This window comes from Natrix helvetica (assembly GCF_964273705.1).
Source record: "Natrix helvetica genome assembly, chromosome: 2".
Lineage (NCBI taxonomy): Eukaryota > Metazoa > Chordata > Lepidosauria > Squamata > Natricidae > Natrix > Natrix helvetica.
The window spans coordinates 276,710,966-276,999,323 of NC_138552.1; the positions used below are offsets into that span (position 1 = coordinate 276,710,966).

Genomic DNA, 288,358 nt, shown 5'->3' on the forward strand with positions numbered 1-288,358 from the left:
ATAACAAATGATGTGAGTCAGAAGGCAGCCGACATCGACAGGTTCTAGCTTGTGCATTGAGTACCAAACAAACGATGATGAGTACCAGCACAAAATTTTCATGTAAAAATGCATTGAGTACCTAATTTGGTAAGTTTCAAAGCAGTTGAGTACCAAGGTACCACTGTACAAAGAAGCAATGTTGAATATGAAAGTTATAGGTGGATCCATTTGTCACTGTACATAAGAAAGTGGTCAAATTCATTAATTGCTAAAAGCTCAGGTACAGAAATCTTCTCAACCAACTGTTGGTACCTTCTTAGATAAGGATCAACATCGCTCAAGGAGGGTTGAACATAGTTCTCTTGTGTCGACGTAGAGGTTCTAAGCTGATTCCTCTTTAAACCCCACCCCCAAGTTCTGCCATCACTTCTCTTACAGAAGATGATTTAATAATTGTGTGCAGTGGAAGAACTGGCTATTATTACCCAAAAATGTCTGTTACTTTTGGTTTATTGAGGAACAGTTTCAATGACTTGGTTTGGATTTTGCATTTTCTCCAGTTTGCTTTTGGGAAGCAATAGCTAATTTTTGCTACTTTGAATTGCTAACATCACCTTTCAGGGATGAAGTCCCTCAGTGCAATCTTTAAAAGTTAATTCTCAGATGGGAAGTCCCAATTTGCCCAAAGTGTAATTTTCTGGGATTTTAGTTCAAAGGAACTGTCCTCCTCTTCATAATGGTGTGAGGCATCTAACAAATATTTGTAATTTAATTCTGAAATACATTTTTACCATTTCAAAATTGCACATCAGGTTTGCTCATTAAAAAAAAAAAATCTTGTAGCAATGCAGGCACTTGGCGTCCTTAGTGTCAGTACCCCATTTACGATGTATTATCCCTTTTACCAGCTGTTCTGCCCCTAGGAAGAACAAAGGTCCCTGTTTCTCAAACTACAGAGCCTAGTTTCTCTCTTCAAAGGCCAAAGTCTTCCTCTTAGAACATTGCTTTTTCTGGTCTAATACTATTTCTGGATGGCTCCAGGAAGTCTCCTAAAATATGAACAGTGTTGTAAACATGTATTTGCCAAAAAATTGTTTGCACAGCTGCCAGAAAATTTGTCCTTTCCGTGATTCTGATTTATTGCTACAGTTTTTATGCTCCTTCAATCAAGCAGATCTAAATGTTTTACAAAAGGTATATTATGCATCTTTTTATCTCTACTTCTATCTTACAGAAGTAGATGTTGAATGCAGATTCAACATCAATGATAGCAATACGTATATAGACTGTAAAGCACTATAATTTTGATTGTGGCGAGATAGAAATATAAGTTCAATCAATCAATTATCAATAACACTCATTACACATCCTTAGATAACACAATTCATTAATTCTTCAGTACCTGAAAATCTACTTAAACAACCAAGTCTTTAACTTTCTGAATATTAACAAGTATGATGTTCTTATCTCTTAGATCAGGGGTGTCAAACTACTGTCATCACGGCGTTATCACATGATGTATCATGACTCCCCCCCCTTTGCTAAACTGAGTGTGGATGTGCCCAGCACATGACGCATCTGGCCCATGGGCGGCGAGTTTGACAACCCTTAGATAATAAAAGTCACAGGAGTGTTGCTCCAGTGGGTTTTCTACCACTGTAGCTGGTAATTACCCTGTTTCCCCAAAAATAAGACCTTCCTGGATAATGAACCTAATCGGGCTTTTGAGTGCATGTGCTAAAGTAAACCCTCCCCTGAAAATAAGCCCTTCCCTAAAATATTTAAGCACATGCGCAGCCGGTCCCTGCCATTTCCTGGGAGGGGGAAGGGGAAGAACATGCCCCACGCACCCCCTGCCATCTATGTGGAATGGCCTCATGGAGGCCGCTCTCACAAATCCTAGCTACCGCGCCCCTTCTCTTAGCGGTAACCGCAAAAAGAGCGGCAGGCCTAGTGACACTAGGGCTGGCAAGAGTCCCAGAAACAAAGACAGAACTTCCACCCCTTTCTAGATAAGCTGATCTGCAGATCCGCCTCCTACACCTCAAAAATAATAAGACCCCCGAAAATAAGGCCAAGCGCTTATTTGGGGGGTCAAAAGAAAATAAAACCCTGTCACCCCCAGCTAAATTTTCACTGACTTTTCTGGATGGTCTTTAAGGGAGCAAGATGCAAGCAAGTCGTTCAACCAAAGAGTGAAAGAGGGACAAATGACTTGACGATTAGGCACGCTGTACATTGAATTAAATAAATGCAATGCACAATGTTTCCTGTTCCTAGAACGGTCACTGCTTCTACCTACTGATCCAGCAGGAAGCGTGAGTCCAAGAAAACCTGAGATTATAAATCAGCTCCTTTCTGGTCTTTTTTTACATGGAGATTTTCCCTTGAAGGTCTCCACCCATCCAGCCTGTCAAAATATTCTTTCCCTTTTCTCCTCTGCTTTTATGGTCTACATTTTGCCTTTCTTCAAGGGATCTAATATGGAGATCTTTTTATAAATGAACAGCTACTGTCCTGTGAAATAATTGGGCTGAGAGAGAGCAAGTGCCCCCAAATTACTCAGTATCTGTGGATGACAGTGGACTTAAATCTGTGTTTCTCTAACGCTTCCTGTCCTAGTCCAGCACATTAACAGAATTTCACACAGGTGGCTTATGTTTGGAATCACCTTCTCAAAGCCATAATGACTTTGTTTAACCCCAATTTTTCTCCTTTGCTGCTCCTTGACCTATAATTCCCTTTCAAGCCCCACATAATTCTTTTCATGCTATCCCCAAGGGTATTCTGAAACAAAAAGGCACAGTACATTAACAATCCACTTGTAGGAGCCAGAGAGTTAGAAATGCCCATTTCTTTCTTCAGACAGTGGCCAGTGTGTCCTGGATATTGTTTTAAATATAATTCTTTTCCAAAAGGCAACTGGACTTTCTTGTTTTTTTTCTTGAAAACACTTCACTTTTCATCCAAGAAGCTTCTTCAATTCTTGGATGGGAAGCTAAATGTTTTCGCAGTAACATTTTTATTGAGCTATAAAATATTGTACAATACAAAAGTAAATAGAAAAGCAGTTGGGAGGAAAAGGGGGAGGAGAAGTGAGGAAGGATACGAAAAAGAAAAAGTATTTCCTTCCAATTCTCTCTGTGGCACTAAAATAAGGCATTAGCATCAAATCACAACTATTTGCTTTTTCATAACAATATGAACAAGCCATTTCTGTAAAGATCTATCAATCTACTCGGTAAAACCCAAAATCAAAATTTCATTTTTTTTCCACTTCAAGCATGAAGTTCAGAAGCGGTCTCCAGGTGAAAACAAAAGTACTTATGTTCTTTTCTTTAATCAAAATAGTCAATTTTGCCATTTTGGCCAACTCAATCAATTTCTGCAACCTTACATCCATAGTAGCAGGGGTTAAATGCTACCGGTTCAGACCGGTTCACCCGAACCGGTAGTAAAAAATGCTACCAGTTCGGGCAAACCAGTATTTCCTATGATCAGCTGGGCGACGATCAGCTGTGACGCACAATTTATATTAGCTAGAATCGTCAGATTTCCTGCTTTCTAGCTAATCTAAATCATGTGGCACAGCAGATTTCCCCCCCCCCCCGCTGTTCTACTTACCTTTGCAGACACAGAAGGCTTCAAAATGTTCCTTTTTCAACGCTATGCCTATGTGCCCAAAGCGTGCACTCGGTAACAGACTCATCAAACCGTTGGCAGACTTCAGAGGATTACACCGCTGCATAGTAGGAATTGAAGTGTCCTTCCATTTTTGTGCATGCAAAGGTCTTGTTACTGTCAACATATATAATAAAGTTCAAAACAATTTCTCCAGTTCTTTTTCCATTAGGCCCAAGGGGAAAAGTTCTGGTTTCATTTTTATCTCCGTTTTCAAAAGAGAAGCAAAACATTTTCAAGGTAAAAACCAAGAAAATCCAGTTCCCTTTTGGAAAAGCATTTTTGGGACATTGATAACTTGGATGACTGAGAATGTCTTCACAGACATCTGGCCAATACCGTAGAGGCCAATAATATTTTGTGATCCCGAACAGAGCAATGTGATCTGAGGGCTGACCACATAAAGGCCCCCTCCAATCCTTAAGCACAGATACACTATATCGCCAAAAGTATTCGCTGACCTGCCTTTACTCGCATATGAACTTATATTGGCTCCCAATAGATGTTCAGGTGCAATTCAAGTTTCCTGGTTATTGCCTTTCAAGCTTTAGATACCATAGAACCGAGCTACTTGCAGGACTACCTGCTCCCCTCAACCTCTGCCTGCCCCATGCATTCCCATATGGACATGCTGCATGCTCCAGATCTCTGCTGACTGATGTCTAATGGATGTTGTTACAAATTCTCTACCCAATACTCTTATAATTATTTTTGAGTCAATTTGCCTATTGGACAAACCTGTTCTACCTCATTTTTTAACCTTCCATTCATATGTAAGGATACCTATTCTTAGTAACCATGACTATCCTGTTCCGAGTGGGGTCCCATGCCCTAGCCCAGCCCGTGAAATCCTCTATCCTTCCTCCATAGATACACAGTCCTGTGTTTCACGGACATATATCGTAACTCCTCCCAATTTGCCTTTTAAGAGGCCACTGGTTACACCTTCAAGATCATCTCAACGGCCCGGAACTATCCCTCCCTACTTGCTTTTTAAGAGGCCTTTGATCGCACCCTTTATACTGGTACATTCACCCTCATGTTCTTATCACCTATGCCAGTTCCACCTTCTTATATTAATACAGAACAGATAAATGAAAATCAGTCTGATAAAATCCAGACTAACTATAATTAGCACAAAGAATAATGAAAAAAGTCATTAATTTGGAAAAGTCACGTTATAACTGACATGCATCTGTAGGATAATAAAAATGAATGAAGCATGGAGTAGACTAAAGAAATATCTAGCCACATTATGGGCACTAATGCAATGTCAGAGATTCAACAATGAACCCAAAGGGGAAAAAAATACAGCAATTCAGTCGGGAAGACATAATCACAGGTTAAATACTGTAAGTTCATATGCGAGTAAAGGCAGGTGAGCGAATACTTTTGGCAATATAGTGTAGTCCTTGACTTCCAACAGTTCGTTTAGTGACTTTTTGAAGCTACAACAGCATTGAAAAAAGTGACTTATGACTGTTTTACGACCATTGCAGCATTCCTGTGGTCATGGGATCAAAATTCAGATGCTTAGCGGCTGACTCATGTTGGTTGCAGTGTCCTGGGTCATGTGATCACCTTTCGCGACCTGCTGACAAGCAGAGTCAATTGGAAAGTCAGATTCATGTAACAACTGTATTACTAACTTAGCAACTGCAGTGATTCACCTAACAATGGCAGCAAGAAAGATGGTGAAATGCCAGCAACTGTCTTACTTAGCAACATAAATTTTGGACACAATTGTGGTCGTACGTTGAGGACTATCTGTATTATTATTTTATTTATTTAATTAAATTTTTAAACCGCGCCCTTTCCTAAACAGGACTCGGGGCGGTGTACAGTCATATTAAAACAGTATAATACAAAATATAGATATACATTCAATATACAAATATACAAATAGGTACGCGGAGGAGGTAGGATGTAGACTGTACAATATGTAAAATAAAATACAAATAAACATTAAAATACCCTTAAAAACTGCCCAATAAGATGTTTGCCAGGAGGTTAAATGGGACTATGAATCGGTTAAGCCAGCTAACTGGAACAGGTGGGTCTTAAGCTTCTGTCGGAAGGAGCGGAGGTCTGTGGTAGTTCTAATATCGGGGGGGGAGGTCATTCCAGAGGGTTGGGCCCATCACAGAGAAGGCTCTGCTCCTGGGCACCGCCCGTTGTATTCAGAATCTTTCTCTCCTTGGAAAATTTTTATGTGATAAATGGGAAGCAGCCCTATTGTATTTAATTAATTATGTCAACTCTTAATATAAATGATAAATTATAATAATATAATATAAAATATAATTAATATAATATAATATAATATAAATTGAATTAAATCCAGTTCAACCTTAGTCTTAGCCTCATGCATTTATTTAGTCTTAGCCTCATGCATTTCTTTAGCCTGCCCTATTGTTTAGACTGTGATGCATGGCTTAGCTATGGAAAACCCATAAAATCTGCACACTTCAATTTTACAGGTCCTCAACTGGATTATCAAGTTCCTGAGATGAGACTATTAAATGTTTTCCAATCTTTTCCAATCTGCTGATCTATAAATGGGTGGAATGGGAAAGTTGGTCATCCCTGATACAGCCTGGTCACTTCAGCAGCTGAAGGCAGGACAAGAAGCAATGGATGCAAACGAATGAAGGAGAGAAGCAATCTAAAATTAAGGAGAAGTTTCCTGACAGAACAGTTAATCAGTAGAATGAGTTTCCTCCTGAAGTGTTGGTGCTCCAACACCGGAGGCTTTAAAGAAGAGATTGAACAGTCTTTTGTCTAAAATGGATAGGGCCATGATGGTGAACAGATGGCACGCAAAGCCCCCTCTGCAGGCACGCGAGCCGTCGCCCCAGTTCAGCTCCACCACGCATGTACACGTTCCTCCCGCCGGCCAGCTGGTCTTCGGGTTTCTGCCACGCATGTGGGGGGGTGCATGCAGGGGACACACATGCGCATGCATGGAGGGGCATGTATGTGTGGGGGCGTTCACATTGCATTTCGGGGCCTCACGCAGTGCCCCCATGCCTCATTTTGGTTTCTAGGTTGGTGCAGGAGGCCTTCCCGGCTCAAAATGGGGTGCGGGGGGACACGCTTCTCCCTTGCACCCCATTTTTGGCCTGGAAGGCCTCCTGCATCAACCTGGAAGCCAAAACAGGGCGGGGGGGGTGCATGCTCAGGGGGACTGGGATGCGCGCATTACATTATGGGTACATGTGCCTTAGGCACACGACAACAAAAAGGTTAGCCATCACTGGTATAGGGTTTCCTGCCTGAACGGGGTTGGACTAGAAGACCTCTAAGATCCCTTCCAAGTCTGTTATTCTATTATGTAGTAATAAAATAAATTTGACTTCCCCAAAATGCATAGTCAATGTGTTTGTCTTGTATCCTTCTGGCCAGGATATTCCCAAACAAATGCACTGGGAATGAAAACAGAACGCAAAGCATATTCTTTCAGACCAACATGATTGTGGTTGGAGCTCCCTATCAACTGAACCATATCTGTTCTCCAAAGGTTTAAATGGTTTCTCATGTCTTGTGAATAGTTCTCCAGGTCCAGGATCAAAACCAGAAGTTTCGGCAATGCCCATTAGCTTTAATATGCTCCGCATTATGGCATGACCTACATAATCAAAGGCCCGGCTTCAGGGGAAAAAGCCAATGTAACTGACTTATAGTCTCTAGTTCTCTGATCTATCCATTTCTTAGCACTTCATTGACTCTTCGTTTTTAAACAGTTCAGTAGCTGTGTCATCTGTGGGTGACGCTTTCCTGTTTGACAATTGCTCTCTTGCCTGTTGTATCTCATTGTCTGGTGCACGGGTGTCAAACTCGCCATGTCATGTTGCCGTCACGTTTTTCCCTTCACAGAGCTGTTTTGGGAATGACCTACATGTGACGCATCTGGCCCGCCGGCCGCCGGTTTGACACTCCTGGAGACTTTAGAACCAATCCCCTATAAACCAAAAATGTTTGTTTGTTAGATGGCCCTGTTATTCTCTTATCCCATATTGTCAAGGGTTTGCTATTGTTTTTCCATCTTCTGTTAATCCACTTACTTCTGTTGGGCATCTGTGATTTTACAGAAGTTTAAAATGCTTCGGGTAGTGAACAATTGCTGCTTGTTCCACGGGGCTATTTTATTTCCTTTGTGGACAAAACACAGTTGTAGTGGGCAGAAATGGTTTGGGAGGGAGGCTCAGAGAGGAAAAAGCTAGGCAGCTGAGAGGAAGTAGAGAATGCAGAACAGGCAGACTGATGGAAATGCCACCCTGAAATATCAGCTGTGGATGAACGGAGAGTGAAGGAAGGGAAGTGTTAGGCCTGCAGCAATCTTTTCTTTTGAATCTTTGACCTGCCACACTTTCTATTATTCCGCTATGCATTTTCTATTGTGGGAAAATGGGAAGGGGGATTGTAAGGAGTTGCATACTATGTAGCCATAACGAAATTCTTTCTAGAAAGCCAAGGTCATCCTTTATCCTCTGCACCTGACCAGAACTAGATGGGCGGAACTCTGACAGGAAGGTGGTTAGCAGGGCTAGTTAAGCTGGTGGGATATTTTATTTATTTATCAAATTGATTTAGCTGCCCATCTCATCAGAGAAGTGAAACTGGATGGCACACAACAAACCTCATTTTCCTCTTTGCAATATCTCCTGGGACTTGGCATCCCAGGAGTTGTTGTTGTAGAGAAGAGGTTATGCAAATCACAGACCATACAATCAATTGCACCTTTATATCAACTACACCTTTATTTCATCAGAAATCTGGAGGAACCAAAATGTTTCTGGCTTTGTTTCTGTTGGGCCATAGCCAATTCAAATCTATTCAGCAGCAGATGTTCCAGAACATGATGGTTTGTTTTGGATTTGAAAGAAACCAGAATGTCTTGACATCTAGGGACTATAAGTAACCTTGGCTAGTATCCCTGTCTCAGCTAAAAAGTTTGTGATCATGCTGCTCTTAAAAACATTTGTTTTCTCAATTTGTTGGGCTGAGATCTTTTTCCTCATTCTCTTTGATAGTGACAGGTTCAATAGTTACATGTCCTTTTTGTTGCCATGGCTTTCAACCTTTGTATCTGATAATATTTTAAATTTCAAATGTATTTATTGTTTATTTATTATCCTGCCTTTATTATTTATACAAATAACTCAAGATAGTGAACATATCCAACACATCTTCCTATTTTCAATATGTTATCTATTATAAATATATACGTTACTTGTATATCAATATTAAATGTATCCTTTCCCCTTCATTTTTATTTTTGAGTTTCTTTTCATCTTTGTGTAAAATCACTGTAATGTAAGCTTCTATTGTACTATTGTTGGATGTATTTTTCTGTTTTGATTTTTTGGTAATAAAAATATATATAATAAATATAAAATATCTCAGGGGTTGCCACAAAGAAGAGGGAGTCAAGCTATTCTCCAAAGCACCTGATGGTAGAACAAGAAGCAATGGGTGGAAATTAATCCAGGAGAGAAACAACCTAGAACTAGGAAGAAATTTCCTGACAGAACAATTAACCAGTGGAACAAGTTGCCTCCAGAAGTTGTGGGTGTTTCAACATTGGAAATTTTTAAGAAGAGATGGGACAACCATTTATCTGAAGTGGTATAGGTTTTCCTGCTTGAGCAGAGATTTGATATAAACCTATAGGCCATATCAACGTACAGGTTCAAACACATATTACCAACAAAATTCTAAACAAACAATTTAAAATGAGAATAGGGTAAAATACAGTAGTTATAAGCTTTTAATAATATTTAACTTTTAATACAGATACTTATATTTTTTTATTTCATAGTTGTATTTATGTGTTTTATCTGATTGCTATATACACCATTCAGAGTCACTTTTCAGGAGATGGGTGGCCATATAAATTTGATGAGTAAATAAAATACTTGTCATTACCAAAAAGACGGGAGTTCATGCAACACAGACAGTCATTATGGCCACAACTGAGCCCCAAATTTCCGTTGTTAAGTGAGACAGTTGGGTGAATTTTGCACCATTTTACAACTTTTCTTGCCACGGTTGTTAAGTGAATCCCTTCACTTGATAAGTTGTCACCTGGCTCAGTGAACCTGGCTTTCCCATTGACTTTCCTTGTCAGAAGGTTGCAAAAGGTGATCCCAGGACACTGTAGCTGTCATAAACATGACCCAGTTGTCAAGGGTCTGAATATAAATCCCATGAACATGGGGATGCTGCAGCAGTCATAAATGTGAATAATGCTCGTAAGCCACTTTTTTTCACTGCCGTTGTAACTTTGAACGGTCACTAAATGAACTAAATGAAAGTTGTAAGTCGAGGAGTATCTGTAGTTCTTACTGGTTCTTAATCACTTCTTTATGTTTCCAACTCCCTGCCAGAACTTACTGCAACTGTGTTAGGGCTGTGTGAGGAACTTTGTGATGCCAAATATACGGTAGTCTGACAAGCTTCTGGACAGCCTCAAACTGTTAGACCAGTGATGGCTAACCTTTTTGTCCTCATGTGCTGAAATTGTGTGCACGTGCCCACACCCATGATACAATGTGCCTCACCCCTGCGCATCCGTGCATGACCCCCCCACCTCCCACACACACAGGTGACATCCCCCGTGCTTTCCCCGCGCATGTGCGTACCCCCGTGCCCTGTTTTGGGCCTAGCAGGCCTCCCTGAAGTCTCCTGAAACAAAAAATGGGGTGCTGCCCCCCCCTGCTTCCTGCGCACGAATGCGTTAACCCCTCCCACACATGCATGTGCGGCAGAGACCTGAAAATCAGCTGGCTGCGGGGAGGCATGCACGCATGTGTGATGGAGCTGAGCTGGGCGACAGCTCACGTGCCCACAGAGAGGGCTCCGTGTGCCATGGGTACCATAGGTTCGCCATCCCGGTGTTATACCCTACCTTTAATGGTTGGCGGGCACTCATCCCTGGTGCTTCATGGGTCACCTATGCCTCCACCAAGCATAGGCACAAAGTTAGAGTACCTTAAACTTTCACAGTTAATATTTGATTTCCAAGAAAATTGGTTCAACGGATAAAATATAGTTCAATTAACCAAGGCTGCGTGTGACCATGTCTGTTGTGACTCTCTTAGTCACCCAATGAACTTTCCTCTGGTTTTGTCTTCCCTTCAATGCAGTTTGTTGTGGGTTTCTCTCTCTTTGTGTCTATCTTGGTGATTTTACAGCAGGTGGCAACATCTGTCTGTATGTATGTATGTCTGCCCAGAAGCTGAACAGCATCAAGTCTAACTGCATAAGAGAGCTTCAAGAAATATCAAGGCTGTAGATCAGATTAGGAAACAGAGAAACAGAGAGACAGAGGAAGTGAGGGAGGGGGGGAGAGAGAGAGAGGGAGGGAGGGAGGGAGGGAGAGAGAGAGAGAGAGAGAGAGAGAGAGAGAGAGAGAGGGTGAGAGAGAGAGAGAGAGAGAGAGAGAGAGAGAGAGATCTATCACATCTGATTCTGTGGCTAAAAACTACATGGACGAGTCCATGAAGTGACCAGTAATTCAGCTAGTCTGGAAGGAAACCTTACAGCATCTCCTCTATTGCAAATGCTGTTTCTTTATAATGATTTTTAAAATAAGTGTAATTCAATTGTGTTTTAATGGACTGGAGTGGAAAAATTCTAAGCAATGTATGTAAGAAAGGAAGGGAAAATATAGAGTTTCTTTTTCTTTCTTTAATGATGATTGCTATACCTATTCAAGTACCAATATACTGTTGCTGTTCTAAGGCACTTTTTGCAATGGCACTGTGCCGTAAGGACAGAAATTCAGTAGTAATTTGGTTAACAAATGTTTTATTGGTTAATGTTGCAATATTATAAACACTACCAGGAAATCAGTCCCACTGAATTGAAGGAAATATAATGTATATGTTTAACCATAATGCTCTGCCAAATGCCAAGTTAATATAATATTCATTACCGCAAGGAAGAGCCATGAAGAATGACACAGTTAGAATAATATTTGTCCTAACAAAGTTAAGGAAAAGCATCCTCATTACAATAGTTAAAATCAGTGGTGGGATTCAGCCAGTTCGCACCTATTCGGGAGAACAGGTTGTTAAATTTCAAAGCATTTCAGAGAACCGGTTGGTGGAAGAAATCTCATTTTGTTCCCCCCACCCACCCATTTTACAGGGCCAATCCTGTAAGGAAGGCAGGAAGGAGACATTCTGGTGTTGTTTCTAGCCTAATCTTTATTGCTTACAGAAACTGTCTCTCCAGTTAAACCTTATTACATTGTAACAGCTAAGGCGAAGCGCCCATCGACCTGAGGTTGAGTTGGCCATGCCCACCCAGTCACATGACCACCGAGCCCTGCCTACCCAGCTGGTCATTAGGGTGGAGAACCGGTTGTTAAATTATTTGAATCCCACCACTCGTTAAAATGTATTTTCTTGTCTAAGAATCCCGTAAGGCAATATTGTCTTAAATAATATTGAATTTATTTGTTTGCAGTATAGTATATAGTTCATAAATGTATGTATATATCATCAACATCAATAAATAAATATAATTTATTATAGTATATTAATATTATATATAGTATATTAATATATCTGCTGTTGCTGGGACAGGAAGTGGGGACAATTTTATTATATTAATTTATTGGAATCTTTTTATTACTTTTCCTGTTTTTGTACTTTATAAGCTCCCTTGAGTCGCCACAGGCGAGTAGGCAGCAATATAAATTCAATTATAAATAATAAATAAATAAATAAATAAATAAATGAATGAATGAATGAATGAATGAATGAATGAATAAATAAATAAATAAATAATAAATAAATAAATAAATAAATAAATAAATAAATAAATAAATAAATAAATAAATAAATAAATAATTTTGCTTTTATCAACATACAACATACAACTTTCTCTCCAAAATGAGATTGTTGGAGTAACTTACTCTGTACAGTATTTGTTAGAAAGAATTACTAACAAACTCTTTACCGAGTCAAATAATAATCCAATCAGGGAAAGGTCAATACATTTCACAAAATTACAACAACCCAAAATGAAAAATGAATGAAAAAATGAGAAAGCTACTATTATAACTTGGAAGGTGTTCTCTTATTTATGAAATAGTGGACCATATTTTAGATAGGACCTCTTCTGCATGCAATTGCTCTCTTGGCCCTCTTATATATAGATTGACAGATGGGAATTAGGAAGCCCTATACAGATTTCTAAAACTTGGTACCTATTGAATGTACTGGGGCTAAAAATCCCAGAATCCATGCAAAGTGGACATAGTAAAGAATATATGAGTTTTGTTGGTGTTCTCTGACCTAGCTTTTCTTCAAGTTTCATATTACTAAGCTAGAAAATATAATCAGTGGCTCAAGTGGCTCCAGATGCTGAGTTTGTCGATCAGAAAGGTTGGCAGTGCGGCGGTTTGAATCTCTAGTGCCATGTAACGGAGTGAACTCTCATTACTTGTCCCAGCTTCTGCCAACCTAGCAGTTTGAAAGCATGTAAAAATGCAAGTAGAAAAATAGGGACCACCTTTGGTGGGAAGGTAACAGCGTTCCATGCTCCTTCAGTGTTTAGTCATGCCGGCCATATGACCACGGAGACGTTTTTGGACAGTGCTGGCTCTTCGGCTTTGAAACGGAGATGAGCACTGCCCCCTAGAGTCAGGAACGACTAGCACGTATGTGCGAGGGGAACCTTTACCTTTTTATTATATGGCTATTTGTTGTAAGCATTTTATTGTTTGCTTTCCACAATGAAGGCTACTATATAGATTTTTTCAAACAAACAAATACATAAACAAATAGATTGGTTTCCAGAAAGTTTCCAGGAAATTCCAGGAACTCAAATGAATCTTTGGCACAAACACCTTTGTGCAGTTGGTGAGATAATATCTTTTTCTAGATAATACCAGTAGTCCTCAACTTACAGTAGTTCAGTACTTAACAACCATGTTACTAAATTAACCACTGCAATGATTCGCTTAACAGCTGTGTCAAGAAAGGGGCAAAATTCACTTAAAATGGGGCAAAGTTCACTTAACAACCGTTTCACTTAGCAACAGAAATTTGGGGCTCAACTGTGGTCATAAACAAAGGCCTACCTTTTCAGTGGTGGGATTCAAAATTTACTACTGGTTCTGTGGGCGTGGCTTGTGGGCGTGGCAGGGGAAGGATACTGTAGAATCACATTCCCTCCCCACCCCACTAACCTGCTTTCCAGCTCCGTTCTCCTATGCAGGGCAACAGAAAAAGACTCAGCCAATCAGCTGGGACGCTGATCAGCTGGGACTTGGGAGGCAGCAAATAGATGGGGGCGAAGCCAGTCAGAGGTAGTATTTGCCGAACTACTCAAAATTTATGCTACCAGTTCTCCAGAACTGGTCAAAACTGGCTGAACACCACCTCTGCTTTTAGTCTTATGGCACTGGTGGTGTGGCCGAGTTTTTATTTTGTGTTTTTGTCTATTTGCTATAAGCATTTTGTGGCTTGCTTTATATAATATAGGCAGCTACATACATTTTTCAAACAAACAAATAAATTTGTTTCCAAGAAATTTGCTCCTGGGCCCTACAAACTCCAATGAACCTTTGGCACAAAGACATGCACTTGTCTAACTTGTTATGTACCGAGAACTTTATCCCCAATTGATGTAATTCTGCTGCAAATGTCAAATGAGTTTAATACACTAGGGAGAAAAATACAGGAGTCTTTACTTTAGCCTCAAGGCTGAGGTTTCACAGTAGGAGAGAAAGCAGAAGAATATGTAGGCTGGAATCCAAGAATTTAAAAAGGCTTATTTAACTTGGGCAGGTCCACAATCAGCAGGACAAAATGATTAGAGTGGGGAATGAAGGAATCCCAATAGTGGGAGCTTTTTTAAATCCTTCTAACAAGATGCATTTTGGAAACACTTTTTCTATACAGCCATCACTTTCAGAAGGTCTTCTCTGTCTCCTAGCATTCGATTTTAGGAGCAGAACAAAGTTGGGATTCAAATCTCAATTAAGAATTGGTGGGACTCGTGGTTCTAATATGTGTTCCAATATCTCAGAGGTTTCCACAAAAAAGTGGGAGTCAAGCTATTCTCCAAAGCACCTGAGGTCAGGAGAAGAAGCAAAAGATGGAAACTAATCAAGGAGAGAAGAACTAAGGAGAAATTTACTGAGAGTTAGAACAATTAATCAGTGGAACAGCTTGCCTCCATAAGTTGTGAATGACCCAACACTGGAAGTTTTTAAGAAGATGTTGGATAACCATTTGTCTGAAGTGGTGTAGGGTTTCCTGCCTAAGCAGGGAGTTGGACTAGAAGACCTACAAGGTCCCTTCCAACTCTGCTATTCTGTTAATATAAAGTTCTGAAAGAACAGCGTTCTATGCATGCTGAGATATATTAAGTACATTTTTCCTAACGACAAACTGTATGATTCTCTTGCATTACAATCTCCCTTAGGAATATGGCCAGGATCTTTTTATTCTGGTGACCTTTTGCTCATGGCAAAATGGTTAGTCTGGTTTATTTCATTTCATTTTACTTATGAGTTTGTTTGTTACATTTGTATAGCTACCCATCTTCTAATCAACTCCCAATCAAACTTTGGCTGTAAGTCAGGGGTGTCCAAACTTGGCAACTTTAAGACTTGTGGACTTCAACTCCCAGAATTCCCCAGCCAGCCAGAAGTCCACAAGTCTTAAAGTTGCCAAGTTTGGACACCCCTGCTGTAAGTGATGCATGAAACCAGCCGCTGTGATTAGTAAAGCATGATTTATGACTCACTGTGTTTGGCAAGTTCAGTCCATGATGGTTTTTGAAAAATCCTCCAAAGTTTTCAAAATCAGCCAACGTTGGTTAGGTGCAGCTGTCTTCTAAGGAAGACCTGATCCGGAAGTGGGAACCAGCTGACTCTTTCATAAAGATTACAGCTATTTTGAAATAAATACTCTTTCGTTTTTGAAATTAGATTATAGTTGATTAATTGAAGAATAATAAACAGAGAAGCCAAATCATTAGCAAAGTTGGGAGGAAAATAAAGTCCATTCTCTTTCACTTATGCAAACTGTGTAGTGTACATATTTCTATCCCATTAAGTTTCTGGGATCCAACTTTGGCATTTCTTTCTTTTTAATGTATCTAATAAATGCTCATTGGGCAGATTATATTGCAGCTGAATCCACGCAAACTTAACTGATTTACTGAATTCACATGTTTTCTGGACGTACACAATACTTTTGATCTATATGTTAGGTAAATCTGTTGTTTCATCCAATGTGTTAGTATATAAAGCAGCTAACCAAGCTTAACATCCTGTGAAAATGCAACTGCTAGTTATTTAACTAGACTAAGTTAGGTGTGTTCTGTAAACACAACCCAAATAGATAGAAATCTATTAAAACTGGAAGATGCAGCCATTAAATTCAGTCATCAACAAAACTGGAAATCAAATTAAAACTTAAGCCTCTGTCTGTCTGTCTGTCTGTCTGTCTGTATACCTATCTATCTATCTATCTATCATCTATCTATCTATCTATCTATCTATCTATCTATCTATCTATCTATCATCTATCATCTATCTATCTATCTACCTATCTATCTATCTATCCACCCACCCATTCCCAAAACTTTGCCAAGGGAATTGCAAGGACTAATCTAGGTGGTTGGCAGGAGTCTGCATTGTCTCATATATATATATATAAACATATACATACACATACAGATATACACATGCACACATAGATGCACACATACAGAGTATATATATATGCATGGAAACATCTGTTCAAATATACCCTTGTGAGAGAACTGAGTTATTTTCATGTCAATTACTGAATTTACAAGTTGCTACTTGAAAATTCAATGAAGTAGATGGTTTCCTCAACTTTGAACCATGGAGTAATTTAAAGAATGTTGGATCACCTAAGGTCTACACGTGTCTTGCTCACAGGTATGCCTTGCTAACCAATTAAGGGATTTCATAGTTATTCTCATATCCAATTATTATGTCCCGTAGTTTTAATGTGTTAGCTGAAAGATGATTCATGTGACTTTGAAATTCAGATATCAACTTGAGGCAGAGATATAAAGATAATGCAGTGTGTCCACTGCAACGTGACATGTGAATAAAACCAAGGAATTTTTATTCATTTTCTAGAGTTATGTATGCCTACTTTGCATCTAAAAGGCAAAGAGATTTTAAACTGTGCTAATGACTAGAATGGTTTTAATAGGTGACAAGTTGAGGGAGAATAAAATTGCTAATGGCTAGTAATGTAGATAGCTACACTGGCCTTCTATGTTCTATACAGAATTCAAAATACTAATCTGGGGCAGTAGGATTGGCATGTACTATGTCAAAATCAGGGACTGTGTGCTGGATCCAGTCCTGTGAGCTGCTTAGATCTGCAGGGCTGACCTGGAAACAATAAAGGACAGGTACTTGGTGCCTCTGCCAGCAAGAAAGGGGTGTGGAGGGCTGCATGCGCCTCCCGGCCCCAGCTCCATTTTCGCTGGCAGAGGGCTATCAAAACAAACTAAAAACAAAACAAAAGGAATAATGAATCTCCTTTTGCATTTGAGCATGCAAGAAGGGACAGGAAGGGAGAAAGGGAAAGAGAAAAGACAAAGGAAAAGAAGGGAAGATTGGAAGAGAGCAAGGAAGGAAAAATAAGGAAAGAGGGGAAGGGAGAAGGAAGGAGAATGAAGAGGAAAGGAAAAAGAAGAAGAGGAAAGAAGGAAGGAAGGGATTATGACAGTGAGGGAGAGTATCAGGGTAGTCTTGCCTTAGCACTTGACCACCAAAGTTGCCCCTGACCTTAGTCCTGTGTCACCATCCCCCCCCAAACCTCCAAGATCAAACACAACCTGATGTGGACCTCAATGGAATCAAGTTTGATACTCCTGTACTATGTAATAACAACAGAAAGTTGGCCTTTAATTTCCTTTATGTCTTGTTTGAAGGGTTCACTTGGCTCCTGGCTATTGGGGAAAAGTATATGCCAAGGCAGGCCTAACTGAATTTAAAAACCCTGTAATTTCATTCCCAGTCCTGGATCAGATTAAGGGCCGATATTATTTTCCTCAGTGGCCCAAGAAACATATCTCAGAAGTCCACTAACAGAAATAGCAGAATTCACCTATGGCTGAAAAATGTAGTAATTGAAAGGTATGATTTATTTAAGGGCAATAGAAGCAATAAAAAAGGAGAAGCTACACTGTGAGTTAAAATTACTTAAATATATTTGGAAGTCCAAGTGAATGGACATGGTGATTCTGTAGAGAAAAAAATGTTAAAATAAGTGGAAGAGGGACAAATAAAAACAGTGCTGTTGTTGGTGTCCATTATCACCCATCAGGAAGAAGATGTGGATGTATTTCCAAGCAAGAGGCATAAAATAACAGTTGTAGGGGACTTTAATTAGCTTTGGTCCTTCCAAGAAATGCCTAACTCATATTACTTTTAGGGTCACTTTCAGGGAAAGGAGGGGGTATAAGAGGATCTTGAAACTCCAAACAGGTAAGACTTCATTGAGGTGTAGGTAGACATAAAAGCAGAGTATTTAGGTAATATAACATTGGAGTTTTTGATTTTAAGGAAAATTAAAGCTAAGTGTCATACACTGAGAAATAATAGTTAACTTTCCATAGAAGAAGAAACTAAGGGACTTGATCTCAGAGGGGGAGCCGGACCTCGCAGGAATAACGGAAACCTGGTTGGGCCCGGAGGGGGGGGTTGCCCCTCGGTGAAATGTGCCCTCCAGGTTACCGGGTGTTCCATCAGCCACGAGCCCAGGGTAGGGGCGGTGGGGTAGCGATAATCATCCGGGAAGATTTGACTCCGAGAGAATTCACTGTGTCGCAGACATCCGGTTGTGAGTCTCTGGGCGTGAAATGGGGCCCAGGGAGACAGTTGGGTCTGTTGATAGTATACCTGGCTCCCCGCCATACATCAACGGCCCTGCCCGGACTCCTTGAGCTGATCGCGGAGATGGCGGTTGAGACCCCCAAGCTACTAGTGATGGGGGACTTCAACCTGCCGTCGAGGGGAGAGGCATCCGAGGTAGCCCGGGAATTCATGGCTTCCATGACAGCCATGGATCTGACTCAAGTAGTTCGGGACCCCACAGACGAAAGAGGCCACATACTGGATCTTGTGTTTGTCTCCGACCAGTGGACGAGTGATCTGGGTATAGGGAATTTAGTCATCACGCCCCTGTCATGGTCAGATCACTCACTTCTCCAACTGGACTTCCCTGGCTCTACTCCCCGCCGCGGGGAGGCGGAACCAGATTGTCCCAGATGGTTCCGCCCCAGGCGTCTGATGGAACCAGATAGGTTCCAGGCGGAGCTTGGGCCACCTTCTGCAGACCTGTCCCGCTCCCGGGCAGAGGACCTGGTGGCTGCGTGGAATAGTGCGGCCGCCGGAGCCTTGGACCGGGTTGCGCCTTTGCGGCCTCTCCGATGGCAACGATCGACCCGGGCCCCCTGGTTTAATGGGGAGCTAAGGGCGATGAAACGCCATAGGAGACGCCTAGAGAGCAAGTGGAGATCCTCCCGCTCCGAATCCGATCGAACACAGGTAAGAGCCTACTTAAGGACCTACCTTGTGGCAATAAGGGTGGCCAAGCGTCAGTATTGTGCCACCCTTATAGCGTCCGCAGAGAACCGCCCTGCCGCCCTGTTTCGGGTGACCCGCTCCATGCTGTCGCAGGGACAGCGGGATCCCCCGTTGCAGGGCAGGGCAGAGGAGTTTGGGGCATACCTGCAGGATAAAATTGATCGGATCCGGAGGGAGTGGACCCACCCCAGTGTTCCAGAGGGGGCGTCCGAGGCTAGTCTTGAGATTCCACGCTGGGAGGAGTTTGACCCTGTTGTCACCGAAGATTTGGACAGGTTGCGCGGGCGACTGCGAGCCACCACATGTTTATTGGACCCGTGTCCCTCCTGGTTGGTACTGGCTTCCTGGGAGGGTACACGAGGCTGGCTACTGGGGCTGGTGAACGCTTCGTTGGGTGAGGGCCTTTTACCAACCGCCTTGAAAGAGGCGGTGGTGAGACCCCTGCTCAAGAAGCCTTCCCTGGACCCAGAGGAGCTAGCAAATTATCGTCCTGTCTCCAACCTTCCTTTTCTAGCGAAGGTTGTTGAGAGTGTGGTGGCTCAACAGTTCCCGCGTCACCTGGAGGAAGATGATTATCTAGACCCGCGCCAGTCCGGCTTCCGGCCCGGTCACAGTACTGAGATGGCCTTGGTTGCGTTGGTGGATGATCTCTGGAGGGCAAAGGATGGGGGTTGTTCCTCCATCCTTGTCCTATTAGATCTCTCGGCGGCTTTCAATACCATCGACCATGGTATCCTATTGCGCCGTCTGGAGGGGTTGGGGATCGGAGGCACCGTATTGCGGTGGTTCCGCTCCTACCTCTCTGGCCGGACGCAATGTGTGTTGGCAGGGGAGCAGAGGTCGACCCCGAGGCCCCTTACTTGTGGGGTCCCTCAGGGGTCGATCCTCTCACCTCTCCTGTTCAACACATATATGAAACCGCTGGGCGAGATCATCCGTGGTTTTGGGGTGGGATACCACCTGTACGCTGATGATACCCAGCTGTACATTTCCACCCCGAACCACCCCAACGAGGCCGTCGAAGGGATGTCCCGTTGTCTGGAAGCCGTGCGGGTCTGGATGGGTGACAACAGGCTCAGGCTCAACCCCTCCAAGACAGAGTGGCTGTGGCTCCCGGCTCCCCGATACAACCAGCACATTCCATCGCTGGCCATCGGGGATGAACAATTAGCCCCGGTGGAACGGGCACGCAATTTGGGCGTCCTCCTTGATGGCTGGCTGACTATAGAAGATCATGTGGCAGCCGTGGCGAGGGGGACGTTCCACCAGGTTCGCCTGGTGCGCCAATTGCGTCCCCTTTTGGACCGGGGGGCCCTGCGCACAGTCACTCACGCGCTGGTGACGTCTCGTCTGGACTACTGTAATGCTCTCTACATGGGGCTCCCCTTGAGGTGCACCCGGAGACTGCAGTTGGTCCAGAATGCAGCCGCGCGGGTAATCATGGGGAGATCGAGGTTTTCCCATATAACACCTCTCCTGCGCGAGCTGCACTGGCTTCCTGTGGCCTACCGGGTGCGCTTCAAGGTGTTAGTCACCATCTTTAAAGCGCTCCATGGCATAGGGCCTAGTTATCTGCGGGATCGTGTCCTGCCCCATACATCCCTGCGGCCCATTCGCTCACACAGAGAGGGCCTTCTCCGGGTGCCGTCCTCTAGAGACTGTCAGAGGGCGGTGCCCAGGAGTAGGTCCTTCTCTGTGGCGGGTCCCACCCTTTGGAACGACCTCCCCCCAGACATCAGGACAACAACCGATCTCCGCTCCTTCCGCAGTAAACTGAAGACCCACCTGTTTCGGCTAGCCGGCCTGGCATAATCTCGACAACTGTTCCACCCCTTGGTTAATTTTAATTGTCAATGTTAGCTTTTAAACTTTTATTCTTATTGGGGTTTTAACTTCCCTGATTATTGTATTTATTTATTTTTACCTCCTCCTTTGTAGTCCGTAGACCGTTGCTTGTGTACGTCGCCCCGAGTCCCTGTGGGGAGAGGGGGCGACTAATAAGTCTGAAAAATAATAAATAAATAAATAATGGGAAAAGTTGCCCCTAGGAATGGAGATATCAAAAACATAATTTCAAACACCTTGTGCAAAATGGAAGAACATCTTGGGAAAGCTTAGGAAAGATCTGAAAGGATAAATGTAGGAGTTAAAAAGGGGGCCAAATCCTCCAGGGATAGTTTAGGCCAGGGGTGTCCAAACTTGAGAACTTTAAGACTTGTGGACTTCAACTCCTAGAATTCCCCAGCCAGCATGGCTGGCTGGGGAATTCTGGGAGTTGAAGTCCACAAGTCTTAAAGTTCCCAAGTTTGGACACCCCTGGTTTAGGCAATTATCCTATAGTTTTAGGGAGTTTGTTTGGAAAATTAAGACTAAGTTGGAGAAGGATGCTAAGAACAACAACAAAAAAGTTCTTCGCTGTACTTGCAATATGCAGTGCTGTGATTGGTGAATGTTTTTCCTACCAGCCAATGACATGCTGAAGAGGGCAGGCAGCAAAGCCAGAGGACTCAACCAATGACTTTGCTTATTGCAAACTTCACACACTAGTCAAGAGAGCACTGCTCAATAGTGAATCAGAACAGAGTCAACATAAGCAGGATGTGACTCCGCAAGGGCAGTAGCAAACCTCCCAGCAGTATTATTTTCATACTTTAATTCAGCGTTGACAAAAGGCTCATAAGACTTTGCTCAGTGTAGGAATCCATATGAAAGTATCCCTAGTGTGTCTATCCACCAACCTACCACTGAAGGAAATCTACCTTCTCTCTAGGAAATTGGTTTATTCCACTGTCAGATCTCAACATGTGCCCTTCAGTTATTATTAAAGCATGTAATGTTTGTAAACATTTCCCCACAGTTTTGGAAAGAGAAGGAAGGAAAGGCAGGCAGGCAGGCAGGCAAGCAAGCAAAATTCATTGAAAGATAGTGTAGGAAGTTATCACCCAGCCCTCTCCCAGAAAAATGAAATATCCTAGGAAATATTGATAAGGCAGAATATTATATTTTCCTGGATGTGAAAAAGAGAGAAACACATTTTAAACACAAAGTAAATTCCTGCAGCTTCCTGTCCATCCTCACTTTATCAATGGGCCATTAAGAAGGCCAAGCTAGTCCACTTTACATAATAAAGAGTTCTCCCCTTCAGCTCCAGGGGGATGGGAATGAAGGCATGATAATATAAGCCTTTACTCAACTGACCACATGGCACCTAAGAATTCAACCAAACCTGGATTCAAAACTCAGCCTAGAGGGTTGCCCTTGCATGGGCCCATGTGAGTCTGACAGCCAATCAGAATACATTTCTTACACAGGAACAGGAAACAGATAGGTGGGGCCGAACAGATTATGGAATATAAAATCCCTGCAAGCCCCTCCATCTTCCCTTCTCTTCTTCTCCACCAACATTGAAGCATGAGATCACCTTTTCTGTTCAGGACTCAGGCCATGTGATCCTGTCCACCATTAAAACCATCTTTCCAAGCAGCCTCCATGTCTCCAGTGTCTTTTTCCCCACTTGGAGCTGAACCCAGAAGGACATTTCTTTCATCAATAGGATCCAAAGCAGGTCTCTTTTGCTAGAGTGAGTGGGATGGGCCAATCACATTGAAGTGAGATAGTTCCTCAGATACTCTTGACCCATGTAATTAAGGACTTTAAAGGTAATAACCATTTGAATTGGATGTAGAAGAAAACTGGCAGCAGTTTTACATATGCCACCCTAAGAGCCTCCAGGACCGTCCATGCCATTGCATTCACATATCAATTGTAACATATTCTTCAAGGGCAGTCTCATGTAAAGCACATTGCAGTAATCCAGCTGAGAGATGACGAAGGCATGAGTGATATATATTCAGCAATGAGGGACTTGCAGGAATCACATATCTTTACCTACTTCCTCTTCAGCATTGAACCATGCACTCAGCATTCCATGTAGTCTCATGCATCCTTTGCTTCTATCATATGCATCTCTTAAATGCTATGGTGGCACAGTGGTTAGAATGCAGTATTGCAGGCTAACTCTGCCCATAGCCAGGAGTTTGATCCTGATCAGCTCAAGGTGGATTCGGTCTTCCATCCTTCCAAGGTTGATAAAATGAGGATCCAGATTGTTGCGGGCAATATGCTATAAAGCACTATGGAGTAGTATATCAGTCTAAGTGCTATTGCTATTGTTGCATTCAGCAAACAATCGTCAATTCCATATTCATGTTAATTCAATAATTTCAGCCTATTCGCTTTATTACTCATTTTCTCTGAATCTACAGATGTACAATGAACTTTGTTTAAAAAAATACCCCATCATTAATTGGTTCCGGGAGGTGGAACAAGTATTAAAAACAAGCGCAAAACAAACCATGTGACTTACCATGTACCCTTCTGTTTCAGCCAGGAATGACTTCCTATCTGTCCCTTTCTTATGCCAGTGACCTTCCCAGCATGCATGGCCAACTTTCTGTCCACTCTCTGCAGCCATCCCCCTTTTCCTTTTGCAGCAAACTTCCTGGGGTGATTCATTCCTGTCCATTCTCCGGGGTCATCCTCCATTTCCTATCACAGTGTGTCAATAACCAAATAAACGAGTACTGGAACATCATTTTTGTGTCAAAATGTGTCAAGTACCAAATTCGACAAGTTTTGAAGCAGTTGAGTATCAGGGGACCAGCTTAAGTTTTAACTGGTCCTTAGATATTTTCCGATGTAGAACTCTCTTTAGCCTCAGTCCAACTGCCTATTTAGCACTCTTGATGTACGTTCTAGAACACCTGCACTTATCCACGGCTTGCTCAGTCATGTCTGCTGAATGCTTGCAACAGGCACATGTTTGTTCATGCACATATTTTAAATAGTAGCATTTAATTGCAGATGTTCTGCTGAGTTAATAGTAACAAAGACACTCCACAGGTCAAAGTATGATTAACTAAATGTTCTGATTAATATAGGCCAAGGAGATACTATGGAAATTATATTCATTTGATTTTAGCCTTGTTTTAGAGCTATTACACTGTAACTTCATTTCAAAGAAACAAATTACATATATTATGGATGAAATAAGAAGTGGTCTTTTTATTTTAAAGATAAGGGTTTTATGAAAGTTTTGGTTGCCACGATGTAGAGAAGATATGGAGAATCTAGAAAAAGTGCAGAGAAGAGCAACAAAGATGATTAGGGGACTGGAGACTAAAACATATGAAGAACGGTTGCAGGAACTGGGTATGTCTAGTTTAATGAAAAGAAGGACTAGGGGAGACATGATAGCAGTGTTCCAATATCTCAGGAGTTGCCACAAAAAAGAAGGAGTCAAACTCTTCTCCAAAGCACCTGAGGGAAGAACAAGAAGCAATGGGTGGGAGCTAATCAAGGAGAGAAGCAGCTTAGAACTGAGGAGAAACTTCCTGACAGTTAGAACAATTAATCAGTGGAACAGATTGCCTCCAGAAGTTGTGAATGCCCCAACACTGCAAGTCTTTAAGAAGATGTTGAATAGCCATTTGTCTGAAACGGTATAGGGTTTCCTGCCTACATAGGTCCTAAGTTGAGAACTACACCTATCTCTATCATGGAAAAATCGAATAGCCTAGATTTTGCCTCTTCCATGAATTCTATGTAGCCTAATGGAAACACTACATCAGTGTTTCTCAAACTTGGCGACTTTAAGTCCTGTGGACTTCAACTCCCAGAATTCTGGGAGTTGAAGTCCACAGGACTTAAAGTCGCCAAGTTTGAGAAACACTGCACTACATGATGTTCTTTGATATCTCAGATCTGTTCAGATGACCCAAATCAAACTCAGAGATTCCCTTGCTTGGTTCCTCTCACTCATCAGTCATCATGTAAGGAAAATGGGAATTGAGTAATCCAGATATCCTATACTCATCTCCTTTGAGGAAGGCTGAGATGTCAGCTTAACCTGTACTTGAATAATTAATGTATGATTATTTATCATTACCGAGAGTTAAACCAACTTTAATATTATCTTGAACTTGGGCCAGCAAAGATTAGATCTTTTCCTTGACCAGCTGAGTGATGCTTGCAATGATTCATGTTTAAAAATAGGGTTAGGAGAATTAATTGGATCTCTGTCAGCTGGAAGCTTTGTAAAAATTGTAAATAATAATAATAATAATCAGGAGTTTTGAATTAAATAATTCAAAAGTCTGTACTGAAGTAAGCCATTTCTTTCACCAATCAAGCAGGCCTATTCCTATTTAGCGTAATCAGTTCTATGGATGGCTTCATATTTTATTTTTGTGGCTGACTCTATTATATTTTTCTTATGTACACAATAATAATAATAATAATAATAATAATAATAATAATAATAATAATAATAATAATAATAATAATAATAATAAAAATAAAAATAAAAATAAAAATAAATATTTATTTCTTAGCCGCACCCTCTCCCGAAAGACTCGGGGCGGCGTACAATAAAACATAGGAAATAAATATATAGACAAGACATACATATAACAAAAACGTATACCAAGACATGTACAAGGAGGAGGTGGGCTGATGAATAAAAACAATTAAAAACACAATGTTTAAAAACCCCTAAATAATTGAATACAATTAAAATACCCAAATAAAAACCCGTCAGGAGCGATATAGTTAGATCAAAGTTGAGCCAGGCCAGCTACTTGAAATAGGTGGGTTGTTAGATCTGGGCTACGAGAGAGCAGACTGCGGACACGGAGTGACTTAACAGCTCTTTATTAGTAGTAGTAGTGATCCAGCTTACTCTGTGGCCGGAGGGTTCCCCTTTTATAGGAATCGGGTACGCCTCTCGACCAATCAGAACGATACCTGTTTCCCGCTGTAACAGCGGACCAGAGAGGAGACTTGCTACGATATATGTTAATATCTAACACCCCACCCCTCTTAGACGGAACATTGCGGTTAGTAATATAGTCCTTAAGGTACGTTGGCGTTTGCCTTACTCGGGTGGAGCGTCGCAGTTCGGGTTGGTCAGAAGTAGTTGCAGGATTGGTTGCCTTCTCTGTTTCGTGTTCGGGAGTTTGCAGGCTTTCGTTGCTTTGGCGTTCGGGGGTCTGCTCGCTTTCGTTGCTTGGGGTTTGTTCCGTTTCGCGCTCGACCCCTTGTTCTGTCCTGGGCTCGCAGGTGTCGTAGTTCTCTGTGTTGGGGCTCTCGAGTGGCTGACTTTGCATTGGCAGGTAGCTCTCGTTCTCGGTTCGTAGGTCTGAGTGCGCCAGGCGACCCCGTAGTTGATCGATGTGCCTTTTCCAATTCCGCCCATCTTCCAGTTCTAACAGATACGATCGTGGGCCCATGATGCCAATGACCCTTGCCGGCATCCACAATGTCCCCCCTGCATAGTTGTGGGCGTATACTGAATCCCCTATGCTAAAGCTCCGAATTTTGCTTGTGGAGTCTGGGGGGGCTGTGGCAGAGTAATTTGGGTGAAGACGGTCCAGGTGAGACCGTAGACGGCGGCCCATGAGTAGCTCAGCGAGGCTCCTACCCGTCGTTGCGGTGGGGGTAATGTGTTGGATTAATAGGTAATGGTCAATGCGTATTTGCCAATCACCTGGACCCATCCTACGAGGGCCTCTTTTGCGAATCGCACCATTCTCTCCGCCTGCCCGTTTGATGCCGGATGGAATGGCGCGACGAGGGCATGCCGAATCCCCTGACCTGCTAAGTACGTTTCGAATTGCATGGCCGTGAACTGGGGCCCGTTATCGGAGACCAGGAGGTCGGGCAGGCCATGAGTGGCGAAAAGTCGCCATAGAACCTTAATGACTGCCTCTGCCGTGGTTGAAGTCATTAGGACTACTTCTAGCCATTTGGAGTATGCATCCACAACTATAAGGAAAGTCTGACCTTGGACTGGCCCTGCGAAGTCGATGTGTATTCGCGACCAGGGTGCTTTAGGCTTCTCCATTCTGTGGCGGGCGCTTCCGGGGGTGCTGGTCTCGATTCCTGACATGGATCGCAAGTGGCCACCCATTCCTCTATCTCTTTGTCCATGTTTGGCCACCAAACGTAACTTCTCGCTAAAGCCTTCATCCTGACGATCCCCGGATGCCCAACATGTAATGCATCTAACACATTTCTACGTAATGCATAAGGAATAACAACTCGATCCCCCCACAATAAACAACCTTGTAACACTGAGAGTTTGTCCCATTTTGACCAAAACACTTTGAATTCCGGGCCCACGTTTCCCTTCGGCCACCCCCTCCAAACCCAAGTTTGAACTTGCTTTATTATATTGTCTTTAGAGGAGAACCTTGCAACGTCGCAGGAAGAAACCGGTCCTGAGTCTAAACAGTCAATGAGCAACACCGGTACTTCGGGAGTGGGGTCTGGCAAAAGGTCCGGAAGTGGGCAACGGCTGAGTGCGTCTGCGTGTCCTAAAGTGGAGCCCGGTCGATGAATCAGCTTGTATGAGTACGCAGCCAGGAAAACAGTCCACCTGGTCATGCGTGGAGAAAGGGAGACTGGAGTGGGGCGGTTTCCCACCAAAAGTCCCAACAGCGGTTTGTGATCTGTGATCAGTTCAAAGTCGCGGCCGTAGAGGTATTCATGGAAACGTTTTACTCTAGCTACTGCAGCTAACGCTTCCCTGTCCATCTGGCTGTAGTTCCTCTCGGCCGATGAAAGAGTCCTGGAGTAGAAAGCGATGGGTGCTTCGTTTCCATTTGGCATCCTGTGGCTAAGGACTGCGCCAACTCCAAAGGGTGATGCGTCGCAGGTCAATACCAGCGGTAGCGTCTGGCTGTATTGGACTAACAGCGAGTCAGTGGTGAGCAGGCGCTTGACTGCGGCAAAAGCTGCTGCTTCGGATCGTCCCCATCTCCATGGTGCGTTTCTCTGGAGTAATCGATGTAATGGCTCAGCAACGGTCGCCTTCTGTCTCAGAAAAACACTGTAGAAGTTAAGTAGTCCGAGGAAGGCCTGCAGCTCGGTCTGATTTCGTGGTGTGGGGGCGTCCTGGATTGCCTTAATTTTCTTTGAAGTGGGGTGTATTCCCTGACCATCGATTCTATAACCCAGGAATTCTATGCTAGGCACGTTAATTTGGCATTTTTCCTTTTTGAGGCGGAGACCCTTTTCTCTGATTCTGGCCAAAACAGTTCTGACTCTTTTTAATAATTGCTCCTCGTTTGCAGCGGACACCAAGATATCGTCGAAATAGGGGACGACTCCCGGTATCCCTTGCAAAAGCCGTTCCATGACGCTCTGGAACAGACCTGGAGCAATGCTCACACCGAATTGTAGCCGGTTGCATTTGAACGCCCCTCTATGCGTCACTATAGTTTGAGCCTCCGCTGTGGCGCTATCTACGGGCAACTGCTGGTAAGCTTGTGCCATGTCTAATTTAGCAAATATCTTTCCTGGCCCCAACGAGTGCAATAGGTGTTGTACTACTGGCACAGGATATGCGCTTTGTTGTAGCGCGACATTAATTGTGCATTTATAGTCCGCGCAGATGCGGACTGACCCGTCTGGCTTGACTGGGGTCACAATGGGAGTTTCCCAGCGCGCATGATCCACCGGCTCAAGGATTCCTTGCTCTACTAACTTATCTATCTCCTTATCTATTTTTGGGCGGAGTGCAAAAGGCACTCGTCTTGGTTTAAGTCGGATTGGCGCCACTTTGGGGTCTAGATTGAATGAGATTGGTTTACCCACATACTTACCAAGACCGGGGCTGAACACATCCTCGAACTCCTTAAAAATCTGCTCAGCGCTGCTGTTCTCCACGGTGTTGATTCCGGTGACTTCTAGCCCCAAGGCTTCGAACCAATCTAGTCCTAGAAGGTTCTGTAATGGTGCGCTGGCGATGGTCACGGGCAGCTGGGCTATGATGTCCTTGAAACGGATCTGGAATGTGCCTTGGCCCACGATGGGGACTCGGTTCCCCTGGTAGTCTCGTAGCAGGATGTCTGGAGCGCGTAGTTGGCTCTTTTTGAGGCTCGGGATAGCCTGTTTCATGGATGCCCATGAAATGATCGTCAGGGACAATCCTGTGTCAACTTCCAGCTCGCAAGGTGAGCCCTCCAAGAGGACTGTGACTTTCAGCTTTTTAGGCCGCTTGGTGCGGACCTGACTTATTGTGGTGAGATACGTTCGCAATTCCTCTCTCTGGGTCAACTCTATCTCAGCATCTGTATCCTGAAAATACTCTCGTTGAGCGTCTTGGTAGAACGCTCTCTCAGCTCTTTGTGAGTAATCTCTCTGGGAATACGCTCGCTCAGCTCTTTGTGTGTAATCTCTCTTGGTAAACACTTGTGGATTTCTCTCTGGGCGCCCTCTTTGATTTCGCCAAGCCCCTGGGTTGGGCTTCTGTTGGCGGTACGTAGGTGGCTGCCATGAGGCAGGGACTTCGCTCCGGCACACTCGTGCGATGTGCCCAAGTTTGTTGCAGTGTGAACAAACAACGTTCCTGAACCTGCAGGTAGACCGGGGGTGGTTCCCTCCGCAGCTTGCGCAGGGTGGCAAACGGAATCCGGGTCTCCCCCCAGGTCTCATGTGACTGCTCCTCATCAGGTGACTGTCCTCGAACTCGGGATCCTTGTAGTCGAGGTTGGTGTCCTCGTAGTGAACTCTGGTGTGCCTGGGTGCTGGCTGGCTTGCGTTGAATCCGCGTTGTATGGTTACCGATGATTTCTCTGCTGACTCGGATGCCCTTGCTTCGTTTAGTGCTATCTGTAGGGTTAAATTTGGGTTTGCCAACAGCTTTTTTTGTAGCGAAATGTCTCTTAACCCACAAACAAATTGTGCCAGGATATGCTCGTCCAGATCCCTGAACTCGCAGTGAGTTGCCACTTTACGTAGGGCTGCAACATATTGGTTGATTGATTCTCCCGCCTTCTGGTTCCGCGTGTTGAATTCCTGGCGGCAAACGTGGCGGGAAGGTTTTGGCGCGTAATGAGTCTGTAGAGTCTGTTGCAACGCCGTCCATGATACCGCTTGTATCGGAGTAGGCGCGGTGAGGTCTCTGGCCGTGTTGAAGACTTCTTTTCCACAGTAGCCGAGGAAGATGTTTTTCTTTCGGGCGTCGGTTATCCCCGTGTAATCATTCGCTTCGAGAAAACACTCGAAACGAATCATGAATGCCTCCCATTCGTCGTTCGCTGGGTCGAATGGAGCGGGGGGAGCGTGCATCGCCATCTTCTGTCGTTTGAATTTGCCGCGCTGTGGTGTCCTGAGATGGCTGCCGGAATTTCTGCCGAATTCCTGGGCTGGATCAAATCCGGAGATTCTGAAGTAGCGTTCTTCGTCCTATCTGTCTCTCGATCCCACCCTCGTCGCCAATGTTAGATCTGGGCTATGAGAGAGCAGACCGCGGACACGGAGTGACTTAACAGCTCTTTATTAGTAGTAGTAGTGATCCAGCTTACTCTGTGGCCGGAGGGTTCCCCTTTTATAGGAATCGGGTACGCCTCTTGACCAATCAGAACGATACCTGTTTCCCGCTGTAGCAGCGGACCAGAGAGGAGACTTGCTACGATATATGTTAATATCTAACATGGGTCTTGAGCTTTACACGAAAGGAGCTGAGGTCAGAGGTATTCCTAATATCCGGGGGGAGGTCATTCCACAGGGCTGGGCCCGCCACGGAGAAGGCTCTACTCCTAGGCACCGCCCCTCGGCACTGTCTGGTGGACGGCACCTGGAGGAGACCCTCTCTGTGCGAGTGGATTGGTCGCAGGGATGTATATGGACCAAAGAAATATTCCTTGTGTGTCCAATCACACTTGACCAATAAAGTGTGATCCAATCACACTTGGCCAAAAAGAATTCTATTCTATTCTATTCTATTCTTAGAACTAAATTTAGGCAACAAACATTTAGGCAACAAAAACGGAATGTACAGATACAGTATAGATGATACCTTGCTCAGTAGTAGTAACTGTGAAAGGGATCTTGGAGTCGAAGTGGACAACCATTTAAATATGAGCCAGCAGTGTGCAGCAGCTGCCAAAAAAGCTAACACAGTTCTAGGCTGCATAAATAGAGGGATAGAATCAAGATCACGTGAAGTGAAATACCACTTTATAATGCCTTGGTAAGGCCACATTTGGAATACTGCATTCAGTTCTGGTCGCCACGATGTAAAAAAGATGTGGAGACTCTAGAAAGAGTGCAGAGAAGAGCAACAAAGATGATTAGGGGACTGGAGACTAAAACATATGAAGAACGGTTGCAGGAACTGGGTATGTTTAGCTTAAGAGAAAGAAGGACTAGGGGAGACATGATAGCAGTGTTCCAATATCTCAGGAGTTGCCACAAAGAAGAGGGAGTCAAACTATTGTCCAAGGCACCTGAGGGTAGAACAAGAAGCAATGGGTGGAAACTAATCAAGGAGAGAAGCAACTTAGAACTGAGGAGAAATTTCCTGACAGTGAGAACAATTAATCAGTGGAACAGCTTGCCTCCAGAAGTTGTGAATGCCCCAACACTGGAAGTCTTTAAGAAGTTATTGGATAGCCATCTGTCTGAAATGGTATAGGGTTTCCTGCCTTGGCAGGGGGTTGGACTAGAAGACCTCCAAGGTCCCTTCCAACTCTACTATTGTATTGTATTATTGTAAATTAATAATATGACTTGATGGTTAGCAAGGTGTTTATTTATTTATTTTATTTCTTAGATTTTTAGACCGCCCCTCTCCCAAAAAGGGACTCGGTGTTAAAACAAGCCACTGTAAATCACCTGATGTGTGAACCCAGCCACTGTGGCTTATGCAACAAACCATGGCTAAACCAAAGCATGATGTTATTGTGAATGCAAAGACTGCTTCTCTGAAAACCTGAAGACAGCTTGATAAAGCATCAAGCCATGGGTGTTCATTTCAACTCCTGCAGTAGCTACCGGTATTCTCTGAGTTTTTGATGGCACAGATCCTTAACAGGAGATGCTAAGGAACTTCCTTAAGAGAAACCATGCCCTGAACTTCAAATCTCAATGGGGATCTGATTCTCCCTTTGCATATGAAGTGGCTCTCTATATGTGCATTTCACTAATCAGAATTTGCAACAAGTCATGCTTATCGAAGAGTGGTGGGAATTTAAATCCACATACATCTGGAAGTTGTCAAGTTTCTAATGAGATTTGGTATATTCGTGTGACAATAACTCTCCCATTCTACCAAATCTCTCTAGTAAATGGCTAGGGTAGAATCAGGGATCGGCTATTGAAAAAGCAGGTGTTTACCCACTGAATTACCCCTCCGCTCCCAAATTAGGAACAAGAGCCTAGGAATAAAATGGCATATTCTTTTCTTACTGTTCTTAGGTCTCTTTCCATTCATAATGGAATGAAAGCATCTTTTGTTAGCTTTTATGTAATGTACCACACATGTATGGCATTTCATAACAAGGCACAAAATGATCCACTTTAATTACATGGGCTGCTCATATTCAGAGAAAGGTAGTGCTTTGTGACTTATGGATTAAGTAGCAGGAGCTGCTCTGAATGCAGTTGCTGCTGCAAAGATTAAATGCATTATTCCTAGGTAGAATCATTCTGGATTATATATTCCATCCCTATGTTTTGTGTTCAGAAACTGTGGCTTGCCTTTCTGATTCCCTTGTGCAGTATTATTAATGAGAATGTCAATCTGATGAAAAATCCTCCAACTCAACATCCAGTTTCGAACAAGAGCAACCTGATGATTCTTTGGAGTCAACGGTGCAAGGGCAATAGGATGCACATTTCCAGTATTGTTTCTGAACTTAAAGATTTTCATTGAGCCATTTTGGCCAATACGTTACCAATGTTAGAGAAATGTCCTTCAGGGTTCGGCTCCAAGTGGGGAAAAAGACACTGGCGACATGGAGGCTGCTTGGATGGTTTTAATGGTGGACAGGACCACATGGCCTGAGTCCTGAACAGAAAAGGTGATGACATGCTTCAATGTTGGTGGAGAAGAAGAGAAGCGAAAAGAGAAGAGAAGAGAAGAAAAAGGGCTTGCAGGGCTTTTTATAATCTGTTTGGCCCCACCTATCTGTTTCCTGTTCCTGTGTAAGAAATGTAATCTGATTGGTTGCCAGACTCCCATGGGCCCATGCAAGGGCAACCCTCTAAGCCAGTGATGGCAAACCTTTTTTGGCTCGCGTGCCACAAGTGGGGGGAGCGCAGGGGGGTCGAGTGCGGGCATGCCACGCCCATAAGGCAACACACGACCCCCCCAGTGCGTGACCACCCCATTGTTACATGTTTTTTTTGCCCTTCCCAGGCTCCAGAGGCTTTATAGGAGCCTGGGGAGGGCAAAAAGAGCCTCCCCTGACCCCCCGGAGGCCCTCCGGAGGCTTCAGGGACTGTCCGGAGGCTTCCCTGAAGCCTTCAGAGCGCTTAAAACCACCCTCCGAGCAAACTGGAAGTGACTTCCGGGTTGCTCGGAGGGTCGTTTTAAACTATCCAAAGGCATCAGGGAAGCCTCGGACGGTCCCTGAAGCCTTCGGAACGCTTAAAACGACCCTCTGAGCAAACCGGAAGTAACTTCCGGTTTGCTCGGAGGGTGGTTTTAAGCGTTCCGAAGGCTTCAGGGACGGTCCCTGAAGCCTCCGGGGGGGGGAGGCTCTTTTCGCCTTCCCCAGGCTCCTATAAAGACTCTGGAGCCTGGGGAAGGCGAAAAATAGTTTTTAAAAAGGTGAACTCAGCGCCTCGCGTGCCCTGACAAATGGCTCCGTGTGCCACTTGTGGCACGCGTGCCATAGGTTCGTCATCACGGCTCTAGGCTGATTTTGAATCCAGGTTTGGTTGAGTTCTCAGATGCCATGTGGTCAGTTGAATAAAAGGCAATATTATCCTGCCTTAATCCCATCCCCCTGGAGCTGATGGGGAGAACTCTTTATTATGTAAAGTGGACTAGCTTGGCCTTCTCAATAGCCCATTTACAAAGTGGGGATGGGCAGGAAGCTGCAGGAATTTACTTTGTGTTTAAAATGTGTTTCTCCCTTTTTCACATCCAGGAAAATATAATCTGTCTTTTCAATATTTCCTAGGATATTTCATTTTTCTGGGGGAGGGCTGGGTGATAACTTCCTACACCAACATGAATTCTTTATATATAAATAAATTATGTCTTCCCACATTCTGGGCCCAATCTTGATGGCTTTTATGTCTAGTTTAATGAAAAGAAGGAGTAGGGGAGACATGATAGCATTGTTCCAATATCTCAGGGGCTGCCACAAAGAACAGGGAATCAAGATATTCTCCAAAGCACCTGAGGGCAGGACAAGAAGCAATGGGTGGAAACTAATCAAGGAGAGAAGCAACCTAGAGCTAAGGAGAAACTTCCTGAGAGTCAGTGGAACAACTTGCCTCCAGAAGTTGTGAATTCTCCAATACTGGAGGTTTTAAAGAAGAGATTGGACAACCATTTGTCTGAAATGGTATACGGTTTCCTGTCCTGTCCTGTCCTATCCTCTCCTCTCCTCTCTTATCCTATTGTAGGAAGTTATCACCCAGCCCTCTCCCAGAAAAATGAAATATCCTAGGAAATATTGAAAAGACAGAATATTTCCCTGGATGTGACAAAAGGGAGAAACACATTTTAAAAACTAAGTAAATTCCTGCAGGTTCCTGCCATCCTCACTTTATCAATGGGCCATTAAGAAGGCCAAGATAGTCCACTTTACATAATAAAATAGTTATCTCCTTCAGCTCCAGGGGGGGATGGGAATGAAGGCATGATAATATAAGCCTTTACTCAACTGACCACATGGCATCTGAACTCAATCAAACCTGGATTCAAAACTCAGCCTAGAGGGTTGCCCTTGCATGGGCCCATGTGAGTCTGACAGCCAATCAAGATACATTTCTTACACAGGAAGAGGAAACAGATAGGTGGGGCCTAACAGATAATAAAAATCCCTGCAAGCCCTTCTTCAGCCCTTCTTTTGCCTTCTCTTGTTCTCACCAACATTGAAGAATGTGATCACCTTTTCTGTTCAGGACTCAGGCCATGTGGTCCTGTCCACCATTAAAACTATCTTTCCAAGCAGCCTCCATGTCTCCAGTGTCTTTTTCCCCACTTGGAGCCGAACCCAAAAGGACGTTTCTTCCAACACTATCCTATCCTATCCTAACCTATCCTATCCTATCCTATCCTATCCTATCCTATCCTATCCTATCCTTCTTATGATTGCAAAGATTCTAACTGAATGGCTGTAAAATATAAATAGTCCTCAACTTATAACCATTTGTTTAGTACTGTTTGAAGTTACAAAAGCACTGAAAAAAGTGACGCATGACTGTTTTTTATACTTACGACTTTGCAGTATTACCACGATCACATGATCAAAATTTGGACGCTTGTCAACTGGCATGTATTTATTATGACGGTTGCAGTATCTTGGGGCCATGGGATCAGCTTTTGTTACCTTCAAGCAGTGGTGGGTTCCTGCTGGATCGTACCGGATCGCGCGCGCTCCCTTTCAGCGCTCCACCTGGCTTGCGCGCTTCCTTTCAGCGCTCCACCTGGCTTGCGCGCTCCCTTTCAGCGCTCCACCTGGCTCTCGCGCTCCCTTCCGGCGCTGAAACCGGAAGTACAGTCTTGCCCCGCCCCTGGCGAAGCAACGACGCCTGCCTGCGCTCCACCAGCTCGGCTGGGAACGGAGATGTTTCCTCAGCGGAGCGGAGCACCGCTGAGGAAACATCTCCGTTCCCAGCCGAGCTGGTGGAGCGCAGGCAGGCGTCGTTGCTTCGCCAGGGCCGGGCAAAACTGTACTTCCGGTTTCAGCGCCGGAAGGGAGCGCGAGAGCCAGGTGGAGCGCTGAAAGGGGGCGCGCAAGCCAGGTGGAGCGCTGAAAGGGAGCGCGCAAGCCAGGTGGAGCGCTGAAAGGGAGCGCGCGCGATCCGGTGCGATCCGGGAGGAACCCACCACTGCCTTCAAGCAAAGTCAGCAAGGAACCCACATTCACTTAACAACTGGAAAGAAAGGTCGTAAAATGGGGCAAAACTCACTTAGCAACAGTCTTGCTTAGTAATAGAAATTTGGGGCTAAATTATAAGTTGAGAGCTACCTGTTACCACATCTCCATGGCTTGTGGGCCAGGACCATTTTGTAATATTTAACTTCTTTTGAATGACCAGATCTAAGGAAACTAGAAGCAAATTTTAGGATTTGTATCCCTTCAGGGCTTGTGTCATATTAGGCTCTGACGTTAACAATAACATTTTCAATAGAAATTCAGGCCTGAGGCCACAAGAGCTGAAAAGCAGGTACAGTAATAATAATGGTTGGAAATCAATGTCATATCAGTCAGTAAAATAATACCTACCTATACTGGTTACCCTGCTTTTACCTCCAGGTTCTTCTAACATTTATGACATTGTATTTAATATAAATACAGTATAAACTGTGTTTAACATTAATCATAGATCTTAATCATAGATCTTAAATTCCTACTAGCTAAGATACTCGGCTGTAGCAAAACTAAGTACCTGAGAGTTTAGAAATCAAATATTTTTGGGATTATACAGGTAGTTCTCGATTTACAACAGTTCATTTAGTGACCATTTGAAGTTACTATGGCACTGGAAAAAGTGACTTATGACTGTTTTTCACACATATGACCATTGAAGCATCTCCATGGTCATGTGATTAATTCATATGCTTGGCAACTGATTCATATTTATGGCAGTTGCAATGTCCCAGGGTCATGTAATCACCTTCTGCAACCTTCTGATTCATTTACCCACCAGATTATTAAGTGAAAAACTTTAGTGAGTCACTTAAGAACTGTGGCAAGAAGATCGTAAAACGGGGCAAAACTCATGTAACAACTGTTTCACTTAATAACAAAAATGTTGGGCTCAAATGTGGTCACAAGCTGAGGACTGCCTGTACCGACTTTGGGTTGTGCTCCCTCAGAAAATCTTGTCTTATCTTTGGCTTCTGGAGGAAGATGACCAACTGGAGGCAGCTCCACGGAAAAGAGGAGGCAATTTAAAGATTAAAAATTTAGAAAGGAAATAAAAATGACAGATGACAATTGAAATTATTTACTTTTGTAGGCTTCACAAAGGAGACTGTTTAAAGACTTTTGTAACAAAAACCAACAATCATCTGAGTGGATTAGAGAGAGATTACTCTTTACTCTGTAGAGAGTATTCTGTACTCTGAAGAAAAAAAAGGAATACAAAGTCGGCTTATTTGATTAGAGATAAAAGGGGAACATACTCTTTTTGGAAAAATGTGGTATACTGGATATGCTTATATCCAAGAAGTTGTTAAAGTACTTTCCTATATATCTACCCCTATAGTATTTAAACTGGGTTTATATTTAACAGTTTGTGAAATTCTTACTCTCTGAGGTTGGTTGCTTGCTTGCTTATAGATTATCATTTTGTTACCTGACTTAGTAATATCATCAATGATTGTGAGGTTTACTCCCTGTTATATACAATAGCTTGCTCTACCAATGTTATTGTGGGTATGGTTTTCTCCTTGGCAGCTCCTTGATTAGGGTACTGTTTTCTGCTTGATTGTCTGGTATTAATCCCTGCTTACCTTGGCTGCAGGAGAGGATATGTGCTGATCTTTCGTTCTTAGCTTCCTTATTGAATCTTTTAAATAGTGTATAAATGTAGTTTATCTTGGTAGATAATGAAAGCTATGTTGTCAACTTAGAGTAGGAGTGATGTAAATTTATCCTCATATCTTCTGTAAAGGAAATTTGGAAGTCATTTCTTTGTATTTCTTTTTCTTTCTGCATTTCAAAAAGAAATCAGAATGATTTTCAACTTCTTTTACTTTGGTTTGCAAATCTATGTTAATTTAATGATCAGAAAAAATATTAAAAAAAATAATTACTGGTAACAACATTGTGCTCTTGCCTGAAGCTTCCAAACTGGCCAGTAAACTCCCCCCCCCCAAAAAATCAGTTCAAACTCTCATCCAAAATGAAACTAGAATGAAATAACCTGCTAGGCTGCACCTCGTTAGCAGTCTAATGTTTGCCATTTATTTTATGGGTAATAAAGCTGCCAAATGAGGGACATTTCCTATTTGCAAAGACCTTCATCAACATGAGGATTTAGTGCCAATTTCCAAGAAAGAAAAGTACTCCGTGGTTCAGTTATGTTATAGTAAGCACTTTTAAACCCTTTTTTTGAAAGGCTTGGATTGTATGTTGCTAAACCAATGATGTAGGAAATAAAGTCAGTCCCAAACTGTTCACACACAGGACATTGGAAATGCTCACAGCTGTTACAGAGGCCCTAATTCATCCTTAAGTAATTTAAAGCAAGGATTTTCTCCAGTGGAAAATAAGATACCTTCATTAGGAGTAAAGCTATGGCTGTTGACTTGGATTGTTGCAATGCTAAGCAATGGAGCCAAAAGCAAAGTTAAGAATACAATTTCTTCCCTTGTGGAAATGATAACATGGAAGTGAGAATAAATAGTTGGTATGCTCAGCTGGTAGATTTATGCAACTGTATGAAAGCAGCAGAGGTTTACATAACTATGAAGCCTGACAGCATTCCAGAAGTCAACCAAATCCTCTTGATTAAGACTTTTTTTGGGCAATGATACAGCTTACCACACAGAGTGCTTTACAGCCCTCTCTAAGTGGTTTTACAGAGTCAGCATATTGCCTCCAACAATCTGGGTCCTCATTTTACCGACCTCAGAAGGATGGAAGGATGAGTCAACCTTGAGCTGGTGAGAATCGAACTGCCAAATTGCAGGCAGCCAGCAGAAAGCAGATGTAGCCTGCAGTACTGCATTCTAACCACGGTAATCGGTTTGATGAAATGATTTGAATGCTTAGACCAGGGGTGTCAAACTCAATGCCCAGTGGCCAGATCCGACCTGTGGAGTGCTTAGATCTGGCCCACAGGGCCGCCCTGGAAACAGCGAAGGACCGGCCCACAGTGCCTCTGCCAGTGAAAATGGAGCTCGGCCCTCCCAAGCTCCATTTTTGCTGAGCGGTTGCAGGAGGCCGTTGCAGCCAAAAACGGAGTTTGGGAGCCGATTTATGCTGGCAATGTGCTCAGGCTTCCACTGGCACCCCCCACAACGAGTGATATTCGAGCTGGCTACACCCACCCTGCCATGCCCATACCAGCCTCCTGAGGTCAAACACAACCTTGATGTGCACTGAATGAAATCGAGTTTGACACACCTGGCCTAGACTGAGACCTACAAATTCGGAAATAACATTTCATGCTAAATTCTTATCATTGCTGTATGTTTTGTATTAAATCATCGTCCATGGCTCAAGACAAACTGGACAGCTGGGCCTCTTGAATACCTAGACGTACTTCCCCCAATCCGAGGCTGTCTCAGTACTTTCAGACTTCCACTCCTATAATTCGGAAGCAATATTGCTTTTCTCTTTAAAGATAATCCTCAACTCATAACTGTTCATTTAGTGACTGTTGGAAGTAACAACAGCACTGAAAAACCCCTTTTCACATTTACAACTATTTCAGCATCCCCACAGTCATGTGATCAAAATTCAGACACTTGGCAACTGGCATATATTTATGACGGTTGCAGTCAGGTGATCAACTTTTGCGGCCTAATAGAATCAATGGGGAATTCACTTAACAACCTTGTTACTAACTCAATAACTGCAGTGAATCACTTAACAACTGGGGCAAGAAAGGTTGTAAAATGGGGCAAAATTCACTTAACTGCCTTGCTTGGCAACAGAAATGTTGGGTTCAGTTGTGGTAAGTTGGTAATTTTTCATGCACTAATTAATACCGTAGCGATTCTGAACCTTCATTTTCTTCCTTTCTCTACCCCATAGAAGGGACAAGCATTGAAGGTATCTGTCTCTGTGCATCTCAGTATATTAGAATTCAAAACATATAAAGAAAGATGCATTCATTCATGCAAAATTATAGGGGCAATGTATGAATGTCACAGCACATAAAAATTCTTTCTGTGTGAAATTTGGGCTTTAAAATCCCTGCCCCCCCAGTACTCCTTCACATCAAATACTTGTTCCCTATTGTCATTTAACAAAAATATGGTGACAAGCTTCATTATGGTTGAAATAGGTTGGATTTTCCTAGCCCAGCAGAGTTAGCTATCTGGCAACATCACAGATGTTGATTGAGAATGGGGGGGGGAGGGGTAAGTACTTCTTATGATCGAGAAAATACTTTCAGCTGCATTTCAGGGTTGGAAAGAAGACAATAAAGGACTGCTTTTTCATGTGCCAAAATGAATAGGGAGAGGTTGTTTGTTTATTTATTCTGTGCAGGCATAATTGCAAGCATGAAATAACTTCAATTGCTCACTCCTTTGATTTCAAATGGATGGAACTGTTATGAAAAGGCTAGTTATTTAAGCAGAAAAGCACATGTGCGTGAAATAGATAATTATACCAATTTGGATCATCCTGCTACAAAACCCTAAAAGGTGGGTCTGGGAAAACAAGAGATATCTATTAGGAGGACTTGTTTTCAACAATGAAGATAACCCAGTGCTGTCATCAAATTCATCTTAATTGTAGGGGATTCTAACGATCGATTTCCTAATCACAGTCTTTTGATCTCTGTCTTTGCTGTGCTAAGGATATTACGTAATTTGAAGCTTTTAAAAAGGGATAACTGGGCAGCCCCATACACTCTGATATTTTACAGGTGGAAAAAAAGTAAAGATAAAGGATGTGCTTGTGACCATGCATGACTACATGCTGAGGCACATGGAATGCTTTTACCTTCCCATTGAAGTGGTACCTATTTATCTACTCGCATTTGCATGCTTTTGAATTGTTAGGTTGGCAGGAGCTAGGACAAGTAACAGGAGCTCACTCTGTTGTGCGGTGTTTGGGTCTCGAACCCGCACAACATTAATACTATAAACTTGATTAGTATGCTCACCTAAAATAGGAATCGTGCATTACAATATTTAGGGCATGTCAAAATTTTCAATTTTCAATTTCCAATCCAAAGATTAGGAGTGCTCAAAAGCTGTGACATGCCATGCAGATTCTAAAGATATTTTGGTTACTTTAATATCATTTAGATGTGTTTGGTAAGTAACTACATAAATATCACAACTTTTTGACATTTTGTTTGTTTCATTTCCATACTAACCATTTCTTACATTTAAACTAAGACTAAAACTTAGACCTTCCTTTCCCTCCATTCCTATTTATTTTGCTGCTGCTGCTTAAGTGCAGAATTCTTTTTTACCCAACATCATCAAAGAGATTATGGATAGTAGCATTTCATGCAAACACTATTCCTGAGACATCTAAATTGAAAGTGGTAAATGTAATCCGAGATCGGTCTAAAATAACTCATCTGTTGCCATGTTGTAGAAATAGATTACCAAGGAAGGGACATATACCCTATCTCCTTTGTGACAAAATATCTTAAGACGTCCCTAAAACGTAATTTTCAACAACTATATCTCTCCCCTACTTAATTTTCAGCATATATCCTCCCTCCGTAAGGTGAAACTAGAAAGGGGTGGGTGGAGTCTTCATTTATAGTAGAAATCCTGCTTGAGCTATCATTATATATAGGTAGTCCTTGACTTACCACCATTCATTTATCAAAGCATTTAAGAGATGACCAAAGTGACAATGGCACTGAAAAAAATGATTTAGTCCTTGCATTTACAACATTTGCACCATCCTGACACTCAAGCGATCAAAATTTGGGGCTTGGCGATATATTTACGACAGTTGCAGCATCTTGGGGTCATGTGATTGCCATTTGCATCCTTCCCAGCTGGCTTTCGATAAGCAAGGTCAACGGGGGAAACTAGATTCATTTAGCATCCATATGATTCTTTTAACAACTGCAATGATTCACTTAAAAACCATGGAAAAAAGGTCATAAAATCAAGCATAACTCCTCTGGCTCCAATTGTGCTTGTAAGTCAAGGACTATCTGTAGTTTGGCATTTGCTTATTTGGGTTTTTGTGTGTGTGTGTGTTGCTCTGGCATGAGGCAATGCAGTTGTGGTAGCTTTCCACACTCCTTTGCAGTGGTTGAATTTAGAAAACAGTTGCCTCCCAATTGACTGAGTCACATGAGATTATTACATGCTGTCAGGGTTTGTAGACAAATCTAGACATGATAGCAGTGTTCCAATATTTGAGGGGCTGCCACAGAGAGGAAGGGGGTCAAGCTATTTTCCAAGGCACCTGAAGGCCAGACAAGGAATAATGGATGGAAATTGACAAAGGAGAGATTCAACCTGGAAACAAGGAGGAATTTTCTGACAGTGAGAACAATCAAACAATGGAACAGAAGTTGCCTTCGGAAATTGTGGGAGCTTCATCACTGGAGGCCTTCAAGAAGAGATTGGACTGCTATTTGTCAGAAGTGGTATAGGCAGGGTCTACAGCACTTCTGGGTGGGGGGTTAGACTAGATGACCTACAAGGTTTCTTCCAACTCTGTTAATCTAATCTAAATGTATTTCCTTAAGATTCTTGAAGTGAAAGAGTCTCAAAAGAAGAAATTTCAGACACAGTCCGATTTAATTCAGATTCTCTCAGTCATATATTCTTAGATTGCCTGAGTTTGGAAAAAGTAAATTAGCTCCTCAACGAAATTGTATGAGCTGAGTATGTGTATTTTTACTCAACTCACCAACTCAGCATGTTATCAGTTAAAAAAAACATAGCTTTTCTTTAAAATTGGAACATGGATTGTCAACTAGAAAAAGCTCTTGCAACAAGGCTATTATATGCATGAAGATGGAAAAGTATAGAAATACTATTGGTTTGATAAGAGGAAATTTGATATAAATTGCAAACGGTGAATACAAAAAGGTTTAGAAACTCTGTTATTAAATATAACCAATTTTTATTTAGAACATGTTATAAACATGTAATGTCACTGGATGATATTGGGAAGAGCTAATGGAATGCCATTATGTGGTTTTACTTTAAATCTGAAATATTTTATATAAAAGGACATAAAAATAATTATAATCAAATGAAGGTTGAGGTATGATGATAGTAATATATATAAATATATTTGATTTAAAATATATGATTTGATATGAATTGTAGGTGATGACTGTGGAAGGGATGCACCAATTGATCAATTTTGTAACCAATTGTGTTTCGTGTTTGTTTGTTTGTTTGTGAGTTTTGTCTGTTTGTGTTTATTCAAAAATAAAAAAAATCTTTATAAAAAAAAAGAAAAGTACAGAAATACCCACAATGGAAGAGTCGATTGTGAAGATGACAGCAGTTGTTGAAATGGCTAAATTGATGTGGTTTGGGAAGAAGCAATAAGTATTGGCCTATAAAAGACTGGAAACCTTAATGGAATTCTTGCCGAAAATTGACAAAAATAAGTTGATGAATTTGGGATTTACTGATTAAAAAGGTTCTTTATAGGAAGAAGTGAAGCATGGGAGGAAAGAAAGGGTAATAATTTTGCCTGTAACTACTACAAAGGAGTCACTTCTTTAGATATTTTTCCGTTTTTCATTTTTTCTTTTTTTTAGGTTTACTATTTTTCACTTTTTCATATCTTTTTCTTTCTTCTAATTTTTTCTTTATAGTTTGGTACTTTTTAATCTAGTATAAGGCTCTTTTTCAATACATACACAGAAGCAAATTATAAAAAAATATTTAAAATGATATTTAATCATTTCAAAAACATAAGTCTTCAATCATCTCTATCTAGGTGACTATACTAAGCTAATATGATATATGATATATGATATATGATATATGATATATGATATATGATATATGATATATGATGTATGATGTATGATGTATATGATGTATGATGTATGATGTATGATATATGATATATGATATATGATATATGTCACCCACATAGAAGTGATTGAAGACTTACGTTTTCAAGATGGTTAAATGTCATTTTTATACTTTGCTGTAGAATTATCCCAGGTTTGTCTGTGAGATTTCATTGGTGTCTAATGTGCTTTATTTTCTCCCCACCCCCCTCCCCCTTGAAAATAGTGGTAAAATGCCCTCTTTCCCAGATATTAGAAAACCTTTTTATCTCTCCTGGTTCTGCAAGCAGACTCCGGTTATCTCCTCCTATTTGCTCACTCAGGGATTAAATAAATTTGGGATTACAGATAGTCCTTGATTTACAACCATTTGTTTAGCGACTGTTCAAAATTACAATAGCATGGGGGGGAAGTGACTTACGACCAGTCCTCGCACTTACGACTCTCTCTGCATCCCCACAATCACATGATTAAAATTTGGTTGCTAGTAACCAGTCTGCATTTCTGATGGTTGCAGGCAGCATTCCGTAGTCATGTGATCACCATTTGCGACCTTCCCAGCTGGCTTCTGACGAGCAAAGGCAATAGGGCAGGTTAGGTTTGCTTAACAACTATGTGATTCACTTAATGACTGCAGTGATATGCTTAACAACTGTGGCAAAAGAAGTTGTACAATCGGGGGCAACTCAGTTAACAATCTTCCTCACTTAGGAATGGAAATTCTGGTCACAATTGTGGTCATAAGATGAGGACTAACTATATATGCAAAGCAACTATTTATAGTTGGAGCTACCCTGTTTTCCTGAAAATAAGACCTCCCCGGACAATAAGCCCAACCGGGCTTTTGAGCACATGTGCTAAAATAAGTCCTCCCCTGAAAATATTGCAACACAGCAGTAGCCATGAGGTGACCGTGCTCGCTGCCTCCTGCACCTCAAAACTAATAAGACCTCCATGAAAATAAGGCCAAGTGCTTATTTCAGGGGTCAAAAGAAAATAAGACCCTGTTTTATTTTTGGGGAAACACAGTATATCCTGGTCCTAGTTCTTTTTTAGGAGAAAAAGAACAGACTTCCTCTTCATCCTGTAATACCTAACAGGGAAACTAAGGTAAATCATATCATGCAATTTCCCCATTACCTGACGATTGTGGGAGGTATAGAAACAGGCTAATCAAGAACACTATGTCATCACTCCCATATTATTAAATTTGAGATGTGAAGAAAAATAAAAGAAATAATGTACTTCTTGGTGCTAATAACAGCTGGGCTCAGACTAGAAAATATGTCATTTTGACGATGCTATCTTTAAAAAAACACTTGCAAGACAGAACTTGAAAATGGAAAATGGAAAAAGTTCTATTGTTATAAAAGACATTAGAAATTCAACTCATCAAATAATCTGTAAAGATGGTCTTTGAACTGTCCAATTAAAAAAAGGTTTCCTGAAGGCCAAATGGAAATGTTTTAACAGCTTGCCTACTTATTACACTCCTCGCTTGAGAATGGTCTCCACTCCATGAAAACTTTGCCCAAGAAGAACTAAAACTCTCCCTTACAAACCATCATCAGACAATGAAAACTGGGGGAGGAAGAGCTATTAAGTTCTTTTTGCTGCATCAATCTATTCGTTATCAGAGGTTTACAATTTCTGTCAGTTCAAGGACCTTACAGGGTTTTTATTTAGCATGTTGTAGGTGGAACTTTTAAAGTAAGTAAGTCTGATATTGTTGGTGAATTGCAGGATGGGGAGAGCTTTAAGGGGTGAAACAAGTACTTTAAAGCCTCCCACTCCCCCCAAAAATACTGATTTTTGTTTGGGACTCCAAATTCTGGGCAGATTGTAATGATCATAGAAAGTGTGTGTCAAGCTTCAAAGTTTATTCAGGCTGCTTTCACTGCTTCTCAGCTTGCCAATGAACGGGGGTGGGGGGGAGGGAGGGAGAGATTGGAAAGTTTGTTCCAGACAACGACAAGAAACTGTCCCATGTGAACCAAGGACATTTCAGCAGGTGTTTACTAAAGTCATGGGTATTTTCCCATAACAACACTTGGACACCTAATTGGACAATTTAACTGGCACTGTTGGGGGGAGGGAAGATTCTATATACTTTAGCTCATGGGTGTCAAACTCACAGCATCATGTTACCATCAGGTGATGTACTGTGACGGTTTTTTGCTTCGTGGAGCTGGAGTGGGCGTGGTCTCCGTGTGATGCACTTTGACACCACTGCTTTAACTATATTGAATCGCCCAGGAACTCGCCAGAGCTGGTTTTGCTTTCTTTCTGTGCTGAAATTATGTACTCAATAAAGTTTTGCATTAAGAAATTGGATCATCTCAACAGTGCTTGCTTGGTTGGGTTTGTCAGTAGGAACCTTGAGTGCGATGACATATAATTAAAATAATGCAAGACCACAAGAGAAATCCAGCACAGTCTTTCCAACATAGCTTAAATGACCCAATGCAGATAGCCTTTTTGTTATTTCTATATTGGCAAAGCCACGAATCCTTATTTCTGATACGATCCAAGCTGTATACAAAGGGAACACAGCATTTCAAACAGAATCCACTTTTTTTGGAATTGTCTCTCATTAGAAATTTAGTACCTGCCATCTCTCTCTTTACATAGTCTGATGAAGAATTTACTCTCTTTATAGCATAACCAAACAATCCTAATATTCATTTATTTATTTCAAAATTGTTTATGAATGTCATTCCTAGCTGGCGTGTTTTCTTTTGTAATGCAGGTATGGTAGTCCTCAACTTACGATCTCAATTGAGCCCAACATTTATGTTGCTAAGTGAGACATTTGTTAAGTGAGTTTTGCCCTATTTCAGGGCTTTTCTTGCCAGATTTGTTAAGTGAATCACTGCAGTTCTTAAATTAATAACCTGGTTATTAAGTGAATTTGGCTTTCCCCTTGACTTTGCTTGTCAGAAGGTCGCAAAAGGCCATCATGTGACCCAGGGACACTGCAAGGGTCATAAATATGAACCAGTTGTCAAGCATCCAAATGTAAATCGCAGGGATCATGGGATGCTGCAATGGTCCTAAGTGTGAAAAATGGTCATAAGTCACTTTTTTCAGTGGCATTGCAACTTTGAACAGTCACTAAATGAAGTGTTGTAAGTTGAGGACTACCTGTAGTGTTTCAACTGCTCTTTCTCCAATCCTTTCCCGTTCAGAAGAGAGATCTGTATTTAAAGAAACAAAACATGATTTTACCCCAGAAGGTAAATATTCTTTCCTCTTTTTTTTGCTCTAGGCCAGGGGTGTCAAACTCAATTTCATTGAGGGCTGCAGCAGGGTTGTGCTTGACCTCAGGGGGCCAGGGTAAGTGTGGCCAGGGTGGGCATGGCTTGCTTGACGTCACTTGTGTCAGGGACGCCTGTGGCAGCCCGTGGTGCCTCTGCCAGATAAAATGGGCTCCTGAACTCCATTTTCGGCTGGGACGGCTTCCTGCAACCCTCTGCCAGTGAAATCAGAGCTCAATTTTCACTGGCAGAGAGTTGCAGAGGGCTCTCCCAGCCGAAAACAGACCTTGGGAGCCCGTTTTCTCCAGCAGAGGCTCCACAGGCCAATCCTTCACTAAGTATCTAAGTACCCTGCGGGTCTCTGGGCCTTGAGTTTGACACCCCTGCTCTAGACATTTTCCGCTTGTAAGAGGCTTAACACACCAAATGCAGTTCTTAAAAGGCCAGCTTGGAACAGGTTTAACCTCTCGCTGAAAGTTTATTGGGCAACTTTAGTTAGTGGCTTTATCTCATTCTAAGTGACTCTACAATGGTGGTGATGTGTGGACAATTGAGTAGGAACTGAGGACACTTTTAAATTCTCGAGGTAAAGGCCAGCTATAAAATGCCTTCTTGACCTCTAAAATGTGATTATTCTAGTAAAAATGGCCGCAGGCTTCTTTGCTCTGAATGGCATTGGCTGTCTTTTGTGAGCACTTAAAATGATAAGCCTTTAAAAAAAGGGGGGGGGATCAGAATTCATCCCCGTTTCTACCCAGGCTGGTATGTGACTCTCTTGCAATTGATCTGCTGTCTGACTGGTTGGAGAAGTTTCTGCTGCCTTGAATGGTTATTGCAGTGAAGGATAATGTCCTGCCATTGGGAAATGTTACCGTGAATTGCACCCACCATTTTATCATAGATGCTTCTGGTGTATGTCTTTGGAATAACAACAAAAGTTTAATAGATGAAAAAAGGCAAATAATGAAACTACAACATATAATGTATATTTTCCATCACCTACCTCTTGCTTGCTCACTTCTCCCCCAGATGCCTCAGAAACTCTGCTAGATCAAATAAACTGACTTGGGAATGTCAGATAGAATTGTCAATCCACCTAAATCCCATAAACAGTCCGTGTGGTTAATTAATGCTTTATGAATTGGACTAATCCCAAAATTTAATGCTAACCATTGCTCAGTTCACCATCTGTGTTTAAGTGCTTTAAGTGCAATAGACCAAAGCAGGAAGTTGGTCCCTTTTTCTTTCTTTTCCCTGTTCCCCCATTTAAAAAAAAATGTTTTTTAAAATTTCTGCTATCTAACATGAGGACGATAGAATTCACTCTCCCAAATCTAGATTGGTATAATTAGGAAGTTCACTACTGGGGAGTTTTATGTATAGTTGTATATATGGTTTCTTTTTGTTCCTGGACAGATCTAAATTTTCTCTTTATAGGCCTGAGTTTTTGAAAAGCCATTTGGCATTTAAAGATATCTGGCCTTCTGACAGACCTTAATCCAATGGCAGAATAACACCAAAGAGCCATTGAATAGTGCTGGGTGCTAGTAAGTGTCTAAAACAAATCACAAAGATAAAAGGATGATAAAATGCAAGATGTGATGATGCAACCTATGATCTTTTGTATTTCGCATCCAGATGTCAGATGCAAGGACATTGTTGATGTGAACAATGCTGTAGGAAGTGAGCACACACCCCCTCCTAGAGGAATGAAATATTTTAAAGATGTAAAGGTTGCCCTCACACATATGTGCTAGTCGTTCCCTACTCTAGGGGGCGGTGCTCATCTCCGTTTCAAAGCCAAACAGCCAGCGCTGTCCGAAGATGTCTCAGTGGTCATGTGGCCAGCATGACTAAACGCCAAAAGTGCACGAACGCTGTTACCTTCCCACCAAAAGTGGTCCCTATCTTTCTACTTGCATTTTTACATGCTTTCGAACTGCTAGGTTGGCAGAAGCTGGGACAAGTAACGGGAGCTCATTCCGTTACGTGGCGCTAGGGATTCAAATTGCTGAACTGCGGACCTTTCTGATCGATAAGCTCAGCGTCTTAGCCACTGAGCCAACACGTCCCCTATGTGTATATATTTATATATTATAAAGACAAAGCAGCTCCCTGCAGCTCCCTGCCCCCCCCCCCCCCGCCGCGCTTCAGCTCTAGGGAGTTGGAATTAAGACAGGACATGATAGGACTAGGTTTCTACCCATCTAGCAACAGAACTCACCACATGGCACCTGGGAAGATTACATCAAGATTCAACCAGGCCTGTGACACAGACAGCCTACAAAGTTAGCTAAGACCCCCGCCTCCTGGGAGTCTGATAGCCAATGGGATACATTTCTTACACAGGAACAAGAAGCTCTAGGAGGGTATAAATCTATCCCTCTCTCCACTCCATGTGTTTTTTTGTCCAGGAGTTCAAGCCATGTGATCCTGTCCACCATTAAAACCATCTTTCCAAACAGCCTCCCTGTTTCCAGTGTCTTTCCCCCCCACTTGGAGCTGAACCCAAATGGACATTTCTTCCAACAATGCCTGTTTCATCTGTTGCCCCCTTTGGTCTCCTCCAAGCATTCATCAAGGCTCTGTGTTATGTCTGTCCATATAGTGGAGAAATTGGGCTATCAACAACCAAAATACAGCAGCCTAGCCTGCCAACCTATGCACCATTCATGGAGATCAGCCAGGAATCACTTCACATCACAAACTCTCTCTCCTACCCAGAGTGGTAAGATAATAAAAGAGCAGTGATGCCGGCTAAAACTCAATGAATCAAGGTCTGTAAATTGTGGCTGAGAATACCGTAAGTACCTCCTTCTTCTGTCAGTGCTGTTGCCTGACATTTTCAGCTGAGAATAACTTTATAGCCAGCCTCCTCCTGCCATTGCCTTGGTGATGGCAGACTGCCAGAGTTAGCTCATTATCTGGCAATGGTTTAGTAACAAATGTCTTATTTTGCTGAATGTATCACTAAATGGCTTGAGAAGCAGAAAGTGTGTTAGGAAAGGGAGAAGGGGAGAGAGAGGTCATTTGTGACTTTTCTCGTAATATACAGGCAGTCCTTGATGTACAACAATTCGTTTAGTTACTGCTGAATTTGTAATGGCACTGAAAAAAAGTGACTTATGACCATTTTTCATAGGACCATTGGATCATTCCCATGGTCACATGATCAAAATTCAGAGACTTGGCAACTGATTCATATGAATGACGGTTGCAGTACGATCATACGATCACCTTTCGCAACAAGCAAAGTCAATAGGGAAGCTAGATTCACTTAACAACCGTATTACTAACTTAATAACTGCAGAGATTCGCCTAACAACTATAGTAAGAAAGGTCATACAATGTGGCAAAATTCACTTAACAATTCTCTTGCAGTGGAAATTCTGGGCTCAATTGTGGTTATAAACCGAGGACTGCCAGTAGAGTGCTTCCTAGCATCACTCAGCCATCCCCAAAATGATGTAAAGCACGCCACATTTATATTTGGGTATAATGGTGGCTGGATGATTATAGGTAGTGATTAAGTTAGTAGGCTAGAAAGATAGAGACTGTGAGTCAAAGTCCCACCTTAGCCTTGAAAGCCAGCAGGGTGATTTTGGGCCAGCTATTCTCCCTAAGCCCAACCCACCTCACAAAGTAGTTGTGGGTAAAATAGGAAGAGATAGGTGTGTAGAATGTAATCATTTAATTATTTGTAAAAATAATGAAGGTGGGATACAAAATCAATCAATAAATAAATGGCAGGTGAACTAAGGTTCATGTCTTAGCATCAGTGGTGAAATTTACTACCAATTCTGTGGGCGTGGTTTAGTGGGCATGGTTTTGTGGGCGTGGCAGAGGAAGGATATTGCAAAATCTCCACTCTCAACCCACTCTGGGGCCAGCCAGAGGTGGCATTTGCTGGTTCTCTGAACTACTCAAAATTTCCAGTACCAGTTATAATAATAATAATAATAATAATAATAAATTTGAATTTATTAGCCGCTCTCTTTCCAGGCAGGACTCGGGGCGGCGTACAATGGGCATATAAAACATAAAACATGTGTACAAACACACAAACATACATATATACAAAGACACACATGCACGGAGGAGGTAACAAATTACAACATTTAGACAGTTAAAAATCACCATTAAAATACCCCAATTGTAAAAAACCCAATGTACAATTAAAATTTAAAATTTAAAAAGACAGTCAGGAGGAGTGAGAAAAATTACGGTTGAGCCAGGCCAGATAATTGAAAGAGGTGGGTCTTCAGCTGTACACGGAAGGAGCGGAGATCGGAAGTAATCCTGATGTCACGGGGGAGGTCATTCCACAGGGCTGGGCCCATCACAGAGAAGGCTCTGCTCCTGGGTGTCGCCCCCCGACACTGTTTGGCGGACGGCACCCGGAGAAGTCCCTCTCTGTGTGAGCGAATTGGTCGTAGGGATGTGTGGGGCAGGATGCGATCCTGCATGTAACTAGGCCCTGTGCCATGAAGCGCTTTAAAGATCATAATCAAAACCTTGAAACGCACTCGGTAGACCACAGGAAGCCAGTGCAGCTCGCGCAGGAGAGGTGTTACAGGGGAGTATCTAGTCCTCCCCATAATCACCCGCGCGGCCGCGTTCTGGACCAACTGTAGTCTCCGAGTGCATCTCAAGGGAAGCCCCATGTAGAGAGCATTGCAGTAGTCCAGGCGAGACGTCACTAGCGCATGGGTGACTGTGCGTAGGGCATCCCGGTCCAATAAGGGGCGCAATTGGCGCATCAGGCGGACCTGATGGAACGCCCCCCTTGCCACGGCTGTTACATGGTCATCCATGGACAGCCGGGCATCTAGGAGGACGCCCAAATTGCGCACCTGTTCCATGGGGGCTAGTTGCACGCCCCCGATGGCCAGAGATGGAAGCACCTGGTTGAACCGGGAGGCCGGAAGCCACAGCCACTCCGTCTTGGAAGGGTTGAGTTTTAGTCGGTTGCCATCCATCCAGACCCGTACGGCCTCCAAACACCGGGACATCATTTCGACGGCCTCATTGGGGTGGTTCGGGGTGGAAATGTATAGCTGAGTATCATCAGCATACAGATGATATCCCACCCCAAAACCACGGATGATCTCGCCCAGCGGTTTCATGTATGTGTTGAACAGGAGAGGCGAGAGCACCGATCCCTGTGGCACTCCACATGTGAGTGGCCTCCGGGTCGATCTCTGCTCCCCTGCCAACACACGTTGCGTCCGGTCAGAGAGGTAGGAGCCAAACCACCGTAAAACGGTGCCCCTGACTCCCAACCCCTCTAGCCGGTGCAACAGGATACCATGGTCGATGGTATCGAACGCCGCCGAGAGATCTAATAGGACCAGGATAGAGGAACAACCCCTATCTCTGGCCCTCCAGAGATCATCAACCAATGCGACCAAGGCCGTCTCCGTGCTGTGCCCGGGTCGGAAGCCGGACTGGCGCGGGTCTAGATAATCATTTTCCTCCAGGTGACGTGGGAACTGCTGTACCACCACACTCTCTACAACCTTCGCTAAGAAAGGAAGGTTGGAGACTGGACGATAATTGACTAGGTCCGTTGGGTCCAGGGAAGGCTTCTTGAGCAGGGGCCTCACCACCGCCTCTTTCAAGGTGGCCGGTAGAGACCCCTCACCCAACGAGGCGTTCACTAGGCCCAGGAGCCAGTCGCGCGTAACCTCCCAGGATGCCAGTACAAGCCAGGAGGGACACGGGTCCAATAAACATGTGGTGGGTCGCAGACGTCCACGCAACCTGTCCAAATCCTCGATGGCAACCGAGTCAAACTCCTCCCAAAGCGGTCCCTCAAGACTCGCCACAGGCGTCTCTACTGAACCACTGAAAGGGGCCCATCCCATCCGGATTTGAGCGACTTTGTCCTGTAGATATTTCCCAAACTCCTCTGCTCTGCCCTGTAAAGGGGCTTCCCGCGGTCTCTCAAACAAGAGGGAGCGAGTCACCCGAAACAGGGCGGCAGGGCGGTTATCTGCGGACGCAATAAGAGCGGCACAATGTTGACGTTTGGCCGCTCTTAATGCCACGAGGTACGTCCTCAAATAGGCTCGTGCCTGTGCTCGGTCAAATTCAGAACGGGAGGATCTCCAACGACTCTCTAGGCACCTCTTGTGGCGTTTCATCACCCTTAGCTCCTCGGTAAACCAAGGGGCCAGGGTGGTTCGTCGCCGCAGGAGAGGCCGCAAAGGCGCCACCCGGTCTAGGGCCCCGGTAGTCGCACTATTCCATGCGTCTACCAGGTCCTCCACTCGGGGGCGGGTCAGGTCCACAGGAGGTGGCCCAAGCTCCGTCTGGAACCTATCTGGTTCCATCAGGCGCTTGGGGCGGAACCATCTAATACCTTCCAGTTCCGCCTCCTCGCGGCGGGGGGTAGCACCAGGGAAGTCCAGCCGGAGAAGTGAGTGATCCGACCATGACAGGGGAATAATGGCTGGATCCCCTATTCCCAGGTCACTCATCCACTGGCCAGAGACAAAGACAAGATCCAGCGTGTGGCCTCCCTCGTGAGTAGGGCCCTGAATTAACTGGGTCAGGTCCATGGCTGTCATGGAAGCCATGAACTCCCGAACCCCCTCAGACGCTTCTCCCATCGACGGCAGATTAAAATCCCCCATCACTAAAAGTTTGGGGGTCTCAACCGCCACCGATGAGATCAGCTCAAGGAGTTCAGGCAGGGCCGCTGACGTATAGCGAGGAGCCAGGTATACTATCAGCAGGCCCAACTGCCTCCCTGGGCCCCATCTCACGACAAGGGACTCACACCCGTATGTCTGTGGCACGGTGAACTCTCTCGGCTCTAAGTCTTCCCGGATAATCACTGCTACCCCGCCGCCCCTTCCCTGGGCCCGAGGCTGGTGAAATGCTCGATAACCTGGCGGGCACATTTCCACGAGGGGTAGACCTCCCTCGTGGCCCAACCAGGTCTCGGTTATTCCTGCGAGGTCCGGCTCCCCCTCCAAAATTAGATCGTGGATGAGGGGGGCCTTATTGACAACGGACCTCGCGTTGCATAACAGCAGTCTCAGGCCTTGGGTCTGTAGATCCTGACCACCTAGTATGCAGGGGTTGGTACAAACGACCGGGAATGACCAAAAACCCCGGTCTCCCAACCGACTACGCGCTCTTGATCTGTCCTCGCACCTGCCCCTCCCCACGACCGTTGGTATCAAAGAGCCCTGCACAGGAATGCTATCTCCCCTCACCTCCCCCACTCCGCTCCCTCCTCCTTCGACCACACCTAGATGCCTGGCTCTCCCATCCCTCCTGACCTGTTCCCCCCCCCATCCCTGGAACCCCTTATAATTTTTAAAAAGCTATTAATTAAAAAACCCCTCAATGTGCGCTTCCTCCACCTCTCTGGGTTAATGAACCCGTCCTCAAGGTGGGCCCTCGAAAGGGCAGGAGGCCATACCTGCGAGAGGGGGGACTCTCGCAGTAGCAGTAGGTCAGACCTTGTGTACGTGAGAATCATACAAAAATCATACAGTTATATCACGGGGCAAGATTATTTCAAGTGCTGAAGATGGAATCATAGTTTGTCGTGAAATTGTCCTTACCCTAGATGGAAAGGGTAAGTTGGTGGGCTAGCCGACTAGCTAGATTTATCTAAGGAGGCGCTCAAGATGGTATTGGAGCCGATTAAAGCAGGATGTTAATGAGAGAGCCATAGTCATGATAATAAAGAAAATAAAGAAAATTGATGGAAATCGAAGTTTTGGCAAGGGAGGCAGTTGTCAACAGGGGTAGAAGGGAAAAAGTCAAGCCTTCAGCAGATGACCACCAATCCCCCCGGTGTCTCTCCTCCATGTCCAGGCCCAGGGGAGAATGGCCATCTGCCTCCTCGGGGGCCCTGGAGCTCATCTTCCCGGGGGCTGTTGTTCTCAAATCCGAGACCGCCATAGCTCCCTGAGGCTTTCCCAGTTCTCTGAATTACTCAAAATTTCTGCTACCGGTTCTCTAGAACCTGTCAGAACCTGCTGGATTTCACCCCTGCTTAGCATATTGTTTAAAGAAATGTTTTTGTGTGATCAGGCTTATTGTAGGACTAATACCGCCCATGAATATCCTTGAAGAAGTATGTGAAAGTGCATTGCGATACAAATTCTGTCCCTTATATACTTCTATGTAAGATGGCGACACAAGTAAAAAAGATGAAAATTGCATCATGGTGTCATACTGCACATTTTATTATTTTAGCACCATTATGGTTAGCTGTGGACACCAGTGATGGTATCCTACTTTAACAAGTTTCATATGATGCATTCTCATAATACAGTTGGTCTATAGAAGTTTCAATGTTGTATGAATACATGATTTGTATATGATTAGAATGCAGTATTGTAGGCTAATTCTGCCCTCTGCCAGGAGTTCGATCCTCACTGGCTCAAGGTTGACTCAGTCTTCCGTCTTTCCAAGGTTGGTAAAATGAGGGGCCAGATTGTTAGGGGCAATATGCTGATTCTGTAAACTACTTAGAGAAGGCTATAAAGCACTGAAGCGGTATATAAGTCTAAATGCTATTGTTATTGGCATATCTTGGTTTATGATCTCTTATGGGCTCAACTATTCATGCTTTATTCAAACAATTAAGGTAAAATATAACATGAACATAATGACACTTGGCAAGATGGAATTAAATAGTCCTTTTCCTGTCCTTGTGAAAGAAAAGGTGAAAGTCAGCGCTAGCAAAAACTTGGGGAGGGGCATAGATTGCACATGTGCATCCAAACTTGAGTGTCATGCTCACTTTTAATGAGTACTTAGGGCCATACTTAGGGCCATAATAGGGTAGTGGGTGGAGCCAAGACATCAATAATATGAATAATCATTAATCAATATATAGTTATTTGCCAGTCATATCTTTAACAATTTTCGCCTTCAATTATATTAAAAATCAGAATTGGACAACATCTTTTAGAGTCCATAGGCTGAAGCTTTAGGGGCAGTTTGAGTTAGATCAAGATGACTTTTGCTTCCCCACTGAATTCTCCTTGTTCCTGGAGAGTCTTTGCCTCAGGAAACCCTATGATGTTAGGCTTGTCCTGGTTTGGGCATTTAGGAAAGAAAGACCCTCGACTCCATTTGTAGCGAAAGGTATGCTTTAAGCCAAGTGGTTACAGCAAAAGCAAAGCCAGATCTGTATATTTCTATGTAAACCCAGTAATTTTTCCTTCTCCCAGGCCTTTCTCCTCCCTTGGTCATCTTGTTAATGTCCAGTGATATTCAAACTAGGTGTTTTGGTAGCATTCTAATAAAAATGGGGTATTTACTCCTCCAACCATTTTTTCTTGGAAAGAAAAATCAAAAGCTCATTTCAGCTCATTTTCTTTAAAAAACAACAACCCTCAAATGACTTTATTACCGTACTGTTGTGTTGTTTCACTCATTCAATGAAATAATCCTCTATATTTTATAACATTCCTTTATTTCTTATCATTGGATGATATTATGCTAGGGTAATCTTCTGCCTATCAGTATAAATGGGATTAGTTTTTTCCATGGATAAAGTGTTTCCCCTTCACCAAATACTAGAACCAGAGTTCCTAAAAAAATTGAATCCTGAAAAGTTCAGGACAAAAATATACACAATATATAATGTCTCTATCGAATTCATTACCATTTGGTGTTGTGATGGTTACCACCTTGGTTGGCTTCAAAAAAGAGCTGGACCAATTCATGAAGGTCATGGGGATCAAGGGCTATTAACTTTGGGGACAGTGTCAACTACTTCTGAAGCCCATATGCCAGGAGACTGGTGGGCTTCCTTGTGCACTTGGTTGGCTGCTGCAACTTTTTGAGATCAACCATAATAGGTCTGGTCCACAGAGAAGGCAATGGTTGAAGTTCCATAACATAGCTACAAACTACCCAACTTCCTTGGGACCAATTGTGATAGTAAAGAAAGAGGTTACATTTATGGAGCAGTGAAACTGGTTTAACTACAATCCAAATTTCTTTCCTCATAAGTTCCTAATACCAAATCTCTCTATTTTTGGAAGGGTCATTTTGAAGAAGGAATTGTTGACTTATCATTGGATACGTAGGCTAGTATCTATAGCAACTCTTCTGACTATAGATCTTTTTTTTCCCCTAGCAATATTTTGAGTTTTTATGTTTTCCAGTTAAAAGGAGCAAAGAAAGATATGCAAATAAATTTATATATGTTACTGCTGTTACTATCAAAGTAACCCAACCAATGTGGGTGTCTAATTAGTTGATAGAATGTATAATTATACTGCAAGCTCAAAACCCGGGTTGACATAAGGGGCAAATAACTTCAGCTCTTGTCATCCATTAATATGGCAAGGTAATGAATGAGTACCGAAGTATGGTATCTTAAGAACAACCTGTCTTATTAGCATGTCTACACACATGTGAGCTATTTAAAGGTATTAGAATTAATTTGAAATCATCCTTCCTGTTTCTCCGAGGTTAATGAGTTGCTTCTGAATGTGACTTTGGGAAGCTAACAACAGTGAAAAACACAATAGTGGACCAATATTACAATAAATACATATTGGTAGTGGAGATTAAGAAAAAACCCCCACAATCGTCAGCACAACCACCCCGTAAATATGTGAAATAATCTCTTCTGCTTTTGGTTTTGAAGGGTAAAGATTATGGAGATGGGCCAAGTCTAAGGTTCAATATAACTTATCTGATTCTGTCCCAGAATGAGTTAAGAACTTTGCCATTAGAGTTAGAAAACTTCAGTTAACAGCTTAATCTTATGTGTGATATCCAGGCTATAGTAGTTTGATCAACAAACTGTGGGGAGTGTGAATTTTGAACCCAACCAAACTATTTATCATTCATTATATTGTTAGATTTAGGTTAGCAGTTCAGAGTTGCTATTGCAAGATGGATTTCCACATAAATTGAATGAATGCATGAATGAATGAATAAAAGCTAGGTGGCTTGATATCCTGTTCAGGGGTGGGTTCCGGCAGAGACTACTGCCAGTTCGCTCAGGGATGTGATGTGCATATGCTTGATGCGCACTGTGCGCGCATGCACAGTACAACCAAAATTGCTTTGCACATGCACAGAAGCAAAAAACAAGATGGCGAGAGGGGAGAATTGGTTCGGGTGTGTAGCAGGCCTGGGTCGCTGCCAGTTCGAGCAACCCTGGCTGCCAAGGTAGTACTGGTTTGGCTGAACTGGTCCGAACCGGTAGGAACCCACCACTGATCCTGTTACACAGCAGATTTTCTCCTAAATAGTCCATATAGTAATTCCTAGCTTAAATTTATTCTCTACTTACTCTTGTCTGAACCACCTTTTGAGTTACCTATTTATTTATTTATTTATTTGTTTCGATTTATCAGTTGCCCCCTCTCCGCAAAGGGACTCGGGGTGACGTACAATTAAATCAAAAATACAAGTGTGGCATGGAGGAGGTGACATCAATATTTAACAATCAAATACAAGTGAAAGCCACTAGGTTAAAATAAATAGCAATAGATTAAAACAGTTAAAACAATTTAAAACCCCCAAAATTTACGTTTAAAATATTAAAATATTAAAATTGCCAGGGAGGTTAGAAGGTTCTAGTTAAGCCAGGCCGGCTAGTTGGAACAGGTGGGTCTTGAGTTTCGTGCGGAAGGAGCGGAGATCGGTCGTTGTCCTGATATCTGGGGGGAGGTCATTCCAGAGGGCTGGGCCCATCACAGAGAAGGCCCTACTCCTGGGCGCCGCCCTCTGACACTGCCTGGTGGACGGCACCCGGAGGAGTCCCTCTCTGTGAGAGCGAATTGGTCGCAGGGATGTATGGGGCAGGATGCGATCCCGCAGATAGGTAGGTTCTGTGCCATGGAGCGCTTTGAAGATGGTAACTAACACCTTGAAGCGCACCCGGTAGACCACAGGGAGCCAGTGCAGCTCGCGCAGGAGAGGTGTTATATGGGAGAACCTCGTTCTCCCCATGATTGCCCGCGCGGCTGCATTCTGGACCAGTTGCAGTCTCCGGGTGCATCTCAAGGGGAGCCCCATGTAGAGAGCATTACAGTAGTCCAGGCGAGACGTCACCAGCGCGTGAGTGACTGTGCGGAGGGCATCCCGGTCCAATAGGGGGCGCAATTGGCGCACCAGGTGAACCTGGTGGAACGCCCCCCTCGCCACGGGTGCCACATGGTCATCCATAGACAGCCGGGCGTCTAGGAGGACGCCCAAATTGCGCGCCCGCTCCACAGGGGCCAGTTGCTCGCCCCCAATGGCCAGCGATGGAATGCACTGGTTGAACCGGGAGGCCGGTAGCCACAGCCACTCTGTCTTGGAGGGGTTGAGTCTGAGTCTGTTGTCTCCCATCCAGACCCGTACGGCTTCCAAACACCGGGACATCACTTCGACGGCCTCGTTGGGGTGGTTTGGGGTGGAAATGTACAGCTGTGTATCATCAGCGTACAGATGGTATCCCACCCCAAAACCATAGATGATCTCGCCCAGCGGCTTCATATATGTGTTGAACAGGAGAGGCGAGAGGACCGACCTAAATTAATGGCTGTCACAGTCTATGATAATGAATCACTACCAATCCAAAAATATGGTATGGAATTCATTATCATGAACAAATAAACAAAAACACATTAATGACGGGGTTTATCGAAATTCCACTTTTATTATTTTCGGGGGAAATAACATAAAGTAGTGAACATATCTAATATTCCTTCCTCTTCTTATTTTCCCCACAACCACCATCCTGTAAAATGGGTTGGGCTGAGAGAGTGCCTGGCTCAAAATCACCCAGCTGGCTTTCCTGCCTAAGGTGGGACTAGGGCCCATGGTCTCCTGCTTTCTAGGCCAGCACCTTAACCACTACATCAAACTTTTAATTTCTAGGCAAATTAATAATTAAGTTCAAGGGAATTAATAATTAGTGTTCGGGCATCAAAACCTATCACGCCAAATTACTCTGTTTCCCACTTGCCTTGAGGTGGCAGCACCAACAGCTATGTGCAGCCGGAGCCCACGTGGCTACCGTACCGGCCCACTTCTGCTTGATCCCGGCCGCAATGGAACAGAAGGCTGAATGGTGTATTGGTGCTGCAGCCGCAAGGCAAGGCAAGTGTCAGGGTGTGGATGGCCCTGAGATAAGCTAGGGAGGGGCGCATGGGGAAGGTCCACCCTCCCCTGCCTTGCAGTAGCGATATTGGCACACTGTGTGGCTTCCTGCCCCACCAAGAGCAATCAGAAGAAGTGGGCCTCCCTTACATGAGGAAAAAAAGACACCCCCCCACCCCAAATAAGCCCCAATGCTTATTTTGGGACCCAAAAGAAAGTAAGACCCCATCTTATTTTCGGGGAAACACAGTAGTAGTGATATTTAGGGGTCATGGAGTAGGAATTGAATCCTGGTGACATCATGAACAAATGTTTGCTCCCTTGACTTCTTTCCAGTAGTACCTCAGAGCTCTTCCAATGAGAGTCCTCCAGTTTTTATTGATCCTGTCCATTCACCTTATTTGCTGTCCTCCCTTTCTTCTTTCCTCTACCTTAATACAATACAATACAATAGTAGAGTTGGAAGGGACCTTGGAGGTCTTCTAGTCCAACCCCCTGCCTAGGCAGGAAACCCTATACCGTTTCAGACAAATAGCTATCCAACATCTTCTTAAAGACTTCCAGTGTTGGGGCATTCACAACTTCTGGAGGCAAGCTGTTCCACTGATTAATTGTTCTCACTGTCAGGAAATTCCTCCTCAGTTCTAAATTGCTTCTCTCCTTGATTAGTTTCCACCCATTGCTTCTTGTTCTACCCTCAGGTGCTTTGGAGAATAGTTTGACTCCCTCTTCTTTGTGGCAACCTCTGAGATATTGGAATAATGCTATCATGTCTCCCTTGTAACCTTGTAACACATAGTTCTTCCTTGCCTCTCATCCATTTGTAGCACGGCCCCCTCTGTAAGGTAAGTAACCATTAAAGCATCACAATAATGCTACAAATTACTCTTTGGGTTTCTATAGGAAGCTTTGTATAAGGACTCCCTTTGCTTTACTACTGGAAATCTTCCACCTTTTGTTCTAAAATAATTGTCGATAAAATCTTTTTTTTTTTTAAACCCTCACTTCTGAAACAGTGAAGTCAAAAAAGTTGATTGACCTTTTTTTTTTTTAAACACAGGTTGTCGTAGCTGATTGCATAATGTACATTGCCCAACCAAGAGGTCAGCTTAGTTTATGGCTGTGATAGCCTCTGTGAATGTCATCTTTGTAATTACAGAGAGCTCTTTCCTTGGTACAATCCCAGCAGTTCCCTCCTTCTCCTTCTTTCTTTCTCCACCCCTTTGAACACTTGACATGTGGCACAGGTGAACTCAACAGGCTTAAGTCTTATAATAAATAGGAAGCTCAGGGGTGAAGTTGCAATTCAACTGGATTTTCACCAAGTGTCCCCTTGATTGAGGAGTGGAGAATAGTAGCTGAAAAATATATTCAACCAGTGTTGCTTTCACTGTGAATTTTGCCATCTTGCATCACTCAAGACTGCAAAAGAAAGAACAATTAATTGGGATTGACTGAAATAATTTCTGCAACTTCTGAGCAGGTGAGTAGTAGAAAAGCTATCTCCATTTGAATCCTATAGCTTTGCTTCTCTTACCTAAGCCAGGTAATTTGAATAGAACTGTTCTGGATTTCTGGGGGTCTTTTTTTTTCTTGGGGCCATGTGGATGCTTCTGGATGGGCCTCTTCTTGTATTATCATGGAAAACTCTTGGCAACATAGTCAGTTTCAAAATAACATATAGACTATCCAACTAAATGGGGTTTACAAATGGAAGAGGTTCACATTCTCCAGATACTCCATGACAAAAAGCCATATGGACTTATATTATCCAAACTTCCATCTATTGTTATAAAACTAGTTCCTTTTTTGTAAAGATCTGAATCCACCAAATTTGCAATACTCCAATTTCGACCTTGCATGTCTTGTATATTATCTACATCTGTTTCTGTAATGCTTTTATGATTTTGGTAATTCCAAACTAGCCTCTGTAAAAACTTCATTCCATAGTTTAAAACCTGAGAGTTTCAGAGACTGCTAAAGCTCAAGGCAGAATGCGGAGCATAACAAATGCTTTGATGGATTATTGCAAGCTCTAATAATAAAAGTCCAGCAACACAGTGGAAAAAAATGGAACAAATATTAAATATAAAGAAGACCAAACTAATAAAAACAGGTACAATAACCAATCTTAGGCTTTACAATGAAGGTATCAGAGTGGTAGATAGCACTTGCCTTTTAGGATAAATGATCAAAGTTAAGGAACAAGCAGTCAAAAAATATGCCATAACTAGGCAACAGATGGGTTCCTACCGGCGTTGGTACCAGTTCACTTTACACGTGCTTTGCGCACAAGCCAGACACACGCACCAGACACATGTGCCAGACATGTGCTGCGCACGCAGTTCATTGTAAATTGTTGTGTGCATGCACAAAGACCATGAAAAACTAATAAAAAACATGCCGGCAATGGAAGCAGAGACTGGTGAACCGGTTCGGGGACGTGGCAAGCCTGGGTCACTGCCGGTTCTGTGACCCAGCCCAAATTACCACTATCGGTTCACCAGAACTGGTACGAACCAGTAGAAATCCACCTCTGAACTAGGCTTTGGAAAATTCAGATGTTGGGATGGGTGTTTACCTCCAAAGATCAAAATCAGGTAAGCCGTGGTTTTCCCTGTAATGCTCTATGGAGGTGAAAGTTGGACTTGGAAGAAATGGGACAGAAAAAGTATTGATACTTTTGAACTTTGGTGTTAAAAGATGATTCCTGGGAATACTGTGGACAGCGAAGAAAACAAACAAATGGATCATCAATAAATCAATCCAGGGTTCTTACTTGAAATATAGAGATTAGATTAGATTAATTAGATTTGTTAGCCGCTCCCTCTCCACGAAGGGACTCGGGGCGGCGTACAATAAATAAAAAACACATATTATACAATTAAACATTATACGGAGGAGGTATAAAAATCACACAACAATCATTACAATACATAGAAATAGTAAAATAGGTTAAAATTAAAATACCCCACTATCAAATTACAAGTTTAAAAGATTGCCAGGAGGATTAAAATAGAACTATGGTTGAGCCAGGCCAGCTAGTTGAAAAAGGTGGTTCTTGAGTTTTGAACGGAAGGAGCGGAGGTCGGTAGTAGTCCTAATGTCGGGGGGGAGGTCATTCCAGAGGGCTGGGCCCATCACAGAGAAGGCCCTGCTCCTGGGCGCCGCCCTTTGGCACTGCTTAGTGGACGGCACCCGGAGAAGTCCCTCTCTGTGAGAGCGAATTGGTCATAGGGATGTATGGGGCAGGAGACTATGCTGCCTTTTGAAACACCATACAAAATAAACTTGAGACAAAAATGATCAGGCTCAAATTATCTTACTTCGGACACATTATGCAAAGACGTGTTAGTAGAACAGTGAAAGGAAACTTTTCATTTGTGGGCTAGTCTATGCCCCACCTAGTTGCTTCAGGCCTGGTGGTCCATGAAGACCTCCTAAATCTGGGCAGATGTGTTAGAATACTATTTGCCCATCATCAACTTCTCCCTTCTGGAGAAGTAGAGAGAGTGAAACTGGAAAGAGACAGAGGCTGTAATACTTAGAGATAAACGTAAAGAAGAATAAAGTCAACCCCCTTCAAAAAAAAAGTGAAAAAAAGAAAAGAATGATTGTAGTTCAATGTGGAATGGCCTGGAGGGAAAGGGAATGGTGATGTCATAGTGTTCTCATCCAGAAAGAGAATAGCTCAAGGATTGCAGTTTTGAGGAAACTTTACTGCACATTTTAATACAAAATATAATAGATAGCGAGGTTAGTGTAATGGTTAAGGCATTAGGCTAGAAACCGGGAGAGTGTGAGTTCTAATCTTATCTTAGGCACAAAGCCAGATGGGTGACTTTAGTTCTAGGAAGTAGATAACGGAATAAATAACAAGAGTTGGCAGGGACTTTGTAAGTCAGCTAGTCCACCCCACCCCAAGCAGGAGATCCTACACCATTTTTGACAGATGGTCCAGTTTCTTCTTGAAAGCTCCCACAACCTCTGGCAGCTGTTCCTTGGTTGATTGTTTTCATTGCCAGAACATTTTTCCTTATTTCTGAAACCTTTCCAAAAAAACCCTGCAGGGATCTGTCTAAGCAGGGACCCGGAATCAACACAGATGCAAAAGTATAAATAATAGAGTGGATTTTTGTTGTTGTTGGGAACATTTTCCTTTTGAGATGTGGTGACCTGAGTAACTTGCTTTAATTAGAAAAAATCAGGCTTGCCTGTAAGTATTGTATGGTGTTTTGTTGTGCTGGAATTCATATATCTCTGAATAGCATTTGATGAAAAACAGAGCATGTTTTCTCAAAGGTATTTGGCTGGCCAATATTAGTCTCAAAATCTTGGATTAGATACCATTCAAGTAAGTTTCATGGAATACATAAACTTGTTTAAGCTCTTGACTAAGGCGTTGTATTTTGCTCCCAGGATTTAGAGCCAATAATCCTGACGACAATAGACATGAAACACTTGTTCTCTCATTTTTTCCTTCCTGTTTACAAGGTTGAGGAATTTGGTGATATAATTTTAATAACCGCAAGAGGAAAAAAAACCTATGTATGTATGTATGCATGTATGTATGTATGTATGTATGTATGAATACACACACACACACACACACACACACACACCTCCATCATAACATTGTGCCCCAGAGCACAGTAAACATTATGAAATAAGGAAATAATATATGTATAAAATGTGTTCTGCAAATATTCTCCAAGATGAGCTTTCACACCTTTTAAACAAACAAAAAAGGAATCCTTATGTAATTGGCTAGGTCCAGCATTTCTGAAAGGATCCTTGCTTCTCTTGTGATTTGCTTTTCTGCATCCTGCTAGCAGGATAGGATAAATTTTTATTTCAAGTTTTTATTATTAAAACATCAAACTCTTAAAAGCCTGAGGAGTCTTCTTTGGAATACTAAATCAGTCCCACCAACACTGCCTGGGGCAGGCAGGATTAATAAGTAATAATAGGACACAAAATAGGAATTATAAATCACCATGAGTCCCTTTCGGGAGAGGGGGCGGTCTATAAGCGCTAATAAATTGAAATTGAATTGAATTAACTCATTATTAAGACTGCAAAATTCTAGCAAGGAAATACATTATGCTAATATTTTGTTGTCATCTAGTAGTTCCTCAGATTTTGGCAGCTTGTACAGGTAGTCCTTGATTTACAACAGTTCATTTAGTGACTGTTCAAAGTTTCATTGGCTCTGAAAAAAAGGACTTATGACCATTTTTCACCCTTAGAACCACTGTGGCATCTCCATGGTCACGTGATCAAAATTCTGACGCTTGGCAACAGTCTCATATTTATGACAATTCCATAAACTGGGGCCATGTGATCATCTTTTGCGACTTTCTGATAAGCAAATACAGTTGCGGAAACCAGATTCATTTAAGAACCATTTTACTAACTTAACTGAATTGATTCACTTAATAACTGTGGCAAGAAATGTCGTAAAATGGGGCAAATGCACTTAACAACTGCCTCACTTAGTAACAGAAATTGGGGCTCAGTTGTGGTTATAAGGACTACTTACTTGTAGATGGTGGTTTTAGGGAAACACTTTCACTGGAATGGCTATTAATCAAGGTGATCCAAATATTTTCATTTGGGTCTTTTGAAATGTTATTTTTAATTTTAAAAAAATTCGAATGAAGTAAAAATCATAAAAAGAAAGAAAAATAGTAAATAGTGAAAAGAAAGAAAATAGGAAAAAAGGGGGAAAAGATAAAGGACAAGGAAACTACTTCCAATCTTTTTAACAAGCAGTTATAAATGTGCTTTATTTTACCCTCTCTAAGGCTATCTCATAATGTCCTTCCATAAATCATCCTTTCTGATTTTCCAACCCATACCTCATGTTCATTTTTCTACCTTTTTCAGCAAAAAATCCATAAGAAGTTTCCAGTAACTGCTAAATGTAGTTGTTGAACTTTCTCCAGGCACACAAATTAATTTTGCTATCTCTACTAGTTCTGTCATCTTCATCAATCATTCCTCTATTGTTGGTGTTATAGAGTTTTCCCATTCTTAGACACATAATCTCCCAGCAGTAATCACATTATATATATTATTTTCGTAGATTTTCACGGGTGTAGGTATGCTGGTTTTGTTGTATAAACAGTTCTGGTTGATCTTTAGAGTCATTCAGCCCTTCATAGAGCTGCCATATTGCAGTTTTGCAACAGCCAGTAAACCGAGGAAATCCACAGCTTTCTCATCCCAGCCTGAAGATATCTTAATTTACCATTTCCCAACTTTGCATGCCTCCACCTGTATTTTGGTGTCCTCCCACTGGCGAGCGACTCTGGAGCAGCTTAAAGTAGTCCGGTCTAGAAACAATGTTTTTCCCAAGATGTATTTGGCAATTACCATTGTACTAAGGTCACAGTGCCCAGAATCTTGTAGCACCTTAAAGACTCACATGTGTAAAAATCTTGGGACCATTTTTAATGGATTCTGTTATCAAAACATTAAGCTCATTAATGCAAGAACTATATTAATGCCTTATTAATTCTTTTATCTCTTCCTCCGGCACTCCTTCTTTCAATAACAGTTGTTATTGTATATTGTATAACGCCTTTATCAAAACTAAATCCATCTCATAGATTTAATGAAATATACTGTAATCTAAGATGCCTATATCAATATTAATATAATTAATATTAGATTTCGTAAGGGATATCCAATCTGATTCCATGTGATTACACACTGTACCATAAACTAATCAGACTGAGCTCATACACCCGGTGTTACAAACCAGGGGGAAAAAAACAGGCTTAACTTCAAAAAAGCTTATTGTGAGAACGCGGTCCGGCCCTTGCCTGATTAATTAAGCATCTTCTGAGAACACAATCTCTGTTCCTGCCCACTGAACTGAGGCTTTATTTGACAGATACGTGAAACAACAATTCAACTGAATAGAAATCCTAGTTTAATCCAGGGTTTCTCTTTGAAGTCCATACCAGTTGCGAAGGTTGAGCAACGCTGCTCTAACCCAACCCTTAATGTTGATCCTGCCTTGGACCTTTAACATACGCGTCTTCCACTCAGCTTGAAGCCGGGAAGGCCGTACCATTCCACGCCTGCGTGGGGAGGCTAACTGAAAGGCGCTGGGCAGATTCGTCTTCCCGGGAACGGAAGCAGAATGGAACCGCTGGGTTGGATCTGGCTCAGGATATATTAAAAAGCCAACCTTTGGAGAGGGAGGAGTTTGCCCGGGATACGTTCTTAGTCCTTCCTCTCCCCCCCCTACGTCGCTAACTGGTAGAGTCCATTCTCCACCCCTTCTTTCTGTCTGGGCTTTCGGGAGGAGAGCTGCTGCTCCTGCTGTCGCCGCTGCAATTGGCCATCGTTTTCCTTCCACTTGGGACCGTTGGTGGGTGAGTGAGTGGGGCGATAGAGTGCATGCTGGGGGGTGGGGGAATCCCCCAGTGCCCAATGTCGAGAGGAAGAACTGGGGCCTCTCCTGGGTTCCTCTGGCTTGCTTTAAACGGAGGGCAATGCAGAGGCCAGATTTCTGGGTTCTTGCTTGCTTTAAGAGGAAGGGACCGGTCTTAGGAGTAGGAAGTAGGGAAAGGTTGTCTTAGATCCTACGGTAACGAGAGGTTGCAAAATAAGCAAGGTGGCATCCCGGATTCTTCTGGGCCTAAGGAATACTGAGGTTTCCTGTACGAGAAAGGTTCAGTTCTTGCCTTTCAGCCAGGCGCTTGCTTGGCAGCCTTGGATGGGTTCTTTGAAAAGTCAAATTCTACAATTTTATTTATTAAAAGAGATGGTGTTAGGGGGGGGGGGCTATAAAAACAGAGCATCCTGTTTCATTGGGAAAGAGTGGATGGGGTCTATGCTGGTTCCTTGTCATGATAAGTAAAAAGAAAATGAACTCAAAGTCTTTAATCCATAATATTGGCATAAACATCTCTTTTGGACGCTTTACTTTTTTCTTCCTTTAAAAAGTTTTATGATTCAGAACGAACTCTGAATGCCAGCCAGGCTGAGACCTTTCCATTTTTTTCAGATGGAATTAGAACTTCCGTTCAAGGGGAATGTATTCCACTGAGAAAATCTGATTTGTGAGATTGTGTCTCACAATTTTGGTGTCTTGTAAATCAGTTTCTGTTGAGTTTTTTTAAATGCAACAGAAGCAGACTTAGTTTGAAAAGAGTCTTCTGTTGACTTGCTAATAGAGGCTGGCAGGAAATGTTGTGTTTTGTTTAGGAAGTGAAGGAATTAGATTAGAATCAGGATACTGGAGGTGGCCCTTGAATATGATATACATTGATACTTGAATTGTCATAGGTTCTGGACTTCTGATGCCTTTTGAGGAAGCATGAGGTATGTGTGTCAAGGATGCCTTACAGTGGCAATTTTTAACAGATTAACTTCTTAGAAATTAATATGTAGCAAGTGCTCTGTTTTAATTATTGTCAGTTAAATACCTGAAAGGGATACATTTTGTCAGAAATTAAAGACTAACCCTATATTAGGAATGTAGACTGAACTGAATTCCATAACATGATTTTGAAAAAAAAATGAAATGGAAGGTGGGTGTGCACACACAGCTCCTGTTGGCAAGTTCTTAAATGTGTCTTAAAAAGAGTTGCTGTGTTTTACAAGATCCCCTTTTGTCTTCAAATCTCGATCTTTGCACATCTTTAAAATATATAGCTGGGCCGATTCAGAGTGTAGATGCGCTATTAGCTGAGATTTTGTAATCCTTATACCCTTTTTTCCATGTTCTGACCCGGCTTTTAAAAATAGTATTTGGGTTCAAAGAGATCTTGGGTTTTCCTTGGGTGGGAATAGTCTTCATGTGTAATATAGAATCTGTTTCCATTTGTTCTTCTTCTCCCCCAATACACCGGGTCTCTAGTTTGGCAAATCTGGTTCTATCTTTCACTCATGCAATATTAAGAAATTTGATATATAAATATAAATAATGATTGTCAGCCCTAGGAGATAGATCTGATCAAGAAACTGACTCCCCAGGAAGACTAGATATATATTTTATAGGACATAGTAACAGAGTCTGAGTATGCTTCTCCCCTCCCTCATATATATGCCCCACTGAATCAGGGATGAGCCAGCTTCAGTGTTTTCCTAATGCTATCTCCTTTCCCAGGCCTTAATCACCAGGTTAATACATACTTCTGGTCTTGTTGTTTCTGTAACGGCTTCTGAACATTCCCTTCAAGCCCTTCTCCAAGGTTTTCTTCCAACGATAGACTCATTTTTCTGGATTAATGAATCCCATTGAATAATTATCTTTTCAAAATATTTTGTTCAGCTTCTCCAAAGTATGTCTTTGGGCTTCAATATATCCTAGTCTTTGATTGTGACGGAAAATTAAAATGAACTTTTATGATACTTGGCAGCAGTTTCCCTTGTTATGTAATACATGATTTTAAAATGTTTTTAAGTGCAGCACAGAACAAAATACAACCTCAAGTATATACTTAGGGATTGGCTCCTTGATATGGTATTGGTATTGCTTAGAGATTCAGTAGTGCCTCCTACTGACTTTGGGCATTATTGGTTGTGTTAAATTAGAAACCACTCCCTTATAATAGTTTTTCTTGTGGCAAAGCTGGCCTGCTCATTTAGGCCAGAGAAGGCAAAAAGGTAATCCAGAAAATCTTGATGGAGACTTGAAATTTATAGCAATAATTCAGAGGGGTTGGACTAGGAGGTGAACTTTAAGGCATCTTCTAACTGCTCTGAGGTTTTGACCAACAGAGGTTTAATCATGTCAAATGTCCCACAATACTAAAATGAATAAATATATTCATTTGTCTCTCTGGCCTAAATGAGCAGGCCAGATTTGAGATTTCTGTGTAAAATGCTTATGATTTCCTTTAGTTCAGATACATAAAACATATTCCTGATCTTACATTAAAAATATTTCTGTCTTTTTGCCTGAGAGTGGTTCATCTTAGGACTTTTCCTAAAGAGTGGATCCCAAATGTTTGAACTGTGACCACACTTGAATCAAATATATACTCCTATTGATATGGGCCGTGAGCGTTATTGTAACTTTTCTAAGCCAAATAGTGCCTCTTTTCTGTTTGCAATCAAAATTGGCTTCTGTCCCAGAATTTGTTGAATTTGTCCCTGGAATGAGGAGTTGAAAGAATCTCTGACATCTGGTTGGCTAGGTGTCTTTTTTTTTTTTTAAAGAAAGAAAGATAGAAACACTTGTTTGCCTTCTGAAATAGAATAGCATGTTATGTTCTTTCTTGGTCTCTTTCTCCCCTCATTACCACCTCTTTTTGGGACAAAAGTTCAGCTAATGACGTGATGAAGTGAAATCCTGCCATAAGTGCAAGGTAGCAGGATTTCATTAGATTCCTTTTAGAAAGAGCTTGGAGAGATCCAGGCATGATAATGAGGGAGGGAGAGAGACTCCTGTCATGCTAAGTCAGACCTTTTCTAGTAGGCCTAGAACATTGGTCGGCAAACTCATTTTTCAACAGAGCCAAATATCAACAGTACAACGATTGAAATTTCTTTTGAGAGCCAATTTTTTGATTGAGGTACGTCCGCTGAGGTTGACCCCTTCCAACTCTCCCATCCACACTCCTCTTGTATACTTGTTTCGTCTATCTCCTTTCATTCATCCTCTCTATATGTCCAAACCATCTCAACATACCTTTCTCAATCCTCGACGCTACATCTTCTTTCACTCCACAACGTTCCCTAAAATTAACTGAAAAACTTTACTTAAAGTTTTTAAGTCCTAGTTAAATTATAGGTATGTTGAACAAAGCTTGATATCATAATTAATAACAATATTATTTATTGATAAAATTAAATTCCATACAATTTATCTTACAATATCCATAAAATTAAATCATGACAATGACTGACAAACACTAATGTGAACAATGGCCTTGCATCTCCTTGGAAAGTTTGGGTAAGTCAGGTTTGTATGTTGTTGTTTTTAATTTTAGGCACGATTCCAGGTTCTCATCAATAAAACGACTTCTCAATTTACTCTTGATAAGGTTCATGCTTAAAAATGATTGTTTGCATAAATATGTAGACCTGAATAAGGAAAGAACAGCAAACGCTAGTTTTTTCAGTTGATATGAGTCAGGAATACTATTCCAGGTGTTAAAAATCAACATATCTTCCTTCTCCAGGGCTTTCAAAGCAGACCACTTTTCTTTTTCACATTTCTTTTTCTCCAATATTTGAGCACAAAGAAGTTCAAATTTCAAGCTCCACAATTCCTTGTTTTTTAAATTCAGCAATTGCATTTCAAAGTTGCCAATGTCAATATTAAAGGGAGAAAAATTTAATTATGTTACAGTAGCATTATATTCTAAGACATTTTGACTCTTCTATCTTTCACTGTTTTAGCAGACAATGGTAACTCTTTAATTTTTTTAAGAATACCTGCTTTGTTCTTAAAATCCCCAAATAGCTCTTCGGATGCATTTATAAAACAATTTTTTATGTATTTGTCGTCTGTATATGGTTTTCCTCTCTTAGCAATCTCTTGACTAACCACAAAATTTGCAATATTAACATTGTTGGAAGATTGCATCCAGTAATTAAATACAGAACTTGATTTTTCTTGACTCTTCTGAAGTTCCTCAACTGCTTTCTTTCTCGTATCACCGACAGGATATTTAGTATTAAATTGCACATGTTTACTTGTAAGGTGTCTCTCCAAATTTGATTTCTTGTTATGCACCAATTTTTCCTGACAAATAGGTCAGAAGGCCATTTAAGTTTTGAATAAACGTGAAAGTTTCGATCCATTCAACTTTAAATTCACGGTTTTCGTCTTCCATTTTTCTTTGCTTTTTCTTTGTAGCCATTTCAAACAGGGCACCTTAAAAATGTTTCATTTTATAATAATAAAGCCACCAACACAAAATAATTACAATTCTTAAATTGATGACAAAAATGCATGTAGGTTTTACAGCTGGTTGGAAAAATACAGATAACTTTATGCTTCGAGTAGGTACTTTTGCAACCCGCGTGCGATTTGCGGACGTGACTAGCACTAACCACTGCACAATGAGACTGCTGAATGACTGGTTCACTCAACCTGTGCATGAATCTCGCGCGCCTCCCCTGCGCTACATATTACGCGGCCTGCCTGCGCCGCATCACCTGTCGCCGGACCAACCGACACCCCCACTTCTTCTAATGCCACTTCTTCAAAATAGACTTGCCCAGGCAGAAAACCGACTTCTGTGCATGGTCCACGAAGTTTCAATTGCACTGTACATGCGCGCCCGCACGTGGTATTTTGTGGAAGAGCCACACTCAAGGGGCCAAAGAGCCGCATGTGGCTCGCGAGCCTCAGTTTGCCGACCACTGGCCTAGAAGTAATAAAAAGAATAAAAAGTGTAGGAAAGAAACAAGGAAACAATAGAAGTAGAAAAAAAATAAAAATAATATAGTAAAGAATAATTTATATATATATATATATATATATATATATATATATATATGTGTGTGTGTGTGTGTGTGTGTGTGTGTGTGTGTGTGTGTGTGTGAGAGAGAGAGAGAGAGAGAGAGAGAGAGAGAGAGAGTGACTTTACACCCTCACCCCAAATATAAGCATTTTCAGTCACCAGACCTTCTTTTAAAATACAAATGATCTCTTCTTCACTTCACATATCCTGTGTCTTATCTATAAACAAATCCATAAAGCCTTGTCATTTCAGTCTTGATGTCAACAAAAGTTGATTTAGGGTTTCCAAAGATAACATATCTATTTTAACTTTGATCAAATACGCTAACGTTATATTCTTCCTGCGTTTTAAAAGACCCTGAGTTTGAGAAACACTGCTCTAGAAGATTGGTTCCACTGTCAGATTACTGTTAGGATCTTTCTTTAGACGTTCAAGTGTATCTTTACTTGTAACTTAAAGCCATTTTTCTCCGTGTTGCACTCTGGAAGGAAAGACAATAAGTTTTAATCTTTTCCTTTGTGGCATTCTTTCAGTATTTGAAGAGTGCTGTCATTTCTCTCCTTTGATGGCTTTTCTCAAGGCCCACCTCTCTTCATAAAGTTTGCTTTCTAGTGCCTTGATCATCTTTGCTCTGATCATTGAACTTGCTATGATTTTTCTGAATTCCAGGGCAGCAGCATTATGCAACACACATGACTTAGCCAAATACAGGTAGCCCTCTACTTACAACCACAATTGAGCCCAACATTTCTGTTGTTAGGTGGGACATTTGTTAAGTGTATTTTGCCCCATTTTACGACCTTTCTTGCCACAGTTGTTGAGTGAATCACTGCAGTTGATAAGTTAGTAAGCCAGTTGTTAAGGGAATCTGAATTCCCCATTGACTTTGTTTGTTGGAAGGTCACAAAAGGTGATCACATGACCTTGGGACACAGCAATGGTCATGAACCAGTTGCCAAGCATCTGAATTTTGATCACATGACTATGGGGATGCTGCAGAGCTCATAACTGTGAAAAATGGTCATGAATCTCATTTTTCGATTCTGTTGTAACTGTTATAAGTCGAGAACTACATGTACACAAAGATTGAAATACCCAGAATCACAGACCTCATGAACCCTGCCTCACTATCGTGTTTCCCCGAAAATAAGACAGGGTCTTATTTTCTTTTGACCCCTGAAATAAGCGCTTGGCGATATTTTTGGGGAGGTCTTTTTATTTTTGAGGTGCAGGAGGCGGCCAGGGTGGTCACCTCATGGCTGCTGCTGTGTTGCAATATTTTCAGGGAGGGCTTATTTTCAGGGAGGGCTTATTTTAGTGCATGCGCTCAAAAGCCTGATTGGGCTTATTATCCGGGGAGGTCTTATTTTCAGTGAAACAGGGTTGTTATTTTCAGTCTGCCAGCAAATCAGAAGAACACCCATGGGATCACCACGGGATTAACAGCAGAGATTTAATGCTGCATCTAGAAATTATAGCATCACCACACATACAACCAAAAATATGGATCCAGTATGTAGATGACACCATCATAATAAAAAACAAGAGATGACACATGAACTGATCAACATCTTCAAAGGAATATAATTCACAAGGAAAGATGAAAACAACATATTACCCTTCCTGGATATCCTCATCAGCAGAGGAAACTGTATATAAATAGGGAGCAAACCCCATACTTGCTCCACTTATGATATTACTTAATTGGATAATGAAATAACTCACCAACTCAGAGTACCAAAGATTCCACTTGATATAGTCCCTCTTCTAGTGATCTGTGGTAGATGACTGGCAGAATTTTCCTGGCAAATAAATTCACCCATTTTTCTCTTTAGACATGGACAATGTTCATGTGCATGAGCCCGTAAACTGGAAATATTGGCTAAGTTAGCAGGACTACTGTCAGATTGCTTAACTTATTTTATCCCAGACTGATGTAGTTGACATTGATCCTAGTGGGACCAACATCCAGAATAATGTCCCAGGAATTGCATTTTTAAGGCTCAACTGATGCTCAGTTTAAATTAGCATGTGAGCAGTTGCTTTGCATATGATGCAATGAGCCAGCAAAATCTCCCTCCGCCTTTGTTGCTGACTTTAAATATCCCAATCACTTTTCGAGTAGCTTGTTTTCCATTCTTTGTCTTTAATTGTAAAGCAATTCAGACATAGAACGGTGACCTAATTGGAGCCACCATTGCAGGGTAAAAGTTAGTTGGGTCTTCTGTGCTTCCATTCCCTTTGGAGGTGAAAAAATGATCAATGAGTGAACAGTTTATCTAATTCGGATAGCATAGCAGATTATGGCTACACAATTCAAGACCAATAGCTCAGGGTTGAACTAGGGAGCTCTCGGTGCTCTCCAAGCTTGGTTGGTCTTAGCCGTATGAATTTGAGATGTGACTCATGTCTTTGGCAACGGATAAGTATGGCATAACATTATTTGCTTGGTTTTGATTTAGTGTGTCATATGAAACTAGTCACTATTTTAGATAATCCGACAGTCTAAATTTCCCTGTTCAGGTTAATTCCAAAGTAGTCTACAAATTACCTGTATTGTTTTTCTGTTGTATTAAGTCATTATTTTTCTCAGGTTTATGCTTAGCTTCCCAAGGTATCATTTTTACAAAAGTGTTGCCTTTTGGAGAATGACCATTGGCTTACCTAAAGGGTCCTTTTCTGGGTGCTGCGAAGGAGAGTCCAAGCTTGGGTTAAATACAGCCAATCTGCCCAGGATTGAATTGAAACTTTAAGCCACGCCTCTGGTGCCGACTAATTTTCAGATTTTCTTCAATGAAGGCGTGGAACAAAGTCGACGAAAGTCATAACAAGTATCCATAAGTTCCGCAGAACCATATGACAACAGGCAGAGCAGACCCCAGGGCAGGGTTGAACTCTCCTTCGCAGCACCCAGAAAAGGACCCTTCAAGTAAGCCAATGGTCATTTTCCTGGGTGCTGCTCTGGAGAGTCCAAGCATGGGACATACCCAAGCTAAGTGTCACTAGGGTGGGAAGCGGAAGCGTACAGGATCTCTCCGCTGGTATGAATGCCCTGGAGAACTCGCCTCCCAAATGTCCCCTCCGCAGAAGCAAATTTGTCCAGTCTGTAGTTTCGAACAAAGGGAGACAAGTAAGTCCACATTGCAGCCTTGCAAATCTCCTCTATCAGTGCCTGGGTAGCCCAGGCCACCATAGTGGCGGCGCTTCTGGTGGAATGTGCAGTGATATGGTGTGGCACCAGAATAGATTGAAGAATGTGGGCCGAGGTGATACAGGCCCGTAGCCAGCGACCAATGGTCTGAGAAGAAACTTTGTGGCCCTGGGAAGCCGGTTGAAACGTGACAAAAAGTGATTCAGAGTGACGGAGGCAGCCGTGCGTTTGATGTACTTAAGTATCGCTCTACGAACATCGAGCATGTGCCACTTTTTCTCCTTGGGATGTTTGGGGTATGGACAAAAATCCGGAAGTACGACCTCCTGGACCCGGTGAAACCAAGAGTTGATCCTGGGTATAAATGCCGGGTCCAAACGGAGGATCACTCTGTCAGGTTGAATCAAGCACAAGTCCTTGCGAATTAATAGTGCTGCCAATTCAGAAATTCGCCGTGCAGATGTGATGGCAATCAAAAAGGCTGTCTTAAATGTCAGATGTTTGAAGGAGGGGTTCAAAGGGTGGGGCAATGAGAGCCCATAACACTACATTGAGATCCCATGAGGGTATCTGTGAACAATCGGAGGCCTCAGGTTGGTTGCACCCCATAGGAAGCTGCAGAAGATGGGATGACGACCAAGGGAAGAGTGCTCCTCTACTGTCAAAATCATGGACAAGTCCATCACCTGCCGTCTAAGAGTGTTAGGGGCCAGGCCCTCGTCGAGTCCCTCTTGCAAAAAGTCCAAGATCTGGGAAATTGTAGCCATAGTCGCCACAGCTTTGTGCTCTCTGCGCCAGCTATCGAAGGACTTCCACATGGCGGCGTATATTCTGGTTGTAGAATGCCGTCTTGATGCACCAGCTGAATAGACTGGCGTCTGTCGTGATGGTGAGACGGTCTGGCTATTTGAAGAGGGTGCCCTTCGCCAGCGCGTGGGACAGCCACCACTGGAGGGACTGACGTACCTTCGGTGAGACTCGAACCAGCTGTTGAGAGTTCCTCATGTTGGCCTTCTGGTAGGGTAGGAGGAGCCATTGTAGGTGTCGAGAATGAAGGTGTGCCCAAGGAACTATTGACAGGCACGAAATCATCTTGCCGAGGAGTTGTGACAGCTGCACCACCGAAGCCTGCGACGAGTGTAGTACCTGCAACACCCAGCTTCTGCCAACCTAGCAGTTCAAAAGCATGTAAAAATGCAAGTAGAAAAATAGGAATCACCTTTGGTGGGAAGGTAACAGCGTTCCCTGCACCTTCAGCGTTTAGTCATGCCGGTCACATGACCACGGAGATGTCTTTGGACAGCGCTGGCTCTTCGGCTTTGAAACGGAGACCCCTAGAGTCAGGAATGACTAGCACATATGTGCGAGGGGAACCTTTACGTTTACTTTACCTTGGTGGAATGATATTTAGAATATTTATTCTTTCCCATAAGATGATGTTCACTTATGCCCTGCTTAGTCGGCAATATGAATATGTAGTGATTTGCAATGTGCAGTGCAATGTGATTTGCAATGACCCTATTGAATTTTGGGAATGTGCTGTGGAATTCCACCCATCTCTTTGTTTCCAAGCATTCCTTGGCTGAGCTTGAACCCTTGGGAGTGTTTGCATTGGAATTGCTTCCTAGAGTGGAAGTCTGGGAAGACTTTAGTGCTTTATGATTTTGCTTATGAAATACTCTAGCTCCCTGGCTGGTCAGGCTCATGGAGATGATTGGCCTCTTTAGGGACATAAACTTCAACCCAGGTTTTGTTAACAGAGCACTTAATTTATTAATATAATACACCCTATGTTAACTGGATAAGTCCCATAGCATGGATGAATCACAAACTATCCAACACAGTTTTGACTACTCTGATTCCTTGTGCAGACCAGAAAGTGAGTAGTTAAGATCATCCAGTATTTTGTTTCAAACTTTATACTGATGAGAGCTGTTTGGGGGATATTGTTGTATTGAACTCAAATGATTGTGACTGGTTTGCTCTTTGATTGAGCAAATTCTGCCTTACCTAACTCCCCTGATACCTATATCTTTGTAGGCTGTAGCTGTTGGTAGATGCATCAGGTTGGAAAAAGCCTGCGTTAATGCAGAATAAAGGATTTAGGGAATAGCTATTTCATATTCCCATTTCTACAGGAAAATGAGAGTTTGAGCAAGATGAGAATTGCTCATTATAAAGAATGAAACCCATGGCTGCACCATGTCCTTCCCAGTTCCTGTTCTGATTTAAGAGCCCTGGAGTAATGTTACAGGTAGTCCTTGACTTACGACTTACAACAGTTACCCCCACCCTAAAACAATATTTACAACCCTGTTCCAAAGTTACAGTGCCCCATCCCCCCTTGTGTTGTGACTGCATTTCAAGGGCTCAGTTACCAGCCTGCATTTATGGCTGTTTGTAGTTTCCAACAGTCATGTATGCATGATTACGGTTTTGCCAAAAAGACCCTACAGTGAACAGCAAACTTCCTTAATAACTGCAAATTCACTTAATGACCATAATGGTTTCCTTAATGACTGTTGCAATAAAAGTAGTAAAGTCAGGTCTGTTATACTGTATAACAGGGGTGTCCAAACTTGGGAACTTTAAGACTTGTGGACTTCAACTCCCAGAATTCTTAAAGTTCCCAAGTTTGGACGCCCTTGCTGTATGATGATCCACTTTGTCACAACTTGTAATGGGCAGACTCTGTTATGATTGTAAGTTGAGGATAACCTGTATTTCAACAACTTGCATCAGGTCTTAATGATTAAACGTCAAGTTTATTTCTGAGTGACAGTAAGGCTTGGTTTGTAAAATATGCTTAAATTGGTTGAATAAAGGTCTAGTATCTGAGTTTTGTGCAATGTTGCCAAGCTTGGTTAGAGGGAACTTTGGTTTTATATTTGTTTTTGTAGCTATGTATGTACGTATTTTAGGGGCTCAGTGGCTAAGACACTGAGCTTGTCGATCAGAAAGGTTGGCAGTTCGGCGGTTCGGATCCCTAGTGCCATGTAATGGAGTGAGCTCCCGTTACTTGTACCAGCTTCTGCCAACCTAGCAGTTCAAAAGCATGTAAAAAAATGCAAATAGAAAAATAGGGACCACTTTGGTGGGAAGGTAACAGCGCTCCGTGCGCCTTTGGTGTTGAGTCATGCCGGTCACATGACCACGGAGATGTCTTTGGGCAGGCTGGCTCTTCGGCTTTGAAATGAAGATGAGCACCGCCCCCTAGAGTTGGGAATGACTAGCACATATGTGCAAGGGGAACCTTTACCTTTACCTATGTATCTTATTTTCTTTTGATCCCCGAAATAAGCACTTGGCCTTTTTGGTTCTATGTACTTTGTTCCGCCCCCCTCCAAGTGTTCTCAGTAATTAAATTAGGTGTGTGGTGCAAATGAAGATCTTAGTGCCCTGATGGTAAACCTATAGCACGCATGCCAGAGGTGGCACGCAGAGCCCTCTCTGGGGGCACGCATGCCATCGCCAGCAGCACTTCTGGTTTCTGGCATGTGCACCAGCCACCTGGTCTTTGGGTTTCTGGCACTCCAGCACGCGCAAAGTCCAAATGGCTGGTACACATGGGTGCGTGTTATGGTTTGGGCACTTGATGCCAAAAAGGTTCATCATCCCTGTCTTAGTGTAAACGCAGCATGTCCAGATAATCCTTTAGCTGGCATGTCGGAACTTACCTAACTATTGTATCATTTTCATTTCACTAAACTAGGCAAATAGGCTCTTCAGTTAATTAAAGTACAGTCTCCAACATTCCCTGGTCAGGAATTTCCCACACTTGCACTAAGAAATAATTGCAGAGATCAGTAGTATCATTTTAAATCGGGGTTACTTGAGTTTGTTCCCTCCCTCTTATTTATTTATTTATTTTGAAATTACTGCTTGCAAAGAAGCTAAGAAAAGTCTACAAACATTATCCAGGGACACTTGGGCAAAGGTCTTATCTATGGCAGTGTGTTAAATGTCACTAGAATTAATTGGAGACAATGTGAGCACCTCTTCCTGTCAAGTCAGCTTGCTGGAGACTGTTGCACCATGTTTTCCTCTTTGCTCATCATTTTTAAACCCAAAATCCCCCCCCCCCCATTCCACCTTTTGCTGCACAAATAGGCAGAAGAGCCAGCATTTAATCCTGTTGTGTAAGATACTTGGCACAGAAAGTCATTTGAAGTGAGAACTGAGATTAATCTTCAAACAAAAGACAATGTTGTAAGAGGGAGGGTTTCTTGCATGCTGTATTAAAAAACTGCCTTCCTCCAAATAACAGTATGGGAAGGATTTCCTTGCTGTAGCACCCAGTCTTGCCATGTGACTAGCGCAGGATATTGTGACTTCTGTTGGCCAGCTGGTTGGCAAAACTGATCCCTTCAGACAATGAATTGGATCAGTGCACCCGACTTGGAGAAAGTAGCTGAACAAAGAAACCAGGTTCACACAATTTGCTAAGCTGTAACTTGATTTTTTAGGAGGGACGTGGTGGCTCAGTAGCTAAGACTCTGAGGTTGTTGATCAGAAAGGTCAGCAGTTTGGCGGTTGAAATCCCTAGCACTGCGTAACAGAGTGAGCTGCTGTTACTTGTCCCAGCTTCTGCCAACCCAGCAGTTCGAAAGCATGTAAAAAATGCAAGTAGAAAAATAGGAACAACCTTTGGTCTGAAGGTAGCAGCATTCTGTGCACCTTTGGCGTTTAGTCATGCTGGCCACATGACCACAGAGACATCTTCGGACAGCGCTGGCTGTTTGGCTTTGAAATGGGGATGCACACTGCTCCCTAGAGTTGGGAATGACTAGCACATATGTGCGAGGGGAACCTTTACTTTTTCCTTTAACTTGATTTTGGCTTCCTTATTTACAACCTATTTACCACCACATATCACAAGTACCTGGTGGTGTATAATTTGAATAAATACAACATAGCACCAGTAAATCAATAAGCTGTACAAAAATTAATAGCCAAGAAAATCAAACCAGCCCAAAGGTTGAAATGTTGTTAAAAGGCATTCCACAACTATCAAATGTCCTTCCGAATAGCTCTCTTTTCAAGGCTTTCCTAAAAACCACAAACGAAGGCCGTCTCTGAATCTGCAGGGAGAGGCTGTTCCAACGGATGGAAACTATCAATGAGAAACATTGACTTCTTTACCAAAATCTTTGGTTGGGGAAGGACCATCAGCATAGTGAAAAATGATAGGTAGGAACCACTTGATACAGGTGGCCTTACAGGTAGGTACCCACTGCCATGCCATGCAGTGCTTTATAGGACACATTTTTAATACTATTGTTAGCTATCTATTTGTTTTTTTTTTTAATATTAAATTTATTTGCTACCCATCTCGCCTCAAGGTGACTCTAGAGCAGTGATGGCAAACCTTTTTTGGGGGGAGCGCAAAACACAACGCGCGACCCCCCCATTTCTACATGCTTTTTTCGCCCTCCCCAGGCTCCAGAGGCTTTATAGGATCCTGGGGAGGGCGAAAAGAGCCTCTCCCGCCTCCCCGGAGGCCCTCTGGAGGCTTCAGAGACCGTCCGGGGGCTTCGCTGAAGCCTTCGGAGCGCTCAAAAGGATCCTCCGAGCAAACCGGAAGTGACTTCTCTGAAGCCTCCAGAGGGCCTCCGGGGGGGGGGGGAGGCTCTTTTCGCCCTCCCCAGGCTCCTATAAAGCCTCTGGAGCCTGGGGAGGGCGAAAAATGGCTTTTAAAAAGGTGAACTCAGCGCCTCGCGTGCCCTGACAAATGGCTCCGCGTGCCACCTGTGGCACACGTGCCACAGGTTCGCCACCACTGCTCTAGAGTCATGCCCTGGGATAAATGGTCATGTACCGTATTTTTAGGAGTATAAGACGTACCTTTTTCCTCCCAAAAAAGGGTGAAAATTTGGGTGCGTCTTATACACTGGATACAGCATTTTTGGTCTCCCAAAACTCCGCCCCCTTCACAAAAAAGGACATGCAGAGGATTTGGGAGGCCTGCAAAGTGCTCCTGGGGGCCGGGGAGGACAAAACCAAGCAAAAAATGGACCATTTTTTGCTTGTTTTTGCCCCCCCCTCCCAGCTCCCAGGAGCACTGTACAAGCCTTCTAAAGGCTACACATGCCCCCTTTTTTGGCAAAAAGCGGGCCCGTTTTCACAAAAAACGGGTCATTTTTTGGTTGTTCCCCCACTCTACAATCCTCCTAAAGGCTATGCATGCCCTTTTCTGGGGGCAAAAATAGGTCCGTTTTTGCTCATTTCTGCCCTCCCCCCCCCCAGCCCCCAGGAGCACTGCAGACCTTTCAAACTCTCTGCATACACCGTTTTTCACAACAAATGGGCTGTGCAGAGGGTTTGGGAGGTCTGCAGAGTGCAAAAATGTTTTTTTTTAAAAAATTATCTCTTCAAAATCCTGATGCATCTTGGTAACTTTAACACTTGTGGACTTCAACTCCCAGAATTCTCCAGCCAAGTCTTTAAGTTGCCAAGTTTGGGGACCTCTGCTATAAAGAGTCACCTTGTGGTGAAATGAGTGACAAACAGATTTAAGTAATAATAATAAAGGAATGAAAGGGGGTTTCTCATACAAATGGACTGATATTGGCTACAAGAATCGAAAACCTGGGAGAAAAGGAAAGATTTAAAGAAGAAAGAATAAATAAATGTAGGAATGCTGGTATAGGAATAAGACCATAGAAATAGGGAAAATCATAGGTAAGATTAGAAATAGAATAGTAATCTTAAAAGAGTTTACCTTTGTACAATAAACAATGACAGTAAATAGCTTGTGTGTCTGTCCTGCACCATATTAAGAAAAACACTAACAAGGTGGTAACCAGCACCTTAAATTTTACATGGAAAATAATACATAGATTAGCATCCAGTTGCAATGTATGATTGTGAAAGTTGGACCATAAGAAAGGCTGAGCTCCAAAGAATTGAGGCCTTTGAACTATGGTGCTGGAGAAGACTCCTGTGAGTCCCTTGGACTGCAAGGCGATCAAACCGGTCAGTCCTAGAAGAGATCAACCCCGACTGCTCTTTAGAAGGCCAGATCCTGAAGATGAAACTCAAATACTTTGGCCACCTAATGAGAAGGAAGGACTCACTGGAGAAGAGCCTAATGCTGGGAAAGATTGAGGGCAAAAAAAGAAGGGGACGACAGAGAATGAGGTGGCTGGATGGAGTCACCGAAACAGTAGGTGTGAACTTAAATGGTAGATGGTAGAGAACAAGAAGGCTTGGAGGAATGTTGTCCATGGGGTCGCGATGGGTCGGACACGACTTCGCAACTAACAACAAAACTTTTTTCCTCAAAAGGTTCCAGTCGCTTGTTGATTCCAACTTTGGAGTAATTACTTGCACATTAAAACAATGCAGGGAGTATTAATATAATGTCCTACAGAAGGACTCAGATTTGGAGAAATCAGATTCCCAATATTTTTCCCCATCTATTTTTAAGGCTATTTTTAAGTCCCAAACTGCACTATAACATTTGGAGGCAGCAATAATTGTAGCTTCTGTGTAAGTCTTGAAAGGCAACTCCATATAGACTGTGTACAGAATACACCTCACCTTCAATTGACAGATGGCCAATAGGGGAGAGAAGAACCGTGCAGTATCCACATAGGAGTAGCTGAGAAGAAAGAAGGCAAAATGATGGCCCAGTCACCATTAAAGACTCTGTCCACATTGCACTGAATCCCAGTACTTTATCAACCAAATGTTGTGCAAACGGAACACAACAGCTGGCGCTTTACGGGATTGTTTCCTTTCCAACAGGGCTACTGGACAATAGATGTCTCATACAGTAAGCACACTTTGCCTCTCCTACTGTCACATGTAGGCTAAACATGGGCAAATACACGAGCTCAGTCAGATTTGCTGCTAGACTTCCTCCACTGATGCTCCATTGTTGTTTCTGGCACTTCAGCTCCTGAAGGGTTTTAGAAAGCCACGGTGCCCTCTGGGATGGGCTCCAGAAAGAGTCCCGCTTTGGAGCAGCAGTAGGCTTGGCTGGCTTCCAGCTATCGGCTGCTTATTGGCTGCTGAACAGAACCTTCTGTCAAGAGAGCTGGGAAGATCCTCACATACCCTCTGAAAAGCCATTAGGGGCTTGAGAGAGACTGCCTGAATTGCCTTACAGAGGTCCTGGGAGGCCACCATCATAAATCGGTCTAGGGTATGATCTGACTATGGCAAAGGACCAGGGAAATTCCTCCATCTCCAAGCTCATTCAATAACTGCTCAGACCAAAATGAATGGGTGCCTTGGAAATGTGCATCAGAACCGAGATAATCTTAAGACAAACCACTTTCATCATAGAGGACATGAGCTCACACCAAGCCCTCTGGAGGCTTGCAGATTGAAGTCGTCCAAAGAGTTTGGGCGCTCCACCACCAAAGCTGATATGTATCAGTCACTGTAATTACATCTTACAAGCTTTGTAATCTGTATTTATGTATTTGTAATTCCAATGGTTTATTTGTTCCTGAGCCTTGGCGGTGCAGTAGTTGGAATGCAGTATTGCAGGCAAACTGCCCACAGCCAAGAGTTCAATCCTGACTGGCTCAAGATTGACTCAGCCTTCCGAGGTTGGTAAAATAAGAACTCAGATTGTTAGGGGTAATATGGTGACTCTGTAAACTGCTTAGGGAGAGCTGTGAAGCACTATGAAGCAGTATATAAGTAAGTGCCAGTGTTATTGCTATTTGTTCTGTACCACATCTTGGTAAAGTGAAAATGAGATAGTGATAAAAATGATCTTTATTTTAATTTGGGTAATCTTTATAACTTGCTGATTCATTTATATACTAGATAGGTAGTGTATAGAAATACTCAGTTTCCTCTATATCAGGGGTGTCAAACTGGATTTCTTTGAGGGCCGGATGAGCATTGTAGTTCTCTGTGGGCCCGCCGGTGGGAATGGGGGGAGATGAAACGGACACTTACCCTGCTGACCAAAATGTGCCCCATTTTCGGCCTGGACAACCTCCTGCAGCACTTTGCCAAGTGCAGAGGGGCCATGTGATTCCGCCCTAAATGGCCTCCTGCAGCACTTTGCTGGCCAAAACAGGGCAAGGGGTGGGCACGTGATCCCCCGCCCCCTCACCCCATTTTCAGCCTGGACAGCCTCCAGTGTTTTGGCTGCCAGAGGCACTGTGGGCTGGTCCTTTGCTATTTCCAGGCTGGCCCCGCGGGCCAGATTTAAGCACCCCATGGACCAGATCCGGCCCACAGACCTTGAGTTTGACACCTCTGCTCTATACACTAGATAGATGAGTTGTACTGGAAGACAGTAACAGTAGTATTTAGGAACTCAACTACTGGTAGGTATAGTTTTCAAGGTTAAAACCAGTCCTTTGAATTGTACTCAGAAGCTCTTTGGAAGTAAGTATATAGCACCCACAGTGCACTGTAATTGCTTCTCTCACCAATCCATGGACCAATGAAGTGCCCAATGATACTTTTCAAATGGTAGCTCTGCCCAGAGCTCATTGCAGTAGTCTATCTGGTGGTGATGGGAAGGATGTGGTAGAATTACTGGCTAAAGGGGAGGGGAGTTAAGAGGCATTCCAAGTTAAGAGGCACTCTGGGGAACAAAACATCACAGAGCAGATTAATTAAGCCTTATCTGTTGGTTTCCAAGGGAAAGCAGCCGGTCTGTCGGGATTCTTGTAATATAGGTGTAATATAGGTTACACTAAAGATCTATTTTGGTCTATATGCTGAGTTCTGTTTCCTTGCCCCGGCATTGCATATAGGTTACCAATGGCCAGACTCTCATTCTTTCCACATTCTTAATAGATAAGCAGACCAGAGTTAGACCTTTAATATATAATGCTGAATTTTTCTAAATTAAAGTAAAAATAATCCTCTTTTGAAGAACTCCCATCAGATTGGATTTGATTTAAATCAAGTCGATTTCAATCATGATTTAAACCAGTAGTAAAAAGGCTTGATTTAAATCAACTTGATTTAAATCATAATTTTGAAAGAGCAACTGTCATCTCTGTCCTGCAGTTCCTCCTCCTCTGACCTGCTGTTGAATCACAGACAGTCCCAATATTGCACAATATACAGCCTCGTGCTACATAACTAGGCTCCATTTCATGCTGAATTAAACTAAATTATTATATGTATCTTAAATAGAAAACTTATCTTTAGATAGATTTTTACTCCAAAAGCATTTTATTAAAATAAATTTGATTTTAAAAAATCTGATTTAAATCTATCCATCCTGACTCCCATCCATTTTTTCCTCTGTTTGTACTTGCATAGTTTAGATCATTAAACATGCTACCAGAGCTGTCTTGTTTATATTGCCAGTATTTAAGTCGTGTACAGGGAGGAGTGGGCTTCTGGGCGTTCGCAGGGGTTCGGGAGAACCTCTAACTAAGATTCTGTGCAGTTTGGAGAATCCCCAAATCCCACTCCTGGCTGGCCTCGCCCACCCCACCCCTCCTAGGAGTCCCAACACAGCCTGTTTTGGATGCAGATACATGCAGGGCACGCGGAGGCTCGGGAAGGGCAAAAAATGGGCCTACCGGAAGTTTGTGAAGGCTGGAAATGAGGTCGTTTCTGGCCTCCAGAGACGCAAAAGTGTCTCCCCCCCCACCATGGCCACATCCACCCAGAAACCGGGCAGAGAACCCCTTGCTAAAATTTTTGAAGCCCACCCCAGTGTACAGAAAGTCTTTTTGGCTAAAGAATGGGCCATATCTTTTAAGTGGACGGGGCCTTTAGTTTTTCAGAGTTGCCAAGCAGAGCTTATAATCAGGAGGTTAAAAAAATAGCCTTGCAGAAGCCTGCTTCCCTATTCTTCTCTGGAACCAATACTGTTTTTTTTTTAGTAGTGCTTATACATTCATACATACATTATACATGATTTCAATTTACACTAAGCATTAAGCTAAGGAGGGGGACCGATACCAGATTCAAACAAGGCCAACTTGGCATGGTTTCAAATGGGCTTGTTGGCCCTTTGATTGATGTGATTTGGAGTGTTGCGTGAATATTGCTTTTGTGAAACAGCAAATGGTTAACTTGATTTGGATATTAAAATCACCCTAGCAATCAAAATGCCTTAGCAAAGTAGGTCAGGATTTGAACTGGTAGAGCTACTCGTGTTGTTGGTTGAACTAGATTGCTCTGTCCTCAAGACTTGGAAAACATCTTCCACACCCCTAATACTCCCTGGACCTTGTTTGAGTGGTAAGAAGCTGGACATTTTTGGTAAACATCTAACCGAAGGTTGGGTGATATTTTTGTGATCAAGAGCTATGCTTTTTAATATTATTTGGGCTCAATTAAAAGAATCCCTTCTTTCCAAAATGAATTTGCCACCAAGAATTGCACTGCCGGTATACTTTGCTTTACTGCCATATTTTCTCAGAATGAACTTGGGGAATTTCAAGACTAAGAAAATGCTATTTGTTAATCTACGATCTAGCCCGGTACAATATTCTTTGTAACCCTAACCCTAACTGGCCCAACAGAATTGCTGGATCACTTCTCAGCCAGCTGGCCAATAACAAGAAACGTAGGAGTTGTAATCCACCAATTCCTGACTAAATATTCACTGTCCCTGCTTGGCTTTCCCTGCGTTTCCTCCAATATCTCAGAAAAATCTTTTAATTAATTCTCAAGGATTTTTGGCTGGAAATGCCAGATCCATCCTTGAATCGCCTGCTGTAAAAGCAAGTGGGTGGGTTATTATTATTATTATTTTGGCCCAACTATGTTTTTTCTCCTTTCAAAAGGTTGATGAACAATAAATTCTTGGCAACCAGTCAGGGATCAGAAATGTTTGTTTTCATTTATATTACTTATTCCTAATGTTTGAGGTGCTCTGCTGCCTGTCCAATGACACCCAAGAGCCTTTGCTGCTGCTTTTCATATGTCATGGATACTTTTGGCCACTGCCCAGACATCAGTTTATTCTCTCATTCTGCCACCTAACTTGATGCTTGCTCCAGAGCTTTGCTGGCTGGGGATTTCTGGGAGTGGAAGTCTGCCAGGCTTAAAGTTGTCAAGGTTGGAGACCCCTGCTCCAGAGGAATGTAAATGCTAGTATTCTCACCCCTAACCTTAGCAAAGGGCAGTTAATTCCTGCAGCTACCTTGCTCAACGGTTGCATAATAAGGTATGTGTAATACCGGTAGATAATAATTTAAAGGTAGCATTTATTTGCAGAGAACTAAGTGTGGAATTTGCTGTTATCAGATATGAGCATGATTCCCTATTGAGATTCTCATTTTGTCACAAGCTCAGGCCACGGAAGAGAAGGAAGATTTATGCCAGCAGGTGGTTTACTGTCATGTTGGTAGAGGCTGTGACAGATGGTTAAAAAGCTGGCATGGTTTCCTACTTCAAGGTAGTGTTAACCAATCTGGTAGCTTAGCTCTCTGGTTTCAAAATCCAGATAGGGTTTTCTTTCTCCCTTTATCCTCCTTTAAAGGCAAAATACAGTATATTGCAGCAGCTTCTTACTATCGGAGGCGATTTGCTAGATTTTAATTCAAGGTTGTCATGGTGACCCTGGTGACTATTGTCAACCATGTGTTGTTATGGTTACTATGTTGTAGGCTTCACTGAAGGATTTGGAGATCATGCTGGGGAAATATAATGTTCTATTCCCCAGTTTTCTTGACTTGATCATTGTTAACTGCTGACAAAGAAACTGGTCAGCAACAGAGTGAAGTCATGGAGATATTTTTTGCAGAGGAAGGTTGAAATGGCTGAAAGTGAAGTTGTGCTTCGGCTTAATATTTCTTTGCATTATCTATGTGGTCTGAAAATGAGGTCCTGTGTTATAAATATGATGTTTATTGTTCCTGGAAATATGTCATGTGGCATAACCAATGTGGGTGGGTTTGAAGACAGAGATGGAGCTCCTCAGGGTGACCTGTCTGCCAAAATTTCTCGTCCCACATTTTTCGCATCGCCTACAACTTGAGTTTCGTCATTCCTCTTTCCCCGTGATGGCTAACCTTTTCCAGACCAAGTGTCCAAAGCGCCCACTGCTCATGTGCCACGCCCCCTCATGCACCCATGACACCCCTGCATGTCCCCATACATGCATGCATGACCCCCCACATGACCCTGTGCATGCATGTGCCCCCCCGTGCATGTGCATGTGACACCCCCCACGTGCTCCACCTTCCACTTGCATGTGTGACCCCCACACTCCCCACCCCTACGCATGGACACACCCCATGCCCCTGCCCTCCGCTCATGCATGGCAGAGACCCGAATATCAGCTGGACGATGGGAGGCGCATGCACAACAGCTGAACTGGGGTGACGACTCATGTGCCATTAGAGAGGGTGCACATGTGCCATAGGTTTGCCATCACGGATCTATCCATTCTGCTGGGTCTCTACCTGATTGGTGTATATAACACACCACACAAAGTCAGGTGTTATCTTGGGCCCTTCAGCCATAAATTGATGCAATACTGAAGAATATACTGTATGTAAGTAAAGGTTGAACTATTGGGTGCTTGATTTTCTTCTTCCTATTAACTAATCTGCTGATAAAATGTCTGCAAATGTCTCCCCCTCCGCTTCCTTCTCCTTCCCTCCTTCCTTCTTCTCTCCTCCCCTCCACTTCCCTCTCCTTCCCCCTCTTCTTCTCTCCCTTCCCTACTTCCCTCTCCTTCCTTTTCCTTTCCTTCTCTCGCCTCTCCTCTCCCCTCTTCTCCACTTAATCATGGTTATTAATCACTGTGACTGAGTTCACACACATGCAAAGCTATAAACCAATCACATTTTGCTATGCTGCAATTGGTACTAGCCAATAACTAGTTAGGAGTTAAATGTGGCAGAAGATTATAACCTAAGAAAAAAACCCTGGTTTTCTGTATATCTAGTTACAACTCTTGAAGTTTCTAAACATTCATTTCACTCATTCTAAACTGCAAAAACAAACAACATGGTTTCTTCTATTCAGAAGCCACAATGTTTTGCCATCGGCATACATTACATGATATAAAACTCTTAAAATTATATTATGTGATTTAAGAAGATGGCAGAACCTGGGCTATTTCCTTTGATCTTGGAAGCTAAGAAGGAATGGACATGGCAGCAGGCTCAACTGACAAATCAAATCTGGAAGAGCAATGCTTTCTTTAGTGTTGCCAAAATATGTTTACAGGTGTGTGCTTGCCAGGATTTCAGTTTAAGGATACTTTAAAAATTCAGGAAGAGGTTGAACTCAAAGTAACTGTATTGAACATGAAACAGTAGCTTCTGAATGTTGGACCTTATTATTTGTTGGATTTAGGTCTCACCTTTTTTTCTGAGATTCAAATGGTGTACATATTACCCGTCCTTCCAGATTTTCTTTGCAGTAAAAAGCCTGCAAGGCAGGTTTTGCTCAGAGAAAGCAACAGGTCCCAAATCTCCAGTGAACATAATTGCAGGTGGATTTGAATGTCACCCTGAACTGATGCCACAGGTTGGTTTTCCATCATTTGCATCACCTCTGGCATGCTTAGTCCTTCCAAAAAGAACTAAGAAGAACATAAGCTTTTTGCCTTAGGGAAGTGGCAGGGTTTAAAGTATGTTACAATACAATAGCAGAGTTGGAGGTCTTCCAGTCCAACCCCCTGCCTCGGCAGGAAACCCTATACTATTCCAGACAAATGGCTATCCAACATCTTCTTAAAGACTTCCAGTGTTGGGGCATTCACAACTTCTGGAGGTAAGCTGTTCCACTGATTAATTGTTCTAACTGTCAGGAAGTTTCTCCTCAGTTCTAAGTTGCTTCTCTCCTTGATTAGTTTCCATCCTTTGCTTCTTGTCCTACCATCAGGTGCCTTGGAGAATAGTTTGACTCCCTCTTCTTTGTGGCAACCCCTGAGATATTGGAACAATGCTATCATGCCTCCCCTAGTCCTTCTTTTCATTAAACTAGACATACCCAGTTCCTGCAACCGTTCTTCATATGTTTTATTCTCCAGTCCCCTAATCATCTTTGTTGCTCTTCTCTGCACTCTTTCTAGAGTCTCCACATTTTTTTCTATATCATGGCGACCAAAACTGAACACAGTATACCAAGTGTGGCCTTACCAAGGCATTATAAAGTGGTATTAACACTTCACGTGATCTTGATTCTATCCCTCTGTTTATGTAGCCTAGAACTGTGTTGGCTTTTTTGGCAGCTGCTGCACACTGCTGGCTCATATTTAAATGGTTGTCCACTAGAACTCCAAGATCCCTTTCACAGTAACTACTATTGAGGAAGGTACCACTTATACCAGTGATGGCGAACCTATGGCATGCGTGCCACAGGTGGCACACGAAGCCATTTGTCAGGGCATGCGAGGTGCTGCCCTGTCAGCTGGCCAGCTGAGTTCACCCTTTTTTAAAGCCATTTTTCGCCCTCCCCAGGCTCCAGAGGCTTTATAGGAGCCTGGGGAGGGCGAAAAGGGCCCCCCGCCCCCCTGGAGGCCCTCCAGAGGCTTCATGAGCTTCCCTGAAGCCTCTGGAGCGCAAAAAAACAGTCCTATGGGCAAACCAGAAGTTCAGGAATGGACTATTTGCTCAGAGGGTCATTTTGACTGCCCCGGAGGCTTCAGGGAAGCCTCTTGAAGGTCCCTGAAGCCTCTGGAGGGCTTCCGGGGGGGCGGGGGAGGCTGTTTTCGCCCTCCCCATGCTCCTATAAAGCCTTTGGAGCTTGGGGAGGGCGAAAAAGCATGCAAAATGGGGGGTCGCGCCTGTAGTGCGGGCATGCGCACTGGGGGGTCACGCATTGCATTATGGGTGCAGCATGCCTGCACACGACCCCCCTGCGCTCCCCCCACTTATGGCATGCGAGCCAAAAAAGGTTCGCCATCGCTGACCTATCCTGTACCTGTGCATTTCCTTTTTCTTGCCTAAATGTAGAACCTTACTCTTTTCACCATTGAACTTCATTTTATTAGCTAATGCCCAATTCAGGAAGTTAGTGCCCAGTACAGGAATCTTGTATCGCTTTATTTAATTAGTTGCATGCCTGGACTGGTCTATAAGGAAGGCAGGTGAAAAATAATTTAATTTAATATGACTTTGCTTCCAGTAGTGCTAGAGAGAGAGAGGGATATACCAGTATGCAATCTTCCTTCTGGATTAGAGATCATTTTGCTGGCAAGCTCCTTTTACAGGAACGTTATGAAACTTATGATGGTTATCAGGATGATGGTTCCTATCAAATTTCAAGCCAGGTCCAGGCCTGGGTGCAAAATGAAATATATTTTTGTGGTTTCCAGGTATGCAGCTACGGCTGCTTTCTTCAAGAAATCGTCTCTGGTTTATTCCACATAATCTGGGATAATCTCCTGGCACTCTCAGACTGAACCCCTCCTTCTTTTGCCCCGGTTTTTTTTTTTTTGGCTCCAGAAGATTCCAGATTGCCGGTATTCAAAGCTGTAGCAATGTATGTGACACGTTCTTTTTTATTTCCATTTAGTTTTCCTCTCCATGGGGACAGCAGCATCTAAAGACGAACCCTCTTCTATAAAGAGTCCAGAGCCTTCAACTGCCTTCAGCATGATGGACATCTTCCTCTTCTCCATTGTCATTGGTGTCCTGACCTACTGGTTTTTCTTTCGTAAGAAGAAAGAGGAGATCCCAGAGTTTTCAAAAATCCAGACACCAGGAGCGGGAACAACGTAAGTGGTTGGACAGTCAGGAGTACTTAAAGAGACCTGGCTTTCTGGGGTGGTGGATGAAGTATGATTTTCTTACATTTGTTTAGCTTCTAAGAATTGAGTGCTGGATTTGAGCATCTTGAATTCATTAAAGATTTAGCCTGCAATGAAAATATAGTCTATTTATAGTGTATAAAACATAAGAGTATTTTTGCATTATCTTAGTGTACTATTTATGGTATTTGTATGCTGCAGCTACTTATTGCCCATCCCTGTCCTAGAAAAATGATCTGATTAGCTAGGAAGTATATTGTCCAAGTAATCCTTTGGGCTCATCAAGTTGGAGAAGACTGCCATAGTTTTATTTGAACTATCTCTTCCATTTTGGTGTCATTGAGATTAGGAACAAAGGCCTGTGCTGATGAGGCTGTTTGATCCACAATGAACAAAAGATAATAGCCTTAAAAATAGATGGGGAAAAATATTGGGTATCTGATTTCTCCAAATCTGAGTCCTTCTGTAGGACATTATGTTAATACTCCCTGCATTGTTTTAATGTGCAAGTAATTACTCCAAAGTTGGAATCAACAAGCGACTGGAACCTTTGAGGAAAAAAGTTTTGTTGTTAGGTGCGAAGTCGTGTCCGACCCATCGCGACCCCATGGACAACATTCCTCCAAGCCTTCTTGTTCTCTACCATCTACCATTTAAGCTCACGCCTACTGCTTCGGTGACTCCATCCAGCCACCTCATTCTCTGTCGTCCCCTTCTTCTTTTGCCCTCAATCTTTCCCAGCATTAGGCTCTTCTCCAGGGAGTCCTTCCTTCTCATTAGGTGGCCAAAGTATTTGAGTTTCATCTTCAGGATGTGGCCTTCTAAAGAGCAGTCGGGGTTGATCTCTTCTAGGACTGACCAGTTTGATCACCTTGCAGTCCAAGGTTCCTTGCAGGAGTCTTCTCTAGCACCATAATTCAAAGGCCTCAATTCTTTGGGGCTTAGCCTCTCTTATGGTCCAACGTTCACAGCCATACATTGCAGCTGGGAAAACCATATAGCCTTGACTATATGCACTTTTGTTGGCAAGGTGATATCTCTGCTTTTTAGTATGCTGTCTAGATTTGCCATAATTTTCCTCCCCAGGAGCGTCTTTTAATTTCTTGGCTGCAGTCCCCATCTGCAGTGATCTTGGATTCCAGGAAAATAAAATATGTCATTACCTCCCCAAAAGTTAATTTCATCTAATAGACATGTACCCTTTTTGGCTGGATCAGCTTGTGTGTCACTGTATTGAAAAAACTAATTAAAAAGCATATTCTTAATAATAGAAGCTTAACTATGTTAACTTGTATGAAAGAGAGAGAGAAAGAGAGAGGCTGAGATTGTTTAAAAGTACAGAGATTACCAGAATCTTGGCAGCAGATTACACAGCAACCAGTTAAAAGTAATGTTTTTCTTGATCAATTGTAGGAGAGTTTGTTATGATTTTTTTTTTAAAAAAATTATCTGTTTCCTACCTTTCCTTTTATTGTAATTTTAATAAAGACTGTCTTCCACCCGTATTAAATCAAAACTGCCATGATGATTATTAGCTATACTTCTAAAATATTCTGCATTCTTTGGAATCCTTCCCAAATATTGTTTCAGGTTTGGACATCACATGCTGATAATTCCAACTAGAACAGTTAAGGGCCTCAAGGATAGTGTGTCAACTGATATTAGTTCCTAGGAGGAAAAAAATGAGGGAACCGTGAATGTTTAGCCTTAAGAAAATATGACTGAGGGAAGATATTATATAAGAATAGAGTCAAAGGGCCTTAGAGACCCTTTAGGCCAACCTCCTGTTCAGTGCAAATCTGCTGAAGCCCTTCTAAGAGTCTGAGAGATTGATTGGCCTCTGTATCAAGACCTCGTGAAAAGAACTCTTGACTTCATGTATAGCCTGTTCCTCAGGTTGACAACTCATAGAAATGGGAAATTTTTCTTGATGTCTAGCCTAAACTTACTTCCTTGTATTTGTAACTTGTAGCCTGGAGCAATAGGGAATAAATTTTGTCCCTCTTCTCTGACAACCTTTCAGATATTTGAAAGCTGTATTCTATCTCCACTCCTGTAGGCTAAACACTCTCAGATCCTTTAACTGCTTCTTAATAAAACTTAAGGGACGTGGTGGCTCGGTGGCTAAGATACTGAGCTTGTCGATCAGAAAGGTGAGCAGTTTGGCGGTTTAAATCCCCTAGTGCCATGTAACAGAGTGAGCACCCATTACTTGTCCCAGCTTCTGCCAACCTAGCAGTTCGAAAGCAGGGAACAATGCAAGTACACAATTAGGGATCACCATTGGTGGGAAGGTAACAGCGTTCTGTGCACCTTTGGCATTTAGTCATGCCAGCCACATGACCACGGAGACGTCTTTCGACAGCACTCGCTCTTTGGCTTTGAAATGAAGATGAGCACTGCCCCCTAAAGTTGGGAATGACTAGCACATATGTGAGAGGGGAACATTTACCTTTACCTAATAGAACTTAGTTTCCAGGCTTTTCACCATTGTAAAGTCTTGCAAAACTTGCTTCAGTTTGCTTCAAACTATGTCAGATTGAAAGCTGCCCAGAGTTGGATACAGGATTTCAGTGGGATCTGACCAAGGGAGGGTGGAATTGGAAACATTACGTTTTATGATCTATGTTCCTGTGAATGCATCCCAAAGCAGCCTTAGGTTTTTAAGCACCTGCATGACACTGAAACATTGCATCACACATAGAATCAGGTTTTTCAAATATTTGAAGCTGTGTCTCCAGGAAGAAGGCTATGTAATCTGTTCATTATTATCCCCAAGCAAAAGATACAGAACAGTGGTTTTTAGGAAGCCATTTTTTTTGCTGAATATTAGAAATAATTTCCTCATTGTCAGGATGCTTTTCTAATGGAACCTGTTATTAAGCTTGATAGATGGAGCTCAGTGGTTTAAATGGCATTTCCAGTATTCTGATCTAAGCATTGTGCTAAAGATATTATTATTCCCAGTTGTCTCTGAGGTTATAGAATTAAATTCACAGCCTTGAATGGTTTTTTTTCTCTTCTATGAGTCTACAAATGCTGGGATATTGCACTTCTAAAGGTTGGTGGTGCTGTAGGGAATGAGTTGTCTTTGAGTACCTGGGAAAGTGCTTTGAGATGATATGTGCCTGAAAACATGCACCATTGTTCTTGGCACAGTGACTGAGAACAAAATCTATGGGTCCTGAAGACATGAGTTCCTAAACGCGACTGCCCCCAAATAAGTTGATCCTATAAATCTCCTGTATTGCCATCCAACAAATCTGAAAGGCACAAGTTTGGGAAACAATGGGAGCTTTTCTTCCAACACATCTGGAGGGCATCAAGTTTCCTGTAAGGAAAATGAAGACAATGCTAATGGATGGTGTTAAACTCTCATTCCTTCTTTCAATTAGTTGTGTTACTTTCCAGAATGAGTGCCAGGGATGGGCTGCTGGGGGTTCGCAAGGGTTTGGGAGAACCTCTAGCTAAGATTCTGTGCAGTTTGGAGGATCCCCAAATCTCACTCCTTGCTGACCCTGCCCTCCCCTCTGCCCCCCTCCCAGGAGTCCCCATGTGGCCTGTTTTGGATGCAGGTAACTGGAAGTTTGGGAAGATTGGAGATGAGTCTGTTTCCAGCCTCCAGAGGGCCTACGGAGCCTGGGGAGGCCATTTTCGCCCTCCCGGAGGCTCGAGAAAAGCCTCCGGAGCCTGGGGAGGGAAAAATGCCCTGCCCCGCCCCCACCATGGTGCAGGATGCCGACTAGGCCAGACCCACCATGCCCATGCCCACCCAGCAATCAGGCAGAGAATCCCTTGCTAAAATGTTTGAATCCCCCCCACCCCCACCCCTCCGAATGAGCCCTGTGGGAAATAACAGGCAGTGGGAAAACTGCTTTATTATCTTGAAGGGGACTTTGAATTCCATGGACAAATGTTTAGACTCCGACTGATTATACTGACCTTCCTTGTTTCCCACTCCTAATGAAAACAATTTGGACCGCGTCTTTTTTTTTTTTTTAGAAAACTCTTGTTTTCGGAACTTCCGTATAGCCGTCCGAAGGGGTTCTGTAGTGAAGGATCCTCCTCAACATTAAAAGAAAACGGCTTCCATTTATTTTTTTTAAAAAAAGACCTATGATGCAAAACAGTTGCTAAGGCGATGGAGGTCTCTCGCTGTGAAGCTCCCCCTGCTCACTCTGGCAACGGGTAAAAGTAGGGATTGAGGGTGCAAAGGGTCCTTGGGAATTTTCATTCTTCAGCCTTTTTTCTCTCTCATTCCTTTCTGCTTGCTGCCAGATGTTGACATTCTTGGGTTTGTGCCGGGGCCCTCTGGGTAATTCTGAAAGCAACCGACACGAATCCCAGCGGATCAGGCTGCTGGTGCCGTCTGACTCGAGGGGTTGGTATGCAGGGCTGTAACAAAAGGAGGCCGGCCGCTGACTTGAAGACCCAAGAAAAGGGGTAGTCTGAGCAACTCTGGGGACGCTTTGCTTCAGAGTGAAGTTTAGCTGTCTGCAGCCAGTATGAAATTGCAGGGTTGTGAAATACTGTGCACTTTCTCCGCTGCTTCCAATTCACTATGGGTTGCTCGTATTCTGCACGGCCTGAAGAGGCTTTTCCTGGGAGGTAAGTTTAACCTGGGAGCCTTCAGTGGATTTTTTTTTTTGGGGGGGGGTCTGCTAAATTGGTGGGGGGCAGGGTCAGAGCACGCCTTTTAAATGCAAAAAACTGGTTTGGCAGCAGCTTTGATTCAGGAAAACTGCTCTGACACAAACATGGATGTTGCCATGAGAGGCCACTATTTGGGGCGGGGGGGGGGTGATGCTTGGGAAGTTTCTCTTACTCTCCTCCCCCCTCTGCACGAGCTTATGTAAAACCGAGCTCTTGCTACTAAAGAGATGTAATAAAGCAGAGATTTTTATTTGGCAGGGGAAGTTATTTTTCAACAGAAAGCAACTCTTTAAGACAGGGGTGTCCAAACTTGGGAACTTTAAGACTTGTGGACTTCAACTCCCAGAATTCCCCAGCCAGTTGAAGTCCACAAGTCTTAAAGTTCCCAAGTTTGGACACCCCTGCTTTAAGATAACCTGCCTTGTGCAGGATGCCAAAGGAAGGGATGGTGGCTCAGAAATACAGGACATTAAGAACAGAAAGAGTTCTTAATGAATGGAAGACCCATCTTTTCATCTCGTAACATCTGCGAGTCCCACAAGCAAGCCTTAAACACATAGTACCTGCTTGCTGTATTAAAACCGAGAGGAATACTTGTTTTGGTACAGTGGTGGGATTCAATGTTTTTTACTGCCGGTTCTGTGGGTGTGGCTGGGTGGGCATGGCAGAGAAAGGATACTGTAAAATCTCCATTCCCACCCCACTCCAGGGGAAGGTTACTGCAAAATCCCCATTGCCTCCCGATCAGCTGGGACTCGCGAGGCAGAGAATAGATGGGGGCGGGGACAGTCAGAGGTGGTATTTACCGGTTCTCCAAACCACTCAAAATTTCCGTTACCGGTTCTCCAGAACTGGTCAGAACCTATTGAATACTTCCTCTGCTTTGGTAGCAGAGTTAACCAATAAGAGTAATGACTAAACAGCTCTTCTCTATTTGTTATCTGGTTACCTCCAAAGTGAATAGCTGCATTATACTTCGTTTGGGGTTGCTGCTTTGAAAAGAGTTCACAATCTTTTGCTGGCTAGCTACTGGTGTGTATGTGTGTGTGTTGTATATATAGGAGAGCCTTATTAGTCTATGCAGGTAGTCCTTGACTTGCGACCACAATTGAGTGCCAAATGTCTTTTGTTAAGTGGAGTTTCCCCCATTGTACGACCTTTTGTGCCACTGTTGTTAAGTGAATCGCTGCAGTTGTTAAGTCAGAAACCTGGTTGTTAAGTGAATCGGGCTTCCTCATTGACTTTTTTTGTCAAAAGGTTGCAGAAGGGGATCACATGAATTTTGATCACATGATCATAGGGATGCTGCAAAGGTTGTAAGTGTGAAAAATGGTTGTAAGTCACTTTTTTCAGTGCCGTTGTAACTTGGAACAGTCACTAAATGAACTGTTGCAAGTCAAGGACTACCTGCAGTGGCAAAAACCCAGCCTGGTAGTAACTAACAATTAACCTGGTAAACATTAAACTCTTGGAAGTTTATGCCTTTTAATAAAACACACTAGTTGGAAAAGATGCTTTCAGATTCCTGGTTTGAGTGTTTGAAAAACAAGACATTCTTTAAGGTGTTTCAGGCTACTCTGTGCTGTTCTTAATCCTGAATATTCTTTTTAACACACCAAGCTGCAAACTGGAATGTCTGAAGAAATGACATTCCCCTTCCTATCCCTGTCACTTAGCCACTTTCCATAGGAAGCAGCGATAGAAGAAGGATTAATTTTGGGGTATTGTTTATGTGATAATTGGGGTATGTGAACCAGAGAGAATCATGCATGAGGATTGTGAAAAGCAGCTTATGCTCTAGGCCAGGAATGTCAAAATTGATTTCATTGAGGGCCGCATCAGGGTTGTGTTTGACACTGGGGGCTGGGGTGGGTGTGACCAGGGTGGGCATAGCCAGCTTGACACTCGTGCGGGGATGCCTGTGCTGGCCTGAGTGCTCTGTCAGCAAAAACAAGCTCCCAAGCTTTGTTTTCAGCTGCAACAGCTACTTGCAACCCTCTGTCAGTGAAAACGGAGCTCAGGAGGGCTGCACACAGCCCTCCCGAGCTCTGTTTTCCCTGGTAGAGGCACCGCGGGCTGGTCCTTCGCTGTTTCTGGGGCGGCCCCGCAGGCCTGATCTAAGCACTCCATGGGCCGGATCCAGCCCCTGGGCCTTGAGTTTGACATCCCTGCTCTAGGCCAAGGGTGTCAAACGTAGGGTCTGCAAGCCAGATGCGTCACACCCTGGCCACGCCCATGCCCGGTTTAGCGAAGAGGAAAAAACTTGCGATACGTAACGTTAAGCCGCCATGTCATCCTGAGTTTGACAACCGTGCTCTAGGCCAATGTTCTCAAACTTATGGTTGCCTAGCAACCATCGGTATGCTGGCTGGGGGATTCTGGGAGTTGAAGTCCACATACACTATATTGCCAAAAGTATTCGCTCACCTTCCTTTACTCGCATATGAACTTACAGTATTTAACCTGTGATTATGTCTTCCTGACTGAATTGCTGTTAGTATTTTTTTGCCCTTTGGATTCATTGTTCACTGACACTGCATTAGTGCCCATAAAGTGGATAGATATTTCCTTAGTCTACTCCATGCTTCATTCATTTTTATTATCCTACAGATGCATATCAGTGATAACGTGACGTCTCCAAATTAATGACCCTTTTCATGATTCTTTGTGCTAATTATAGTTAGTCTGGATTTTATCAGACTGATTTTCATTGATCTGTTCTGTATTAATATGAGTATTGGGTAGAGAATTTGTAACAACATCCATTAGACATCAGTCAGCAGAGATCTGGAGCATGCAGCATGTCCATATGGGAATGCATGGGGCAGGCAGAGGTTGAGGGGAGTAGGTAGTCCTGCAAGTAGCTCGGTTCTATGGTATCTAAAACTTGAAGCAATAACCAGGAAACTTGAATTGCACCTGAACATCTATTGGGAGCCAATATAAGTTCATATGCGAGTAAAAGCAGATGAGCGAATACTTTTGGCAATGTAGTGTATCTTAAGTGTTCGGAATGTAAGCTAACAGTTGGGTTAGCAATATATAAACCAGGATGGTAGTACTGTAGCTTTAAGTACTGCTGTAATGCGATTGGTTGCTGTTACCTCAAGCAGCCATAAGAGGGAGCCAGAATGCCCCTTAGTTCTCTCTCTGTTTGTTAGACGCTGATCGGTGGATGTATCGTGAGTTACTGTGTTTTTACTACTGTTAGCTGCTTTGTGTGCTAAACTGATTATTTGATACTGGACTGTGTTCGAAGGATCATTCCTTAACTGAGAACATTGATAACCGACTGGACCGTGTATGACTTGGACTGTACCTTGAACTCTGAATACCTCTATATTTCCACATAGTAAACTACTATATTTTATACTATTCGGTGTCCCTGTATGCTGGTTTATGCGTGTTCTTCCATACCACTCTCATTACGCTTCTCTGCACACTCGTTCTCCTAACGGGGAGCTTACTTACTTAACATTAAGGCTGCCAAGAAACCCTGCCCAGACTTTCTGACTTCAGAAAATGTTGGTTGTGATGCAACTGATGGAGACTATTGACCTTGGTCTGGTGGGAAAATAGCATTCTTGTTCATTATGCAGCTGCCAGCTCAGCCTTACAGAACTTGATGCCTGCTAATTAAGATGGGTTATGATAATACCAAAATATTATTTGTGCCACTGAAATGATAGGAGCTTGACGGATGTTGATGAGTAGCAGATTGAAGAATCTGCTGAACCAGTGTTTGGTAACATACATAGCTGCAACGTTGAACGTTTCAAAACCAATCCTTCCCTTCTCTCTTTTATAGTGGGCAGTCAGCAAATGAAAACAGTTTTATCGAAAAAATGAAAAAGACGGTAAGTTTCACTTCATTATTTTCATGGTTAGTAGTTACTGAAACAGGCTTGTTACCCAAGCTTTTCCAGCTATTTAATAATAATTAATAATTAATAATTAATAATAATTAATAATTAATAATTAATAATTAATAATTAATAATTAATAATAATTAATAATTAATAATAATAATAATAATAATAATAATAATAATAATAATAATAATAATAATAATAATAATAATAATAATAATAATAATAATAATAATAATAATAATAATAATTTATTAGATTTCTAGACCGCCCCCTCTCCCTGGAGGGACTCGGGGCGGTGTACAGGAATAAATTTAAAACCATACAAACAATCGTATAAATAGCTAAAAATCAGATTAAACAACCCCTGTACGAATTTATAAAAGTTAAAAACAGACCATAAACCAATCATAAAATTTAGATTCAGCCTCTCTTCTGTATGTGAGAGCCAGCTGGCAGCAGAACATAGGTTTTTTGGGGGGAAAATATTTTTCAGTCTTTGATTCCCATATGTAGCTGGAGTACAGTGTCTGCTGTTCTTAATCATGTAGCTGGGAATAATAAATATTAGAGAAAGCCTTCGCTGAAGAATATCTTCACGTCATGCTGGGAGAAGGCGTGTTTGGGTAAAATATATATTTGTCGTAAAATATTCCTAAAATTAATTATTTGTTCATCAACGTTTTGGATTGCCCCAAAATTACAATTCCTTGGGTGACATACAAACCCAGGGGTGATATTACAAGTAGTCCTCGATTTACAACAGTTCATTTAGTGACCGTTTGAAGTTACAACGGCACTGAAAAAGTGACTTATAATCATTTTTCACACTTGTGACCATTGCAGCATTCCCATGGTCACAAGATCAAAATGTAGATGCTTGGCCACTAACTCCTATTTCTTTTTCTTTTTTCTTTTAAATGTTTAAATTTTTTTTTAACTAACTCGTATTTCTGATGGTTGCAAATGTCCCGGGGGGGTCACTTCATCCCCTTTTGAGACCTTCTGACAAACAAAGTCAATGGAGAACCCGGATTCACTTAACAACTATGTTACTAACTTAACTGCGGTGGTTCACTTAACAACTGTGGCAGCAAAGGTCATAAAATGGGGCAAAATTCACTTAACTGTCCTGCTTCGCAACATAAATTTTGGGCTCAACTGTGGTAATAAATTGAGGACAACCTGTCCTGTTAATAATAATTACTTTATTAATAAGGGACAGTGCTCTGGGGCTTTCGAACTCAAGGCACTTGCCACATAACCCCTCAGGCTGAACAATTGTCGAAAAGAAAGTCAAACTAGTCTGAATAGGGCAGGGGTGTCCAAACTTGGGAACTTTAAGACTTGTGGACTTCAACTCCCAGAATTCCCCAGCCAGCATGTAGCAGTAGCTGTGGCAGTAGCTGAAGACAGCAGAATAGAAGAGAAAGAATGGAAGAAAATCACAAAAACCTGCAAATACAAATGGAACAACTTTGGGAAAAGAAAGCAAAGATAGTACCAGTACAGGTAGTCCTCAACTTACAACAGTTCATTTAGTGACCGCTCAAAAGTTACAGCGGGGACTGAAAAATGTGACTTATTTTCATTTTTCACACGGCCGTTGCAGAATCCCCATGGTCACATGATCAAAATTGAGAAGCTTGGCAACTGACTCACACTTATGACGGTTACGGTGTCCCGGGGTCATGTGATCCCCTTTTGCGACCGCCTGAAAAGCAAAGTCAAGGGGGAATCTGGATTCACTTAACAACCGTGTTACTCACTTAACAACTGCAGCGATTCACTTACCGAACATGACAGGAAAAGTCGTAAAATGTGGGGCAAACTCACTTAACGAATGTTTCGCTTAGCAACAAAAGGTTTGGGCTCAATTGTGGTCATAACCCGAGGACTACCTGTAGTAATAGTTGCCCTTAGTGGAATCCCAAAGCGTGTAGATAAGGGGTCTCCAACCTTGGCAACTTTAAGACCTGTGGACCAGCTTTGCTGGCTGAGGAATTCTGGGAGTTGAAGTCCACAGGTCTTAAAGTTTCCAAGGTTGGAGGCCTCTGATCTAGGGCATTGCTTGAATACCAAGTCAGCATTGAGAAAATCACCATTGGGCAATTGCAAAAGGCAGCTCTATTTGGAACAGCTTATATACTGCAATGATAAACACCATCAAACGAGAACATCTGATTATCCCAGGTCCTTGACAATGGCTCCATAGGTGGATAAAAATGCCAAATCTAGTCTAAACATCGGACTGACGTTGAGACGAATCATAATAATAATAATAATAAATGCCAAATCCCGTCTAAAAATGCTGCTTGCAACAAGTCATAATAATGACAATGTGATTGCGATATTTCTTTTTGTTTCTTTTCTCTTGTAGATAATTTGGTAATTAGAATAATGTCCTGTAAGAGATAACTCGATTAGCAAGAACAACAATAAGAATCATATAAAATAAATGCATAAAACCAGTAGTAAAACAATGTCCAAGAATTTACTTGGTTTTTTAAAAAAAGATCCTGGTAACAGATAGGAATGGTATTTTAAAAAGGAGATACTACTCATAAAAATTTCTCCCCCCCCCTGTTTTCTCTTGCCTGCCTTGTAAAGGATCTTGGAGAAAGAATTGGGCAGTTTGGGTTCCATTCCATTTGCTACCCTGTTTCCCCCAAAATAAGACCTCCCTGGATAATAAGCCCAATCAGGCTTTTGAACGCATGCGCTAAAATAAGTCCTCCCCTGAAAATAAGCCCTCCCCGAAAATATTGCAACACAGCAGGAACCATGAAGTGACCACGCTTGCCGCCTCCTGCACCTCAAAAATAATAAGACCTCCTCAAAAATAAGGCCAAACGCTTATTTCGGGGGTCAAAAGAAAATAAGACTCTTATTTTCGGGGAAACACGGTAGAAAACTCACATTTTATATTGGACTTAGAAATAAAGTAGCTGCCAGGGCATAAGGCAAGTCATTAGCTTAGCAGGATTGTCTTAGCATCTCCCAATTAGCAACACTTCGGTTTCACTATTTTAAAACTGACATTTCTGGGCTATTTGAAAGAGTTCCCGTGTATCCTGTACAACGATCCAGACAATATTACAATGCTGTCTCTGTCCAACTAGGATAATAGTCAGTTGGACAATCGAGTCCAATATTTACATTGCTAAGTGAGAAATTTGTTAAGTGAGATTTGCCCCATTTTACGACCTTTCTTGCCACACTTGTTAAGTCAATCACTGCAGTTGTTAATTTAGTAACACCGTTGTTAAGTGAATCTGGCTTTCCCATTGACTTCGCTGGTCAGAAGGTCGCAAAAGGAGATTACGTGACCCCGGGACACTCCCAAGTGTCATAAATATAAGTTAGTTGCCAAGCGTCTGAATTGTGATCACATGACATTGGGCATGCTGCTATGGTTGTAAGGGTGAAAAAGGGTCACCAGTCACTTTTTTCAGTGTCATTGTAACTTTGAATGGTCACTAAATGAATAGTTATAAGTCGAGGACTATCTGTTTATGCAAACCAAAATAAACTCACGGTGGTTTACAGCATAGGCATGCTTGGAGGCACTTTATGGACAAGTGATATACCTCAGGCTCTTTGCTTGATTCCTTAGCGTAGGATTAGCAATTTGTCTCCTGCAATTTCCTCAGATAGTTTTTGTGCATCTTCCAGGGTGATTTTGGCCATGTTAAACTCCCCCCTTGTCCTTCTGTTTACTGGCTCTGAATTTGCCCATACTAGCAGCAGAAGACTTGCCCTAAAACAATGCACCCCATCCAAACCAGAGTGCCCATCTAGGATGCCATTTGCTGTATAGCAAGGCAGCTGTTAAAAGGTCCAAGAGAACCTCCAAGCTGGTAGTCCCAAAGGTGCTTTTGCAAAAGGCAACTGGACTTTCAGTTCTGACTGGATGGTGGGGAACGGAAGGATTTATATTGATTTGCATTGAACTGAAGAAGCATCTTGGATAAGAAGCGAAACATCTTAAAAGAAAAAACAGAAAGTCCAGTTGCCTCTTGAAAAAAGAAAACACCTTTGGGACAATCATGGATGACTGAGAATCTCCATAGACTCCAAGCTGGTATCTCACATACTTGTATCCCTATCCCTTTGCTGGTCATTCAATAAAAAACTGCTCTAAGTTTGGATTTCAGTGAATCTAGAGAATGGTTCTGAGTTGATCAACTTCCACTCATCCGAGCCACTGTTGGTGAAAATAATCTACAATTATTTTCATCCTCCATATGCAGAATAGATTTATTTAGGAGTGGCCACATAAGTTTATTGGATGCCACTTTCTCAAGGAGGAATTAATAAGTTTTTGGATGAGTCAGTAGTATACATTTCCCTTGGTTTATTTATAATTTAAAACAAAGAAGGCACAAGGAACAGTTAACATAATAATTTTAGCATTCCCCCCAAAGTTGCAAAAGTTTGTTGAATACGCATTTGCATTTTCCTGGAAAAGCCACATGTAAAATGTTAGCTGCAACTTGGACTTGTTCAATTTATTCTCTATGCTTTCTGTTACTAATTAGCCTTACAAAACATTGCATGCTTAAACTTGATCTAGAGTTGTGTGCAAATGAATGTAGGGATCGCCGCATACTTACACTGCAAAGAGGTTGATGGGCAAGCGTGGGTTTCAGGTGGCTGTAGATGGGCCAAACTCCCAAATCCCAACCGTTGTGTGGAAGTGTGTGTCTTTTCTGTTTTGTGCTTTGCTGTTTGTCTCCTAATCAGAATGTTACGTTTGAAGAAGTATAAACAGAACATCTATACAACTCTCCTGAACAACGCGTTCCTTGACGTTCAGTGTCAGAGAAGTCTGCTTGAACCTTTAGAACTGAAAACATTTACTTAGGACATTTCATAATAACAAATGGGCTACAATTCCCTTCACATATTTTAAAGGGGAAAATACAAACCCACCCATCTCAAATAATACCGAGTTTTGTCCCAAGAGAGGGCATGTGATATCACGTGCATTCTGATGTTGTTGCACATGGATGCAAATTAACACATGTAATCGAGGTCATGTCTTCAAGAGATGCCTAATTTTTGGCTTGCCTGAAAGCTGTGCAAAAAGTAAATACGTTTCCCCCTGATAAACTTTAGGAGAATACATTAATTTTTGTTTTGATTTCAGATCTGATTGTAGTGATGGAGGTAGAAATTATGATCTGGCAATAAGTAACCTTATTAACTTTGAGCAGTTCCAAAGTCGTTGCTAAATTGTCTTTCTCCTATTTTGATTTCCTTTCCAGGGAAGAAACATTGTGGTATTCTATGGATCTCAAACAGGCACCGCCGAAGAATTTGCCAACCGCCTTGCAAAAGATGCTCAACGTTACGGGATGCGGGGCATGTCTGCTGATCCAGAAGAATATGACTTGGTATGTTCTCAGCGGTCTTGCCACCCCTTTCAATCCTTGATGGTATCACCTGAATTTGAGGTTACATTGTCCTATCACATCTGCTGAGATTTAAATTTACTAAATATCAGAAGATTGCTGTCAAAGAAGTGCCCATGAAAAAACTCTTATCATACATAAGTAATAATTTAGTCTTTCCCAACCTGGTGCTATCCCTATGTGATGGGACTTTTATCCTGCTGAATTTCCAGCCAATGTAGTTTGATAAAATAGGAATTCTAGATAAATTTTAGTTCCCTCCTCATTAGGCAAACAAATCGAGAGCGATTGCATAAGAGGAGCAATAGCAATAGCACTTAGACATATATACTACTTCATAGTGTTTTACAGCCCTCTCTAAGCGGTTTACAGAGTATGCATATTACCCCCAACAATCTGGGTCCTCATTTTACCCATCTTAGAAGGATGGAAGGCTGAGTCAACCCTGAAGCAGTCAGGACTGAACTGTTGGCAGTCGGCAGATTTAGCCTGCAATACTGCATTCTAACCACTGCGCCACCAGTGCTCTCTGCTAGCTAGAGTCTACTAGCTTTTTCTTCCTGTTGCCTCTCCAATTTCTCCAGGAGAAGGCAAGAAGTATTGTAGCTGCGCTGGGCTGCCAGGATCTAAAGAACGCTAAAAAGTTTTACTTTTCTTTCTTCTTTAGGCAGCAGGGATTGAGTATATAACTTCATGCCTCTAAGAGCTCTACTGTTATCCTCAACCTGAAGAGAAAATTGCAATCAGCACATCCAATAGCTTCAGGCTGGGGAAAACTGCACTCGGTTATAATTTTGTGTAATTATCACTTGCTGTTTTAGTAAAGCATGCCTTGTACACTATATGTCTTGTCATCGGCATGACATCGCAGGTCTCGCTGCTTTAGCAGAGTAAGGAAGATACTCAGAGATGATTCACACCCTGGTCAGTGTCTCTTTGCACTTTTACCATCGGGCAGAAGACATCAAAGTATAGCCAGCTGAACAAATAAGTTTAAAAATAGTTTCTATCCTTGGGCTGTCAGACTTTTAAATACAACCACAATCACTCCACGCACACGCGGAAACGTATGACTAGTTTTTTCTTTTTCTTTCTTTCTTTTTTTGTTTCCGCTATAATTTTGCACCAGTGAGGCTAAAACCAATTTCCTTGTATTTATTTTGTGCAATGACAATAAAGACTATACTACCTCTCAAAAGCCTCTGACAAACCGTCAGAATTAAGACTGTAATAATGACAACCCAAACAAAAGAATGGCTGGAATTGTATGACATTTAGATGATTTCTGTGAGAAGAAAGGGTGCAGCTAGTCTTGCTCAGGACCTGAAAACTTAAGTGAATCTCATAGAATCTCCAGTCTTTTTGTGAAATTGTTAGCATGGTGAACAGGGAATTCCCCTGGATAGAAAGAAAAGCTGGTGTTTATAGCACTATAGCACTTAGACTTATATATTGCTTCATACTGCTTTACAGCCCTCTCTAAGCGGTTTACAGAGTGTGCATATTGCCCCCAACAATTTTGGGTCCTCATTTTACTCACCTTGGAAGGATGGAAGGCTGAGTCAACCTTGAGCCTGTTGAGATTCGATCTGTCAAACTGCAGGCAGCCGGTGATCAGCAGAAGCCTGCAGTACTGCACTCTAACCACTGTGCTGCCGCAGCTTATGAGTTCCTTATTTGTTCCTTATTTGTTCTCTCATACAGTCGGACATGAGTCATTTATCGGAAATTGATAAGTCTCTGGCAGTCTTCTGCATGGCCACCTATGGAGAAGGGGATCCCACCGATAATGCCCAAGATTTCTACGACTGGTTGCAAGACACAGATTCCAAACTGTCTGGTATAAAATACGCGGTGAGCTTTGATTATCTCTTCAGGGCTACTTTTGTGATGGGAGACAGTGGGTATAGGATGCTTGAGAAAACTAAAAGGTGCTGCCTAGAAGTTGAGATCATTTCATTGCAATGTGGATATGAATTCTGAATATACAAAACCCATCTGAATGCAACCCTTATGCACGGTGAAAGCTAGGGGGGGGGGGGGAGACTAGTCCCAGAAAATTATTCTGATCAAGTGTTATGGTTATCCCTATTTCCTGACAAAAATGCTCATTTTGCAGATTCAATTTCAATTCAATTTCAATTTATTTGATTTGTTAGCCGCTCCCTCTCCACAAGGGACTCGGGGCGGCGTACAATAAATAAAAACACACATATATATTACATTTCATTTCACGGAGGAGGTAACAACCATTACAATACATATTTTAAATAATAAAATGAAATTAGAAATTAAAATACCCCAGTTTAACATTACTAATTTAAAAAGACTGTCAGGAGGAATAAGATGGAACTATGCTTGAGCCAGGCCAGATAATTGAAAAAGGTAGGTCTTGAGTTTTGAACGGAAGGAGCGGAGATCGGAGGTAATCCTAATGTCGAGGGGGAGGTCATTCCAAAGGGCTGGGCCCATCACAGAGAAGGCCCTACTCCTGGGTGTCGCCCTCTGATTCTAATCAGAGAAGAATCAGAGTCCTATTAGAGAGGGCAGTCCAAAGGGTAAAGGAGAAAAGTTATCTTTTGTACAAGTGCATACTTGCAGGATTGTTAAATTGTAGAGCTGGAAGGTAACTTAAGATAAAGCTAAAGGTTCCCCTTGCACATATGTGCTAGTTGTTCCTGACTCTAGGGGGCAGTGCTCATCTCCGTTTCAAAGCCGAAGAGCCAGCACTATCCAAAGACTCTCTGGCCAGCATGACTAAACGCCGAAGGTGCACAGAACGCTGTTACCTCCCCACCAAAGGTGGTTCCTATTTTTCCACTTGCATTTTCACGTCCTTTTGAACTGCTAGGTTGGCAGAAGCTGGGACAAGTAACAGGAGCTCACCGTTACGCGGCACTAGGGATTTGAACCGCCAAACTGCTAACCTTTCGATCAACAAACTCAGCGTCTTTGTCACTGATCAACCACATCCCTTGGAAGGTATCCTAGACCTTGCACAATCTAACTCCCTGCTCAGTGTGGATTCTGATGTCTTCATTTGAAGGTCTCCCTTCTTTCCCATTCTCATTCAGTTGAATACTCAGCATTACCACTTCCCCTTTACTCTCATTTCTTACAGCAATTTTGTTTAACTGAGAGTCATTGGGTAGACTGTAGGAAGGGTGGTGATCACATCCAACTCCCTTCACCCGAGCAATCCGTTACATCCCTAGCTTTCTTCAATGATCACTACCTATCCTCTCTAGCATAACTTGCTCGGCATGCACATGGTGGCCTATTCGCACATGGTGCGGCTTACAGAATATAAAACCTCATTTAAAACAATAAAACTAATAAAAAAGAATCAAATAAATTAATATAAAATAATAAAATCACCCCCCACCGCAGCAACAGCAGATCACATGAGCCATTTAATGGGCTCCATCCCACTCTGGGTTCCCCAGGCCCACTGGCAGAACCAGGTCTTCAGCGCCTTCCGAAAGAGTATTAGAGTGGGGGCCATTCTAATCTCTGGGGGAATGATGTTCCAGAGAGAGGGAGCCACCACAGAGAAGGCCCTTCTTCTGGCTCCCACCAGGTGTATCTCCCTGGGGGATGGGGCCTACAACATTCTCTGACTCCCCGCTCTGATGAGTCAGGTAGATGTGACCGGCAAGAGACGGTCCCTCAGATAACTTGGTCCCAAGCATAATTCCTTTCAATTCCCTCTCTCCCTGCCATTCAAATATATGCCATTGAATTTCAGGATGCAATCTAGGGATACTTTAGGAATTACTAATCTGTAGTTGGGAAGAATCAGGCTTCTCACCTCTGAGTTAGCTAAAATGCTCCATTGAGGTTGCAGGGTGCTCGTCCTTGTATCCAAATAATCATAAACTGCAATGAGGGGGAAGGAAGCAGTGAGTTGTTTATTTATTAGATTGTTCAAAATCCTGCCTTTATTATTTTTATAAATAAGGTGGCAAACATACCTAATTCTTCATCTGCCACCTATTTTCCCCCCAACCACAACTCTTATGAGGGGAGTTGGGCTGAGCGCACGAGAGAGTGACTGGCATGGAAACTCGGGCAATTCCTTAAGTTTGAAAATAATCCTGTATTTATCCATTTATCCAAGTCTGGCCCCTCCCAGGGAAAGAGCATAGTCACAATTTAACCCATTTGGACGATAACCAATTAGGAAGGTTGACAATGTGTAGCTTTAGGCTTGGGTTGCATTTCTGTTGAGGTAGGAATAAGAATCATTTTTTCCTGACAGAAAAAAAGAAGAACATCTGATTTGACCTGAATTATGGTCTCTGGCTCGTGTTCAAAGCAGATGGAAATTCTTCGCCTCTTCTGCTCAAATTCTGTGCTCTGAGAACTGACTTCTTCAACTGGTTTTGCCTGTACTGTTCTTTGCACATCAATGCCCTTTTGCAAGGAAGTGAAGACAAATTCCTTGTGTGTCTAATCACACTTCATTGGCCAATAAAGAATTCTATTCTATTCCATTCCATTCCATTCCATTCCTATTCCATTCCATTCCATTCCATTCCATTCCATTCCTTTCCATTCCATTCCATTCCTATTCCATTCCTATTCTATTCTATTCTATTCTATTCTATTCCATTCCATTCCATTCCATTCCATTCCATTCCCATTCCCATTCCCATTCCCATTCCCATTCCCATTCCCATTCCCATTCCCATTCCAATTCCATTCCATTCCATTCCATTCCTATTCCATTCCCATTCCCATTCCCATTCCATTCCATTCCATTCCATTCTATTCTATTCTATTCTAACTTGGTCAGATGCACACAAAGCTGCAGCCCTACCCAGCCATAGAAAAAGTTGGTTTAGCTGTGTCTCTTGTTTTACAAGCTTTGTATAGGACTTGCTGCTGTTGTAACAGCACAGCAAGCTAGTATTTCTTTGACCAAGTTTTACAACATAAATCATGATTGGCTGGGTTTGTTTGCCAATGAAAATCCTGTCTAATAGCTAAACATTGAACTGAAATGGGTTATAGGCGTGTGAGGAAGAGGATCAGTTAAAACTAAAGTGAATAACGAAAATTGCAACTTGATTTATTTTGAATGCGATGTGAGCCTCTAGATAATTAAGAACAAATAATATTTGGAGATATCGTAAGACATTTATCCTGCGTATGACAGAGGCAGACCTATCCACTGTTATGTTTCTTTTTAAAAATGTCAGTAAGCAAATAGAATCTGAACAGAATTCTACAGAATTGCTTCTCGGAGTGAGATGGACGGCATCTAAGTTTTTTTTTTAAATAACCATTCTTGTGTTCATTAACAGAATTATAAAAGATTACGTGCAAATATAATTAATTTTATGTACATTCCCCCCCCCCCACGTTTTATTTGTTTTATTTATATAACATCCAATTTTCATCAAACTGTGTGTGTTCTGGGTGCAGTTATGCTTAAATGTTCACATTATACAACTTTGTTGTTATAATTCCTCACCATCATATTAATAGTATAACAACATAATAATATGATAATATTCATATTTAACATCATCTTCTTTAACAACTCTCCTCTTTACCACTTCCTCCAATTATATCTCCTCCTTTCTCTTCTATTATTTAGCCATTGATAGAATATGTCCCATATCAAAAATATATTCAGTTTCTTCTTTATCCTTAGTAGCAAGGGTTAATCTATTTCTGTGCAGTCTAATATTTTCTTAATTACCTTCCCCTCAGTCGCAGCATATAAATTTAATAAATTCTGATAGATTTAATAAGATTAAACAGATGGTCCTTGACTTATAACCATTTGTATAGTGACCCTTTGAAGTTACAATGGCGTTGAAAAAAGTGACTTACAATTGTTTTTCACACTTTGACCCCATTGTCAAGTGATCAAAATTTGGATTCTTGGCAATTGGCATGTATTTAGGGTTACAGTTTCTCGGGGTTACGTGATTGCCTTTTGCAATCTCCTGACAAGCAAAGTCAATGGGGAACCCAGATTTACTGAATAACCATGTTACTAATTTAACAACGGTAGTGATTCACTTAACAACTGTGGCAAAAAAGGTGATAAAACGGAGCAAAACTCACTTAGCAAGTGTTTTGCTTAGCAACAGAAACGTTGGGCCCAATTGTGGTTGTAAGTCAAGGACTACCTGTATGTGAAGAAGATTCCAGAGGAGTTGTGCTGCTCCGGTGGCAATAAACACAATACTGAAACATTTGTTTTATGCCACCACAAAGTAATTTCTCGTGAGATTGGTGGGTAGCCATGTAAATTTGATAAATGAATACATCTTATACCGCCTGGAAGATGGATATCGTAAACATTTAGGGGACTGGAGACTAAAACATATGAAGAACGGTTGCAGGAACTGGATTTGTCTAGTTTAATGAAAAGAAGGACCAAGGGAGACATGATAGCAGTGTTCCAATATCTCAGGGGTTGCCACAAAGAAGAGGGAGTCAAACTATTCTCCAAGGCACCTGAGGGTAGAACAAGAAGCAATGGGTGGAAACTAATCAAGGAGAGAAGCAGCTTAGAACTGAGGAGAAACGTCCTGACAGTTAGAACAATTAATCAGTGGAACAGCTTGCCTCCAGAAGTTGTGAATGCCCCAACACTGGAAGTCTTTAAGAAGATGTTGGATAGCCATTTGTCTGGAATGGTATAGGGTTTCCTGCCTAGGCAGGGGGTTGGACTAGAAGACCTCCAAGGTCCCTTCCAACTCTACTATTGTATTGTATTGTACATTTGTGAATCCATGAAAATGTATTCCATGTCCAATTTAGAAGGAGTAAGAAAGCCTCGGGTCCAGCATTATTTAACAGACGTTTAGGACAGAATCCTCATCTAAACGAGAGGAAAGCCTTGTCAATCTCAAAAGTACCTGCTGTCCAAGGAGATATTCCTTGGATTCTTCTGATTGCCTCTGAGCTGAACCAATCTTCTGCTGCTTTCCAGGTGTTTGGACTTGGGAACAAAACTTACGAACATTTTAACGCCATGGGGAAATTTGTCGACAAGAAGCTGGAGGAACTCGGAGCTCAGCGGATATTTGAACTTGGCCTGGGAGATGATGATGGAAAGTGAGTGGCTGTTGGAATCTCTGCTCCAATTTGTTGTTTGGCCAGGATAGAGGACAGCAGTCTGATCCTCAGCCGTGGCCAATCTTAAGTGGAGTTGGATGCCTACGTTCTTGGGAACAGGGCTGAACCATGTGAGCGCTTGCATGTGATACGGCAGAGTCCTTCTGAAGTTACCGTTCAATTATAATTTTTAATATTACAACAAAGAAAAAATGCTTCCATTTATGATATTGTTGTTGTTATTGCTGTCACATAGCTGCCTGTCTCAGTCCTTGGGAAGGTGATTAAAAAGTCTAAATCCACTCTAAACCATGGGCTGAGTGATCAACCATCGTAATATCTTCTTATACACATTATACATTAAGCTATGCATATATTACGTATACTTTATTGCAATGGGTCTCAACCTTCCTAATGCCGCGACCCTTTAATACAGTTCCTCATGTTGTGGCGAACCCCAACCATAAAATTATTTTATGTTTTCTGTATTTTTTTGAAAATATGTGTTTTCCAATGGTCTTAGGTGACCCCTCTGAAAAGGTCGTTCGACCCCGAAGGGGTTCAGACCCACAGGTTGAGAACCACTGCTTTATTGTATAGTTTATTATATAAGTAACACTAAGAAAGCTTGGACGTGGTCCCTCAGAGCCCCCCTGAAGTTACCCTGCAATTATAAATTTTAATAGAAAGAAGAAAAAAATGGGTTACGTTTATGATATCAACATCATCATTTCTATTATTATTATTGTTGTTGTTGCTGCTATATCTGTATGTTATTCGACTCCCAGCAGCTCTGGGAGATTCACAGGTTTTCATTTAAGCATGAAAAGCACAGCAATAACAACAACAAGAAACCAAAAAAGAGTAGATGGGGCAGGTAGAATAACAAATCAGGTGAAAACAAAAGAGAACAATTTAGGTCAGGGTGTCAAACTCGATTTCATTGAGGGCCACATCAGTTTGACCTCAGAGGGCCAGAGTGGGAGTGGCATGTCGGGAGTGCCTGTGGTGGCCCAAATGCTCTGCCAGAGAAAATGGGCTCCTGAGGTCCGTTTTCGGCTGCAGTGGCCTCCCGCAACCCTCTGCCAGTGAAAACGTTTTTCCTGGCAGAGGCACTGCAGGCCAGTCCCTCACTGTTTCCAGGGTAGCCCTGTGGGCCAGATCTAAGCACCCTGCAGGCTGGATCCAGCCCGTAGGCCTTGAGTTTGACACCCCTGATTTAGATGAACAGGATACTTCAGCCTCACCAAAGGTCTGAGTAAAGAGCCAGACTTTCAGGCCTCTTTGTAACCCCAGTAGGGTGGGAGGGGGCTGTTCGGATCTTGGGAGAATCTCATTCCAGAAGGCAAACATTACTAGAGAGAAGGCAGACTTCTGGGGTCTCAATAAATGGCATGGTTTAATTAAATGAACCCAGATTGCATTGGCTGGTGGATGCTATGGGAGATAGGCAAACCCTGAAGGAACCAGGCCCTTAATTAACTTCACCTCATAAAGTACATTTGCAATTGAAATGAAATAAAATGAAATCAAATATAATTTTAGCCGGGCTAACTTTTTTGGAATGCCGTTTTAATTTTGCTGTTCGAAAGAACTGCCTACAAGCTTGAAAAAATTAGTACCTCTTCCAAACCTTTCTGTATAAAGCTTATTTGTTGTGTAAACTGCCAGATGCCGCTGAAGAAATAAAGCAATGCATTTAAGCAAGAGTAACACTAGTTGAGCTCCCTCCTGACTGTGCAGCTTTTAAAGCCACAGGACTGTCTTTTGAATTGGGCTTCCCATATAAATGCCAATATGATTGATGTCCCATACAAATGCCAATAGAACTGATGTTGCCATTTCTGCAACTGATTGGAGGGATACATGATTGAATCAGCTCTTCCTTATGGCTTGGACGTATATAAAGTCAGCAGGGATGATAAGGGTGAAAGATCCGGATCAGAGTGGCTCAGCTTTAGCTACTTTAAAATACCTTAAAATTCCGCAGCTAATGAGAAATTGGAACCCACACATCTTAAAGTTGCTGAGATTGAGAATCTTCAATCTGTATACTGGATATTGAATATTGAATAAGATGCCTTTGGTTTTCCCCATCTCCCCCTTCCCTGTTTCCAACAGCTTGGAAGAAGATTTCATCACTTGGCGTGAACAGTTTTGGCCAGCTGTATGTGAACATTTTGGCGTGGAAGCCACAGGCGATGAATCCAGGTCAGTGTGGAATAGCAACTCGTAAGAGAAGAGGGCTTGGGAACCCCTGATACACCTCCTGAGAAGAGTAGGTTGGGGCACTGGTGGTTTTCAGCTTCGCTTCCAAAATAGCTTTCAAGGTAGCAGTTCTGAACTCTAGCAAGGCAATTTTGCATGGTGGCAGTAGAGGGAAGGTGGAGGCCCTATCCCCATGATCCCCTTTCTGTGAGCATGCGAGCCGTCGCCCCAGCTCAGCTCCATCGTGCATGTGCGCGTGCCTCCCACCGGCCAGCTGCTTTTTGAGTCTTGCCGCGTATACGTGGTGGGGGGGGAGGAGGAGGAGGGCAGGTCACATGCGGGAGATGCGTGTACATGCATTGGGGTCCGGAGGCAGCGTGAAGGGGGGGAGAATGGGGAGCATGGAGGGTTTGCGCGCACACGCATGGGGGGCAGGGTGCATGGAGTGTGTGTCATGCACGCATTACATTATAGGTGTGGGCATGCGCATGGCCGCTTTTGGCATGCGGCGACAAGGTTAGCCATCACTGCCCTATCCATTCGCATCATGTAACCTATGATAAACTGCTCTTGGAAAAATATGGCATGTAGGAGGAGGAGAGAGGAACTCCCAGCCTTGTGGCTCTGCTGTGATCATGGGGGAGTCCCTCAGTGTTGGCCTCCAGGTTCACCATGTGGCAATAGGAGCTCCATCCCACCCTGGCCCCTGAAATTGAAAGCCCAGCATCCATTTATTTATTTGCACCCTGCCTTTTATTATTTTTACAAACAACGCAAGACAGAGAACATATCCAACGTACTCCTCCTATTTTTCCCACAACGAGAGCCCTGTGAGGTGGGTTGGACTGAGAGAGGGTGACTGGCCCAACTTCCCTCAGCTGGCTTTCATGGCTAAGGTGGGCCTTGACCTCATGGTCTTCTAGCCTGGATCCCTCAACCACTTGGCCAAGCTGACTTTCTACACAAACTTTATTTCCTTTCTTTTTTCTCTAGTATTCGGCAGTACGAGCTGGTGGTTCACAAAGACATCTCCCCAAGCAAAATTTACATGGGTGAAATGGGACGCCTCAAGAGCTATGAGAACCAGAAACCGTAAGTTACCAAAAGGGAGGATGAGAGAGACAAGCAAGAGTCAAACCCTCCACGCATTAACTAGTGGCAGGCCTCCCCAAACCAGCAAAGACACGTGGAATTCCTTCCGAGCAGTTTCCTTTATTGTACCTCACCTCTAGACAGAAGTCTTGCCAAATTAATGCGACTGTTTGCATCACCATAGATATACTGTGAGAATTACTAGGAAGGAGCCTTCTTAATTCTTTCTTTTGGCCAAACTATGTAAGGTTGGCTGCCTCTTTGCCCTCTGGAATGCAGCCCCTCCCTTTTGGGAAACCAGACTACATTCCACGCCACAGGTAGGGGCTGAATTGTCTGTAAGCATTTCCCAAACGGCGACAGTAAAATCTTGGCTGTTTTGAAATGTTTGAATTCCCCTTGCAAGGAAATCTGAAAATAGATCTTCATTATGACAGTAATAGTTTTTCTTCTGTTGTACTTTCTTCTCCTCTTCCTGCTTCCTTTTAAAACTATTACTATGTTTTCCTCCTCCTCCTTTTATTACTGTTAATTAGGTCCTCTACAGCTGCTCCTTCTCCTCTTTCTACTTAATTATTATTCATCTTTAAAAATTATTACTCCTAAAGGGACAAAGAATGATATATGAAATCAGCAGGGCACACAGACAATAGAAACGGTAAACGGCACATGCGGGAGATGCATGTACATGCATTGGGGGCTGGAGGCAGCGTGAAGCGTATATATCACAACATATATACCATGAGATTGGTTGACCTCCCTCACTGCACTTCCCCCCCCAACACAATACAACTCACATTGTTTTCACATTGTCGATCAGAAAGGTCAGCACTTTGGCGGTTTGAATCCCTGGTGCTGCGTAACGGAGAGAGCTCCTGTTACTTGTCCCAGCTTCTGCCACCCTAGCAGTTCGAAAGCACATAAAAACGCAAGTAGAAAAATAGGGGCTACTTTGGTGGGAAGGTAACAGTGTTCCGTGCACCTTTGGCATTTAGTCATGCCGGCCACATGACCATATAGACCAATGGGTCTCAACCTTCCTAATGCCGTGACCCTTTAATACAGTTCCTCATTTTGTGGTGACCCCCAACCATAAAATTATTTTATGTTTTCCATATTTTTTTGAAAATACGTGTTTTCCGATGGTCTTAGGCGACCCCTGTGAAAGGGTCATTCGACCCCCAAAGGGGTCCCGACCCACAGGTTGAGAACTACTGATATAGACGTCTTCGGACAACGCTGGATCTTCGGCTTTGAAACGGAGTTGAGAACCGCCCCCTAGAGTTGAGAACGACTAGCACATATGTGCGAGGGGAACCTTTACCTTTAAACCATCCAAGTCATTAACCAGATATATGTCTCGGGGTTTCTTTTAGACCATTTGATGCCAAGAATCCCTTTTTGGCCCCAGTTACTTTGAACCGGAAGCTCAACCAAGGTGGAGAGAGGCACCTAATGCATCATGAACTGGACATCACTGGGTCCAAAATCAGGTAAATGTGGAATTTTGGAGATTCCGGAATCAGCAAAGCTGCAGGGCACTGGAAGGAAGAGGCGTGCTTTAATTACAGCTGCTTTGACAAAACACAGTTAACCAGATCAATTAAAAAAAGTTAGAGGTTGTGTTTATACAACATGCTAAACTTGTTTATGGATAACCTAAATTACTTCCCTGTGTGTGGATTAGCAAGTTGTATTCAGTAGCACAATTGATTAATTAATAGTTCGTTGCATTGCACAAACTCTGAATACAGGTAGACCTTGGTTAATGCCCTGTTTAGCAACCATTCAATGTTAACATCAGCGCTGAAAAAAGTAACTTGACCACTAGTCCTTGCATTTATGACTGTTGTAGTGCTTCTGTAATTAAATGATCAACATTTGGGCACTTCGCAACTGGCAGGTGTTTGTGACCTTTGCAGTGTCCTTCGGTTGTGATCGATATTTCACAGCTAGCTGCCAACAAGCAGTTGATGGAAAAACTGGCAGTAAAACTTCAAGTTGAGGTCATGTGGTGTTGACTGCAACCATGTCATGTGGCGAAGGAGTTACTGGCTCCAATTATGGTCATTAAGTGAGGACTATCTTTTACGGATAAATTCAGCAACCAGCTGAAACACATTGTGTGAATGCCGCCTTAAATCCATGTCAATTAATAGTGTTGATGAGGAATTCCCAGGCTTAGTGGGGACCCTTAACAAGGACTGTGAATCCAGAGATGTCCTTCAGTGATGTGGGTCAGACTAAACTCCACCTCTTGATTTCCTTCCCAGGTATGAGTCTGGAGACCATATTGCTGTGTATCCAGCCAATGATACTTCACTGGTGAATCAACTTGGTGAAATACTTGGTGCTGATTTGGATACAGTGATCTCCTTAAATAATTTAGATGGTGAGTATATAAAGATGAATGGGGACGTGGTGGCTCAGTGGCTAAGATGCTGAGCTTGTCGATCGAAAGGTTGGTAGTTTGGTGTTTTGAATCCCTAGTGCCGCGTAACGGAGTGAGCTCCCGTTACTTGTCTCAGCTTCTACCAATCTAGCAGTTTGAAAGCACATAAAAATGCAAGTAGAAAAATAGAAATAATCTTTGGTGGGAAGGTAACAGTGTTCCGTTTACCTTTGGCGTTAGTCATGCTGGCCACATGACCACAGAGACATCTTCAGACAGCGCTGGCTCTTTGGCTTTGAAACGGAGATGAGTACCACCCCCTAGAGTCGGGAACGACTAGCACATACGTGCGAGGGGAACCTTTACCTTTTCCTTATATAGAGATTCCTTCTTTGTATAAGTTATATGCTTTTTCGTTATGAAAACGGATGGTGCCAAATGTTTCTCCCTGTTTTATCAGATCTCTTGAGCAACCATTCCCATTCTTCTTTACCGTACAATCTGTGGCTGATGGGACATGCTGTTCCTAATAACTATAAGGTGGTGTTTCTGAACCTCGGCCACTTGAAGGTGTGTGGACCTCAACTCCCAGAATTCCCCAGCTAGTAATCAATGTCCGCACATCTTTCAATGGCCGACATTGAGAAACACTGCCTTACAATTAGGAAAAGCATGTTCCTACCATTTTATCAAGAGCCCCCCTGCAGAGATGCTCATAGCTAAGAGTTTACTTTGCTTTTCACCGACAGTTCTCATTCTTTACACTTTGTCTGACAGTTGCCACAGCAAAAAATTGTGTGCTGGCATCATTTCCAGTCTGTGCCATCGCAACTATTTGAATCTGGAATTCACTTCTGGCAGAACTAGTTTCCACACCTGATTTCAGAGGCATTTACATCCAGTTGCCCAATCAGGTGGCTCAATTAAGATACTCTGCAGTTTTCTTTAAGCCTCTTTAGAAACCCAAGACTTCAACATTTGAAGTGGGGAGACCTGCCAAACTTGCTAGGCCTGTTGAGAATGTGCATTGGTTGATGGGGGCAGACATGCTCCACTTGCATTTTGGGGGATATTGAATGAATCTTCCAACGGAATCTCCAACAGATTCTGAGCTCAGCAGTTGGAAGCTTTTAGTGCTGCCGCCGCCTAAGCTGTTAACAGACCTATTGCTATTGCGTCTTTGTTACAGTGTGGATGGCGAAGGAGGTGGTAAAAACACTGAATTGAAGGTTCCTTCTTTGTTTCATATTTCAGCTTAGTGAACTGTTTGTTCTCTTGCATTGTGTGCTCTTTTGCAATTATTTCTCAGATTTCAAGTGTGCTGGTCTTTTTTGCACGAGAGCTTTCTTTCCCCTCGCAAGGTGACCTTATCTCACACGAACGCTTTGGAAATTGAATACTTTAATGAAATCATTTTGTCCTGTTTTTATCCAGCTGTCCAGCCTGCATTGTCTACTGGGACACAGGGTTCTGGTCTCCATAACTACCAAAGTAGTAGAACAATGTTGGTGCAGCAACATTGTCCAGTTAACAGCAGAGTTAAGAATTGGGTAGATTACCTTCCCTGTATGAATGCCATCCAGATATATCAACTTCAACTGCTATAGTTCTCAGCTGGAGCCTGCTAGGTTGGGGAAGTTTAGAATATGACTTTGGGTCCTTGTGTTGTGTTGTGGCCTGCCAGCAGAGCTGGCAGCAGATTCAGACAGTGAGGAGGTTGGGGGAGGAACATGGGCCAGTCCTGGAGTCTAGGGAAGGTTCTGATGAGGGCTCTGTGTCGGATGCAGAGAGGGGGCCAGAGCCTTGTGCCAGTTACCAGCTGCCTTCAGAGTCAGACATCAGTGAGGCAGACCAACAGCTAGAGCCTGTTCCCAGTGTGTGCATGCACAGAGTTGCCAGACAAAGGGGACAGCTAAAGAACAGGGGTCGACTTGGGAGTAAGGCCACAGGTGGACAATGAATGGCCCCTCCCAGAGGAAATAAAAGAGGAGTGAAAGGGGAGTGGAGTTTGCAGGAGACAATTGGTTCACTTAATTGGTCCATGACTCTCCAAGACTCCTTGCTAAGTTTTGCAGATATCAGCCTGTCAGCTGTCCAAGCCAGATAAGGTCTGTGACTGTAAATCCTCCCTTGAAAGACTTTGCTGGATGCATATGAGCAGAATTCACAGTAAATTAATAAAAGGGGTTTTGGTCAGGACAAGGAGTTTGCTGCATGCTCTTGGGAAGCTTAGGTCAGAACAATTACAAACTTTATGAATTTTAGGATTGTTGGGCTCTTTAAGAAGGATTTGGAGGCTTATTTAGTGGTACCTTGGTACTCATCATGAATTGATTCCAGATGGTGCGATTAGTACCAAAAATGAGGAGTACCAAACACATTTTTCCCATAAGGAATAATTTAATGAGTCACAAGGCAGTAACATGAACAAGTTCTAGTTGTGCATTGCGTACCAAACAAACACTGTATACTGGGACAAAATGATCACATCAGAATTGTTGAGTACCAAATTTAATGAGTTTCAAAGCAGTTGAGTATCATTGTATTTGAATTTCTGAACTCTTCCTCTCTCCTCGTCTTTGCAGAGGAATCCAACAAGAAGCACCCATTCCCTTGTCCAACTTCATACCGCACAGCCCTGACCTACTATTTGGATATCACTAATCCACCACGTACAAATGTTCTCTATGAGTTGGCACAATATGCCACAAATGCCAGTGAGCAGGAGCAACTGCGCAAGATGGCTTCCTCCTCTGCTGAAGGCAAGGTGGGTACTGATCTACATTTGCTGCTTTCCTTAATGTTATATTTGTGGTCAGTGCCACCAAATTTGTACTGCAGCAATCCAGGTCACCAGTAGGTGGTGGCAAAGATAAAGGCAAAAACGCAGTACGCTGCCACCTGGTGGTCCTCTGTATTTTTTTTTGGCAGCCCAGGTCTGAAAATCCTACTGAATTTCCCTGAAAATGAGACCAGGTCTTATATTTACTTTTGCTCCAAAAGATGCATTAGGTCTTATTTTCCAGTTAGGTCTCATTTTCAGGGAAATATGGTACTAAACGTGTCTGGCTGACAATCTTAACTGGGGCTTATTTTGGGGGTAGGGCTTATATTACGAGCATCCTGAAAAATCAAGCTAGAGCTTATTTTCCAGTTGGTTTCAAGGAAATACGGTACCATTGATCCTTGGAAGGAGAATTTGTTGGAATTGGTAGGAGATTCCCAATTTTCTTTGAATCAGACGAGCAAAATAATACAGAATCTATTTTCAGCAGTGAAATGCTAAAACAGGACGATAGACATGCATGGTCCATATCTCACACAGCTTTTCCCAGTCTGTTCTTCTGGTAAGGGAGAAATGGAAGAAGGATGGGCAGTGTCTGGGTTGTCAGGATTGCTGTTTTAGCCCATGGAAAACCCATCCTGAATGGCAACTCAAAAGTTAAAAAAAAACAGGACTGGGAATCTCCCCATGGTGATGCTTACATATCAGATTTGGTAGAATAGGAAATAGCCAGTTCTCTTTGCTAAGGCAGCCTTGCAGTCTTTCTTCCTCAGTTAACTTAGAGCACTCTTCCATTATTTCCCACCCTCCCAATACACTGGAGGTGACCATTATGCCATGCAAACCAGGGAAGTTACAGCCCAAAGCCCCTCTTGAGTAGATCAGGTAAGGAAAGAAATTAAACCCAGGGTTTGATTTGTCTAGAACGGACCTCTTTTGAAAATAAATCCACATTGGTTTGCTTTTCTCCCCTAACATAAATGTTTGCTTAATCTAGACTTTGTATCTCAGCTGGGTTGTTGAGTCCCGGAGGAATATCCTGGCTATCCTGCAGGACACACCTTCTCTGCGGCCTCCTATTGACCACCTTTGTGAACTGCTTCCCCGTCTTCAAGCTCGCTATTACTCCATCGCTTCTACATCCAAGGTGAGCACACTGGCGAGGCATGCCAGGAGCTCTCCTGGTTGAGAAATCTAATGTATTTTTTTGCTGTCTTTTTCTTTTGCTTACAATATGTGTTCTTTAGTTCTTCTACCCACCCAGGCCCCCAGTCCTTGCGTTTTTGCCTTAGTGGAAAACGACCTTTCACTTTTCCTACGCTAGCTGCAATGACGGTTGATATTTTGTGCGAGTCTTCCTTCCTCTCACTTCAGCAACAATGAATCTCCTGCTGCAAATGTCACAGCCTGAACAGCCATTCATGAGAAACTTAAAGATGTTAGGAGTTAGGTTACAGCTCTTAACAAATGCGTTATTAGAAAGAAATGATTTTTGAAAGCAGGGGGTGAAATTAATGATTTCACAAGAGGAGAAGGGAGTAAGGCACGGAAAATGCTGATGCCCCTCTTTCCTTCTGATCTTTTTTCAGCAAATCTCTAACGTAAAGAAGATTCTTCTCATTTTAGGCTACGTGAATTCCACCAAAGGAAGCAATGGCACACTAGTTAGACCAGCAATAGAAAAAGATTGAGGCAAACTAAAATGGGTTCAAATAAAGGCAATAAATGGTCCTGGGCATAGAAAGCAGGTGGAGAGAGAAGAAAAAATCATGGAGATGCTTTTCAGAACCCAAAGAGTTGCCTGATATTGAAAGGAAAATATAGTTTTCAGGGTCTTCACATATAGGAAGTTTGATGTCAGCTGAATAATAGAAGGCTTCTTTAATATTCAGTCTCCAGTAAGAACAATCCAAAAATTGCAACCAATTCGGAACCAGATCATCATGGATAAAATCTATCTATATGGCTGCCAAGAATTGATACCAACTGGATGGGTCCTAATCAAGCAATCAGTTTGAAAACTCGAGGACTCTGTACCACCGTATTAGAGAGAGGCCTTCAAGGCGAGACAGGACAACGTCCTGGATGTGTTGCAATTTTGGATTTCCTGCATCAAGGAAGGGTTTGGACTGGATGACCTACAAGGCTGCCCATCTTCCTTAACTAGTTCCTTTTTTTTTTTTTTTTGATGTCTGAGAATCCACGGAGACATTGCCTAAATACTGAGCATATATTTATGGTCATGTTTCACTAGAAGCTTGTATCTGAACCTCAGTATCTTTCCATGTTGAAGTCGGAATCCAGTCGTCAGTCCTGGGCTTCTCTGTCTCTTTGCACTCTAAAGAAACCCAAGTCACGGTTCTTGTCTAAACATTTTATAGAAGAGATTGGACAACCATTTTGTCTGAAATGCCATAGAGCAGGGGTCCCCAACCCTCGGGCCATGGCCCACTACCAGGCCTTGAGCTTGGCTGCGGAAGTGGCAGATGAATGCACAAATGCATCCCCACTTGTGCTGGCATAGATATTGGGTGGGGTTGGACTATAGAAGGTTTAAGGCCCCTTCCAACTCTGTTACTTTGTTATTTATTTTAACCTTGGTTAGGGAGTCTATGTAGCTCAACATGTTCCATGCCCTTAATTTGGTTGGTTGGTTTATGATTCAATCAGAACCCCGGGCAGGGATTAATTCTGTCCCCAAGTGAAGTGTGCAATGTAGATCCAATTGGAGACTTCACTGTTGTCTCTAAAAGCTCCTGATGGCTCTTTCTTGCGTTCCACCTCCTCTCCAGGTAAACCCAAATTCCATCCATATCTGTTCTGTTGTTGTGGAGTACACCACCAAAACGGACCGAGTAAACAAAGGAGTGGCTACTAACTGGCTGAAGAGCAAGCAACCCAATGAGAATGGGCACAAACCCACAGTGCCCTTGTATGTCCGGAAATCCCAGTTCCGGTTGCCCTTCAAATCGAATACTCCTATCATCATGATTGGGCCAGGGACAGGGATTGCTCCCTTCATCGGTTTCATCCAGGAGCGGGGTTGGCTCAAACAACAAGGTGAGTGCTGAGCTCAGATTGTCCCCCCGAGCAACAATGGAGTCCTCAGGTTAAATTGCTTGGAAAGGAAGCCAGGGAAATCCCCCGATGGTTTGCTGCGGTGGCGAAATAGAGCATCCGCTGGCAGGAGCAGTAGGCTGTTTATTTTAATCGTTGCATTCCTTTCCCGCCTTTTCTCTGAGAGCTCGAGGCAGCTTATCTGAGTTATCTTGTCTCCTCTTCCAAAAAGCCACCCTGTGAAGCAGGTTGGGCTGATAGAGTGACGGGTTTAGAGCCAAGGCTGGTGAGCTCACCATCTGGTTGAGTGGAGGCTTGAATTAAGAGTCTCCTTGCACCGAATTGAACATCTTGGCCACTTCATTACTCCGGTCCTAAATGCATGTGCCCAATGACTTTTGTGTCTTGCTTGAAGGCTTCCCTAAAACAGTTGTTTGATGGCGGACCGATTGGGTTGAGAGCTAGGATCCCTTGCTAGGTGAAGCTTCAGTCCATTCTCGCTGGCATCTCCTTGTATAATTGCTGTAAATCATCATAGTCATAGTCATAGTCATCCGGTTATGGCCATCCACCCCAGCAGACCTTGGGCGGCTTACAAAATCCATATTTGATTTGTCTGTGAGTGACTTTTTTTGCAAACCATTTCATGTTGATCTCTTTTGTAAACAAAAACATGTATTACGTTGTAATCTATTGCAGTTGCCAATGGGTCATGATGGAACTGTAGTTCCTTTGTCAACATCTTGATTGTGTGACCAAGGGCATCTGATCTGAATAGTTTGGCTGACTCTCCTTTTAATAGATTAACTCAGAATCAATCCATACCTCATATAAAAGCCCTTGGTGAGGAAGAAAAATAACTTTTCAAAGGACAGAATCCAACTGTGCCGACGATGCCACCCCAAATAATCTTTTCACTCATAGCCAAATTGGAGTAAAAGTCTTCTGCATTGTCCTGGCTTTGGCACGCTTCCATTTAAGTGTATTGATTTAAGCAGGAACCTGAATAAGTGAACGTCTCCATCTAAATACAGGTAGTCCTCGACTTGCAACCACTTGTTTAGAAACTCTTCAGAAGTACAACAGCACTGAAAAAAATCTTGCACACTCTACGACCATTACAGCATCCCCAGAGTCATGTGAGGACTCTGGTGCAGTGGTTAGAATGCAGTATTGCAGGCAAACTCTGTCCACAATATAGAGCTTGATCTTGATAGGGCTTCATCCTTCCAAGGTTGGTAAAATGAGGACCCAGATTGTTGGGGGCAATATGCTGGCATTGTAAAAGGCTCAGCGAGTGCTCTAAAGCACAATGGAGCAGTATATGTCTTAAGTGCAACAAAGATGATTAGGGGACCGGAGGCTTAAAACACATAAAGAACAGTGCTGGAATTGGGTATGACTAGTTTAATGAAAAGAAGGACCAGGGGTGACATGATAGCATAGTGATCGTGAACCTTTTTTACCTTGGGTGCCAAAAGCACGCACGTGTGCGCTATTGTGAATGAAGTTCCCGAACTTCCTTTTCACACGTTGGGCAGTTTTTCGTCCTCCGGAGGGCGAAAAACAGCCCAACATGTAAACCAGAAGTCCATTCCCGAACTTCCGGTTGGTGCTTTGGGCGGTTTTTCACCCTCTGGAGGCTTCAGGGAAGCCTCCGGAAGGTGAAAAATGGCCGAAAATCAAAGCTGAAAATCAGCTGGTGTGCAATACCTCGTGTGCTCTCAGAAATGGTTCCATGTGCCACCTGTGGTACGCGTGCCATAGGTTCACCATCACGGTGATAGCATGTTCCAATATGTCAGGGGCTGCCACAAAGAAGAGGGAGTCAAGCTATTCTCCAAAGCACCTGAGGGCAAGAAGATGCAATGGATGGAAACTAATCAAGGAGAAAAGCAACTTAGAACTAAGGAGAAATTTCCTGACAGAACAATTAATCAGTGGAGCAACTTGCCTCCAGATGTTGTGAATGCTCCAACACTGGAAGTCTTTAAGAGGAGGTTGGACAACCATTTGTCTGAAATGGTGTAGGGTTTTCTGCCTGAGCAGGGGGTTGCACTAGAAGACCTCCAAGGTCCCTTCCAGCTCTGTTATTCTATTATTCTGAACTAGAGATCAGATCTGAAGCAACACATTCAGGCTGCTATTTGTTGCAAGGATGCACAAGGTCACTCAGCAGCTCTGGACTGAGGAATGTGTCCTTGTGTTTTAGGCAAGGAGGTTGGGGAGACTGTGCTGTATTTTGGCTGCCGGCACGAGAAGGAGGACTACATCTATAAGGATGAACTTGCCAACTTTGTGAAAGAAGGAGCCCTTACTCAACTCAATGTCGCTTTCTCAAGAGACCAGCCAGAAAAGGTAAGCCTGCTCCACTCTAAAACGTTCCATAATCCATGGGCATTTTCATTCACTTGTCCTGTTGGGTTGGGTCTGCTTAAAAAATAGACTGTTTGTATGTTTTGTGCTGGGAAAACTTCTGTTGAGAAAAAAAAAGCAAATAATGCCTGAGTTTTTCATAATTCTAGAAAATGTTGGTAAAGGCATTTTTTAACCCCTTCCCTGCTATCTGTCTGGTTCACCTGATTTTTGGACCAGGCATTTTTTATTTTTTTCAAAAACACTTTTGTAGTCCTCATACCGTGTTTCCCTGAAAATACAACCTACTCAGAAAATAAGTCAGAAAATAAATAAACCAATTTCGTTTTATTTAAGTACAATGACAATAAAGATTATACTTAAGTCCTAGCTTGATTTTTACATATGCTCCCAATATAAGCCCTACCCTGGAAATAAGTCCTAATTAAGACCTCCGCCCACTCCAGGGTGCACAAGTAAAAATTAAGCTAGGGTGGGGAAAGTGGTGGTGGAGTTGTCCTACTACTTACCTTTGGACAGTTGAAGCCAGGCCTCGCACATCCCGGCCCTTCTACCAGAAAGCTTTCCGGAAGGCTTCTGTAGCCGAAAACAGAGCTCCGGATCAATTGTTGAACTGTTATTACTACAGAGCAGAGGTGGGTTGCTGCCGGTTTGACCGAACCGGTAGTGGAATTCAGGCCTGGGTCGCAGAACCGGCAGCGCCCCAGGCCTGACATGCCCCCAAACCGGTTCCCTCACTGTCGCTTGAGTGCCGCCATTTTGAATTTTAATGACTGCGCATTTGCAGTTCACTGTAAATTGTTCTGCGCATAGAACAATTTACATTGTAAATGTAAGAGGATGCGGCCAAGAAATAAATATTTATTATTATTATTATTATTATTATTATTATTATTATTATTATTATTATTATTATTATTATTGCACAGTGCATGCGTGGTGTGTGTCTGGCACGTGCATATTGTGTGCGGGTTTCGAACTGGCAGTAACGCCGGCAGCAACCCACCCTTGCTACAGAGGCCTTCAGGAAAGCCTTGCCGGCAGAAGCCTTGCCGGCCTTGCCCAATGAAGAAGTTCCTGAAGGCCTCTGATAGCGGAAAAGAGGTCAGGGGTGACACGCGCAAGTGAGTGAGTGGGACATTTTCCACCGAAAACAAGACCTGGTGCTTTTTTTGGTGGAAAAAAATAAGACAGGGTCTTATTTTCGGGTAAATAAGGGTATCTACCTTTAAAAAAAAGTAGATGCCAGTTTTTATGGTGGAGACATAATCAGAGAATATACACCAGCTGTTAAGACCCCTTTGACACCCAATTTTGTATCTTTCAGATTTATGTGCAGCATTTGCTCAAAAAGAACAAGGAGCACGTCTGGAAGTTGATCAGTGAAGGAAACGGTCACATCTACGTGTGTGGGTAAGGATGGCAAGGCTCTTTTTGTTCACAGGTTATCTTGCAGCAGTGAGCAGTCAGAAATTGACTCGAAAACAAGTAATTACCAATTTTGCCCCTGGGGCAGAACAGTTAGAAAGAAAACAGCAGATGCAATGCTAGCTGGAAATTCTGGTATTAATAATGATATCTGAGGGTACCAGGAAAGGTTAAGTAGCTTGCAAAATATGTAAATTATCAATATGAATTTGCAGAATTTGCTGAAGAATTTGCCCAAAGCATAAAAATATTCAAAATAATTCAAGTGAAGTGACGTGGATGACTTCCCTGGATATCTTGACTGAATGTCAGTCAGTCTCATAACAATATGTCTTCCCACAAACTTCAATGTTTAACTTCATCAAGAGAACCCTTGATTCTGTTTCAAGAGAGCTCCATCTAAGAAGCTTTCTTATGCCGTTCCAACCCAGTAGCTGTCCTAGCATCTATCCATGGAGACTGCAGATCCTATCAGTCGAAGGAATTCTATTTCCATGCCCCAGTCAGAGGACAAATGGCACCATTTGAGGTGGGGGGAGAGAGGCTCAGTTGGGAGTATTTCCTAGCTCTGCCTGGAAATAAGTAGGACTGAAATGGGACTCTCTGCTGGCAATTGGGCGATTAGAGTGCTTTCGTTCCTTAGATCTGTAAAATACCGCTGTCCTCATCTTGTCAATGCCCATCTCTAGATCCTGTTTTCCTTCACAATGTTGAGAGGCAGAATTTCTGTCTGCACCCGAGTCCTCCGAAATTAGCAACATGCCCTTTCTCCAAGTTTGCTTGTTGAGGTTTTTTTTTTTTCTACCTTGAGTTCTAGCCACTGTTCTTCACTGTCTGACTTTACTCTTTTCTTCTTCCTTCCAGTGATGCACGCAACATGGCTCGGGATGTGCAGAATGCCTTTTACGAGATTGTAGCTGAATATGGCAAGATGAACCAGCAACAGGCTGTGGACTATGTGAAGAAACTGATGACCAAGGGCCGCTACTCCTTGGATGTCTGGAGTTAGGGGGCACTTACTGCAGAAAAGGGGGGTGACTGCAGGTGGCTGATGAAGAGCAGGGCAAGGACTCATCATTCTGCCTCCAGGGAACTGTGCATCTGTGCATACCTTGACTTTCTCTAGCTCCTACCCATTCCCTGTTAGACTGTTCGGCAGGGTGAATTTAGTGGGCTTTGGTTTTCTATGGCAAGATCTAATCGCATTGAGCTAGACTCTCAGAGCAGTGGAGAAGCACCAGCATGCCTGTCTCTCTCTCTCTTTTTTTCTTTCTTTGGTTGGTTGGTAGCTGCTACAGGACATATCTGAGGGTGGGTTTCCCACCCCTTCTTTACCCAACACACACTTTTTTTTTTTGAAAAAAGGAATGCCCTTCTTGTCTCATCTCACAGGCATGTGTGCTCTGGTGGAAATGGTGCTTAGATGACCTTGGCCCTTCAAACACTGTCTCTTTTAGCCTTATCATCAACAGGCTGGGGTCCTTCCTGGGCTGCACTGAAGAATACAGTGGCAACGGTTTTCATTTTGGTCAGCAGCTGGTTGTTGGGATTCACGTGGGATGGGCGCCAGGAAAATGTCTGAAGAGGAGGCAGAAGGAATCATTTGGAAGGCAAGGGATAGCAGCAGTGGGTTTACACGAAGAAACCAGTAAAAATGAAGCTCTCATCTTCCTGTGTAGAAGGCATGCTTGGAGGGTGATGGTGGAACTAGATGCTATGCCTCAGCATGGACCAGAGGAACCGCCTTGTGATATTTCACTTCCTTTGTTCTTTCCCTCTTGGGGGAAACTCATTTTACATGAATCTGAGCTCTGTCCAAACCACCCTTTATTTCTCCCTTGCTTTGTTCCTAACTGAACGAGATCCTACCTAGACTGAGGCTGATCCCATTTCTGATGCCTTCAGTCCCGTGCTCCTCTTCTGGACACAAATTTGCCTCCCGTCGCTTGACTCACCCTGTTGAAGCTTCATTCTGGTGCCTAATAACATGTGTTTGGAAACTGGCCATGCAGCCTGTCTACTGATTGTACATAATTTTAAGGCAACTTGTTCTTGAAATAAAATAACCTCTGATTCTTTTGTTCTGCCTCTTTGTGGTCTTTTCCGGGGAAGGGAGGCTAGAGGTTTTGCAGGTGAAATCATGCTGTTAAAAACAGAAGGTGAGGAAGCTTTGCTTCATAGAAACCAAGCTTATTTATGTAGCCTTCAATTATAATTTAGGTCTCTAGAGCCACGCATGAGACAATGTGTACCTTTTTCCTCGGTAGTATATTTATTTTTGCAATTTGCTTATTGTCTAGTTAACTCAGATGAAAGTGGGAAATGAAGAAAGGAAGGATCTGAAAAGTTCCATTATTGTAGTAGTTTGTCTGGGACTTTTTTTTTTTAAAGGGTATATTCCTCCAGAAGGTAAGCATCTGCTGGTTAGAAGGTAGTGCTTCTAGCCTTAGTCACAACAGTCTGTTATTTGGAGAAATGAACACCCTCCACTTGGAATTATATTTTGCCATTCTGGTGAACATCTGCAAGTAGACTGCCTTTGCCATATTGCCTTCCTCTTAAAAAAGACATCTAAAGCTCATCATTGAAGATTCCACAAATATCCTGTTCTTCATATTCCTGTTTCAGGACTCCGTCCCACGCTCAATCTAAAGTCCTGGGCTCTGTCACATTTAAACACACAAATATATTTCTCTTCAGTACTCTTTGGCCTTTCTTGCTATTTTAAGGTATTTATATCTACCTAGTTCCATATGACTCAACAGTGAAGAAATTACCAACAACAACCACCTAACCATAAATAAGCACATCCAAATGAAGAAGAAATGAGGATAATGAAGAAAAGCAAAGATAAAATCCCAAATAAAACCCAATGTAAGCACACACTGGACTGAAATAGCAGTAGCAATGTCACCGTGAAAGACCGAAATTGGTGAATGTCGACATTCACCGGTGAATGTTGGTGAATGTCGACATTCACCGGTGAATGTCGAAACATACCAATTTCGGTCTTTCACGGTGACATATATAACGAGTCAGCGTAACGCTTTACTTTTGCTTTTCAATTCGCGGTCGTGGAAACTACTCGTTCTAACCGCGCAGGATCGCAGGTTTTTTAAAAAAAGAAGTCCGCAAATAGAAGACGCTTAAAAGGAAGCGAGGAGCCGAGGTATTAGGGTAAGGGTATTAGGGTAAGGGTGTCGAGAGGATAAGGACATACACCAAGCGACTATGTGAATGTCGACATTCACCGGTGAATGTCGACATTCACCAGATTTCGGACTTTCACAGTAACAGCAATAAGACTCAGGCTTATGTACCATTCCATAATGCTTTGCAGCAGTTGTCCAAAATTTCCAGCTTTATGGACCAGTGGGGAAGGACTGGGAATAGTTTTGTGTGAGTGACAAGCATGTTTGTGCGGCCAGTTCAATTTTTGGCCCAACTGCCCACTTCTCAGACTGGTTCCAAAAGCTCAAAGCCTGGTAGTCACAGCTTCAAGATTGGGGACCCGTTTACAGCCCTCTCTAAGCAGTTTGCCGAGTCAGCATATTGCCCCCCCCCCCCAACAATCTGGGTCCTCATTTTACCAACCTCGGAAAGATGGAAGGCCGAGTCCATGAAACCAAGCATGTTTTACCTCATGAATCAAATAGCGTTAAGGTGGGGGCTTGTATTCTACAAGGTGGAGATCTTTCAGAAGTTCTCTTGATGGGCTGGAGCAGCTAAGCAGAATCAATTCCGACAGTGACTTTTGAGGCACCCCAGAGCAGCACATTTTTTAAAAAAAAAGTTTATTTATATCCCTTTATTATTTTTACAAATAAGGTGGCAAACATATCCAACATACCTTCCTCCTATTTCCCCCATAACCCTGTGAGGTAAGATGGGCTGAGAGTGATGTGCCTAGAGTCATGCAGCCAGCTTTCATGCCTACACTGGGACTGGAGATCATGGTCTCCAGCTTTCTAGTCTGATGCCTTAACCATTAGACCAAACTGGCTTTCTGGGCTTTAAATAGGACTTCTTCCAATCATTTGTAGTCTTCCCCCCCCTCACAACCAATATCATGTAGCATTATTTGGAAATGTGATGATCAGTGACTAAAATGCCTAAAGAATTTGGAAAGGGAATTCTGTATTCATTTTCCATATAGTATTCTTTAAAGTATCAAAACCATTTTTTCCTCCCGTTCATTTTGTAACTTTCATTGCAGTGCAACTTCTACTTAAGCTTTACCTAACTATCTGTCTCTGCATGATGTAGGCTAAAGTGACAATCATCTTCAGCCTATGTGCCCAATGGCCTAGTTTAGCGATGACAGCTGCAACCCAGCACATCTGGAAATCAACCCAAGAGAAAGACTGCAGTAGCAATCTTCCCTGTGCCTTCTGTCATGGCACTTGCTTTATGGAACAGCTTCAACCCAGAAGTATGGCTGGCCCCAACTCTGTTGGCCATTAGAAAGCAGCTAATGGTTGAGGGATGCAAGTTTAATCAGGACCTCAATGTTGTTTTAAATGTTTTAATTATATTGTGGTTTTGATGCTTGTCTGCTGCCCATAGTTCCTTTTGGTAGATGGGCAGCCAAATAAGTTTAATGAAGAGTAAGACTACCTCAAAGACAATCTGTGCACTTAAGCTTTGTCTTGTATCACATTTCTCTGTATCTATTCATTGGAGAGGAGAGAGGGACCAACCAGCAAAACTGGGAATAATGGGATTTGTAACGTCTGTTTTTAAGGGAGAGGAGAAAATCAAAACATTGCTTAAAAACATCCAGACAAAACTGCTGAAAGAAATTCTGCTTCTTTGAACAATATTTGCATCGATAGGTTGGTGATATACAGCTCTTCCATTTCTCCAGAATCTCGAGAGAGCTCATAACTCCTAGGTACCACTGTAGCAAACAATCAGGCCATGCAGGCTTTGGATTCACACCATTTTCAGATGTGTTTTGAATGTAATGGATTCCAGTGAATCTATAAAGTTCCCTTGGAAAAGGGTGTGATCCCTCGTAATGCTGAGGTCCACAATTGGCCTACTTGTAGGATCTGATTGCTCATTTCAGCAGCAGAATGCCTAAACTAAGATTTTAGCGTGATTCAGTATCATTCCTAAAAAGTGGGACTGTAGTCTGAGGTACATGATGGTGTATGGTTCCCCCCCCCCCCGAGCTGTATGAAGTATCTATGCATTAAAGTTAAGAATCAACGGTTACGTTCTTGAGATTCCAGAGTTTTGCATCCTTAACATAATACTAACTCCCTTGCCTACAAGTGTCAGGGACCCAAGTTACTCCACGTTCTTTATTTTCCAGCCTCCCGCCCACCCCTTAATAAGATAAGAATACATATTTAAAGACAACAATACATGTTTGGATGTAGGCCAGCTTTTTCCAGTTTTACAACCATTATAACACTTAAGACACACAAGTGATAATATGGACTGAGATCGGAGGAGGCCAAATGCCACCACGGCTGCTTCTTGCTCGGCCAACTATTGTTAAATAAAGGTTATTTTCAGCTTCTCTGGCCAGACGCATCCTAGTTGCTTGTGAATCCATCTTCCCCCAAAAGAGCACAGGGGTAGAAGCAGCGCTGGGTCTTTGGCCCCTCAAGAGCTCAGAAGGCAACTCCAGGAGAACTGCGATGAGGGGGGCTGAAAATAATCTTACCAGCCACTGGTTATCATCTCAGATTTGTCATAAAATATACACCAAGAAGAGAAAGCAGGCTCTGTGTTGAAGGTGCAGACGAGAAACTCTCCCCTCCGCTCACTCATACGTAGTAATGAAGAAATGTAGGATAGGGGAACATTTCTGAAGATGGGGAGGAAAGAATCAACCCAGCAGAAATAGTGAGGGCACTCTTTGTCCATATAATCTGCTTCCAATAATAGTTAATGTCCTCAGCATTAAACATTAGGTGGCCTAGGTTGAATCTGCTTCATTCCTTTTCCTGCCACTCAGTTTGGGCAGACAGGCTCTGGGGATTATCAGCCCCCTGCTTTGGAGGAAGGGTACCAAAACCGTGCAGGTGTCAGCTGGGAGCTGTATCCACAAGTCACTTGAGTTCCTCATACAGTACTTTACCCTAATCCTTGAATCTCAACACCTGATTTAAATCCAGAGTTCCTTTTGGCAGCAGGAAGGCCTCAAGGCCTCATGTTGGTGGCAGAAGCACTATTTGGACATGGCTTCATTGACATCTGTATGTAAGAGAATCACAGGGAGGGAGAGAGGAGGAGGAGGAGGAGAACGCCCAGCGTACTGTGGATCCTTCGGTCAGCAGAGTAGTAGTGCTCCCACCAACAGTGATAGCCAGGAAGGGGGACAGGCACTTGAAGGCTCATTCCTTCTTGGTCTTATTCTGGAATTTCTGATGAACAACTCGCAATGTGGTGAAGAAGTTGCCAATAAAGAGAGTGAGGAAGGGGAGGGCACACATCAGGACCTGCCAATGAAATTTACATGGTCAGTGCTTACTGCTTTAAGAGGAAGAGAGAGAGAGAAACACTAAGAGAGAGAGAGCAGTTTTCAAAAGGACTGGATTGTTGAAGAGATAAATTTAACAAAACTGTTAAGAATTCTAGAGTAGAACAGGGAGAGCAGTGCAAAGCATAAGAAAGAGGTGTTGTCCCGTGGATGTTAGTTCAAAGTGTTAAAGCGTCTATGTCTTTCGTGAGGCTTGTATAGTTGTTTACAAGGCCGTCTTTATGTGTGGATGTACAGCCACTTAGATGGTATTTTTTAGAGAAAGGGTTATTTTCACCCACAAAATTGACTGGGAACAGCCTTGGAAGCAAGTGAATAAGTCTCACAAAAGGAGATAGCTGCTTTAATGCTTCAAGATGGGAACTTTGCCCCTACAAATATTCTTTGTAAAATATCCTTTTTTGAATGCCTTGCACAAGCCCAAATCTGGCTCTTTACAAGTTTCCACTTTCAAATCCCCTCACTTGTTAATCGCGGGTCGCAAATGAAAGCCAACCGACTAACCATGCTTTGGAAAGAATGGTGAATCCGAATGCAAATACTGTAGTCCTTGTTTTGTGATGTCTAAATCTGCTGGGGATGTAGCAATAACTGGTGGGTCACAAGTCCTCGATCCCAACACATAGCATCATCTGAAGGCAGTAGCCCGATGGCATTTGCTTACACATTGTTTCTGTACCTTCCTTTACTTATTCACATCCCAGAGAGGCAGAACAATGGATTCACTGGCACTTTTTTCTTTTAGCAGAACACGTTGAATGGACAGTACTGGATCCTCTTTTCAAGGCACCTTGTTGGCACAGTTTCAGGTTACATGACATTTCTAGTTCTTGAAATCCATTATGTGTTCCTTATTTGCTTTGTTAATCTTCTGAAAGCTCCTCCTCCTCCTGCCTTTCAGTCTTGAGGTTAAATTAAGATCAGTTCATGCATGTTGATGAAGATTCTCCATCATCCATTCCAGAGTTGTCTGGAAGCTGAGTCATGGCAACTGGAGTTCTTTTCTTTTTGGTTTGAAATGTTTTGCTGCTTATCCAACAACCATATTTTTCAGAGTATAAGACGCACCTTCCCCCCCCACACACAAAAAAAGAGCGTGGAAATATTGGTGTGTCTTATACACTGAATACAGCCATTTTTTGCCTCTAGAAGCCCTGCCCCTGCATCCCATTTTTGCAAAAAACGGGCTGTTTTTCACAAAAATGGAGGCGTTTTTGCCTTACCGAAGCCTTGCTGAAGCCTGCAGAGTGCTGCTGGGGGCTGAGGGAAGGCAAAAACTTTTTTTTCCTCATCTCTTTGAAATCTTGTTGCGTCTTATACACTGGTGCGTCTTTTAGTCCAAAAAACACAGTAGCTTCTTCAGTCTGAGCAAAACTGAAGCAGGTTCAGACTGAAGAAGCTACTTGGTTAAGCTGCGAAATATTTCAAAACAAAAAGGAAAGAAGTCCAATTGCCATGACTCAACTTCCAGATTAGGTCACACATGTTGGCAGAGCCAATATTTTATCCCCACAGAGGAGCCCAACTGACCTTATTTAGCAATGACTAAATAAGAAACAGCTGTACAATCAAAACCTTGGAACCCACACTTTTACCTGATGTTGGCAGAGAAGGGGATTTCCCGGCCATGCTGCCTTTTGCACAATATTTTAATTTATTCATGTGATTAAATCTGGAAGAATTTGATGATTGGAAAAGCTCCTGCTCTTATCATTGAACCATTCCCAAAATCTACATTACTCTGACTCTTAAAATAACGTGAACTTGTGCAACCCCTTCTCCCCATTGTATTAAACCAATTAGTATATAATACTAAAACCTGAAAACGCTATAATGAAAAATGAACTTGATCCCTTTCATTTTGAGGAAACCCACTTCCATTTGTCCAAGTCAAACATATAAGAAATGTGGGGCGGTTTTTTTGCCTGAAATCAACATCTTTTAAAATGCTATAAGCAGGCAAAATACAGGTAGTCCTCAACTTATGATCACAACTGAGCCTAAAATGTATGTTGTTAAGTGAGAAATTTGTTAAGGGAGTTCTGCCCTATTTTCTTGCCACGTTTGTTAACCTTGCCACGACTTTACTTGGCACATTTGTTAAGGGAATCACTGCAGCTATAAAATTAGTAACTTGGTTGTTAAGTGAATCTGATTTCCTCACTGACTTTGCTTGTCAGAAGGTCGCAAAAGGCAATCACATGACTCCGGGACACTGAAACCGTCGTAAATGAGAGTCAGTTGTCAAGCACCTGAATGTAAAACACATGACCATGGGGATAATACAACAGTCGCAAGTGTGAAAAATGGTCATAAGTCACTTTTTTCAGTGATGTTGTAACTTGGAACGGTCACTAAATGTTGTAAGTTGAGGACTACCTGTACCAGAAGCTGTAAGTTGTATTGGTATGCACTCCTAGACAGCCATGCTGAGATAACAGTCAATCTCTCTCCATTATTTGATAACCTTCCATCCACTGCATGTAATCCCTTTAAAGGCTATTATCCACACTATGAGAAAAGCTGATCTAATGGGCATTGGGAGGATTACTGAGATAGCTACATGTATTTTACCATGAGTATCATGCTGGCTGCACTTTGAAGGTATTTGGATATTTTTAAAAGCATTGACAAAGCTTGTAATCTCCTCAACTGGGAAGTGATTTAGAAAGGGTGGGAAAGGAACAGAGAATTTCCGCTTCCGTGCCTACGGATTCACTCTTACCTGCCATTCTTTGCATTCTGGATGGCTGGCCAATTGGAAGAGTGTGATGGCATTGAACAGTTGCCAGAACTAGAAAGAGAACGTAATTGTTTTATTTGCAAAATGTCCGACTCCCACCCTCAAAGGTATCACTGTGAGGTCAGAAGTTTGGCAGCAGAAGTTTTAGGATTTTTAATCAAACTATCCTTCAAACTACCTGAGAATTCTTTGCTCCGATAAACATGCCTGTCCCTCCTGCCACCACCCGCTGGGATTTCAACATAAAAGCACAGGCTTTTTTGGCAGTATAATTATCAGATACATTAAATTATTAGGTGTAAAGGATGAAGAGCATTCCAGGACTGTGTGTCTCAATTACTTCAATTGTTTCTGGACTTTTCCCCAGAGCCCTCTTTGGAGGACTCTGTGAGGAAATTTGGCAGTTTTCTCCCTAAAAATTGGTATTTGAGATGGGGGGGGGGGGGAAACACAGTATCTCTTTAAGGAGTGCAATAGGTTTAGAACACAAAAACAGAACGAACCGGACAAATCAGATGAATTTTCTCAATCTTCACAAATTATGTCAGAATCCCCTGTACCTACCAGTTTCTATGGTGATTTGGCATTACTGCCCTGACCACGCTGGTCATAAGAATATTACGGTGCCTTGTAACAAATTCTCATTTTCTAAATAGGTTTGGAGGAAAAGGGGTCTTGTTCCTTTAAGCATCTCACAGTTGTCTTCATAACATGATGAACATTTATAACATTATTATTAGGAAGTAAAAGCTCAATTTTCTAATTTATTTGATAAATTTATAACATGAAATAAATAAAATATATTATTATTATTATTATTATTACTACTACTACTACTACTACTACTACTACTACTACTACTACTACTACAAAGCAGAGTTTCATTGTCTCTCATCTAGTAGTTGTTTATAAACAGAGTATTTATTTCTCCTGAAAAAAGAGCTAGTAAGAGAAAAGATAAAATATATCAGGGGTGTCCAAACTTGGGAACTTTAAGACTTGTGGACTTCAACTCCCAGAATTCCCCAGCCAGCCATTCCCCAGGTGTCCAAGTTTGGACACCCCTGAAATATATGTAAGAACGCTTACATTAGTCTAGTCTAGTGGTTAGTCAAAAATCTGAGAGACAGGGAATTCTAGTCCTGCCTTATGCATGAAAGCAGACTGAGTGACTTATGGCCAGTCTCACTGTCAGCCCAAGCCATCTTACAGAATTGTTGTGAGGAAAATAGGAGGCAGGAGGAATATTAAGCATACTTGCCACATTGAGTTATTTCTAAAAAATAAAATAAAAGACAGGATAAAAGGTAAAGGTTCCCCTTGCACGTATGTGCTAGTCGTTCTCGACTTTAGGGGGCGGTGCTCATCTCCGTTTCAAAGCCGAAGAGCCAGCGCTGTCCGAAGACGTCTCCGTGGTCATGTGGCCGGCGTGAGTAAACGCTGATGGCGCATAGAACGCTGTTACCTTCCCACCAACCCTAACCCTAACCCCACTTGCATTTTTACATGCTTTTGAACTGTTGGTTAGCAGAAGCTGGGACAAGTAACGGGAGCTCACTCACTACGCGGGGCTAGGGATTTGAACTGCCGAACTTTCTGATCGACAAGCTCAGCATCTTAGCCACTGAGCCACCGCGTCCCTTTAAAAGATGAGATATAAATTGCTAATTAAATAATCCCCACAAAAAACTCAGAAGAAACTCTGCCCCTTCAGATTCAATAAACCTGGTTTTGCCTTGCCTAGACTAAAGATAATCCCTGAAGAAGTGATGACACGCTTACTTGGCCAAAGAAGAGGAATGGAAGCAGGAAAGTGAGGCCTCTCCACATCCAAGACTGGAAACCTTCTGCAAGGAAAAACACATAGCCAAAGAATCAGGCCAGGGTTCAGCAGTCCCAACGGGCTCTTCAGACTGACTGGAGATGGCAATCTTTGGGAGATTTGACAGCTAACATGGACCACTCTCACCTCTGCTAGGCTAGCATTACCAGAAAAGGAAATAGAGAAGCTTAGAGACAGGCCAAACATTTTTAAAATCTGCCTCCCCAAGAATAAAAGGCTCATCTCTTTGAGAAGGGCAGGAGGAGCTGGTATGAAAAGCAGAACTATCTCCTAGCCAGATTCAGAATTTTTTTTTTTTTTGTAAAATATGTTTACATGGCTATTTGTAATTCTCTGCTTTTTAACAGCTATATCTAGAAGAGGATTGTAAAAATGTTATAATTTCTAAAGCCAGAAAGATCATATGAAACATGATCAAAAAAAGTCCTTTCACCTTAATTTCTCCTGGTGACTTCAGGGAGATTTCTATGTAATTTTCTTGGCTATGACCTGAAATAGTCATTATCTTATTCTGGGGTGTTTATTTTTTGTTTTACTTGCTAACAGCCCTGGGATTCCCTTGAGATCTCCCATACAAATATGAACTAGGCCTGATCTAAATTGATGAAGGAAGCCTAAGATCTAATTCCTGTACCCAAAGCTAGGGGGAAGCTGCAGTTTGGAGGAATTATGGACTATACAAGCATCCTTGCAAAATGAGAATTGACGAAGCAAGTCTAGGGACAACTTTTGCTTTCCATCAGGCATTGGCCTGCTTTGGCCTCCCAGCCCTAGTATTTCACAATGATCCCAACTTTATAGCCACTTCTTTCTCCTTTCTAAACCAGTGACCAGAAGAGCATCTCCTGTAGGGATAGCAATAGCACTTAAGACTTATATATAGTTTCACGGTGCTTGACAGCCCTCTCTAAGTGGTTTACAGAGTCAGCCCATGGCCCCCAACAATCTGGCTCCTCATTTTACCAACTTTGGAAGGATGGAAGACTGAGTCAACCTTGAACCGGTGAGAATCGAACTGCCAAACGGGCAGAAGCCGGCAGTCAGCAGAAGTAGCCTGCAGTACTGCATTCTGACCACTCCGCCACCACGGTCTGTGACCTTACAGCCATTCGTGAATCTCTCAGACTGGAGAGTTTGCCTCAGCAAAGGAAAAAGAGAAAGCAGAAATGCTACCTACCCACAGTGAGATCCATGTTGTGTCGTTCACCCAGAGCCCTCAACCGGTACAGGCAACCACTCTGGTAATAATATTGAAGAAACTGGACAAAGCCTATCAAATTTCAGCAAAGGAGGTCAAAATTCAGGGGAGTAGCACACACGCTGTGATACTTAAATCATCCATCCCTCATTGTTACTAAAATGTCCCTTGAAAGCAAAGCTCTAGTTTTAAACCCTTTCATCCATTAACTTTGGTGGGAGTGGGGTTTTTCCTTTCTTAAATACAAAAACATCTGATGTTCACAGTATTGGGGGGGAAAAACTCCAATACATTTGAGTTGCTTCAGCTACAATGATTTGCCCTTTGCCTCAGTGCCAGCTCCTATGCCACTGCCCTTTCATCTCAATTTCATCATCTTCTTCTTTTAACGACCACATAATCCCTTGTGGGGTGGAGTCTGGGCAACTGAATGGAGCTGAGTGTTTACTGGCCAGATGCCCTTCCTGTCGCCAATGCGGAGTTTTGTTCAGCAGATATATTCTCAGTGTGCCCAGAGAGAGAAATATCTGCCTCTACCTAGGATCGAACTTATAGCCTCGGGATCTCAATTTCACCCCATGAGGAAATCCTTACTTAGTGTAGTTTGACTGCCCCTTACTCTCATTCAAACGTTCCAGCAAGCCAGCCTGGCCTGTTAATTTTATTTAATTTTTTAAATGTGAGTGTTATATAAATTGGATTTGTTTTTTGGAATGTTTCTAATTTCCTTTTAACTTTTGTACTATGTGTTTTTTAATGCTGTACGCCGCCCTGAGTCCTTGGGAGAAGGGCGGCATATAAATCCAATAAATCCAAATCCAATCCAAATCCAAACAACAGAAGCCTCCCTCAGAAAATGGCATCCTATGTTCCGTGTTGCAGAATTTTGGCAACGTAGCTACGAAAATAAAGGCTGGGATTCATTATTTTACTGACTCCCCCGATACTTGTGGTTCTCCAACCTCCTCCCTCCTCCCTCTTCTTTAATGCAGTCCCACTTACTCTGATACATGGAGAATGTGAGGAACTGGTTTCTGAACTTCTGGTACATAAGGCCTTCTGGCCTGCAAAGACAAGGCAGAAGCGCACATGTAATCAGAATCCACTGACCTGGGATGGACACTTGCTATTCTCCTAAGAAGGCTCCACAAAGGAATTAATCAAACTCACAGGTTTTCATTAAAACCACTGAAATCGCAAGCATTATGCTTATTTTTTTTTATTTATTTTTTTAATTGCCCAGGCACCTGAGATTAGGACTCACCAAGTCAGCATGACACCTGAGAGGAAGGTGGAAATGTAGTGATGGAGAACCCACCAGCCTTTAATCCTGGAAGGGCAGAGGGAAGCAGTTTCATTAGTATTTGTCTTTTCAGCATAAGACAGCCCAATATAGTAAGACAGGGGTGTCCAAACTTGGGAACTTTAAGACTTGTGGACTTCAACTCCCAGAATTCCCCAGCCAGCCATGCTGGCTGGGGAATTCTGGGAGTTCAAGTCCACAAGTCTTAAAGTTCCCAAGTTTGGACACCCCTGTAGTAAGACAATGTTTGGAAGCTCTGTTTGAAAGGTGCAGGGGCAACTGGAATACCTTGCACTGAACACCACACACAGTGCCAATGGCCACATGTTTAGGGAAAACACCCGAGCTGCCTCTTGAGGAGACGTCTCCGCCCCACCGCCTTCTACTTTTGTTTAAGATTGCAAGGAACGCCCAGAATTGATTGTCTCCACAAAAATGCAGAAGGATCTCTGTGGTCAGAACAGGAAGTGCTATGCTAGATAGACTCACCCACTGAATGCATTATGTGCAAGCCAAGATTCCTAAGGAGATGCTCCCATATTCAATCCCCAGAATTTTAAAGCAGGACTAGGAATGATTATCCCGAGAGCATTCAGGAGCACTACTTACTTAGAACCGTTGTTGATCAAGATGCTCTCTCGAATTGTCAGCGTGCAATAATACCAGACCAGGAGGAAATTGAAGACAGCATCAGTTACCCTGACGTAAAAAGTGAGAAAGTGATGGACTCACTTTTGTTGCCAGCAGTTTAGGCATTAATGGCTGTGTGTTGTGTTATTTTGGGGGGGCAGCACATTTACACTGTTATACAAGCTGTATATTCACTACTTTACATTGTAGCCAAGTGTCATTTCTTCATTGTGTCACATGAAAAGATATACTTAAATATTTACAAAATGTGAGGGGGTATATTCACTTCTGTGATATACTGTTATTGTCTGGTAGTTGCTTAACAGTTTCTATCTCTGGGACAGAGAACACAGAATAGGATTGGAAGGGACCTCGGAGGTCTTTTAGTCCAACCATTGCACATGGCAATAGATTCTATACCACTGATGGCAAATCATTTTTGGCTCGCATGCCATAAGTGGGGGAAACGCAGGGGGGTCGTGCGTGGGCGTGCCGCACCCATAATGCAATGCGCCTCCCCCAGTGTGCATGCATGCACGAGGGCGCGAAACTCCCCCTTTTTTGCATGCTTTTTTCGTCCTCCCCAGTCTCCAGAGGCTTTATAGGAGCCTGGGGAGGGCGAAAACAGCCTCCCCCCCCCAGAGGCCCTCCGGAGGCTTCAGGGATGGTAAAAAATGACCCTACAAGCAAACCGGAAGTCACTTCCGGTTTGATCCTAGGGCTGTTTTTAGTCCTCAGGTCCCTGAAGCCTCCAGAGGGCTTAAACCGACCCTAGGAGCAAACCGGAAGTCTGTTCCCGAACTTCCAATTTGCCCATAGGGCCGTTTTTTTGCGCTTCGGAGGCTTCAGGGAAGCTCCTGAAGCCTCCGGAGGGGGGCTCTTTTCGCCCTCCTAAGGCTCCTATAAAGCCTCTGGAGCCTGGGGAGGGTGAAAAATAGCTTTAAAAAAGTCTGAACTCAGCTGGCCAGCGCGTGCGTGCCCTGACAAATGGCTCCGCGTGCCACCTATGGCACGCGTACCATAGGTTTGCCATCCTGGTCCTATACCATTCTAGAAAAATGGCTATCCAATCTCAAGAACCTTCAGGGCTGAAGCACCCAAAACCTCTGGAGGCAAACCGGTTTTACTAATTAAATGTTCTCACTGACAGGAAATTTCTCCTTAATTGTAGGTTGGATCTCTCTTCATAAGTGTGAAAAATGGCCATAAGTCACCTTTTCAGTGCCATTATAACTTTGAACGGTCACTAAATGAATATTAACCACGGGCAGCAATTTCTTTTTAAAAAAAACATAGGACACTAAAAACAAAATGACCATTTGTAACAATAACCAGTGTAAACATAAAATGCACAATCATCAATTAGCCATCTCATGCCAGCTCCATCATCAACATTTCTTCCATTGTCAAGGGGAAAAAGAATCTTCATTACTTTCCTAAATTGTTAGTCACATTAGCTATTGTATTCCATCAATGGTGTTACAATCCCTGTTTTAAGAGGTCCCTCGCCACACACGTAAAAAAAGGAAGACGTGAGGAAAACTCCTCTCCCTCCATTACGGTATTTGTGGTTAATCTAAGTCTGTGATAGCAAATCAATGGCATGTGTGCCAAAGGTGGCATGCAGAGCCCTCTCTGCGGGCATGTCTGCTGTCGCCAGCTGCTCTTCTGGTTTCTGGTGAGCGCATGCGCGCTGGCCAGCTGGTCTTTGGGTTTCTGGGGCGCCAGTGCATGTGTGCGTTGCAGTTTTGGCACTCGGTGCCGAAAAGGTTCACCATCACTGATCTAAGTCATCTTTCACATCCCAGAATAAGGGACATTCACTGTATGCTTCCCTCCCTCCAAGGAAATGGCCCCCATCTGTTCACCTCTGCTTCAGTTGCAGGAAGATTCTGCAATCTAAACAATTCTCCCTTTTGGAAGTTTTGTTGGCTTTCCAAAATCTTTCTCATTTGCACAGGAGACAGCAAGGCAGAGCTGGGTGCAAGAAAGGGAGGAGAGGCTCCTATCTCTCATCACTATCAAGAATTAAAGTTGGCAGCTTACAATTTTTAGCCTTTTTATATTTGGATGTCCATTAAAATTAATCTCACGGTCTTGAAATTGCTGCTTCCTCCAACACCTGGATTGCCTTTCCAAAAAAGGAAGCATCCTCCGAGGATTGGAGGTAGCCACTTCACCTGGCTGAAAGGAAGGGGAGAGTTTGTCCATCTTTCAGGATTGTGGACTCACCTGGAGTTAAGGAGGAAGCGGCAGGTGAAGGAGATGATGAGCAAAATGATGGTGAGGTAAAGCTTGAACTTCTCGTACTCATCCTTATATGCAAACCTAAAAGGGGAGGCAGAGGGAGAAGGAGAGGGAGAATGAGCCAGTTCTGACAGCCACTGGTGATCCTGGCTCTGTCTTTCCAAACCTGCCATTTTCCAAGTATTTTGTGACTGTAACTCCCCAAATCCCAACCAGAGGTGGTATTCAGCAGGTTCTGACCAGTTCTGGAGAACCGGTAGCGGAAAGTTGGAGTAGTTCGAAGAACTGGTAAATACCACCTCTGACTGGCCTTGAACCCATCTATTCTCTGCCTCCCGAGTCCCAGCTGATCGGGAGGAAATGGGGATTTACAATACAATACAATACAATACAATACAATACAATACAATACAATACAATAGTAGAGTTGGAAGGGACCTTGGAGGTCTTCTAGTCCAACCCCCTGCCTAGGCAGGAAACCCTATACCGTTTCAGACAAATGGCTATCCAACATCTTCTTAAAGACTTCCAGTGTTGGGGCATTCACAACTTCTGGAGGCAAGCTGTTCCACTGATTAATTGTTCTAACTGTCAGGAAATTTCTCCTCAGTTCTAAGTTGCTTCTCTCCTTAATTAGTTTCCACCCATTGCTTCTTGTTCTACCCTCAGGTGCCTTGGAGAATAGTTTGACTCCCTCTTCTTTGTGGCAACCCCTGAGATATTGGAACACAGCTATCATGTCTCCCCTAGTCCTTCTTTCTCTTAAGCTAAACATACCCAGTTCCTGCAACAGTTCCTCATATGTTTTAGTCTCCAGTCCCCTAATCATCTTTGTTGCTCTTCTCTGCACTCTTTCTAGAGTCTCCACATCTTTTCTACATCGTGGTGACCAAAACTGAATGCAGTATTCCAAGTGTGGCCTTACCAAGGCATTATAAAGTGGTATTAACACTTCACGTGATCTTGATTCTATCCCTCTGTTGATGCAGCCTAGGACTGTGTTGGCTTTTTTGGCAGCTGCTGCACACTGCTGCCTCATATTTAAATGGTTGTCCACTAGGACTCCAAGATCCCTTTTGTAGTATCCTTCCCCTGCCATGCCCACCAAGCCGCACCCACTGAGCCATGCCACGCCTACCAAGCCACACCCACAGAACCAGTAGTAAAAAATTTTTGAATCCCACCACTGATCTCAACCCTTAAGAAGTGGAGTTCCAACATAATCTGAAGGATGGAGAACAACTTCTCAAGCTCTTTATCTACAGGGAGTCCTCAACATATGCCTGTAACGGAGTCCAGAATTACAGACAAAAATCACTATGGTTGTTAAGTCGAGGCACCCAAGTGAAAGTAATTTTCCAGCTTTTTTTTTTGCAGTGGTTAAATGAATGATGCAGTCAAGCAAATGCCATGGTTGTTAAGCAAACCCATTCATTTAAATGGGAGGTTTTTTGGCTGGAAACCAGCAAAAACATTACGAATCGCAGTTGTGTGATAGCAGAATGCCAGGAATCATAAAGCTGGCTTGCAGTCGTGTGACCACAATTCATGTTCTTTGTTGGGGCAGTCATAGCTGGAGATGCTTTATGAGCAGCAAAGAGCCTATTCCATGGCCATCATAACTTTGAACAGCTGTCAAATAACTGTTCGTTAAATGCAGACTACCTGTATGGCAATCTATGACTATAATAAATATTGATTTGATTTGGAAGCTCTTTGGAGTTTGGGACGCTGATGTTTTAAGGAACACTTTACTCTTATGTGAGCCTATCCAGCATCAGAAAGACTTCTCCTATGTGGCGTCTGGTTTTATTAAGGAAAAGCCAGAACAAGAGTTGTCCCAAAGGTGCTTTTTTCAAGAGGCAACTGGACTTTCTGGTTTTTCTTTGAAGACGTTTCTTTTCTCATCCAAGAAGCTTCTTCAGCTCATGCTGGATGATGGGGAATGGACCATTGAGCCAGAGCTGAAGAAGCTTCTTGGATGAGAAGCGAAACAACTTCAAAGAAAAAACAGAAAGTTTAGTTGCTTCTTGAAAAAAGCACCTTTGGGACAATCATGGCTTGGATGACTGAGAATCTCCATAGCCAGGAACAAGAGTTGTTAGAATCGAATGGAATGAAATACCCTCTCTGGAGGATTAATTAAATCAATTAAGTTATACTTAGGATAGCCGTTTTTTTTCAAGAATGTACCTGTGTTTCACCAAGCATTGTTTTGTGCCTCTGTTTATGATTAATCTGATTCTGTATAGACCTCGGTTTACAATGGCGTTGAACAAGTGGTATTTACAATGGGTCCTCACAGTTCTGACTGTTGCAGCAACCTCCCAATCGAATGTTTGAGACTTACAATGTTCCCTGCCGACTTCTCAGAAGCAAAGACACTGGGGGAGCTGGCAGGAAGTGACAGTCAATGAAGACTTCACTTAATGACCCATACAGTCTTCACTTAATGACAGCAACAGCTGATCATCACTAAACAACGGGGTCATGTAATGTTCTGATTTACAACTGTGTCACTTAGTGATAGCAGTCCCAGTCCCAACTGCTGTTGTAAGTTGAGTCAAATACATATAACATACAACACTCAGTTTCATAGCAATAAACATTGAGACTTATATACCACTTCACAGTGCTTTTAACCCTCTCTAAGCAGTTTACAGAGTCAGCCTATTGCTCCCAACCATCTGGGTCCTCATTTTAACGACCTTGGAAGGATGGAAGGCTGAGTCAACCTTGAGCCGGTGAGAATCGAACTGTTGACAGTTGGCAGTCAGCAGAAATAGCCTTCAGTACTGCATTCCAACCACTACACCATCATGGCTCATTAATCTTGGGTTGTTTGATTGTTTGTGGCCTAGCACACTGAGAAACTTCATCTGTATATTCTGAAATTTAAAAGAGGATTCCTAATCCATAAAACATCTCAGCAAGGAGATAAACTATAATCAATTAGCACCTACTTGGCATGCTTGCTCAGCAGAGTGACATTCACATTTCCCAGCACGAGGCTCAGGTACAACCTGGAACACAACAGAAAGAGGGAAAAAGTACACCTCCATAACAATAACCTGAGTCACACAAGTCTCACATTCCGGGCATACTCAACACCTCAAATTGATCTGCAAAGAGTCATAATAAGGTATAGTGATCAGCTGCCTGGCTCCTTTTGACAGCGGCTGTGAGATCACTGCATTAACAGGCTATATAACATGTGATTTCTCTATAATTAACTATAATTAGCACACGACTGACATCTGTTCCCAGAGTTACCAAGAGCTGGTGGCACCATACTAATTACAAACACCTTTAGCTACAGAATCACACTGGAAATCTGTCAAATGAAATATTTTAATTTTAATATTTTAATTTTAATGTATGCCACAAAGTGCACATTCAAAGTGACAATAAAGCTATTATAAGTCTTCTAAGTCTGCCTAAGTTTGAACAGCCATCTAAGTAGCTAAATTGAATCTCTCCTTATATTTTATTACCCTTATTTGCTGCCCAATCTCTCTGTGATGTGGCTCTGGGTGGCTTCCTATCAGATAAGATTATAGTATAAAAACAGTAAGACAATAAACTCATTAAAATTAAGAAAACAAATAGCTTAGGTACGGGGTGGATGGAAGATATACAACAGAATGGAAGTGTGATCTTCTACAGGTAGTCCTTTATTTACAACAGTTCGCGTAGTGACCTTCAAAAGTTACAATGGCACTGAAAAAGGTGACTTATGACCATTTTGAACATATGACAGTCGCAGCATCCCCGTACTCATGTGATTTACATTCCAATGCTTGACAACTGACTCATATTTATGATGGTTGCAATGTCCCACGGACATGTGATTGCCTTGTGCAAACTCCTGACAAGCAAAGTCAGTGGGGAAACCAGATTCACTTAGCATCCACGTTACTAATTTAACAACTGCAGTGATTCTCACTGCAAAACTCACCTAACAATTTTCTCAACACAACCGACACGAATATGAGTCAGTTGCCAAGCGTCTGAATTTTGATTACGTGACCATAGGGAATCTGCAATGGTCCTAAGTGTGAAGATTGATTTGTAAGTCACTTTTTCCAGTGCTGTTGTGACTTTGCGGGATGTGATGGCTTAGTGGCTAAGACGCTGAGCTTGTTGATCAGAAAGGTCAGCAGTTCAGTGGTTTGAATCCCTAGTGCCACATAATGGAGTGAGCTCCCGTTACTTGTCCCAGCTTCTGCCAACCTAGCAGTTTGAAAACACGTAAAAAATGCAAGTAGAAAAATAGGGACCACTTTGGGGGGAAGGCTCCATGTACCTTTGGGGTTTAGTCATGCCGGCCACATGACCACGGAGACGTCTTCGGACAGCGCTGGCTCTTCGGCTTTGAAACGAAGATGAGCACCTTCCCCTAGATTTAGGAATGACTAGCACATATGTGCGAGGGGAACCTTTACCTTTACCTGTTACTTTGAATGGTCACTAAACAAACTATTCCCAAACTAAATAGAGGACTAGCTATGTTTTATCTATTTCATTGTAAGCTGCTTAGAGTTGTGTACGAAATATAGGTGACTATATAAGCCAAATAAATAATAAAGCAAACTATTAAGAACAGAATCCTTATTTCCGTGTTAATTCAATCCTCTTACCCGTTCTTCTTTGGCAAGTATGATTCCATTTCAAAAAAGACATCCTGTCTCTCTTTGATCATGTTTTGGAGTTCTTCGAGAGCATCTTCATCCTGCTCCTCGTCAGGAAGAGATTTGCACCTTTACAGGACCAGGAAGAAGGAACACATTTCAAAGACAGAAAGTGATTGATAAGCAGCAGAATCTCCCCTAAAACGTCCAAATCCAGCATCCTAAGCTTTCAGATCCTGTTTCAAACCTTCTAAGCCACAGCCTTCAGATGGTATACGCAGGGTGACAAACTGGCCAGATGCGTCACGCGCAGGCTATGCCCACTCCATCTCCGCGAAGGGAAAAAACGTCACAATACGTCACGTGATGGCAACATGACACAGCGAGTTTGACACCTGGGCTCTAGAATTTCACACAGGGATTCCCCCCCCCCCCCCAGCTGCATGTAGAGGAGATAGAAACAGGTGAGGATCATGCTTGGAGTCCTACAGGGGCTTTTTCAAAAATTGCCTTTTGAAAAAGCCTAAATAACAAGCCATCTCCTGTTCTCATTTTAAGTGAACCGTTGGGGTAAGTCACAAAGGAAACCTGCCTTATCCAAGCAGTAATGAGAAACCTTTCCAAATACACACTAATCTCAAAACTAATATTTGGCAATAGAAGGGTGTAATGAATGCCCACTCAGGATATAAAGCCTGCTTCTTCCTTTTGAAAGGGAAGAAATACATGCAGATGGAAAGCTATCGGAGCCTACAATGAGCGTTTCCTTTCAAAGTTTTTTCTAACATCAAATAGCAAAACAATTTATATAAAGACTACTACTAACACTCCGGCTGACAACCTAATTATTACTATAATTCATGCAAGACTTATTTACAAACCAGCATGGTTTTAGCAGATAAGCAAATATAATGTTGCAGAAATAAGTATATAGCTTAGTGCGATTATTATTAATTTAATTTTAATAATAATTAACACTGCTGCTTCAACAACCAGTCATTTTATCTTTCTTTTTCCTGGTTCCCATAAGGTGATTAACTCTTCTGCCTCAAAGGTTCAGCCTTTTATAATTTTATTTCATTTAAACGTTTTCTGCCAGCTGATGTGTGGATTTATTCAGAAGAAACACATCAAATTTCTGGCTTAAACACTGACTGGCAGCATTGCAAAACGTAATGTAAACCAGGAGTCTCCAAAGTTGGCAACTTTAAAACTTGTGGACAGCAAGCCGGCCTGGCCTGTTAATTTTATCTAATTTTTTAAATGTTAGTGTTATATTAATTGGGTTTGTTTTTTGGATTTTTTCTAATTTCCTCTTAACTTTTGTAATATGTGTTTTTTAATGATGTACGCGGCCCTGAAGGGCGGCATATAAATCCAATAAAACAAACAAAACAAACAAACTTCCAGAATTTCTCAGACAGCTGATTGAAGTCCACAAGTCTTAAAGTTGCTACGTTTGGAGACCCCTGATGTAAATCATATGGTAAACTCAATGGTACAAACTTATTTAAATTAGCTCTGAAAGAAAACCAATTTTAGTTCAGCTTCCCCATAATTGTTAGTAAAAGGAACGTGATTAGACATGCCTAAACATTTATTAAATAGCATTTATCCAAACAAAGTTTAAAATCATATTAGCAAGAAAATCTCAGAATGTAATAAGTGGGTCATACATAGCACAATTCTTACCTGAACTCAAGCAAAGATGTAAAGTGAAAGATTTCTCAACCAAGTTGGTTCCCCCCTCCCCTCCCAATGGAGCATACAATATCAGCACATGGAACCGGCAAGCAGAAGTTTGAAAAAACTAACCCAGGAGCCAGCAATATAGTACCCTCCCACCCTTGCATTAAATTCTTGAATAAAATTGAAACAAACTCTTAAGCTTTCAATGTTCTCACATGAAATCTACCAAAATGTGAGGCAAAAATGCTAAAATCGGACCTTTTGTTGTTGGTCGGTCGCTAAGTCGTGTCTGATTCGTGGCAACCCCATGGGCCCTAGCCTGCCAGGTCTCCCTGCCCTCCACTGTTTCCCAGAGTTTGCCCAAAGTCATCTAACCATCTCATCCTCTGCTGTCCCCTTCTCCTTTGGCTTTCCATCTTTCTCAATATCAGGGTCTTTTCCAACAAGCCCAGAGGTGGGATTCAGCCGGTTCGGGTGAACCGGATGTTGATTTTACATCTGGTTCGGTGAACCGGTAGTTCCGATGACTAGCTGACCTCGCCCCATTCCACACCTCCCCTTCCCAAGAGTCCCGATGAGGCCCGTTTTCGATCCTAGGGGGTGCATGGAGACTGGGGAGGTGGAAAACGGGCCTCACAGAGGCCTGTGGAGTGTGAATATGGGCCTATTCCACCCTCCAGGGAGCCTCCGGAGCCCAGGGAGGTGGAAAACAGATTTTTGCTCCCAGGAGGCTGCAGGGAAGCCTACTAGGCCCAAAATGGGATGGGGGGGAGCCCCCCCCATGGCCCCTTTTTGCTCCCAGGGGGGTGCAGGAGGCGAAGTGTTGCCTGTCACACTCCTGGCCACGCCCACCCACCCAGTCATTAGGGCAGAGAACCGGTTGTTAATTTATTTGAATCCCTCCACTGAACAAGCCCTGTCTTCTCATTTGGTGGCCAACGTATGTGACCGTCAGCTTCAGTATCTAAAATCTCATCTAAGATAAATTAATTTTCACCTTCCCTTCCCGCCTATCACTATTTGTCGACAGCTCCTGGCTTAATTGCTGTTCCTACCCGCTTCTCCCAACTCTTGTGCTGAGACAGAAAATGCCCAGATAGAAGCAAAGTGGGCAAGATTTTTCAACAGACCGATTTTCACTTTCAAGACGGACGTAAGAGAGGAAGGGAAGAATATAAACTATTCAACCGTTTTTCAAGTCCGGTTGCTATCTGGTCTCCTTTAAAAGAAGGGAGGGGACGAAAGGAGCAGGCAAAGGAGCTGACACACTTGAAGAAAAGAGAGCCAACTCAATCTCAGGGTTCGTAATTCAAATTTTGTCATTAAAGATAAAGACAAAAGGCATCTGCTTGCTCAGTTGTTAATACACTGTCCAAGCATGCACTGCAAACAATATGGAATAACGACTATAAACATACTTCCTAAGGGTCAGAGAGAGCTCCTTCAGTTGCTTTTTCTGTCGTGAAATGGAGCTGGAGATGCTGCCTTGCAGCTTTGACAGTTCTTCCAGCTTCTGTTTGTATTGCTTGTGAGTTTCCTAAGGAAAACAAGAACAGGTCACCACAGCTTAGGACAGAAACTTGACATTGTTCTACAATGCAGGTCAGTACAAGACAGGTGAATAAAATGTTGGAGAGCTTCATCATTAATAACAAGACATGAGTGGGAAAGGAGTCAGTACATTCACCCGTTTAAGCAGCTCCCACAGGGTTCTTTCAAAAATCACCTCAAGCCATGATTGGTTGTACAGGCCATAATCACGAAGTTATCTATAACGCTAAGTCAGAGGTGTCCAAACTTGGGAAGCTTAAGACTTGTGGACTTCAACTCCCAGGATTCCCCAGCCAGCATTGGCTGGGGAATCCTGGGAGTTGAAGTCCACAAGTCTTAAGCTTCCCAAGTTTGGACACCCCTGCGCTAAGTTATATACCAGCTTTTCTGAATTTGGGCACTTCAACTTCCAAAGTTCTCAACTGAAGAGTTCTTGCTTCTTGTTCACACATCTACCGTGTTCCCCCCCAAAATAAGACAGGGTCTTATTTTCTTTTGACCTCCAAAATAAACACTTGGCTTTATTTTCGGGGAGGTCTTATTATTTTTGAGGTGCAGGAGGCAGCGAGCATGGTCACCTCATGGCTGCTGCTGTGTTGCAATATTTTCAGAGTGCATGCACTCAAAAGTCCAATTGGGCTTATTATCCGGGGAGATCTTATTTTCGGGGAAAATGGTAGCAGGCCTCCAAACCTGGGGAAAGCTGTTACAAATCATTTATTTATAAAGACAATGAACGAGCTGCCACATCTTAAACCATAATTGATTATATAAACCACACTACCTGGGGACACATATTGTTTTAAGGCAAAAATTAATCAACTCCGTCTAAAACCCACACAAACTTTGCAAAGTTTCATTGTTAAGTGGTATACATGTTGTTTGGACGGTAAACAAACTGAAAATATTTTAAAAGAAATAAGTTACAAAGTGTTAAGCCACAGAGCCTGACTTGTATATACCGCTTCATAGTGATTTACAGCCCTCTCTAAGCAGCCTATTGCTCCCAACAATCTGGGTCCTCATTTTACCCACCTCGGAAGGATGGAAGGTGGAGTCAACCTTGAGCCTGGTGAGATTTGAACTGTCGAACTGCAGCTAGCAGTCAGCTGAAGTAGCCTGCAGTGTTGCACTCTAACCACTGTGCCCCCTCGGCTAATAACACGATTGTTAAGTGAATCTGGCTTCCCCATCGACTTGGCTTGTCAGAAAGTCGCAAAAGGGGATCCCGTGACCCTGGAACACTGCAACCGTCACAAATATGAACAGTTCAGTTGCCAAGCATCTGAATTTTGATCAAATAGCCATGGGGATGCTGCAATGGTTGTAAGTGTGAAAAACGGTCCTAAGTCACTTTTTTCAATGGTGGTGTAACTTTGAATGGTCACTAATCAAAGTGTTGTAGGTCAAGGACTATCTATATTAAACAAACCCCACAATGGCTTTATAAGGTACACGAATCCAGCAGGTATCAAGTACCGTACTTTTTTGGAGTATAAGACACACCTTTTTCCCCCCAAAAGGAGGTTGAAAATCTGGGTGCATCTTATACACTGAATACAGCACTTTTGGCCTCCTGAAACTCCGCCCCCTTTGCAAAAATGGCTGTGCATAGGCTTTGGGAGGCCTGCAAAGTGCTCCTGGGGGCTGGGGAGGTCAAAAACGAATGAAAAACGGGCTGTTTTTTGCCCATTTTTGTCCCCCCCAGCCCCTAGGAGCACTTTGCAGGGCTCTCAAACTCTCAGCATGCCCCATTTTTCACAAAAAAAATGAGGCATGAAGAGGGTTTGGGAGGCCTGCAGAGGGCAAAAACTTTTTTTTCCATTTACTTCTTCAAAATCTTGGTGCGTCTTATACTCCGGTGTGTCTTATAGTCCAAAAAATACGGTAGCTTATGAGCCAAAAATTGTTGACCAGAAAACTTCTAATGTTTCTTTGCATGTGGAAAAGGGGGGAAAGGGAGATCCAGGAACTGGACGTTGATGACTGATGACGTAATACCACTAAGCAAGAATGTACTTTGGTCTCAAGGCAAAGATGCCTGTGCTTGCTTGGCAGAGCTGCAAGTGCAGCCCTGTTGCACAACCCATTGTACTTCACAAGGGTGAGGAGCAACCTTTCAACCAGGATACATGATGCAAATACAAGTCAGATGGATGACAAGGTGAACTCCCTCATTATTCAAGTTTCTGTGCCATCTGAAAAGTCGTGTCACAATTATTATTAGCGAGTAACATAAGACAATTATTTGTGCTTTGTATGCAGATGTAGAAGACATCTACACATAAAGGTCAGTAGATGTGCCAAAATCTAGGTGCAGCAGTGATACAAGATCAGATCATTCCCTTACTTCCAACTGTTGTCCTTTAATGGTCAGAAACTTCCTAAGTATCTATCAAATTGCAATCTGGTACATTAAAACTAAGGGACGCAGTGGCTAAGATGCTGAGCTTGCTGATCAGAAAGGTTGGCAGTTTGAATCCCTAGCGCTACGTAATGGAGTGAGCTCCTGTTACTTGTCCCAGCTTCTGCCAACCTCGCAGTTCGAAAGCATGTAAAAATGCAAGTAGAAAAATAGGGATCACCTTTGGTGAGAAGGTAACAACGTTCCGTGTGCCTTCGGCATTTAGTCATGCCGGCCACATGACCACGGAGACGTCTTTGGACAGTGCTGGCTCTTCAGCTTTGAAACATAGATGAGCACCGCCCCCTAGATTCGGGAATGACTAGCACATATATGTGAGGGGAGCCTTTACCTTATATTAAAACTTCTAGAAAAGGACAGAGAATTCCCTCCATTCTTGTTATTCTGTTCTACTATTTTGTTATTCCCATCCTTGGAAATCAGAATATTATTTTGATAAGCTGCGTTATCAACAGGAAGGAAGAAGCACCACCTACACATTCAAATATCATTGCAAAATTCCTCCCTGTATCTTTGCTATTTCTGTGTGCATAGACCTCCTTCTCTTTAATTAAGTTGTTCTTGAATTAAGACTCCTTCACGTCAAGCTTGTCTTCCAACCATCAATCTTGGCAAACCACACAGTGGTTTCTTACTGCTTTTTTTAGGATATTGTTTTTTCTGTTTTGGTGGTCTCTCATCCAAGCTGATGAGATGAACTCATCTTGCCTAAGATTTTTAAGGGCAGCCAAGTCAACTAAAGGCTGCCACCTGTTGTGACATCTGGACTAGGATCACGGAGATCCTGTTTCAAGTCCATCATTAATCCATTGTAATTAACTGGGTAATTGAGATCAATCATTTTTTCTCAGCCCAATCAATTTAATAGGGTTAAAATTCCTGTATAAACTGCTTTGAGCTCCTGATGAAAGCTGGGATGTATAACTGTATATATAAAAGCCAAATCCCACTTATGCAGCATCATGAAATCTCCAGAACCATAAAGCCCACAAACTTGAAATTTGGCATGTATGTTTCTCTTGGCTTCTAGATGCTCGCTAAGAAAGGATTTTTCAAAATGACCATCAGATCATTAGTATTTTTATATGATTAATATGCTCTGATGCTAAGGAGTTAGACGTTCTACTCCCACTCCCCACCTGAAAAGAACTCTGTTCCAACTCCCACTTGGGTGTGGCCGTGGCCAGGGTGTGACTCATCCGGCCTGTAGGCTGGCAGTTTACACATTTTAGTCCCCCTCCACACCTGAAAAATGCTCTGATGCTAAGGAGCTAGCCTGAGGTAGAGAAGAGGATAGGAGAGGATCAATGGGGCTAGCCTGAGGGAGAGACGGGGATAGGAGCTGGAGTATCCAGCTAGTCTGGCAAATAAATCAATCCACCAGAAGCTATGTTAGTACAATCAGATCTATTTAATGTCTACAAATGAATCATCTATCAAGATTGATTAATCTTTTTCTGTGTTTCATTCTTGACCAGTTTCATTCCTAATTAGTGTTTTTCTGTGTACAGTTAGACCTCAATTTGCAACAGTTTGGTGACTGTTGAAAGTTACAATGGCACTGAAAAATGTGACTTGTGACCCTTTTTCACACTTACAACCTTTGCAGCATCCCTCTGGTCATGTGATCAAAATTCAGATGCTTAGCAACTGACTCATATTTATGACAGCTGCAGTGGCCCTGGTCATGTGATCACTTTTTGCGACTTTCTGACGAGCAAAGTCAACGGGGAAACCAGATTCACTTAGCAACCATCTTACTTCCTTATCGACTGCAGTGCTTCCCTTAACACCCATGGCAAGAAAAGCCATAAAATGTGGCAAAACTCTCTTAACAAATGTCTCACTTCACAATAGAAGTTTTGGGCTCAATTGTGGTTATAAGTCGAGGATCACCTGCCTGGCATGAACTCAAGACTCCTTGGCAATGGCAACATTTTATTTATCAAAAAAATGTATACGGCCACCCATCTCATAAAAATTGACTCTGAATGTTGTACAGCAAATCGGAGAAAATACACAAATACAACAATCATATAAAAATGTAAGAGTATTAAAAGTTAAATATGAAAAGAAAACTATGCAAACCCCAGGCAAAGAGAGAATGGAAAAATATCCATCTCAGTAGTGGAGCCATTGAGACCAGGGGTTACAAAGCACTGATGCGTGGACCAGCACTGATCCACGGCATGCCAGAAACCAGGCCACCCAAACTGCTCTGACCTAGGCTTCACAAAATCGCGAAAGACTCCTTGTCCCGAAAAAAAACCTTTTTATTTGGCTAATGTGAATTCCTAGCATTCACATACAGAAAAGTCCTGGCAAGCAGTCTTTCAAGGGGGAATTGCAAACACAGACCTTATTAATCCTTGGATAGTTGCGCAACACTGTACAATGAAAAGCTTGGCAAGGAGCCTCTGGGAGGCACGGACTCACATAAGCAAATCTTCACACTAATAAACAAATTAATTGTCTCCTGCAAATACCACTCCACTTTTGCTACTATTTATTACCCATGGGAGGGGCCATTCAGTGCACTCCTGAGTCGACCCCTGTTCCCTAATTGTTTCCTTCTCCTGGCAGCTCTGCGCATGTGCACATCGGGAACAGGCTTCAGCTGTTCTTCTGCTCCACTTATCTCCGACTCCGAAGGTAGCTGATAACTGTCAGATGGCCCTGGCCCCCTCTCTGCCTCCGACGCAGAGCACTCATCACAGCCTTCCCCAGACGCAAGGACTGGCCCATGTTCCTCCCCAACCTCCTCACTGTCTGATTCTGCCGCCAGCTCTGCTGGCGAGCCACAACACAAACAAGCAAAGCCCCATCCACGGGATTCAAGCAGCATGCAAAACCACGCCCCCTCCAGTCCACGGAAAAACCTCTCTCCACGGAACCGATTCTTAATGCCCCAAAGATTGGGGGACACTGATGTAGACATATCTCCATATAGCTGGGACCCCCCAGGCCTGGTGACATAACCAAGTCTTGAGGGACTTCAAAAAGGACAGAACTAATCTAATTTCAACCAGAAGAATATCCCATAAGGCAGATGCCACCAGAAAGAAGGCCTGCTGCCTGGGTTCCACCAAATGTACATTATGTTCCTAACTGATGATACTTGCATGTGCCAGGTCTAATGGGGTGGGGGCTGATGTAATTGGGGAGGGCCGGTCCCACTCTGAGCTGATTGAGAAGGACACTATGGTCAATTGTTGTATTTTAGACAGTCATATAATCTATAAATTGAATAAAATACAACTGATATTCTACTTCTGCTCCAGAATAAATTCCAAGCACATAAAACATCTAGAACAGATGCCGCTCTCAGTCAAGCTACAGTCACTTTCATTTCTTAATATCTTTCCCTAAATTCTTTACCTTCTTCCCCAGTAACTCCAGTACCAATAGATCAACAATTCAGACTTCTCAGAAAACAACTGGAGGATCAGGGGATAATGCTTTCCCATGTTCCATGTCATACCTTTTAGACCCCATAATCAAACCTAGCTTCATCCACATCAGAGGTGGTATTGTACCGGTTCGGACCGGATCACCCAAACCAGTAGCGGAAATTGCGGTTGGCTCCGCCCACCCGTGCCCGGCTCAATGGCATCCCATTTAGGCCATTTTTTCGCCAAAAGTGCATGCATGAATGGATCTGCGCATGTGTGGAAAGATCTGTGCATGTGCGGAGGTGGCGCCTGCGCTCACATTTGAGAACTGGTATGGAAGGTAAGTGTATGCCATCCCTGATCCACACCTGCAGAGTTTTAGGATTTTATCCCAGCACCTGGAACTCATGCACAAACACTTTCAGTTTTCTCTTCACTAATAATATATGGAAACAAGAAGGGCTGGAAGTCAGTCTGGTTGAAAAACAGAAGATCCAGTTATTCCAGATCAACAGAAATATCAGCATCCTATTTTCAAGGGGTCAGCTAGATATCTCCAGGAAACTTTAACAGCCGGATTCCTCAAAAGAAGATTTCAACTATCAAGATCTGCCTAGGATTGCCACCTATTTCATCAGGTTTTCAAAACTGTTTTGCAGAACCCTGAAGCACAAGGATTTGATGGGGCTCTGTGAGACACTAAAGGGAAAAAAAGTTGTCTTGAACATAGATTTCTTTCTTGATCAGGATTTAAATTAGATAATCACACTTGACAACCTGAAAAGTTTGAAACCAAACCAAGGTTTGTTGAATAAACACAGCTGGCTGGGTCTGCATACACACAATGCCATATACCAGCAACCCACAATGGTTTAGTATGATGTTCTGTGAATCTGGCCAGTATACAGAATTATATCCCTCTAAATAGTGGAAGTCTACTAAGAAAAGCTTTCAATTTTTAGCATGCTTTCAAACAGAGGCTGGATAAGGAACTAAAAGGTCAACTGTAGTTGTAATGCTTTTTTTAAAAAAAAAAAACCCCTTCATAGCAGATATCTTAGATATCCTTTGATTTTGCAATTTACAGTAGAGCAAAAGCCATCTATGGTAATACTTGGCACTATGCAACTGGTGCCAGAAGTACAGAGCCCTTGATATTGATAATGTGATAACCCTTTGGACTAAGGGTAGCCATATCTTCTGTATACAGTATCTACCACTGGATGCAAGGCTGCTCCAGCCAAACGTGGCTATTTTGCAGAAGGCACACTATCCTTTTCCACTTCAGAAGTAAAGTCAGATCATTTGGTCCGCAGAGGCCCCCTTTAAGATACAGAAAGCGAAGCAGCACACTCGGGAAAGCTGAGCTTGTTGATCAGAAGGTTGGAAGTTCAGCGGTTCAAACCCCTAGTTAGTATATGTCTCCTGTGTGAGCAGGGGGTTGGACTAGATGACCTCCAATGTCCCTTCCAACTCTGTTACTGTTAAATTTGTCCCTTCCAACCCTGTTATTGTTAAATTAATTACACGGGGGGAAGGCACTCTTCATATGCTCAGCAATGCTCTTCTTATGCATGCATAAGGATATAAACACACACACACACACTCTTCTGCTTTAAGAGGTTGGACTAGATGACCTCTAAAGTCCGTTCCAACCCTGTTAGTTAAATTAATTACACGGGGGGGGGGAGGCACTCTTCATATGCTCAGCAATGCTTTTCTCATGCATGCACTAGACTAGAAGATATAAACACTTTCTCTTTCTCTCCTGCTTTAATACAGAGGTTGGACTAAATGGCCTTCAAGGTCCCTTCCAACTGTTACTGTTAAATTAATTACACCGGGAAAATGCACTCTTCATATGCTCAGCAATGCTTTTCTCATGCATACACTGGACTAAAATATATAAACAATACACCACACACACTCTCTCTCTCTCCTGCTTTAATACAGAGGTTGGACTTCTACCGGTCGCCTAAAGGAACCCGAGTTTGTGCCCGCAATCTGCACATGCTTCAAATACTCTCCTTCTTCTTCACCCAAGCGGGAAGGAGCGCAAACGGTTTGCTGACCCAGTCCGAGAGGTATTATTTTTTTCAACACCCCCCCCCCCCGGTCCGATGTCATCTCCCGGGCTGAGAACGGAGCAGCAGCAGCAGCAGCCCCCATTCCTCCAGATGACACCCGGTTTGCGGAACGCTGCCAGCCCCTCCGCTGGAGGCGGCCGCGGGATTCAGCCCGGCTTCCTCCCGCCCGCCTCCGCCGCCCGCCGGACCCTCCTTCCGCCCGACTCCCTTGGTCCCCGCTCTCCATGGCGTGGCGTTTGCAACCCCCTCGCCTTCGGAAGAGCACCTGCGCGAGCTGGAAGCCGTCCTGCAGCTCTCCCCAGTCCCGGAGGCAGTCGGCGACCGAGGGCCGGCGGTCCATGGCGAACTGTGTCGGAGACCGGCGGAGGGCAACCCCTTTTTCCGACGCGCCTTCCCGCAGAGCGGGGGCGGAGTGGAGAAAGAGGCGGGAGCGACGCTTCCCGAAGGACGCTCCGGCCAATCCGACGGGGCTCTCGGGGAGCCGCCCGCTGAGGGCCCGGCCAATGAGCGCCTAGGCGAAGCCGGCGGGCGGGCGGAGTGTGAAGGACGGCTGGGAGGGCAAGAGGTCGAGGAGGGAAGAGAGAAAGCAAAGGCTGTGCTGTTCCTCCCGTCCCCCCCCGCAAAAGAACACAGAATAATAATAAGAGTTGATAGGGACCCTGGAGGTCTTCTAGTCCAACCCCCTGCTCGAGCAGGAGACTACAGCAGTGTTTCCCAACCTTTGGCAACTTGAAGATGTCCGGACTTCAACTCCCAGAATTCCCCAGGTGGCTAGGGAATTCTGGGAGTTGAAGTCCGGACATCTTCAAGTTGCCAAAGGTTGGGAAACACTGCTCTATACCATTTCAGACAAATGGCTGTCCGATATGTTTTATTCTGTCTTCAAATGTCTCTCAGAGAGATGTAAGGGAAGAAGAGAGGGATAGGAGTGAGGGCAGGGGGGAGAGGAGGAGAAAGGAGGAGTGGAAAGGGGAGAGAGGAGAAGGAGAGAGGAAGAGGAAGTAGAGAAGGACGACAGAGGGAAGAAAGGAGGTAGGGAGGAGGAGGAGAGAGGGAGAAGAAAGTGAAGGATAAGGTATAAAAAGGGTGTATGGAGAGCAGAAGAGCCAATAATCGTTTTTGGGAGTTGATGGTAAGATGAATTGATGTAAACATTTAACAATATAATATAATGTTGGTTATGTAATAGTATGCATGTGGTTATTTGCTATGAAAATTGAAAAATAAAAAACTTTTATAAAAAAAAGTCTCTCAGGGAACTAACCGCTGATCTTCAGAGTGCTAACCATCAGATGACTGCAACAATCTTTCCATTCCTCACCCGTCAGTTAGAACTGAAGAAGCTTCTTGGATGAGAAGCAAAACATTTTCAAAGGAAAATAAAACCCAAGAAAGTCAAATCTTATTTTCCAAAGCACCTGGAAACAAAACAAGAAGCAAGGGATGGAAACTAAACAAGGAGAGAAGCAACCCAGAACTAACAGTGACAACAATTAATCAGAGTTGGCTCCATAAGTTGGGGGTGCTCCATAAGGGAGGCTTTTATGAGGAGATTGGATAACCATTTGTCTGAAAATGGTATATTGTCTCCTGCCTCAGCAGGGTTGGACTAGAAGACCTCCAAGGTCCCTTCCAATTCTGTTTAAAAAATATCTTCTTGAAAGCCTCCTGTGATGGAGCACCCCCGATTTCTGAAGTCAAGTCGTTCCCTTGGTTCATTCCTCTCACCCTTTGGAAATTTCTCCTTAGTTCTAGGCTGCTTTTCTCCCTGGTTTGCTTCCAACTATTTCTTGTGGCTTTTGGGCTTTGGAAAATAGTTTGACCACCTTGTCTTTGTAGAAGCCCCTCAAATATTAGAACACTATCATGTCCTTCTGTGAGACTAAACATATCCAATTCCTGTCACCATTCATGGTATAATTTAGCCCCCAGTCCTATAATCATTTTTGTTGCTCTTTTCTACACTCTTTCCAGAGATTGTGTGTCAAGTAGTAGGATGTCAAGATACCGGTGAAGTGCCTAACTATCCTGCTAAGCCAAGGTTTATGTCGCTATGATTTGTCACATAAACACCCATTGGCTCGGTCTGTATAAAAGATACTCTCACAAGATCTAGCTCAGTTACCGGAGAGTTCACGGACTGCCTGCTTGGCAATAAGAGCTTTGCTCCTTCTTTCTTTCCCGAAGCCTTTTTGACTTCCCAGTTTGGACCTCTGTGATTTTTACACTTGTTTCCCATTCAATTGTAACCTGATCTGACCCTTTCCAGATCAGGCAAGCGACAAACCAGACGATTATTATCTATGTCACCTGAGTTTGAAGTCACGCAGGTGTTTACATTATTGGCGGAAACTGTGGCGAGAAGTCTCTGCAAGCAAATTCCTCTTATTCTTTATTTTTTTTAAAAAAACATTTTTTAAATGATCCAGGGTGATTTGCTTTTTGCCACAGCTGTTTTTTTTGCTGCAACGTTTGTAACTTGTCCTTGGTTCCCTTCGGATGTAAACAAGAAGTTTCCATCACAACAGGGCGAGAGCTGCTAGAGCAGGTGGCATAATTGCAGGAGGCATTTTGAGTTTGGTGCAATTTGCTGCCTCGTTCCTTGGGTGGGATGGGGGGAGGTTCTAAGGGCCAAAAACACGTTTGAGAGCCCTGTGCAATCTGCAGACTGTTCAGTTATCGCTTAGGAAATTGCCAGACTATTTGCTCTAGCCAGGTTCTTCATAATAAAACTGTCAGGCAGCACATGATTATGTCCTTGATATGTTATTAGATCTATGTGGGCCATTACCCCTGCTGCCAGCTGACTGGCAAGCTTCACCGGCATCACGCTATTGGCTGACGGTTCCATACATGCATTTTGCTTTTTCCGAACTCTAATCCTGATTGTTGCTGAGCTGAGATCATGACTTTACTTAGTTCTTTGGCACTAAGAACTAGAAACTAGAGAAGTCTTTCAACTACCATTGTCCCAATGCACATACAGGACTATCAAGATGTTACGGGTGAGTCAGGCAAAGGAAAATATGACTTGCTTGCTCGGAGCTTGGGTCACATGGATTGTCAGGGATTATTCAAGTAGTTTGTTTATGCAGGATTCCGCTTCATTTCTAATATATCTGTGTGAGATTTCTGGCTTTTCTCCTGAGGCAATCATATTCTACAGGACTCCCTGTAGGGCAGGGGTGTCATACTCAAGGCCCGTGGGCCGCATCTGGCCCACAGGGTGCTTAGATCTGGCCCATGGGGCCGCCCTGGAAACAATGAAGGACCAGCCCGCGGTGTCTCTGCCAGGGAAAATGGAGCTCGAGAGGGCTGTGTGCGGCCCTCCTGAGCTCTGTTTTTGCTGGCAGAGCACTTGGGCCATCACAAGGCACCCACAACAGAAGTGATGTTGAGCTGGCCATGCTTACCCTGGCCACACCCACCCGGCTCCTGGAGGTCAGACACAACCCTGATGTGGCCCTCAATAAAATCGAGTTTGACACCCTTGCTGTAAGGGATCACTCTGTTAAGACTCCTAATGGCACCCAAATAACCCTAGTAGAGCTCAGCGAATATTTAACTGGCACCTGAATACATATTATTATGCCTCATAATATTGACTTCTTGTGACGTTGCCCTGAATGGTACTATGTAGAACCTTTGTAAAGTTGGAGTGACCATCCACTCCTTGTATTACTCCCTCTTCTGCCTATGGTGCAGAGGTGGGTTGCTCCCGGTTCGGCCTGGATTAGGCAAACCGGTAGTAGCAGCGGTGGGAGGCTCCGCCCACCTGCCTGGATGCTTCTGCACATGCAAACGCACAAGCGAACCAGTAGTAAAAAAAAAATGGAAACCCACCACTGCTATGGTGTAATGGCTGAGAACCAAAACATCAAAAATAAGGCTGGAGCTTTTACTTCTCGTTCCCTCTGGTAGGACTTAATGCACATTGCCTGTTTTCTAACCCTACGCGCTGATGGGTGTGCTTATAGCTTGTACTTATTTTTCTATCCCACCCTTCTCCCCTTAAAGGTGACTTTGGGCAGCTTACAGGTTTAAAACAAATAGAAAAATAATTAAAATATAATCCAAACTAACAGGGATTAATATTTTAAAAGCTACAAAGAAACCAGAACTAAGAGACGGGATGGAAACAGAAGTGGTATTCCGCCGGTGCGCCCCAGTTCTGCGCATGTGCAGAATCGCAACGCACGTGAGCTCCCGGTTCCGAATCAGTAGCAAAGGTAAGAGGATTTCATGCCTGGATGGGAACTAAGCAATGAGAGCCTCCCTCGGGGTCTCATCCCAACTGGCAAAGCCAAGTTCTAATATCCTTCTGGAAGGCCAAGAAAGTGGGAGCAGTTCTCACCTCTGGTGATAAGAGTGTTCCATAGGGATGGGCTACAGCTTTTCTTGATCTGTAGCTGGAAACACAGATCTTTGGGGAAGGATCTTGATTGAGGAACAGCGTTTTGGATGCCTGAAAGTTTATTCTATATAATACCTTTCGGACCTTGACAAACAAGCTCATGAAAAGTAAAAACATAATGAAGTGTCTGTTGAGTGTGAGACAGACGATGAAGTCAGCAATAGTGCAACAATGGAAGGTAACGTTTTCTCTCAACGGTTTCTGAAAAATAAATGTGGGTTTCCTTCTCATTTTTCCGCCCCGCTAACTCACAATGAACAGCGCTACTGATCAGTAATTTGGTTCTGAAATGTCAGTGATGGCAGTTATATAGAATCGTTGTTCCCAATCTGATAGCTGCTGCACAAATGCTCGATTGGGCCGCATGTTGTTTTTACATTTCTGGACATAATTCCAGGCGTTCTGTGAAGAAAGGTATAAAATGCAAAGATCAGGAGCAGGGAAAATATTTGAAAAAAGCCCCAAGCATCTTGGGGGAACAGAAGACTCGCATTGAATTCTGTGTTCTTAGAGCAGGGGTCCCCAAACGTGGCAACTTTAAGACTTGTGGACTTCAGCTCCCAGAATTCTCCAGCCAGCTATGCTGGCTGGAGAATTCTGGGAGCTGAAGTCCACAAGTCTTAAAGTTGCCAAGTTTGAAGACCTCTATTCTAGAGTCACAGCCATTTAAACCATAATCAGGGAAGGGATCTCTGTAACTTCATGGAGGAATACATGCTTCATGTGCCAAAACCCTAAGCTCAGTTCTTGATACATGAGTTGAAACTTCACCGCTTTTTATGCATCTACGGTAACACAACAGTCTGGTCACATGACAAAAAGAATTGATGGCAGGTGGACCAAGGCAGTCATAGAATGAATCCCACTTGATAAAAAGGGTCCATGAAAGAGACTGATTGACAACATCACCAAGTATTGCAGGCCCAATTGGCAAAAGAAAGCTCAGGACAGTATTGGTTGGAAATATAGGGAAGAGGCCTTCATCCTGCAGAGGATAGACAAATGGCTTAAAAGGATGATGATGATGATGATGATGATGATGACAGTATACAATAAAAGATGCAACATATGCACCATGTTGTTTTTGTTGACTGCTCCTGAAGATACCCTTGGAGCAGTGGTGGGCTGCAGGCGGTACGCCCTGGTACGGGTGTACTGGAGCCTGCCCGGAGCACCAGATACCATTCCAGTACGGTGCTCTGGAAGGCCCATCCTCCTGCCCAAGCTCCTTACTGGTCTTTTAAGTCTTTGGGGCTTCCGCGCATGCGCATGTCACGTACAGCACCGGCGCAATCCTCTGCTGAGCAGCTGGAGCATCACAGAGGCTCGTGGAGACGCTAAGACACATGCACGCACTGTGCAGGTCCATGTGGATGCTGCCGGGAACCCACCACTGCCTTGGAGCCATAGTAAGTAGCACAACCCATGCTTTAATTTGCCATATTTTCCATTCTCTGTTTCTATCTAAGAGTCAGGTAGTAAGTGATGGGAAGATCTTGCTTGAGCCTTTGGGGAGCCGCTGATAATCATGGTAGACCAATATTAGGCAAAATTGTCCAAAAGTAAAGACTCAGTATGAGACTCTAATAATGTGAGACATTTTAAAGTAAATCATGATTCATGCTCTAATTTGGGCATAAAGGCCATTATATCATCTTTGATTTCACATTCTGTTTTTAAAACTGCCTAAACTGATTACCGTCAAACTTAATTTGACAGTAGATAATCGACAAACAATGTAGTTTTCTGTTCCAAGAATCTTATAGTTAAAAAAACGGACACATACATACAAAACAATAGAGAATGGGAGAGAAATTTGGACAAAAAGGTATCAGGGAATAAAATACGAGGAGTGCAGCTACATGAATGCTCAGCATAATGTCAAAATACATTAGTGTATGATAGCCTCTCCCTACTTGTGTCCTCGTGTTTGAGAAGCTACAATCCTAATGTATCTAGAAAGCACCTAGTACAGGGCTGTCAAACTCGCAGCCCACGGGCCAGATACTGGCTACGCCCACATCCGGTTTAGCGAAGGGGAGAAAAGTCCCGATAAGTCACATGATGCAGCCGTGACGACGTTGAGTTTGACACCTCTGACTGAGTAGGAAATGTTGTCACAGATTGTTAACTACACTCACCTTCAAGTAAAGCCTGCAAGAATGGATAAGGTAAGCCATCACTGCTGTGCTACACCTGCTTATTCCAAGAGTAGAGAAGACCAGGACTGCTCCTTTATGGAGGTAACCATCTAAACAATTTTTTCATTAATTTAATTTTTTTCATTACGAGTTTGGAGGCAATAAATTCTACATAAAAACAGTCAATGTTTCTTTTTTACAGTTTTAATCTTGGTGCCAGTTTATGTGGGAAAATTATGAGACATGGTTGGGCCAAATGTGAATTCTTCAAGTTTTAAGATCATATATTTACAATACAATACAATACAATGCTATAGCAGAGTTGGAAGGGACCTTGGAGGCCTTCTAGTCCAACCCCATGCCTAGGCAGGAAACCCTATACCGTTTCAGGCAAATGGCTATCCAACATCTTCTTAAAGACTTCCAGTGTTGGGGCATTCACAACTTCTGGAGGCAAGCTGTTCCACTGATTAATTGTTCTAACTGTCAGGAAATTTCTCCTCAGTTCTAAGTTGCTTCTTTCCTTGATTAGTTTCCACCCATTGCTTCTTATTCTGCCCTCAGGTGCTTTGGAGAATAGTTTGACTCCCTCTTCTTTGTGGCAACCCCTGAGATATTGGAACACTGCTATCATGTCTCCCCTAGTCCTTCTTTCTCTTAAGCTAAACATACCCAGTTCCTCAACCGTTCTTCATATGTTTTAGTCTCCAGTCCCCTAATCATCTTTGTTGCTCTTCTCTGCACTCTTTCTAGAGTCTCCACATCTTTTTTACATCGTGGCGACCAGAACTGAATGCAGTATTCCAAGTGTGGCCTCACCAAGGCATTATAAAGCGGCATCAACACTTCACGTGATCTTGATTCTATTCCTCTGTTGATGCAGCCTAGGACTGCGTTGACTTTTTTGGCAGCTGCTGCACACTGCTGGCTCATATTTAAATGGTTGTCCACTAGGACTCCAAGATCCCATTTAAGTCCAGTAGGATTTAAGTCCTGGATTTACTGGATTTAAGTCCAGTAGGATGTCCCACTGATGTCAGTCATATTTATTTCTGTGTCAAGGTATGTAAGAATTAAGGGAAGGTGTGAGATTATGTCCCCAGGGGACATGGGGGCCTATTTGCCAATGTGTACTTTACATATTCCGATGGGAAATGAAGTCTGTTATCTAGAGAACTAAAAGTTTTGAATTGATACCATGAGTTATCTAAACAAAAGGGATTTAAAAAACACTATTGTATAAATATAGTTGGAAAACCAGTTTGCTGTACTATAGTGGTTAAAACACCAGGCTAGAAAACCGAGTTCTAATCCCACCTCTGGCATTGAGTCAGTTTGGTCTCTCCCAGCCCAAGGAAGGAGACAGTGGCAAATTACGGTACTTCTCAAACACTTTACCAAAAACACTAGCACACAATACGATGATGATTTCTATAGATGTTCTCTAAATGGACTTATGTCTGTATATTTATGCCTGGATATTTCAATAAAAATGCAGGCATAAATCACACACTGCAAATCAATAGGCAAAAGGATCAAATTTGCATTGATCTGCACATACTGTATCTCAGTGACGTGCGGTGAGGTTTATGGCTGGTGAGGCTGGTGACATCATCAGGAAGGCGGGGAATGGGACCACATGTGCAGGAGGCTGAGGCAGCCTCAGCCTCCTGCACACGTGGTCCCATTCCCCACCTTCCTTAGTCAACATGAAGGGGACCGCGGAGCGCAAGAGCGGGGGAGCGCGCTCCATGGTACCCTTCATGTTGACTCAGGAAGGCGGGGAATGGGACCACGTGTGCAGGAGGCTGAGGCAGCCTCAGCCTCCTGCACACGTGGTCCCATTTCCCGCCTTCCTGAGTCAACATGAAGGGGACCGCAGAGCTCGCTCCCCCGCGCTACGCGGTCCCTGCCTTCTTGAGTCAACATGAAGGGACCGTGGAGCGTGAGCCGGCGGAGCGCGCTCCGCGGTCCCCTTCATGTTGACTAAGGAAGGCAGGGAATTGGACCACGTGTGCTTTTTCCCTTTTTTTTCTTTTCATGATGAGAGCGGTGAGGCTCTGCCTCCCCTGCCTCCCCTGACCGCACGTCCCTGCTGTATCTATTCAGAAGCCATCTTGCCTCAGTAAGTGGTCCATCCTCATATATCCCTCTGTTCTCCTTAGAGAAGATGACTCAAGTAGTTGCTCTTTTCCTGATCCTGGAAAAAGATGCAGCTGCTTTAAGGTGTTGCAGACAGGCGCTAAGCCTGTGCTGTAGCATCTGCTTGCTTTTTTTGTCCCCATTACCTCTCAGCCTACTCTATCCTAGCCACTTTAGGTGATCCCCAAATGTTCTGCTGGCACCAGAAATCTATAGATTCTCTATTACAGGGTTGTGATCGTGACAGGATGAACAGCAGTCTAAAAACAGCTAAACCACAAATTCTTTTTTTTTTACTGTTCTTACTTCGACAATCTGGAATTTAGGACCAGAAATTTGGGACTATATTAATCAGCATTAATTCATGCCATTCCATGATTTTTGTTTATAGCCCAAATCAGTGTTTCTCAACTTCAGCAACTTTGAGTAGACTTCAATTCCCAGAATTCCCTAGCTAGTATGGTTGGCTTGAGAATTCTGGTAATTGAAATCCATCCCTGGATTTCCCTCAATAAGTTCAATATGAAGGCTTTTAACTTACAGATGTACTGAGAATGCAGATGACAATCCTGTCTCTTTAGCAGGGGTGAGATGAGGTGAAATGATGGAAAGATCGAATATTTGGAATAAACAGGTAAAAAATGAGTTTGGGGCTATACACTTGCCCTCTGGACTGGGGGAGGAGAATATCACTAGTCAACTTACCAATAAAGTGACAAATGTGGCCAAAGTGAGAAAATAAATCTGCCTCTAGAGAATCAGGAATAGGAATATGAAGGAGTTTTTCTTTGTCTTCAAGGAAGCTGAGGAAAGACACAATCTGTTTAGAAGCATGCAAAATTGAATCAGCCCAGTCAATATCATCATATAATAACTGATTAGAATTGGAGTAGTTCAAACTTTTGTTTAGCTGTAAAGCTCATAATGGTCTTTATCAATCATTCTCAAACTGGCTTAATTCATGGAGTTGTTTGGTGGTGGGAATTATATATACTGTAAGCTATTTAGAGGATGGGTCATTTTAAAAATGCAACAGAGTGTGAAAAATGGGCAAGGAGTCATAGATAATCTGAGTTTATATTTTTGTACATCTATTCTCATTGTGCAAGGGATACAAATTGCCTATAGTTCTTAAATGGGATGTATGCCTTCTTAAGATCTGCATATGGAGTCAAAGAATGCCTTCAGGCTGAGATGTTTTTCAATCACCTACCCACTTCTATCAGATATTGTGGTAGACAATATTTGGTTGATAAGGTATCCATACTTTTAAGGTGACATTGTAAGCTGGTTTTCTTTCCTCCGGGTATTTTTTGGGTGGAAATAGGGGAAGGATTTTAAAAATAATAACATTAAGGTCTTTCATTTATAAATTCCACATGTCTGCCACTGCACATTGATAAAAAATTGCACTTAAATGCTAAAATTCAGTGGTATGTTTGGAAATGGCCTTATAAAACCCAGGATTAAAATAATGCATGGGAAGGTATATATTGCAATTTCTCTTACAAGACTGGAAAAGCGGAGAGTGCTGAATCATCTTCAGTAAATTGTTACTGGGGGATGCATACTCACAATATGCCAGCTTCCTCAGAGATATTAATGTGAGCCTTGATTTTCAGATCCTTCTGAATCTGGCTGTCGCAGGCTTGCGCGTAGTTTCCCATGTACAGCTTAGCAGGCACGATTTCTACTGGATAGGTTTTAAAGGCTTCCAATTCCTGTTGAGGAGGAGGACAGATCATCCAATGAAAGCCCAGTACTTGTTCAAAGTCAGGGAGCTGAAATCAATATGGGCATTTTCAAGATCCACTTGATTGCAAGAAGGGCCATTGAGATGTGAAGCTTCACATCTCAAATCCAATAAAGTGCAGAACCTTGCCGGCTGCAGACCACTGAGATTGAGTCCCACCTATGTATTTCTCATTAGACAAACGGAAAGCAGGAAACATGAGTTTGGCTAGAAGGGAACTCTCAAAGAAGTATATAAAAGTTTAAAATTCACAAGAGAATATTGCAGTGATAGTTCTTAAATGAAATAAAATGCAAGAATCCTTTAAAAATATCCAACAGGAATAAACTGATGCCACAGACCTCCCTAAGGAGGAAGGATGCTAGTTGTCTGCCTCAAATGCTTGCTGGATCTGGGAGGTTTTTGCTACTTGAGGAAAAGAGAAGGAGTGCAGAGTTCAAACACCTCTTCTGGATAATAAAAATCTAGTCTCTACTGAGTGGAGGTCTCAGCTTATACTCAGCTTACTGTGCCTACACGCTGAGCAGAACCCTCAGTTTTAATCAGCCCCGTAAAAACAATAGGAATAATAGAGGTAGAAAGAGTGTTTTGTAAGAATTATGCTAGACATAATTCTTACAAAATTTTAGGGTGTAATCTACCTACTTAGGAAACTCTTTTGAACAATTCTTGCTTTTCAGCCACTGCTACATTAACATGAACCAACCAATCATTGCTTTATTCAATATTGCTAAGCCTTAGAGAATGCAGTCAGCTGGTCCAGAATGCAGCCACGCGGGTTATCATGGGGGTACCTAGGTGCTCCCATGTTACACCCCTTTTAGGCAGCCTGCACTGGTTGCCGGTTGTTTTCCGGGTGCGATTCAATGTACTAATTATGACCTTTAAAGCATTCCATGGCTTAGGTGCAGGGTACCTGCGAGACCACCTACTGCCACCAGTAGCCTCCCACCGTCCAGTGCGATCCCACAGAGTTGGCCTCCTCAGGGTGCCGTCGGCCAGTGTTGGCTAGCGACCCCCAGGGGGAGAGCCTTCTCTGTGGGAGCGCCTTCCCTCTGGAATGAGCTGCCCCCGAAGCTTCGCATAATCCCCGTCCTTCCGACATGCCCTAAAAAGTTGGCTTTTCCAGCAAGCTGGCCTGGCCTGAACAAAATAAAATAAATGATTGAATTGTTAATTTTAATCTAATTTTTAAAATGTTGTTAAAATTAATTGGGTTTGTTTTTGGATACTCTATCTAATTTCCTTTCTAACTTTTGTAATATGTGTTTTTTTTAATGTTGTACGCCGCCCTGAGTCCTTTGGGAAAAGGGTGGCATATAAATCCAATAAACAAACAAACAAACTTTACAGAAGAACAAGAGTTCCCAACCAAAATTCTGACCTTATTTTTATGTATGCTAATCTCCCATCCATAGCTACTTTTCTTGACAATAACATTTTTTGCATGTTGTAATGTACACATTTTGCATACATCTTTCCCTAATATTTACATCCTGATATACATTTGGATTGTAAGATGCACCATAAAGTTCTGAAAAATATGGCTGATGCAAGAACTCTGTCCAATCTTCACACAGAGAGTTATAAAGCAAAAATTGAATATGATTACATATACAATTGAACATTTCCATAACAATGTTTAGCAAAAAAAAAAAAGGCCATCTGACTACTTGATGAGCCGGGAAAGAATTTTCCCCAAATTGCTGAACACCCCCCCCCCCAAAGAATTGGCCATGACATCAAGCCAATTCCAAATCAAGTTGGTGTGAGTCTGGAAGCCATTAGGCTGTTGTAGAAGGGATAGAAAGAAAGAGCAGCTAAGAAACAAGCCGTTTCCAAGACTCGCAAAATTAGCACAGAGAAGAACAAACAAAGAACCATGAGGGACTATTAACGTTTGCTCCTTCTGAGGCTTTCAACAACTAATTGGAGCATCAAAGAAAAGAATTTAAGTTTCCCACCACAAAGAGGGCCATATGTGTGAGTGTGCATATATACCTGAGGTTTCCCACTGCCAATATATTAATAAAAAAATAATACTCCTCTGACTTGAAGGGAAAAAGGGGGAAATCTTGAAGTATAAGGAGAAAGCCTGGTATTTCCTCTATGACGTTTGTCATACTTGAGGCATCCAAAAGATCTTTTGCGTCCTGAGGTAGTGGTAGGAGGCTGTAAAGCGTTCATAACCGCCTCTTAAGACCATGACTGGAAAGCGGGTGAGCCGCTGCATAATTCTTGCACAGCGTGCCGCACAGCCTTCTTTAGCATCTACAAGCAGATCATTTAGAGAGTAAAGTGTTGATACAAAATATTTATTGATTTGTGGCATGGGCTTCTTTAAGTCCATCCCATTTGTTATTACATCTCCATATTACATGTATATTCCCATGCTCATTACAATAGGATCCAAGTTCTTAAAAGCAATGCCTCTTTCTATATATCTGACACATTGTTTTTCCCCCTAGTCTTAATTTATTTAAATGACTTATACCACTAGCAATAGCACTTAAGACATATACCGCTTCATGGTGCTTTACAGCCCTCTCTAAGCAGTTTACAGAGTCAGCATATTGCCCTCAACAATCTGAGTCCTCGTTTTACCGACCTCAGAAGGATAGAAGGCTGAGTCAACCATGAGCCGGTCAGGATCGAACTTCTGGTGGTTGTCAGAATTAGCCTGCAATACTGCATTCTCTAAGGTCACACAGCAAAATCCCCCTTCCCTTTTGCTGGAAAGGAAGGTTCTTCTAAGGCAGACACATTCAAGGAGTAGTGGATTTCTCTACATCCTTAAATCCCATTTACACTAACAAGTGATTTGCCACTATAATGCTAACATAACACATACTATATTCAGAGGATGCCTTCTTTCTTAATTCCTTTATGTCCATTCCTGTGTCAAATGCTAGATGGAAAGAAGAAGAAACAAAAGGAATTAACACAGGGTTCTAAAGCCTTTGTTACAAGATGTAGAAGCATTTCCCCCATTTAAGAAGTTCCTATGCATATCATTTGCTACAGTAGACTGGCTCATTTAGCAGCCTCATGTGGAGTAAGGCAACTGCTTGATGTAATTAAGCCTTTGATGGGCTGGTCTCAGATTGTTAGGAGCCCAACAGTGGGAGTTCTAGATACTGATTCCAGTACATCTCATCACCACCAAATTCAATAAGAATGAGACATTTGGGAACATCACTCTAGAATGAGCCAAACCTTAGCAAACTACTCTGCCTTTTAAGTTTTGAGAAAAAGAGGGATGATACGTGTTAGTTCTTTATCCACGTCAAGTAGATCATAATCCATATCAAAAGCCGCATCCACAGTTTCTGTTTTGCCATCATATATTACACAGTATCGAACACACTCCAGGCTGACGGATTGAGGCACCAAATATTTGCCCAATGGATTCTTTAAAACAAACAAATAAAGGTAAATTAAGTAGCATGAAACACAGATACTAAAGAATGGAGTGGGGTATTTCTGTGGTGGATCCTAAGGAAGTTAAACTAATCCTAACCCTAAAATAGAAACATCCAAGATCTGGTTCCATTCTTATAAAGTAAAACTGATTTTAAAACCTTCAGCTATGAAATAGCCCTTTCCTTACAAATTGTGACATTGGAATGTCCAGTGTGCGTCGGAGAAGATATGAGACCAATTTTAGGGTACAGATAATGGCTCCCAAAGAGCCAAACATTGCTCTGGGTCATGTTTGCTAGGGTATGGATTAGTTAAAAACATTTGAGGAAAATGTGCAACCTGTTTTAGGATGTACATTCAATTCCTCATTTTGAGTATTATCCTATATCACAAGAAAGATAGCCCTCAGGACTTTTTTATTCCCTCAACCCTACCCCTTAGGGCAGTGTTTCTCAAACTTGGCGACTTTAAGTCCTGTGGACTTCAACTCCCAGAATCCCCCAGCCAGCATAGCTGGCTGGGGAATTCTGGGAGTTGAAGTCCACAGGACTTAAAGTCGCCAAGTTTGAGAAACACTGCCTTAGGGTATTGAGCCCAGGTGACGCAGGTCGGTAAAATGAAGACATAGACTGTTGGGGGCAATATGCTGATATTGTTAACTGCTCAGAGAGCACTGTAAAAGCACCATGGAGAAGTATATAAGTCTAAGTGCTACTGCTATTTTGAAGACAATTGATATTACTAATGTTTAAGATTATTACTATAGTGTTTGTGTATTTCTTGTCTCAATATGCCAAGAAACTATAGCACTGTCACATATGCATATTGGTGTGGGCGGATGATATAGCTACCTCAAAACTCTGGTCCCCAAATAGTCAATGCTACTTTATGGAAACTGCTACGCAACAATAGGTTCCCCAAGAAACCTATTCCCCAAGATTGCTGTATTCAAAACAAACACATTTCTAGTCTAGCATGAATCTGCCTGGCCAATTAAGAACAGTCTGAGAACTATTCTGAATTCTGACTCTAATCTTTTGTTCAAAAACAAGCCATCAGGCTACTTCAGGTGACTTCCAGCTGCAGTTTGGCAGTTCAAATCTCACCGGCTCAAGGTTGACTCAGCCTTCCATCCTCCCGTGGTGGGTAAAATGAGGACCCAGATTGTTGGAGGCAATAGGCTGATTCTGTAAACTGCTCAGAGATGGCTCTAAAAGCACTATATGAAGAGGTTTATAAGTCTAAGTGCAATTGCTATCAAAATCAAATTATATTCCCTAAATTAAAAATTTTCACTTTCAAAATTCAAAGGAAGCTTTTTCAACTGGAAACACTTCCGAATGGTTTCAGATTATTAATGGAACAGTACTGGTAATGCTGGGAAGTACATTCAAGCACGAAACAAGGCTTTTCAATGTTGTGTTTGTTTTACTTTCAAAACATTTTTCACATCAGTAGTTAAAATGTTGGAACACAATAATCACACAGGAACCTTATAAATAAATACAAATACAATAGTAGAGTTGGAAGGGACCTTGGAGGTCTTCTAGTCCAACCCCCTGCCTAGGCAGGAAACCCTATACCGTTTCAGGCAAATGGCTATCCAACATCTTCTTAAAGACTTCCAGTGTTGGGGCATTCACAACTTCTGGAGGCAAGCTGTTCCACTGATTAATTGTTCTCACTGTCAGGAAATTTCTCCTCAGTTCTAAGTTGCTTCTCTCCTTGATCAGTTTCCACTCATTGCTTCTTGTTCTACCCTCAGGTGCTTTGGAGAATAGTTTGACTCCCTCTTCTTTGTGGCAACCTCTGAGATATTGGAACACTGCTATCATGTCTCCCCTAGTCCTTCTTTCTCTTAAGCTAAACATACCCAGTTCCTGCAACCGTTCTTCATATGTTTTAGTCTCCAGTCCCCTAATCATCTTTGTTGGAGGCAATAGGCTGATTCTGTAAACTGCTCAGAGATGGCAGTTTCTTCCTTCTTGCTTTCTAGGCAACAAGTCAAATCTATTTTATTTTCTTCCATTTATCTCAACAAATTGAGGAATGAGATTGTTTCAAAATGTTCTGCTCTTTTATTATTGTGTCATGCAATGTATATTTACAAAGCAACAAGCCCTATTTTGTCTGATAGAGTTGTATCAGGATAAATGTGCATAGGCTGATATGTAGGTAGAGTATGATCATAAAAGCAATAGCTAATTTCATTCCATAAATGTTAGCAAAGAAAATTAAGAGTTTCTAGCCATTAAAAAAAATCTCTGTATGGTTACTATCCTTCATTTCGGGTATATGAAGAGATTAAAAACTGTAGACTTCTCCAGAAATAAAACTCACTGTTTTGACTCTTAGTGCTGTCATCAAATGGCTTTCATTATATTCCCTCTTGGTACGAGCATCTGAAAGTAAAACAACAAGAAAAAAGAAAATATATTTATATGAAATCTACAAGTACAAATCTAGACTGAAATCTATATGAAAAGAAGGGCAGTGAAAAGTAGTAGTAAAGATGATGAACCAGGAATGGCTCAGGAAACCAGTAATTACCTTGGAATGGTTATTGTATATGTGCTAATGGCTGCAGATGTTCTAAAGAAATAGTTCACCAACTTGCCAATTTTTAAATCTCCCCATCCCTACTCTAAACATTTATGGGTGCTGAAGAAATCAGTAGAGAGACTCAAGTTCTAAGAGAAGTTTATTAGGTGACTTTGAACAAACCATTCTCTCTCAGCCACTTTATTTCTCAGGGTTAGTTTGGTGGAAAAAAATAGGACAATAGAAGATACAAATGCTCATGAATGAAAGTCAGGACCTAAAGGTAATCAATAAAATAAATATGGTCTCAGTGGGTAAGAATCTCAAGTGCAGCTGATCAGCTTTTGCCCCAATGCTAAAGCAGGGTCCTCAAGGATTTGCTAAAGGATCAAGGGATGATAGCTTTGTACACAACTGGCTCATAGTCCTAGCAACACTCAAACAGTAATATACAGGATTTATACAAAACTTTCAAAAATGGAAAAAAATAACAGAAATGGCATCTGCAACAAGCCATGTTATATGTATCCTGATTTCATCAGATTAAGGATGGAATTTAGTACATAAATGGTAATATTTGCATCACAATGTCTCATCATTTGCCCTCTTTCACATGGATTCCTATGTCTAACTGCACCGTGTATTAATGTAACTATCTTTGATAACTTACCCAATAAACAGAGATAATTTGGCTCTGCTAATCTAGAGATTTTTGTAGACTGATTCAACAAATTATACAGTTCTGTTGGTTCACACAAGGTCACTCCTGCCATCACGCTGGGAAAAAAATATTCAGTGCCAGAAATCCAATTGCATTCGCTAAAGATTAATTCTTATAGAAGGCTAATTCAGAGTCATGTGGCTCCTCCATTAAAAAAAAAAAGTTCATATTTAAACTGGAATCCAAGGTACCAGGATGCTGTTCACTCTAAAAGCAGAAAAAATGGGATCGTTATATAGAGGTAACACTCAATATAGGAAATTTTGTTAACTCAATTGTAAAATGGCTTGCAAAAATCAACAAAAAACCAGTTGGTTAGGCGTATACGCTTATATATTAAGATCAGAGGTGGCATAGTGGTTAGAGTGCAGTACTGCAGGTTACTTCAGCTGATTCCTAGCTGCAGTTTAGCAGTTCAAATCTCACTGGCTCAAGGATGACTCAGCCTTCCATCCTTCCGAGGTGTGTAAAATGAGGACCCAGATTGTTGGGGGCAAGAGGCTGACTTTGTAAACCGCTTAGAGAGGACTGTAAAAGCACTATGGAGCAGTATATGTCTAAGTGCTATTGCTATTATAAAAGAAAATGCCTGATATAAAAGGAAAAGAGATTATAATATCTTTTATTGATTCAACGTTTGCTAAACATTGTCTGCCTTGTGCTTCAAGTGGAATGGCTCCCAGTAGGATTAACTAAAGAGACAGGTGTGACATAACAGGAAAACAGAAGGCATGAGTAAAGGAAAATAAGAATATTCAGGCATTACTTCTTAGTATTAGAAGGGATTTACAGTGATGAAATTCAAATTGTTTTACTACCGGCACTGTGGGCGTGGCTTGGCGGGCGTGGCAGGGGAAGGATACTGCAAAATCTCCAATCCCAGCCCACTCCAGGGGCCAGCCAGAGGTGGTATTTGCAGGTTCGCTGAACTACTCAAAATTTCCGCTCCTGGTTCTCCAGAACCTGTCAAAACCTGCTGAATTTCACTCCTGGATTTACAGTAGACTTTAGGACAAGAATTGAGGGAGAGGCCATGTTCAGTAAAACTGATTTTATTGATACAATGAAGGTGGCACTACTTCCATTTTTCCCCTCTACTGCTAATAAATAGGAGCTTCCCCATTCAGGGCTGAATTAGCTATGTACTAAGTAATATAGTTTCCCTCGTGTCAATTTCATGATTAGCAATACCGTATTATATGGCAAGTGTGATACAGACCGTCAAACTTAACAGGATAATCACTAACTCTCTCTCTCTCTGTGCACATTCATGGGTCCCAGGTAGAACTGCTGTCTGTCTGGATAAATAAGCTGAAATGGAATGGTGACTGCTTCCTTACAGAGTAAGTCTTCCTTACCTTACTTCCTTACAGAAGTCTCAATGGCAGAGCTTATGTGTTGCAAGCCAAAATTCCAGGTTCAACCCTGTATATTTCTATTACGAACATAGGAGGAATTGTGAAGTATCACTGTGGACAATAGAAAGCAAAATATAGGCATTAATCTTCCATGGAAAGATTCTTTCGAGGAAGGGAAAGATGAGAACATAATTGTAACATTATTTATGCTTTGGAAACATAGCCTTGATTTTGGGGGTTATCATCTATATCTCTAGTAAATTTAGGTTTAAGACCTCTATGTTCTCCTTCACGTAGCTGATGAAATTAAACCACATTTATTTTATCTACCACATTAATTTATATGATAAAATTGAAAACAAATTGTAAGTTTAACTTTTAAGTTATAACTTTAACCTTAAACTATCTACTGTTCCTAAACTATCTCACCCCATTCCTAAGAGGGTATGGGGTGTGCATAAATGCCTAACGTCCCTGTCCTAATGTCCCCATTTATTTGTACCCATTTCCTGTGTCCTTATTCATGTTTATTCGTATAAGTGTTATCTTGCACATAGGTGATGAACTCAATAAATAAATAAAATAAATAAAAATACTGATCAACTCAGTTCAGAACCCAGGAGGCGTTATTAAAAAAGAGAAACCCACCATATGCAGTTCGTGATATCTATTGTCAGGGCAATTGTGGTTCCTGTTGCTATGTGTCTGTCCACCGTTACCAGGGTAACCATAGAATCTATTTTTCATATTACCGAGTTTAATGGTGTTACAGTTGCTATAGTTGCATCAACTCTATCGCCCTCGGTCTTCAGCAGGCCCTTACCGTCCAGGGCGACGTCGGCAACTTCAAGGGAGTAAAGCATCGCTGCGCCTAGGGGGAAACCTCTTCGCGTCCCCATCGCCAACTCTTGCGATAGACCCACCGGGTCTATGAAACTCCCGCTCCTGCGGAGAGACGCTTTATGCGTAACTAGGAGAGGAGGACGTCGCTTTCGCTTCCTCTCGCGATACACGACGCTAACCACAACTCCGAGAGGCTGAGAACGAGAAATCGGGTTTTTTTTTTGCCGAAGCTGTTAAGTTGTCGCGAAAGTTCCAGCCACCGGCTATAAAAATGGATCGAATTCTCGCGGGAGTTGAGAAGTTTCTCTCTTTTTACCTTGAAAGCTGGTGTGTATAGTATAGTGTAGTGTATAGTCTAGTCGAGTCTAATATAGTATAAATAGAATAGAAATAGAATAGAAATAGAATATAATAACAGAGTTGGAAGGGACCTTAGAGGTCTTCTAGTCCAACTCCCTGCTTAGGCAGGAAACCCTACACCATTTTAGAGAAATGGTCGTCCAGTCTCCTTAAAAACTTCAGTGTTGGAGCATTCGCAACTTCTGGAGGCAAGTCGTTCCACTGATTAATTGTTCTGTCAGGAAATATGTTAAACGTTCCTTTCGCTTAACCTCACTTTGAGGCGGTAGAGTTCCCCCGGAGCGAAATGACGGTTTCATTCCTAGGGGCCTAGGCAAACTAGAATAAATTGACAAGCTGGTGACAGCCAAAGGAAATGAATAAAACGGGGCTCCCCAGAGTTTGGGGGAAAGAAAGCATAGCGAGAACTGGGTACAGCTGGCAATCATGAACCCGGCAGGCTCATTCACAATTCTTTCAGCGTTATTTCGTTGCAAAGCCAGACGTTAGCTTCGTGAGAAGGCAATTCTATTTAGCGTGTAAAAGCCTGATTTCCATTCTCATTTTGAAACACGGGAGAGTGAACGGAGAAACTTTACTGCCGCTGTGAGAAACGTCTAAATCGGAATTGCAACACAAAGACCTTCCTTCTCACGCGAGCGCTAAAATCGGCGAAAGAATTCGTTTTCTTTGTTCCATATGTATTACTGAAATATTCGTTAAATTTTTATCGTCCCCCATCCCAACCTGACGTGACTCTGGGCGGCTCTCCTAATTGAAAGCAGCAAGAATGAGATGAAAATAAAATGAAATAAAAGCCCTTTGGAAACCGAATCCTTTCCTCCCCGCCCCAATTAAAAAAAAAACCGGCGACAGCAGATTTCGCGATGTGACAGGTCTCGCGAGACCGGGTGAGATTTTAAAAAGCAAGGCTTTGGAGCGCTAGCTGCCAAATTGTCGCGAGAGCTCGGGGTGCCTGTGTGTGAAGTCTCGCGCTGTCCTCCCGCTGCCTGGAGGTCGTCGAGGATAAGGAGCAAAAAAAAAGCCCGCCGAGTCCTTCCTTCATTCCTGCCGACGTCTCCCGCCATGTTCTCCCGCCTCACACGATCTGCCTGCGCTGGGCTTCGCAGAGGGTTCGGCACCACCTCGCAGGTAGCCAGGAGCGTGGGGAATGCGGAGCCAGACGGGAGGACTAGACTCTTTCGTTCCGGCTGGGTCTGGAGGGCGGCCCTGTGGCCGGCCTGGTTGAAGGGATCGCGGGGCTAGACGGTGCCCCAGCAATCTGTACTCCCTTGCTGGCGTTCTCGATTTAGGCCTTAGGATGGATTGACTGGAACTTTTTTTCCATTTAGAAATACCTAGAGCAGATGTCTTCAAACTTATCAACTTTAAGACTTGTGGACTTCAACTCCCAGAATTCTATGCTATGCTGGCTGGAGAATTCTGGGAGTTGAAGTCCACAAGTCTTAAAGTTGTCAAGTATGGGGACCCCTGGCCTAGAGCAAGGACTTCAGCTCCCAGAATTCCCCAGCCAGCCTAGAGCTCACATGTACAGTAGGCTGGCTGGGGAATTCTGGGCATTGAAATCCATGCACCTCAAAGTGTCTGGAGATTTTCAGTCATCCATGTCATGGTTGTCCCAGAGCTGAAGAAGCTTCTTGGAGGAGAAGCGAAACGTCTTCAAAAAAAAACCAGACAGTCCAGTCGCCTCTTGGGGAAAAAAAAGCACATTTGGGACACACCTCAAAGTTGCTAAGTTTGTAAAGCACAGAGACAACGGGAGAGAAACAAAGGTTGATAAGGGGAAAAATACATTTGGTCACGATAGGAATTTTAATTTCATTTAAGAGGTGGAGGCTGTGCTGCAGAGGAGAAGTGAGACATTTACCTGAATTGAGATCCCTCATTAAATTTTATGCCTTGTTCCTGCCTAAGTTAAGAGGATTTCTGGAATTGGAACTAAGGTCTTGATAAGGTAGTTCTGGCCAATGGTTCATGTGGATTTTAATTTGTGGTTTATCTATGTAAGTAGCCAATCAGAAAATGTGAAAGGTGCCTTCATATTTAATAATGGAAATAAGAAAATTATTTTGTGAACTTGAACTCCATTAGCATCCCACAAATTCATCAGTAGACCAAATCACAATGTAAAAAAGCAAAACTGAAGAATGTATAATAATTCAATGAAACTGTATAAATTCAATGAAACTGTAGATCAGAAATCTTTTCCTGATTCTTTTCACACATGCAAGTTTTTTTTTCTTTTTAATATTTCATTTCACTTTAGAAAGCCAGGATTGATTGTTTTTTAGTTGACTTTGTATAGGTCTTAGGGCAAGAACTTTTTATATCTGTTACTAGACATGATGAATTGCAGTTCATAGCTTAATATTTTATTTGGTTTATGCAAATGTTGGAAATATATATCTTTCCTCTGAAGTTATTCCATAAGTCAATGCCCTATTTTCTATTGTTGCTGGATTTGAGTTAGGTGCTAGAATCACAGCTGAATAACATCTAGAGGGGTGTACATTTCCTGGTTTTTATGAAGATTATCTTGTCTGATCTCTTAATGCTGAAGTTAAAGAATTTAGCTTGTTCTGCAGTTTCCTAGCTCATTGATGCATCCGCCTTTGGGATGCAGTTATTGTTGAATATATTCCTTGCATTTTCTCACTACTTGTTTAATAGATGTGATATACTGTATAAGGAACAAGGAAGCAAGAATATACTGTACAGATACTATGTCTGGTACATACATAACTGACCATTTTAAAACCTCTATTCCTCATCTTCAGATGTAACTATGAATTAGTATAAACCCTGTGAGGAAACCTGGATGAAATATTTGAATAAAGATTTAGCTTTATTATTTCCCAATTGAGAAATAGGGTGGGAAAGGATGCCCAGAAAGAATCACAAATAAGTTGATTTGGTTTAAGTCTAACACTTGGTGTGGTTAGGTTAATGAATGCCTTTTATTTTCTTCACGCTCCTGAGCTCATATCTTAAAATCTTTGTAAAATTTAATTTATCTATTCAGGGATTTGGAAGTAGCTTTTCATGGGGAGGAGAATAAAAATTTAAGTACTGAAACTTTAAATCCAGATATGACGTCACTGCAGGCAGAAGAACACAGAGTTATCTAGGAAATCTTCTCCCAACCTTTAGTTCATTCCATTAGCCAATTGCAACACAAGGTTTCATTCACATTTGCAATTGTAACAGAAATGCATTATCAGCAGTGTACCTTTAAAAAACTCAAATGTCAAAATCTGAACTTTCTTCCTTGGTCACAGGATGGAAATCTGTGTCAACATATTTCTCATGATTTCTGATACATTCTTGCAACCCAATCTTTTTTACTAGCCTGATACAGAATTGTATTGTTATGATTTTTGGAAATTCTTAGAACAGCAGTTTAGAGTAAGCAATTTTAACAGAATAACAGAGTGGAAGGGACCTTGGAGATTTTCTAGTCCAACCCCCTGCTCTTGCAGGAAACACTATACTGTACCATTTCAGATAACTGGTTGTCCAATATCTTAAAAGTTTCCAGTGTTGGAGCATTCACAACTTCTGGAGGCAAGTTGTTCCACTGATTAATTGTTTTCTCCTTAGTTCTAGATTGCTTCTCTCCTTGATTTTAAATGGAGATAAAAATTTATTGCTCAATTCCAACAAGCATTTAGACTACCTAAAAATGCTGATGTTCTCTTGTTTGTGCTTGGATTTATAAAAGTTAATGTTACCAAATTATATTGCTTCAGAAAACAATATTTCTACATTTAGGAAATGTTAAGCATTTAATTGTCCATTCCTAATTCAATACAAAGATGAATATAGGCATAAAATATGTTTTTGAAGGTGAAGACTCTGAGATATTTTATCTTTTATCCCCCAAATAATTATTTCTTTAATACTTGAGATGAGAGCTGAGGCAACAACCTGTCTTCGGTCAGGCCAGTTGCTTCTTAGTGCATACAGGAAGGCAGAATTAAGGTTATGAGCAGATTCTGACTAGACTCTCAGATACGAGCACTGCTAATCATCTGGCCAGATTAGAGCCAACTCTGTTCTGTCTCTCTGCTTTCTCCAACAATCAGCTGGTCACAGCCTGTTCACATTCTCATTCACAGCTCTCATGACAGCTTGCCTCAACCGTGCTTCTCCTTGTTGGTTGTTGGTGAAGGCAAACAGATGGGAGAGCAAATTCAGGCTAATTAAAGTGGGAAGGCTGTAGCAGGCATAGATGTCTGGGTACCACAGTGGAAAACCACTGTTATATGCTGCTCTGCTTGAGTTATCAGTTCTGTGCCTAGAACTGCAGCCAGAGATTTTTACTATTGCCAAATATGCCACTTTGTCTTCTGAGATTTGATATCTAATGAATTAAAATGTTAAAACACTTTACCATCCTTCCAAAGCTACGCATATAAGGGATAATGACATTTTAAAAATGGAGAAGCTTCTTACAAACAATTCTAGGATGCACACTTGGATATTTGTGGGTTTTTTTTCTTGCCCTATCCAGAATCATGCTAAAGTGGCTGTACTTGGTGCTTCTGGTGGAATTGGCCAGCCTCTCTCCCTCTTGCTGAAGAACAGCCCCTTAGTCAGTCAACTCAGTCTCTATGATATCGCACACACGCCTGGTGTTGCAGCTGACCTCAGCCACATCGAAACAAGAGCTGAAGTGAAAGGTAAGAGATATCTGCTCACTTCAGATATCTTGCTTTATTTTTATAATTTCCTTGTGCACCACTAATTCAGGGAACCTATTAAATGGATACTGTTGCTATAGTAAAAGCTACAATTGATAGATTTCAATCCCAGAACTAGTTATAGATGACAATAGTCAGAATCTCAATTATAGATTGACTAGTTTTTTCAGTTTGCCTGATTTTAAAAGCTTCATCATATATGCTTTTAAAACAATATATTCTTCTTGGCCACCCACGGGCAGTGAGTAAAAGAGATTGATCCTGGCATGCAACCACTGGCAGGAAAAAGATTCCTCACCTGTTAATCTAAAATGAGTTTTCTCTGTATCCTACAATTCAGGATAGGAGGATATCTGCTCTTTCATGAAAACTGCAGCTTAGATTATCTGTTTTGGATCTTAAGTCCTATTAAATTTGGTTCTGAACAAGCACAGATTGATCAGAATCCAAGTTTCTAAAGCAGTAAAAAAAATTGTCTTTAATTGTGTGAGAACTAAGACCAGGCTATATAAAAATAGAATATTTGGTTTTAAAGCTAAATTTATGGTTTGTATTACAAGAATGAGATGCTTCATGCATTTGAGGCATTTCCATGACCTCAAGAAATTGAAATCTTTTTCCTTTGTTTTATCCATGACTTCTGTTTATCATAGAATCTGTTTTATTGGTGCAATCTGAGCCTGTCGTGTTCAGTTTGGAAATTTATTTTTATCTCTTGGAAGTGAGTCAATTTAGGTTTATGCCTGCTTTACATGTATACTTCTTTTACTAGTCTTTTACTGGTTTATCTCCTATTCCACAAAAATCCTAATGTGGCTATATTTGTGTTCTCTGAGCAATAGTTTATTGTAATATTATTGAAACTGATTAGGGAAATCCGTGTCCAGATTCTTAGGTAGTGTTAGAAAATTTTGTATCCCAGGTACAAATCTTTCTAAACAAAACAATTATTCACTATATTAATGTTTTCAATGAATTCCCAACCAACAGAAAGTTGTAAATATGGTTGCTCATTTCATTGCTTTAGGTTTCCTAGGACCGGAACAGTTGCCAGATTGCCTAAAGGGCAGTGAAGTTGTAGTAATCCCAGCTGGAGTCCCTAGAAAGCCTGGTAAGTTGTAGTCTGAGCAAAGCGATCTAGGTGACATGGAGTCATTGCAAAGAGCATCTAGCCATAATGGATGCTAAGATTTGCCCTTATTCTGCAAATTGGAGAAAAAAGAGCTTGTATCTATGCTTCGGTCTTCCTTGTGTGCTGGGCTGTTGTGTATCTGTTATAAAAGTATTTGGTGAAATTAGAGTAAATCTTAATATATGCTGCCCTATAAATTAAAGCTTGCAGTATTTTGTCAATTGCTTCCTTATTCTTCAAAACACTACTTTATTTAATACATTTGAAAGATTTGAAATCTTGTAGAAGATTTCTCATTTTGTTCCTTTGTCCAACTCCTGGCTTTAAATTATTTCCTGTGAATTCTTAGTACTTCCCATCTCTACAGAATAGCTCTATAAGGATTGTAAGTCAGCTAGAGTCATTTAAGGAAGCATCAGACTTAGTTTCCTTGGAATTTTTGTCCGGTAGTGATTGTAGCTCTGTTGCTGTGCTTTTCACTGGCTCCATATGACTCCTGAGAGCATTGTATGTAGGGTCAATTTTTTGAATGTTAAACAGGTTGATCCTTCATGAAATTTTTGATATCAACTTCAAATCTCCTAAAATACATTTAACGATTTGCTGCTGCCAAATGGGGCTCCCTAACACCCTGAAAGACCTCACCCTGCCTTTTAATTAATTTTAACATTGATTTTTAAAATCATGATTGCTTTTTAACATTTTATATGCTATTTTTATGTTTTAATATTTATTTGTACACCACCCAAAATCCCTCTCTGCGGGAAATGAGCAATTTCAAAATGGATAAATACCAAAAAAGTTCTGATGAGATTACCAGTCCTTCAAAATCTGGGGAAACGTCAGTCTAAAGTCTGAGACCTCTTTTCTAGTAATGAAGGAGATTTCTGACCTTCCACTTGAACTTAGAACTGACACTCATCTGAGTGTGGAGATGGAAGAATGATGGTTTATTCTGCTGTTATAAAAGTATAAATTCTGCCTGCCTCCAAAGGGATATTTGTTAGGAATCTTTTATCAGTCCTGTAAAGTGTTTCTTATCCCTGCAATTCAGATGGCTGCTGGAAACCAGAATATCTTGAAGGATATTCTTGAAATAGAAGAAAGAGCTTTTGGGTGGGGGAAGCGATTCTAACTGTACCCTACAGTATATAGAGAGTTGGGGGCACTGATAGTAAATTATGTTGACATATCTGTCAAGTATGATCTGGATGAGATGCAGAACACTGTTAACAGATTATTTATGTTAATATACAGGGATGTCTCGTGATGACCTGTTCAATACAAATGCTACCATCGTTGCTAACTTGTCAGCTGCTTGTGCCCAGCATTGCCCTAAAGCTCTTATCTGTATTATTGCAAATCCGGTAAGTACATTCCACCCATGTTCTTTGAGAAATATCATGCAAATATGCTGTGGTTGGCTGCAATGGCTTCATATAAAGCAAAAAAGGAAAATGTAGACACATTGCTGCCATTTGAAGCACATCTCTGTTTTTACTATAACTGGTGGAAACCAAATGGCCTACTGAGCATTAACCACAGACTCCCCATGTTTCAAGAGAACCGTATACATAGATTTTCATCACCTCCATGTTCATTCAGATTAGAATAGCAGATTACCAGTTTCCCTGTCACAGAACAGAGAACAGCAAATTACTGAAGTGGTTGTTGAGACATAATAGATACTAAGGGTAGAACTGTTTATGTAAAACTGTTACTTAGGATATATGCAAGGAATACCGTATGCATGTGCTGTGCTACTAAAACAGTTGGGGATCTATTCCTTTATATTTTTCTTGTGGTTTCTACTATAAAGGAAAAGGTGCTGGAATTCACATACTGTTTTATGATTGTTTTATCGTCTTACCTTCAAGATAATATTAAATAAATAAACTTGAAACTCTGTTTTAAAACATTTTGGGTGAGAGCTGCTTCATGGGAAGTTTAAAATATTAGAAAATTGCTAAAAAACCCAAAAAGGATGTAGTATGTTTAAAATTGAGCCAATAAACGATTTTCATTTTTCAGGTCAATTCCACCATCCCAATTACTTCTGAGATTTTTAAGAAACATGGTGTATATAATCCTAACACAATTTTTGGTGTCACAACTTTGGACATTGTGAGAGCAAATACTTTTGTAGCTGAATTGAAGGTATGTTGGTAGAGTAAGGTTGAAATCAATGGTGTCATTTTCACACAGCAAAGCATTTTCCATTGAAATGGATTCTTCTTTCTATCCTCCTATCAACTTCAACAAAAATTATTTTTCCAAGCATGACTGTTATAGTATTCTCTTGCTAAAATAAAGTTAAGAAGAGGCATAGACATAGAAAAATTCCAGCAACTAAACTTTTTCTTCTTTAGAGCTAATTTATCCCTGTGTATATTAGGTCACCAATTTTCTGATTTATAGACTTCCCACCGATGATATGATAAGGAGGTGGGTCTGATACTATAATGCTTGCAGCTGGCTGTTTACATAAAAATTCAGGAGACTATTATCCGTCTGGGAACCAATTAGTACATTTCTATGTGATTTCCTGGGATCTGTTCTGGAGGAACCAGGAATTATCCAGATCAGATTAGGGGTATATCATTTGTGGGACCATAGTAAATTTTCTCTCATTAATAAGGTTTTTTTTTTGGTATATTTTAGTTTCTTTCATTGATTGGTTGACCAAACAGGCATGGTCAAGGAATGTGATCATGAAACAGAGTTCATTATCATTCTGGCATATTTTTAAAGATATTTTTTATTCCTGCCTTTATTATGGTTATCAATAACTGAAGGTTGAGAGCATTTCTAAAACTCCTTCCTCCTCCTATTTTCCTACAAACCCTGTGAGGCGTTTGGGGCTGAGAGAGAGAGAGAGATTGGCCCAAAGTCACCCAGCTGTCTTTAATGCCTAAGGTGGGACTAGAACTCACTATCACCTGGTTTCTAGCCTTGTGCCTTAACCATTAGACCAATTTGCATATGAGCTAAGTCAAAGAATAAATTTTTCATTCTTTGATCTTGAGGGGTCATTGCTTATGCTCAGAAGTTTATCCCTGTAGCTTCAAGGAGGGACTAAATTTTACATACTAGTAAAAAATAAATGCTAGCAATCTCAGCAAGTCAAGGACACTGCTTGTTTATGCCTTAGTATTTCATGCTGTGAATGGGTGGTAAATACCTTACCAGTCGGTGTGATTCGATGTGGTTTCCCAACCTTCAACACCCTACCCCATAATGGAATATATAAGTCAGGAATATTTTCAGATAGTGGATGCCATCTAAAATTATTGCTGATTTCTGATACAAGCTTAATCTTTCAGTTTCAATAGCATTAGTGTTATTCCCTGACTAACAAATTATGAAGGAGGTTAATCGTTGTCCTAAAGGTGCTTTTTCAAGAGGCAGCTGAACTTTCTGGTTTTTCTTTGAAGACGTTTCACTTCTCATCCAAGAGCTGAAGAAGCTCCTTGGATGAGAAGCAAAACGTCTACAAAGAAAAATAAGAAAGTCCAGCTGCCTCTTGAAAAAGCATCTTTGGGATGACTGTGACCTGGATGACTGAGAATCTCCATAGACATTGAGGCCAATAGTTGTTCCTCTGGGATTTCTGGGATCTTGCTAGCTAAAAAGGCTGAGTGAGCAGTAGAAAACTTGTCCTTTGCAAAGCCAAGCCGTGAAAAACGGATTCCTGGCCAACTGCAAACCACATCTGTCTGTCTGTACAGGACAATATGTCCTCTTGTCACCTTGGCATTAGGCTTGCTAGGATCATAAACAGCCTTCCCATGACATGCTTTACTCCTTTTGGTTTGGCTGCATGACAACAATCATTTCCAGAATTAGTCTGCATTATTAGCCTGCTGTCAGGACATAAAGAGGAAAACGGCCAAAGAACCTCTGTTCTCTGACCACATTTGCACCAACCACATATTGGTAGATTGTTGCAAAGATGCCCAGCTACGAAACAGCAGTTCAACTCGCTTAGTATTACAGGCTAGAATACCTGTAAAATATCCTAAGCAGTATGCAAATACTTCTTCCTGTTGCAGATCATAGAAACAGCCTGACTGGCCGCAGCCTGTCCGGGTTTTTCAGTAACTCAGAGTAGAGGGCCAAGAAGCATCACCTGGGTCTTCAGGAGGCCCACCAGCGTCTCATTGGTGTTCCTAAAGCTCCCCAATGGGACTAAAAACCTTAGCTATTTTTGTTTAGTTTGGGGATATTTGAAGTTTACAATGAACAAAAAGGCTTAACGTTCCCATTTTTCTATTAAGCCTCCTGGTTTAATAATAATAATAATAATAATAATTTGAATTTATTAGCCGCTCCCTTTCCAGACAGGACTCGGGGCGGCGTACAATGGAGCATATAGAACATAAAACATGAGTACAAACACATAAACATACATATATACAAAGACACACATGCACGGAGGAAGTAACAAATTACAACATTTAGACAGTTAAAAATCACCATTAAAATACCCCAATTGTAAGAAACCCAATGTACAATTAAAATTTAAAATTTAAAAAGACAGTCAGGAGGAGTAAGAAAAATTATGGTTGAGCCAGGCCAGATAATTGAAAGAGGTGGGTCTTCAGCTGTACATGGAAGGAGCGGAGATCGGAAGTAATCCTGATGTCACGGGGGAGGTCATTCCACAGGGCTGGGCCCATCACAGAGAAGGCTCTGCTCCTGGGTGTCGCCCCCCGACACTGTTTGGCGGACGGCACCCGGAGAAGTCCCTCTCTGTGTGAGCGAATTGGTCGTAGGGATGTGTGGGGCAGGATGCGATCCTGCATGTAACTAGGTCCTGTGCCATGAAGCGCTTTAAAGATCATAATCAAAACCTTGAAACGCACTCGGTAGACCACAGGAAGCCAGTGCAGCTCGCGCAGGAGAGGTGTTACAGGGGAGTATCTAGTCCTCCCCATAATCACCCGCGCGGCCGCTTTCTGGACCAACTGTAGTCTCCAAGTGCATCTCAAGGGAAGCCCCATGTAGAGAGCATTGCAGTAGTCCAGGCGAGACGTCACTAGCGCATGGGTGACTGTGCGTAGGGCATCCCGGTCCAATAAGGGGCGCAATTGGCGCATCAGGCGAACCTGATGGAACGCCCCCCTTGCCACGGCTGTTACATGGTCATCCATGGACAGCCGGGCATCTAGGAGGATGCCCAAATTGCGCACCTGTTCCATGGAGGCTAGTTGCACGCCCCCGATGGCCAGAGATGGAAGCAACTGGTTGAACCGGGAGGCCGGAAGCCACAGCCACTCCGTCTTGGAAGGGTTGAGTTTTAGTCGGTTGCCATCCATCCAGACCCGTACGGCCTCCAAACACCGGGACATCATTTCGACGGCCTCATTGGGGTGGTTCGGGGTGGAAATGTATAGCTGAGTATCATCAGCATACAGATGATATCCCACCCCAAAACCACGGATGATCTCGCCCAGCGGTTTCATGTATGTGTTGAACAGGAGAGGCGAGAGCACCGATCCCTGTGGCACTCCACATGTGAGTGACCTCCGGGTCGATCTCTGCTCCCCTGCCAACACACGTTGCGTCCGGTCAGAGAGGTAGGAGCCAAACCACCGTAAAACGGTGCCCCTGACTCCCAGCCCCTCTAGCCGGTGCAACAGGATACCATGGTCGATGGTATCGAACGCCGCCGAGAGATCTAATAGGACCAGGATAGAGGAACAACCCCTATCTCTGGCCCTCCAGAGATCATCAACCAATGCGATCAAGGCCGTCTCCGTGCTGTGCCCGGGTCGGAAGCCGGACTGGCGCGGGTCTAGATAATCATTTTCCTCCAGGTGACGTGGGAACTGCTGTGCCACCACACTCTCTACAACCTTCGCTAGAAAAGGAAGGTTGGAGACTGGACGATAATTGACTAGGTCCGTTGGGTCCAGGGAAGGCTTCTTGAGCAGGGGCCTCACCACCGCCTCTTTCAAGGCGGCCGGTAGAAACCCCTCACCCAACGAGGCGTTCACTAGGCCCAGGAGCCAGTCGCGCGTAACCTCCCAGGATGCCAGTACAAGCCAGGAGGGACACGGGTCCAATAAACATGTGGTGGGTCGCAGACGTCCACGCAACCTGTCCAAATCCTCGATGGCAACCGAGTCAAACTCCTCCCAAAGCGGTCCCTCAAGACTCGCCACGGGCGTCTCTACTGGACCACTGAAAGGGGCCCATCCCATCCGGATTTGAGCGACTTTGTCCTGTAGATATTTCCCAAACTCCTCTGCTCTGCCCTGTAAAGGGGCTTCCCGCGGTCTCTCAAACAAGAGGGAGCGAGTCACCCGAAACAGGGCGGCAGGGTGGTTATCTGCGGACGCAATAAGAGCGGCGCAATGTTGACGTTTGGCCGCTCTTAATGCCACAAGGTACGTCCTCAAATAGGCTCGTGCCTGTGCTCGGTCAAATTCGGAACGGGAGGATCTCCAACGACTCTCTAGGCGTCTCTTGTGGCGTTTCATCACCCTTAGCTCCTCGGTAAACCAAGGGGCCAGGGTGGTTCGTCGCCGCAGGAGAGGCCGCAAAGGCGCCACCCGGTCTAGGGCCCCGGTAGTCGCACTATTCCATGCGTCCACCAGGTCCTCCACTCGGGGGCGGGTCAGGTCCACAGGAGGTGGCCCAAGCTCCGTCTGGAACCTATCTGGTTCCATCAGGCGCTTGGGGCGGAACCATCTAATACCTTCCGGTTCCGCCTCCTCGCGGCGGGGGGTAGCACCAGGGAAGTCAAGCCGGAGAAGTGAGTGATCCGACCATGACAGGGGAATAATGGCTGGATCCCCTATTCCCAGATCACTCATCCACTGGCCAGAGACAAAGACAAGGTCCAGCGTGTGGCCTCCCTCGTGAGTAGGGCCCTGAATTAACTGGGTCAGGTCCATGGCTGTCATGGAAGCCATGAACTCCCGAACCCCCTCAGACGCTTCTCCCATCGACGGCAGATTAAAATCCTCCATCACTAAAAGTTTGGGGGTCTCAACCGCCACCGATGAGATCAGCTCAAGGAGTTCAGGCAGGGCCGCTGATGTATAGCGAGGAGCCAGGTATACTATCAGCAGGCCCAACTGCCTCCCTGGGCCCCATCTCACGACAAGGGACTCACACCCGGATGTCTGTGGCACGGTGAACTCTCTCGGCTCTAAGTCTTCCCGGATAATCACTGCTACCCCGCCGCCCCTTCCCTGGGCCCGAGGCTGGTGAAATGCTCGATAACCTGGCGGGCACATTTCCACGAGGGGTAAACCTCCCTCGTGGCCCAACCAGGTCTCGGTTATTCCTGCGAGGTCCGGCTCCCCCTCCAAAATTAGATCGTGAATGAGGGGGGCCTTATTAACAACGGACCTCGCGTTGCATAACAGCAGTCTCAGGCCTTGGGTCTGTAGATCCTGACCACCTAGTATGCAGGGGTTGGTACAAACGACCGGGAATGACCAAAAACCCCGGTCTCCCAACCGACTACGCGCTCTTAATCTGTCCTCGCACCTGCCCCTCCCCACGACCGTTGGTATCAAAGAGCCCTGCACAGGAATGCTATCTTCCCTCTCCTACCCCACTCCGCTCCCTCCTCCTTCGACCACACCAAGGTGCCTGGCTCTCCCATCCCTCCTGTCTTGTTCCCCCCCCCATCCCTGTAACCCCTTACAATTTTTAAAAAACAATTAATTAAAAAACCCCTCAACGAGCGCTTCCTCCACCTCTCTGGGTTAATGAACCCGTCCTCAAGGTGGGCCCTCGAAAGGGCTGGAGGCCATAACTGCGAGAGGGGGGACTCTCGTAGCTGTAGCAGGTCTAGCCTCGTGTATAACATAATTGGACAGGGCCAAGTTCATCAAGTGGGTGCTGTAGATGATAATATGCATCAGCAGCCGCAATTCCCACTAAGGGGATGGTCCTGGCAAGAGGATAGTCCAGGCAAGGGGATAGGCTGATGAAATAATCCGCATCAGAATGGAAATGATGGTTGATGGAAATAAGATAAAATAGCCAGTGAATGGCATGACATGCAAAGCTCTGGTATGGCCCTCGAGGTAACAAGCTGCATGCTTTTAAATTGAGAAAAGAAAATCCAGGTCAGAACACAGCTGGAACTGAGAACCTAAACAGTTTAAGTGTTTGAATTCCAATTTCTCTGACAAAAACCTAAATGTAAAAATAAAAGGAAGATTTATAAACTACCATATTTTTTGGACTATAAGGGGCACCAGAGTATAAAATGCACCATGATTTTGAGGAGGTAATTTTTTAAAAAAGTTTTTGCATTCTGCAGGCCTCCCAAGCACTCTGCAGGCCTCGTTCCCTCTCTCCCCCCCCCCCCCCAAAAGGGCATGCAGAGGCTTTGGGAGGCTTTTCGAGTGCTCCTGGGGGCTGGGGGGGGGAAACGGCTCATTTTTTGCTCTTTTTTGCCCTCCCCAGCCCTCAGGAGCACTTTGCAAGCCTCCCAAACCCTCTGCATGTCCATTTTTGCAAAGGGGGTGGGGTTTCGGTAGGCCAAAAATGCGGTATTCAGTGTATAAGACGCACCCAGATTTTCACCCTCTTTTGGGGGGGGGGGGAAAGGTGTGTCTTATACTCTGGAAAATACGGTATACATCTCATTCTCACATTTTCCATTTTCCATTTTTTTCCTGTTTTCTGTGAGGAGTGGGAGGTTTTACTGTTGAATTATGCATATTGTGCTTGCCTGTGATTCAGCCAGCTTGGGGCAGAGCTGACTTCCAAATATATCTTGAAAATTGCTGTTTCCACAGGGCTTGGATCCAGCTCGTGTCAATGTTCCTGTGATCGGTGGCCATGCAGGGAAGACCATCATCCCCCTAATCTCACAGGTGTGTGATCCAATTACATTTCTCTGAGGAGCTCTGGCTGATAAGGGGACATTCAAGATTCATATCACTATGTAGAACTGCAGGATGTCAGCATTCCAAGTAATGCTCCCATAGAAATCCCTTGACACAAGACCCAGGAAAATAATTTGAATTTGGGAAGAAGCTGGTCTGTACTTTTAACCTCTTGTCAAATGCAACTCTGTTCGAACATATGAAAGTAGCCTAATTTTGAGGTTTCAAATATAATTATATCTTTAAACTCTGGACTAGCCAACTGAAGCTTTCAAGGTTCTGTTCCAGTGCCTGGAAACTGCAGGTTTGGACAAGGAGGAAGCATCTCCGTGTCAAGGTTACCAAAATTGAATGGCTCTGATTATTTGGATTGCCCAGGTCTGGGCTATTCCAGCTTTGAGCTTGAGTGGATTTGCACTTTGCCATTCCAAAAAGATGCACAATTTGGGGGTCCTTCTGGAGTCATAGCTCCTGCTGAATGAGCAGATGGCATCTGTGGCTATGAAGTCTCAGATGATGTGCCAGTTGCACCCTTTCCTAGATTGCAGGCTCCTTCAGCCACTCGGCCCGATCACCTCATGGCTGCACTATTCCTTTGTGCCCTACATGAGGTTGCTCTTGAAGAATCATTGGAAAAACTTCAGCTGGTCCAGAATGTAACAATACAGGCAGTCATGAGTGTGTCTTCTTATTTTAAAGGATTACTTCTCTCTTTTGGAAAACTAAATGCTAGACCCCTTCCTCAGGTCTTTGCCCCACTGATCAGCTCATCCAGGTTGTCTTCATTTAGAATGAATCTGTCATGAATCTGCTTTATTCTGGAAAATTGGAAGGGAAGATAGTTGAGAAATGGTGGAGTAGACGATTTGGGCTCCACATTCCTTTTCCTGACAGAATTCACTGCTCTTGGAACACAAAAATACGAATGTTGACTTGAAGGCTGGGTCTGCAATATGATCTAATGCAGATCTGATTCTTGATTGGTGTACCACTGAGGGGTAGAGAAAGAAGCTTCAGTTCTGCTGTTGAAAGTTCCTGTTCAAAACCCAATAATATAAGTATATGCTAGAGATGAGATAAATCCTGTGTTCTTTTCCTGTTGCAGTGCACACCAAAGGTGGATTTTCCTGAAACTCAGCTGGTGACCCTCACCGAAAGGATTCAGGAAGCTGGAACTGAAGTTGTCAAAGCAAAAGCAGGGGCAGGTTAGTTTGTGGAATATTTTCCCTCTACCTGGATTGTTTGTAGTACAGGTGAGCTATTCTGATATGTGACTGCAGAGAGGAAAAACAAGCCCTACGAGCAAACCAGAAGTTTGTCCGTAAGTCCGGTTTTCGCCCTGGAGCCTTCAGGAAAGCCTCCTGAAGGCCCCTGAAGGCTCCAGAGGTCGAAAATCGGCCCTACGGACAAACCGGAAGTTACCATTCCTGAACGTTCGGGTTCCCTGTAGGTCTGTTTTTTGCCCTCCGGAGGCTTCAGGGAAGCTCCTGAGGCCTCCGGAGGGCGTCTGGGGCAGGGGAAGGCTGTTTTCGCCCTCCCCAGGCTCCTAGAAAGCCTCTGGAGTCTGGGGAAGATGAAAAAATTGCGGCAAAAGCAGGGGGTGTTTGCTGATTGCATGCATGTGCGCGCATAGCATGGGTATGGCACGCCGGCACATGAACCCCCTGTGTTCCTCCCGCTTTTGGCACGGCAGCCAAAAAAGGTTTGCCATCACTGTCCTATACCATTCTGGACAAATTGCTGTCTAATCTCTTCTTAAAAATCTCTAGTGATGGAGTACCCACAACCTTTGGAGGCATGCTGCTCCACTGATTAATTATTCTCAATGTATGGGACCTTATTACTACGGTCTTTATTTGAAACTATTTAGGAAAGGATGGAGCCAAAAAGTTATCCCTCAGTCAACATGACAAACACAATCTTGTTAGCCAATCCTCTACCAAAAAACCCCCCAACAATAAGAAATAAGAAAGCAGTGTTGAGATCTCAAGTAGTTCTCTAGGATGGATCAATTTAATTGTCTCCGTAATATAAATGGACAACTGAGACTAGTGGAACAGGCTAATAGGTGTCATCATTTACTCTTGTATAGGCTACATTGATTCTTAGGCAAACTAGTGAGAGCATTATACCTAATATATTATACCTACATGTATTTCAGTGATTTAAATGAAACAACTATTATTAGATTTATATTGGGAAAATCTATGGGAAATTCCACAGAAGCATTTCCTTATCTTTGAATGTTATTCCTGCTATTCCAACAGGGTCAGCTACGTTGTCCATGGCCTATGCTGGTGCCCGGTTTGTTTTCTCAGTCCTGGATGCTGTGAATGGGAAAGAAGGTGTCATTGAATGTGCTTTTGTCCGATCGGAGGAAACAGAATGTCCTTACTTTTCAACACCTCTGCTACTTGGGGTACATAATCTGGGCAGCTCTTAATTTAATTTGCTTTACATATGAGTGTCTTCTAGTGATGCAATTGTTAACCGCTTTATGTTTTAGGGGGAAAATAATAATAATAATAATAAATATTTATTTCTTAGCCGCACCCTCTCCCGAAGGACTCGGGGCGGCGTACAACGAAACATATGAAATAAATATGTGGACAAAACAAACATATAACAGAGACATATACCGAGACATACACAAGGAGGAGGTCGGCTGACAAATAAAACAATTAAAATACAGTATTTAAAAACCCCTAGATAATTAAATATAATTAAAATACCCAATAAAAACCCGTCAGGAGCGATATGGTTAAATCAAAGTTAAGCCAGGCCAGCTGCTTGGAATAGGTGGGTCTTAACTCCCAGTGGTAGGTACATAATTAATGAAAGCAATCTTATCTATAAATCAGCATTCAAATAAATATCAGAGCAACACGACAGCAACCTATAGCAATATTAATCAAAAACTAGATTATTGCAGACATTTTTAAAGAAGTAACATTAAATAACGTGGGAAACATGCCTGTTCTATTCCACAGGAATAGATTCTCACAGTACGGGCTGCTGTGGAGCTGCCCTTGCCTGATATTTGTTACTTGCATTTTTTTAAAAGGCACCCCGAAAGTGTTCATTTCATTTCTGCCCTGCTTTCCTGCTCTTCAGAGTACTCAGAATAGTTAGCAGGAATACATTAAAATGGATACTAAAACAAACGAACTGTTAAAATTCTTTCAAAAAAGAGAAATGCAGACAGTTGGACTGCCAACACTTCCAAGATGATGAATTTGATAACCTGAGATCAGTGTAGGAGGAAGCCCTTCTGTGTGGCAGGAAGATGATGACCATGTTGGGTCTTGTACAGATTTGAACAGGATTCTAACAGGAGACATGATCCCTTAGATCTGTGGGTTTCGACTAGTATGTAAGCTATTGGTGGGACTTAGGGGTTGTCTAATTGGTAAATAGCCATTAGAACCCCAGTCTGTAAACTTAACATGTACTAATGGTGGCTGTAATGTCCTAGGAAAAAAGTGGATTTTTTTTGTTTCTGCTGGAATAGATTCTGGTTTTTTGGCTGTGACTGATGGGATTTAAGATACCAAGCCCTACGAATAAGGTCCTATAACAATGGCCAGTAACAAATTATCTTGATAATGTTTGAGGTGATGACTTTTAAAAGTAGGTCCTTTGATTTGGAGAGGCAGTTTTCTGTCAATCAGGCCCTTGGCTAATCAAGCTTCCAAAGTCCATGTTAAAAATTATTAAATGAAATCAGCATTCTAATTGGTAGCCTCTGTAGGGGAAATACTGGATGAGTTGGAGCTATTATAGCTCTGAGGCAGTTATCCAGTGGACAAATGTACACAGTAGACAATTAGCTCTTCATAGTGTAAGAATCTAGTCAAATAAAAGTGATAGTGGTACAGGTCAGGCCAGAGTATTAGTTAACAGCAGTTCATTTGTAGGCTATTGGTATACATCATTGACCCAAGTTTTTATCAAGAGCCTTCTCTTAAGTATGGCTCAGCTCATTTGACCCATTTCGAAACTTGGAAATAGCTTATGTGTTTTCTGGCTCCCACGTGTCTATCTTATGCTTTAAAGGAGTTAATGATTTTCCAGTGAAAAGTTGTTCTTGCTGTTAATGTCTTACTACAGTGTGCTAATTTTCAATCTTCCTTTCCCTGCTCTCAGAAAAACGGTATTGAGAAAAATTTGGGTATTGGCAAGATCACTCCTTTTGAAGAGAAGATGGTGGCCGGGGCCATTGCAGAGCTGAAAGCTTCCATCAAGAAAGGTGAAGAGTTTGCCAAGAGCATGAAATGAAGCATCAATGACGAAGGAGAACTGCTGTCCCCTTAATTTATTTAAGGTGCATCATGTCACTTTAAAGGCTTCTGGAGGCAAAAGTAATAATTTTTGCCCGAAGGCCCGATATTGACTTGCCCTCTAATCTATCAATTGGAATTCTGTTCTTCAATTAAAAAAAACTTATTTTTTCCAGGGTATTCCCTGAGTATTTTGTGTTTTGGTCATAATTTATGTCTACATCTCTTAATTATGGTTAACCTGAACTGCCTGTCAGCGATTGGAGGGAAGGGACTCATAGACGTATGGCTATTTAGATAAAATTAGCTAACACATATCATGCTGTTTCTTTGTTGTTGTTAGTCAGGAAGTCATGTCCCAACCACCACGACCCCATGAACAACGTTCCTCCAGGCCTTCCTGTCCTCTACCCTCCTCCGGAGTCCATTTAAACTCACACCTACGGCTTCAGGGGACTCCATCCAGCCACCTCATTCTCTGTCTTCCCCTTCTTCTTTTGCCCTCAATCTTTCCCAGCATTAGGCTCTTCTCCAGTGACTCCTTCCTTCTCATTAGGTGGCCAAAGTATTTGAGTTTCATCTCCAGGATCTGGCCTCCTAAAGAAGCTTCAGATGAGACCTGAAGCTGTTTCTAGGCAGTTATAATTCCAGGTTATGGGAAAATGAGCTGTATTTTTAAAAAGCTCATGTGGCCATAAGGAAACATGTCACAAAGTTGAGAATGAATACCAGTAGCTGAGGACCTGGTGAAGCATATCATTACTCTCAGCTAATTATAATCAATCTGTACTGGCATCCTAACACCCAGATCTTGGGGAAAATTCATCCTTACAATCCTGAATTTCCTACTGAAATGTTCCTAGTGAAGCACAATTGAAGTAACATTTTATAAAATAATTTACTCTTGTTCAGGAGTTAGGACAGCTCATGATTAGTCAAGCTCCCTGGCTGTTGAGATGCAAATTGATTAGTGTCCAACCTCGATAACTTTAAGATTTGTGTACTTCAATTCCCAGAATTCCTCAGCCAGCCATGAACTGGATGGATTAGATGGAAGCTAGAGTTTATAAACCACTCAGAGTCACTTGTGTACATGTTGCATTTGTTTAATAAATATTCTTGGAGAAGAAGTTAAAAACTAAGACGCAATGCCAAATTAGTCATCTTTCCTTAATTGTTGGCAGACTTGCAACATCTTTTATTTCCTTAAAAACTAGGCAGCTGCCCTCCAGAAATTCCTCCCTTTCAGGTTCTGATTGATTCTCCACTTCCTCAGATTATTTTTTCCCCCAGGATTGGATCTCCTTGAAGCCTGTTTCTGGGCTTAATTCAAGGGAACTCCATTTAGAAATGACATCAGTGCAGGTCCTATGACAGTCTCACAGATTCCTTGGCTTTGTTTACCTTCCACTGAGCATCCTCTTTAGCCTGCCTCCCTATAATGTATTAGGGTTTGAGGGAATGGTAAAAGTTCAGAGAGAAAGAAAATAGTGACTCCCAGCAAACGTAAATGATTACATTGCACACCTACCAGAAAAGGGGGATTCTGCTTAATGCAACATTGCTACCATTTCCACAAATAAGTATACCTCAACATACTTATATCTTCATAGTTCAGTGTTTATAGAAACAATATGTCATGTTGCTTTAGACCAGGCCTTCCAAGTGTCCCTATGCAGGCATTGTTCCAACAAGAGGTGGATATTTTTCACAACTGCAAGTAAGATCTCTGCAACCTTAAACCACTTGACTTAACACGCTACTTAATAACTTGTTGGGTGACCTACCTCAGCGTTCACCTGTAATTTGGAAGGGGCGATATTTTTCTGTCTTGCAGCTTGAGTCGTAATTTTCTAGCCTGCCTTTCTTAGCTGCCCCTTTGATTTAGTAGATCAAAGCATCGATATTGCAATTCTGGGGAACTTTTGCCCTGAGAAATAAATCAATATGGTACTATCAAAGGCTACACTGATAATCCACATTCATTTGATTTCCCCCCCCCCCTTCAAATTCCAAAAGGTAAGTATAAAAAAACCCTAAAGCAATACAGTTATTGTGATTATAGTTGAACAGTGTTTGTAATACTTAACAAGTTCAGTATGTATGAAATTAGAGATGGCAGAAAGAGACAATTTCCAAGGTTCAGACACTGAGCCAGAGGGCTGAGTATTGTATACACACTGATAGTTCAAACTGCACATAATAGATATATAGGTTTTGCTTAAAGAAGCACATAAATTGTCATTTAAATTCCCAAGCAAGGGGTAAAAACGAATAATTTACAATCTTTTGTCACTATCTACTTAAGTGTGCAGTATCAACACAATCACAAGCAACAACTCTAGAATACATTTGCATCCATAAGGATTTGAACATTTTTTGTTTAAAAACAAAGTCTAAATTGGCTGAATTCTATGAAATGCAGCAGGGAAGTGCATCTTCAACCTGGATGATTATTTCCTTACATCTATCCAACTCAATACAAAGACTCCTGCACTGGTAGCCTGAGCAAATCAATATAAATAAAATTTTATACAGGAACGCTATTAAACTCACTTTCCTCTGACCTTGAAATGGTGCATATACGGCAAAACATTTTCAATGAAGTCCCAAAGCTGCTTTTTTCAAAAGGCAACTGGACTTTCTTGGTATTTTCTTTGAAAATGTTTCTCTTCTCAGTCAAGAATGTTCTTCAGTTCTTGGATGAGAAGAGAAGGATTTTCAAAGGAAAAAAAAACTCCAAATCCAACTGCCTTTCAGAAAAAGTACTTTTAGGTCAACCATAACCTAGATCAGGGGTGTCAAACTCAAGGCCGTGGACCAGATCTGGCCGTGGGGTGCTTAGATCTGGCCCACAGGGCCACTCTGGAAACAGTGAATAAATGATCCAAGGGATTGTTGGAAGGAAAATCCATCTGATTCAGTTCCAGGCTTGGAGAGAGGCTGGAAGCAACATGGAGGCTGATTGGAAATAAACTTTTATGAAGCAGAACCACCAACCACATGTGATTTTAGGACAGCTGACAAAATGGAATTGAGAGTAGGTGGGTTTTTACACCTTCTTTGGGCTTTGTATTTGAGCTTCCTGTTCCTGTGCAAGAACATGTCCTTTAATATTCCATTGGCTGTTGTCAGATTCCTATGTGGGTCATGTAGGGATTATGTAGGGGTCACAGCTGGCTCTATAGGCAAAAGAGGAAATTCAAGTTGCAGATGTTTGTCTGAGCTAATTTGGTCAACCATTCTTTTGTTGCTTATCTAAGTTTCCGTCTTGACCCAGTATTTCTGAATGAACTACCAAATCTGCATTTCTAATAGTTGGCCTCTTCAGTTTCTACTTGGAGGCAGGGGGACTGGTGCTGGTTTCTGCCTCCCTTAAGATTGTTTCCCATTTCTCCTTTAGGGAAAATATTCTTTCCAGTGGTAAAATTCAATTTTTTTTACTACCAGGTCTGTGGGTGTGGCTTGGTGGGTGTGGCAGGGGAAGGATACTGCAAAATCTCCATTTCCACCTCACTCTAGGGCCAGCCAGAAGTGGCATTTGCTGGTTCTCCGAACTACTCAAAATTTCCGCTACCGGTTCTCCAGAACCTGTCAGAACCTGCTGGATTTCACCCCTGATTCTTTCCTGCCTTTAAAAAATATATTTCCCAAACTATATCATTCTCCTGGGGTGGGATGGGGTTTCCCACAGGACCATGGGGTTATCTAGTAAATAATAATAACAACAGAATTGAAATCCTGGAAGCCTTTCCCCTTCTTTCTTATATCAGAGGGAGTTTCATCTGAATATTAAATTCCTCATGCTATTTTATCTTGGAAGACTGAGCTCACACTTTGCTAATGGTCTGCATCTACCTTATCCGAGGTCATCTCTGCTTCTCTACGACAAAGGAACCTTAGCTGCCTTTATACATAGTAATTGATGGAGAACTCCCTCAGTGTCCTTACACTTCCTCAAAGTGATTTAAGTTAGTGACCATCATTGCATTTTGGGATAGTGAAGTCAATTAATTATGTTCTTGTTGAAGATACGGTTTTTATCAATCTATTATCCATCAATGTCACTGGATGACAAAATCCTTGCACTATAAATAGAGGGTTTCCATCTTTATGCTCTGATATTATCAAACTCATCCCCTTGTCTTTTCTAACTCAAGAAGCTGAAACCATTAAGTCTAACTGCATCTCAAATCCATTGATAATTTTGATCAGCCTTCTCTATACCTTTATATTTACAGTGCCATGTTTCCCCGAAAATAAGACAGTCTTATTTTCTTTTGACCCCTGAAATAAGCACTTGTCCTTATTTTCGGGGAGGTCTTATTATTTTTGAGTTGCAGGAAGTGGCGAGCGTGGTCATCTCATGGCTGCTGCCGTGTTGCAATATTTTCAGGGAGGTCTTATTTCCGGGGGAGGTCTTATTTTAGCGCATGCGCTCAAAAGCCTGATTGAGCTTATTATCCAGGGAGGTCTTATTTTTGGGGAAACGGTAGTAGAAACTTTTAGAGAAGTGTTTTTCAACCTTGGCAGTTTTAAGATGTATGGACTTTAACTCCTAGAATTCTCCACCCAGCACACTGCCTGGGGAATTCTGGGAGTTGAAGTGCACAAATCTTAAAGTTGTTAACGTTGAAAAATGCTACTTTAGACTTAGAGCAACAAGGCAATGCAGAACTGAGCAGTTGCACCAGTAATTTTTTATTTTTATAGAAGGGTTTGTCTTAATTTCCAGTGTGCTCAATTATGAATGTCAGAATTAAGCATTCCAGAAGTGCAATTGCAAACTTTAGTTATTTTTAATGTTATATGCAATTCTAATTATTATCCAGTTCCACTTACAATGTAAATTATCTGCACTACATTTTCGAATCAGTTCCTGTAGAGTCCAAGAGATGGTGCCAGAGAATTACCTTATTTTATTTTTCTGCCTTCCAAGAAGGCCCGGACACACCCAAGAATATACTGTATACCTTCTACCTTTCAATGATTTTAAAGAAGGTGGCTTTTTTTTAAAAAAAAAAATCATTTTTTGTTCACTTCATTTCATATATTTCAATGAGGCATTTAATTGCATTTTTTTGAAACAGTTGGAGCAAACTAGGACGATGTTACCTTTGTGTTTCATGACAGTTTTACAGCTATAACGTCTGATTTTCATTTGCACATTGCAGACTGGAACAAGCGGGGAACAAAGCAAAGGAGACGAAAACGTGAGAATGCTCTATCTCGTGCCTGTGAATAAATGTATTTATACATTTTATACTGCCTTTATTTTTATGTTTAAAATAAATAATTAAAGGCAGCAAACATACCTAATACTTCCTCCTCCTCCTATTTTTCCCACAACGACAATCCTGTGAGGAAGGTTTTGGCTGAGAAGGAATGACTGCCCCAGAGTCACCCAGCTGGAACTGGGTAGAACGAGAACTCAGTTGTTTCCTAGTTTCTGATCTGGTGTACAATTTCTAGCCAAATTCTCATTCTTGCAGGCTTGCACTGAATGGTCGAATTAAGCCTATCATAACTGGGATTATGGTAGCCCTAGTCTTTACCTGAATCAAGGATTCAAAGCTCAGGATGTTATATATCAGTCAGTATCATTTGTAATCTGAATCTGATCCAGTTAAATCTTGGCTCTAAATAAGGAACCTTGCCTGCTGTTAAAGTAAGGGAGACAAAGCTTATAAAGTGCCTGCTAATGTTTCTTGGTGGTGTAGTTCTTGATTTTAGAATGGGTAGAAAAATAAGTTTATGATGGAGATGCAAATCCTAACTTGATCTCTTGTTTTTCAGCAGGACCATATCCTGATAGAACATATCAAATTGAGGATCAGATGTAGTGGTGGATTGCTCCCACCTGCCCGGATGCTTCTGCGCATGCACAGAAGCATTGCGCATGAGTGTGTGTGAGGGCATGAGCGAACTGGTAGTGAACAAAATTGAAACCAACCACTGATCAGCTGACTATAAAGTTGACTCAAGGGGGCTGCCTTCTCTGTTTACCAGACCCCTTGCCCCCTTCTATTTTATTATTTATGTAGATGTTTTTAATTAAAATGAATAGGAAACTGGCAGGCTGCAATATACAACACTGGCTTCTAACGTTTTGTTCATTTATAATGTAGCCTCTGGGGACTGCATAAATCTCGGAATATAAAATGGTGAAGGACTGCCAGCCAGGATCTTGTTAGTAATATACTATTCTGGCTTGAAGAGAGAAAAAAATCCCAACAATGATAAACTGTAATGGTTTGGAGCATTCTGAAGGCTTAAAAAAAGTGGTGGGGATAATCTCTCCCCTCCCTCACCACTTTTGCTGACTGGAAACAATTTGTAGAATCAGCATGGCTGCCATTTTGTGATCCTCAGGATGGCTGCCATTTTGTGAAAAATACTAGGGCTTCTTACATTGATAGAGGAGAAACGTGTAACTCAGGATTGGAATGAGGGGCCCTTGGTGCTCTCTCTGAGCTTAGTTGCTTTCTTGCAGACGTTTCATTACCAAACTAGGTAACATCATCAGAGCACCAAGGACCCCTCACTTCCTACATTCTATTTCTATTTTATTGTTCTACTTTAGGGCAAAATGACTGGGTGCAAACCACTCACAAAGACCTAGTCGCTGTGATTGGATTTTATGTTATGTATTTATTAACCAACCGAATTATGGCATGATAACATTCTTAGCCTGATTCCCTTCAAAGGTTAAGACAAAGGGTGTGTTCCCACAACAAACTAAACACAAAATATTCCACCCAGTTTTAACTTGTGTGTCTTGGGTATATATCTAATTTAAAAAGTATCATTTGTGGCTTATTGTTAGATGTGAAACACAGAAATATGTAACTTTGGATCTTTTCAGTAATTGTGTCAGGGATCTAGGTGTCCTAATGGACCACCAGTAGGAGCCAACAGTGTGCAGCAGCTGCCTAAAAAGCCAACACAGTCCCGGCTGCATCAACAGAGGGATAGTACCAAGATCACATGAAGTGTTAATATTGCTTTGTACAGTAATGGTAACACTACAGTTGGGATACAGCATCCAGATGGGGTCACCGTGATACAAAAAAGATGTTGAGATTCTAGAAAGAGTGCAGAGAAGAGAAAGATGACTAGGAACTGGAAGCTAAAGCATACAATGAATGGTTGCAGAATTGGTTATGTCTAGTCTAAGATAAGGACTAGTGGTGACTAAAACATATGAGGAACGGTTGCAGGAACTGGGTATGTCTAGTTTAATGAAAAGAAGGGCTAGGGAAGACATGATAGCAGTGTTCCAATATCTCAGGGGTTGCCACAAAGAAGAGGGAGTCAAACTATTCTCCAAGGCACCTGAGGGTAGAACAAGAAGCAATGGGTGGAAACTAATCAAGGAGAGAAGCAACTTAGAACTGAGGAGAAATTCCCTGACAGTTAGAACAATTAATCAGTGGAACAGCTTGCCTCCAGAAGTTGTGAATGCCCCAGCACTGGAAGTCTTTAAGAAGATGTTGGATAGCCATTTGTCTGAAACGGTATAGGGTTTCCTGCCTAGGCAGGGGGTTGGACTAGAAGACCTCCAAGGTCCCTTCCAACTCTGCTATTGTATTGTATTGGAAGTTTTTAAGAAGAGATTGGATAATCATTTGTCTGAAGTGATGTAGGGTTTCCTGCCAACAGGGGGTTGGACTAAAAGACCTCCAAGGTCCCTTCCAACTCTGTTATTCTATTCCATTCCATTCCATTCCACTCCACTCCACTCCACTCCACTCCACTCTACTCTGTCCTTTTTCTTGGAGATGCAGGAAATGGATTGTCAGCCTTTCCTCATTATGCAGAGAGAGTCAAAAGATGCTCTGCTCCCATTGATCACAGCCACCTTGGCTGACAAGGGTAAATCTCTCTGAGACTCAGAAAAAATATATCTGAAAACTATGAAACAAATGGGGAGAATAGGATCAGAAGAACTTTCTGCATATTGTTATTCAGAAAGAAGCAAGGAGATACGGCAGAATTCAAGGTGAAAGGAAGTATTTTATGCTGTCAGGACTGTTACTAATATAAACAGATGAGCAGGTCATACTTGCCAAGAACTCCGAAGCCACAACAATTTGAGGAGAATCAAGTGGGAAAAGATTGTTCTAGTATGTAAGGATTCTAAGAAACGCTGCTGCTTGGATACTGCACAATTTGGTAACAATCAAACTCTTCTTTAATTTTGGCTCCCTTCTACAGTACTGATTTCTTCTCATTTTTTAAATATCACAAGCATGAATGAGGTGAGATGGGTGGCCAACCAATCTAATGAATAAGTAAAATAAATAAATAATTTTTGTCTTCTTGAGCCCACTATTACCTTTGGATCTGCTGTTCTGACCTAGGCTTTCCCAGCAGCAGGAAGCCGAGTCCTTGTCCAGATAAACTCCTTTTATTTAATTTACAGTGAATTCCTCTCCAGCACAGTCTTTCCTCTCCCACAGTCTTTCAAGATAGTACACAATTACCTACCTTTATCAGGCCACTTGGAGAGTGGCCAGGCCAATATCTTTCAGACGCCACAATACTTGGCACGAATTCAGTAATGAACTAATTGTCTCCTGCAAACACCCCTCCCCTTTCCTTCCTCTTTTATTCACTATGGGAGGGGCCATTCACAGTCCCTCTGTGGCCTTACTCCCAATTGACCCTTGATCCTTAGCTGTTCCCTTTGTCTGGCAACTCTGCACATGCGCACTGGGAACAGGCTCCAGCTGTTCGTCTGCCTCACTGATGTCTGACTCTGAAGGCAGCTGATAACTGTCAGACAGCCCTGGCCCCATCTCTGCCTCTGAGGCAGAGCCATCATCAGAGCCTTCCCCAGACTCCAGGACTGGCCCATGTTTCTTCCCATCCTCCTCAGTGTCCAAATCTGCTGCCAGCTCCACTGGCCACTGGCAGGACACAACACCTGCTATATAGGTACTCCTCAACTTACAACAATTCATTTAGTGGCTGTTCAACATTGCAACAGCACAGAAAAAATTGACATTGTTTTCCAACACTTACAACCATTGCAGCATCCCCATGGCCCCCTGATCAAAATTCAGATGCTTGGTGACCGGTTCCTATTTATGACGGTTGGAGTGTCCCGGGGTCATGTGATCACCTTTTGCGACCTTCTGATAAGCAAAGTCAATGGGGAAGCCAGATTCACTTAACAACCGTGCTATTAACTTAACAAACGCAGTGATTCACTTAACTACTGTGGCAAGAAAGATTTTAAAAAATCTGGCAAAACTCAGCTGGATATTATGGGAAAATTGAAGAATACCTGGCCCTTGAGATGCTGTTACCATAAATAAAAAAGAGAATAGCAGTATTTTATCCTTAATTACAATTATAGGATATAAATATAGGTTTTTATAGACCTTACTATTTTATGGACTTAGTTTTTATAGACCTCCAAGACTTGAATGTGATTTTCAAGTCATCTTAATTGTGTATATGCAGACAGGGGATTGATTAGTTTGTCAGCTAACATTGTACGTTAAAGACAATTTTAATTAAGCTTTAGTCGATAATTAAAGTTTCAAATTTCTTTTAGATTGTGGCCCTCACTCACTATTCAAATGCTATCAGCCTGAGCAAGGTTTCTCCATAAAGATAGCAAAGAGGGAGATGTATCGGTAAAGACTATAAAAAATAACTGCTGATGAATTATAGGCAAGAGAGATGGAAGTCTCTGCAGTCGCCATGAAGACCCAGGGAATTGGGAATAATAATTTCACAGGCCTCTCACAGCAGTGGTCAAGGAAGAATTAAAGTGTTGGCTCCAATTACAAGGAAAAAATGGGAGAAGATGAAGGAAGCTCACTGTGTGAAGCACGCTCCCTGTGGCCAACACGCCGTGGCCAACTCACTTGCACTAATATCGAAGAAATGGTAGACTAGAATCATTAAAGAAAGGATGTCAAGGGAGAGACAAAATGAAATGTGAATATATAAAAATTAAAATATTTTTAAAGTTAGTTTAAATAATCAAATTGAATTGTTGAATTGTCCCATAGCGATTTGTGCTGCAGTGAGTTGTCCCATTCTGGGCTGGGGAATTGTGGCATTGACGTCTACACCTTTTAAAGTTGTTTAAAGTTCAGAAACCCCACGGGATCATTGTCAGCCCTGGAGGCCATCTTTTTCTTTGGATCGTCAGGACTGCCACACTTAGGGAGAGGGGATTTCATGGAGTGGTAGAAATGTATTGTATTGTATTGTATTGTAATGTATTGTATTGCATTGCATTGCATTGCATTGCATTGCATTGCATTGCATTGCATTGCATTGCACTGCACTGCACTGCACTGCACTGTACTGTACTGTACTGTATTGTATTGTACTGTACGGTATTGTATAATTGTATTGTATTGTATTTTTTTGTATTGTACTGTATTGTATTATTGTATTGTATTGTATTGTATTGTATTGTATTGTATTGTATTGTATTGTATTGTATAACCATAACAACATTCTTTTCTCTGGGAGTCAAGAACGTTCAGCCTGCTCCTGGAGTGGCGTGACTAGGGGGCATCTCCAGTTGGGATGGTGGATTGATTGGCCCATGTGATGGACATGTGGGTGGAGGGGAAGTGACTTGGTCTTTCTTTTGGGTGGGGAAAACCTGGAAGCGTTCAGATTCGGGTTTTCCCAGATGTGCCAATATGACATCTATATATATATAAATGGCTGTGTGTGTGTGTGTTCCAGCATAACTCTGGAACGGTATGAACAATTTCAACCAAACCTGGTACACAATGACTTACTCTCTGGAAAAAAAATACTGTGCAGGTAAGACACCCTTAACACTCCTCACAACCCTCAGGGTGTGTGTTTTGTTAAGATACAGCCTGTTGTGCCTTAAAATGGCTTCTACTGTACTGCTGTAACATGGATTCTACTATACAGTGCAGTGGAGTTTCCATGGTAATGGCTTCACAGTACTCCACAAGGAGGCTCCCTCTGATAAGGGAGAAAATCCAACATTAAAAATTATGTTTGGTCCAGATATTTCCCCCCTATAAATAAATACCTGGGCAACACCGGGTTATCGGCTAATCTCTAATAAAATGGAACTTTGAGGAACTTCAAGGCTCGGAGTCTTCTTTTGTTGGGGTTGTTACTTGGAACCCTGACATTCATCAGAGATGGGCTTCCAAAGATACAATCTGTCTCTTTTAGCACTACAAACGTTCTTGGCACGAGAGGGGCTGCAACGTTGCTTTGGCACATTTTAAAACAAGTTTCATTTTTGTTATAATTCCCAAGGTTGGAAAATATTGTACTAGATGAATGTATATTCTTAACTAAGTAATTACTATCTAGCAATAACTGCAGATTTTTGCAATTCTTGTTATTTTGACAGGTCCACTTCCAACACCTAGTTTAGCTTTCAAAACCATGTTCTTAATTTAGGCTGCTGTCTTTTCTGCAGGGCGACCCGTTCCTGGTATCTGCCTATCTTGCCCACGCAAATGGCAAGTGGATTTGCACATCAAAAACCCGATGTAGCACTGAAGCTGGAAGAAGACATAAAACATAACATGGCCTGTCCTTGTTATACGGTTGAAAATAGTCTGGGTTACAACGCGCGCAGCAAGTGGTTAATGAAATGTGGGTTCTCAGCAAATGGAAGAAAATGTGGCCGAGGGCAGTGAACTTTAGTCTTTAATTTAATGTGCCAGCGTCGAGATGGCTTGACACATCAGTGACAACTTACAATAAAGTAAAAGTAAAAGTTACCATATATCAAAGGAAAGAAGAGACGGCTGACTGAAGACCAATCACTCAAGTGGGAGCAATAGTGGGATCTCAGGGAGATCTCATGCCAGGCTCATGGTCTGCGACAGATTCCAGGCCTTTACAATCAAGCACAGTTGAGGAGATGGTAGGAACTGTTATCCTAGCATTTTGCAGCCTACTGCTGTTAAATTGTCATGAATCAAATAATTGTAGGGCTTGAAAGGACCTAGGAGGTTTTCTAATCCAGGGGCCTCCCCTGGGAGTTGAAGGCCACAAGTCTTAAACATCTCCAACATTGGCAACTTTAAGACTTGGGGACTTCAATTCCGGGAGTTGTAGGCCACAAGTCTTAGTTGCTAAGGTTGGAGACCCCTGTCTAGTCCAAACTCCTGGACAAATGGTTGCCTTAAACCTCCAGCGAAGTAGCACCCACATCTCTGGGAGGCAAGCTGTTCCATTGATAAATTGTTCTCATTGTCATGAAATTTCTCCTTAGTTTCTAGGTTGACTTATTTTAATCTAGATTGGATTTATTTTAATCCAAGTGGTTTTATAAAGTTAAAATGAGATACTTCATCCAGTGGAATGATTTGCATTCTTTTATTTTTTTATTATATTTCTTTGCAAACTTCCCCATGTATTATCTAAGGAGAAATTTCCTGACAGAACAGTTGAAGGACTTGCCTCCAGAAATTGTGGGTGTCCAACACTGGAGGCTTTTAAGAAGAAATTGGAAAGTGGTTTTCTTTTTTTTTTGTAATGTTATGTATCTTTATTTTGATACAGATTAATAGAGTTGGAAGGGACCTAATCCAACTCCCCGCTCAAGCAGGAGACCTTACACCATTTTTGACAGATGGAAGTCCAGTCTCTTCTTGAAAGTCTCATTTGATGAGGCTCCCACAACTTCCGAAGGCAACTTCTGTTCTATTGGTTGATTGCTCTCACTGCCAGAAAATTTCCAGGTTGAATCTCTCCTTGTTCATTTTCCATCCATTATTCCCTGTCTGGCCTTCGGGTGCCTTGGAAAATAGCTTGAACCTGCTGAATATTACCTCTGGCCCCTACTAAGTCTTACCTGCTACCACATGGTCAATTGTCTTTCAGTTTAAATGCTAACTACCTTTCCAACACTTGCCTTTCTACACATAAAAAGTAGCACCCGAAAACAAAACTGCAGTTTTAGGCCTGTCCTCTACTTGGGAGTGAAACAGTGGTGGGTTCCAGATCCAGTTGCAACCGACATGATGCGACGGGGCCAGGCGTCCACCACGTGCACGCAAGCTACCACGCATATGCACCCACCGCCCTTGATTCTCCATCTGCTCGGTGGAGCATCGCGCAGGCTCCGTAAACTCTGTGCATGTGCACAAATGTCCCAGTTGGGTCAAATACAGCTAAGAAATGCGGGCGGGCGGGTGTGCCCTCCGAGGCATTGGTATGCCCGTCCAGGGCGTACCGCCCAGAACCCACCACTGGAGTGAAACATTTCCTTTCTTTTGGAAAGGCATTGGTTAATAGCTGCAGAGACATGAGGCTTCCTTGCTGAATTTGTCTCATGTTTAAACAAAGACACAGGCTGGCAGCACGTACCTCTTCCCAGGCCATCTTCCCAGCCTGCAGCACTTTACATTTAAATGTATTAAGTGTCACTTCATTGTACCCCAGCCTGGCTTTTCATTCTGTCAAAAGCTCTTTGGTTGTTTGCTATAGAAGCTCGGCTGACAGCTCTCTAGCACTAGAAGATGATTCAGCCTCCTTTATACAGGTAAACAAAGGAAAAGTGGCCTTTAACAACACAAAGGGACGAAGCCATAAAATAAGCAGGTAGGATGGGAACTGCGTTCGTTGGCTGTGCTTGATGGAGAAACACCCCGGAGATTCAAACGCTGCCAAGAAGCAGAGGATGGTTTTTCTCAATGCAAATAAACTTTTCCATTGTATTGTCTCTGGCACACAGAATGCAGGCAGTCCTTGACTTACGACCACAATTGAGCTCTAAATATATGTTGCTAAGTGAAACAATTGTCAAGTGCAGTTTTGCCCCATTTTACAAACTCTGTTTAGTTAGTAACATGGTTGTTAACTGAATCTGGCTTTCCCTTTCACTTGGCTTGTCAGAAGGTTGCAAAAGGAGACCACATGCACCCCGGGACACTGCAACCGCCATAAATATGAACCAGTTGTCAAATTCATCTGAATTCTGATCATGTGACTATGGGGATGATGTAGTGGTTGTAAGTGTGAAAAACGAATAAGTCCCTTTTTTCCAGTGCTGTTGTAACTTTGAACAGTCACTAATTGAATTGTTATAAGTCAAGGACAAGGACTACCTGTAACTCTTGGTTCTTAAAGGCATGGAAGGGATGAGATTGAGTAGCTGATCTCATGCTGTGCACCTCTGGCCCCTACTAAAAGGCATCCAGCTTTGGTCACCACACTATAAAAAAGATGTTGAGACTCTAGAAAAAGTGCAGAGAAGGGCAAAGAGGATGATTAGGGGACTGGAGACTAAAACATGAAGAACGGTTGCAGGAACTGGGCATGGCTAGTCTAGTGAAGAGAAGGATCAGGGGAGACATGATAGCTGTGTTCCCAGAGGTGGGTTGCTGCCGGTTCGGGCCAGTTTGGCTGAACCGCTAATGATGGCGAAAGCGGGAGGCTCCGTCACTGGGTATTCCAATATTTGAGGAGCTGCCACAGAGAGAAGGGGGTCAAGCTATTTTCCAAAGCACCTGAAGGCCAGACAAGGAATAATGGATGGAAACTGACTAAGGAGAGATTCAACCTAGAAATAAGGAGGGATCTTTTTGACAGTGAGAACAATCAACCAATGGAACAGAAGAAGTTGCCTTCGGAAGTTGTGGGAGCTTCATCACTTGACACTTTCAAGAGGAGATTAGACTGCCATTTGTCAGAAATGGTATAGGGTTTCCTGCTTGAGCGGGGTGGGTGGGTGGGGTTGGACTAGATGACTTATAAGGTCCCTTCCCATTTGGTTAATCTGTTATATAAATGACACCAGTAATGAGTTAGAGGAACTAAGAATCTAACTTGGTTGTTTTCCATGTTCCAGATGGAACTGAATATCTTTTTTAAAAAATTCCACATGGGCCAAATGATGTAGGTCTGTTTTAATCAGAAGAAATAAGTATGTAGAAGAAGAAAAAGTCTTTGTGGGCTTATTTTAAAAATCCAGGGGGAAAAAAGCCATGCCCAGATAAATGGAATTCAGCAATGTGTCCCAGTTATGAAATCTGAAGGGTTTTAAATGCAAGGAATATTATGCATGCTTTCTCAAATTCTGCACTACCATCCCCTGAGGCCTGCAGCTATAATGGCACTTTTCAAACTAGACAGAAAGAAAGAAAAAGTAGAAGAAATCCTTTTAGGAAAATATCTATGGAGATTCTCAGTCATCCAGGTCATGGTTGTCCCAAAGGTGCTTTTTCTCAAGAGGCAACTGGGCTTTCTGGTTTTTCTTTGAAGACATTTTGCTTCTCATCCAAGAAGCTTCTTCAGTTCTGACTGGATGGTGGGGAATGGAAGAATTTGTAAATGGAGTTAAAGAGGCCAACTATGTCAAAATTGACCAGCCTTCTCTCAACAGAGGGGGAGGGATACAACATCATCTATCTACAACACAGTCCTTTTAACAGTTCCAAGAAGGCTCCACACCCATTTGAACTACTCAGGTGACCCCAAGGACACATATAAACCTCCAGGTGTCCTCAAGGACTCTCCAAAAGGATGGAAATGACTAGTATAAATCCTTCCTAAAAGGGTTTCTTGAAAAAAAAAAGCACCTTTGGAACCTTTTAGGAAAAGCAGAAGATAGCTGTATATTATTACATGTATGTTATTATATTTAATGAAATATAAGAGGTGACTCTGAGAACAATCCATTGTGTTGCCCTATATTAAAATATATACCAAAATATATCAATATATATATATATCAATATATATCAATATATCAATATATCAATATATATCAATATATATATATATATATATATATGTATGTATGTATGTATGTATGTATGTATGTATGTATGTATGTATGTATGTATGTATATATATATATATATATATATATATATATATATATATATATATATATATATATATATATATATATATATATATATATATATATATAAATAGCTGGTCAGCGTGGGAAGGTGGTTAAGGCACCAGAGTAGAAACCAGGAGACTGTGAATTCTAGTCCTGTCTTGGGCACAAAATCAGCTGAACCTTGGACCAACCACTTTCTCTCAGCCCTAGGAAGGAGGCAATGGCAAACCACCCCTGGAAAACCTTGGGGATTTGGCCAAACAGTCTCCGTGAATCCGGCATTATTGAACAGAAGCAAATAAAAAATGAACAATAATAAATTCAGAATAATTAATAATGTTACAAAATGGCCATAAATATTCCTTTTCCCTTACTGTGTTTCCTTTGATTCACTAGGACAGTGAGGACTAACTTTTTGTTGTTGTGTGCTGAAAGTGCCAGTGCGCCTGCACCCATAATACAATGCGTGCATGACCCCTCTGCACATGCGCACATTCCCCCCTGCACTCCCCACCCCCACGCATGCACCCTGCCCCCCCATTTTTGGCTTCCAGGAGGCTTTCCAGGCCCAAAACAGGGTCAGTTTTGGGTCTGGAAGTTCTCCTGTACCAACCTGGAAGTCGAAACGGGACGCAATGGTGCTGTGGCATGTCCCAAAATGCAATGTGAGCATCCCCATGCATGCTCACCACCCGTGCGTGCACGTCCCCCACATGTGCCCCACCCCTGTGCATGCGTGGCAGAGACCTGAAGGCCAGCTGTCCAGCTGGAGGTGAGTGCATGCGTGGTGGAACTGGAATGGGATGATGGCTGGTATGTCCTCAGAGAGGACTCTGTGTGCTGCCTGTGGCACACGTGCCATAGGTTCGCCATCGCAACGCTAGGAAATTTGGCTTAGAGAGAGCTACTTCCCAATGACCACTGATGACCTATACTAATGATTTAAGTTTGAAACCTCGATTGGCTTTGCGCAACACACTGAGCCAGAAATGTGGCACGCTGATTTGCTATGGTTTCCAAAAAAGTGATTATGTTTCAGCATATTGTGTGAACTTAACCAATATTGGATTAATCATTTTATTAGAGGATCAAATCTGGGCCGGTCACCAGGACCAGGGGTTTAGTCTTCCAAGCTTTTGGACACGTGCTGGAGCCCTTCCTTCAGGAAATTCTCTTTAGCTGAGTGTGTTCTGCTTCGGGCTATTCTGTCTGTGATATTTATATGGTGCCTCTTGGTGTGGCTTTTTAGATGTTGATTTGGGTGTTGATGGCTGGATAGTAAGTTGCTGCTTGTTGTTTCCTTGTGCTGCCAAGCTCTCACCTTCTAATTTGACGAACTGACACTCCTGTTGACTGACAAGGGGCCCTTTTCCCAGGCTTTAATCACTTCCCTGGCTGTTTTTGTGCCTGCTCGTTCAACAATCTTTGTAGCTGCAATCAATCTCTTACTAGCTCCAGATTATTAGACCCTGTGGTTTAGTGAACTCAGCCACCCTATTCTGCTTATTTGCTTTTCCCATTTTTCTATTTTACAGAATTGTCAGCTCAGAAATACTTTATTAACAGGACAGACCTGTTAGGCATTGTGTTTTTGTTAACAAATAGCTCTGGTGACTTCATTGTCTAATCTCTATCCATTACAATCTTTTAAGGGAACAAGTTGGGTAGTTTGTCTACATCTACACCTCTTGGACACATTTCCTTGTTTTTGCCTTAAGTCTCTTAGCTTTCGCTATCTTGGATATCCCAGACTCTGATCTTATAGGAAAAGAGGAGGAAAAAGGAGAAGAATTTGGGAACCCATCTTTGTCTCCAGATCCTCCACAACTGGTATATTATTATCTCTCTCTAATAGAATTATCTTTACTTTTTAGTTAAGAACTGTAAAGGTAAAGGTTCCCCTCACACATATGTGCTAATCGTTCCTGACTCTAGGGACGGCACTCATCTCTATTTCAAAGGTGAAGAGCTAGCGATGTCCAAAGACAACTCCATTGTCACTTGGCTGGCTTGACTAAATTCCGAAGGCACACGGAACGCTATTACTTCCCACCAAAGTGGTCCCTATTTTTCTACGTGCATTTTTACTTGCTTTCAAACTGGTGGGTTGGGAGAAGTTTGGACAAGTAACGGGAGCTCACTCTGTTACGCGGCGCTTAGGGATTCGAATCGCTGAACTGCCAACCTTTCTGATCGATGCGCTCAGGGTCTTAGCCACTGAGTCACCGCATCCCTGTAGTGACAGATAATTTGGAGAACATCTATAGCCCACTGTTTCTCAACTTTGGCAATTTGAAGACATCTGGACTTCAACTCCCAAGAATTTCCCAGCCAAGGAATTCTGAAAATTGATGTCCACACATCTTCAAGTTGAGAAACTGGGCTAATCCATCCCTTGGATTGTTTATGGTTGTCCTTTTCTAAAATAAAATATTTCCAAAATGTATTTCCAATTCTAAAATTGGCTGCTTTGAAAGTTTTAAATGGTGCTTTGGGCCAAAAGGCAACTCAGAAAATATCTCAACATATACAGTAGCTCATATGCAGTATGCGACCTAGTAGATGACTCGGTTTCTTTTGAATCTTATTCTGTGCTGCGTTGCATCGTGGCTCTGCATATTTTACCACATTTCAAGGCTGGTATTTGCCAACCTGTCCCTGGCATTATCTCTCCAGCTGTGCCATGTCTTTAATATCACATAGTAATCTTGATGGCAATTTCTATATGACACCTAATTTTTCTGCAGCGCTGGCTGATTTTAAGCATATTACTATTAAAGTAATACTATTATCAATGTCATTATGCTTTTTTTTTTGGCAAAGCATCTCTTTTTCTCTCTCCAACAGGCCCCTTCCTGGGGCTTAGAATAGAAGCATTTATCTCAATTTGACCTGCTAGATAGCTCTTGGGTTACTGATGTCACACAATTCAATTACAAGATGGATGGAGATGAGCCAGGAAGAAGGCACAGTGGTGCTAAGTGATTAGTATGCTCCGTGTGTGTGTGTGTGTGTGTGTGTGTGTATGACCAGACCTGCAAAAATGTCTTCTCCCAAGTGTTTGAGAGAGAGAAAAGGCAGCCTATGGAAAACTGGACTCTCTCTCAATTTCCAAATAATAAAGTCCATCACAATGCCCCAACACTGGAAGTCTTTAAGAAGATGTTGGATAGCTATTTGTCTGAAACGGTATAGGGTTTCCTGCCTAGGCAGGGGGTTGGACTAGAAGACCTCCAAGGTCCCTTCCAACTCTACTATTGTATTGTATTGTATTACTTTCCCAGGTATTCCTGCTACTTTCCCCAAAACAAATGTAGCCTTCAACAATCCCAAAGTTGCTCATCCCCCTGATATCATAGCAGCAATACTGCTTGGCCCTTGACAGCAAAAGTCATCCACCTGCCATGTCTTTGCACAGCCTGGACTCTTGCACAGAACTGAGCACGGCATCACTGCTTTCCAATGGCTGCCAATAGGGAAGGGATTCTTTCCCCTCCAGGGTAAAATGAAGAAAACCAAAAGGAAATACTTGTTCCAGTGAAAGGTGACAATCCTTATATTCTGACCTAGGCTTCCTGTTAGATATTAACATATATCGGAGGAAGTCTCCTCTCTGGTCCGCTGCTACAGCGGGAAACAGGTATTACTCTGATTGGTCGAGAGGCGTACCCGAGTACTATAAAAGGGGAACCCTCCGACCACAGAGCAAGCTGGATCACTACTACTACTAATAAAGAGCTGTTAAGTCCCTTCGTGTCCGCAGTCTGTTCTCTCGTTGCCCAGATCTAACATTGGCGACGAGGGTGGGATCGAGAGACAGATAGGACGAAGAACGCTACCTCCAGAATCTCCGGATTTGATCCAGCCCAGGAATTCAGCAGAAATTCCGGCAGCCATCTCAAGCCACCGCAGCGCGGCAAATTCAAATGAGAGAAGATGGCGATGCATGCTCCCCCCGCTCCATTCGACCCAGCGAATGACGAATGGGAAGCCTTCATGATTCGTTTCGAGTGTTTTCTCGAAGCGAATGAATACACGGGAATCACCGACGCCCAGAAGAAAAACATTTTCCTCGGCTACTGCGGAAAAGAAGTATTCAACCCAGCCAGAGACCTCACCGCGCCTACTCCAATACAGGCAGTATCATGGGCGGCGTTGCAACAGGCTCTACAGACTCATTACGCGCCAAAACCTTCCCGCCATGTTTGCCGCCAAGCGTTCAACACGAGGAACCAGAAGGCGGGAGAATCTATCAACCAGTATGTTGCAGCACTACGAAAAGCAGCCACACATTGTGGATTCAGAGACCTGGATGAGCAGATTATGGATCGACTCGTTAGCGGGCTGAGAGACATTTCCCTACAAAAGCGGCTGTTAGCAAAAACCAATTTAAGCCTACAGATTGTACTTGAGGAGGCAAGAGCTTCAGAAGCAACAGACAGATCAGCGGAGACAATTCAACACGGGTTCAACACTGGCCAGCCAGCGCCAAGACACACCAAAGTTCACTACGAGGACACAAGCCCCGACTACGAGGATCCCGAGTTCGAGGACAGTCACCTGATGCGGAGCAGTCACGTGAGGCCTGGGGGGAGACCCGGATTCCGTTTGCCGCCCTGTGCAAGCTGCGGAGGGAATCACCCCAGGTCTACTTGTAGGTTCAGGAACGTTGTTTGTTCGCACTGCAACAAACTTGGGCACATCGCACGAGTGTGCCGGAGCGAAGTCCCTGCCTCACGGCAGCCACCCATGTACCGCCAACAGAAGCCCAACCCAGGGGCTTGGCGAAACCAAAAAGGGCACCCAGAGAGAAATCCACAAGTGTTTACCCAGAGAGAAAATTCCCAAAGAGCTGAGCGAGCGTATCCCCAGAGAGATTACACACAAGGAGCTGAGCGAGCGTATCCCCAGAGAGATTACTCACAAAGAGCTGAAAGAGCGTTCTATCAAGACGCTCAACGAGAGTATTTTCAGGATACAGATACTGAGATAGAGTTGACCCAGAGAGGAGTTGCGAACGTATCTCACCACGATAAGTCAGGTCCGCCCCAAGCGGCCAAAAAGGCTGAGAGTCACAGTCCTCTTGGAGGGCTCATCTTGCGAGCTAGAAGTTGACACAGGATCGACCCTGACGATCATTTCATGGGCATCCATGAAACAGGCTATCCCTAGCCTCAGAAAGAGCCAACTACGCGTTCCAGACGTCCTGCTACGAGACTACCAGGGGAACCAAGTCCCCAACGTGGGCCAAGGCACATTCCAAATCCGTTTCAAGGACATCATAGCCCAGCTGCCTGTGACCATCGCCAGTGCGCCATTACAGAACCTTCTGGGGCTTGATTGGTTTGAAGCCCTGGGGTTAGAAGTCACCGGAATCAACGCCGTGGAAAATAGCAGCGCTGAACAGATTTTTAAGGAGTTCGAGGATGTGTTCAGCCCCGGTCTTGGTAAGTATGTGGGTAAACCAATATCATTTAATTTAGACCCCAAAGTGGCGCCAATCCGACTTAAGCCGAGACGAGTGCCTTTTGCACTCCGCCCAAAAATAGACAAGGAAATAGATAAATTAGTAGAGCAAGGAGTCCTTGAGCCGGTGGATCACGCGCGTTGGGAAACTCCCATTGTGACCCCAGTCAAACCAGACGGATCAGTCCGCATCTGCGCGGACTATAAATGCACAATTAATGTCGCGCTACAACAAAGCGCGTATCCTGTGCCTGTAGTACAGCACTTATTGCACTCGTTGGGGCCAGGAAAGGTATTTGCTAAATTAGACATGGCACAAGCTTACCAGCAGCTGCCCGTAGATAGCACCACAGCGGAGGCCCAAACTATAGTGACGCATAGAGGGGCATTCAAATGCAACCGGCTGCAATTCGGTGTGAGCGTTGCTCCAGGTTTGTTCCAGAGCGTCATGGAACGGCTTTTGCAAGGGATACCGGGAGTCGTCCCCTATTTCGACGACATCTTGGTGTCCGCTGCAAACAAGGAGCAATTAAATAAAAGAGTCAGAACTGTTTTGGCCAGAATCAGAGAGAAGGGTTTCCGCCTTAAAAAGGAAAAATGCCAAATTAACGTGCCTAGCGTAGAATTCCTGGGATATAGAATCGATGGTCAGGGAATACACCCCACTTCAAAGAAAATTAAGGCGATCCAGGACGCTCCCACACCACGTAACCAGACCGAGCTGCAGGCCTTCCTCGGACTACTTAACTTCTACAGCGTTTTTCTGAGACAGAAGGCGACTGTTGCTGAGCCGCTACATCGACTACTCCAGCGAAACGCACCATGGAGATGGGGACGATCCGAAGCAGCAGCTTTTGCCGGGGTAAAGCGCCTGCTCACCACTGACTCGCTGTTAGTCCAATACAGCCAGACACTACCGCTAGTATTGACCTGCGACGCATCACCTTTTGGAGTCGGCGCAGTCCTTAGCCACAGGATGCCAGACGGAAAAGAAGCACCCATCGCGTTCTACTCTAGAACTCTTTCATCGGCCGAGAGGAACTACAGCCAGATGGACAGGGAAGCGTTAGCTGCGGTAGCTGGAGTAAAACGTTTCCATGAATACCTCTATGGCCGCGATTTTGAACTAATTACTGATCACAAACCGCTGTTGGGACTTTTGGCAGGAAACCGCCCCACCCCGGTCTCCCTTTCTCCACGCATGACCAGGTGGACTGTTTTCCTGGCTGCGTACTCCTACAAGTTAATTCATTGACCGGACTCCACTCTAGGACACGCAGACGCACTCAGCCGTTGCCCACTACCGGACCTTTTGCCAGACCCCACTCCCGAAGTACCGGTGTTGCTCATTGACTGTTTGGACTCAGGACCGGTTTCTTCCTGCGACGTTGCAAGGTTCTCCTCTAAAGACAGTTTAATAAAGCAAGTTCAAACTTGGGTTTGGAGGGGGTGGCCGAAGGGAAACGTGGGCCCAGAATTCAAAGTGTTTTGGTCAAAACGGGACGAACTCTCAGTGTTACAAGGTTGTTTATTGTGGGGGGATCGAGTTGTTATTCCTTATGCTTTACAAAAAAATGTGTTAGATGCATTACATGTCGGGCATCCGGGGATCGTTAGAATGAAGGCTTTAGTGAGAAGTTACGTTTGGTGGCCAAACATGGACAAAGAGATAGAGGAGTGGGTGGCCACTTGCGATCCATGCCAAGAATCGAGACCAGCACCCCCGGAAGCACCCGCCACGGAATGGGAAAAGCCGAAAGCACCCTGGTCGAGAATACACATCGACTTCGCAGGGCCAGTTCAAGGTCAGACTTTCCTTATAGTTGTGGATGCATATTCCAAATGGCTAGAGGTAGTCCTAATGACTTCAACCACGGCAGAGGCAGTCATTAAGGTTCTACGGCGACTTTTCGCCACTCATGGCCTGCCCGACCTCCTAGTCTCCGATAACGGGCCCCAATTCACGGCCATGCATTTTGAAACGTTTTTAGCAGGTCAGGGAATTCGGCATGCCCTCGTCGCGCCATTCCATCCGGCATCAAACGGACAGGCGGAGAGAATGGTGCGATTCGCAAAAGAGGCCCTCGCTAGGATGGGTCCAGGTGATTGGCAAACACGCATTGACCATTACCTCTTAATTCAGCATATTACCCCAAGCGCAACGACGGGTAGGAGCCCCGCTGAACTACTCATGGGCCACCGTCTACGGTCTCACCTGGACCGTCTTCACCCAAATTACTCTGCCACAGCTCCCCCAGACTCCACAAGCAAAATTCGGTCTTTCAGCATAGGGGATTCAGTATACGCCCACAACTATGCAGGGGGAACATTGTGGATGCCGGCCAAGGTCATTGGCATCACGGGTCCACGATCGTATCTGCTGGAGCTGGAAGATGGGCGGAACTGGAAAAGGCACATCGATCAACTTCGGGGTCGCCTAGCACATTCAGACCTTCGAACCGAAGACAAGAGTTTCCAGCCAACGGAAAGTCAGCCACTCGAGAGCCCCATCATAGAGAACTACGACACCTGTGAACCCAGGTCGGAACAAGAGATCGAGCACGAAGCAGAGCAAACCCCAGACAACGCAACCGAGCAGACTCCGGAACGCCCTAGCAACGAAGGCACAAAACCTCCTGAACGTGAAACAGGAAAAGCACCCGATCCTGCAACCACTTCTAACCAACCCGAACTGCGACGCTCCTCCCGAGCAAGACAAACACCAACCTATCTAAAGGACTATGTTACTAACCGCAACGTTCCGTCTAGGAGGGGAGGGGTGTTAGATATTAACATATATCGGAGGAAGTCTCCTCTCTGGTCCGCTGCTACAGCGGGAAACAGGTATTACTCTGATTGGTCGAGAGGCGTACCCGAGTACTATAAAAGGGGAACCCTCCGACCACAGAGCAAGCTGGATCACTACTACTACTAATAAAGAGCTGTTAAGTCACTTCGTGTCCGCAGTCTGTTCTCTCGTTGCCCAGATCTAACACTTCCTGATACAGTAAAAAGCACACACTTAGTCCCAAAAGCCCTCTTTTTATTTCAAGGGCTGTGAATTATGTTCATTCACAGTCCGTAATGAGTCCCAAATAACTACAGAGAGTCCTACAGTAGGCTGCCAAAGTCCTTTGTATCTTTATCTTCCTTGAAACGCTGCCAAAGACTTAATTGGCAATTAGCTTGGCAAGGTCACATGGAACAAAGAGTCAAAACAAAGAGCTTCAGAAGGTAAACTGACCAGCATGAACCATATTCCCTGCAAAGGCTCATGTGCCTTTGCTCCTTCTTTATGTCCTACGGAGGGGCCAATCACCTCCAAGCCTTACTCCCGAGTCATCCCTTCTGTCTTAACTGTTCTTGCCTTCTGGCAGCATGCACGCACTGGAAACAGGGGGAGCCTGTTCCTCTGCCTCACTGATGTCTGACTCTGGAGGCTTCAGAGGCAGCACATAACACCCACATGGCTCTGGCCCCCTCTCTGCCTCTGACGCAGAGCCCTCGTCCGAGCCTTCCCCAGACTCCAGGACTGGCCCCAATCTCCTCACTCTCTGACTCTGCTGCCAGCTCCGCAGACTGCCAGTGGACCATAACAACCAGTCTACCTTTCCAAGATCCTGCATCCACTTTTCTAAGAGAGCTGGGAAACCTTTTTTGAAAATTGCACATAGAACAAGTCAGGGGACGGCCACAGAACATAGTGGCTGACTTCTTATTGTAACCCCATTGTCATGAACTCCTACTTTGCAGTGAGGAACAGTTGCTTAGTTGGGATAACATAACTGCAGACTCCTCTGATTCTGAAGTCTGAATGCATGACATCATTTCTTCTCTATATTTTTCTAATTCTAGAATCAGCCTAGAGCAGGGCTTCAAATTCCCAGCCCTCAGGCCAGATGTGTCAACGCCTGGTTTAGTGAAGGGGGGGGGAAAGTCCCAATATGTCACATGATGTCACTGTGATAACGTGAGTTTGACACCCCTGGCCTAGAGTCTTCATACGACTTGTCAATTATAGAGTTGAATACTACACGATGTTCTCCCTTTCGGTACTCAGAACATGACTTTCAGCTATGGTTAGACTCATGCTGGGAAGCAACTACTGGACAGTATTGGAATCAGTCTGTCTCTCTGCTTTAAACACTAAAAAGTACTAGGATGGCCCTGGGACTGACAATATCTCCAAAATATGGGACCGCATAATAACTCAAAGAGGACAAAGATATTGTGGGAAGCTACCCAGGTGTGGGATTCAGCTGCTTTGGACCGGTTTGGGTGAACTGGTAGCTCCGACGATCAGCTGGGGAGCGAACCGGTTGGGCCGCCTGCCGTCCCTGCGTTTTCCTTACCTACATTCTCTCAGTTGATTCATGCAGCAGAGTGGATTACCATGCCTCAGCAGAAGTAACGTGGATGGTAAATTTTGTTAAAGCTGCTGATGCGCACGGAGCGTGCGTCAGGTGCAGGCGCGCACAAAGTGCATGTGTGCATGAAGCACACAATCACCAAACTGATTATTAAACCAGAAGGGTCCCGCCACTGAAGCTACTCCCTCCTAGAAGAATGAAATCGTTTGAGAAATATTTAAAAAGGCAGGATAAATTATTTCTCCTAAAAGAGAAATAAAAATCTTAAAGGAGAAAGAAACTCAGAGCTCCAGCTCCCCCCCTCCCCCGTTGCCAGCAGATATTTTGTGCCCATTAAAGACTGGGCAAGCCTCTCTACCAAACAAAAGACCTTCAGTTCCAGGATGAAGGGATTAAGACATGACTCTCCAGGACATAATAGGTGTCAACTTCCTGTGTTGACATTCCATGCATACTGTCGGCAGAGCTGGATCTCAGATTACAGTAGCTAGTTGAGATGAGTGTTTTTATTGGGTAAGGTGATTTATAACACAGAGTGAGAGGAGGAAAGGAACAGGGGCAAAGTTCAGAAGCAAATAGACAAAGCAAAAGAAATGTCTGCTAATAAATCTTGCCTAATGAAGCTGCTAATAAATCACTAGTTTCTGTATATGAAACATTGGCTCTTATTATGTGTTTGTTATGGCATTTTTGGGAAGCTTCATAGAAGGATTAACCCACTAGCAGCAGCACTCACTACATTGCACAATCTCCTAAAGTCATTGCATCAGCCAAACTTCAACCAAGCTTGACTGAGACAAAATCCTAGAATTTGTACATGGCACCATGGGAATCTGACAACAGCCAATAGAATACATGCTCTTCAGTGGTGGGTTTCAAACTTTTTTAGAACCTCTTCTGTAGGTGTGCCCTGCTTTGTGGGAGTGGCTTGCCAGCCATGTGACTGGATGGGAGTGGCTTGCCAGTCATGTGACTGAGTGGGAGTGGCTTGGCAGTCATGTGACTGAGTGGGTATGGCCAACTTGTAAAATGTGGTGAAACTCAATTAACAACGCTCTTGCTTAGCAACCAAAATGTTGGCTCAGGAACTCTGGCATTGAAGTGTGCAAGTCTTAAAGCTGTCAAGTTACAAGACCCTTGCACCCCTAACCCTTTAGAAAAAAAACCCCACGGGTGTTCAAATTTGACAGCTTTAAGACTTGTGGACTTCAACTCCCAGAATTCCTCCTCCAGTCATGTTGGCTCAGGAACTCTGGCATTGAAGTGTGCAAGTCTTAAAGCTGTCAAGTTTGAACACCCCTGGGGTTTTTTTTCTAAAGGGTTAGGGGGGCGAGGGTCTTGTAACTTGACAGCTTTAAGACTTGCACACTTCAATGCCAGAGTTCCTGAGCCAACATGACTGGAGGAGGAATTCTGGGAGTTGAAGTCCACAAGTCTTAAAGCTGTCAAGTTACAAGACCCTCGCCCCCCTAAACCCTTAGAAAAAATCCCCCAGGGATGTTCAAACTTGACAGCTTTAAGACTTTAAGGTTTAGATAGGACTCTTAGAGGTGGGCGGGGCGATTGGTGAGTCAACCAATCAGTGAGCGGTGGGCAGAGCAAGTGTGGTGCGGACGGGTGGGGGGGAGGGAGCTGGAACCGGTTCTAAACGGTACGGTAGATTTGTGGAAACTCTTTTATAGAAGAGGTTAGAACTGGCAGAAACCCACCCCTGATGCTCTTGCACAGGAACAGGAAGCTCAAGTTCAAAGGCCAAGAGCAGGTGTAAATACCTCTCCCTCTCAACTCCATGTGTTCTCTGCACCAGAGAACCAAGTGTTTGGTGGTTCTGCTTCACCATTAAATCAACTTTCCAATCAGCCTCCATGTTTCCAGTATTTTTCTCCTGGCTTGGAACTGAACCAGATGGATATTTATCCAAAGGAAGCAACATCTGAATATTTCCAAACAGTGGCCAAAGAGCCTGAATGTTGTACCAGTGAGCTTCTCAGATGGAACAGGAAGCTGATTTGCAGATCTGCAACAACAACAGGCTATCCATGTGTGTGGGTGTCAAAATCAACAAGATAGTTTGCACTGCGTTGCAACTGAAACCCTTCCCCTTTTTATATGTGCGTACACACTTACACTTTTGACTCTCCATAGCTCTTCAGCATTTGCTGGAACCCTAAGAAGCATTTATCCTGGGTCAAATTGCCAAAACTTTCAAGAGGTTCACATAATCACCAGATTTTAACCAACACGTGAATGATCTTCTAAGATTTTTGGATAAGAGTTTGGAAACTGGGTAGTCTGTGTCTACTTAGGTTTTCACATAAAATAATCCAGTATTGCTGTGACCTGGAAAATGTTCCCAATTTCTAGTCTGTAAGCATTCCCCAACTCAGTAGCTCTACATTTCTTTGAAAGTATAATGCTTTTCCTTGTCCCTTAGGCTTTTCGTTGCTGATCCTTAGATTCTCACTTGCAATCCATCCTGTGACAGTTCCTTTAGAGCTCTATGAAGAATGGCGTAATGATAGTCTATGAACGGTCAGATCGCTTGTCAAAGGAACGATACAGATATACCTTGTCAAATAAAGGGATGAGTAAAGTCTGAGGAAGTTCAAGGTTTTCTTTGTCTCCTTTGCTGCTTGTTCAGCCTTTGCTTTTACCTTGGAATCTTTCATGGGAACGTTAAGCAGGCCACATAAAATTTTGGGAGGCTACATTAAATTGTTTACAATATATCATAGAGGAGAAAATAGGCTGATGAGAGAAAAGCAATAAGGAATTGTGACGGTGAATGAAACAGCCACCTTAAGAGATGCTGGTAGAACGGTCCTAAATATCTTTTGTTATGCTGCACTGTTCTTAAATCAAGATGAATCATTCCCATTTTGTTCTTCTTGTTGTATTATACTGCATTGTGGGGTTTCACAATTTTAGAAAGATATGTTGCAACACACTGGGCTTTGCCAAGATGAGATCCTTTGTGCTTGCCTTGAAATTCTTGATTACCAGATTTATGCTACTTGAAAAGCTCTCTTTGATATCATCCCATGGGGAGACGGCATGGCTCAGAGGATGGAACATATGCATTTCATATCAAAGTAAAATAAAAACCCCAAATTCAGTCATCGGGGGAGCAAAACTGAGAAATAGTCCTTTCTACTTCAGTAGGATTACCAAATTTAGCTTGCAAAAAAATCAGATGATTACTTGGTTTTGTTAGTTGTGAAGTTGTGTTGCGACCCATCACAACCCCATGGACAACGTTCTTCCAGGCCTTCTTGTTCTCTACCATCTACCAGAGTCCATTTAAGCTCACGACTACTGCTTCGGTGACTACATCCATCCACCTCAGTTTCTGTCGTCCCATTCTTCTTTTGCCCTCAATCCTTTCCAGCATTCGGCTCTTCTCCAGTGAGTCCTTCCTTCTCATTAGGTGGCCAAAGTATTTGAGTTGCATCTTCAGGATCTGACCTTCTAAAGAGCAGTCAGGGTTGATCTCCTCTAGGACTGACCAGATGATTACTAGAGGGTGATAAAAAGAGTTTGGGATATTAGTTTGCTGTCATCTATGGGTCATCCAGGATTTTGCAGCACAGGTATGATAATCCTGACTCAAGATCTTGGACAGCTGACAGCAGAAAATATTTGTAGCTGAGGGCTGAACTGTTGGAGAACTCCTACCAACTGAACAATCAAAGTCAATTCTATTCAACAGCCTTCCCAACCTGATGTCCTCTGCAGAGATCTGGAGTCAAATGCTGATTTGATGGGTGAATGAGCATGTGAAGCTCTTCTCAAGAACACCACAAAGCTACAGCATCTTACAATAATACAATACAATACAATACAATAGTAGAGTTGGAAGGGACCTTGGAGGTCTTCTAGTCCAACCCTCTGCCTAGGCAGGAAACCCTATACCGTTTCAGACAAATGGCTACCCAACATCTTCTTAAAGACTTCCAGTGTTGGGGCATTCACAACTTCTGGAAGCAACTTCTGTTCCACTGATTGATTGTTCTAACTGTCAGGAAATTTCTCCTCAATTCTAAGTTGCTTCTCTCCTTGATTAGTTTCCACCCATTGCTTCTTGTTCTACCCTCAGGTGCTTTGGAGAATAGTTTGACTCCCTCTTCTTTGTGGCAACCTCTGAGATATTGGAACACTGCTATCATGTCTCCCCTAGTCCTTCTTTCTCTTAAGCTAAACATACCCAGTTCCTGCAACCGTTCTTCATATGTTTTAGTCTCCAGTCCCCTAATCATCTTTGTTGCTCTTCTCTGCACTCTTTCTAGAGTCTCAACATCTTTTTTACATCGTGGCGACCAGAACTGAATGCAGTATTCCAAGTGTGGCCTTACCAAGGCATTATAAAGTGGCATTAACACTTCACGTGATCTTGATTCTATCCCTCTGTTGATGCAGCCTAGAACTGTGTTGGCTTTTTTGGCAGCTGCTGCACACTGCTGGCTCATATTTAAATGGTTGTCCACTAGGACTCCAAGATCCCTTTCACAGTTACTACTACTGAGCAAGGTACCACCTATACCAGTGATGGTGAACCTTTTTTGGCTCGCGTGCCAAAAGTGGGGGTAGCGCGGGGGGGGGGTCGAGTGCAGGCGTGCCGCACCCATAATGCAACACGCGAGCCCCCCCAGTGCGCATGCGCGCACAACGCGCGACCCCCCCATTTTTACATTTTTTTGCCCTCCCCAGGCTCCAGGGGCTTTATAGGAGCCTGGGGAGAGCGAAAAGAGCCTCCCCCGATCCCTCGGAGGCCCTCCGGAGGCTTCAGGGACTGTACGGAGGCTTCCCTGAAGCCTTTGGAGCGCTTAAAACCACCCTCCGAGCAAACCGGAAGTGACTTCCGGGTTGCTCGGAGGGTCGTTTTAAGCGCTCCGAAGGCATCAGGGAAGCCTCGGACGGTCCCTGAAGCCTTCGGAACGCTTAAAACGACCCTCCGAGCAACCTCGGAGGGTGGTTTTAAGTGTTCCGAAGGCTTCAGGGACGGTCCCTGAAGCCCCTCCGGGGGGGGGGCGTGGAGGCTCTTTTTGCCCTCCCCAGGCTCCTATAAAGCCTCTGAAGCCTGGGGAAGGCGAAAAATAGCTTTTAAAAAGGTGAACCCAGCTGGCCAGCGCGCGCATGCGCGCTGGCCAGCTGACAGGGCAGCGCCTCGTGTGCCCTGACAAATGGCTCCGCGTGCCACTTGTGGCACGCGTGCCATAGGTTCGCCATCACGGACCTATACTGTACCTGTGCATTCCGTTTTTGTTGCCTAAATGTAGAACCTTACTCTTTTCACCATTGAATTTCATTTTATTAGATAGTGCCCAATGTTCAAGTTTGTCAAGATCCTTCTGTATCTTAAGCCTATCTTCTGGAGTGTTGGCTATTCCTGCCAGCTTGGTATCATCTGCAAATTTGATGAGTTCCCCATTTATTCCCTCATCCAAATCATTGATGAAGATGTTGAAGAGTACTGGGCCTAAAACAGAGCCTTGGGGTACTCCACTGCATACTTCCCTCCATGTAGATGCAGTTCCATTGAGGACTACACGTTGAGTGTGGTTGGTCAGCCAGTTACGAATCCATCTGGTGGTGATGCTGTCTAACCCACTTTTTTCTACTTTATCTAGTAGTAGGTTATGGTCTACCTTATCAAAAGCCTTACTGAAGTCCAAGTAAACTATATCAACGGCATTCCTCTGGTCCATTAATTTTGTCACATTATCAAAGAATGCAATAAGATTAGGCACCTGATGGAATCGGATAGATTCCAGACGGAGCTTGGGCCAATACCTGTAGCCTTGTCCCGCTCCCGCTCCGAGGACCTAGTGATCGCCTGGAATAGGGCGACGACTGGGGCCTTGGACCGGGTTGCGCCTTTGAGACCTCTCCTGCGGCATCGACCCACCCGGGCTCCTTGGTTTACTGAGGAGCTACGGGTGATGAAGCGCCACAGGAGACGTCTAGAGAGCAGGTGGAGGTCCTCACGCTCCGAATCTGACCGAACACGGGTAAGAGCCTATTTGCGGACTTACCTTGTGGCAATAAGAGCGGCCAAGCGTGGACATTGTGCTGCCCTTATTGCGTCCGCGGATAACCGCCCTGCCGCCCTGTTTCGGGTGACCCGCTCCCTTTTATCGCAAGGGACGCGAGAGACACCCTTACAGGGAAGAGCAGAGGAGTTTGGAGAATATCTTCAGGACAAAATCGATCAGATCCGGAGCGGATGGACCTCCGTCAGTGGACCAGACGAGCCGTCAACAGCGAGTCTTGAGAGACCATTCTGGGAGGAGTTTGACTCTGTTGCCCCCGAGGATTTGGACAGGTTGCGTGGACGGCTGCGACCCACCACATGTTCAATGGACCCGTGCCCCTCCTGGCTGGTACTGGCAGCCTGGGAGGTGACACGAGGCTGGCTTCTGGGCCTGGTGAACGCCTCATTGGGTGAGGGTTACTTACCAACCGCCTTGAAAGAGGCGGTGGTGAGACCCTTGCTCAAGAGACCTTCGCTCGACCCAATGGAGCTAGCTAATTACCGTCCAGTCTCCAACCTCCCCTTCTTGGCGAAGGTTGTTGAGAATGTGGTGGCGCAGCAGTTTCCACGACACCTGGACAAATCCGACTATCTAGACCCACGCCAGTCCGGCTTCCGACCTGGGTATAGCACTGAGACAGCCTTGGTCGCGTTGGTTGATGATCTCTGGAGGGCCAGAGATAGGGGTTGTTCCTCTATCCTGGTCCTATTAGACCTCTCGGTGGCTTTTGATACCATCGACCATGGTATCCTATTGCGCCGGTTGGAGGGGATGGGAGTCGGAGGCACCGTTTTGCGGTGGTTCGGCTCCTACCTCTCCGACCGGAAGCAATGTGTGTTGCCAGGGGGGCAGAGGTCGTCCCTGAGGCCACTCACCTGTGGGGTGCCGCAGGGGTCGGTCCTCTCGCCTCTCCTGTTCAACGCATATGTGAAGCCGCTGGGTGAGATCATCCGTGGTTTTGGGGTTGAGTACCACCTGTATGCTGATGACACTCAGCTGTACATTTCAACCCCAAACCACCCCAACGAGGCTATCGAAGTGATGTCCCGGTGTTTGGAAGCCGTCGGGGTCTGGATGGGGGACAACAGACTCAAACTCAACCCCTCCAAGACCGAGTGGCTGTGGGTACCGGCGCCTCGGTTCAGCCAGCTGACACCATCGCTGGCCATAGGGGGCGAGCAACTGTCCCCTGTGGAGCGGGCGCGCAATTTGGGCGTCCTCCTTGACGCTCGGCTGTCAATGGAGGACCATGTGGCAGCCGTGGCAAGGGGGGCGTTCCACCAGGTTCGCCTGGTGCGCCAATTGCGCCCCCTACTGGACCGGAGTGCCCTGCGCACGGTCACTCATGCGCTGGTGACGTCTCACCTGGACTACTGCAATGCCCTCTACATGGGGCTTCCCTTGGGACGCATCCGAAGACTGCAGCTAGTACAGAATGCAGCCGCGCGGGTTATCATGGGGAGTACACGTTACTCCCACGTAACACCGCTCCTGCGCAAGCTGCACTGGCTACCTGTGGCCTTTCGGGTGCGTTTCAAGGTATTGATTACCATCTTTAAAGCGCTCCATGGCATAGGACCTAGTTATCTGCAGGATCGCATCCTACCACACATGTCCCTGCGACCTATCCGCTCACACAGGGAGGGACTCCTCCTGGTGCCGTCCGCTAGGCAGTGTCAGCGGGCGACACCTAGGAGTAGGTCCTTCTCTGTGATGGGCCCAACCCTCTGGAATGACCTCCCCCCAGACATTCGAACCACCACCGACCTCCGTTCCTTCCGTCAAAAGTTAAAGACTCACCTGTTTCAATCAGCTGGCCTGGCACTCTCTTAGTTTTACCTCCCGGGGATTTATTTTAATTGGGTTTGGGTTTTAATTGGGGATGTTTTTAAGGTTTTAACTGCTTTACTTTAAGATACAGTCTTCTAACCTCCTCATTTAATTTAAGATTTGTGTATTTATATTTATTCCTATGTATTTGTGTTTTAATTTGACTGTACACTGCCCCGAGTCCCTTTCGGGAGAGGGGGCGGTCTAGAAATCTAAATAAAGTAAAGTAAAGTAAAGTCTGGCATGATCTGTTTTTGACAAACCCATGTTGGCTTTTGGCTATTACTTTCTTTGCTTCTAGGTGTTCGCAAATTCGTTGCTTGATTATTTTTTCCAGAATCTTCCCTGGTATTGAGGTCAGGCTGATAGGTCTGTAGTTTCCTGGATCTATTTTTTTCCATTTTTTGAAGATGGGAACCACATCAGCTCTTTTCCAGTCCTCTGGTAGTTCCCCGGTGTTCCAGGATCTCTGAAAGATATAATTCAGTGGTTCTGAGATCTCGTCTGCTAGTTCCTTCAGAACCCTGGGGTGTAATCCATCCGGTCCTGGTGATTTGAACTCGTCTAGGGTAGACAGGTGCTCACTTACCATTTTCTTCCCTATTTCAATTTGGCCTGGTCTTGTGTGGCAACTGCACAGTTCCACAAAAAACGTGTTTGATTTAAGGTGTTCCTAGGAATGCCATCTGTGTAATATTAGATTTAATAATCATGTGTTAAAACATTCCTTAATCACTTAGAAATTCCACACATAGGTTTTCATCTTATTTGTTCCAAAACCTTGATCCATTTGCTTGCCCTTATTGGCATCTTCTCCAGTTCTCCAACTCCATGTGAAAGCACAGAAACAAGATACGGTGTGAACACACCAAAGAATTGTCTACGTCACTTTGAAATTGTACCAATAGGTTTAGAATAAAAAACAAAAACAAATGGAACTGTTTTTGATAAGCTACCTTTCATTTGAGATGTAAGCCCCCTTGAGCTCTGCCTGTGTCTAACTAAAAACCTTGCACCCATAAATAAATACGAACATGAATGCTGCTTTTTCAATATGCCCTATTCAGCTCGGTCTATGCCCTCCATGTTCTCTACTTTTATTTTATTCTAAATTTCGAGCCAGCTCCTTTTGAACTGGATCAGAATCGGAGTTTTCTAGTCTGCAGCAGAGGTGGATTGCTGCCAGTTCGCCCCAGTTTGCCTGCGTTCTAGATCTGTTTTTATGGCAAAAGGCAAATTGCGCACACACGTACAGCATGTGGTGCCTGCGCGAGCCCCGACAATCAGCTGGTTGTCGCAGGGGTGGTGGATTGCGTGCGCGCATGCAGTGCAAGTCAGGGGATGGAACACACACACAATCAGCAAACCAGTAGTGACGGTAGGTGCAACCCACACTGGACTGCAGATATGTTTGAATGCACGTGAATTTGCCCCTGATGTGTGAATCTGCCAAAGAATGCACTCAGCAACCCTTCTCCATTTTATTGTTGGCTCTGTTCCTCATTTGTTCCTAATAAGCAAACATTAAGGTTAAAAATCTCGTTGAAGAAGAGTCATGAAAATATACTGGCTAGTAAAACATTCTGGGGGATGAAAGCATAAGAAAACAGCAGGGAAGAAGGATGGGTAGGATTGAGGAAATGTCTAGTCTTTCTATTTTTGTGCCAATTTTTCATTCCTTTCAATCTTTTCAGTCACTTAGTCCTTTTGATCCTACAGTGGATGTCAATACTTTCTTAACTTGATTGATCATAAAAAGCTAATTAAGTTCAGAATCAACCAAGAAATAAAAAGAACTTCAGGGGGGAAGCCAGTTTGGGTCAATATCAGCCAAAGAGATGTCTGGGGAGCCACAAAAATGGGGTTTGGGACTCACACAACATCACAGGTCCATCCATCCTTAGGTTGCTCATCCTTACTCTGTAGTAATGTTTTTCGACCTGTAGACCTTGGACTACAGAGCTCATCACTCCAGGGCACAACTCTTGTGTAGCTGTCTGTCTGTTCTCTGTTGTTTCTGTTCCGAAGGAGAAAACTAACCAAAGAATTAGCTTGTCCTGACAACACAAAAGAAGTGACCTGATATCTAAAAACACAAAGTGTAAGAACTGCTTGTGATGTATAAAAGTGAAACCTCAAGGAACATCGGAACAGGGAAATAGGTCCCTTGGAAACTGCCAAATCCTTGCTGACTAAACAGAATTAAGGCTAATAATAAAAAGGGGAATTCAGGTTACTAGGGAGAGGGATTTTAGTTGCTAAGAGATATTGATTATTATATTAACTTTTGTCTTGCTGCCTTGTATTCTCTCCTTGCTTGTTTGATTGTAGGTCCTCAAGTCATCTAGTGACCACATAGATTTTCTCCATGACAATCTATCCTTAACCTGTTCTTTTGGATCTCCCAATGGTGCAGTCATCCCCACTGTAACTGAGTCCATCCACCTTCTGCAGATTGTTTTCTTTGTCTCTCCTTTCGCAGCATCAGAGCCTTTTCCAGAGTTCTGGATAGGGATGGGATTGAAAACATTTAGCAATCGGGGTGGCCGTGGCCATGGGACTGTGGCCTAGTCAGATTCCTATACAACAGTTTGGGGGGGCATTTTCACCCTCCCCAGGCTCCGGAGGTTTTCCTTGAGCCTCCGGGAGGGTAAAAATGGCCTCCCCTGGTCTCTGGAGGCCACGTGGAGACTCCTGGAAGGAGCTGGGTGGGGTGAGCGGGGTCAGCCAGTCCTTGCAACTATCGGTTTGGCGAACCAGATTAAAATTAACATCCAGTTTGCCCGGATGGGTCCGAACTGGCTGAATCCTACCCCTGGACTGCTGGGTCTTCACTTAATATGTCCAAAGTAAGACCATTTGAGTTTGGAAGGAGTTTGCCCCTTTAACTTATTTGTAAAAAATAATAAAAGGGGAATAAAAAAAACCAGGTGAGCATCTTCACATTTGGAAAGACTGCCCTTGCCTCTGGAATCCAGGGCATACAATAACATGTACATTGAGTAAATGAAGGAATGAATAAACGCTGTCAAGTCTCCCTGTGCACCTTTTCGATCCGAATGAGTTTCCCAGGTAGCTCCAAAACAATTAAGGCTAGAAGTGGCTACTCTGAGGAAAGCTGCACATTTAAAGATGTCTCCTCTCCCCCCCCTTGTCCTTCAGTTTCCTCCATGCTGATCAGCTCTCCACAACATGCCTCTCAGGGGAATGGCCCTTGGAGGAAGCAGGAATCTGTGTCAGAGTGAACTGTGTAATTAAAGCCTGCCATAATAATGTAATACCAGAGCAAGTTGTGGAAGCACAATTAGAGCTATAATTCACTGACTCAACTAATTCGCTGCCGGTGAAGAACTTCCTTCATTTGTTGGGAGAGGGACGGCAGAAGAGAGATGGCAAGGAAGCATAAATGGAAAGAATGCACTGTTTATTTCAGCTTTACATGTCATCCTTGATTTAGGGCCACAGTTGAGACTTGATTGGTTTAGGTAAGATAAAGGTCTTCTCCTGTCCAGTTGCTTCCAATCCTAGAGAGTGGTGCTCATCTCTGTTTCTTAGCCGAGGAAGCCAGTGTTGCTTGAAGATATTTCTGTGGTCACTTGGCCAAGGAATGTGGTACCTATTCATCTACTCACATTTTCATGTTTTCGAACTGCTAGTTGGGCAGGATCCAGTGGTGGGATTCAGCCAGTTTGCACCACTTTGGGAGAACTTTCTGAGCAGTTTGGTGAACTGGTTTTTGGAAAAAATCATTAGGGCAGAGAACCGATTGTTAAATTATTTGAATCCCATCACTGGCAGGATTTGGGGCAAGTAACAGGAACTCACCCCATTGTGTGGCACTCGAGTCTCAAACCCAGGCTGTCAGCAGCTGACAAGCTTGGCGTCTTTAACTACTGAGCTACCAGGTCCCCTCTTGTTTGGTTTGTTTGTTTGTTTACATATATTTGGAAATTGTTCATTTCCCCCATGGGGTGACTTTAAGTTATTGTTGAGTGAAGTGGTCATTAAGCGAGACATCATGTGACAGCTTAACTCAATGACTATAATCTTGGCACTCTGTCATGGATCCACCTCTGGCCTCCTCTCTGGACATGAGTTTGGAGGAGGAGGAGCTGGGTCCTGGCACCTCTGTAGAGCAGAGTATGGGGGCGCATAGAGACTTGGATGAAGGAGTGGAGGGCTTCAGTTCAACCGGGCAGCCACAGCTGGAACCTCTGGACAGGTGGCAGGCTGAGCCCCAGCTGAGGGAGCTGTTAGCCTGGATTCTGGAGGCTTCAAACAAAGACTGAGATCAGCTGCTGGCGGTCAGCGAAAATGAGGTGGAGTCCACACCTCCTCCCGATCCAAGGACACACAGGGTGGAGAAGAGACAGGCGCAATGCTGGTCAGCCAGGCTACTTGTGAGAAAGCAACCGCGCTCATTGTGAAGGGACTTGGCTTGTTTAATCCCACCCAAAGAGATGGGAATTGCTGGAACGTATCCAGTTTCTTACTTCCTGTTCCTGTTCCTTGCATCTTGCTTCTTGAACTCATGTTTGGACTTTGGGCTGGCTTTGGACTGTGTATTACATTTTTGTATAGATAGATATGGCCAGCACACACTCCCAGTTGCAGTGATTAAGAGATCTCCTGGGCTATTAAGCGAGTGAGGCAAAAAAGCTGGCTGCTGGAGAGGGGTTTGAATCCCTCTGACAAGTAGTTCTTTTACTGTCAGAGGCTTGCTGAAAATGGTCCATTCCAAAATCCAGGCAGGATTTTCGCATGAGTGTTTGCAGCCATCCTCCAGAGTCAAGAGGACTTTCTCTCGTTTCTGGGGGCTGGCTGGAAATGCCCCATGCTGCAAACAACCCATGCTAAAATCCTGCTTGGATTTCAGAGGGGACCTTTTTTAGCTGGTCTCGAGAAAGCAGAGGGATTCCTTTCAGGACGCAGCAGATTTCTGCAACCTTCCCTGATTGACTTTTTGGGGAAGCTGGTAGGCTAGATTGCAAATGGCAATCACATAATTGTGGAATGCTTCAGTGTGAAGGGTTGCCAAATGCCCAGATTCATTTGACCATGGAAGTGCTGCAACAGCTGTAACTTCAGGCATGGTTTGTAAAGTCCCTTTATTTAGTGCAGTGGTGGGATTCAATTTTTTTTTACTACCGGTTCTGTGGGCGTGGCTTGGTGGGCATGGCAGGGGAAGGATACTGCAAAATCCCCATTTCCTCCCAATCAGCTGGGATTCGGGTGGCAGAGAATAGATGAGGGCGGCGACAGTCAGAGGTGGTATTTACCGGTTCTCCGAACTACTCAAAATTTCCGCGACCGGTTCTCCAGAACTGGTCAAAACCTGCTGATACCATCTCTGGTTCAGTGCCATTATAATTTTGAATTGTCACTGAACAGTGGTCATTAAGCAAGGATTATCTGCATGTACATGGACGTTATTGTCTTATTCAAAGACAAAGATTACTGAACAGAAGGACTTTATATCATGTAGGTAATGTCTCCTTCCTTCCCTCCCTCCCTCCTCTGGTGTGATTTCAGTCCCTATGGCTTAGTTTTCTAACGAGCCACAAGACTTTTAATTAGAGCTAAACATAAATGGCCTTTTGAACTCGCCATCCAGTTCAGAAGGGTCTGCAGAGTGTGGTCAAATGGAGTCAGGACAACAGCCACGATAATGTGATTAATGCTCTGCCCAGATTTTATGCTTTGATTCCATCATGATTTTTTTTTAAAAAAATCACTCCCTATGTGCATCCTGATTCAATTTATGGGGTGAAGAATTGGAAGAACAATTTCTCTGGATGTTTCCAGGTAAAGTTAAACTCTTTCAGTGAAGCTTGATACTGGAGGAAGACAAAAAAAGAATCCAATGATATTTTGGGATCCTTTATAAGTGGTAGTAGCAGCTGGTTCTGAAAAAGCCAATAGGATAATTTTACATTTATTTTTCTGTTGGAGTTTGTCTTTGAAGCATTCATTTGCATTTGTTTTAGCAAAATTATATACAATTACGGCAATCCATATCAGTTCAATACATCCCTTTCTAATATTAACAGCCCTATTTGTCAGCATGTGCTTTCAGGCCTTCCTTGCGGTCATTGCAAACAATGCAACTTGTTTTGTTACATGTTTATCATAATTAGACAACAGAAAATAGATTTTTTTGTTCTAAACTAGACTGATTCGATTGGATTAACAAGGGGAAAATGAATCTAGCTGTAGACTCCTAATAAAAGTTTGCAACGTAATAAGTAACAGTCAAATCTTCTACCTGTAATTTATTACTGTTGGAAGAAATGTCTATCTGGGTTCAGTTCCAAGTGGGGAAAAACACACTGGAAACATGGAGGCAGTTTGGAAAGATAGTTTAACAGTGGACAGGATCACATGGCTTGAGCTCCTGAGCAGAAAAGGGATCACATCAGTGGTGGGTTCCAGCGGGTATGCCGCCCGCGTTCCTTATCTGCTTTTAACCCAACCGGGCCATTTGCGCACGCACGCACAGTGTACGGTGCCTGCACAACCTCCGTGGAGCAGCTGGAGTGTTGCAGGGTGATGGGTGTGCATGCACATGCAGCGCGCATGCCTGAGGTAGATGCCCGCCCCGCCGCAGTGTACTGGTTGCAATAGGATCCAGAACAGACCACTGGATCACATGCTTCAAGGTGTTGGGTGAAGAAAAAAAAGAGAAGAGATGCTGAGAGTCCCTTAATTTTATATCCTCTCCTGGGCTTTGAAGTTCCTGGGGCACAGGAAGAGTATCCTGATTGGTTGCTGTCAGAGGTCATAGCTAGCTTTGTAGGTTGTCTGTGTGCTACATTTGGTTGAAACTTGGTGGCAATGAAATGGCCCTGCCTGAAGGGGTAGATCTTTGTTATATACTATATAACGCTCCGAAGGCTTCAGGGAACGTCCAGAGGCTTCCCTGACGCCTTTGGAGCGCTCAAAACGACCCTCCGAGGAAACCAGAAGTCACACCTCGCGTGCCCTGACAAATGGCTCCGCGTGCCACCTGTGGCACGCGTGCCATACGTTCGCCATCACTGTTATATAGAATAGACTGGCTCAGGCTTTAATGGCCCATTCACAAATGTGGAGACAGCTGACTTTCTGCTTGGGACTTAATGGCCCATTCACATTCAAGGTGGGGGTGGCTGAGTTTCTGCCTCTCGGAGTTTCTACTTCTCTTTTTAGGGGAAATATTCTGCCTTTTTAATATTTCTTAAAATATTTCCTTTTCTAGGAGTGGGGTGGGCTTTAACTTCCAACACTACAAAGACGTAAGTGTAATTGGTGAGAGCCAGTTTGGACTACTGATTAAGGAATCAGGCTAGAAAGCAGGACACGGTCAGTTCATGTCCTGCCTTAACCATGAAAGCCAGCTGGTGATTTTGGTCCAATGACTCTCAGCCCAGCCCACCTCATAGGTTTGTTGTTGTGGGGGAAACAGGAGGAGGAAGATGTGTTGAATATGTTTGCTGCCTTGATTTATTTGTAAAAATAATAAAGGCAGCTTACAAATTAAATAAATACATATATAAATGAATAAATTTATTCCTTTAGAGCAGGGGCGTCAAACTCAAGGCTCGTAGGCCGGGGTGCTTAGATTTGGCCCACGGGGTTGCCCTGGAAACAGCGAAGGACTGGCCCACTGGCTTTGCGTTGGGAGCTTGGTTGCAGGAGCTCCGTTTTCCGCTGGCAGAGGGGTTGCAAGAGGCCATCGCAGGCAAAGAGCAGAGGGTTGCAGGAGACGATTGCAGAGGGCCTCAGAGGGATGGCAAGGCTCCTCTGGAGGAAAAGGGTTTGGCACTCTCCCTGGTCTCGCCTTCTTCCGCTGGAAACAATGAATCCCCCCAGCCCCGCCCATGCCACCACAGGCACCCCGGCATGAGTGATGTCAAGCTGGCCTCGCCCACCCCAGCAACACCCACCCTGGCCCTCAATTAAATCTAGTTTGACCCTGCTTTCGAGCTTCCATCCAATACAGCAGTGGTGGCTAACCTTTTTGACACCGAATGGTGAAACAGGACCATGTGTGTGTGCTTGCACCTTAGTGCATGCCCTGGAGCACCAAGACCTTCTGGGTTCCATTGCACGCATCATGAAGACCAGCTGGCTGGCGTGCGTGTCCATAGAGAGAGAACTGTGTGCCACCTCTGGCATGTGTGCCATAGGTTTGCCATCATGGCAATAGGGTGTTGGCAGTTTTTGAATGTGAAGCTCTTTAAAGATTTCTCTCAGGGAATGGGATGTAAGAAACTGTAAATAGTATGACATTCCTTGGCCTTTGAAAAATTGATGCCACTTAACCTTGCATACCTGCTGTCTATCTTGTCTAAAATCTTTAAAAAATAACTAGTCCCTCAAAAGTAGATGATGATTTATGCCACTCAGAAGTTCACGATCTAGTGAGAATTGTTGAGAGTAATTTTAGACATAAATACATCTATTGTTTCCCGGAAAGTTGTTTATGGAAACCTTGTTTTGCCAAATAGGTATTGGATACAAGACTAGTCTCCTATAATATTGCTTTATTTTCTCTTATTATTGACGGAAGGACAATGTCTAAACACAACATGGCTGCTGGTATACATGAGGCAAGGCTAAGATTGACCTTGTGAATTTATTCTGATTTCTTTTCAGAGTGCATAAATGTGTCTGCTGGAGTTTAATAAAAGCATGGATAGTCAGCCAGTGGTCCTGCGGTGAGTTGGCTGTGGTGAGTTGGCTGCAGTGAGTCGGCCATGGTGAGTTCTCCCATTCTGGTCAGGAAGGCTGCAGACACTGGAGAGATTATTGTACAGGGCAGTGGTGGGTTTCAAATTTTTTTAGAACCACTTCTGTGGGTGTGTCCTGCTTTGTGGGAGTGGCTTGCTGGCCATGTGACTGGGTGGGCATGGCCAACTTGTAAAATGTGGTGAAACTTACTTAACAACGCTCTTGCTTTGCAACCAAAATGTTGGCTCAGGAACTCTGGCATTTGAAGCACGCAAGTCTTAAAGCTGTCAAGCTACAAGGCCCTTGCATCCCTAACCCTTTAGAAAAAAAAAACCCAAGGGTGTTCAAACTTGACAGCTTTAAGACTTGTGGACTTCAACTCCCAGAATTCCTCCTCTCGCTCTTCATCTTGATGATGTGCGGACGGGCGGGGGGGAGGGAACTGGAACCAGTTCTAAACGGCACTGTAGATTTGTGGAACCTCTTCTAAAGAAGAGGTTAGAACTGGCAGGAACCCACCCCTGGTACAAACAAGATCTTCACATATACTTCTTAGCTCACGCTGCAATGAACTATGCAAAAATACCACATCTAAACGTGAAAATGTCTCCAAAATTCTTTTCTTCTTTGAAGGGATTCCTAAAAATGGAATTTTTTCATCCACTGCTCTTAACCTTCCCAACCCAGAGATTCTCTGCAGCTTTTCCATCCTTGGTAGCTGAGTTAATTTTGTGAGGTAACAAAACTACAGAAGTGATAGGAGACTTTTAAATGAAGACTCTTGGATTTCTGGTGAATTCTGTTTCTGAGGCCAGGCGATTGCCCAATAAAAGGCTTATTGGGAAACATCCAGGGAATCATTTTGAGGAGGTCAAGAATGGAACAAATGAAAAATTGATTTTGTGCTGCGAAACATGTGCCACAGCATGCCTGCTCTATAAGCATTGTCAGAAAAGAAAAAATATGGCTTGTTAAATCCTAGACCAGCGTTTCTCAACCTTGGTAACGTCAAGTTATGGACTTCAGTTTCCAGAATTCTGGGAGTTGAGGTTCACATATCTTCAAATTGCTACAGTTGACAAACACTGTCCTAGAGTTTTGGAAATGGGAAAAGAAAGGAAGGTTATAGGAGGTGATCAAGACCTTCTACACCAGTTTGCCTTTTGATTAAGCATGCTTTTCAACCAACTGTACTCACCAAGGCTGCCATTTTGTATAAGTGCCCTTGACACATTCTCAAAATTCCAGGGCTGTCTGTCATTTCCTCTCTCCCCTACAAGTTTGGTTACTTCCAACTGAGTAAACCAAGTTTCTGTTCAGCCTTTAAAACACATGTGCCTTTTGTACCTTCATTGCCCCACTGTAGGCCCAAATATTGCACTGTGTACAAATCTCTTTTTTTGTCTTTCTTCCCCCTTGATTGCTGCAAAGCAGACATTTTAAAAAGGTAAGTGAGGATTCTCCTCTCCCGGAACCGTTTAAGCAAAAGGCAAATGATTTTGTTAAAGGAAAATGGGTTAGCACTGCAGCCTTTGAACTGCAGTCCGTTTGATGTGTCTGTCGCAAGCATGGATGGTGCTCTGTAGCAACTGCCTCCTCAGGGCTCCAAAGAGATGCTGAGATGAAGGGATCTTGGCAATCCATCTGCCCTTAATCAGATGAAAGAGTCTGTATGGCAAGAGGGAGGGAAGCCTCGCCTTCTGTGTGGCTAAATGAAAACTGATCAGCATCAAAGAGGCAAAATGGATATGAGAAATAAGACAATCTCTCTATATATATATCTGGTACAGAAAGCAATCCAATCATGGTCCAAGGCAACCCAGATTTGAGCCTAACAAGGCTTCACTCTCAAACCTTTCTGCCAAAATCTTTACTTGAAACTGATTTATTTCACATAATGTTTTTTTTTAAATGTTGGGTGAGTCTTATCTTGTTTTTCTGTCACTTCTAATCAAGGCCGTTACTAAATTGCAGAAAAACAAAAGAGATGGGATGTTAAGAACAGATGGAGACAGGAAGCAAAGTCACTTATGCGGCTACAACCAAAGCATCGAAATATATAGTTATCTAATAAACAAGAAAGTATCTGTTGGAGCAGCTGAATCTTTCTTTGCGCTGCAAAAAGAAAACGATGATGGAATTGGGTAGAAAATCAATCCCTACTCTGGATGGACAACGGGGAAGACCGTCTCTGACAGCTGCTGGGTAATTTTGTGAGTCAGGTGATGTTAAATTGTGTATTTCCATTCATTCTGTTACATATTCCCAGTCTGCATTTAAAAAAAAATCTGCAAGAAATCATACGTACCAAAGGTGCTTTTTCAAAAGGCAGCTGGACTTTGTTTTTCCTTGAAGTTGTTTCACTTCTAATCCAAGAAGCTTCTTCAGTTTCTTGGATAAGAAGTGAAACGTCTTAAGAAAAAACCAAGGAAGTCTAGTTGCCTCTTGAAAAATCACCTTTGGACAACCATGACCTGGAGGACTGAGAATCTCCATAGACAAACAATTCATACATTTTTCCACACCTTCCTCCTAATGTTCCCATTAGGGTGTTGTTACTCTGGATCTTTGGAGATGTCTGTGTATATATTCTTCTAAAAAATGAATATTTTTGTCTACTTTCCCCAATGTCTGCATGTATGCCTGCATTTTTATAATAAGTTGCAAACTGTGTTTCAAAGTGCAGATTTTCTGTATAAATCTGTTTTGATTGATGGGTCGTTCCAAGAATTGCAAATTGGATAAATCCGATTAAAATAACAGGCCAATGAATTCTAACCTCAGAGAGATGAACAGGATTATCGCGTTCACTCCAAACTTTGGAGAAAATCATACTGGAGGATTATTGTTGATTTAAAAGTTAACTGGAATTTTTTGAAGTGAGAAATTAAAAAAAAAATTGGGAATGAATCAATAGCTAACAATAATAATATAGCAGGCAATGGATTTCAATCTGATGGCCAAAGTTGTTCACTAATGGGAATTTTTGAACTAAGTCCAAAGACATTTCTCATGAATAGGAATCTTATATTCAGCAATAGGAAAGTTTGCAATTTATCCACCAGAAGACTGGCCTTGGGATGTCCTCCCAAGTTTAGAGATGTCCTCCTAGCAGGTTTGCCATATTTTGTTTTACAAAATGCTTTGCTATATTACTGAAATGGCTGTATAGGTCAATCCAAAGTTTAATATTTCCTAATTTTGCCATTGCTCCAGCTTCTTCTAAAACTACATCACTTGCTACTGAACTCTCTCAATTTTTACCTCTGGGGTAAGACGGAAATTTTATTCGAAAAAAGCCCTAAGGCAGGGGTGTCCAAACTTGGGAACTTTAAGACTTGTGGACTTCAACTCCCATGCTGGCTGGGGAATTCTGGGAGTTGAAGTCCACAAGTCTTAAAGTTGCCAAGTTTGGACACCCCTGCCCTAAGGGATATACAGGTGTTAACCTGCAACAGTTCATTTAGTGAGCATTCAAAGTTACAACAACACTGAAAAAAGTGACTTATGACCATCTTTCACAGTTGCGACCATTGCAGCATCCCCATGGTCATGTGATTTACATTTGGATGCTTGGCAACAGACTCATATTTATGTCGGTTGCAGTCATAATCAAGACCCTTTTGCGAACCTCTGATAAGCAAAGTCAGTGGGGAAGCCAGATTCGCTTAACAACTGTGTTACTAGTTTAACAATGTCAGTGATTCATTTAACCAATGTTGCAAGAAAAGTCATAAAATGAGGCAAAACTTACTTAACAAATTTCTCACTTAGCAACATGAATTTTGAGCTTAGTTGGGTTCGTAAGACTACCTGTATTCATTCACGATTCACTCTCATACCTTCCTTCCTTCCTGTTGTTAAGATAGCTACATTTGTCCCATATTTTCCTATATCATTCAAATTGCTTTCCATTCTTGTAGCCCAAAAGGAAAGGTTATATTGAACAGGAGGATTGAACCGGTAGCATCTGAAAAGAATGTTTCTATGCTCAACCACCATGACGTTGCCTGAACAGATTGTTTTGTCATCTTCAAGCAAATGATATAGAAAACAGCAGTCCAACTGATCAGGGTCTTGAATTGTTGTTGTTTTTCTTTAGAAAAATAGGACAGTCCCAACATATCTTTCCCCTCCCCGCTGCAAAAGTGTGACACAGAAAATAATCAGAGAAATTTGAATCAAATTTGAATTGAATTGAATTTATTATATTTGTTAGCCGCTCCCTCTCCACGAAGGGACTCGGGGCGGCGTACAATAAATAAAAACACATATGATACAATTAAAACATTTCACATATCCTAAAAAGAAGTCCTGGCAAACCTCTGAAAAACATTAAGAAAAAGACAGTGATCAATATTTTGCAACCTCTTGCTCTGTTTTTAGATTGTCTTGAAGTCATCTGGCTAAAGGACAGAGTGCTGGGCGAATGTTTTCTTGGTTTACAACAACAACAACAACATGAAAATGACTTTTCAAAGTGATCTTGATACATCGCTCCATGTCATTCCATTTACCAGCCTCTGCTAAAGTGGTTTTTATGTTTTAACATAGCACCAGCATGTCAAGAGAAAGCAAGGAGCTTTCTCTTGCTAAAAGACAGAAGATGGAAATAGGACTCTGCACAGGCTCCAATTTGGAGAGCGCAAATGGAAGCACAAAAAATACAGACCTTTCTTGGCTGCGTATAAGGAGCTGCTTTTCTCATCACTGTCTCGTTCTCTCTCCCTCTTTCCCTCCTTTCGGCAGATAGCTGGCCTTTTCTGTTTTCTCAGTGTTTCATAGTCTTCCATTGATACACTGAGGAAATAAGATTTTGCACTCAGTTTGTTTTTTCCCTAATAATAAGGAAGTTACAGAATCAGTTGCTCCAATCAGGCAAGATCAAAGTGATGTTTTGGTAAAATCCGTTTGCAAGAAATGAACATACAAATGACTTTTGTGAAAACAGTTGGGTGGCCATGTGCAGGGGTGGGCTTCAAAAATTTTAGCAAGGGGTTCTCTGCCCAGTTGCTCTGTGGGCATAGCTATGGTGAGTGTGGCCTAGTCGACCTCCTGCACCATGAGAGGGGGGCATTTTTGCTTTCCCTGGGCTCTGGAAGGTTTTTTTTGAGCCTCCGGGCGGGCGAAAACAGCCTCCCCAGGTTCCAGAGGCTAAGATCATTAATTGTAATCAGGAGGAAAACGAATCATCTGATGACACTTATGTTTGAGGAACCATGGGAATGGGGAGGGGAGGGGTGGGCAGGGCCAGCCAGGAGTGGGATTTAGGGGTTCTCCGAACTGCACAGAATCTTAGCTAGAGGTTCTCCTGAACTCCTGCGAACCCCCAGCGGATGGCCCTTGGTTTGAAGCTGGCTCTTATTTGAAGGTGTCTTTTGTTCAACTCCATTTTCTTGATTGTAATCCATAAAAAGGGACAGCAGAATCATGAAGTTGTCCATCATCAGTTAGCATCGATCAATTCATATGACCCAAACTTCTCCATTGGGGTGAATATATTATATTTTTATTTATGTGATGGTCATTATTCTGACATCTTAAAAATATGAATCTGAAGTCTCACTAGTCAATCAGCTTTAACTCATATCATTCCAGTGAGTTTTTACAGTCCAAGTTTATTATTTTATAGGAAGGATGATCTAAGGGGATCGTCTTACAAAAGGGAAATAAGCCTGTCATTTCAAAGCAGACGCTAGTTGCAGAGAGAGCTGAAATAATAAAATGATAGATAGATCATACCCCAGGAGGGTGGAGGCTGACGACAGGATCGCCAACCTCACGTTGACCATCCGAGGCCACCCGGGTCGCACCAAAAAGCTGAACGTCACTGTTCCGGTGAGGCACATCCACACCAATCGATCCAAGAAGCTAAAGGTCACCATCTTCATCGAGGACGCCCCCTGCGAAATGGAGATCGACACCGAGTCGTCTTTAACAATAATCTCATGGTCGGTACTGAAACAAACGATCCCGGCAATACAGAAGAAGGACCTCCGAAGCCCAGACATCTGCCTTCGTGACTACCAAGGCAACCTGATTCCCCTCGTGGGCCAAGGCACATTCAGGGTGTGCTACAAGAAGATCAGTAAGAAACTATATGCAATCGTGGTCAGGGATGACCTACAAAGCCTATTTGGACTGGACTGGTTCCAGGCTTTGGGGATGGTCATGGCCGAAGTCAACGCCTTGGAAGGGAAGGAGACAGGAGAAGGGCCAGCCGCCAATGCCACTGGGAGCGCTGCCGAAACCATATTTAAGGAGTTCAAGGATGTCTTCGCCTCCGGTCTGGGTGAGTACAAGGGGGAGCCAATTTCCTTTAGCTTAGACCCAAACATAGCCCCAATTCGGCTAAAGCCCAGGAGAGTACCTTTCGCTCTCCGGCCAAAAATTGACAAAGAAATCGACAAACTGGTGAGCCAGGGGATCCTCGAACCAGTCGATCATGCCCGCTGGGAGATGCCGATTGTGACCCCCATAAAGTCCAATGAGTCTATCAGATTATGCATGGACTATAAATGCACAATTAACAAGGGGTTGCAATAAAGCGTGTACCTGGTACCGGTAGTCCAGCATTTGTTACATTCCCTCGGTCCGGGGAAGATTTTCGCAAAATTAGATTTGGTGCAGCCGTACCAGCAACTGCCAGTAGATGGCGCTACTGAGGAGGCCCAAACCATCACGACGCACAGGGAGGCATTCAAATACAACCACCTACAATTTGGTGTTAGAATCATCCCTGGACTATTCCAAAGCGCTATGGAATGACTTTTGCAGGGGATACCAGGAGTCATCCCCTATTTTGATGACATACTGGTATCGGCTGCAAACGAAGCACAACTTTTAAAGCGAGTACACGCTGTTCTAAGCAGAATCAGAGACAAGGGCCTCCGTCTCAAAAAATAAAAATGTAAAATAAACGTACCAAAAGTGGAGTTCCTGGGTTACATGATCGATGGTTCTGGGATTCACCCAACTAACCAAAAAATAAAAGCTATTAAGGAAGCCCCCACACCGAGGAATCAGACCGAACTACAGGCATTCCTCAGGCTCCTTAACTTCTACAGCGTATTTCTCAAGCAGAAAGCGACAGTTGCTGAACAGCTACACTGACTGCTGGCAAAGAATGCGGAGTGGGCATGGGGCACAGCCGAGGCCAAAGCATTCGCCACTGTGAAAAGACTGTTATCTGCGGACTCTTTCCTAGTACAATACAGTCAGACCCTCCCCTTGGTGCTGACCGCAATGCCTCCCCCTTCGGCGTCGGTGCCGTCCTGAGCCATCGGATGCTGAATGGTACGGAAGCCCCCATCGCGTTCTACTTGAGGACATTGTCCGCTTTGGAACGGAACTACAGCTAGCTGGACCGCGAGGCCCTGGCTGCAGTGGCGGAGTCAAGCGTTTCCACGAATACCTGTATGGCAGAGACTTTGAGCTGATTACAGATAGTCGCGCCGTTCCATCCGGCTTCCAATGGCCAGGCGGAACGGATGGTAAGATCCACTAAGGAAGCCCTCAACAAGATGGGCCCGGGTGACTGGCAGACGCGGATAGACCACTACCTATTAATACAACACATCTCACCCAGTGCTACCACTGGAAGAAGCCCAGCCGAACTCCTCATGGGGCACTGTCTCAGGTCCCACCTGGACTGGCTATACCCCAACAATTCAACAGAAACACCCCCTGATTCCATGAGCAAGGTCAGATCATTCAACATAGGCGACCCGATATATGCACACAATTACACAGGGGGGGCTCTGTGGATACCTGCGACCATAGTCGGCATTACCGGCCCGCAATCCTACTCTGTAAGACTCGAGGACAGACGACATTGGAGGAGGCACATCGACCAACTCCACGGTTGATTGACTAACTCCCCACTCAGACAACGACCCATAACTCCTTCGTGACCTGAACATCACCACCCCCAGATAATCCTGGAAACGTCGGGTGACTTATCTGACTTCGATAAGGGCCAGGGAGATCCACCACCAGAAGTTCCAGCCGGGGCCTGTGAAAAGTTCCAGGAGGTTCCACCGGGCGGATCCAAAGAAACAACAGGTCCGTCTGACCTGTGCGAGGGCAACCAGCAGACTGAACTGCGCAGGTCCAGCAGAGCAACACAAAGATCCGCCTACTTACGTGACTACGTCACCAGTTAGGATGTTCCATCCTAGAGGGGAGGGGTGTTAGATACTTCCCTCTCTATTGCTGCTAGACAATGGAAGTCTCCACTCAGGTCCTCTGTTGCCGGTGGGAACAGAGGGGAACCTGATTGGCTGAAAGGCCGGACAGCTCCCATTTAAAAAGAGGAGCTGTCCAACCATCTCTTCAGTGGATGTTTGCATGTGCTTGAATAAAGAGCTGTTATCGCTAGCCTTTTGTGCCTTTCATTACCCGATCTAACACCTGTTATCTTGTCTGGGCACTTGGCAACTGGCCAAAATTTGGGCACTTGGCAACTGGCATGTATTTACAACAATTGCAGTGTCCCAGCGTCACATGTTTGCCATTTGCGACCTTCCCAGCTGGCTTACGATAAGCAAAATCAATGGAAGGGGGAGCTGGAGTCACTTAATGACCACATGATTTGCTTAACAACTGCAATGATTCACTTAAATCATGACAAAAAGGTCATAAAATTGAGTGCAACTGATTTAACAGTTTTGCTTAGCAACAAAAATTCTGGTCCCAACTGTGATTGTAGGACTACCTGTAGTTCTACATAAGATATTTGGAAGCTGAAGTTAGAAATTATTGCATTTCTGCAGCAGTGCTGACACTCTGGAACAGCCTCCCAATACAGATCAGGCTTCTTCAAAATGGTTTAAAAAACCCCAACTATTTCATAAGACATTTTAGGTTATACAATGCTATCTTTTTATACTTTCCCCCTCTTTAGATTCAAATTAATTATTATAGCTTGTTCATGTTATCTTGGATAGCCCTTTTGGGAATGTTGAATATGTTGTGAATGTTTTAACTTGTTTTATATTCTGTGTATAAGTTGCTTGGAGTGATTAGATTGTGATGGGGTAGAAATGTGATAAAAATACATTAATAAATAGAACAAAGCTGGTAGCTTTGCTGATGTAGGCAATTGTTAACTGCTGGGGATCACACCTCCGTAATGGAAGGTCAAGAATGGCTAGTACAAACCATTGCGATCACCTAGGATCTGACCCTTCTCAGACTTGGCTAATCACCAGAGGATTTTAGAATTTAAATATCTGTGGCATGAATTGGGCATAGGCATTGCTATGAATGGGGTTGTTGCAGAAAATGACAGACTTAGACTTCTCAGGATACAGGAAGAGTTTATTTGGCAGCCAGGTTCAGAAATTTAGCCCATGGCTAGCATTGCAAGTTCTGAACAACCTTCATTATCGAAGCACGCGTTCTTATACATTCTCAAAGCGTAACACGGAAACACTTAACTCATTTCTTATTGGTTACCTTGAGGGAAAAGCCTTATAAGGAGATGGGGTCTTACTTCTCCTTTTGTCTTGGGCCATAGGTACTGACTACATGTCTTTATGCGAACTTTAATTGAACCTTGTGGTTTTGGGCTTTTGACATAAGGACATATACTGGAACATGTTGTGGTTGAAGGCTGATGATATTTCCCTGTCCCTTTTAGCAAGCTTCTAACTGTTCTTTTTGCCACGTCTGTTTTTATATTTTTAATCCATATTTTATTCTACTTTAGGGTAATTTATGAACAGCAGGATAAATGAGAGGGTCTAAATTAACAAGGAGACTAATAGGTATTTGGGGGCATAACAATAGTTATTTCCAAATTTGCATGTTTACATATGCATTAGCATCTAATACATGTTTATACATCTGAGTCCCTTTTTCTCATCAGAGTGATAGTTTCCCTATTAATTGGCAGGGTGCATATACCAGTAGCATCCCCAAATTGTTGGGATTGCCATTCATGTTACCAGGAGCTTTAAAAAAGAGTAGACTTTGAAGAGTCCCTTGGCTTTTTTCTCCAGATCCATTGAGGCAGAGACTTGTGGAAGCAGTCAAAACCATCAAGTGCTTGTGCGCAGCACTGAAAATGGAGCATTTAGAAGCTCAGCTGCTTACCTTCCAAGTCAGCAACAGTAAGTAGAACAGCCAGGGAGGAAGAAATCAGCTGTGCCACACAATACAATACCTGATCAAAATTCAGATGCTTGGCAACTGACATATTTATGACAGTTGCAGGGTCCTGGAGTTACTGTGATCCCTTTTGCGACCTTCTGATAAGCAAAGTCAATGGGAAAACCAGATTCACTTTGCAACAGTGCTACTAAGTTAACAACTGCAGTGATTCCCTTAACTGTGGCAAGAAAAGTTATAAAACAAGGCAAAATTCACTTAACAACTGTCTCACTTAGCAACAGAAATGTTGGCCTCAGTTGTGGTAGAGAGTTGAGGACTACTTGTATCTCAAACACCTGGGTCTAAGTAGATTTTTTTAAAGTGGTAAGCAAATATTACTCTGATTGGTTTCACTTTTGAATGCGAGTCACAATCTTTAGACTAGAATAGAATAAAATAGAATAGCAGAGTTGGAAGGGACCTTGGAGGTCTTCTAGTCCAACCCCCTGCCTAGGCAGGAAACCCTATACAATTCCAGACAAATGGCTATCCAACATCTTCTTAAAGACTTCCAGTGTTGGGGCATTCACAACTTCTGGAGGCAAGCTGTTCCACTGATTAATTGTTCTAACTGTCAGGAAATTTCTCCTCAGTTCTAAGTTGCTTCTCTCCTTGATTAGTTTCCACCCATTGCTTCTTGTTCTACCCTCAGGTGCCTTGGAGAATAGTTTGACTCCCTCTTCTTTGTGGCAACCCCTGAGATATTGGAACACTGCTATCATGTCTCCCCTAGTCCTTCTTTCTATTAAACTAGACATACCCAGTTACTACAACCGTTCTTCATATGTTTTAGTCTCCAGTCCCCTAATCATCTTTGTTGCTCTTCTCTGCACTCTTTCTAGAGTCTCCACATCTTTTTTACATCGTGGGGACCAGAACTGAATGCAGTATTCCAAGTGTGGCCTTACCAAGGCATTATAAAGTGGTATTAACACTTCATGTGATCTTGATTCTATCCCTCTGTTGAGGCAGCCTAGAACTGTGTTGGCTTTTGGGGCAGCTGCTGCACACTGCTGGTTCATATTTAAATGGTTGTCCACTAGGACTTCAAGATCCCTTTCACAGTTACTACTGTTGAGCAAGGTACCACCTATACTGTACCTGTGCATTTTGTTCTTCTTGCCTAAATGTAGAACCTTACTTTTTTCACCATTGAATTTCATTTTATTACATAGTGCCCAATGTTCAGGTTTGTCAAGATCCTTCTGTATCTTAAGCCTATCTTAACATGATTGAGATGAGCTAGAAAGTAGGAAATAAAGGACAGGACAGGGAGGATTTAGGTGGGCGGGGCCAACTGAAAAAATTGCAGACTACAGGAACCAGGAGCACTACTCAGGTGACCCTGAGGATACAGATAAACCTCCAAGTGCTTCAACGACCCTCTAAAAAGGATGCAAATGACCAGCTGTCTGCAAGGAATATAAACCCTTCTATTCCCCACCATCCTGTCAGAGCTGAAGAAATTTCTTGAATGAGAAGTGAAACATCTTCCAAAAAAGAAAGAAAGAAAGAAATTGCCTCCTGGAAAAAAAAAACATTTGGGACCATCATTGTAAAGGTTGCAGTTTATTTTTCTTTAGCGTTGAAGGAGGGATGGCAGGATTTTAGTTCTTTCCGGAAAATAGCGATTTTTCGCTTCTTGTTCTCCACATTGCAAGATCAGAGGGAACAAAAAGAGAATCGTTGCCGTTTGATGCCAAAGTGCTCCCATAGATTGGGGAAATAGCAACAGAGGCTACATAGGTGAAGCCATTCACAGAATCATGGAAACAATATTCTGTTAGCTAGATTTAACTTAAACAGGAATCTCTTGCATTTCACTCTTTCAATTGTATCGATCCCTTTGTTCTATCCTATCCTGACCTGGTTTGGAGGCATTGATCTTTTTGCACTGTTTGCTTTTGAGTCCATTAATGCTCTTCCATTTGGGCACCCAGTGCATTATTTCACTGTGCCTGTTAGCCAAGGAATACAATAAGCCTTATAGTTACAGAAATGTTTGCTTTCTGCTCAGCATTCAAGCCCCATTCCTTGTGATTGTTCCTAACACTGATGTGTTCCTGTCCTTAGAGATGTAAAAGAAAGTTACCCCCTTTGCAAGATGCTGCCATCTATACAACCAGTGCTGTCTCAGTCCTCCAGGGCGCTGCTTTCTCCCCATTAAAAAATCAACAAAACAAGTCCCATTCATCCATGAAAGATGTATCCAACTAGAAATTGTGTCCTTGGGAATTGCAGAACTGAGAACAAAGAGCAGCCAGCATGGAAATTAATATGATAAAAAACAAGACCAATTACACCAATTAGCTCAGAAGATTCTTTCTAGGTGGAAATTAGTTTCAGCCAAAGAAGTTGCTTTAATATGCTCTCTGTGAGAACGTTAAAGGATTTGAATTTTTCACTGGTAATAATTTCACTTTGCAAGCTTATAAAGTTACTGGCGGAGTTAAAAAAAATTACTTCTGGTGACTGCATGGATTAGTTGCTTGGCAAGCTTTTTTGGACATGGTTTGCCATTGCTTTCTTTCTTGGGCTGAGAATGAATGGTTGAAGATCACCAACTGGCTTTGTATCTAAAGCAGGGGTATCCAAACTTGAGAACTTTGAGACTTGTGGATTTCAATTCCCAGAATTCCCCAGCCAGGCTGGCTGGGGAATTCTGGGATTGAAGTTCACAAGTCTTAAAGATCCCAAGTTTGGACACCCCTGATCTAAGGTGAGGCTAGAACTCACAAGACCCCCAGTTGCTAGCCTGATGTGGTAACTATGACACCAAATTGGCGCTAATGTTTTGCTTAACCAGCTCAATAAAGTAGATCAACAAATGCATTTATAAAACATACAAAGCATGGTTAGTTTTAATCTTGATTAGTTTTTTTTAACAGCTCAGTGGCTTGAGGAGTCCTTGCAGCTCTCTGAGTTTGGTTGTTTGCTTTCAGATGTTTCATCACCCAACTAGGTAACATCATCACTGCTGGTGAGTGTAGGAATTGTTCCCTGTTTAAATACTGTAGCTTGCCTTGCCAGTTTTTGTAGGGAAATATGGTTTTTTCCTTGGTAGTTCCTTGCATGGTGGCGTAGTGGTTAGAGTGCAGTACTGCAAGCTACTTCTGCTGACTGCCAGATGCCTGCAATTTGACAGATCGAATCTCACCAGGTTCAAGGTTGAATTGGGCTTCCATCCTTCCGAGGTAGGTAAAATAAAGACCCAAATTATTGACGGCAATATGCTGACTCTGTAAACTGCTTGGGGAGGGCTGTAAAGCACTCTAAAGCGGTATATAACAGTCTAAGTGCTATTGCTATTAGAATACTGATTTTGCTTGATTATTTGTCTGGTATTAATCCCTGCTTATCTGGATGATAAAGGATCAGAGAATTTTGCAGGAGAATAACTCTTGCAACTTATACACTTTAAAAAAAGGCTAAAATAGGAAGAGTCCAAAGGAAAAGTAAGCATGGATAAGTAGGCAGGACTGTCCAGGTGTCCAGGTTTTGTTGGGCCCCAGCTCCTACCCATCTTAACTTATCACACTAGAGTGTGACTAGTATTCCATTTCAATTATGACTACCAGAAGTAGCAATTCCCTCCAGTGCAAAAGAACTTTCAAAACGTCCAATTTAATGGCAACCATTTATAGACGGGGGCTGTAGAATCTTGCTTCTCTAAGGATGGGAGGCTTGTCATTAGCTGATGCATTCAACTTATTACGAAGCAGCCTCCTTCCCCACTTCTGTGCACTCACATGCTGAGGACAAGCTCTGTTTCCATTTCCAGCCTCTTGTTTCAGATCACCAAGATTAAAAAGCATGAAGCAGAGGTTGGTTTCAAGCAGTGCTGACCTTCTGTTCCTGCTCCCGATTGCTTTGGAGAGCGAGTGTTTTAATGGGCTGATGTCTTGGAGATAGATGCTGCTGGAAAAATAATGGATGGCTCTATCAGTTTCCGAGAGACTTCACTTTTTCATTCGACAGGTCTGGAATTATAAAAGATACCAGCTGGATGCCGTGTTTCAGCAGGAGATGGAAGGGTTGGTTTAAAAAAAAACTTGGAGGGGTAATTAAACAGCCTTACCTCTCTCAGGCTATTGATCACCGTCTTTAATGAAATGTTGAGAAGAGGATTTTGCACATGGTGGTAAATTTCCTTGCTGCAGGTAATATAGAACAAACTTAGGTTGATCTCGGGATTTCAGGATTAGAGGAAAGAGGTGACTTCAAGAATGAGCTATGAAGATGTGCTTTGGTGAAAAAAGCAGGGCCCGTCTCTGGGATAATAAGCAAGAAGGCCACCCAACACAGCAGGTCTGGCATAGTATATTTTTAAAATAAGCAGATTTGCATAATCTAAACTCTAGATCAGGGGTGTCAAATTTGATTTCATTGAGGGCCGCATCAGGGTTGTGTTTGAACTTGGGGGCCTACAGTGACCGTGGCCAAGGTGGGTGTGGACAGCTTGACGTCACTCATGTCGGGGGTACCTGTGGTGGCCTAAGCGCTCTGCCAATGAAAATGGGCTCCTGAGCTCCGTTTTTGGCTCCTGCAGCCCTCTGTCAGTGAAAGCAGAATCTCAGGGTTCCAAATAGCATCCAAAAGTAAATCAGAGTCCAAGGCAAAGTATTGCTCAAAGTTCCAATTTATTAAGAGAGCCATGTTGGCACATCTGGGAAAACCTGAATCTGAAAGCTTCCCAGTTTTCCCAACCCAGTTGAAAGTTCAAGACCTTGCCCCACACCCACAAGTCCATCATATGGTCCAATCTTCCACTGCCATGCTGGCAGTTCCACCCTTCCAGTGTAGAGATGCAAAGACAAATGATGACCTTGGCTTTCTAGAAAGAATTTTGTTATGGCTACATAGCATTTAACTCCGTACAATTCCCCCTCCCATTTTCGGGCTGGGGACACAGTGTTTGGGACGGCCACATGTGCCCCCCGACCTCCATTTCCCCTGCCAGAGGCACCCCGGGCTGGTTCGTTGCTGTTTCCAGGGCTGCCCTGTGGACCATATTTAAGCACCCTGTGGGCCGGATCCAGTCCCTGAGCCTTGAGTTTGACACCCCTGTTTCTCAACCTTGGCCACCTTATGTCAATGGAGATTCTCAATCATCCAAGTCATGGTTGTCCCAATGTTGCTTTTTTCGAAAGGCAACTGGACTTTCTTTGTTTTTTCCTTGAAGACGTTTCGCTTCTCATCCAGGAACTGAAGAAGCTTCTTGGATGAGAAGCAACATGTCTTTAAGGAAAGAACAAAGGCAGTCCAGTTGACCTTTGAAAAAAAGCACCTTTGCCAATTTTAAGCTGTGTGGGCTTCAGCTCCCAGAATTCCCCAGCCAGCAATGCTTAAACTTGCCAAGGTAGAGAAACCATGCTCTAGAAATTGTAAAAAGGGACAAGGTGTATATAAGAGAGGTTTGTGTGCTGTATATAACCAGCAGGCTGCTTAACTCTGGGCTAAACTTTCTTAATTATACCATTGCAAAAATAAACAAAATATATTTCAGGTTCTTCTGAGCCAAGCATTCACCTGACCGGAGAGAAAACTACCTGCTGATTCTCTGCATGTTCTTATCTTCTAATCAGGTTATTGCTATTGGGGCCAGAAGATTAATGCATTGCACAGTGTAACAGAAGCAATTTGGTTTTCTTAAATGCCTTAGTAGGCTGTTATGGGTCTCTCTGAAACCCAAAGTCTTTGTGGTGTAAATCTTGGAGAGCAGGAGTTTGTTATGGAGTGGGCATATACACACAGCTCAATATAAGCAGTGCCTGAGTGCTTAGGATCTGGATGATTGCAATCCTGTGTCTTAGAAATAAACTGTAGTTATCAACATCATCTTACAGGTAAAAGGTAAAGGTTCCCCTTGCACATATGTGCTAGTCATTCCCGACTCTAGGGGGTGATGCTCATCTCCATTTCAAAGCCAAAGAGCCAACGCTGTCTGAAGATGTCTCTGTGGTCATGTGGCCAGCATGACTAAATTCCGAAGGTGCACAGAATGCTGTTACCTTCCCACCAAAGGTGGTTCCTATTTTTCTACTTGCACTTTTTACGTGCTTTCGAACAGCTAGGTTGGCAGAAGCTGGGACAAGTAACAGGAGCTCACTCTGTCATGCGGCAGTAGGGATTCGAACCGCCAAACTGCCAACCTTTCTGATTGACAAGCTTGGCATCTTAGCCACTGAGCCACTGCATCCCTTTATCCTTTAGGTATACAAGCCTTATATAGGCTTTAAACTGTGTGGACTAAATCAGTTTAGAAGGGTATTTATAAACTCTTTTGAACTCCCTTTTAGACTTCTATTTATACAATTAATCCTTGACATATGACCATTCATTTAGCAACCTTTCAGTTACAACAACATTGGAAAAAAAAAGAGTTATAACTGTTCCTTGCACTTATGACCATCACCGCATCCCACAATCCTGTGATCAAAATGTGTCCACATCTGTCATGTATTTAGGACAGTGTCCTGCGATAGCTTTCTGTGACATATCCAGCTGGCTTCCAACAGGCAAAGTCAATGGGGGAAAGCTGGATTCCCTTAACAATGACATGATTCCCTTAACAACCGCATTGAATTGCCTAACAACCAAGCAAAATGATTATTACATTGGGTGTGTTTTACTTAACATCCACCTTGCTTAGCAATGGAAATTCTGGTGTCGCTTGTGGTGATAAATCAAGGATTACCTGTCGGTGAATTGATTTCACCTACAATCCCCCACAGCTGGAGGGAATCAGAATGAAAAAGATTAGGGGACTGGAGGCTAAAACATATGAAGAACGGTTGCAGGAACTGGGTATGTTTAGCTTAAGAGAAAGAAGGACCAGGGGAGACATGATAGCAGTGTTCCAATATCTCAGGGGTTGCCACAAAGAAGAGGGAGTCAAACTATTCTCCAAAGCACCTGAGGGTAGAACAAGAAGCAATGGGTGGAAACTAATCAAGGAGAGAAGCAAATTAGAACTGAGGAGAAACTTCCTGACAGTTAGAACAATTAATCAGTGGAACAGCTTGCCTCCAGAAGCTGTGAATGCCCCAACACTGGAAGCCTTTAAGAAGATGTTGGATAGCCATTTGTCTGAAATGGTATAGGGTTTCCTGCCTAGCCAGGGGGTTGGACCAGAAGACCTCCAAGGTCCCTTCCAACTCTGCTGTTCTATTCTATTCTATTCTATTCTATTCTATTCTATTCTATTCTATTCTATTCTATACCATGCCATTCTATGCCATGCCATTCCATTCCATTCCATTCTATTCTATTCTATTCTATTCTAAAGATTGTGACTCGCATTCAAAAGTGAAACCAATCAGAGTAATATTTGCTTACCACTTTAAAAAAATCTACTTAGACCCAGGTGTTTGAGATACAAGTAGTCCTCAACTCACTACCACAACTGAGGCCATCATTTCTGTTGCTAAGTGAGACAGTTGTTAAGTGAGTTTTGCCTCGTTTTATAACTTTTCTTGCCACAGTTAGGGGAATCACTGCAGTTGTTAACTGAGTAGCCCTGTTGTAAAGTGAATCTGGTTTTCCCATTGACTTTGCTTATCAGAAGGTCGCAAAAGGGATCACAGTGACTCCAGGACACTGCAACTGTCATAAATACGTCAGTTGCCAAGCATCTGAATTTTGATCAGGTAACCATGAAGTTGGGGCAACAGTCGTAAGTGCTATTTAACTTTGAACAGTCACTAAATAAACAGTTGGAGGTCGAGGACTACCTATACCAGTGATGGCGAACCTTTTTTGGCTCGAGTGCCAAAAGCAAGGGGAGCTAAGAGGGGGGGATCATGCATGGGCATGCCACACCCATAATGCTATGTGCATGATCACAGCACGCATGAGCTCATGTGCGCACAGTCAGCGCTCCCCCTCATTTTTGGTGTGCTTTTTTTCTCTCTCCCCAGGCTCCAGAGGCTTTATAGGAGCCTGGGGAGGGCGAAAATAGCCTCCCATGCCTCCCCGGAGGCCCTTTGGAGGCTTCAGGAGCTTCCCTGAAGCCTCCGGATCGCAAAAAACTGGCCCTACTGGCAAACTGGAAGTTCGGGAACGGACTTCCGGTTTGCTCGTAGGGCCGGTTTTAGCCCTCCAGAGACTTCAGGGACCTCCAGGACAGTGACGTGCAGTCAGGTGAGGCAAGTGAGGCACAGCCTCACCGCTTTCATCATGAAAAGAAAAAAAAATGTAAAAGGAAAAAGATGAGCTAGTTGCTGCCTCACCGTGGATGAGTCTGTTTAACTGTTAAAAAAAGCCTCTAAAAAAGCGCCCTCTACTATGAGGCAGGAGAACTGCATGCCTCCTCTAGTCTGACTTTAGGCGTTTTATGATCACTCGAGCAGAGTTAAGCAAGGGTTAAAAGCCTAAAAATTCCTGACGTAGTTGAGGCATGCAGTTCTCCTGCCTCATAGTAGAGGGTGCTTTTTTAGAGGCTTTTTTTTAACAGCTAAGCAGACTCATCCACAGAAGCCAGGCAAAGAGCCATGCTGTAGCACACACACTTTCCCCCAGCCCTTTCTTTTGGAAGGCTCGGATCGGCTCCCCTCCAGCTTCTCTGCCTCTCCTCTCACCCCAGCCTGCCAGCAGGAGGTGAGTGGGTGGGCTTTATTGCGTTCCAGGCATTTCCCACCCAGACAGCAGCCTGCATTTGCAATGGTGGAGGTGTTTGGGGAAGGCAGCAGGGGAATGGGAGTGGTGGTGGCAGAAGAGCTGCTTTCAAGCCACTGGAAAAAATATCCAATCCAACTTTTGTGTATGTGTGTGTTTGTTTGAGAGTGAGTGAGAGAGGGAAGGGGGTAGGAAAGATAGTCCAATGCAACTTCTGTGTGTGTGTGTGTGTGTGTGTGTGTGTGTGTGTGTGTGTGTGTGTGTGTTGAGAGAGGGGGAGGAAGGGAGAGAGAAACAAATGCTGTCATTTTAAATCGGAACTGAGCATGCCTGGCTGTGGAATTCTGGGAGTTGAAGTCCACAAGTCTAAAAATATTTGAAACCCACCATTGTGTCAGTGCCTCACCAGCCATAAACCTCACCGCACGTCACAGCTCCAGGAGGTTTCCCTGAAGGTTCCGGAGGGGGAAAAATGACTGTATGAGCAACCTGGAAGTGACTTCCGGTTTGTCCGTAGGGCTGTTTTTCATCCTCCGGAGCCTTCAGGGAACCCTCCTGAGGGCTAAAACCGGCCCTACGAGCAAACTGGAACTCCATTCCTGAACCTCTGGTTTGCCCATAGGGCCAGTTTTTCGCACACTGGAGGCTTCAGGAAAGCCTCCGGAGGGCGAAAAATGGCCTCAAAAGAAGGCCAAAGTCAGCTGGCCAGCACGTGCATGCACGCTGGCCAGCTGACAGGGCAAGTCTCGCGTGCTACATGTGCCATAGGTTCGCCATCATGGACCTATACTTTTGAAAATCTATGTATGCTTCATACCATGTAGAATTGGAATTTATGAGAAGGATGTGGTTGAGAATTTGTTCCATGAGGTCCTTGGTGCCCTCTGAACTTGGTTTTTTTTTTTTGCAGACATTTCATTACTATCAAGCTCAGAGAGCAACCAGGACCACAGTTTAACCCTGAGCTACAAATATTCCCTTCTATCAGAATTTGCTCCACAGTTTCTTGACCACAGTATTCTCTTTGCAAGAAGAGAAAATAGGGATGCTTGGGACAGGTTCAAGCAGGTTAAATGAATGACAAACCATAGATAAAAACAGTATCAAAGCTAACAGCTTTGGTCAAAGTTCCCTTATGTTTGCAGGATTAGGAATAACATTTCTGTGGATACATAAGGTGGTTTTTAAGTAATGAATTATATACTCTGCCCTATATTTTCCACCTATACTGTATACATATACATATACCCTGTTTTCCTGAAAATAAGACCTCCCTGGATAATAAGCGCAATCGGGCTTTTGAGTGCATACACTAAAATAACCCCTTCCCTGAAAATATTGCAACACAGCAGCAGCCAAGAGGTGACCATGCTCACCACCTCCTGCACCTCAAAAATTATAAGACCTCCCCGAAAATAAGGCCAAGAGTCAAAAGAACATAAGACCCTGTCTTATTTTTTGGGAAACACTGTACATATACATATACATATACATATACATATACATATACACATACACATACACATACACATACACATACACATACACATACACATACACATACACATACACCCTGGCTAAACCCTTTCTGACTGAATGTGAGCCCACATGCCCTCTGCTGGCTGATTATACTAAGTACTATAAACCTTTTGGACTCTAATTCTTCACTTTTATGTTATTTTACATCATTCTTATGCATGGCAGTTGACAGAAGTCAGTAGCTTGCAATGTAAAATGTATCTTCAAGGGACCAAAAAAAGAAAGGTGTGTGTGTGTGAAAAGTAGCTGAGATTGCTCTTACATTGCTTCTGGACTCTCTGTGTCAAACTTCCTAGGTAAATTGGAGAGGAATGATGACCAGACAAGCTAATTCTACTTTATTGCAAGACTACATTAACAGAATCTTATAAGTCTGAAAGTACAAATCTCTCACTGTCTTTTTTATCCTGGTGGCGCAGTGGTTAAAAGACAGTATTGCAGGCTAACTCTGCCCGCAGCCTAGTTGATGCAGTCTCCCATCCTTCTGAGGTCATTAAAATGAGGACCCAGATTGTTGGGGGCAATATGCTGACTCTCTAAATCACTTAGAGAGGGTTGTAAAGCACTATGAAGCGGTATATAAGTATAAGTGCTATTGCTATTAGAATATTGTTTCTGCTTGATTATTTGTCTGGAATTAATCCCTGCTTATCTGATGATAAATCACTTGAATGGGTCCTTCCCAAGTTTTTTTCTCTGACTGCTAAACAGCTGAGGGCTCCTCAGGTTAGATTAGATTGTTCCCCTCATCCCTCAAGGTCATTCCCATATACCATTACACTGTGTGAGACACTTATCTGGATTTTCAAAGCAGCCCATGGCTTTTGACTTGTTTCCTTCTTTTCTGTTTCACTATCAACTCAACCAACTTCCATGTTCTTTATCAATTACAACTTGGTCTCTATCAGCTACTCAAAGATCTTCTCCTTTGCTCTTCATAGACAAGCTGAAATTGCAAAATCCAATTCATATAAGCTGAAATTGTTTCTAAGATCACCTGTGTGATGCTAGCTCTTTTTTCAGCTACAATGACTCTTTTGTTTTCTTAATTTATTTTTAAATGATTGGAGTGGAAATACATGTCAGTGTATTGCCATTGTTGCATCCTGGAAAAAAGTTAAGCAGAGTTGGATTTAGGAGAGTCATTCATTATGAGATGGCCAGCAAATAAATTCAATGAGTAAGTAATAAATAAATGTAGCCAGTACCTGAATGGGAGACCACTAGGGTTGAAGTTGGGGAAAAAATTCCCAGAAGAGGGAAATGGTAAGTTACTTTTGTATTGTTGTCTAGAAAACTACATGAATATATTCACAGGGCACCAAAAGTTGTGTGTAACTCAGAAGAAAATTTAAACGTATCATCCTATAGGTATACAGGGAATGGCAGGCCTAGTTGACAAAGAGAGGTAAGCACGGTTTGATCATGTCAATAATTGGAGGGGACAAGGAAAGCCCAGTATGGTAGGTTAGATTGGGATGTTGGAAAAGTATTGTGTAAGAAGTGTGAGAGTGTGAATTATTGGCAAGAAAACTGCACAGACGTGTCCATGTGGTCACTCGGAGTCCAGCATGACATGGAAGAATTTTGGCTATTACAGCAAAAGGATTGAGGAACTCCAAATTTAAATTCTCTTAATCATGCTTAATCATGCATCCATCTTGGAGGGATGCGGTGGCTCAGTGGCTAAGACGCTGAGCTTGTCAATCAGAAAGGTCAGCAGTTCGGCGGTTCGAATCCCTACCGCTGCGTAACGGAGTGAGCTCCCATTACTTGTCCCAGCGCCTGCCAACCCAGCAGTTCAAAAGCATGTAAAAATGCAAGTAGAAAAAATAGGAACCACCTTTGGTGGAAAGATAACAGTGTTCCGTGCACCTTTGGCATTGAGTCATGCCAGCCACATGACCACGGAGATGTCTTCGGACAGCACTGGCTCTTTGGCTTTGAAACGGAGATGAGCACTGCCCCCTAGAATCAGGAACGATTAGCACATATGTGCGAGTGGAGCCTTTACCTTTACCTTTAATCATGCTGGTTGGGGAGTTCTGGGAGTTGAAGTCTACACAAGTTTAAATTGCCAAGGTTGGGGAAAAAAGGCAATCTAGTCGTTAAAGATCACTGGATAACTTTAGCCATCTCTATCTTTCAGCCATTTGTAACTCACAAGGCAATTGTTAAGTGACAACTTGAATCCTTATAGAAAAGGCAGGTTAGGAACCAAACCCACCAATTCATAATATTCTTCTTCTTACTATCCTTATTGCCATTCCTTTTTGTCTTTAGAGTATATCTTCTCTGCCAGATTATAGCTGGAACTTCCTTAAAGCAAGCACCTATTTTTCCCCTGCCCATTAACATGGATTGTGCTTTATAATACCATGAATATGAACAAGGAAGAGCTGGAGCAAGAGAGAAAAAAGCCCTGTCGGTTACCCTTACAGACTGAAGGGATGATTAATGGACGCAAACCATGTCAGAAATTGAGGGAAGAGCAGCATTTAGTATGGTAGAATTCCAATAATATTTTAGGGAGGGAGTTCTAGGAAGGGAAAGGCAAAGATATCCATAGGAGGGAAGCTTGGAGGGAACCAACGTTTGTATTTTAAAAGTGTGTGTGTGTGTGTGTCTGTTTATGCCAGCTGACCTACTTTGTAATGCATTTCCATTTTAGCGTGCTCGATTTCCTGCTGTTTTTATACAGCTGAGTTTCTGATTTTTGTGCATACCACCTGGGATGACGGCGAGGTCTCACTCCCTATACATATATTTAAATTAAGGGATTTAAAGAGATTGCTTTTCAAGCTGGTTGCATTTCTGCTTATAGCTTACAGCAAAAAAAGCAGTCAATTCTTCACCGTGGAAGCCCACAGAATGGATGCACCCTGGGTTACTAATTGGGGCTGGCAAGAGGGGTTAGGGTTGCATCAGCATTTGCAATATTTATTACAAGCTCTGTTTTTAAAAGCCCAGATTGATCTTTCTCAGTTGGGTGGACTTTGATGTAGCAGATAAAGTTCTGGTCATTGGCTATGCTTTCCATTGTTGGAAAAATTGTCCTTCTGGGTTCAGCTCCAAGTGGGGGAAAATGGAGGCTGCTGGGAAAGATAGTTTAATGGTGGACAGGATCACATGGCTTGAGCTCCTGAACAGAAAAGGGGGGTCACATGCTTCCAGATGTTGGGTGAAGAAGAAAGAGAGGCAGAGATGCTGAAAGATCCTGGTTTTATGCCCTCTCTGGCTTTGATCTTGATCTTGTATTCTGATTGGTTGTCAGACTCAGACTGGGGCCATGCAGGGGCAACTCTCTAGGCTGTGTTTTGAGTCCAAGTTTGGTTGAGCATTGCTTCTTCCCAGGTGCCCTATGGTGAGATGGGTTTAGGGCTAATGCTATCATGCCTTAATCCCATCACCCTGGAACTGAAGGGAGGAGATCTTCGTTGTGTAGAATAGACTGGCTCAGGCCTTTTAATGGCCCATTGACAAAGGTGAGGGATATTAAGAATGAGTCTGTTTCCTGCATAAAAACATGTTTCTCCATTTCTTATCCAGAGAAATATAATATTCTGCCTTTTCAATATTTCTGAGGATATTTCATTTTTCTAGGAGAGGGGTAGGTTTTAACGTCCCTACACTAGAATAGCCAAAGTCACAATTCCACACATCTGGAGGGCACTGGGTTGGGGAAGTCTGCCCTAAAGGAAACAGACATGGGTCATTATTTATTTATTTATTTATTAAATTTGTTTGCTACCCATCTCGCCACAAGGTGACCCATTCAAGAGTTGTCTCCTCTTACTCTAACCAGCTTGCTGCTCTCTGACCTTGGTTGTTTTCTAGCAGACATTTCATTACCCAACTAGGAACATCATCAGTACCAGAGTGGGTGGGGTTTGCTCTCTGTTTATATACAGTAGCTTGTCCTGCCAGTGTTCTGTATATATAGTCTGCTTCTTGGTAGTTCCTTATGAGGGTATTGTTTTCTTCTGGAATGTTTGTCTGGTGTTAATCCATCCTTATCTGGGTACTGGTTGCTGGAGGGGAAATTATTTTTATTATTTATTATTTTATTAGACTTCTAGACCGCCCCCTCTCCCCGAAGGGACTCTGAACTTTTTTTTGCTTCCTTTTAAAATATTTTTATTGTCTCTTTTGAATGTATGTACTGTAAATATGCTTTATTTCTAGGTGATTATTGATGATTGATTGATTTGAATGCCAAGCTTCTGGGAATTCCCTAGTATTTTTGGATTTAGCTTAGTCTAGGATGCCCACAGTTTTCCAGTTGAAACTATGGTTGTCGGTCCAAGTGTTGTGATATTAAAGAGTTTTCATTGTGTCTTCTGACTGGCAGTTGGGGTTCATTGATGTGTTCCTCTAGTCCTCTGCCTGTCTGCACTTCGTAGTGGCTGTTACAGTCCTTAAACTCTGTGTTGTATGTCATTCATGTTTTTTTTTCTCCTTTTCTTCTTGGGATATTGGATCTTTTGGTTTCCTTAAGATGTATTGGAGGACTTTAATTGGTTTGTGTGCTATACTGACGCGGTGGCTATACTAATTTCTTGGTTGTTTCTGAGATGTTTTTGATGTAAGGTAATGTTATCTTTTCATAGCTTGTGTTGTTTGTGCTGTTGTGGATTCAGGTTGTCATGCACGTTTTGATAAAGTTGTGTGGGCATCCATTTTGTTGGCAGGCGTTGTATAGGCAGCCTGTTTTCTTTTTCTGTTGTTCTGGGTACATTTGTATTCGCTGAATATTGTTCTTATATAGTTCCTATTGTGGGAGGTTGTGTTGTTACTTTGGTAATAGAGCAGTTGGTTAATGTGGGTTGTTTTTCAATAGGCTTATGTTGCCTTCCTCCTCCTACGCATCTATGGATGCTCAAAAATACACAAGTTGATGTCCATGTGTCTTAAAATTGTTTGAGAATTTAGCAATCTCTCTCTCTCTCTTGCTCTCTCTCTCCCTCTCTCTTTCCCCCCTCTCTCTCCCTCTCCCTCTCTCCCTCTCCCTCCGTCTCCCTCTCTCCCTCTCCCTCCCTCTCCCTTCCCCTCTCCCTCTCCCTCCCTTCCCCTCTCCCCCTCTCCCTCTTCCTCCCCCTCTCTCTCCCTTTCCCTCTCCCCCCTCTCCCCCTCTACCCCCTCTCCCTCCCTCTCCCTCCCTCTCCCTCCCTCCCTCTCCCTCCCTCTCCCTCCCTCCCTCCCCCTCCCTCCCTCTCTCCCCCTCCCTCACTCTCCCTCTCCCTCTGTCTCTCCCTCTCCCTCTCTCCCTCTCTCTCTCCCTCCCCCCTCCCGCTCCCACCCTCTCAAAACCTCTATGCCCGTGATGGTGAACATGGCCCACGTATCAAAGGTGGCACACAGAGCCCTCTCTTTGGGCATGTTGCCAGGCCCTCTTCTGGTTACCAGCGTGCGCATGCATGCCGGCCAGCTGGTCTCTGGGTTTCTGTTGCTCCGACGCCTGTGAGTGCATATGTGCATGCACATGCGCATGTTCCAGTTTGAGCACTCGGTGCTGAAAAGATTTGCAATCACTGCTCTATGCTATCCTCAAAATTGGGTTGTCCCAGGATAACCTACAGCACATACTGTAAGAGTCATCATATAAAAGTCAGATAAAAGGAAGGAATCTGCTAGTTATTGACTATTTTCAGGGAAAGGGTTTATTTTATTAAATTTATATCTTGAAGATCCTGAAATTCTGCCTTTGATTCAAAATTGTTTTGGAAATGTTTATCATATTCTTCCTTATATTTTCGCTCCCTACTTTCCAATAGTTGATGAAGATATAATTCTTTTCTCCCAGAATACTATCGTGAACATTGATTGAAATGGACTAATACACAAATGTTTTTACAGGGGAAACAGGATTTCCTTTTGCTTCAACAGGTCAACATAGTTATTCCTGCACTATTCTCCATGGCTTCCAGGTTTTGAACTTGGAAGAAAGGAGCACTTTATATTTGAACCAAAGCTGGTTTCAGAATAGAGTAGAATAGAATAACAGAGTTGGAAGGGACCTTGGAGGTCTTCTAGTCCAACCCCCTGCCTAGGCAGGAAACCCTATACCGTTTCAGACAAATGGCTGTCCAACATCTTCTTAAAAACTTCCAGTGTTGGGGCATTCACAACTTCTGAAGACAAGTTGTTCCACTGGTTAATTGATCTAACTGTCAGGAAATTTCTCCTTAGTTCTAGGTTGCTTCTCTCCTTGATTAATTTCCACCCATTGCTTCTTGTGCTTTGGAGAATAGCTTGACTCCCTCTTCTTTGTGGCAGCCCCTGAGATATTGGAACAGCGCTATCATTTGTGGGAGTTTGTATGTTGGCAGAGCAACTGCTAACTCTCCCTGGGTCAAATTCTTTGCAGTATTAAATGACAGTGCAAGTCCATACGGAAAAAGATACGGAGTAACCGTCTTACATGAAGGATATCCATTAATCACACCACAGGCATCTTGTCAAATGCAAAAAGATCACTGCGGCTATGAACATTTCTCGAATGCACTATCGGTATTAAAAAGTGGAGCTCATCACGGGTGAGCATTATCAGTGGATGAGGGGAATATATATATATATATTGTTAGCTCAAAGACTGTCATGAAGTGCCTACATGAAAGATGGTTAAAGTTTTACCTCTCATTGATAGGAGGGAAGAGGCAGCAGCAGCTTCTTTTTCGTAAGTGACGCTTTTAAACAGGATGTTTGTGGGTGAGGGGACCCCCAAAGCCAAAATGAAAGCCATCAATGTCCCTTCGGGGAGTCCCTTCGGGGAGAGGGGGCAGTCTATAAATTCAAATAATAATAATAATAATAATAATAATAATAATAATAATAATAACTCCGCCATTGCCGGTCCCAAGCCCGGATGAGAAAGGAGGAGGGTTGGGGTCAGGTTGGCAACCTGGCCCCATAAAAAAACTCGCCAACCCATACAACATGGTGAAAGAAACGAATAAAAATTCTATATCGCATCGGTCGTCGCGCGGGTTAACAAGGGCCGCGGCGGATGTTGAGGTCCCTGGGCATCCGTCGACAAGTGGGCTACAAGTGGACCAGCCAACAAAACGACAGAAATATAGTGCAGATGAAAATCGTGCCATAATGGCCTGTTATTACAACTCAGAGCCAAAAAAAAGAGGCTATTTAAAGCGAATGTATGATTTATGGAAACAACAATATCCAGATTCAAATGTTAGTGGACAACGACTAGCAGATCAAAGGCGATTTATTATACGAAATAAAGTGTTTAGCGAAGTTGAACTTGAGGAAATTCAGGCAAATTGCAAAAAAACAACAACAACATCACAAGAGGAAATAAGTGATACTCATGACACAACTAAAGAAATCATAGGAGAACTCTCAGAGGAAGCTGCCGGAGAGGAAATAAAAACACTACCACCAGAACTAGTTACCATTGAACCAACTGATGAACCAACTCAAAAACAAAATGAACTGAAGGACAAGATCATGGAGCATTTTCTGGCTAGGGAGGAAAGGCAACGTTTACCATCATTAAAAACTGTCCCTAAGAAAATTTTGGGTCCTATCATGAAAATGGTTAATGCAGTGCTTTCAACAATTGAATCGGGATCCATCTTGGAAACAAATCAGTTAATGTACAGTGCAGCTGTAATAGTCACTAATGAACTAGGCATTAAAATCAAAGTACCTAATCACACAATTGAAAAAGCATCAAAGCCAAAGTGGAAAATCCGATTAGAACAAAAAGTCAAAAAATTAAGGGCAGATGCTAGCAACTTAAAGAACATGCATGAGCAACGGCTTAAAAACAGAAAAATCATAGATCAGCTAATCAGAAGATATAGATTGGATACAAGAAACATCAATGAAGCTGTAGAGATTGTAAAACAGCAGATAACAGCAACAGCTAGAAAAATTGAAAGATATGAGGCACGAATCATCCAGTATAAACAAAATCAACAATTTCGATCAGACCAACGGCGTTTTTATCAAAGTCTTAATGTGAATGGTGGCACCAAAAGTCAAAAACCAGAAAAGCAGGCCACAGCTGAATTCTGGAAAGAATTGTGGGGAAATGCAAAGGACTACAATAAGGAAGCAAAGTGGATACATGACTTTGAGGAAAGCATTGGTAACAAACAAATGCAAGTATTAGAAATAACAACTGAGATGGTCAAAAATCGAGTAAAAAAAGTAAAGAATTGGACATCACCTGGAAATGATCAATTACATGGTTTCTGGCTCAAATATCTGACCAGTTTACATGCAATGTTGGCCAGGCAACTGAATGAAATTTTACAAAATGGTCATTGATGAATGGTTGACAACTGGAAAAACATACTTGATTCAGAAAGATGCAACTAAAGGAACAATACCTGAAAACTACAGACCAATAACATGCTTGCCAACAACCTTTAAATTACTCACAGGCATTATTGCAGATAACATTATGGATTATTTGGAAACAAACAACATCTTGCCAGTAGAGCAAAAAGGCAACAAAAGAAGGAGTAGGGGCACAAAAGATCAGCTCCTAATTGATAAAATGATATTAGAAAATTGTAAGAAAAGAAAAACGAACTTGAATATGGTCTGGATTGATTATAAAAAAGCATTTGACTCATTGCCACATAGTTGGATCATAAAATGCTTAGAAACAACTGGCATTAGTAAAAATATTACATCCTTCACTGAAAAGGCGATGAAACAATGGAGAACTGAGTTGGCAGTAGGGAATGAGAACTATGGAATGGTTAATATCAAGCGAGGAATTTTCCAGGGTGATTCACTTTCACCTCTTCTCTTCATCATTGCGATGATCCCACTATCAGTAATCTTTAAAAAAATGAAATTAGGCTACCAAACAGCCAAAGAAGCTGAAAAAATTTCACATTTATTATATATGGATGATTTGAAACTCTATGGAAAGTCAGAAATAGAAATCCAATCACTGACAAACACTGTCCGAGTATTCAGCACCGATATTTCAATGCAGTTTGGCATGGAAAAATGTGCCACTGTATCCATAAAAAGGGGCAAAATCACTACATGTGAGGGAATTGAAATGCCCAATGGCCAACTAATTAAATGCAACGAAAATGAAGCCTACAAATACTTAGGCATTTTGCAGTTGGATAACATCAAACATGGACAAGTAAAAAATATTGTCAGGAGAGAGTACACCAACAGAGTTAGGAAAATTTTGAAATCTAAATTAAATGGTGGAAATACAATCAAGGCCATAAATACCTGGGCAATACCAGTTATAAGATACACAGCTGGTATAGTTAACTGGACACAAGCTGATTTGGACATTTTGGACCGAAAAACAAGGAAACTAATGACAATGCACTACAGTTTACATCCACGTGGTGACACTGATAGACTATACCTGCCCCGAAAATCAGGTGGCAGAGGATTATTACAAGTGAAGCAAATAGTTGAAGAAGAAAAACATGCACTAGCTGATTATTTAAAAGAAAGTCAGGAACATCTATTAATCGAATTAAAGAACAAAAATCTACTGAAGGCCCAACAGACGAAACAAGAATACAGAAAAGATGTGGTAAAATCAAGAATGGAGAGTTGGCAGAACAAAGCCTTACATGGTCAATTTCTGGAAAAAATAAAAGATAAAGTGGACAGTGAAAAAACTTGGTTATGGTTAACAACAGGTACATTAAAGAAAGAAACAGAGTCACTAATCCTGGCTGCACAAGAACAAGCTATCCGAACAAATGCCATTAAGGCCAAAATCGAAAAATCCTCTGATGATGCCAAATGCAGACTCTGCAAAGAAGTTGATGAAACTGTTGACCACATACTCAGCTGCTGTAAAAAAATCACGCAGACTGATTATAAATTGCGGCACAATTCAGTAGCACAAATGATCCACTGGAATTTGTGCAAAAATTATAATATTAAAACAACAACAAACTGGTGGGAACATAAGCCTGAAAAAGTCACCAAAAATCAGATGGTCAAGATCCTGTGGGATTTTCGTATACAAACAGACAAAGTACTAGCGCATAACACACCAGACATCACACTGGTTGAGAAAAAGAAGGTTACAATCATAGACATCGCAATACCAGGTGATAGCAGAGTTGAGGAGAAGGAACATGAAAAAGTCGTGAAATACCAGGACTTAAAAATTGAAATCCAACGATTATGGCACAAACCAGCAGTGGTAATTCCAGTGGTAATCGGCACACTGGGTGCTATTCCAAAAGCACTGGAATTACATTTAAAACAGTTAAAACTTGACAAAATCACCATCAGTCAAATGCAAAAAGCTGCACTGCTTGGATCTGCACGTATATTACGAAAATACGTTACGACATCCTAGCCCCTGGGTGGGGCCCGACTAGTAATCAATGCCAAATCCGGCGAATCAACTGGCTGCTGTGATACAATCATATAATAATAATAATAATAATAATAATAATAATAATAATAATAATAATAATAATAATAATAATAATAATAATAATGTGTGATTACAGCACTTTGCTTCATGCTTCACCATCTCAACTTCAGGGATCCCTTCCAAGACCCCCTTCTTTTAAATTAGACCATGCCATGTGGTAAAGTGGTAAAATGGCATTTAAATTAGACCATGCCCAGTGGTGGGATTCCATTTTTTTTACTACTGGTTCTGTGGGCATGGCTTGGTGGGCGTGGCAGGGGAAGGATACTGTAAAATCCCCATTCCCTCTCCACTCCAGGGGAAGGTTACTGGAAAATCCCCCTTCCCTCCCGATCAGCTGGGACTCGGGAGGCAGAGAATAGATGGGGCGGGGCCAGTCACAGGTTCTCCAAACTACTCAAAATTTCCACTACTGGTTTTCCAGAACTGGTCAGAACCTGCTGAATACCACCTCTGACCATGCCATGTGGCAATTAATCAGTGGAGCAACTTGCCTCCAGAAGTTGTAAATGCTCCAACAGTGGAAGTTTTTAAGGAGATGTTGGATATCCATTTCTCTGAAGTGGAGTAGGGTTTATTCTGCAGAATGAGAAGAGGTCCCAAACACATTGGCCTCACTCAGCCAATACTTTATAGGCAGCCCAGCCCACGGTTCAAGTGTCTCTGATCAGCTTACAAAATGATAAAAAGATAATGTAAAAACAATTAAAATTAATAAGGATTAAATAGAAACAAAACAAAAAAAACTCAAGACAACAGGTGATAGACTGTAGGGATCAAGTTCTTTTCTCTTCCCCACTTCCAGCATAAAGCAAGCCCAAAGCGGCCCAGCCAGCTGATAGAGTCAGGTTTTAAGGCCCTTCTGGAAAACAAAAAGGGTAGGGGAATATTTGGCCGCGGACTATTCTAAAGAGTAGGGGCCAGAGCAGGACTCTACCAGCTGAAGTTCCTTGGCAGACAGAGTCCATAACAAGCCTCCTCTGCTGGAGTAAGTGGGATGGACCCAGAGGTGGTATTCAGCCAGTTCTGACCGGTTCTGGAGAACCGGTAGCAGAAATTTTGAGTAGTTTGGAGAACTGGAAAATGCCACCTCTGGCTAGCTCGACCCCCATCTATTTGCTGCCTCCTGAGTCCCAGCTGATTGGCTGGGTCTTCTTTTGTTGCCCTGGACAGGAGAACAGAGCTGGAAAGCAGGTTAGTGAGGTGGGAGGGGATGCTAACCATTGCAGTATCCTTCCCCTGCCCCGCTCACCAAGCCATGCCATGCCGACTGAACTAGTAGTAAAAAAAACTTGAATCCCACCATTGGATGGGCCAATCCTATTGAGACGAGATAGCTCCTCAGGTACCCTATTTATCACAATATTAAATTATTGTAGCTTATTTATACACTTTATAATAATTGATAATATTAAATAATAATATGCAGTGATTAATAAATGTTAACATCTATAAGTTGGCTTGGCTCTCCTTTCATGGAAACTGAATTCAGAATCTCAAATAATATTGTTGCATCCACTAATGAAAGAGAAACTCATTGTCAGCATTAAAAATGTAATTAAAAATGAAATTTGTATTTCCATACAGGCTGCTCTGTAAACTTTAGACTTCCAAGAAGCTTTCGTTAAGGGCCATCATCTGGATGACATCTACTAAAAGTCCTATTTTTGAATTAACCCCCCCCCCCTTAAATCTGAGATTTACTTAGATATGAGTTCCAAACAGAACTCATTGGTTTTTTTACTTCAGATTCCTGCCTATGTTTCCCCCCTTAACCTGTCTTCCATTCAGCAGCTTCTTTTAGGTTTCTAAAAAAGCCATTTCCCCATAAATAATCATAATAATTTATAATTCAATAATTGTGAGTCAGAAACCCCCAGGGATCTATTAGGAAAGTCAAATCTGCTCTCTGCACTGTCCTGCTGTGAACTCTATTGGTTGGGGGTTACAGTGCTTATTCTGAGTTTGATTAAAACAGCCTCCAGTAAATGGAGCCATCATACAGTATTCAGTTTTCCTTATCACCAAAATACCAACCAAGTCCTCTAATACTTCTGAGAGGAAAATTGGGACCTTTTAAATATTCAGTCCTTCTCATATTAAAAATCTGCTTCAGTGAGCTTTCTTTAAAATTAACTGACTTTGTCGAATTTCTGAAAAGGTCTAAAAATGCCTTTTTCTTTCCATAATTCTTATAAAGATGCTACACACACACACACACACACACACACACACACACACACACACACACACACACATAGAGAGAGAAATAGAGATAGAGAGTTAGACAGACAGACAGACAGACAGAGATGGTAGATAGATAGACAGACAGACAGACAGACAGAGATGGTATAATTTCTAATCTTCCATTTATGGAATGCTCACAGTACCTGTGATAAAATGGTGGCTTATTACTTTATCAGATTAAAAAATGGAAAGAGGGACATATAATCTGAAACAGAATACCAGCAAATAGCCCGAATCTGCAAGAACGAAGTCAAGAAAGTTAAGGCTCAGAATGAACAAAGACTTGCAAAAAAGGGGAAAAATAATTTTAAAAGTTACTTTCAACATGTAAGAAACAAGAAAAAAGTCAAGGAAATGATCAGTCTACCAACAGGATAAGATAATAAGGAGGTGATGGGTAGCATGGAGAAAGCAGACTGCTCAATTCATTCTTTGCATCTCTATTTGGAGCAGTCGAGCTTCTTTCTCACTCTTTCCTCTCTTTCAGAGCTAAACTGCTTTTGCATTTTTTTATTTCAATGTAACTCACATTGGTGAGTGGTGCACTCACGTGATGGCGCAGTCGTTAGAGTGCAGTACTGCAGGCTACTTCTGCTGCCTGCTGGCTGCCTGTAATTTGGCAGTTCAAATCTCACCGGCTCAAGGTTGACTCAACCTTCCATCCTGAGGTTGGTAAAATGAGGACCCAGATTATTGGGGGCAATAGGCTGACTCTGTAAACTGCTTAGAGAGGTCCGTAAAGTAATGTGAAGTGATAGCTATTGCTATCTCTATACTCTTCTACAATTAGGTTTTAGGTTCTGCCACAGTTTTTTGCTTGATTGAAACTTGTTTTCTAAGTATGGCTCAGTGGTGGGTTCCTACCGGTTCAGCCGAACCGGTGGTGGTATGGTGGCCTGTGTTGCTGAACCGGCAGTGACCCAGGCCTGCCACGCCCCCGAACCGATTCCCTGGTTGCTGCTGTCACCGCCACCATCTTGTTTGTCACCTGCGCATGTGCAGAACAATTTCTATTGCACTGCGCATGCGCATGCAGCGGGCATCCAGCGCGCACACGAGCGAACTGGCAATAGTGCCGGCTGGAACCCACCCCTGGTATGGCTATTAATTTCTTGCTAGCTTTAGCCCTCAAGAAACTGTTGGTGTTTTCTGAAGGGAGGTCTCACATGGGTTTGGAGGATTTGCAGCTGAGGCTGAAATCCCTTGGGCTAGGGGACAAAAATATTTCTCAGGTTTTGCAGAGGTTTCATGCACCATTTGATTCCTTAAAAGTATTCCTGGCCTACTTTTGCAACAGGGTCTCAAACCAATGAAAGTTGTGCACCCTCCTTTTACAACAGGGCGGTGTTTCTCAACCTCGTTGACTCCCAAATGGGTAGATGGATCCCTGGAGTTCCTCAGTCAGCAAAGCCAATGCTGAGATTTCTGATAGTTGAAGTCCACATATTTCCTTCACGTGTCCAGGCTGAGAAACACTGATTTAGAGTAATAGGCAGTGTGAGACACCCACATTAACCATCAAGATTTATGGCAGTGCAGAAATTTGATCCCAGCTTTGCCAGGTGGTGCCAGAAATGAAAGACATTTAGTCATTCTATACGTCCTTCTTTGAGGATAATTTCACCCCAAGTTTCTTTCCCACTGCATTACTTTAAGTGATGTCTCACCTGAAGGTTAATCACTAAATGGCAGGCAAGATTCCAGCAAACTTGGCTTTTCTCCCTCCACTAAAGGAAACGAAAATTAATTACTAGCTATTAAGACTTGGATCCAACTTGTTTTTGCTAGAGTGAAGGCGGATGGCCTTCAAAACAACACAGCGGGAGAGAAAGGTGCAAGAGCAAAAGAGACTGGTGAGAAAGAGAAGGAAGCTGAATGAATCATTAAGATGTGGGAAAGGAAGGTTATTTATTCAGTATATTAACTATAGCTCTGATTTATGATATATGCAGAGAGGGATGCCCATCCTAAAAATATTTAGGATTAAATGATGCACATGGTCTTTGATGTGTACACTCATCGTGTTGCCAGTATGGCAATTGGACTCATGAGTTTTAATGACAGTGTCCTCAAAAAGAGGAATGCCCCAAACTTGGTTTTTGTATACTCTTTACACTAGAAATGTGGGTTAATAGTGTGAAATGCCATAGCGAAGCTTTTTCTTACAGCCAGGCATGAAATGTTCTAATCTTCACTACTGGTTTGGAACCGGGAGCATGCACGGTGCTTCTGAGAATGCACAGAACCTCCTGCGCATGCGCAGAGCGTCTGTGATGAAGAAGTCTGGGTGGGTGGGCCAAACCTCTGGCTGCCATCACTACTGGTTCACGCAAACTGGGGCAAACAGGCAGAATACCACCTTTGCTTACAGCGCATAATATCTGAAGGCTAAACCTTCTGCTACCAAACTCAACTCTTCTCTCATTTTCATAATTAACATAATTAATTAATAGCAATTCCTGTCCATACAAATCCGACAATATTAATCAGATCGTAATCATGAGAAAAACTCAATGTACAGTGGGGCTAATGTACAGTATAACGTACACAACAGTTTGGGAGTGGGCAACTGTGACCCTTTATGATCTGTGGACTTCAACTGAGCATGGCTGACTCAGGAATTCTGGGAGTTGAAGTCCACGGGTTGTAAAGAGACCATAGTTGCCCATTCCTGCTGTAGATAATTATGTGAGTGTAACTACCTGAAATGGTATGCGGGAATGACTTTGGGAGACAGGTAGAAGATCTGCAGACTAGACAATGGTTAGGCAAACAGCAGCTAACTCCACAGAAGAACTAAGGGCTCAGAAGAAACCCTCTCTAGTTTCTTAGGCTGTAAAGGCAAGGGAAGGGAGGGAAATGTACTTTCAGGTTTGCAAGATTATTGTGACATAGTCCAGTCAGGAAGCATGACCAGATAGACAAATTCAACTTTATTGTAAGGTTAGATAAATAGAATCTTGCAAGTCTGAGTATATTTCTCTCCCCCTCCTTGCCTTTACAGCACAAGAAACTGCAGAGTCTCTTCTGAGACGTTTCTCATGCCCACATTCCTTTTGTGGGTGATGATGATGATGATGATAACTATTCAGTTGTATTGGACTCTTGGTGTTTCTATGGGCCAAGTCTCTCCACAACTCTTCCTTGGCTGTGGTTCTTCTCCCTGTATCCCAAGGTCATTCACACATACCATTAAATCACCATATTGTCTTTTTAGCAATTGCAATTGCAATAGCACTTAGACTTATCTACCCCTTCATAGTGCTTTACAGCCCTTTCTGAGTGGTTGACAGAGTCAGTATATTGCCTCCAACAATCTGGGTCTTTATTTTACTGACCTCAGAAGAATGGAAGGCTGAGTCAACCTTGAGCCGGTCAGGCTCGAACTCCTGACAGTGAGCAGAGTTAACTGTGATGCTGCATTCTAACCACTGTGCCACCCACCATGGCTCCCTTTTTCCATCTTCCTTCTCGGCCCTCTGTCCAAGTCATTCCTGTTTACCATGCAAGATTCAGGGGGGGGGGGGGGGGAATTAAGCTGGAATTTATGAATGGAAGACAAATGGAGGAAAGATTAACAGATGAGAAGGAAGAGGTCTGGATAGCAGAGTCAGTTCAAATCTGTGTATTATCAAGTTCAAATTACATATTAGCTGGACAATGGGACCTACCATACCCTTCGTTTTCTTTCCCCTCCCTTCTTTGCCAAGAGATTTGTTTATCTCTTCAGATTATATACTTGAGGACCAAGTTATGTGAGTTGTTGATTTTCGTAACTCACCCTGGAAGGTTGGGCATCCATAGGCAGGGATAAAATTGGCCACTCACAATCAAGTGATTGAAATCCTGCTCTCCCCCTTTAAACATATGCTACATAATGAGCCTCAGTGGTGCAGTGGTTAGAGTGCAGTACTGCAGGCTACTTTTGCTGCCTGCTGGCTGCCTGCAATTTGGCAGTTTGAATCTCACTAGGCTCAAAGTTAACTCAGCCTTCCATCCTTCCGGGGTGGATAAAATGAGGACCCAGATTGTTGGGGGCAATAGGCTGACTCTGTAAACCGCTTAGAGAGGGCTATAAAAGCACTATGATGCAGTGTATAAGTCTATTGCTAAGTGCTATAAGGGGCTTCAATGGTACATTGCACAGGCATCATTTTGACTGTTTTTGACACCACCTCCCCTATGGGCATTCCTAATGAGAAATTCTTAAAAATGTGGGGAAGGAAGGAAGAATGAAGAGTGTTTTTGTGCTTCTGAACACCGGTTTTCCAAGCACGGCTCCTCTTTTTAAAGCTAGAAAATTCTAGAAGCAGAATATTCTGAGGGAAGTAGAGGTCCCTGTTCCTGAAATTAAATTAATCTGGAAATCTCTAGTGTGGCTCCATGTGGTGGGATGGGTAAATGCGATGCCCTTTTTCACACCCCAAAATGTATCTTTCCTCCTGCTTGCTTTTGTCTCTGAATGAGAAATATGGACAGGATATCACAATTAAAGTGGTTGCTGAACCATGCTACATTATTTGCTATCCCAAAATCTGTGGCAGAAGCAAAAAAAGAAAAGGACCCCCCCCAGCAAAGCTTCTTCTCTGCTCCCTATTTTAATTGCCATACTTACATGGTTTCGTGCCATACAAAGAAACAATTGCTGCCCTCCGTCCATGCATGTTCGAAATTGCAATGCAAGCAGCCCACTTTCCCTACGAATTACATTTATGGCCTGCACTATCGAAGCTATTAAGAAGCAGACCTAGAATGAAGGCAAAGTCATTGCTCAGAGCAGAAGCTCCATGAATATTTCATTGGCAAGATAAAAAGAGCAGCTAGAAATGGGTGGGGTGAGCTAGCCACTGTTATCTGGCACAGTTGGAAGGGAATTTTTTCTTCCTATCATTCATTTTCCTTCTTTGAGCAGGGTTGTCCAATCTTCTTCTCTTTCCTCTCCCCCCACCGTTCCCCCTCCACTCCCTTAGGGTTAGAGTTAGGTCTACTTTGAGTCATGGGCAAAAACTAATGCTGGGGATAGATTCTTAGAGGTTTTCTAAGTAAAGAGATGTTGACAGCTTTCCGTGTGTAGTTGTTTCTTGAACGCAGTAAAATACAGGGGGAGATCCCATTGACAATGAAAATGAATCTATGGCTAATACTAGGGGTATTAGTACTAGGGGTATTAGGGTATTAGGTTGGGGTTAGGATTAGGGTTAGGGTTAGGGTTAGGATTCGGGTTGGGGTTAGGGTTAGGGTAGGATTAGGATTAGGATTGGGATTAGGATTGGGTTAGGGTTAGGGTTAGGATTCGGGTTGGGGTTAGGATTAGGGTTAGAGTCAGGGTTAGGGTTAGGATTAGGATTAGGATTAGGATTAGGGTTAGGGTTAGGATTGGGGTTAGGGTTAGGGTTAGGGTTAGGGTTAGGGTTGGGGTTGGGATTGGGTATAGGGTTAGGGTTAGGATTTGGGTTGGGGTTAGGGTTAGGGTTAGGGTTAGGGTTGGGGTTAGGATTAGGGTTAGGGTTAGGGTTAGGATTCTGGTTGGGGTTAGGATTAGGGTTAGGGTTAGGGTTAGGATTCGGGTTGGGGTTAGGATTAGGGTTAGAGTCAGGGTTAGGGTTAGTGTAGGATTAGGATTAGGATTAGGGTTAGGGTTAGGGTTAGGATTGGGGTTAGGGTTGGGGTTGCGGTTAGGATTAGGGTTAGGGTTAGGATTCGGGTTGGGGTTGGGGTTGGGGTTGGGGTTAGGATTAGGGTTAGGGTTAGCGTTAGCGTTAGGGTTAGCGTTAGGGTTAGGATTGGGGTTGGGGTTGGGGTTGGGATTGGGGTTGGGGTTAGGATTAGGGTTAGGATTCGGTTTGGGGTTAGGATTAGGGTTAGGGTTAGGTTTAAGGTTAGGGTTAGGGTTGGGGTTGGGGTTGGAGTTGGAGTTGGGGTTAGGATTAGGGTTAGGGTTAGGGTTAGGGTTAGGATTCGTGTTGGGGTTAGGATTAGGGTTAGGATTAGCGTTAGGTTTAGGGCTGGGGTTGGGGTTGGGGTTACGATTAGGGTTAGGGTTAGGGTTAGGATTCGGGTTGGGGTTAGGATTAGGGTTAGTGTTAGTGTTAGGGTTAGGGTTAGGGTAAGATTAGGATTAGGGTTAGGGTTGGGGTTGGGGTTAGGATTAGGGTTAGGGTTAGGATTGGGGTTAGGGTTAGGGTTAGAGTTGGGGTTGGGGTTGGGGTTACGATTAGGGTTAGGGTTAGGGTTAGGATTCGGGTTGGGGTTAGGATTAGGGTTAGTGTTAGTGTTAGGGTTAGGGTTAGGGTTAGGGTAAGATTAGGATTAGGGTTAGGGTTGGGGTTGGGGTTGGGGTTAGGATTAGGGTTAGGGTTAGGATTCGGGTTGGGGTTAGGATTAGGGTTAGGGTTAGGATTAGGATTAGGGTTAGGGTTGGGGTTGGGGTTGGGGTTGGGTTAGGGTTAGGGTTAGGGTTAGGGCTAGGGTTAGGATTCGGGTTGGGGTTAGGATTAGGGTTAGAGTCAGGGTTAGGGTTGGGGTTAGTGTAGGACTAGGATTAGGATTAGGGTTAGGGTTAGGATTGGGGTTAGGGTTAGGGTTAGGGTTGGGGTTGGGGTTACGGTTAGGATTAGGGTTAGGGTTAGGATTCGGGTTGGGGTTGGGGTTAGGATTAGGGTTACGGTTAGCATTAGGGTTAGCGTTAGGGTTAGGGTTGGGGTTGGGGTTGGGATTGGGGTTGGGGTTAGGATTAGGGTTAGGGTTAGGATTCGGTTTGGGGTTAGGATTAGGATTAGGGTTAGGGTTAGGGTTAGGGTTAGGTTTAAGGTTAGGGTTAGGGTTGGGGTTGGGGTTGGGGTTAGGATTAGGGTTAGGATTAGTGTTAGCGTTAGGTTTAGGGCTGGGGTTGGGGTTGGGGTTATGATTAGGGTTAGGGTTAGGGTTAGGATTCGGGTTGGGGTTAGGATTAGTGTTAGTGTTAGGGTTAGGGTAAGATTAGGATTATGGTTAGGGTTGGGGTTGGGGTTAGGATTAGGGTTGGGGTTAGGGTTAGGGTTAGGGTTAGGGTAGGATTAGGGTTAGGGTTAGGATTAGGATTAGGGTTAGGGTTAGGGTTAGGGTTGGGGTTGGGGTTGGGGTTAGGGTTATGGTTAGGGTTAGGATTCGGGTTGGGGTTAGGATTAGGGTTAGGGTTAGGGTTAAGTTTAGGGTTAGGGTTAGCGTTAGGGTTAGGGTCAGGGTCAGGGTCAGGGTAGGATTATGATTAGGGTTAGGGTTAGGTTTGGGGTTGGTGTTGGTGTTAGGGTTAGGGTTAGGGTTGGGGTTGGGGTTGGGGTTGGGATTAGGGTTAGGGTTAGGACTCGGGTTGGGGTTAGGGGTAGGATTAGGATTAGGATTAGGATTCGGGTTGGGGTTAGGATTAGGGTTAGGGTTGGGGTTGGGGTTGGGGTTAGGATTAGGGTTAGGGTTAGGATTCGGGTTGGGGTTAGGATTAGGGTTAGGGTTAGGGTTAGGATTCAGGTTGGGGTTACGATTAGGGTTAGGGTTAGGGTTAGGGTTAGGATTCGGGTTGGGGTTAGGGTTAGGATTAGGGTTAGAGTCAGGGTTAGGGTTAGGGTTAGGGTAGGATTAGGATAAGGATTTGGATTAGGGTTAGGGTTAGGATTGGGGTTAGGGTTAGGATTGGGGTTAGGGTTAGGGTTAGGGTTGGGGTTGGGGTTGGGGTTAGAATTAGTGTTAGGGTTAGGGTTAGGATTCGGGTTGGGGTTGGGGTTGGGGTTAGGATTAGGGTTAGGGTTAGGATTCGGGTTGGGGTTAGGCTTAGGGTTAGAGTCAGAGTTAGGGTTAGTGTAGGATTAGGATTAGGATTAGGATTAGGGTTAGGGTTAGGATTGGGGTTAGGGTTAGGGTTAGGGTTGGGGTTGCGGTTGCGGTTAGGATTAGGGTTAGGGTTAGGATTCGGGTTGGGGTTGGGGTTAGGGTTAGGGTTAGCGTTAGCGTTAGCGTTAGCGTTAGCGTTAGCGTTAGTGTTAGGGTTAGCGTTAGGGTTAGGGTTGGGGTTGGGGTTGGGATTGGGGTTGGGGTTAGGATTAGGGTTAGGATTCGGTTTGGGGTTAGGATTAGGGTTAGGGTTAGGGTTAGGGTTAGGGTTAGGGTTAGGGTTAGGGTTAGGGTAAGATTAGGATTAGGGTTAGGGTTGGGGTTGGGGTTGGGGTTAGGATTAGGGTTAGGATTTGGGTTGGGGTTAGGATTAGGGTTAGGATTAGGATTAGGGTTAGGGTTAGGGTTAGGGTTGGGGTTGGGGTTGGGGTTGGGTTAGGGTTAGGGTTAGGGTTAGGATTTGGGTTGGGGTTAGGATTAGGGTTAGAGTCAGGGTTAGGGTTGGGGTTAGTGTAGGATTAGGATTAGGATTAGGGTTAGGGTTAGGGTTGGGGTTGGGGTTGGGGTTACGGTTAGGATTAGGGTTAGGGTTAGGATTCGGGTTGGGGTTGGGATTAGGATTAGGGTTACGGTTAGCGTTAGGGTTAGCGTTAGGGTTAGGGTTGGGGTTGGGGTTGGGATTGGGGTTGGGGTTAGGATTAGGGTTAGGGTTAGGATTCGGTTTGGGGTTAGGATTAGGATAAGGGTTAGGGTTAGGGTTAGGTTTAAGGTTAGGGTTAGGGTTGGGGTTGGGGTTGGGGTTGGGGTTAGGATTAGGGTTAGGGTTAGGGTTAGGGTTAGGATTCGGGTTGGGGTTAGGATTAGGGTTAGGATTAGTGTTAGCGTTAGGTTTAGGGCTGGGGTTGGGGTTACGATTAGGGTTAGGGTTAGGGTTAGGGTTAGGATTCGGGTTGGGGTTAGGATTAGTGTTAGTGTTAGTGTTAGGGTTAGGGTTAGGGTAAGATTAGGATTAGGGTTAGGGTTGGGGTTGGGGTTAGGATTAGGGTTAGGGTTAGGGTTAGGGTTGGGGTTGGGGTTGGGGTTAGGGTTAGGGTTAGGATTCGGGTTGGGGTTAGGGTTAGGATTAGGGTTAGGGTTAGGGTTAAGTTTAGGGTTAGGGTTAGCGTTAGGGTTAGGGTCAGGGTCAGGGTCAGGGTCAGGGTCAGGGTAGGATTATGATTAGGGTTAGGGTTAGGTTTGGTGTTGGTGTTGGTGTTAGGGTTAGGGTTGGGGTTGGGGTTGGGATTAGGGTTAGGGTTAGGACTCGGGTTGGGGTTAGGGGTAGGATTAGGATTAGGATTAGGATTCGGGTTGGGGTTAGGATTAGGGTTAGGGTTGGGGTTGGGGTTGGGGTTAGGATTAGGGTTAGGGTTAGGATTCGGGTTGGGGTTAGGATTAGGGTTAGGGTTAGGGTTAGGATTCAGGTTGGGGTTACGATTAGGGTTAGGGTTAGGGTTAGGATTCGGGTTGGGGTTAGGGTTAGGGTTAGGATTAGGGTTAGAGTTAGGGTTAGGGTTAGGGTTAGGGTAGGATTAGGATTAGGATTTGGATTAGGGTTAGGGTTAGGGTTAGGGTTAGGATTCGGGTTGGGGTTGGGGTTAGGGTTAGGGTTAGCGTTAGGGGTTAGGGTTAGGGTTAGGGTTAGGGTTAGGGTTAGGGTTAGGGTTAGGGTTAGGGTTAGGGTTAGGGTTAGGGTTAGGGTAAGATTAGGATTAGGGTTAGGGTTAGCGTTAGCGTTAGGGTTAGCGTTAGGGTTAGGATTGGGGTTGGGGTTGGGGTTGGGATTGGGGTTGGGGTTAGGATTAGGGTTAGGATTCGGTTTGGGGTTAGGATTAGGGTTAGGGTTAGGTTTAAGGTTAGGGTTAGGGTTGGGGTTGGGGTTGGAGTTGGAGTTGGGGTTAGGATTAGGGTTAGGGTTAGGGTTAGGGTTAGGATTCGTGTTGGGGTTAGGATTAGGGTTAGGATTAGCGTTAGGTTTAGGGCTGGGGTTGGGGTTGGGGTTACGATTAGGGTTAGGGTTAGGGTTAGGATTCGGGTTGGGGTTAGGATTAGGGTTAGTGTTAGTGTTAGGGTTAGGGTTAGGGTAAGATTAGGATTAGGGTTAGGGTTGGGGTTGGGGTTAGGATTAGGGTTAGGGTTAGGATTGGGGTTAGGGTTAGGGTTAGAGTTGGGGTTGGGGTTGGGGTTACGATTAGGGTTAGGGTTAGGGTTAGGATTCGGGTTGGGGTTAGGATTAGGGTTAGTGTTAGTGTTAGGGTTAGGGTTAGGGTTAGGGTAAGATTAGGATTAGGGTTAGGGTTGGGGTTGGGGTTGGGGTTAGGATTAGGGTTAGGGTTAGGATTCGGGTTGGGGTTAGGATTAGGGTTAGGGTTAGGATTAGGATTAGGGTTAGGGTTGGGGTTGGGGTTGGGGTTGGGTTAGGGTTAGGGTTAGGGTTAGGGCTAGGGTTAGGATTCGGGTTGGGGTTAGGATTAGGGTTAGAGTCAGGGTTAGGGTTGGGGTTAGTGTAGGACTAGGATTAGGATTAGGGTTAGGGTTAGGATTGGGGTTAGGGTTAGGGTTAGGGTTGGGGTTGGGGTTACGGTTAGGATTAGGGTTAGGGTTAGGATTCGGGTTGGGGTTGGGGTTAGGATTAGGGTTACGGTTAGCATTAGGGTTAGCGTTAGGGTTAGGGTTGGGGTTGGGGTTGGGATTGGGGTTGGGGTTAGGATTAGGGTTAGGGTTAGGATTCGGTTTGGGGTTAGGATTAGGATTAGGGTTAGGGTTAGGGTTAGGGTTAGGTTTAAGGTTAGGGTTAGGGTTGGGGTTGGGGTTGGGGTTAGGATTAGGGTTAGGATTAGTGTTAGCGTTAGGTTTAGGGCTGGGGTTGGGGTTGGGGTTATGATTAGGGTTAGGGTTAGGGTTAGGATTCGGGTTGGGGTTAGGATTAGTGTTAGTGTTAGGGTTAGGGTAAGATTAGGATTATGGTTAGGGTTGGGGTTGGGGTTAGGATTAGGGTTGGGGTTAGGGTTAGGGTTAGGGTTAGGGTAGGATTAGGGTTAGGGTTAGGATTAGGATTAGGGTTAGGGTTAGGGTTGGGGTTGGGGTTGGGGTTAGGGTTATGGTTAGGGTTAGGATTCGGGTTGGGGTTAGGATTAGGGTTAGGGTTAGGGTTAAGTTTAGGGTTAGGGTTAGCGTTAGGGTTAGGGTCAGGGTCAGGGTCAGGGTAGGATTATGATTAGGGTTAGGGTTAGGTTTGGGGTTGGTGTTGGTGTTAGGGTTAGGGTTAGGGTTGGGGTTGGGGTTGGGGTTGGGATTAGGGTTAGGGTTAGGACTCGGGTTGGGGTTAGGGGTAGGATTAGGATTAGGATTAGGATTCGGGTTGGGGTTAGGATTAGGGTTAGGGTTGGGGTTGGGGTTGGGGTTAGGATTAGGGTTAGGGTTAGGATTCGGGTTGGGGTTAGGATTAGGGTTAGGGTTAGGGTTAGGATTCAGGTTGGGGTTACGATTAGGGTTAGGGTTAGGGTTAGGGTTAGGATTCGGGTTGGGGTTAGGGTTAGGATTAGGGTTAGAGTCAGGGTTAGGGTTAGGGTTAGGGTAGGATTAGGATAAGGATTTGGATTAGGGTTAGGGTTAGGATTGGGGTTAGGGTTAGGATTGGGGTTAGGGTTAGGGTTAGGGTTGGGGTTGGGGTTGGGGTTAGAATTAGTGTTAGGGTTAGGGTTAGGATTCGGGTTGGGGTTGGGGTTGGGGTTAGGATTAGGGTTAGGGTTAGGATTCGGGTTGGGGTTAGGCTTAGGGTTAGAGTCAGAGTTAGGGTTAGTGTAGGATTAGGATTAGGATTAGGATTAGGGTTAGGGTTAGGATTGGGGTTAGGGTTAGGGTTAGGGTTGGGGTTGCGGTTGCGGTTAGGATTAGGGTTAGGGTTAGGATTCGGGTTGGGGTTGGGGTTAGGGTTAGGGTTAGCGTTAGCGTTAGCGTTAGTGTTAGGGTTAGCGTTAGGGTTAGGGTTGGGGTTGGGGTTGGGATTGGGGTTGGGGTTAGGATTAGGGTTAGGATTCGGTTTGGGGTTAGGATTAGGGTTAGGGTTAGGGTTAGGGTTAGGGTTAGGGTTAGGGTAAGATTAGGATTAGGGTTAGGGTTGGGGTTGGGGTTGGGGTTGGGGTTAGGATTAGGGTTAGGATTTGGGTTGGGGTTAGGATTAGGGTTAGGATTAGGATTAGGGTTAGGGTTAGGGTTGGGGTTGGGGTTGGGGTTGGGTTAGGGTTAGGGTTAGGGTTAGGATTTGGGTTGGGGTTAGGATTAGGGTTAGAGTCAGGGTTAGGGTTGGGGTTAGTGTAGGATTAGGATTAGGATTAGGGTTAGGGTTAGGGTTGGGGTTGGGGTTGGGGTTACGGTTAGGATTAGGGTTAGGGTTAGGATTCGGGTTGGGGTTGGGATTAGGATTAGGGTTACGGTTAGCGTTAGGGTTAGCGTTAGGGTTAGGGTTGGGGTTGGGGTTGGGATGGGGGTTGGGGTTAGGATTAGGGTTAGGGTTAGGATTCGGTTTGGGGTTAGGATTAGGATAAGGGTTAGGGTTAGGGTTAGGTTTAAGGTTAGGGTTAGGGTTGGGGTTGGGGTTGGGGTTGGGGTTAGGATTAGGGTTAGGGTTAGGGTTAGGGTTAGGATTCGGGTTGGGGTTAGGATTAGGGTTAGGATTAGTGTTAGCGTTAGGTTTAGGGCTGGGGTTGGGGTTACGATTAGGGTTAGGGTTAGGGTTAGGGTTAGGATTCGGGTTGGGGTTAGGATTAGTGTTAGTGTTAGTGTTAGGGTTAGGGTTAGGGTAAGATTAGGATTAGGGTTAGGGTTGGGGTTGGGGTTAGGATTAGGGTTAGGGTTAGGGTTAGGGTTGGGGTTGGGGTTGGGGTTAGGGTTAGGGTTAGGGTTAGGATTCGGGTTGGGGTTAGGGTTAGGATTAGGGTTAGGGTTAGGGTTAAGTTTAGGGTTAGGGTTAGCGTTAGGGTTAGGGTCAGGGTCAGGGTCAGGGTCAGGGTCAGGGTAGGATTATGATTAGGGTTAGGGTTAGGTTTGGTGTTGGTGTTGGTGTTAGGGTTAGGGTTGGGGTTGGGGTTGGGATTAGGGTTAGGGTTAGGACTCGGGTTGGGGTTAGGGGTAGGATTAGGATTAGGATTAGGATTCGGGTTGGGGTTAGGATTAGGGTTAGGGTTGGGGTTGGGGTTGGGGTTAGGATTAGGGTTAGGGTTAGGATTCGGGTTGGGGTTAGGATTAGGGTTAGGGTTAGGGTTAGGATTCAGGTTGGGGTTGGGGTTACGGTTAGGATTAGGGTTAGGGTTAGGATTCGGGTTGGGGTTGGGGTTAGGATTAGGGTTAGGGTTAGGGTTAGCGTTAGGGTTAGCGTTAGGGTTGGGGTTGGGGTTGGGGTTGGGATTGGGGTTGGGGTTAGGATTAGGGTTAGGGTTAGGATTCGGTTTGGGGTTAGGAT

The 288,358-nt window shown here is 43.2% G+C and overlaps 4 protein-coding genes across 8 annotated transcripts; 2 read left to right on the forward strand and 2 right to left on the reverse strand.

Moving 5' to 3' along the window:
* The first annotated feature begins 61,526 nt into the window (after positions 1-61,526).
* POR (cytochrome p450 oxidoreductase) lies at positions 61,527-130,961 on the forward strand. Of its 3 annotated transcripts, none has more exons than XM_081944781.1 (16): positions 61,527-61,765; positions 92,290-92,491; positions 100,986-101,034; positions 106,317-106,445; positions 108,168-108,317; positions 113,419-113,543; positions 115,665-115,754; positions 116,745-116,843; positions 118,220-118,336; positions 119,117-119,235; positions 121,821-122,002; positions 123,018-123,167; positions 124,813-125,080; positions 127,290-127,435; positions 128,781-128,866; positions 129,746-130,961. In XM_081944781.1, exons 2-16 carry the CDS (start codon positions 92,301-92,303, stop codon positions 129,888-129,890), a joined length of 2,046 nt encoding a protein of 681 aa, XP_081800907.1. In that variant the 5' UTR covers positions 61,527-61,765; positions 92,290-92,300; the 3' UTR covers positions 129,891-130,961. The 3 variants fall into 3 exon arrangements, with proteins under 3 accessions (XP_081800907.1, XP_081800905.1, XP_081800906.1); XM_081944779.1 differs by lacking the exon at positions 61,527-61,765 and adding an exon at positions 67,517-67,666; XM_081944780.1 differs by lacking the exon at positions 61,527-61,765 and adding an exon at positions 67,546-67,670.
* Positions 130,962-132,664: 1,703 nt separating this feature from the next.
* Positions 132,665-161,539, reverse strand: TMEM120A (transmembrane protein 120A). Its single transcript, XM_081943138.1, has 12 exons — positions 161,382-161,539; positions 153,080-153,198; positions 149,982-150,101; positions 148,305-148,364; positions 145,327-145,422; positions 143,074-143,163; positions 142,426-142,491; positions 142,164-142,225; positions 141,141-141,233; positions 139,903-139,967; positions 138,103-138,171; positions 132,665-135,336 (listed from the first exon to the last, which is right to left on the reverse strand). Exons 1-12 carry the CDS (start codon positions 161,454-161,456, stop codon positions 135,232-135,234), a joined length of 1,020 nt encoding a protein of 339 aa, XP_081799264.1. The 5' UTR covers positions 161,457-161,539; the 3' UTR covers positions 132,665-135,231.
* A 3,747-nt stretch (positions 161,540-165,286) lies between these two features.
* On the reverse strand, positions 165,287-180,568 carry STYXL1 (serine/threonine/tyrosine interacting like 1). 3 transcript variants are annotated; one of them, XM_081944374.1, is made up of 11 exons: positions 180,362-180,568; positions 179,610-179,720; positions 178,201-178,458; positions 177,330-177,391; positions 174,833-174,977; positions 174,418-174,474; positions 173,692-173,837; positions 171,389-171,534; positions 170,519-170,616; positions 167,672-167,781; positions 165,287-165,932 (listed from the first exon to the last, which is right to left on the reverse strand). In XM_081944374.1, exons 3-11 carry the CDS (start codon positions 178,301-178,303, stop codon positions 165,801-165,803), a joined length of 999 nt encoding a protein of 332 aa, XP_081800500.1. In that variant the 5' UTR covers positions 178,304-178,458; positions 179,610-179,720; positions 180,362-180,568; the 3' UTR covers positions 165,287-165,800. The 3 variants fall into 3 exon arrangements, with proteins under 3 accessions (XP_081800500.1, XP_081800501.1, XP_081800502.1); XM_081944375.1 differs by having other exon boundaries at positions 180,433-180,567; XM_081944376.1 differs by lacking the exon at positions 180,362-180,568 and adding an exon at positions 180,258-180,303.
* A 1,177-nt stretch (positions 180,569-181,745) lies between these two features.
* On the forward strand, positions 181,746-199,976 carry MDH2 (malate dehydrogenase 2). Its single transcript, XM_081944790.1, has 9 exons — positions 181,746-181,943; positions 185,326-185,494; positions 186,543-186,626; positions 187,905-188,014; positions 188,679-188,804; positions 195,416-195,493; positions 196,611-196,710; positions 197,773-197,924; positions 199,652-199,976. Exons 1-9 carry the CDS (start codon positions 181,878-181,880, stop codon positions 199,781-199,783), a joined length of 1,017 nt encoding a protein of 338 aa, XP_081800916.1. The 5' UTR covers positions 181,746-181,877; the 3' UTR covers positions 199,784-199,976.
* The last annotated feature ends 88,382 nt before the right edge of the window (positions 199,977-288,358 follow it).

Bases quoted from the DNA above. Each gene is read 5' to 3' on its own strand.
- MDH2 (XM_081944790.1), top strand. From the start codon at position 181,878: ATGTTCTCCCGCCTCACACGATCTGCCTGCGCTGGGCTTCGCAGAGGG. The intron at 185,495-186,542 runs GTAAGAGATATC...TCATTGCTTTAG, and splicing joins AACAAGAGCTGAAGTGAAAG to GTTTCCTAGGACCGGAACAG. The intron at 186,627-187,904 runs GTAAGTTGTAGT...GTTAATATACAG, and splicing joins TGGAGTCCCTAGAAAGCCTG to GGATGTCTCGTGATGACCTG.
- POR (XM_081944781.1), top strand. From the start codon at position 92,301: ATGGGGACAGCAGCATCTAAAGACGAACCCTCTTCTATAAAGAGTCCA. The intron at 113,544-115,664 runs GTGAGTGGCTGT...TGTTTCCAACAG, and splicing joins CTGGGAGATGATGATGGAAA to CTTGGAAGAAGATTTCATCA. The intron at 125,081-127,289 runs GTGAGTGCTGAG...CTTGTGTTTTAG, and splicing joins GGGTTGGCTCAAACAACAAG to GCAAGGAGGTTGGGGAGACT.
- TMEM120A (XM_081943138.1), bottom strand. From the start codon at position 161,456: ATGGACCGCCGGCCCTCGGTCGCCGACTGCCTCCGGGACTGGGGAGAG. The intron at 139,968-141,140 runs GTAGGTAGCATT...TTTTCCTTGCAG, and splicing joins CAACATGGATCTCACTGTGG to AAGGTTTCCAGTCTTGGATG. The intron at 138,172-139,902 runs GTAAGCGTGTCA...TTCTCTTTCTAG, and splicing joins CATTCCTCTTCTTTGGCCAA to TTCTGGCAACTGTTCAATGC.
- STYXL1 (XM_081944374.1), bottom strand. From the start codon at position 178,303: ATGGCAGGAGTGACCTTGTGTGAACCAACAGAACTGTATAATTTGTTG. The intron at 173,838-174,417 runs GTATGTGTTATG...ATCTGCTTGTAG, and splicing joins GAAGGCATCCTCTGAATATA to ATGCTAAAGAAGGCTGTGCG. The intron at 165,933-167,671 runs GTGAGTGTAGTT...CTTTCTTCACAG, and splicing joins CTTGCAGGCTTTACTTGAAG to AACGCCTGGAATTATGTCCA.